The 288,358-nt window shown below is 43.5% G+C and overlaps 2 protein-coding genes and 1 pseudogene across 2 annotated transcripts; 1 reads left to right on the top strand and 2 right to left on the bottom strand.

Moving 5' to 3' along the window:
* Window positions 1-99,724: 99,724 nt before the first annotated feature.
* On the bottom strand, window positions 99,725-216,404 carry AP4B1 (adaptor related protein complex 4 subunit beta 1). The gene is made up of 11 exons (XM_073615707.1): window positions 216,297-216,404; window positions 207,865-208,016; window positions 190,224-190,448; window positions 177,913-178,043; window positions 170,179-170,326; window positions 159,705-160,201; window positions 134,841-134,924; window positions 133,778-133,881; window positions 123,441-123,648; window positions 105,810-106,076; window positions 99,725-100,896 (listed from the first exon to the last, which is right to left on the bottom strand). Exons 2-11 carry the CDS (start codon window positions 207,975-207,977, stop codon window positions 100,478-100,480), a joined length of 2,196 nt encoding a protein of 731 aa, XP_073471808.1. The 5' UTR covers window positions 207,978-208,016; window positions 216,297-216,404; the 3' UTR covers window positions 99,725-100,477.
* Window positions 162,548-162,666, bottom strand: LOC141130782 (5S ribosomal RNA; annotated as a pseudogene).
* On the top strand, window positions 216,141-238,745 carry DCLRE1B (DNA cross-link repair 1B). The gene is made up of 5 exons (XM_073615708.1): window positions 216,141-216,368; window positions 227,819-228,033; window positions 229,698-229,863; window positions 231,360-231,539; window positions 237,020-238,745. Exons 2-5 carry the CDS (start codon window positions 227,845-227,847, stop codon window positions 238,039-238,041), a joined length of 1,557 nt encoding a protein of 518 aa, XP_073471809.1. The 5' UTR covers window positions 216,141-216,368; window positions 227,819-227,844; the 3' UTR covers window positions 238,042-238,745.
* The last annotated feature ends 49,613 nt before the right edge of the window (window positions 238,746-288,358 follow it).

Genomic DNA, 288,358 nt, shown 5'->3' with positions numbered 1-288,358 from the left:
TTGAAGCAATCACCTTTTGCAGAACTTCTCTTACAGCACAAATTGAGGAAGTCAAGATGGATATATCAGACAGGACTTTCAAAAGCTAAGAGAAAGAGTGAAAGAAACCGAGACCAGACTGAGCGAGGTGGAGGATGCTATTCCGCCCTTACAAACATCCTCAGACCGCGTACAAAGGCAAATACAGCAACTTCTTATAAAACAGGATGACATGGAGAATAGGCTGAGAATATGTAATATAAGCCTGATAGGCCTGCCAGAGGGATCTGAGGGTAAGGACACTACCACATTTTTGGAACAACTCCTGATTAATGCCTATGGAAGAGAAGTCTTTTCCCCCATGTTTGCGGTGGAGCGGGCACATCGCATGCCAGCAAGACCCCCCCCCGCAGGGAGCTCCTCCTCGCACGTTCATAGCTAAACTCCTTAACTACAAGGATAGAGATACCGCTTTGAGAATGGCAAGGGAGAAGGGCAATATCCCAGTAGGGAATGTTAAAGTGGCTATTTTCCCAGATTTCTCGGCAGAGGTACAACGTCGACGTCAGAGCTTTACGGAGGCCAAACGTAAGTTAAGGAATCTGCAATTCAAGTACTCCATGCTCTTTCCTGCTCGCCTCAGAGTAGAACACGAGGGTCGTGCGGTCTTCTTCGAGGACCCAGAGGAGGTGATTTCTTGGATGGAACGACGAGCTAATCCTCAACGGGCTGATTAATTATTTGAGTCCTACCAGTCATGTAGCTGTAACCAAGAACCGTTCCTAACCGGCGCAAGTTTAAAGTATAACATTTTGGAGATCTACAGTACAGGAGTCAACTTATCCTCCGGGGCTCCGAAGAGACAACAGTCCTACAGATAGCATGCATCGTGCAGCGAGACTTTACCCCACACAGTTCAGGGAAACAACACCATGAACACTGGAACTTTCTCCGGAACTTAATTGTTGCAGTCGAGTGGAGGCAAGAAGAATGGGGGACCATACAGCGCCTTTTGCAAGTAATATGGCTGACACCCCTCATCCTATATAGTCTCCAGGAATTTAACCAGTTGTTCTACATTTTATTGGCAACCAAGAAATTGGACTGTTTCCCAGTTTGCAAACAGTTAAGGGATTATGCCCACACCAGTTTGGGTCAGTGTAGGGCAGGGAGGGGGGAGGGGGTTCAAAGGTTTATAGTTTGGTTACAATTGAGTGTGCATACTTGTCATGGAAAGCAGGTAACATTTCATATGTCAGATCTATTGAAATGTACATACGTGTTGTGTGATACACGATCAAGGCAGCTATGTCTAAGTATTAGAAACTTGTGTCCTTTCCGCAAAGAGAATAAATGGTTTTGTATAACTGGTTTTGTATAACTGTATTAATGATTAAAAAGTTTGGCCTATGGCATCTTTGAAATTTCTTACGTGGAATGTGAGAGGACTGCGCCAGAAATTTAAGCGCGCGGCAGTCTTCGCATTCCTTAAGAAGCAACACGCTGATATAGTGGCATTAGTGGAAACACATATTGAGGGGAGTGTACAGATGACGCTTCGCCGGCCATGGGTTGGGTGGGCGTACCATTCTACCCACACATCCCATTCCAGGGGAGTCTCCGTCTTAATAGCCAAATTGGTACATTTTGAATTATGTGAGTTATCCACTGACCCGCTAGGCCGCTATGTCTTTATTCATGCTAAGGTATATGGAGAGCCTCTGCTCATAATGGTTTTTTATGTACCACCCCCATTTAATGTTTCTATAGTCAAGGAGGGTATATCATTCATGACCCGGCATTCGAATATAGCAGCGGTGTGGCTAGGTGACTTCAATGTCACTCTAAACCCAACTTTAGATAAGCTACAACTGGCTTCACCGGCCCATAATATTCCCACTGAGACTAGGTTTTCTAAGCTTATCTCCACCTTCCATTTAATAGATACATGGCGACACAAGTTCCCACAGGCTAGGTCATATTCATGCTTCTCGTCCTCTCATGGCTCCATGTCCCGTATAGATTTTATACTTATTTCCCGCAGGTTGGCGCCGAGACTATTGGAGGTAATGTTTTGCCCTAGGGTACTTTCGGATCATAGCCCTTACTGGATTACGGTGAGTATTCCAGTGGCAAAACCACCAAGGTCATGGCGTCTGAACCCATTTTGGCTCTCTTTTCTACCTGAAGATAACGAGCTTATAGATAAATGGAGAGCGTACTTTGTGGAGAATGATGAGTCAGCATCACCATCTGCAGTGTGGGATTCTTTTAAGTTATACGCTAGGCATACCTTAATAACCACTATTAATAAAATTAAGATGGACTCCTCCGGTGCCCTCGGTAAGGCGCTGGAGGATATGTCCTCTGCTGAAAGAATATATGCCAACACTCCAACACCAGCAAATGCAGACCAACTTAAGTTACAGACTAGAGTGGCTGACCAACTACAATACCAGAAAGCCAGACAAAAAATGTTTTTCTCCAAACAGAAAATGTTTGAGCACGGAGAGAAGGCAGGCAAGTTGTTGGCATACTTGGTGCATAGCGAGGATAGACACCCGGTGGTTATCACGCTACATGGCCCAGGAGGCCAGCAAGTTACAGACCCTCCTAAAGTAACTTCAATGTTCAGGGATTTTTTTGCTGACTTATACACAACGACAGCCCCCACAGAGACCCCATCCATGTCCCTTTTCCTGGAAAAGGTGACTTTCCCACAGTTGACAGATGAACAGATTGAATCACTGGAAGCACCACTTACTGTAGACGAAATTACAACTGCTATACCTAGCTTTGCTAGGTCTAAATCTCCCTGATCGGATGGACTCCCCATTGAGTTTTATTCCCAATTTAGTGAAATACTAACTCCCAAATTATTAAAGCTATATAATCATCTCTTTGAAACTGGGACGTTACCCCCATCTATGACAGAGGCCACGATAGTCTATTCCTAAACCTGGAAAAGACCTGGGATTCCCAGAATCATATCGCCCCATATCGCTCTTACAGGTCGATATTAAAATACTAGCCAAAGTACTATCCATCAGGCTTAATCAGGTCATACTAACATTGATACATGCAGATCAGGTTGGTTTCATGCCCGGACGCAACACCTCGTTTAACCTCCGGAAACTATATATTAATCTGCAGGCTACACATGATGAGGTAGGTTCACGGGTTGTTGTGACCTTAGACACGGCAAAAGCCTTCGACTCGGTAGAGTGGAGGTATCTCTGGAGATGCTTGGAGGGCTATGGGTTTGGCCCAAAATTTATTAAATGGGTTCAACTGTTATACCAGGCACCTAGGGCCAGAGTGGTGGCTAATGGGTGGTCGTCTCAATTGTTTGACCTCAGCAGAGGCACGAGACAGGGCTGCCCCTTGTCCCCATTGCTGTATGCCCTGGCGGCAGAACCCCTGGCGATATCCATCCGAGCGAACCCAGAGATTAAGGGACTCAGAATGGGCTCACTGATTGAAAAAATTAGCATGTATGTTGATGATACACTATTATATCTTGCAGATTCGGGCTCATCATTGAGTACTGCACTTCATGTGATAGAACAATTTGGAATATTCTCAGGGCTGAAAATTAATTGGGACAAATCCCAAATTTTACCAATTGACAGCTTCCCACCTCCAGAATCCCAAGCCAGGCTTCCGCTTCAGAGAGTAGATGCTATTCAATATTTAGGGATTCGTATAACCAGATCCCCTGCAGACTATATATCCCTAAATATAGATCCCCTCATTTCCACGATTAAAAATAAAATACGGGTTTGGTCCAAATTACCATTGGGAGTCTGGGGCCGTATAAATTTAATCAAAATGATCCTACTACCCAAAATACTCTATGTCTTATGGCACACTCCAGTTTATCTACCCTTGAAACACTTCAAATCTCTAGAGTCCCTTCTAAAGTCATTTGTGTGGGGTAATAATAGACATAAATTAGCATGGCAAGCCCTTAAGAATCCGACTAATCTGGGAGGTACTGCTCTCCCCGATTTTAATCTATATTACATTGCAGCACAGTTGTCTCAGCTATTCCACATAGATAAAACGGACAGTGAAAGATTTCTTATGCTACTAAGTCCGAAGTGGGCGCAATACACTAAGGACCCGATATATGCAATAGCAGCGGGCTTAGATGGGATGGAACAAGGTGAAAGAAGGCACACTATACTATACCATTACAGGAAAATATGGAATCTAGCTACATCTAGACTTGAAATTCCACAGTTCAACGATTATATACCATTGTGGCATAACAAGAACCTCCCTGAAGTTAATAAAATACATGACACATTCATATGGTCTATACAGGGAGTATTTTACCTACACCATATATTAAAAGATGGACAGCTTAAAACCTTTGAACTACTCAAAGAAGAATTTACAATACAGAACCAGATGTTTTTCAGATTTTTACAAATCTGGCATGCGATACAATCACAATTTCCTGACTCCTGCCCAAGCCCTACACCTAATGTTCTTATAGCTATAATCAAGAGCACAGACTCTCATAAATTGATCTCAGCATTTTATAACTTACTTTTAACCCCTGTAGCTACCAAAATAGCATATGATCTCAAACCAAGATGGGAGAGAGAAGTGGGACCGATGGAGTACGAGGAGTGGGGGGAGATTTTGGAGTCCTGTAAAACTGTGTCTCCTAAACTATCAGATCGACTGACGCAGCTTTACATTCTCCACAGGGCATATCTTACACCCCTCAGAGTGGCAAGATATAAGCGTACACAAACCACCACATGTCAGATGTGCGGAAGAGAGACAGGCACTTTTTTTCATTTACTATGGGCATGCCCTAAGATAAAAGGCCTGTGGGAACAAATTGTAACATTTCTACATGACAAAATGGGCTCACCTCTAGCTTTAGACCCCAAACAATGCCTTTTGGGTATAGTAACTGACAAATACACCAAAACTTTTTTTGCATGAAACATTATTTGCAGTAAGAAAAGTTATAGCCAAAAAATGGATGAGGCAGGAGGCTCCTAAAGTAGTGGACTGGAAGGTGGAGATAAACAATACATTACCGTACAAGAAATGTATATATGTTAATAGAGGATGCCCAGCCAAGTACAATAAGATATGGGATAGATGGCTGCAAGAATCTTCTACATGTGTCTAATATAATCACGCAGACATGAAACGATTTAATGGACATAGGAATGGTTGTACAGGTTACATAAACCAATTATATACACCCGGAATATCATTGTATGTCAGGTATGCCTGTATTCAATACCATTTTTATTCAAGATATAATAATGGTTACATTGTTACAATGTCAAAATGCAAACGAATTCATGTTATGTATGCACAAGTTACTCAATAAAACTTTGTTTGATTAAAATATATAAGTGTTACAGCAAAGGGTCTGAATACTTAGGACCATGTGATATTTCAGTTTTTTCTTTTTTAATACATCTGCAAAAATGTCAACAATTCTGTGTTTTTCTGTCAATATGGGGTGCTGTGTGTACATTAATGAGGAAAAAATGAACTTTTGAATGATTGAATGAATGATTTTAGCAAATGGATGCAATATAACAAAGAGTGAAAAATTTAAGGGGGTCTGAATACTTTCCGTCCCCACTGTATTTCTTAATTCGATGCAGTCATAGCTCCACTTTGTAAAAGTGTGGCTATTAAGAACTACCTGAACCTGTTGCATGTTTTTGTTTTTTTTTTCTGGTAGCAGTTTTTTCTTAATCTGGTGCAAGCCTTTTAAAGGGCCATACTGCCAAAAAAGTGGCGCAAATGTTTTATAGAATTTACGATGCACTCATGTCCCTCTGAAATGAAACGGTAATAGGTAACCCAGCCTTCCAACCTGGCCTGCAAGACCATCAACCAAATCTTTCTTAACAACCAAACAATTGAGAATTAAAAATGTCCTCTCCTCCAGGGAATGGAAACCCATCTTGGACATTAGAACAATGATCAATCCACTCTGGAAACTAGAGTCACCTTACTCACCGTCCCATTCTTTAAAAATAGGAGTTGTAACTCAATTTCCAGCAGAATTCAGGAATCTGATTATAAAAGCATGAAAAGGTAGTGGAGGGTACCAACACTTTTCTCCTCTGTCTTTTCTCTGTGCTAAGGAAACACCACTTCACATCTTCAGGGAATGTCCACTATAAGGCTCGGTTCACACTAGCTGCGGCCATGGCTCACAGCACAGGGTTCAGTGCGCCCCTGTTCACCGTTTCAGGTATGAATCAGGTCCAAATATTTGGCTGAATCTGCACCTGAAATGGACGCACAGGACCAGGGGCGGACTGACAACTCATGGGGCCCCCGGGCAATAGGAGATCGTGGGGCCCCCAGGTTTAACCACTTGCTTACTGGGCACTTAAACCCCCCTCCTGCCCAGACCAATTTTCAGCTTTCAGCACTGTCACTCTTTGAATGACCATAGCGCGGTCATACAACACTGTACCCAAATGAAATTTTTATCATTTTCTTCACACAAATAGAGCTTTCTTTTGGTGGTATTTAATCACCACTGGGGTTATTTTTTGCTAAACAAACAAAAAAAGATGGAAAATTTTGAAAAAAAAAGTTTCATAGTTTGTTATACAATTTTGCAAACAGGTAATTTTTCTTCCTCATTGATATGCACTGATGAGGCATCACTGATGGGCACTGATAGGCTGCACTGGTGGGCACTGATAGACACAGATAAGGCGGCACTGATATGCACAGATAAGACGGCACTAATTTGCACAGATAACGCGGTACTGATGGGCAAAGAGAAGGCGGCACTGATGGCCACTGATAAGATGGCACTGATGGGCCCTGATGGGTGGCACTGATAGGTGTTACTGATAAGTAACTGATGGATGGCACTGCTAGGTGGCACTGATGGGAAGCACTGTTGATGAGGCACTGATTGGTGACATTGATAGGTGGCATTGTGGGCACTGATGGGTGGCACTGTGGGCACTGATGGGTGGCGCTGGTGGGCACTAGACATGTGCATTCGATTTCGTCCGAATTTCAGAAATGCAGAATCCGAAAAACGAAAGATCCGACATAAACGAATGCTTTATTTTCGTTGCTACAACATTTCGATAGAGATAGGAGATTCGACATGATGCTGACAATAACAATCTGTGCCCATCAAACCTGTGGTCGATTGTGCCTAACCTTAACTCTATTAGTCCAAGATTATTCTACATAGAGAGAAAAGTTTCGACATAGAGAGAAAAGATTTGACATAGGGGAGAAAAGATCGCTGCTGGAATTGGGTGGGGGAAGAAAAATAAAAATAAAAATAATGATGATGATGAATGTTATTGGCTGATTGTAACCAAAGAGGATTATGGCTTATGGTGTCTGTTGAAAGTTCTAAGAAGATTTGACAGAGCCGCTAAACTATACGGCGTCGTACAGTTTAGCTGCTCCGTCGAATCTTCTTTGAACATTCGACAGACACCATAAGCCTTCAATGTCAGATTCAACCTTAATTAATTTGGATTTTCGGACGAATGCAAGTTTTTAACAAAATAAAGAAAAACGAATTTTGGGAGTAACTAAATAAATTTATTTTTTGGATGAAAACAAAATTCCGAAATGAAATATTTCAATGTGCACATGTCTAGTGGGCACTGGTAGGCAGCACTGTTGTGCACTGGTAGGTGGCACAGGTGGGCACAGATGACCTGGGGGCTGCTCTCCTTGATCGGGACCTATGTCCCTCTGACAGCCGTCAGTGATCGGCTTTTTTTCTCCTCAGGCTGTCAGCATGAGGATAAAAAATAGCTGATTACTGGCTTTGTTTACATCACATGATCAGCTGTCATTGGCTGACAGCTGATCACGTAGTAAGGGGTCGGGATCTCATAGACTCGCTGATCACAGAGTGTGCCGCGCACGCCCTGCAGGGAGTGTGCAGGCCGCTCGAGCACAATAGACGTCCTCCTGGCAAAGTAGGTCTGCGCTGTAGCCGTCATTCGGCTATATCGCGGATCTGAAGCGGTTAAAGATGGCCACCACGCAGCAGCCATCTTTATAACGCAACATTAAAGTGACCTGCAGTGTGCATAGCGTGCTGTGGCACACTGTATGTGTGGCTAAACTATGCCATGTATTTAGTGTGACTTTTTAATCTAATTAGAAATTTTAGCCTGATTTTCTACAGTTTTTTTATTCTAATGTTTAATTCATTTTAATATTTTTTTTACATTCTTTTCACAAAAAAAATTTAGCAAACAGGTAATTTTTCTCTTTCACTGCTGTCTGCTGATGAACCTGCACTGATAGGCGTCACTGATGAGCTCATGGGCACTTGAAAAATAAATAGCAAAAGCCATTTATGGGTGGCACTGATAGGCTCCACTGATGAGGAGGCACTGGTAGGTGGCACTGATTGGCAGCATTGGTGGGCACTGTTGGGACTGCACATATCAGTGTAGATGTCCCTTTTACAAAACCTGGTTATCAGCTCTCCTCTCCTTTCCTCATGTGGCCAGGCCAGCAAGGGAGCCAGATGTACCTGCTGCTCACCTGCAGCAGAGTACAGGTAGCAGGGCAAGAATTTGTAATTACAGACCAAGCTATTGCTGAGTAAAGACAGGTGCTCTTAATGACCCCCCACCCCAATCCTATTGTGGTGTTTGAGGGAGCTCAGGGAGATTCACAGAACGCAGGGGTGGGAGATGTGCTGACTGGAATGCTGAGAAGGAGCCAGTGCAGTGACCTCTTATCAAGCCTGAGAAGAGGAGGGGGAGAGCACGGGAAGGAACACAGAGAAACGTGCAGTGACTGGGACTCCCGGGAGACCAGAAGAGACAGTAGCTGGCCGGAACGGACTTCACCTCCTTCATCAATCACAGGGAGAGGAGGGTGAGCGTGCAGGAAAGATCACAGAGGCATCTGTGCTGCGGCTGCAGGGCTACAAGAGACAGTGACAGGCTGAATTGGTGTGAGAGCGGGGGTACTCACAGCTCTTGTAGTTCTGCCCAAAGTAGTGCTGGAGGGAGTGAAATGTCAGCAGTGTGCATGCAGTATCCGGGAAACCTGCAGATCGGGGATATATGCTGACAGACAGCAGAGCTCTCTCTCTGTGTCTGCTCCGGATGTTTGGCGACAGTCAGGGGCGGGCCCCGTGCTGGCCTCCGGGCCCTCGGACAGTGCCCGATATGCCCGAATGGTCAGTCCGCCCCTGCACAGGACCCTTCTGCAATTCGGACCATGTGTGAACCGGTCACACTCTCCTGTCATGCGAATTGGATGCGGAGAAACCTGCATCCAATTCACATCAGTGTGAACCCAGCCTTACAAACCTATTGGGAAGTTATCAAAATCTTTACCAAACTCATGGGGATCTCAGTAAGAAATAATCCATTCACCTTTCTCTTTCATATCAGTCTGTCACTCATTCACCTCTTGAATGTAGCGAAAACTTGTGTACTACTAAAATAGGGCTGCACAACTTCCCTCCATTGGCCAATGAATCTCTGTGGCTAAAGTGATAAAAAATATAGCAGATTTTACTGCTTCATAAAACAAAAAGAGTAAACATTTAGATCCACATGGTTCTACTAGAATTACTTTCAATTCACACAAGAATACTGTACATTTATCTCCACATCTACCAGAGGATATATATTGCTTTAGAGTAGCTTGAGACTAGTATTTCCTACGTGGGGGAAAGGAAAAGGACAAAGCCATTTCTACCCCTCCCCTTTTATATTTTTTCGTTCCCCTCTTTACTCTATATTTATACCAATCCCTACCCCGCCTTATAACTTACATGCCCCATCTCCAGCCTTGGAAATATACATAAAAAATTTTGTTTATCCACATTTGTGTTCCACTGTTTTGCTCCTCAAAGCTTGTAAACTCACAATATGGGAGCTCTATTCCATTTGATGCACCTTGGTATCTTTTGTACATAGCAAGTTCAGTGTCTATATGATTGTCATTTATGTGGTATAAGCAGTTTGGACACTCTTGCAATATGCCTGTATAGTACAGCATCATTTGGCATATACAGTAATTTTATCTTGTCCATTGTAAATATAAGAATTAAAACAAATCTTTTTTTTTTTTTTGTGGTCTATGGTCCCTTTCGAGAACATGTTTTTTTATTAACTTCCTGTCCTGTTGTCACCGAAACAAAGTTAAGGAGAAATTCTTCACAGTGACCCAAAGCTTGTTTTGTTAGAAATATACACCTTGAGCCCGGGTTCACACCTATGCGAATTAGATGCGGCTTACACCGCATCTAATTCGCAGGACATTTTAAAATACATTCATATGAATGCATCTGGTTCACATATGTGCGTTGCATTCGCACTGCGCATTGCACAAAAAACGTGTGCGTTTTTTGGGCATTGCGGTGCGAACTACAATCCTATTATCTCCTATGGGAACGCATCTGATTCGCAGATGCATTGCGTTCTGAACAAGGATTTTCTCTTTCTCCTCACTACACCTCCCCCTCTCCCCCCCCCCCCCCTCCCTCCCCCTCTCCCTGCTCTCTAATCCTGAGCAAAAACGCAATGAATCCGTTGAACAGGAGATTGTTATCTCCCCAGTGAAACCTGAGCTTCAATTTGCACCGCACATGTGTGAAACCAGGCTGACACTTTGAAACAACTCTGCTGTTCAAATGAAAGTGCCAATAAACCCTTAAAGAAGCCAGTAAATACACCCCAAAGTGCCACTGTAATAAAGAGGAAGCACTCTTCAGGAGTTTGGGATTTCTACTTCTCCGTTGTGCTTAGTGGTCCCTCACACCGAACCCCTACAGCACTAACATGCCCAGCAGCAATATAGGGAACAGCAGGAAAAACTACCGATTGCAATGGGAGCCCAGAAGATTGACGCTCCTTCAAGTGTCTGTTTCTCAAGAGGCTTCAGTCAGCAATTCCTTTTTATTATAGTGGCATTCAAAGGTGCAGGGAAGGGTAGAAACATAGAAAAGTGACAGCAGAAAAAGACCGAGTAGTCCATCGAGTCTGCTCTTTATTTTTTTTTATTTCTGGGAGCTCAGCAAAGCTGGCCTCCCTACATTCAGCACAAATTAAAATTCAAGTGTGTTTCTTTAGACCCCTTTTATACTGAAGGCGATTTTCAGGCATCTTAGCGCTAAAACAAGTGCCTGTAAAGCACCTGAAAAGCGCCTCTTAAGCCTCCCCAGTGTGAAAGCCCCAGTGCTTTCACACTGGGGCGGTGCGCTTGCGGGACCGAAAGAAAAGTTCTGCAAGCAGTGTCTTTGGGGCGGTGCGGGAGCGGTGTATACCGCCCCTGCCACTGAAATCAATGGGCAGCATTGCCGAAGCACCTGCAAAGCGCTTCAGCAGAGGCGCTTTGAACCCCTTGTTAACCCCTTCTTTGGGGTTAAAAGCATCCCGCTCCCGCCCTCACAGCACCGGTAAAAAGCGCCGCTAAAACTAGCGCCGCTTTACCACTAACGCGGCCCCAGTGTGAAAGGGCTCCAAGTGCTACGTTTGTGCTGTTTTGTGCCAACATTTACATTTGTGCTGCTTTTATTTTTAAGATATTAGCAATTGTTTTTTACAGACTATGACATCACCTAGCCCACCTACAACAGCCAAATGACACGAAACCAGGCTGGTCGGTTAGCGCCGCATTTGTGCTGGTTTGTGACGTTTCCATTCTTTTATCGTTTTTGTGTTATTAATGATTTATTAAAGGTCACCAAAGGTCACTCAGCCCCCCTGCAACAGCCAAATGGCATGAAACTGGTCTCGTTGGTTAGTGCTACGTTTGTGCTGTTTAAATTTCCGTTCTATCTTTTATCGTTTTTGCATTATTAATAATTTATTAAAAGTCACCAAAGGTTACTCAGCCCCCCCTACAAAAGCCAAAAGACACAAAACTGGTCTTGTTGGTTTGTGCTATGCTTGTGCTGGTTTGTGCTGCTAAAATTTGTATTTGTGCTGTTATGTTTTTTAAGTTATACGTTTTTTTTTTTTTTTTTTAATCAAACCCCACCCACTTTGCCTCCCTATAGTCAGCACAAATAAAAACGCAAGTGTGTTTCTTTAGTGCTACGTTTGTGCTGTTTTGTGCCATAAAAATTAAATATGTGCTGCTTTTCTTTTAACTAGTTGCCGCTGGCCCACCGTCAAATGATGGCGGGGCGGTGTGGCTCTCATTTTGGGACGCCGTCATATGACGGTGTCCCCAAATGGCTGCTCAAGCGCGCCTATAGGGGTGCGCAGCGCGGTGATTCCGTCATGTTGCTAGGACGACACAGTGCAACCCCAATCTCTGTAAAGAGCCGTGGCTCTTTAACCATGTGATCGGCTGTGTCCAATCACAGCCGGTCACATGTAAAGATACCGGTAATCGGCGCTCCTCGCCTCACACTGACAGAGTGTGTGGCGAGGAGAGCCGATTAGCGGCATCTCCACGCAAGGGGACATCTAGGCATGTAATCAGGGCACTGAACATCAGTGCCCTGATTACAATATAGATCCAACAGTGTCACCAATCAGTGCCCACCAGTGCCAGCAATCAGTGCCCACCAGTGCCAGCAATCAGTGCCCACCACTGCCCACAAGTGCCACCAATCAGTGCCCATTAGCGATGCCAGTCATTGCTTTCTATCAGTGCCGCCTATCAGTTCTGCCCATCAATACCCATCACTGCTGTCGATCAATGCCCATCAGTGTTGCCCATCAGTGCCACCAATTAATGCCCATCAGTACCGCCTATCTGTGCCACCTATTAGTGCCCACCAGTGCCACCTAACAGTGCCCATCAGTGCCACCTATCAGTGCCGCCTCTCAGTGCTCATCAGTGCCACCTATCAGTGCCCATAAGTGCGGCATATTAGTGCCTCCTCATCAGTGGCACCTAATCAGTGCCCATAAGTACCGCCTCATCAGTGCCCATAAGTGCCACCTCATCAATGCCCACCAGTTCAGCCTATCAGTGCCCATCAGTGCTGCATCATCAGCGCACATCAGTGAAGGAGAAAAATGACTTAAATTTACTGACAGAAACTAAGTAAAAAAAATATTTTAATATTTTTCAAAATTTTTGGTCTTTTCTTTTTTGTAAAAAAAAAAAAACAAAACCCAGCAGTGATTAAATACCACCAAAAGAAAGCTCTATTTGTGTGAAGAAACTAATAAAAAATGTGTTTGGGTACAGTGTAGCATGACTACACAATTGTCATTCAAAGTGCAACAGCTCTGAAAGCTGAAAAATGGCTTGGGCAGGAAGGGGGTGTAAGTGCCCTGTAGGCAGTGGTTAAAGATATTAGCAATTTTTTCCAGACTATGACATCACCCAGCCCCCTACAACAGCCAAAAGACATGAAACCTGGTTGGTTGGTTGGTGCCACGTTTGTCCTTGTTTGTGCCGTTTAAATTGCTGTTCTATCTTTTATCGTTTTTGCATTATTAACCACTTCCCACCCTGCCACTGCACATAAATGGCCGGGTGGGAGCTCCCTCCTTCTGACTGGACGTTCCCGAATGTCCTTCAGAAAGAGCAGGATCATGCAGCTGCGCGATCCCGATGCGCGCGTGTCACCCGGACACGCCGCATTTCGGAATGGCAGGAGGGCAATGTGATTTGCCCTCCTGATGTACACAATGGCTGTGTTTAATAACAGCCATCGTAATGTAAACAGGGGGGAGGGGTGGCATCTGACAGGGGATCGCGCCGCCACGTGCCCGCGCAGCGGCGCGATCCCGATCTGCCTGTGCCCCCCAGAGACAGTAGAGCTGTACAACACAGGAGGGCCCTGTGATTGGCCCTCCTGATCACATGACGACTGTGTCCAATCACAGTCATCATGTAATGTAAATAGAGACCGGTTGTAACTGCTCTCATCTCTTCCTCTCCTCACACAAAGCCTGTCAGTGAGGAGAGGAAGAGAGATCTGTGCTGCAGCCGGGAGGATCAGTGAGCTTTATAGCTGTTTGTCTGCTGTTTACCCACTGATCACCCAGCTAGTGTCCCCAAAACACAGTGTCCCCAAAACACAAAACAGTGAAAACACCTGTCATACAGTGAACATCTGCCCGTCAACAACTGGCACATCTGTCCGCCAACAGCTGGCACATCTGTCCGCCAAAAGCGTGCACATCTGTCCACCAACAGTGGGCACATCAGCCCATCAACAGCTGGCACATCAGCCCGTCAACAGCTGGCACATCAGCCCGCCAACAGCTGGCACATCAGCCCGTCAACAGCTGGCACATCAGCCCGTCAACAGCTAGCACATCAGCCCATCAACAGCTGTCACATCAGCCCGCCAACAGCTGTCACATCAGCCCGTCAACAGCTGGCACATCAGCCCGTCAACAGCTGACACATCAGCCCATCGACAGCTGGCACATCAGCCACCCACCATCATCAGGCACATCTGCCTGCCACCATCAGGCACATCTGCCCGCCAATCATTAGGCACATCTGCCCACCAATCATCAGGCACATCTGCCCGCCAATCATCAGGCACATCTGCCTGCCAACATCAGGTACATCTGCCTGCCAACATCAGGCACAGCCGCCCAACATCACGCATATCTGCCACCCACCATCAGCCACATCTGCCGCCCACCATCAGGCACATCTGCCACCCGCCATCAGGCACATCTGCCGCCCACCATCTGACACATCTGCCGCCAGCCAACATCTGGCACATTTGCTGCCCGCCATCTGACACATCTGCCACCCACCATCTGGCACATCTGCCACCCGCCATCTGCACGCCATGAGGCACATCTGCCACCCACCATCAGGCACATCTGCCGCCCAACATCAGGCACATCTAGCCACCCACCATCTGGCACAACCGCCCACCATCTGGCACATCTGCCGCCCGCCATTTGACACATGTGCCGCCCGCCATCTGACATATCTGCTGCCTGCCATCTGACACATCTGCCGCACGCCATCTGGCACATCTGCCCGCCAACATGACGAAAAGATCTTACAGCACAGAGGAGGCTTTCCAAATACTCCAGAGTATGTCAGACGAGAGTAGCGGGGAATTCTCTCCGTCAGACTTGGGTAGCAACTATGAGCCAGTGGAAAGCAGTGGCTCCGAAAAGGAAACAGAGAAAGATAGAATCCTAACAAGAAAAATCAGGAGAAATGAGCACCAGCAGCGCAGCACTCCAGGGCATCCACCAGCAGGCATCCACCAGCAGCGCAGCACTCCAGGATGATATGCAGGCATCCACCAGCAGCGCAGCACTCCAGGGCATCCACCAGCAGGCATCCACCAGCAGCGCAGCACTCTGGGATAGGCAGGCATCCACCAGAAGTCCTGCAACCTTCCTAGAGGATAGGCCAGATGCTAGTAACGGAGCATCCCATCAACGAGGCAGTGCCCATACTAGCCTCCCAGTTGTTCTACTGTATCCAACATGGCTGCCCGATACGTCAGTAGAACCTGTAATTCCCTTTTTTACAGCCCAGCCAGGCCCTCAGATGCAGACGGAAAATGTAACCCCACATTATTATTTTCATTTATTTTTTACCAATGATCTCTTAACCTACATTGTGGAGCAATGTAATCTATACACCAGCCAACATATATCCAACAATCCAAGTTCTTCACATGCCCGTCCTTTTGTTTGGGAACCCCTCAACGTGGAAGAATTTAAAATTTTCTTTGGCCTAACCCTCAACATGGGGCTGACAAAAAAAATGAACTCCATTCCTACTGGTCTACCCAACCTATCCACCACATGCCGGTCTATTCGTCATTGATGCCCAGAACCTGTTATGAGATGATTATGAGATTTTTACACTTCAACAATAATGCCCAATGCCTCCCTCGAAATCATCCCAGTTACGATACATTATTCAAAAATTGGGCCCCTAATCAATTTTTTTTGTGCCAACTTCAAGCAGATGTTTACCCCTGATATAAATATTTGTGTAGATGAATCCCTAGTACACTTCACCGGAAGACTCGGAATAAAACAACAATACCTCCCTAGTAAAAGAGCCAGACGTGGGGTAAAATTTTATAGGGTTAGTGACAGGGCCACGGGTTACACATATGACTTTATCATTTATGAGGGAAAAAACAGACAGCTAAACCCCCCTGGATGCCCTACCTACTTGGAAACAAGTGGCAAAATTGTCTGGCAGCTGATCCAACCATTGCTTGGGAAAGGTTACCACCTATATGTAGACAATTTCTACACTAGTCTCCCACTTTTCCACCATTTGTACCCAAAGAACACTGTGGCCTGTGGGACAGCACGGACCAACTGCAAAGGCTTCCCACAGAGATTGGTCGTCAAGAAATTGAAGCAGGGTGAAATGGCCAGTATGCGGACTGAAGAGGTACTAGCGGTGAAGTGGAGAGATAAAAAAAGAGATGTCTACATCCTTTCCACAATACATGATGACACCTTGGTGGAACTTCAGAGAAGAAGAGGCCCCATACAGAAGCCAAAATGTGTGCATGAGTACAACCTATACATGGAGGGGGGGTGGATATGAACGACCAGATGATGCAGCCCTACTTGGCCACCAGGAGATCACTGTTTTGGTACAAGAAAGTCACCATTTATTTGATGCAACTAGCCCTGTTCAATTCATATATTATTTTTTCTAAGTGCACCCAAAGTTCGCTAACTTATCTAAAATTCCAAGAAGACGTTGTTACGGCCCTTCTCTATCCCCAAGGCTGAGCCCCTCAACTAATTCCCTCCAATTCATTAGCCAGACTCCATGAAAGGCACTTTCACGAAATCCTCCCTCTTACCCAAACAGGTCGCAAACCCCCAAAAAAATGTTGTGTGTGTTCAAGTAGAGGAATTCGCCATGACACCCAATACTACTGTCCCCAATGTCCCTCCCAGCCAGGCCTCTGTATTGGAATGTGCTATCGGAGCTATCATACTTCACTACACTATTAGTAAAGTGAAGATGATTTTTTTCCAATTTCCACTATCTGCCATTTCTGTGAATGACCCGGACTGTTGACGACTATGCCTCTGCCAAACATGTTTCTGCCTTCAAAGTGAATTGACCCGGACTGTTAACGACTATGCCTCTGCCAAACATGTTTCTGCCTGCAACGTGAATTGACCTCGGCCTATTAAATGACAATGCTTTTTGCCTGCCTCTTGAACTGATCATTTGCCCTGCCACTGTACAGCACAGGGGTCTCACAAATGTGAGGGGCTCCAGAAAAGGTTTTCCGAGTGGAGAAAACATTTTTCTCTGGGTTTTTAGTTTTCTCGGATTTCTGGAGACTCGGAGGCTTTGTAGAGATTTGGGTGGGATACCTCAGACTGTCTTCTTTCCAAAAAGGGGTCATTTGGGGGGTTATTGTACTGTCCTGACATTTTAGGGCCTCAAGAAATGAGATCAGTGCATTAGGCCATCAGTGCATTAGGATTGATACATTTTCAATAATGCGTAGCATGGCTTGTAAACTCTATAACTTTCACACAAACCAATGATCATACACTTATCAGGATTTTTTTTACCAAAGACATGTGGTAGAATACATTTTTGCCTAAATTTTCGACAAAATTTAATTTTTTTGGTTTCTTTTAAAAGAGAAAGTAGAAAATTTGGGTTTTTTTTTTTTTTCAATATTCGCTCTTTTTTTGCTTATATCACAAAAAATAAAAAATGAAGTGGTGAATAAATACCACCAAAAGAAAGCTCTATTTGTGTGAACAAAATGATAAAAATTTCATTTAGGTACAGTGTAGCATGTCTGAGTAATTGTCATTCAAAGTTAGAGAGCACTGAAAGCTGAAAATTGGTCTGGGAAGGAAGGGGGTGAAAGTGCCCAGTATTGAGGTGGTTAATGATTTATTAAAGGTCACTAAAGGTCACTTGGCCCCCCTACAACACTCAAAAGACACAAAACCAGGCTGGTTGGTTAGTGCCGCATTTGTGCTAACATTTTTATTTGTGCTGTTATGGTTTTTTAGTTATAACAGCTTGTTTTTATTTGATCACACCCGACCCACTTTGCACCCCATGTTATTAAATCTTAAAAACAAACATACGATTTGTTAGTACTATGTTTGTGCTTTTTTATGTCATAAAAATAAAAATTTGTGCTGCTTTTATTTTTAAGATAATAGCAATTGTTTTTTCCAGACGATGACATCACCCTGCCCTCCTGTCACGTACCTTGTTAGTGAGCTCAGGCTCAGGGGCCACTGATAGTGAGACAGCAGCCATGGGAGCACAGTGAGGTATGAGTGCCTGTGATCAGTCCAGTAGACTGCGTGGTGGCAGCAGTCAGCAAGTGGATGTGGCAGCAGAACCGGCTGGTGGCAGATGAGCTGGCACAGAGCTTGGCTGGTGACAGACTGTGGGTAAGCAGCTGGAAGCAGGAGACAGATGAGACCTTGCTGGACTGAAGAGCTGTAGCCAGCTGGATGAGCAGGATGCAGGGTCAGACAAGCCGGGTTGCTAATGGTCAGGTATATCAGGCATAGACGGCAGACAACAGGATAGTCGGGTCACAAGCCAAGTCAGCAACGGGAGGTAGATCAGGAAAGAACAGAGGGAAAAGCAGAATCCAGAGACAAGCCAAGGTCAGGGCAGGTAGCAGTCAAACGGAGGTCAGGAACAAGCTGGGTCAGGATCATAGGTCAAACACAGGAATCAGGAATGAACACACAGAAGCTGCACTCCAAATAGCAGCCTGTTTAAATAGTCTGTGTGGCGCCAGAATTGGTGACAGGCTTGCGCTCATCTGCCCGGCCAGTTGCCATTCTGCGCATATGTATGCACCGGGAGACATCATTTGTGCTATGGGCAAGCCTTCCCTGACACCCCCTACAACAGCCAAAAGAAATTAAAACAGGCTGGTTGGTTAGTGACTAAATATATCAACGGATCCGCGCTTGTGGACTGACTCACACCTGCAGCCCCCCTAGATAGGAAGGGAACACCTAAGTGATCCCCCAAGAAATATAAATCAAAGGATAGGGAGTGGCGCTGTGTTAGGAGTGTAAATAAAAATTAACAAGAAATAAAAATGTGTAAATAAAAGTGTAAAGATGAAACGTGTGAAATTCTTTGGTGTGATCCAAAAAATACTTCCACTAAACTTTTTTTATATATATATACCCTTGTGTTAGTGCAAAAACACCTTGATCCGGTGGAAATTAATATTATATGTGCAAAGAATCGCAAATATCAAGCAGCATCTCTAAATAACATAAATACATGAATAAATATAAAGTGATAAAGTGCCAAAAACAATAAATATCCAAGAACAATAATTGTCCACCAATAATGTGTAAATGTGCAATAATTATAAGCAATAAAAATTCATTGATAATGTGTCCAAATCGCAGCTAGAAAAATCGCAAAACCATATGCTGTTTGGTAAGAAAAAGGTTCATAACCAACACTGTATAAACGTGCACTAATTAATAAGCATAAAAAATCATTAATAATGTGTCCAAATCGCAGCTAAAAATCGCAAAGCCATATGTTGTTTGGTGCAAGAAAAGTTCATAACAATTGTGCAAAAAAATCTTCTTAAATGATAAAGTGCCGTGCTTTGACAACCAGTGGTCCCCCCAATGTGGTTGCACTCACCAGAGCGCTCCACCCCTGCAGGGGTACGAGCGTGTAATGCTGGTCCTCTCACTCCAGTCCAAAAGATGTCAGTTTCCTTCCACGCATCCCATTCTTAAAACGCAGCTGTATACACTGAGAGGTGGGGACTTCCTGTCCCTTGGTATTAGAAGACCCCACTCGATATCCGCTTGAAAAAAATGTTTTAGAGGAAAATCATCCACATAGCGTGATTCTGTTTTCCAAAAAATATCTATTTATTTGCATAAAAAACAGTCCAGTCGCTATAAGCTGGAGACACACTAGCAATAAAAAGTGTTGAGAAGTATTTAAAAAGTGTAACAAAGCTAGGAGGGGGAGTACACAGTCTCCTATGCTCTCCCTGTAGTCCAGGGCCGCAGCGTCAGCGTGAACCGCCGCTTGCGTTCCACCGGTCCGAGTTCCGGAACCACGATCCGCGGAAATGACGTTGTGCGTGCCAAGATAGTCCCCCTTAAGCGTTTCGTCACACGGACGTCATCGGAGGCGCTGCCATCTTGGCACTCCCAACGTCCTTTATAGAAGGTTTAGCCATAGCTGCGGCCAATCGTATCCCCGCTGTCGAACCCACATGTTCAGCGGCCTGATCGCATAATTAGTTGCTAGGTAGAACAGGCCTCCAGCGGAGATTTTAATGGGGAAAAAATATATATGTAGGAGCATAACCCGGCTTCATTCTGCCCTCTACTGGTGTACCCAAATCAAATATTCCAAAAGCCACAGCGATAACCTCCCCTACTAAATATATACATAGCAGCATGAATATTTAAACAGTTACAGAAATATACAATTACATTCCTATTAAAATAAACATAAAAATAAAAATAAAAAGGCACCGTATATTACGGTTTTTCCAAGAGGAACGAGCCAAATAGAAATCTTATATAATCTTGAATATTAGGAGAGAAAATATATTAAAAATGTTTATTAAAATTATAAAAAAAGGGGGATAGTGTTTACGGGAAAAAAACAAAACGGATATATTATTATTTGGAAGTTCCAAGGAATATATTAATTACGAAAAATATATTATAAGAGGTCTAGTGAACAGGAAAAAAATATATATAATAAAGATAATAATATAAAAGAAAAAAATGAGAAATGAAAAATAAAATAAAAACCTTAAATATATTAGAAAAATCTAACCATACCCAAAAAAGGTAATCAGAGATATGGAAGGTAGGGAATATTAAAATTAGGAAACCTTAAAAATAAGAGGCCTTAAACCCATATACCATTAAGTAATCCTCAGTTATTGCACAGTACCCTGGCCTCTGGGGAACCCGATAAACAAAAAATGCAAGAAATGCACTACAGATATCTATGGGGTATATGTTAATCCCGTAAGGAGATAAATTGTAATATATGGGTATTCCTATTATTAAATTAAAAATTATGGGATAATTGGGTAATCAAATATCCTTATTGTCTATTACTATCTATATTCCCTGATGATTTAAAGGGCAATGGCTATGTTAAAAATTAGACAGGAAGCAATTGAGGTCTATATCCACATTCAAGCCTCTTGGTACCAGACTGCCCAGGCGGTAAATCCATTTTGTTTCATTCTGGGATATTTTTATTTTCTTATTACCGCCCCTCCAATAATCTTTGATCAAATCTATACCATAAAAAATCAATCCTGTAGGGTCCCTGCTGTGGAATTCGTCGAAATGCCTCGAAAGATTGTGTTTCGGGAAACCTTTTCTGATATTGTTGATATGTTCCCTGATCCTGACGAAAAGTGGCCTAGTGGTCCTTCCCACATACTGTAATCGGCAGGGGCATTCAATCACATACGTGACGTGGGTACTTTCGCAGGTAATTAGTTCCCCAATCTGATAATCTTCCCCGGACCTTGATTTAAAAGATAATTTTTTCCTCGGTTGTTTCTTGCTTACCCGGCATGGCAAGCATTTTTGGCATCTGAAAAAACCTTTTATTTCGGGAAAGAGCCTGATTGTTTTAGGGGGATCTATCACATTATGTACCAGTTGGTTCCTCAGATTGGGGGCCTTCCTGTAGATGAATCTTGGTTTTTTCGAAAGTAGCCCTGCCAGAGTCCTATCGGATTTCAGAATCGGCCAGAAATACTGGCCGATTCTGAAATCCGATAGGACTCTGGCAGGGGTACTGTGCAATAACTGAGGATTACTTAATGGTATATGGGTTTAAGGCCTCTTATTTTTAAGGTTTCCTAATTTTAATATTCCCTACCTTCCATATCTCTGATTACCTTTTTTGGGTATGGTTAGATTTTCTAATATATTTAAGGTTTTTATTTTATTTTTCATTTCTCATTTTTTTCTTTTATATTATTATCTTTATTATATATATTTTTTTCCTGTTCACTAGACCTCTTATAATATATTTTTCGTAATTAATATATTCCTTGGAACTTCCAAATAATAATATATCCGTTTTGGTTTTTTCCCGTAAACACTATCCCCCTTTTTTTATAATTTTAATAAACATTTTTAATATATTTTCTCTCCTAATATTCAAGATTATATAAGATTTCTATTTGGCTCGTTCCTCTTGGAAAAACCGTAATATACGGTGCCTTTTTATTTTTATGTTTATTTTAATAGGAATGTAATTGTATATTTCTGTAACTGTTTAAATATTCATGCTGCTATGTATATATTTAGTAGGGGAGGTTATCGCTGCGGCTTTTGGAATATTTGATTTGGGTACACCAGTAGAGGGCAGAATGAAGCCGGGTTATGCTCCTACATATATATTTTTTCCCCATTAAAATCTCCGCTGGAGGCCTGTTCTACCTAGCAACTAATTATGCGATCAGGCCGCTGAACATGTGGGTTCGACAGCGGGGATACGATTGGCCGCAGCTATGGCTAAACCTTCTATAAAGGACGTTGGGAGTGCCAAGATGGCAGCGCCTCCGATGACGTCCGTGTGACGAAACGCGTAAGGGGGACTATCTTGGCACGCACAACGTCATTTCCGCGGATCGTGGTTCCGGAACTCGGACCGGTGGAACGCAAGCGGCGGTTCACGCTGACGCTGCGGCCCCGGACTACAGGGAGAGCATAGGAGACTGTGTACTCCCCCTCCTAGCTTTGTTACACTTTTTAAACACTTCTCAACACTTTTTATTGCTAGTGTGTCTCCAGCTTATAGCGACTGGACTGTTTTTTATGCAAATAAATAGATATTTTTTGGAAAACAGAATCACGCTATGTGGATATTTTTCCTCTAAAACATTTTTTTCAAGCTGATATCGAGTGGGGTCTTCTAATACCAAGGGACAGGAAGTCCCCACCTCTCAGTGTATACAGCTGCGTTTTAAGAATGGGATGCGTGGAAGGAAACTGACATCTTTTGGACTGGAGTGAGAGGACCAGCATTACACGCTCGTACCCCTGCAGGGGTGGAACGCTCTGGTGAGTGCAACCACATTGGGGGGACCACTGGTTGTCAAAGCACGGCACTTTATCATTTAAGAAGATTTTTTTGCACAATTGTTATGAACTTTTCTTGCACCAAACAACATATGGCTTTGCGATTTTTAGCTGCGATTTGGACACATTATTAATGATTTTTTATGCTTATTAATTAGTGCACGTTTATACAGTGTTGGTTATGAACCTTTTTCTTACCAAACAGCATATGGTTTTGCGATTTTTCTAGCTGCGATTTGGACACATTATCAATGAATTTTTATTGCTTATAATTATTGCACATTTACACATTGTTGGTGGACAATTATTGTTCTTGGATATTTATTGTTTTTGGCACTTTATCACTTTATATTTATTCATGTATTTATGTTATTTAGAGATGCTGCTTGATATTTGCGATTCTTTGCACATATAATATTAATTTCCACCGGATCAAGGTGTTTTTGCACTAACACAAGGGTATATATATATAAAAAAAGTTTAGTGGAAGTATTTTTTGGATCACACCAAAGAATTTCACACGTTTCATCTTTACACTTTTATTTACACATTTTTATTTCTTGTTAATTTTTATTTACACTCCTAACACAGCGCCACTCCCTATCCTTTGATTTATATTGGTTGGTTAGTGACGTTTACTCTCCATTCTTTCTCCTTTTGTTTTCAGTTATTGTTGATTTAATAAAGGTCACCAAAGGTCACCCAGCCCCCCTACAAAAGACAAAAGACATGGTGCCTCCTTTGTGCTGGTTTGTGCTGTTTAAATCTCAGTTCTACCACTTTTTATTTTTCAGTTATTTACTATTTACCAAAGGTCACTCAGCCACCCTACACAAGAAACTGGGTTGGTTGGTTGGTTAGTGCTGCGTTTCTGCCAGTTTGTGCTGTTAAAATTAATATGTCTGGGGGGGGCGTGGCCAACCGGGCTCTAAGATGGACGTGTAATCCTGGAGCTCCGCTCGCCTCAGGAGATACACCACAGCCAACAGAGCTCCACGGCACTCCTACTACCTAACGGACCTACCGTTTTACAAGTAGGTGCCCGCGGCACAAACCGGGAATGACAAGACGCCGCAAAAATCCCCAACAGCCGCAGAAAATGAAAAGTTATTACGCGGACCGCGATCATCAAAATGGCGGCGGAACGGCAGCTGACAGGACGGAGCATAGGCCTAAAGTGCACAGCGACAGTCAAGAACAGGCATCTGTCTCTACCCGCTCCCCGAATCCACCCAGTGGGTCCTCCTCAAGCACATCCAGCCCCTCCACAAGGAGCCCAGCCAAATCGAAGCCGAGGAGGGACTCACCCATAAGGCAAGGAAAAGCACAGTGCATGGAGGTAAGCGGGCCTCACAGCAACCCCACACACCAGAGCAGCACTGAAGGAGATCCTATCAGGGAATTCCCTACAGCAGATAGGCCGGTATCAGACACTTTACTCAAAGAAATGCTCCTGTCACTACGCTCCTCATTACAAGCAGACATGGTCAGAGGTATAACAGAGTGTCAGAAGGAGGTTCAAGCCATAGGCCACAGAGTGCATCAAGTGGAAAACAAAATGGAGGAATATACCTCAGCATACAATGTAATGGTGGAGGCCCATACAGCCCAGGGGGAAGATATAGCCTGGATCAAAGACAAAATGGCCGACTTAGAAGACAGGTCCAGGAGGAACAACCTTAAACTGAGAGGAATACCAGAAGATGTCCCCCCTAACCAGCTCTTACAATACGCCCAGACCCTATTCTCAACAATGGTACCCGAAGCCTCAGCTCATGACCTGCTTGTGGATAGAATACACAGGGTCCCTAAACCGTCCTTTCTCCCCGCTGAAATCCCCAGGGATGTTTTGCTCAGAATGCATTTCTACCATGTTAAGGACAGGATCCTTCAAGCCTCACGCAAACAAGAGAACGTTCCCCAGCAGTATACGAACATCAGATTGCTTCCAGATCTTTCCAGGCATACTCTGCAACGTCGTCGCAATCTAATAACAATCACCAAAGCATTGAGGAACCACAAAATCCTCCATAAGTGGAAATACCCCGCTACACTCTCCATTACCCATAATGGAGTCACCGTCTCAATAAATACCCTGGAAGAAGGGTTGTCTGCCTTAAAGAGATGGAATATCATTCTGGACCAGCCTATGCATCAGGCTCACTCAGCAGAGCCACCTCTGCTCCAAAATGATTGGCAGGTAGTGTCTTATAGGAAGTCTAACAAAAAGCCGACAAGTGGAAGCTCATAAATTAAACCTTAGGTGTTACAGGTTTATCTCCAGGGCTGAGTTTCTATTCTAGATTCTCTCCCTTCCCCCCAATATCACCGATAGCAGCTACGACTGCACGAGGATCACTTTTGAGATCCATTTTTTATGTTACTCATGTTAATTTTCCGTTTGGTTTACAGTTTTTTTTTATCTTCTTTTTTAAGTGATATATACAGATACAAAACACCGACTTCACCTCTGAGCCAGCAGCTAAATTGCTCTACTACATCGTCTCCACCAGCAACCCAGCAGCGCAGACAACTACTTATGGCCGCAGTGAGTACCCCCACGACACAGCCTCATAACCAGACCCACGTCTCTTAAATGACGATAACCTGCCTCTCAATTAATGCCAAGGGCTTAAATCACCCGGCTAAACGCTTCAGCTTGTGGAAAGAAGCTCATAAGCATAAGGCGGACATACTAAGCGTTCAAGAAACGCACTTCCAACTAGATAACGCTCCCCAATGCACCCATAGGGACTACCCATTCATCTACGTGGCATGTACGCCGCATCGCAAAACTGGAGGGGTTCTTTTAGCCTTCAAAAATTCAGTTTCCTTCGAGCCCAAAGAAATCATTATTGACGAAGCAGGAAGATATATCATTGCCACAGGGAACATTAATTCTAATCCCTATACCATAGTGTCATTGTACGCTCCAAACAGGCACCAGCTTAGATTCCTCAACAAAGTGACCCAAAAAGCAAAAGCTCTACAACATGGTAATCTCCTGATCTGTGGAGACTTTAATGTGACACCAGATCCACTCATTGATACATCTTCAGGTAAGGGATCTCTGTCCCTCCAACCACTACTACATAAGGAGGAACTATTTGACACGTGGAGATGCCAACACGGTAACGAAAAGGACTACACTTTTTTCTCCAATAGACACCGCTCATACTCCCGCATTGACTTATTCCTAACGGATAAATGGCTGCTACAAAATGTTGAAAAAACCACTATACATGATATCACGTGGTCAGACCACTCGGCTATTTCTATGTCTGTGGCTGAGAGGGGAATCTCTCCTTCACCCCCCATCTGGCGCTGTAACACACGTATATTACAAGATCCACAACTCCAATCACTAATATCGCAAAAATTGCAATTCTTTTTTGCTGAGAATGTGGGATCAGTTACTGACCCATACATTCTATGGAATGCACATAAGGCCTTCATGAGAGGTGTATTAATTCAAATAGGGGCAAGAGAAAAAAGAAGAAGGGCTCAGCAGCTACGCACTATCATGTTAGACATCCACGATGTCTCCACTCAACACAAAAAAACCCCTACACTACCACTTACCGACAAATTACATTCCCTCAGAGAAAAACTTAGGCATATTCTCTCTCAACAGTACGACATACATCTCAGACGCCTTCAACTGAACTATTATGCCAATGCTAATAGAGCAGGGAAGTATCTAGCAAATAGATTGAAAGCAGCTCGAACCAAAACGAGAATTGCTTTCCTACAACACCCTACTCAACCACATAAACTAACAAACCCTCAAGAAATAGCTGACCAATTTGCGGAATACTATGGTTCACTTTATAATTTGCACTCAGATCCCAATACACATCAACCAACAATGGAACAGATTGAGATGTTTCTAAAGAACATCAATCTCCCCACTCTTTCTGCACACCAACTAGAATCATTAAACTTACCAATCACAACAAGGGAAATAACACAGATCATTAACACTCTTCCAGATAGTAAGTCTCCAGGACCCGATGGCTTCTCTAATGAATATTTTAAAACTTTCACAAACACTTTATCACCACATATGTCTCTCATATTCAACAAGGCTGCTGAGTCCGCACACCTTCCTCACGACATGTTAAAAGCTTATATAGTAACAATACCAAAACCTGGTAAAGATCCTATTACACCAGCAAATTTCAGGCCTATTTCTCTCTTGAACTCCGATATTAAAATTTATGCCAAATTGTTAGCCAAAAGATTGACAGATATAATACCACGCATTATAAAACGCGACCAGATGGGCTTTGTGAAGGGGAGACAAACTTCAGACGCCACCAGGAGAATCGTAAATGTGATGAATGTTGCTGAAAAAACTTGAACGCCTTCTCTGCTGTTGTCCATTGACGCAGAGAAGGCGTTCGACAGAGTCCACTGGACATATATGAGAATGACACTTACCAAATTTGGGTTCCAAGGCCCAATACTGCAAGCCATTATGGCCTTATACTCACAACCGTCGGCACAGGTTTACTCCTCTGGGTTCTTATCTAAAACATTCCATATTACCAACGGTACAAGACAGGGGTGCCCCCTATCTCCAACAGTCTTCAACTTAATGATTGAACCCCTAGCTGAAACTATAAGATCTCATCCCCTGATTACAGGCTTCCAGTTTGGCTCCAGTCTGCATACCATAAACCTTTTCGCTGACGATGTAATCCTTCTCCTGACAAATCCTGCCACATCATTATCACAAGCCCACACAATCCTTAACACATTTGGAGAAATATCGTACTATAAAGTCAACTTTAATAAATCTTTAATACTAGACCTGGGTGTCCTACCCCATGAACGCACAATGCTCCAAACAATTCTGCCCTATACATGGAGCGCAAATGGCATAAAATACCTCGGTATCACACTCACTAATAAAACCTCCACATTGGTTAAAGCAAATATGCAAACACTGATGGCCACACTGGAAGCCCAAATCAAACACATGTCTAACAAAGAAATATCTTGGTTTGGTAGAATCACAGCATATAAGATGATGCTGCTACCTCAAATACTTTACATATTCCGTTCCTTACCAATCAACATACCTATTCACTATATTCATAAAATGTCAAAAATAAGCTGGAAATATATATGGAATGGTAAAAAAGCCAGATGCTCCAGAAACAACCTCACACTCAATAAAAAAATAGGAGGGGCAGGCCTAGTGGACCTATGTGACTACTACTGGGCAGTCAGACTAGATCAGACTAAATTATGGTTCAAAACTGAAGATCCACCGTTATGGGTGGACATGGAAAAAGCTTTAGCCCCAACAAAAGACTTAACCCTATTATTGTTAAGTGATGGTTGGTTGCCATGGAAATTATCCGCTTTTACTCCCCCTATGCAGATCTCATTGAAAGCATGGAGATTCCTTCTCAAACAAAAACACCAGGATAATCAAGCACTACCATACATTATACCTATAACGCTACTAGAAACAAAGATTCCATCACTGACAGTTACTTCCTTGATGACCAAGGGAGTACATAACATCCTAGACCTTTATGACGGAACTCAATTGAGAACATTCGACCAGGTCAAGTTCCAATACAACCTCACCAATAAAGAGAAACATTTATATACTAGGATCACGCGTTTTCTTAACTCCCACTCCAGTCCATCTATTCACGTACCGAAAGCAATATGGCAATTTTACTCACACGCCAACAACAACACTAAAGGTATATCATTTTTCTACCACAAAATAAGGGATAAAAATACGTTCATCAAAACTACAGCAATGGCAAAATGGGAGGATGACTTGGGCAAACAGTTTACACCAGAACAATGGAGACAGGCCTTTACAGGGATACATAAAGCTTCTCATTGCGTTAAGCACTGGGAACTAGCAATAAAACTAGCCAATAGATGGCATTACACACCTTACAGGGTGGCAAAATTCTTTCCCGGCACATCGCCTCTTTGCTGGAGAGCTTGAGGGCACACAGGTTCTTTACTACACATGTTATGGCATTGCCCCACAATTAAAAGTACGTGGAATCAAATATTTAGACTAATTTCCTCCATAACGGGAATGCTTACACCCCCGGACCCTGCATTAGCAATCTTACATTTAAACATTGACAAAATTCATAAGGACTTCAGACATGTAGTGACACACATATTACTAGAGACGAGATTAATGATTCTCTGTAATTGGAAATCCACTAAGGCCTTGAATGTGACAGATATAATCAAAGCTGTAAACAGAAACTACACCTTTGAACGCCTCATTGCACTAAACTCTTTACAGAGTGTGACTTTTGATAAATCCTGGTCTATATGGCCTTATAAGCTATGAATTAAATGATACTCGAGGTGATTATACCGTATTAACAGAACCAGTAGGTCCAGTACTGTACCTATTTATCCTTTTGTACAATTGTATCTTCTGATTGTATATCACTATGAGATGTATATCACTTACTACCTTTTTTTTTTTTTTTTTATGTTGTACAACCCTTTTCCCTCCATTTCCCCATTTTTCTTTTTCCTTTCTGTACCCATTTCTTGAAATACTCAATAAAAACTTATTGATATAAAAAAAAAAATTAATATGTCTGCTGCTTTGATTTTTTAATTGTAAAAGTTTGTTTTTATTTGATCATACCCCACCCACTTGGCATCCCATGTTATTAGATACTATAACAAACAGGGGGCGCTATAAAAATAAAAATAAAGTGTTGATAAATTCCTAGACAATTGGAAACATACACACACAATCAGCATCAAGAATATGTAAACCACAATAGGTTGTTGTGCTAACAACAAAATTGCTCAAATAATTTGATGTGTAGTAATTGTGACATCCCAACCAATCCCCAGCAGAGCTATATAGAGCAAGTAGAAAGAGAGGAAGAAGGGGCAGAGGGAGAAAGAAAAAGGAAGAGAAATAACTGAAATCTGGGTTATTTAATCTAACCAATATAGAATTTTCTGAGTCAGAATTGGAAGTCCTATCACAGGGACTGAAGTTTGCACCAAATAAAAATGTAGACAAGTTCAATCTGTTTATAGACATTGAAAAATATATAAGAAAATTAAATATAAAAAAGCATTTTTCAGGCCAAAAGAGTAACCCTAATAATAAGGAGATTGAGGACCCATTTTTACATAGTACCCTGAGAAATAATTCTGTTTTCAATCCTAAGAAAGGCTCAAACCATCATATTGAAGTATTTAGGAACATGGTTCATGATGAGGTACGCCTAATAGAAACATCTAAACATCATAATAACCAAAAAATATGGGAGGGCATTAAAAAACTGGAAGAGAATAAACAGATAGTGGTAAGACCCGCAGATAAGGGGGAAGGATTGGCAGTATTAACCAAAGAAAATTATAATAAAGAATTAGAAAGATTGCTGAATGACACTACGACATATAAAAAACTAAAATGTAACCCCACCACAAAACTAAAACAGGATTTATCAATATGGATCAATAAAGGAATTACCAAAAAAATACTAAACCAGAAAGAAGCACAAAAATAAGGAGAATCCACCAGGCCGCCCAATAGTGAGTGGGATTGGCTCTCTGTACTCTAGGGTGGGGGAGTACCTTGACAGTTTCCTCCAGCCTCTTGTTCCACAGAGCCAATCCTATCTCAAAGATAGCAGGGAGTTAATTACCTTGCTACAATCTGTGGTTGTCACTGATCAAACCCTATTAGTGACAATAGACATCGAGTCGCTGTATACAAACTTACGTCAGTTAGACGTGTTGGAAGCAGTAAGGTGGGCTTTTTCAAATAAATCCACCACAAAACAATCACAAATAAAATTTTTGATAGAAGGATTATCTATGGCCATGGGGAACAACTATTTTTGGGCGCTTAACGAGTACTATAATCAAATAGGTGGAGTAGCTATGGGAGCTCGTTACGCCCCAAGTGTGGCAAATATCACGTTAAATAAATGGGAATCAGAAACCATTTTCAACAACAAACCTCAATCACTTCTGCTGTATAAAAGATACATCGACGATGTTATCATTTTGTGGGAGGGAACAAAGGAAAGTTTTGTGGAATTTATGGAGTATATGAATCATAATAAATACAACTTAAAATTCACAGCAGAACTTCACTTGTCAACAGTGAATTATTTAGATTTAACACTCTTTAAACAGGGTTCCACTATAAGTACAAAAACTGTTTTTAAAGAAACAGACCGTAACGCCTATGTCCCTACACACAGTTGCCACCATCCGCAATGGATTGGGGCTGTACCCAAAGGGCAGTATATGCATATACGGCTAAACTGTGGAAACGATATGGATTTTTTTGCACAAGCAGAAACTCTCACTACTAGATTTTTGGAAAAAGGCTATCCTGCCCATGTTCTGGAAAAATTGGTTGTCCAGGTGTCAAACATGGACAGGCAAGTTTTGTTGGTTCCCAAGCCAAAAAAAGAATATAAAGACGAATGTGCGTTTCTATCGGGTTTTCATCGACAATACAGAACAGTGGAAGGTATTTTTAAGAAATTCTGGCCAATTCTGCTAAAAGATAAAGATTTACAGTCCTCACTGCCAAAAAAAACAAAGTTTATTTATCGTAGGGCCCCCACTCTCAGGAATCGATTAGCTCCCAATGTACCTGATCCACCGAGGAAACCACCTACGTTTTTGGATGGATCGGGATTTTATTATTGCACTAGGTGCAACGCGTGCAAAATAACAAGGGAACCGGGCTCTAAGAAAAAGAAGTCCCAATTTAATTCTGTAGTAACCCAGCAACAATTTAATATTAAACCTTTGATTACATGTGACTCTGACCACATGACGTAGGTGTTGGAATGCCCATGTTCCCTACAGTACGTGGGCAGAACCACACGCCAACTTAAAGTAAGAATCAATGAACATCTTGCGAATATAAAAAATGGTTACCCCAACCATAGTGTCTCGAGACATTTTAAAATGTACCACAATAGTGACCCATCACTATGTACGTTTTATGGGATTGATAAAGTATCAAGGGATTGGAGGGGTACTCATATGAAAAGAACAGTATCCAGAAACGAAATGTATTGGCTCTACAAGTTACAAAGTATGCAACCACATGGGATGAATATAGACATAGACCTTAACTGTTTTCTAACCAATGATTAGCTTAAGACTGACCAGTATGCATCTATGAATATTACTACCATTAGGGTCTGCTTATGGTATTCTAATTGGGTCCAATTTGATGTATTCCAACGTAATCTGGCCATCAAGATTCTCGTTTGTTTTTTTGGGTGGCTGGACTCCTAGTGTTTTAATGGTATTTGGTTCTAATTGAGGTTGATACCTCTTTTTACTAATTATTAGTGATTGATTATATAATTTGGTACATTGTTAACCGAGACTGTGACTGCTCAGAATGACAGGATAATAAGTTTTATATACAATTTTTCCTCTCCATTAATCATGCTAAATTACTAGACTATCTCCATTAGTTATAATTAGGTTCTGTATGAACTAATCTTTCCCATCTCACGAGCACACTCACAACTCAAACATATTTGCCGTTATAAATTACTCTCGCCTGTTTTCTAACTGACCGATAGGGGGAGCACCTTATTGCAATGTGACTATATGAGAGATATTAACATTCCTCCAATTCTAACTAACGTCCGGACTATTAAGACACGTGGCCACCAGAGGGAGTTATTGCCCCCTGGTGAATCCGTGGTTAATGTTCGGCAAACAAACTTTATTGGTAAGGAGGCGTAGTTCCCGTACCAAGCTAATTTACCCGCCCATATTCCATATAAAAACCTGTATCCTAGTGACCAATGTACGCTTCCCTGAGGACGTTCACAACTAAACGTACGTCGGAGCGGTATGTGGTCACGTGTCCTTTTTCTTCCTGGTCTACCTACATCCGGTTCTTCTGGCTGACTATGCGTACTGGGTGGAAAGCATGCCGCACATGATGTGACGCGATGGGTCTCTGACACCATTTACCCTGACATACAAGCAGTCCCAGTGCTGGGTAGGCACCGATCAATGTAAGCAGCCATTTGGCTATTTTATTGTCTTTTTTACAATTATTAAACGGTTTTACGCTATGGAGACTCCTCTTTGTTTCCTACATTTCCTATCCTGAATGAATGGGACGGGAGGGATCTATGCCTAAAGCATCACCCAGCCATCCAGCCCTTCATGTGAACAGGTACAATCCTGTACAAGCGCTAATGACTCTCTTTTTAGTTAAAGGAGTCATTGGTATCTGGTAAGCAGTTATCTATTATTCCAAGGTGATCTCTTCCTCTTTGGTGACGGAACCTTATATCATCAATAAGATTTGGTTGCATCTATGAAGATTGTTGCTGTTTTTTTGTTTTTAGCTTTTTCACTATTTTTTTGCTCTAATTTTTTCACTGGATTGGGACAATCAATTATCACGAATGTATTCTAATTATCTTTTGCACTAATGAGAGCCTCTTGAGCCCATCGGGAAAGAGAGCCCTGACTGATGGGGGCATGACCAGGGAGGAGTTGCAGGAAAATTGTTATAACTCAGGATTGGTAAAAGGGGGAAAAGGGTTGGGCCTGAGCTCAGGAGTTTGGCACCCCAGGGGATTATGGTCCTTTTCGGACGGAAGAATGGAAGAGCTCGGACCTGACCCTGCGGCTCCAGCTATGGACACGGATCACCTCCTGGCTAAGGTCCGTGAGCTGGCCCTCAGGGGTCAGGCTGACTGGCTCTTTGCCCTCTTATCCCCTGGGGTGCCCTCTCCTGCCCCTTCCACTGACCCTTCCCCTGTTCCTCCTCCCGTGTCGGATGGACGCAGGGCCCGCAGACGTGCCCGTCCACCTTCTCGTTTCAGCCCCAGCCCCTCTGCGGCCTCTCACTGCTCCCCCCCTCCTCCCCCCATCCATCCCTCTCCGGTTCGGGTTCCCAGGGCTCCAGCAGCCAGGAAGCGGGGGTCGGCCGCCCGCTCTCGGCGTGCCCCCCCTCGTCGGTCGCCTTCCCCAGCCATCCGGAATGACGTGCGGCCCCCCCCTCGGTGTCCCCGTTCTCGTAGCCCCCGCTCAGCAGCCCCCCCCTCGCCCCCCTCCCCTTCCCTGTGTATGGCGCGAGGCCTGGATGGAGCTGGAGCGCTCCGGCCCACGGCCTCGCGTTGCATAGTTCCTGCTTCCGCCCCCGCTAGCAGCGGGGGGGCGGCGGGTGTGCGGCCGCTCCGCTCCTCGGCCAGGCTGTCCTCTCGCAGGGCGGCTGGAGGGGGCCGGAGCTGCTCGCCTGCTCCGGCGGCTTTCGATCCCTCGGACGGAGGCGTGTGCAGCGGCGGCGCCTCGGCTCGGTACCGGCTCCCCCTAGCGGCCAGTTCACTCCCTGCGCCTAGCCAGGCGGGAGTATTCGAACTGGCCGTGCACAACACAGAAAATGCACGCGCCCAGCACCCCTCTGCGCCCGGCTGGGCGGGGGGTGATTGTGGGGGCAATCATAGGGGAGCATATGGGTGCGGGCTTCCTCATCCTGCGCCTTCCTGGGCGGGGTCGCAGCTGGCCCAGGATTCATATGGCCAGGGTGCCTTGCAAAACGCGGCCCTTTCAGCACCCGGCTGGGTGGGGGGTAATTCTTCTCGGGATGGGAATCATACAGACGTGGCCAGGTCGCAAGGTCCCCCTGCGCCTCTATGGGCGGGGCACTCGGCGGCTTCTGGGCCATCGGGAGCGGGCTTTTCACAGGGCAGGACTCCCATTGCGCCCGGACGGGTGGGGGACAGGTCCCAGACCCAGGCCGCGCCATGCCATTTAGCATCCCGGATGGGATGTGCCCCCTCTGCGCCCGGCAGGGCGGGTGCGGGTTTTTCGGCCCTCACGGATGCCATTCCCCCCGTGCTCTCGGACGCCCTCCAGTGCCCGGTCGGGCGGAGGGCTCACGGATTCCCCCCCGCCAGTCACCGGGGTTTAACCCCTCCTACGTGGTCAACATGGCGGGTAACGCCAGTCTCCCTGCGCCCGGCTGGGCGGGAGATTCCGGATCCGGGCTGGCGGCAGCTTCCGCCCTGGATCAGCCGGTCAGAATCCAGAGACGCTCCTGCACCTGCACAGTCACTGCCCTCAGCCAAGAGGACCCTTCAGTGTCCGTGGCGGGACCCCCGCCTTTGGATCTATCAGTCGGCCGAGATGGCCCGAACATACACGACCCCGTTGCTCCTCACGGTGCTGGCCGTTCCAACCTGCAGTCTTCCGGAGTCGCATGGGACACCGCCTCGCCCGTTGATCGCCCGTCATCGGTGATGCCCCCAAGGATCAGTGAGTATGATTGTGAATTGATTTGGGGGAGGTCAGTTGATGATTCCGTATCGGGCCCTGAAGACCGTATAGCGTCGGTGGTTAGGTCGGTTCTCTCTAGTATGGGCGTTTCGGGTGCGGCGGCAAATCTTTCCCCTCCTTCCGGAGGGGCCTTGTGGGCTGTAGCTCCCACGGGTTCCCACATACCGGAGGAGACGAAGGAAAGAATATGGCGTCGGGATTTCGTTGATTTCCTCGCTCTAGTTCCGTCAGACAGGGAAACGGTCGACAAATCCCAGCGGGTAGACGTCACTACACAGGGCGATAAGGTCAAGCAGCTTCCTAGAACATTTGGGAACTGGCTGCAAGGTTTTTGTGCCTACGCGGGTGTGCTCTGCGAGCGTTACCCAGAGTTGGCGACCTCCTTGTTCTGCTACCTGGACCTTATCTGGGGAGCGTACAAGGTTTATGGGGGTCAATGCTGGTTCCAGTATGACACCCAGTTTCGACAGAAGATGGCGGCGCGCAAGGAGCTTCGCTTCAACTGTCAGGATGGTAGCCTATGGTTGTTGCTAATGTGCCCTCATAGGCCAGCGTCCTTTCAGTCCGCGGTCGGCGCTCCTCAACCCGGAGCGTCGGCCGCCTCCAAAAAAGGTGTCTGTTGGCTTTTCAACGAAAGCCACTGTAAGTGGTACTCCGCCTGTCGCTTCAGGCATGAGTGCTCTAGCTGTGGGGGTGCACACCCCTCCAGCCGGTGCTTCAGGAAGGGAAAACAGACATTTTCCAGAGCGGGAGCCAAGACCGACCTTCCTAAGCCGGAGGACGCCGGTGAACGTCCTAGAGATGTTGCCCTGGCTAGACCGGTACCCACTTCGTAGGGAGGCCCTGATCCTAAAGGATGGCCTGGATCGAGGTTTTTGGATACCGTTTTCGCCGTCGGACGCTCCTACCATGTCGGCTAACTTAAAATCGGCTGTGGAATTTGAATCCGTAGTGGCCGAGAAACTCCAGAAAGAGCTGGAGATAGGGCGCATGGCGGGCCCCTTTGATCTTCCCCCATTCCACAACCTGCGGGTGTCCCCACTCGGCGTGGTCCCCAAAAAAGCGAGTGGTAAATTTCGTTTAATTCATCACTTATCGTACCCTTCCGGCTCCTCTGTCAACGACGGAATTGATCGCGAGGAATCGCGGGTGCATTACGCGTCATTTGATAAGGCTCTTCACCTCGTCAGGGCAGCAGGGCGTTCCGCTCTTTTGGCAAAAGCGGACATTGAATCTGCTTTCCGCCTTCTCCCGGTCCACCCGGATTGTTTCCACCTCCTGGGTTGCTACTTTCAGGGAAGCTATTTCTTCGATATGTGCCTGCCTATGGGTTGCGCCATTTCGTGTTACTTCTTCGAGTTATTCAGTAGCTTCCTTGAGTGGGTAGTCGCCCGGGAGGCCGGGTCTCAGTCCATGCTGCACTACTTGGATGATTTCCTTTTTGTGGGTCCCTCGGACAGTGGGCAGTGTCAATGCTTGCTCTCTGTTTTTCAAGATGTTTGTCGGCGTTTCGCCGTCCCGCTGTCCGTGGACAAGACCGAGGGTCCGGTAACGGTACTATCTTTTTTGGGCATCGAGATCGACACAGTGGCCATGGTTTTTCGCCTGCCGAGGGAGAAGCTGACCAGGCTTCTATCCCTGGTTCGTTTGGCGAAAGGGTCCAAAAAACTGCAGCTGAAGCAGCTACAATCTCTGCTGGGGCACCTAGTATTCGCGTGCAGGGTTATACGCATGGGGAGGGCTTTCTGCAGGCGATTGTCTTGGGTCACGAAGGGCGTTACGTCCCCGCACCATCACGTTCGGATCACCAAGCCCATGCGGGCGGATTTGGACATTTGGCTAACCTTTTTGCAATCCTACAACGGACAGTCTTGTTGGTTGCAGGAGGAGGTACCGAACTCACAGCTGGAGTTGTACACTGATGCGGCAGGCTCCTGTGGTTTCGGTGCCTTCTTTCGGGGGGAGTGGTCTGCGGAATGTTGGCCGGCCTTATGGGCCCGCATGGACTTATTGCGCAATCTCACCCTTTTGGAGCTTTTCCCGATCATTGTAGCGGTGGAGCTTTGGGGCGAACAGTTGCGCAATCGTCAGGTGATCTTTTGGTCAGACAATATGAGCGTAGTGCAGGTAGTGAACAAGCAATCGGCCAGTTCCCCCCCGGTTGTGTCACTGTTGCGTTTTTTGGTTTTAAGATGTTTGCATTTTAACATTTATGTTAGGGCAAAACACGTTCCGGGTATTTCCAATGACATTGCCGATGCTCTTTCCCGCCAACAGTACCCCCGTTTTCGTTCCCTGGCTCCGTCGGCTTCGCTGGAGGGCCTCCCCTGTCCGGCCAACTTATGGAACCTCGTTTCCGGGGATTGTTAGAACTGATTCGGTCATCGCTTTCTCCGCGGACGTGGGCGTCGTATTGTCGGGTCTGGCACGAGTGGTCACAAGCGTCGGGCGGTGAGTTCTCTATTTCATCTCCGGATGATAGACGTTTGATATTATTTGCTTACCTGGTCCAGTTACAGGATAAGGGAGTGTCGGGTTCCACTGTCTCTTCGGCTATGTCCGCCTTATCCTTTTGGTTTCAGCTCCTGGGATGGGGGGATGTCACAAAAGCCTTTCCAGTGCGTCGGATATTGAGGGGCTGGAAACGCATCACTCATCTGCCTGATTCCAGGCGCCCCATTTCTTTACAGATCTTATCGGATGTTTTGGCTATGTTGCCGAAGGTGTGCTCATCCGAGTTTGAGATTTTGCTGTTCCAAGTAGCTTTCTCATGGGCGTTTTTTGGGGCGTTTCGCATCGGGGAATTAGTGGCGAAATCCAGGTCTTCCACTGGGGGGTATTCGATCGGAGGATGTTGCCCTGTTGGAGCGCAGTGTCACCATTTTATTTCGCTCCTCTAAGACTGACAGTCTTGGCAGGGGCCGCCGAGTGGTGCTGCACCACTGTGGCGGCCCATTCTGTCCTGTGTCTCTGGCCTTTCCTTTTCTTTCCGCGCGCCCCCCATCCCCTACGTTTTTTGTGCACGCTGACTCCTCCTCTTTGAGTCGCTTCCAATTTTTAAAAGTTTTTCGTTTTTGCCTCGAGGCTTTAGGCTTACCAGCGGGCAATTTTTCGACTCACTCATTTCGCATAGGCGCTGCCACCGCCGCTTCTGGCTTAGGGTTTTCCGATACGGAACTTCAGCGGCTGGGTAGATGGGAGTCGTCTCGTTTTTCGCTGTATGTTCGCCCTCACCTTTTGTGTTAATTTCAGGTTTCCCCCCGACTCAAGTATGGATACTGGGCGATTCCTTTGTCTTCTGGGCGGCTCGTCGCGCAGGGATCCGAAAATATGGGAGAAATTTGGGACTCTCTTCAGAAGTGGCAAGGATTCGCTGGCTGGGCCTGCGCGGGCTGCGTTGGCATCAGGTACTGTGGGAATGTTGGCACCTCCGTACCCGCGTGTCCGGTCACATCGTCCTTGTGGTTCACGCCGGCGGGAATGACGTAGGTTACACCCGGTCCGTGGACCTAATTGCTGCCATAAAGAGCGATATTGCTCAATGCCTGGCGATGTTTACCAGCGTGACTTTCGTATGGTCAGAGATTGTCCCTCGTTCTATTTGGGCTAGAGAAGTTCCGGGACCCTGTTTAGAAAATTTTCGGAGGAAGGTCAACGCCCAAGTGTCCAAATTTGTTCGGAGGATCGGGGGGGTCGTTGTACGTCATAAAGATTTGGAGGGAAATAACAATGACTTTTTGAGGAGGGATGGTGTCCATCTTAACGACATTGGCATGGACATATTTAACCTGGGACTTCAGAGGGGGGTGGAACAGGCGCTGGCTGCGGTGGGGCGCCCATCAGTGGATCACTGACTGGCTGGTGGCGGTTTTGGTGACCTTGCCAGAAAATATGGAACCCCTTTGATGCCCGGATGGTAATTGGGAGATTGACGGCCGGTCCGGCACTGATGGTAAGGACAGGCCCCTCCTTCATCTCCCTTTTACATTTGTAGTTGAGTGCTCACAGTACAACTGTGACTGGCACGGTCCTAAAGGTTAATGTTAATGTTGATTTAAATAAAGCTGTGGCCTTGCCCTTTCCAACGTTAATGGTTGTATGTGGTTTTTATTGGATGAGAAGAAGGGGTAAGGTATGACAAGTGGTATGGTTGGGACCTGGGCTTATTGCACCTCAGCAGTCATGAGAGCCTCTTGAGCCCATCGGGAAAGAGAGCCCTGACTGATGGGGGCATGACCAGGGAGGAGTTGCAGGAAAATTGTTATAACTCAGGATTGGTAAAAGGGGGAAAAGGGTTGGGCCTGAGCTCAGGAGTTTGGCACCCCAGGGGATTATGGTCCTTTTCGGACGGAAGAATGGAAGAGCTGCCCACCCTCCCGCCCTAATTTTTGATGGTATGTCACAGCGTGTTGCGGTTTTGGTGACCTTGCCAGAAAATATGGAACCCCTTTGATGCCCGGATGGTAATTGGGAGATTGACGGCCGGTCCGGCACTGATGGTAAGGACAGGCCCCTCCTTCATCTCCCTTTTACATTTGTAGTTGAGTGCTCACAGTACAACTGTGACTGGCACGGTCCTAAAGGTTAATGTTAATGTTGATTTAAATAAAGCTGTGGCCTTGCCCTTTCCGACGTTAATGGTTGTATGTGGTTTTTATTGGATGAGAAGAAGGGGTAAGGTATGACAAGTGGTATGGTTGGGACCTGGGCTTATTGCACCTCAGCAGTCATGAATTTATATTGTGAATGTCAATTACTACACATCGAATTATTTGAGCAATTTTGTTGTTAGCACAACAACCTATTGTGGTTTACATATTCTTGATGCTGATTGTGTGTGTATGTTTCCAATTGTCTAGGAATTTATCAACACTTTATTTTTATTTTTATCGCGCCCCCTATTTTTTACCATTTCTAGATTTGATCTTCCTATTCAAATCAAGGGGAGCAGCTTGGCACTTTTGTTTTTTTGGGAGTCTTTTGAAACAATTGATCATTCACGGGTGATCTATATTTTATTTTTATTTTTATTTTTAATTCTGTTTAGCTATTGCACTGATTTTTCCTATTGGTTTATATTTCTATTGACACCAGTGGCGCGGAAGTACTATTTATAACTATAACAAACACACCATTCATTTGTGCTGCATTTCTGCTAACATCTGTGCCAGTTTGGCTTTGAAGATATTAGACGTTATATTTAATCAAACCCCACCCCCGCCCACTTTGCACCCCATGTGATTAAATCTAAAACCAAATCACATGCTAACCATTTTTCTTTCACACAGACAGCACTTCTCCAACAGTCTAATGCCCCGTACACAGGGTCAGATTTTCCGACGGAAAATGTGTGATAGGACCTTGTTGTCGGAAATTCCGACTGTGTGTAGGCTCCATCACACATTTTCCATCGGATTTTCCGACACACAAAGTTTGAGAGCAGGATATAAAATTTTCCGACAACAAAATCCGTTGTCGGAAATTTTGATCGTGTGTACACAAATCCGACGGACAAAGTGCCACGCATGCTCAGAATAAATAAAGAGATGAAAGCTATTGGCCACTGCCCCGTACGTAGTCCCGACGTACGTGTTTTACGTCACCGCGTTCAGAACGATCGCATTTTTCAACAACTTTGTGTGACCGTGTGTATGCAAGACAAGTTTGAGCCAACATCCGTCGGAAAAAATCCTAGGATTTTGTTGTCGGAATGTCCGAACAAAGTCCGACCGTGTGTACGGGGCATAAGAATAAGACCATTCATTCACATATGTGGCAAGGTCTCTGGCCTCCTTCAGTCTAATGAGAACCTCCAAGGCCAGAGATAGCTGGCATCCTTCTGTATGTGGTGGGTTGTGAGGCATAGTGGGTGCAAGGTGGAAGTTATTGGGTGCCAGACAATTCTTGAATGCAAAAGAGATGTTTATTTCTCTTGCAAACTTTTATAGGGGAAAGAGGGTTAGGGCCAGGATACCCTTGAGTAGTTGCAAGTTCAATTAGCAGACACTCAGACTTCAATAAGAGGACAGCCGTGCAGGGAAAAGCCTCCAGCAAGAAGCCACATCTGCACGTGCTGGGATGCTGTCTCTTATGGTAACAGTCTTTAACAATTCCTTCACTTTCACTACAACTTCTCCTTGTAGTTCTTCAGCAGTCCACTCTGCTCCTGGTCTTTCACTAGACCCTCTGATGCCACTGAATCCCTTGAGCTCCTCCAATCTTTATGGTGGTATCTTCCTCAAGCGTCACCTCCGCTTCTCTGCTGGGCCCCTAGCTTGGCATTCTCGATACTTCTCAAGCTTCACCCCACTGGCCTGCTGGTCCATGATTTGGTACACAAGGATGCTCTGCAAGTGTCACCCCCGCTGGCTGGGTCCCTGAATTGTTCACCATCTGAAGTTTCCAGATTCTCCACCGTGCCCGTTCGGTGAGAATGTGACTCCGGTACTTGCTTCAGTTACTCACTGTGGTCCCTGGTAATAAGGCGGATGGTCCCTTTGTGGCAACAGCATCCCCTCTACCTCTGACCAATGACAGGGTCTCCAGCCGACAGAACCGCCACTTCTGGTTGCACTGAAAGCTGCAATCCCAACCCTGCGCTGCTCTCTTGCTTCTGGATAGGCCTCAGACAGCCTAGCAGCCAGATGCCCCCGGGATAGGCCCAATCTCTGGCCTAGCAGCCCGGTGCAACGAGGCACACATCCACCAAGACAGCCGTTCGGGTGACACAGAACATAGGTCACCTGACTCCAGCCAAATATATAGGTTCTTCCAGCAGGCCAAGGAATCCAAGAAAACCCCTGCCCATTGGCTGAGATACCCCATATACCCATAACTTGACCTTGAGTTGCCCTTCCCATATCTAGTACCATCAAGTACCCGGCCACCTAGTGGTAGAAGAGAAAAGTGCAATAAGGCCAAACTTAGGGAGAAATCAATGGATCTCTAACAATCGACCAGGTGGACTTTTTAACAGAAAAAACCAGCACAAACCAATGAGACCAGTTTTGTGTCTTTTGGGTGTTGTAGGGGGGCTGAGTAACCTTTGGTGACCTTAAACAAATCATTAATAACGCAAAAACAATAAAAAATAGAACGGAGAATTAAACAGCACAAACCAGCACAAACGTAGCACTAAAGAAACACATTTGAGTTTTATTTGTGCTGATTGTAGGGGAGCAAAGTGGGTGGGGTTTGATTAAAAATAAAACTGTTATAACTTCAAAACCATAACAGCACAATTAAAAATTTTAGCAGCATAAACCAGCACAAACATAGCACTAACCAACGAGACCAGTTTTATGTCATTTGGCTGTTGTAGGGGAACTGAGTAACCTTTAGTGACCTTTAATAAATTATTAATAACGCAAAAATGGTGAAAGATAGAACAGAAATGTAAACAGCACAAACCAGCACAAACGTAGCACTAACCAACGAGCATGGTTTCATGTCTTTTGGGTGTTGTAGGGGGGCTGAGTGAGCTTTGATGGCCTTTAATAAATCATTAATAACGCAAAAAGGATAAAAGATAGAATGGAAATTTAATCTGTCCCCGACCAGCCGCCGCAGTTGCATTGCGGCAGAATGGCACAGGCAGGCAAAATGCCGTTATCTTACGTTGCTTCTTCAGGCGGCCGCTCGGCGAGCCGTTGCGACCGGCGGGCTCCTGCGATCGCTTGTGACACGGCGAGAACCGGGATCTCTGTGTGTAAACACAGAGATCCCGGTTCTCTGAGGGGAGAAGAGACAGATCGTCTGTTCATACAAAGTTATCTCCCCTAGTCAGTCCCATACCCCCTTCAGTTAGAACACACACTAGGGAACACAGTTAACCCATTGATCGCCCCTTAGTGTTAAACCCTTCACTGCCAGTGACATTTTTACAGTAATCAATGCATTTTTTAGCACTGATCGCTGTATAAATGCCAATGGTCCCAAAAATGTGTCAAAATTCTCCAATGTGTCCGCCATAATGTCGCAGTCCCGATTAAAATCGCAGATCACTGTAGAAGAATATATATCGGCCTAAACTAAGAAAAATTTAGATTTTTTTTTTTTTAAATGGGGATATTTATTATAGCAAAAAGTACAAAATATTGCTTTTTTTTTTTCAAAATTGTCATTCTTTTTTTGTTTATAAAGCAAATACCACCAAAAGAAAGCTCTATTTGTAGGAAAAAAAGACGTCAATTGTGTTTGGGTACAACGTTGCATGACCGCGCAATTGTCAATTAAAGCTACGCAGTGCCGAACCGCAAAAATGGCCCGGTCATTCAGCAGCCAAATCTTCCGAGGCTGAAGCGGTTAAACGGCATAAACCAGCACAAACGCAGCACTAACCAACCAGCCCGGTTTGGTGCCATTTGGCTGTTGTAGGTGGGCTAGGTGATGTCATAGTCTGGAGAAAAAAAATTGCTAATATCTTAAAAATAAAAGCAGCACTAATGTAAATTTTTACGGCACAAAACAGCACAAACGTAGCACTAAAGAAACACACTTGAGTTTTCATTTGTGCTGATTGTAGGGCGGCCAGCTTCGCTGAGCTGTTTTGGGAGGGGGGGGGGGTTTCGTTAACTTTTTTTGTTTGAGTATGGATCTATGTTTGTCCCAAGCATGTTTGAAGCCATTTACTATTGATTGTCTCACTACCTCTGCTGGAAGATTATTCCAAGCATCAACTACAACCTTTCAGTAAAATAATACTTTCTAAGATTATATAAATCGTGGGGCAGCAGGTGACATTGATATGTAAATTGTGGGTGCATTCATAGGTATATCAAAACTCCCCTGATCCCTGGTCTACCATCACCTTTGCTGAATGCTGCTGACATTGGGGATGTAAACTCACCCTGCCTGCCACTGTCACTAAGCCTGCCATTAGCCTTGGCCTGTACTGCAAAGGTGAGCAAATGGGAGGGGGTGTCCAGAGGTAACAGAGAGGGGATTACAGTTGGAGTGCAACATGAGCAAAGAGGATATATGCAGGGGCGGAGGGGGGGGGGTGGGCTACACAGATGACCAGAGGCATGTGGAGTGCATTCCTCTCCTGAACATATTACCTGCCGCCATACACTCTGCACTCCTCTCCTGCACATACTATGTGCCGCCATACACTCTGCACTCCTCTCCTGCACCATATACATTATATTGTACATTACACATTCCTGCACTATATAAATGATATTGTGCATTACACACTCCTGCACTATATACACTATATTGTACATTACACAGTCCTGCACTATATACACTATATTGTGCATTGCATACTCCTTTTTTTTATTCTTTTTATTAAATTTTTCATAGATTGGGATAACAAAAACACAAGAAGACGGTGCAGGCAACATACCAGCTCCATCCTACTGGCCTTGCAGGGCCAACAACATTCAGAACTAGGGATAAGCCGAGTACCCCCTGGTTCGGTTCGCACCAGAACATGCGAACAGGCAAAAAGTTTTAAAAGACTTTTATGCAAGTTATTGTCATGAAAAGTGTATGGGGACTCGGGTACTGCCCCACGGGACTCGTATCAATGCAAAAAAAGCTTTAAAAACAACATTTTTTTTTTCAGGAGCAGTGGTTTTAATGATGCTTAAAGTGAAACAATAAAAATTAAATAACAACACAGACGTTCTCAAAAAAGATCACTTATCTGGCGCTTAGGAAAATATACTATTATAGTAGAGAAGCAGCTGCTATAATATAAACAATTGTTATACACATAAACAAAGTAACAATATTGATCCTCTGACGTGGATCAATGAACTCCAAAATTATAGTATTCAAAATAACAGATAATGTGAGTCTGTTAATCATAAATGAAAATATGATAACATGTGTGATAAATGTTAGAATAAGTCCCAATAAGCTTGCAAAAGATTGGCCAGTGAATATATACGATCAGCACTTGGTGAGAAGAAGAGTCCCTTATCCAATGAGACGGAACACCCGAAATGAGTACGTTTTCTCCTTACCAGCTAAAAAGACCAATATGTTGGTCTCACCGAGCCCAGGGAATTGGGTCTCCTAAAAACCTTATAGACTATCCAGGGCTGTAGAAGCTGTATCACCAGAGAAATACAAGGCATCGAGGGCTGCTCCCTCTGTAGTTATCGGTGTAACTCTTGCTGCTGCAACACCGACTCAGGTATCTGAACCTCACTTATGCCTTCCTCTTTCTTTAGTGGCTGATCACCCAGGGCTAGGAGGGCTTCCCTATTTTTCCAGGCTTTGATTAAATTCTTTTAGCAAGGGTCAGTAGAGGGATTGACTGCCTCTGAAAACACCAATTGTGGGGCTCAGCTTCAAGAGGAGAGTTCCCAGAGAGGTAGTCCAAGCCGCATGTAAGGTTAAGGGCTTCCTCCCTGTTTTTATTGGCCAGCATGTATAACAAACAAAAGGATTCCTGCACAGGTTTAGGAAACAGCCAAAAAAAAGTCTAGCAAACAGTTTTATGTCTCCTGGCTGATAAATAGACCTCACTGGGTCTGCTCCAGTCCTGCAGACATGTTCAGTTAGTTGATGCTAAGAAAGGAGACAAGCAGACTGTGAGGGAACATGTCTGCAGGACTGGAGCAGACCCAGTGTCAGAGTTCTGGATGTGAGGCCGGATTGCAGAGGGGGCGTCCCTAGCGGCTAAGTGCAGCGTAACCCTGGGAATGAGACAGGGAGTACGGTGCCCAAAGGTGAACGGGTTGCCAGAGCGCTGTTGCTGAGTAGCTGATAGCAGGGAGCTGCTGGGTTGTGCTGGTAAGGTTGAAGGGCAACCGTGCAAGGAGAGATTCCAGGTATGGAGCCGTGGAGCAACCAGGAGCGGAGTCAGAGCCAGGCCAATGGTCATACAGAACAGGAATCAGTCCGAGGTATAAAAAGGGGAAAGAAAAGATAAAAGCTACTATGATGTGACATGTGATGGGACAAAAATTAACTTTAATGGCGAATTTAAGTATCCCAAAAGAACTTACTGAAGTAGCTTAAAAAAAAAAAAAAAAAAGGAATCAGTCCGAGGTAAGTTACAGCAGGATAATCGGGAACGGAGACGGTAGCAGAGCCAGGAGTCAAACACAGGAGTATGATCAAGGTACAGATGCGGAGCAGAAGAATAGTCAGGTCCAAGCCGGGGTCAATGCAGGCGGAACACAGGAGTAGTCAGGCAAGCTGAGTAGTAACAGGAAGCAGGTATAAGGACAGGCACAAGGAACACAGGAAGCTGATGATAATCCAGCAACCAGCGTGTACCAGCAGCAGGCTTAAATAGGCAAAAGGGCGCCAATGATTACCGCGATGCACGCGCGTGTGCGCGCTCCAGCTGTTGCGCACCTGTGTGCGCCCGTCATCTTGCGCCTACGTGTGTACATGCACACAGAGGTTCGCCTGGCACGACCATGATGGATACTGGCAGAAATACCCGTCCTATGGCTATTACCCTGACAGTGCCCCCCCCCAAGGGGCAGCCTCCGGATGCCCAACCGGGCCCACCTTTCGGGTATTGGGCTTGAAACCTCTGCAACAGTCTAGGAGCATGAACGCTATCTGCTGGCTCCCAAGAATTATCTTCTACACAGTAACCTTTCCATTTAACAAGAAACTGAATAGTCCTACCTCTCTGAACGGCAGTAAAGACAGGATCTCTCCTCCCCTTGTCATAATGTTTTTTTATAATTCTCTTGGGCTTTCTGCATAGTTTCCTGGAGAGTTAGGTAATTAGCCCGAATGGCATTTATCCTGTCCTGGACTGCGGGGACTAAAGTCTCTGTTAGAACATTAGGCAAGAATGAGGGATGGAAACTGTAGTTGGCCCAGAAAGGTGACTGATTGGTGGAAGCATGGATTGAGTTGTTGTATGCAAACTGCGCACACGGGAGTAGCAGGGACCAATTGTCCTGGGAGAAGGAGCAGAAGCAGCGTAAGTACTGTTCTAAAGTTTGATTAGTTTTTTGGTTTGACCATTGCTTTGAGGTTGGTAAGCTGAAGATAGGCACACTTTAATGGAAAGCATTCTGCAGAGCTCCTTCCAGAACTTAGAGGTGAATTGCACCCCTCTGTAGGACACAGTGTTGCTCGGTAGGCCGTGAAGTCTGACTATCTCCTTTATGAAGATCTTTGCCGTGTCAGCAGCAAATGGTGTACCCATCATGGGCAAGAAATGAGCTATTTTGGATAGGCGGTCAATGACTGCCAAGATGGTTGTAAATTCCTCCGAGGGTGGTAACTCTACTATGAAATCCATAGATATTTCTTTCCATGATTGCTCCGGCTACGGGCGTAGTAAACCCCAAGATTTGATGTTAGACCCCTTGTTACGTTGACAAATGGAACTGACATATTCCCTGCAATCAGGCTTCAGAGTGGGCCACCAAAAAGATCGCTGAACAAGTTCCAAAGTCTTTTGTACCCCAAAGTGACCAGCAAGTTGGTGGTCATGTAAAGTCTTTAGGACCTGGGCTCTGGCTTGCTGCGGAACAAAAATGTTGTTTTGATACCAAAGAAACCCTTCCTGGTTTCCTAAGGACAGTGCCTCTGGTTCAGAGCATTGTGAAGAAGCTTGTTTCAGTGAGGAATTCAGGTCGGTTTGAATCATGAGGAAATTCTGTGGAGACAATATAGTGCTGGGAGTGATTTCTTCGGGAGTGTCAGGAAACATCCGGGACAAGGCATCGGCCTTCCCGTTCTTGGACCCAGGGCGGAAGGTGATTTGATAATTGAATCTGGCAAAAAAACAAGGCCCATCGAGCTTGTCAGGGTCTTAAGCGTTTAACAGTGCAAAGATACTCTAGGTTTCTGTGATCCGTGAATATCATGATGGGATGCTGAGTACCTTCAAGAAGGTACCGCTATTCGTCCAGGGCAGTTTTAATAGCCAAGAGCTCTCAATCACCCACGTCATAATTCCTTTCAGACGGACTCATCTTCCACGAGAAGGCCACAGGATAGAGTAACGACTTAGGACCCTGACGTTGGGATAAGACTGCCCCTGTGGCAATTTCAGAGGCGTCAACCTCTAAGATGTAAGGCAGGACCAGATCAGGATGTTGCAGGATAGGTGCGGAGATAAAAAGAGATCTGAGCTTATCAAAAGCTGATTGGGCTTCCGGAGACCACAGGAACCGAGTATGTAAACGGGTAACTTGGGTAATTGGTGAGATGATGGAGGAAAAGTTCTTTGTACTCCCTTTTTATCTGATGGAGCTGGCCAGTCCAAGATTGCCTGCACCTTTTGCGGGTCCATAGCAACACCACCAGTGGAGATAATTAGCCCCAGGGATTGTATTGACTCCTTTTCGAAAGCACACTTTTATGCTTTTACATAAAGTTTGTGCTTCCGTAGTGTGTGCAGAACTGTCTTCACATGTGTACGATGGAGCTCCAGGGTAGTTAAAAAGATCAGGACATCATCCAGGTAGAAATTCTTGAAAAATATAATTTACGAAATGTTGGAATGTGGGCGGGGCATTGCGCAATCCAAATGGCATCACTAAGTACTCGAAATCTCCAAAGCGAGTTCTAAATGCTGTTTTCCATTCGTCACCCTCTCGGATGTGAACTAGATTGTAGGCTTCCCGAAGGTCAAGCTTAGTAATTATTCGGGCAGTACGGCGTCTCTGGAAAAGTTCCCGAACTAGAGGGAGAGGGTAATGTTTTTTATAGTGATTTTATTGAGCTCCCTGTAATCCACACATGGTCTTAGAGATTTGTCCCTTTTTTCGAAAAAAAGAATTCCAGCTCCAGCAGGAGAAGAGTAGGGACGGATGAAGCTTTTCTCCAGGTTTTCATCAATGTATTGTCGCAATGTTCCTAGTTCCATCTCCGAGAGGGGAAATATGCGACCGAATGGGATTTCGGCTCCTGGGAGTAATTCGATTGGACAATCGTATGACCGGTGTGGTGGCAGGACATTAGCCTTTTTCTTGTCAAAGACGTCTGAAAACTCCTAGTAGGCCGGTGGAATATTCTGGTTATTGAAAGGTACAGTTTGAACTGACAGGCAACTGGCTACATTGCTTGTTTCAGGGGCAAGACAGTGCTGTAGGCAATAAGGTGAAGTAAATTAAATTTCTTTCTTGATCCAGTTGATCTGGGGGTTGTGGGCTTGGAGCCACGGGGTACCCAAGATGACGGGGAACATAGGTGAGCTTAGGATGTCGAAACATATAAATTCCTGATGACCATCAGGAGTAGTAACAAAAAGAGGAACAGTCTCTTGTGTCACAGGACCGGAACTAGGCAGGGTGCCATCAGCCAGGAGAACTTCCAATCTACATTTCTTGGGGAGCAGAGGCAGGCCAAGCTTTACTGCTAAGTCCAAGTCCAAGAAACAGCTGCATGCCCTGGAGTCGACATCTGGAAGTACGCTGGAGAGTTCTTGGGTAACTTGCTGGGACTTATGGGGCAGTTGCTCAGGAAGTGTCCTTTTTGGCCACAATAGAGAAAGAGATTGGCTTGACGCCGATGCTGTTTTTCCTCAGGAGCCAGTGCGGATCGCACCAAACCAACGGGCATAGCGCCGATCTCCGGTACCAGCATTTTGGGAGTCTGAGAACGTTCAGCCTGGCACTCCCGAAGGCGTCCAACTGGATGGATAGTTGAATGAGCCCCTAGAGGGTAGTAGGGATGCCGATCCTGGCCAACTCATCCTTGAGGGATTCAGAAAGCCCCAAGCGAAACTGATATTTCAACGCAGCCTCATTCCAGTCTGTATCTGCAGACCACCGGAAGTCCACAGTATAGTCTTCCACCGGGCGCCGTTTCTGCTGAAGAGAATGCAGAGCGGCCTCAGCGGTGGCTGTGCGCTGGCGGTCTTCATAAAATTGCGACATAGCCGTAAAGAATGTTTTCGCTGAACTAGTAGCTGGGTCCTTCTGCTCCCATAACCTGTGGGCCCATGCCTGGGGTTCATTGGTCAGCAGGGAGATGAGGAAGCCAACTTTGACAGTCTCAGTGGAAAAGGTCCGGGGTTGCAGAGCCAGATATAACAAGCAGGCGTTTTTGAAGGATCTGAATTTCTGCCGGTCTCCGGAGAAACATTCAGGGTTAGGTATCCGTGGTTCTGGGGGCAAAGTCAGTACTGAAGAGGCCGTAGTAGGGAGATTGGTGGAGGAAGGACCAGGATCCAAAAAGGTAGATGGTAGCATAAGATGTTGGAGTTTTCTTTCTAATTGGAGGTATCCTTGCTGAAGACTTTGGACCACTCGTGTAAGGGTAGTAGCCTGTTGGCACAAAGTCTCTATTGGGGACGCACCTCCGCCGGCTGCAGTCATGGCTGGATTATACAGTCAGAGTCCTGGATGTGAGGCCGGATTGCAGAGGGGGCGTCCCTTGCGGGAGGGAGTACGGTGCCCAAAGGTGCACAGGTTGCCAGAGCACTGTTGCTGAGTAGCTGATAGCAGGGAGCTGCTGGGGTGCGCTGGTAAGGTTGAAGGACAACCGTGCAAGGAGAGATTCCAGGTATGGAGCCGAGAAGCAACTAGGAGCGGAGTCAGAGCCAGGCCAATGGTCATACAGCACAGGAATCAGTCCGAGGTAAGGCACAGCAGGATAATCGGGAACGGAGACGGTAGCCGAGCCAGGGGTCAAACACAGAAGGATGATCAAGGTACAGATGCGGAGCAGAAGAATAGTCAGGTCCAAGCCGGGGTCAATGCATGCGGAACACAGGAGTTTAAGGTATAACGACAGACAGAAGGAACACAGGAAGCTGATGATAATCCAGCAAACAGCGTGTACCAGCAGCAGGCTTAAATAGGCAAAAGGGCGCCAATGATTACCGCAATGCGCGCACTGCGTTAGTGCGAGTGTCTGCGCGCTCCCGCTGTTGCGCACCTGTGTGCGCCCATCATCGTGCGTCTACGTGCGTGCATTACGTGCGTGCATTAGCCTTGGGAAGAGGACCAAGACCTGAACTGGATCATGGATCAGAGATTCCTGAACGTGTACGAGAGGAGCCTGGGAGATGTATAAACCCCAAACAGGACTTTTCCTGGCTCTCTCTGGGATGCTCTGCTAAATACCCCCCCCCCTGTTTTAACCACAGGGTTGGAACACCTGTGGCCAAACAGGTGTGAACACGGGACAGGGCATCTACATTCCCCATCTCAACACCTGGCCTGTGTTTTACAGTGAAGGAGTAATCCTGTAGAGCCAAAAACCACCGATTCACCTGTCTATTAGTCTCCTTCTTTTGGGCCATCCATTTCAGGGGAGCATGGTCAGTTATTAACTCAAACTGGCGTCCTAACAAATAGTACCTGAGCATGTCCACGGTCCACTTTATGGCTAAACATTCCTTTTCAATGACAGCATACTTTTTCTCATAGTCATAGAGCTTTCTGCTTAGGTACGCCACAGGGTGTTTTTCCCCACTGTGTACCTGTAATAGTACTGCCCCGATACCAACATCAGACGCATCCATCTGAACCAAAAAATCTTTGGAGAAATCGGAGGAGTACAGTACTGGCTGTGCACAAAGAGCATTCTTCAGGACTTGGAAAGATTCCTCTGCTACTGAGGACCATTTCACCATTACAGAGTCTTTCCCTTTTGTAAGGTCTGTCAGTGGGGCAGCTATAGTTGCAAAATTTGGGATAAATCTTCTATAATACCCCGCAATGCCAAGAAAGGCCCTGACCTGCTTCTTGTTTGCAGGACGTGGCCACTCCTGGATGGCTTCTATTTTACTCACTTGAGGTTTATGACACCACGGACCAACAGTGTAGCCCAAATACTTGGCTTCCTCTAGACCAATGGCACATTTTTTTGGATTTGCCGTAAAACCTTCTTTGAAGAGGGAATCAAGAACAGCCTGGACATGGGGCAAGTGAGACTCCCAGTCAGTGCTATGTACCACTATGTCATCTAGATAGGCTGCTGCATATCGTCAGTGGGGTCTTAGGGTCCTGTCCATGGCCCTCTGAAATGTTGCGGGGGCATTTTGCAACCCCAAAGGCATTTTTTATATTGAAAGGAACCCTCCGGGGTCACAAATGCAGTCTTCTCTTTGGCGCTACCATTCAGGGGTATTTGCCAATAACATTTTGTCAAGTCCAAAGTGGTCAGATAGCGAGCCTTGCCAAGTCGGTCTATGAGTTTGTCTACTCTGGGCATTGGGTACGTGGCTAACTTTGTCACTGCATTAAGCTTCCTGAAGTTGTTACAGAACCTCCAAGTGCCATCTGGTTTTGGGACTAACATGATGGGGCTAGACCAGTCACTATTGGATTCCTCAATGACATCTAGTGCCAACATTCTTTTAACTTAATCGCTGATGTTCTTTCTCCTCGCTTCAGGAATTCGGTACGGTTTGAGCTTGACACGGACCCCAGGTTCAGTAACAACATCATGCTGAACTGCTGCAGTCGTGCCAGGTAACTCTGAAAATTTCTCTCTATTCCTTATCAGGAACTCTCTAGCTTCCTGTTTTTGGGAATATGACAGGGTGTCTGGATTCCTGACCTCAGTGATCAGAGGGGACTCAGTACCTTTAGGCGTTACCGTGAGGGACCCCACAATTAACGCCAGTCTATCCTTCCAGGGCTTTAACATGTTTATGTGGTAAATATGTTCAGGCTTCCTTTTTCCTGGTTGATATAACTTGTAATTGACCTCCCCAACTCTTTCAATTACTTCAAAGGAACCCTGCCATTTAGCCAGGAACTTGCTCTCAACAGTGGGAACTAACACCAGGACCCTGTCACCAGGTGAAAAAACACGAAGTTGGGCCCCCCTGTTGTATATCCTTTGTTGAGCTGCTTGGGCCTGCAGTAAGTGTTCTTTTACCATCAGCATGATTGCTGCAATCCTCTCCTGCATTTGAGCGATATGCTCAATGACACTTTTATGGGGTGTCTGCTCCCCCTCGCAAGTTTCTTTGGCTATGTCTAAGAATCCCCGAGGGTGTCTCCCATAAAGCAACTCAAATGGAGAGTACCCCGTATAGGACTGGGGAACCTCCCTGATGGCAAACATCAAGTATGGTATCAGGAAGTATAATCAAATAAATGTGTCTGCGCTAGAATAACTAAAAAAAAAGTAACCATCAATATATAAAAAAAGAAAAAAGTACATTAATAAATATCAAGTGAAAAAACAAAAAAATATTGTACCAATATATCTAAAACAATAAATTATAATCTGTGACAAATATATAGTGATATAATCAACAAAGTGCAACGTGCATAAAATGCCAAATGACCAAGTGCAAACTCTGGTTTGAACAGAGTGCTCACTCTTTCAATAAGGTGATTAATAAAGTTCATAAGTAAAAATTGCAAAGTGCACAAATCTAGTGTCCATCTCCAGTGTTACCCATCATGCTTATCCAGAAAGTGTAAATTATAACATGCTCCTGTGCTCTCCAGTGACCCCCAAAAGCATATGCGCTCACCTCAGAGCGTGTGACACAGTACCTAAACTATGTCAAATCACGCATGGGAGCCTCTCCTGGGCTCTAACAGATATGATGATGTTGTCCTTCACAGTATTAGTCCAGATATCAGGGATGATGTGCCAGTAAGAGCAATATAGAACTTTGGAGTCAGTGTACTGATAAAAGCAGACACGGCCAGCACGGTCTCGTAAAGGCGGAGCGGGGCTCGGAAATGGTAAAGAAGAAGCAGGCCCGCCAGCAGCAGCAATGGTATCAGGAAGTCCCAGTTTTTCCCATCCTTGTCAACAACCTTTTTTAACATGCTCTTTAATGTCTTATTGAAGCGTTCCACCAAGCCATCCATTTGAGGATGGTACACCGAGGTTCGCAACTGCATCACCTTAAATAACTTGCACAGCTCCCTAGTTATTTGTGACATAAATGGGGTGCCCTTTTCTTTAGGGTTGCCAACACGACTGAACACCATAAACAGCTCTTTGGCAATGTTTTTAGCAGACGATGTGCGTAAGGGATAGGGAGTGGCGCTGTGTTAGGAGTGTAAATAAAAAATGAACAAGAAATAAAAATGTGTAAATAAAAGTGTAAAAATGAAACGTGTGAAATTCTTTGGTGTGATCCAAAAAATTTTCCAATAAACTTTTTTTGTATATATATATATACCCTTGTGTTAGTGCAAAAACATCTTGATCCGGTGGAAATTAATATTATATGTGCCAAGAATCGCAAATGTCAAGCAGCATCTCTAAATACCATAAATACATAAATAAATATAAAGTGATAAAGTGCCAAAAAAAACAATAAATGTCCAAGAACAATAATCATCCACCAATAATGTGTAAATGTACAATAATTATAAACAATAAAAATTCCTTGATAATGTGTCCAAATCGCAGCTAGAAAAATCACAAAACCATATGCTGTTTGGTAAGAGAAAAGTTCATAACCAACACTGTATAAACGTGCACTAATTTATAAGCAAAAAAAACATTAATAATGTGTCCAAATCGCAGCTAAAAATCGCAAAATCATATATTGTTTGGTGCAAGAAAAGTTCATAACAATTGTGCAAAAAAATCTTCTTAAATAATAAAGTGCCGTGCTTTGACAACCAGTGGTCCCCGCCTCCGATGACGTCCGTGTGACGAAACGCGTAAGGCGGGACTATCTTGGCACGCACAACGTCATTTCCGCGGATCGTGGTTCCGGAACTCGGACCGGTGGAACGCAAGCCACGGTTCACACTGACGCTGCGGCCCCGGACTACAGGGAGAGCATAGGAGACTGTGTACTCCCCCTCCTAGCTTTGTTATACTTTCTAACACTTTCTATCGCTAGTGTGTCTCCAGCTTATAGCGACTGGACTGTTTTTTATGCAAATAAATAGATATCTTTTGGAAAACAGAATCACGCTATGTGGATATTTTTCCTCTAAAACATTTTTTTCAAGCGGATATTGAGTGGGGTCTTCTAATACTAAGGGACAGGAAGTCCCCACCTCTCAGTGTACACAGCTGCGTTTTAAGAATGGGATGCGTGGAAGAAAACTGACATCTCTTGAACTGGAGTGAGAGGACCAGCATTACACGCTCGTACCCCTGCAGGGGTGGAGCGCTCTGGTGAGTGCAACCACATTGGGGGGACCACTGGTTGTCAAAGCACGGCACTTTATTATTTAAGAAGATTTTTTTGCACAATTGTTATGAACTTTTCTTGCACCAAACAATATATGATTTTGCGATTTTTAGCTGCGATTTGGACACATTATTAATGTTTTTTTTGCTTATAAATTAGTGCACGTTTATACAGTGTTGGTTATGAACTTTTCTCTTACCAAACAGCATATGGTTTTGTGATTTTTCTAGCTGCGATTTGGACACATTATCAAGGAATTTTTATTGTTTATAATTATTGTACATTTACACATTATTGGTGGATGATTATTGTTCTTGGACATTTATTGTTTTTTTTGGCACTTTATCACTTTATATTTATTTATGTATTTATGGTATTTAGAGATGCTGCTTGACATTTGCGATTCTTGGCACATATAATATTAATTTCCACCGGATCAAGATGTTTTTGCACTAACACAAGGGTATATATATATATATATATACAAAAAAAGTTTATTGGAAAATTTTTTGGATCACACCAAAGAATTTCACACGTTTCATTTTTACACTTTTATTTACACATTTTTATTTCTTGTTAATTTTTTATTTACACTCCTAACACAGCGCCACTCCCTATCCTTTGATTTATATATCTTGGGGGATCACTTAGGTGTTCCCTTCCTATCTAGGGGGGCTGCAGGTGTGAGTCAGTCCACGAGCGCGGATCCGTTGATATATTTATTGATGTGCGTAAGGGAACTGCCTCGGGGTAGCATAATCCATGATTACAAGGATATGCTGATGACCCCGGGCAGACTTGGGGAGTGGACCCACAAGGTACATGGCAATCCTCTCAAAGGGTACTTCAATAATGGGCAAGGGCACTAAAGGACTTTGGAAGTGGGGTAGTGGGGCTGACATCTGACACACAGGACAGGATTGACAATAATTCTCAATATCTTTCTGTATCCCGGGCCAGTAAAATCTGCGCAACACCCTTTCAGTAGTTTTCTCAATCCCTAAATGGCCTCCTAGCAAGTGGCCATGGGCAATTTCCAACACCACCCTTCTGTATGGCTTAGGGACCACCAACTGTTCAACCACTTCATCATTCTTTTTACATACACGATACAGTAAATCCTCATTGCTGCTGAAATAAGGAAAACAAGGCCTATCCCCTGGTTTGACAAGTACATCAATAATCACTATTACATTTTCCCAGGCCCTGGCAAGGGTAGGGTCTTTTCTCTGCTCGGTACCAAAATTTTCCTTGTGCACATTTTCCATGTAAGGTGAGCAAACTACAGCCTAGGCTCAGATTCAGCAAATGGCTGTCCAGCTCTACTGGTTGTGGGGACTTCCTCAGGTTCCTCCAGCTCTCCTGCCATAACTGAGAAAGGAAAACCCGGGGAACCCTGAGAGGAGTCCCCTGAACCCACATTGTCAGTAGTGGCCAGGAATTCTGGCTCTGCCACTGAGTTAGCTACCAGGTCGGGGCAATCCCACAGTTCCCAAAACTTAGGGAAGTCCCTACCAACGATGGCCTTGTGCACCAAGTGGGGCACAAGTCCCACCGGATGGGTCACTGTACCTAAGCCAGTTTTAAACTGAGCAGTGGCTATAGGATGCTCCCGGGTATCCCCGTGTACACAGATCACAGCAACTTTTTTTAGCATGAAAATTCAGTTTCAACCATCTCGGCTGTAACCAAAGTCACTAGACTTCCAGAGTCCAGCAAGGCCGTAATAGGCTTATTATTAACAGTCATTTGGCACATGTGTTTTCCCATATTTGGCGCTGCAGCGCGTGAAACAGCCGCAAACATAGACCGCCTTCTAATAGATAAATCACACTGCATTGGTTCATCTGTCAATGGACAGTTTGCTGCAACATGTCCCAGTTCTTGGCAACAAAAGCACCTGATGTTTCCCCAGTTTGGTTTGCTGACAGGCAGTAGCTTCCCTTGTTTGGGACGCCAAACTTCAGTCCTGGCAACAAAAATCCTCCCCCCTATTTCCTTGCCATGCTTACCACCCACTTCCCCTGGAACAGTCTTACCGGTTGCTTTGGGTGGAAAGTCTGTGTGGCTGTAGAGGTGGTGACCATGCTCTCTGCAGCAAAGTACCTTTCAACGAGTTCCACCAGGTTTTCTGCCGAGTTGGGGTCCCCTTGACTCACCCACTTCTGCAGTGAATTGGTAGTGACCACAGGAACCGGTCCATGACCACACGCTACACTATTTGTGGCCCAGACAGGGACTCCGGCTGTAGCCATTTCCTCACCAGGTGAATTAGGTCAAACATCTGAAATCTTGGGGGCCTCTCGTCTTGGAAGAACCAGCTGTGGACCCGCTGTGCTCGAACTGCCAAGGTGACACCAAGTCGCGCCAGGATTTCCCGATTGACCTTTTCATGGTCTCCCGCTTCTGCTGACTCCAAATCATAGTAGGCCTTCTGCGATTCTCCAGAAAGCAAGGGAGCGACCAGTCCTGCCCACTGGATTTTAGGCCAACCTTCCCTCTCAGCGGACCGTTAAAACTTTAGCAGAAAGGCCTCTGGATCATCATCTGCAGTCATCTTAGAAAGAAAGCGACTCACATGGATGGCTGAGGGCTTGTCTCCAACATCTTCAACTTTAGCAGGTGACCACTGTGCTAGCATCTCCACAACCTCAGGCAAGGTTTTTTCTATCCGCTTTTGCATCAGTGGCTAGCTGTTCAAACAGCCTCTGCGATTGCAGCGTTGGATATCACCAATTGTTTTAGGATTTCCTCTATGTTTAGTCACTCTAGGTACTGGCCTTTTAAGTAGTAACTTACTACAGCTGGTCACAGCCTCCACCATATGTAACCTGGGGGACAGGTAGCAGGTACAAAAGCTCCCTGGGAAAAGTAGGCTTTTAGGCACAGATACCAGAGCAAGTGAAGTAGTGACAAACAGTGTTTAATGGTGATATTTACAAGTCTATAGAGGTGCTATACAGTGGTAAAAAAAGAAAAACAAACAGAACAAAATAGCCAAACAAAAACCTAACCGTGTCTCGGCTCTAACTACACACTATGCAGGCCCTAACCACCAGGCTGAGCAAGCCTACTGCTTGTCAGTTTCCACATAAACTGCTTAACAGCTTTTTACCAACCTTCTTGCTCTCACAGACCAGCATTGTCTGTGTTTCCCAGGCAGAGAGCAAAGGCTGTCTGCTCAGGTGAGCTTAAATTAGCCTGGGGAAGAGGACCAAGACCTGAACTGGATCATGGATCAGAGATTCTGGCTCTCTCTGGGATGCCCTGCTACTAACTATATATATATATATATATATATATATATATATACACATATATATATATATACATATATATATATATATATATATATATATATATATATATAGCAAATCACTGGTCCAATTGCTTTTGGAGAACTGCTGTAATTTTTGATCACCTTGCAACGAAACCCTGATTTTCCCCCATTCATCTTTCAGGACAGCCACCATAGAGAGACACTGGCTCCTCCCCTGTCAGGAAACACTGCCTTTCAGTTTCAGATTTAAACCTCACTGTCCCGCCGGCCCCTCAGTTATGGTATTTCCTCCGGAGAGGAGACATTGCTAAGGAGCTGGGGCTGAACAGCCAGGGAGGCTGGGGCCAGACATTACCTGAGAAGGGGGAGACAGTGGTGTCTCTCTAGTGCTGCCTGATGGCTAGGGTGCCCGGGTTGGCGGCATTCGGCGCACTGCAGCTTCTCCTGGGGAAGGAGAAAGACTGGGGAGGTCTGTTTCTTTTCCGCCCGGGGGGGGGGCTCTGCGGGAGGTGCACCAGGTTCCCCCTGCAATGCAGCCAGCTTTGGAGCTAGAGGCCGGGCCAGATGACGGGTGACATCAGTTCAAATGGGAGCGGGCACTTCCGGTGGAGTCCAGGTCTTCTGGTTCTGGACGTGGCTTACAAGAATAGACCGAGCGTTCTGCTTGTGCTGCCTGTCCGTTTGCTGTATAGACAGCTATCAGAAGGCACATTCGACCATTCATCCTCAGCAGGACATGTCGAAGGCAGAGGCTTCACAAACAGCTCCTGGAGAGAACAACACCAGCCACTCTAAGGTAAGAGGAACCCTGGGGTGGTGTTGTCTTACCTATTCCCATTAGCTCCACGGGTGTTTCCCCTTCCTGGTGGCGGTAGGGAAGTCGAGTGGGTCTGGGACCCTGGTGGTGGTTGGTCCTGGGGGAGGCGCTCCTGGTGGTCCTCTGTGGTAGCGCTGGTGGGCTTAAACATTTATGGCTGCTCTCTTTTTCTGTGTTTCAGAAAGCCACAGACAAAAACTAGTCGCCCCACGGTTCTAAGAAGAAATGTCCCTCATGCAGAGTCACCATGGGGGATTCCTGGACCAAGGCACTCTGTGCCCTCACTAACCCCTCAGTGCATTGAGGGGTTAATGAGGGAGCAGGCAGCAGAACAGGGTACGGACCTGGTGGCGTCCATCAAGGAGTTTTTTTTAGCACCTTTCAGTCGCCTTGAGGCACTCTTTTCTAGTTTCCAGTTGCCGCAGCCCCCGAGCAATCCTCCACCAGCGCAGCAGAGTGTTACACCTAGTCCAGAGGATATTCCCTCTGTTAGTGGAAAGAGACCAGGGGACTCCAGGAGGAGGCAGACAGGGCCGCTTCAGACTCCTAACAGGAGTCGGATGGAGAGGGGGTGGATGGGGAATCCACAAGAACGTCTCGTTATAAACTTTCCCTTGACAAAGTGGAGGATCTCTTAGGAGCTATCCACACCACTTTGGGAACACAAGAGGAAAAGAAGGCGTTGTCGCTCCATGACCAGATGTACAAAGGTCTGGGGGAACAAAAAAGGAGGGAGTTCCCGGTCAAAGCCATCAAGGAATGGCAAGATCCCGAAAGGAAACTTTTATTTTCAAGGCGGTGAAAGGCAGTGTTTCCTGAGAGGGGAGGAGCCAGTGTCTCTCTATGGTGGCTGTCCTGAAAGACTCCTGGAAAAGGATGTTACCGGTAAGTAACTCCGTTTTTTTATAGCTTGTGGTATTCATAAATGTTTAGAATTATTGTGGCACTGATACCATTAAAGAAGTATCACTTCAACTTAAAAAATCATTTTAACCCCACAGGGGACCAAGTGCATGTAGCACTGCTGTCCCACTACACTGCAAGCAAGGAGTGTAATCTGGAGACCAGCACTGTCATTCAGCACAGCAGGGGAAGGGAGCTTGTGAACACAGGGCTTCTTGTGTGCTCTTGGTTGACAAGTGGTGAACTAGTGATGTATGCAGGACATTTCAGCGCAGTATTCACATGCAGTAAGCCCAGTTTTGATATCTTGTCTTGCTGGGGTCTTTATGATGGTTGTGATCGGCTTATCAACAAGACAGGAGGAGGAAAGAAATTACTCGCTCAGGCCTACATACTTGCTTCCATGCATTTATACTTGAACTGTGAGTGTATGCCTTAAAGTTTTTTTCCAAAGAACCATTGCAGGAGTATTATTCTAAAACGATCTAACTTGATGTGGATGATTTATACATTTATATGTCCTTGGATTAGAAGCCTTGCACAAAAGCAGATACTGGAAAAATGGTACTAGATATTACCTCATTAACCACTTGACAACTGGGCACTTAAACCCCCTTCCTAACCAGACCAATTTTCAGCTTTCGGTGCTCTCACAATTTGAATGACAATTACTCAGTCATGCAACACTGTACCCATATGAAATTTTTGTCCTTTTTTTCACACAAATAGAGCTTTCTTTTGGTGGTATTTAATCACCGCTGGGTTTTTTATTTTTTGCGCTATAAATCAAAAGAGACTGAAAATTTGGTTAAAAAGAAAAAAAAAAAAATCTTTTTGGCAGAGTATTAGCGAGTATTGGCAGAGTATTGCAGGGTATTGGCAGGGTATTGCACATTATTGCAGAGTATTGCACATTATTGCAGAGTACTGCAGAGTAGTGTACATTATTGCAGAGTACTGCAGAGTATTACACATTATTGCAGAGTATTGCACAGTATGGACACAGAGCAGTGCTGTAGGCACTACAGATCGGTACAGAGAGGGGAGAGAGGAACCGGCGTCATATCATGACGCCGGTTTGTTTACAAGTGAACGCTCCAGGTCCCCCATCATTGCCCCCCTCCTTATTATTATAGGTATTTATATAGCGCTGTCAATTTATGCAGCTCTTTACACATTTATTATACATTCACACCAGTCCCTGCCCTCAAGGAGCTTACAATCTAAGGTCCCTAGCTCACATTCATACATACAAATACTAGGGCCAATTTAGACAGGAGCCAATTAACCTACCAGCATGTCTTTGGAGTGTAGAAGGAAACCAGAGTACCTGGAGAGAAAGCCACGCAGGCACAGGAAGAACATACAAACTCCAGGCAGTTAGTACTTTAGTTAAGATTTGAACTGATTACTCTGTTTCTGCTAGGTGAAAGTGCTAATCACTTATCCACTGTGCTGCCCCATTAGAGGACCCTCCATCAGTGTCCCCCTCATTAGAGGTCCTTCGTTCAGTATCCCCCTCATTAGAGGTCCCCCATCAGTGTCATCATCATTAGAGGTCCCTCCATCAGAGTCCCAATCAGTAGAGGTCCCTCCATCAGTGTCCCCCTCACTAGAAGTCTCTCCATCAATGTCCCCCTCATTAGAGATCCTTCCATCATTATCCCCCTTATTAGAGGTCCCCCATCAGTGTCCCACTCAATAAAGGTCCTCCACCAGTGTTCCCATCATTAGAAGTCTCTCCATCAATGTCCCCCTCATTAGAGGTCCCCCATCAGTGTCCCCATCATTAGAGCCCCCCCGTCAGTGTCCCCCATGTTGAATTCCTTTATCTAGGGCTGGATGGGAGGCTGAGAGCCGGGACCCAGTAGCCATAATTCTGTGGGCAGCACTCAGTGGGTGGGACCTAGCAGGTGGGCAAAATTTGGTGGGCTCAGGAACACAGTGCTTTTTTTTTTATATGTGGTGTGGAGAGTGCAGTCCTGTCTGAACACTCAGCTACACCTGAAGCAGCAGGGAAAGAGGTGGGGCACAGGTAGCAGTCAAGTCTGGAAGAGAAAGTTCAGTTAACTTTTCCTCCACTGAATGCTGGTGGCAGACCTATCACGTAGTTGGTTGTTAGATGCCAGGTGGCCCTAGCACCCAACCACTAATGTTGGCAGCAGCAGGAGGGAGCCAGGAGGTGGGACTACAGCAGCGGAGCAAAGATGTATAATGATGGTTGGCAACACTGCTTGTGACACCCGGACCCCTCGTGATGCCCTGGCCCCCTGCATGTGGCTGGATAATGCACAGTTGGATAACATACAGTTGGATAATGTACATTTGGATAATGTGCAGTTAGTTAACACACTGTTGGATAATGTATGGTTGGATAATGTACAGTTAAATAACGTACAGTTGGATAATATTGGATAGCTTATCAGTTCAGATGCAGAACCAGGTCCCATCTTAGGTTTGACCCTTTGGGTTTCCTTCTGCAATGCTTCTGCAATAATTTACGATGTTTAGCTCCCTCTAAGTAATGCTTGCACTCTATCTATCCACAATATCTAAAATGAGTGGCATCACCCCCCATGAATTTCTTCAAAATGTCTTGAGACATTAGATATCTGTTTGGCTTGTGGATTATGAGAGTGGCAAAAATGCTCTCCAATGCAAGTCCTCAGGGGACGTATTCTGCACCCCACATATTACACACGACAAGTGGTGCAGCAAATGAGGTACACAATGTAAGAAGTTCTGCAGTTTATATAATGTTTGCTTTTAAGTTGCTCATCTGTGACTAAAGGTTCAAAATTCACAAGTTTCAATGACAAAACCTGCATGTGAGCGAGCCTAAAGTGGGGGCCCTACGGCTAGGAAACCTGTAGCCCTGTTGTAAATTAAGATGTAAAACTAGGAGTAAGGCCTTGATAGGCTGAAACGCGTTAGACATTTTATTTATCCTCACCTGGTTGCCAACTTTATCTATATAGAAGGACCGGTATGCCCTATGGCCAGTCCAGGTCTGCATGCTTGTAACAGAAATCTGCCTGCATGCCTGCTCTTTATAAAAATCAGATTTTGGTAGAGCTAAAGCCAGCATAAACTACAGCACCGATCAAAACAAAACCAAGTGCCATGCACAATTGGTCCCTGGGGCAATCAGACATTTTTTTAAAATTGTGGTGATACTTCTTTACATACACAGGTATACAATATATTTATTAAAGTGTCTGACAGAGCAACTTCCTACGATACAAATATTATCCAGATAGAACTCCGTTTAAGACTGAATATTATTCTTGCAATGCAGAACGTGAGTGCATACTATATGTCTTGGGCTGTATAAGGCTGATCCTCTCCACCCCACATGTAAGGAGCACGCTGCAATATGACAGAAATAGATAACAGAGCATTCAGATTAGGAGAAAAGGAATAAACATTCTGATTTACACACAGCTGCAATACTAACTGGATAGTATTAGCAGTACAATAGTAACTGGCTTCATCCTAATTGTACTTTAAAGAATAAAACATTGGTTGCTGTAGGCAACTAGTCCAGGCATTTTGACAAATGAGCCACTGGAAAGGTTTATCAACTGTTAAGAAACACTAGAATTCTTGTTTAAATGTTTCAGGTCCTCACATTAGCACAGAAGTCGGCAAACATATAACAAACAAAACTAAAAACATTTTAAAAATAACTTTTCTTGACTGCTTTTGCATGCCCAGATCTTTGTAAACTCCAGTGGCAAATGAATTTCTGTCATGTTACAACTGTGAATTCTGTAGACTACATTCACAATGCTTTTTGGCTGTTGTGTGATGCAGAAAAACAATAAAACACAGTATGTAACTGCATTATCTCTCCAGCACTCTGTCTCCTTTGAATTGTATTTCATTACTTATGTCTATGCAGCTTTGCCTGATAGAATCTCCTGCAAGCTCCTTAAATCCTTCAGTTATTACACAACTTTGGGGAAAAATTGATTTTAAGAAAATATTACACTTTCTAAGTAAAGATTGGTAGTACATACCCGAGATATGGGCGTTTCTCTTCACTTTGTAAGCAGTAGATCACAAAAAGTGCCTATTTCAGCATTAACCAGACCATAACAGCACTCTTTCACAGTAATTCTTACTTCCCTTTTTCTGATACATGTGAATTAATGGGTTCTGCACATCCTCTTAATGCAAATTAAACTATCAGTTAAAAGCGCAAATATTCTAAATTGGCACCTCGTCTCACTTCTATGTTAATATTTTTTTATATTAATGGTTTGATCACTAGATCTGGGAAGGGCATTTGATTCTATAAAGTAGAATTCCAGCTTTATTATTATTATTATTATTCAGGATTTATATAGCGCCAACAGGTTACGCAGCACTTTACAACATGAGGGCAGACAGTACACTTACAATACAAATCAATACAGGAGGGATCAGAGGGCCCTGCTCGTTAGAGCTTACAATCTAGAAACTATGACTTTAAATAGTTTGACCAGGCCAATCTGGCACAGCCAAACTATTTCCTTTTCATAACTATGTGGCTGCAGGGTGTGCTGTAATATACTGTTGTAGCATTAGCTGCATACAGTATGCCATGCTGTGTTCCATGGAAGTACAGACGACTTTCCATCTGCTACGGGAACAAAACTGAGTCGGCCTGAATGCATCTCTACAATTCTGGAGAAGCTTTGTATTTTTTTTACAAGACTTCTTCTGATTGGACAATGTGGAAATCGTAAAATCATTCGCCTGCCTCTACACCTTGGCCAGTTAGGGAAGCCTTGAATTCAGTGATAAAAATACAAAGCTTCTCCTGAATGGCAGAGACACATTCAGGGCCAAATTAGTTCAGGCAGCAGACGGTTATGGAACACAGTGCCACATAGTTATGTAAAGTAAATAGTTCCTTTAGGCCATCTTGGCCCAAACAAACTATTTATAGTTATAGGAAAGCTAGAATTTTAGGGGGCTTGGTCTGTTGTGCAATGTGAGCAGTCACACTGCAACATGGCTCTGTCAGTCCCGCACAAAGTCCTGAACTATCCTAATGCTCTGAGAGGTCTCTCTGCCCTACACGCTATCCTGCTGAATACCAGAGCAGTAACAGGTCACTTGGACGACTTTAATCGGCTGATGAGTCCCAAAAGAGGGCAAGTCCTTGTGAGGATGACCATGAAAGACCATGAAAGAGCTCCAAGATGGCACCAATTTTCCTAGCCCCCTGGTTTTCTATGCTTCCACGCCTAAAACATTCAGGGAATTGGTGGAAGATTTGTTTCCACTATCCAACAACCTGCAAGGAGGGACAAAATCAGCTTCACATCCCATCTCACCTACTCTGTCCAGCCAGGACATTCAGGGATTAGAGAAGAAACCTACACTTAAAAATCTATAGTGCACCATACAAGCTAATCATAATAGATGACGATATTCACTGAACTGCACCACTATTATTATTATTATTATTATATAGGTTTTATATAGAACCAACACTTTGCGCAGGCTTTACAACATGAGGGCAGACATTACAGTTACATTACAATTTGGTACAAGAGGAATCAGAGGGCCCTGCTCGTTAGAGCTTACAATCTAAAAAGGAAGGGTCAATTGATACAAAAGGTAATAGCTGTGGAGGGATGGAGGAAGTAAAACAGTGTTAGTTAGAAGCAGGATAGGCTTCTTTGAAGAGATTGCCTGAAAATGGATTGATTAGGGGACAGTCAGACAGATTGGGGTAGGGAGTTCCAAAGGATGGGAGAAGCTCTGGAGAAATCCTGGAGGGGAGCATGGGTGTAGGTGACAAGGAAGCTAGAAAGTAGGAGGTCTTGGGATGGCTGAAGAGAGCGGCTTGGTTGGTATTTTAGGACTAGGTTAGTGATGTAGCTGGGGGCAGAGTTATGGATAGCTTTGTAAATTGTTGTTAGTACTTTGAATTTTATTCGTTAGGTGAGGGGAAGCCAGTGGAGGTATGGCAGAGAGGGGTGGAGGACACTGAATGGTTGGTAAGGTGGATGAGTCTTGCAGAGGCATTCATTATGGACTGAAGAAGGAATAGGCTATGTAAAGGTAATCCAATGAGGAGGGAGTTGCAGTAATCGTGGCGAGAGATGACCAGGGAGTGAATTAGAAGCTTAGTGGTGTTATTAGCTAAAAAGGGGCGTATTCTGGAAATGTTGCGGAGGCTAAGGCAGCGTGATTTGGACAGGAATTCTATGTGGGCCTGAAAGGACAGTTCAGAGTCTAAGGTTACCCCTAGCACCCTGGCATGCGGGGACGGACTGATAGATGTGCCATTGATCTTGACAGAGAAGTCAGGGGAAGGGGCACATGGGGGAGGAAATATTAAGAGCTCAGTTTTAGATAGATTCAGTTTGAGGAAGTGGTTTGACATCCAGGCTGATATGTCTGTTAGTAGATCAGTGATGCGTGAGGAGATTGATGGAGTGAGCTGAGGGGAAGAGAGATAGATTTGAGTGTCATCAGCATATAAATGGTAGTGAAAGCCATGGGAGGCTATCAGCTGACCCAGGGAGGACGTGTAGATCGAGAATAGTAGAGGTCCAAGGACAGAACCTTGGGGGACCCCAACGTTAAGAGGAGTTGGAGAAGATGAAGTGGAGTTGTAAGTGACACTGAAGGTGCGATGAGATAGGTAAGATTCGAACCAACGAAGAGTGCAGCCATGGAGACCAAGCAAATTGAGTTTTTTGAGGAGGAGGAGGGGGTGGTCAACTGTATCAAAGGCAGCAGAAAGGTCCAAGAGTAAGAGTATGGAATAATGACAGTTGGTTTTGGCTGTTAGTAAGTCGTTTGTGAGTTTTAGGAGGGCAGTTTCTGTGGAGTGCTGTGGGCGAAATCCAGACTGAAGGGGATCAAGAAGGTTATTCTCAATGAGGTGGTAGCTCAGTCGGTTGTAGACTAAACATTCAAGGAGTTTGGAGGCAAAAGGGAGTAAAGAGACGGGTCTTAGGTTGTTAAGATTGGTGGGGTCTAGTGAGGCCTTTTTTGGTATGGGAGTGACTAGCGCATGTTTTAGAGGGTTGGGGAAGATGCCAGTAGAGAGGGAGAGGTTAAAGATATGAGTTAAGGAGTGTAGGATTGAGTCAGATGGTGACCGTAGTATTTGAGAAGGAACAGGGTCCAGGGGGCAGGAGGTTAAGTGAGCATCAGAAAAAAGTTTAGTGACTTCCTCTATAGTAGCTGGGTTAAAAGAGGGAAGTATTGATTGTGCAGGAGGTCAAGGAGTGTAAAGTGAGGGAGATATCTGTAGAGTGGAGATTTTGAGACGAATTGTCTCAATCGTATTTTTTAAGTGATTATCAATCTCCTGGGCAGTGAGTAAGTTAGTGGGTGGGGGTAATGGAGGACGAAGTAGAGTGGTAAAGGTAGAAAAGAGTTGATGGGGACTGCGTGAGAGGGTGTTAATGAGAGTGATAAAGTAGGTCTGTTTGGCAGTGTGGAGGCAGGAATGGTATTTTTGGAGGGCAGATTTATATGGGCTGAAATCTTGCTGTGACTTAGTTTTACGCCACAGAGGCTCAAGAGCGCGGCTACATTTTTTGAGGCTTCTGGTATTGTCTGTCTGCCAGGGTTGTAGCGGTCGGGGCCTGATTCTGTGCGTAGTGAGGGGGCAAAGGTATCCAGGGTGGATGACAGTGAACTATTGTAGACAGAAGTGGCCAAGTTGGGGCAGGACGAGGATGAGATTTTGTCGTAGAGACAATCTGTAGCAGAAAAAAGAAGAGAAGGGTTAAGATGGCGAAGGTTTCTACGGGTAATAGTTTGGTAGTTGGAAGGCAAGGAGGAGGCAGACAAGGAGAGAGTGAAACTAATAAGGTGGTGATCAGAGAGAGGAAAAGGAATATTGGAGAGGTTGTGCGGAGTGCATTGGTAGGAGAATATGAGGTCAAGGCAGTTGCCAACAGAGTGAGTAGAAGCGCTTGTCCATTGTTTTAATATGGGCGGCACAGTGGTGTAGTGGTAGCACTCTCGCCTAGCAGTAAGAAGGGTCACTGGTTCGAATCCCACCCATGACACTACCTGCTTGGAGTTTGCATGTTCTCCCTGTGCCTGCGTGGGTTTCCTCCGGGTACTCCGGTTTCCTCCCACACTCCAAAGACATGCTGGTAGGCTAATTGGATCCTGTCTAAATTGTCCCTAGTATGTATGAATGTGAGTTAGGGACCTTAGATTGTAAGCTCCTTGAGGGTAGGGACTGATGTGAATGTACAATGTATATGTAAAGTGCTGCGTAAATTGACAGCACTATATAAGTACCTGAAATAAATAAATAAAATAAAATTGTTTTAGGTCAAAAGAGGAGGTTAAGCTCAGCAGCTTAGAAGTAGCGGGAGTGTTAAGATTAACAGGGATGTTGAAGTCACCAAGAATGATTGTTGGAATTTCAGAAGAGAGAAAGTAGGGTAGCCAGGCAGAGAAACATATTAGTAAGGGCAGAAATAGTCAGCAGAAAGCACCACATCCCATATTAAATGTATATAGAAGGGCAAAATAATGGGGGAGGGGGTTTGAAACAAACACCCCAGGGATTTTTAAGGTGCTTGAAATGTATGGTAGGCAAAAAGGTAGATAAACATGTACAATGTTTTTGTAAAAAATACATATAATTTTATTTGAGGTTAATTTTAAAACCATATGTCCCTACAAGTAAGACATCATCATAAAAAAGTGATACAAACAGATCAATAATTTAACCCATTCATGGGCATACAAAAACAGAGCCACTTAATTCCGTAACACTCTGCCGCTCAACATGTTTCGCTCTAGTATGAGTTTCTTCAGGAGTTTATGGCAAAGATTGTGGTGAGCTCTAAACAGTGAATAGAAAAAACAAATATAAGACATTATATAAATCAATTAACAATACGAGATGTTATACCAATGAGGTTTGACAAAGTAGTAAATTGTACACATATAGGGTAATGGTAGTATATTATAAAACAAAGAAAATACGGAGAAAGGTAATGTATTAATGTTGATAATCTCACCAGGTTGTCATGTTCAGGTAATGTATTAAAATTTAATAGAATAAATTGCTACAGCATTTTCACAGTACAGGCTCTCATAACATGGGTTCCTTTGTCTTGATGTGGCCACAGAGGGATATAAAGTTTTGTTTAATCCTTAAACAATGAAATTGACGAAAGTTAGCAAAAAATGGATGGAACAGGGCATTTCAATTGGCCTGTAATTCAGGAGGAAATTTATTACCTTAAATAGAATCAAAGGATGATTGCTCGAAGTGAAAAACACCTCCCAGCATACAATGAGGGCAATATCATTGGTAAATCTATAAATAATGAAGAAGCCCTGATGCAGGATATTGGAGATTAGACAGGAAACAAAATTTTCCCATGCAGCAGCTTCTAAATAATGACAGAAAAATAACATTAATTAGGGAGGCTTGATAAACGCAGCTCCTGTCACAAAACGACATGGCTGCATCTGAAGCACTTACTTGTGAAAGTCGAACAGGCAAATATGGTTGGGAGCGATCCACACACTCCCTGTAGTATGGTGCCAGTAACAGAAAGATGCGCGGTGTAAAACCGCCTTTATAGACCCTCCATTCCCGGCGGCGTCTGACATCACCGCCGGGATGTGGACGTCTATTGAGAATGCCAAGGCTGCGGCTAATTGGGGGAACGCAGCGGCGTCGTAATCCGACTTTTGCTGCCTGCATAGGAGATAGTGCACATGCGCGCAACAGCGTCGTGTTAAGGAGCCTAAAGAAGCCAGCGGCGCCATCTTGGAAGGGGGCAAGTGGATAATAGACATAGTAGTGTCTATGTCACAACGTTGGATGTGTTGAAAATAAGCACAAAACAGTGGTAACCTAGAAAATACATAGACAGCGGCATTGGACAAAAAAAAAAAAGAGGAGAAAAAGAGGCCGACCTTCCAATTACTCACAAATAGGCATAGCATAAAATGAGGGTTGAAGTAATACTCCCCAGTACTCCGCAGACAGGACTGACATCTCTAGGGCCCCCAATAGAGGAGCGATTGATTGTTCACTCGTCAAATTGGGTGCCCCGGGCGTCCGTGTGGACCTGAATAGACAAAAGTAGCCATGGATGAGAAACCAGATTAATAGTAAATTTTGTTAAATTAGTGATTATATGTAAATACATTATTGAAGTAAGGACAACCTGTAGAAAATATAATATTCACTCAGTGGGGAATTGTTGCATAAGGAACCAAAATATAGATACAGATAAACTAAGGGGTATATCTGCCATGTATGTATGTATTAAAAAAAAAAAAAAAAAACAACATAAAAAAAGGGAAGAAAGATAGTACGTTGTTGGAAAATAGAGGAAAGATAAATTTACAAAAAGGGTTTAAAGCTGAATGCATCATTCATGCCTGGGTATTTCAAGGCTGACAATTCATGTATCCAATGTGCTTCTTTCTGAAGGAGTAGTTTGTCATAATCTCCTCCTCTGTCACCAGAGGGGATGTGTTCTAAAGCAAAGAAATGCAGACAACTGCTATCAAAATTGTGTTGTAAGCCAACATGACGGCTAATGGGGGTTTCCATTTTCTTTTTTTGTATTAAGGAAACATGATCCCTTATCTGACAAAAAAAGGGTCGCTTAGTCTTGCCAATGTAAAACATTTGACATTCACATTGCATGTTGTATACAATGCCTACAGATTGGCATGTTGCTGCAAATTTAGGTTTAAAGAGGCGGCCATTCGGCAGCAATAGGCTTTGTGCCGCCAATATGTACCTGCAGAAGTTGCACTGATGACACGGTTTGCTACCCTTATTAGCCTCACTGGCGATTCTTGTATGGCTTTCATAGTGACTATGTACCAAGGAGTCCCTCAGGGAACGAGAACACCTGAAGGTGATCTCCGGGTAAGATTTTAAATGCTTTGCCACCTTTTCATCCCCCATCAACAAGTACCAGTATCTTTTTAGAATTTCTCGTATCTGCTGGTGTTGGCTGGAAAAGCTAGTAATGAGCCAAACATCAGGATTGACTCTTTTTGGTTTCAAATAGTGTATAAGGGAAGCTCTATTGTGTTTTTTTGCTCTAAGATAAGCCTTCTTGAGGCATTTTTTACTGTAACCACGTTTGAGAAAGCGCAATCGCAGCAAACCAGCTTCTCTTTCAAATTCAGAGTCAGCACTGCAATTGCGCCTGATTCGCAAGTACTGTCCCACACTTGTGATGAGAGGAGTGTGATGGAGGCGTGGAGCAGGGAGTTCCCTGCAGATGGTTTTGCGATATAAAGTCGTTCCTATGCTACCATCAGGATTGACTAGAATTTGGATGTCAAGAAAGGTAAGATTTTGTTGGCTATACTCGAATGTAAATTTAAGATTAAAGTTATTGATCTTTAGACTCTCCAAGAAGGACAAAAGTAGATCCTTAGTACCCGTCCAGATGAAGAAGATATCATCTATGAATCTTCTCCATACGGGAATTTGTTCCACATAATTCTGCATGTCATCCCTATAGAAGAGTTCACGCTCCCACAGCCCCAGATACAGGTTGGCATATGAGGGGGCACATTTGGTCCCCATAGCCACTCCCTGTATCTGGAGGTAGTGGGAGCCACCAAACAAAAAAATTTTGTTGGAAAGAATAAATAACAACAAGTCCAGAATGAATCTATTGTATTGATGAGATGCTTCTGGATTCTCAGAAATAAAGCCCTCCACTACGTTAACACCAAGGTGGTGGGGGATAGAATTATAAAGGGCCTCCACGTCGAGGGCCACTAACCACGAACCCGCAGGAATAGAGATTCCATCGAGGGCACGTAGAAGGTCAATGGTGTCCTGAAGATAGGACACCAATCCCTCGACGTGGGGTCTTAAGAAGTCATCAATTAGCTGGCTAGCAGTTTCGGTAAGACTACCGTTGTTTCAAACCCCCTCCACCATTATTTAGCCAGGCAGAGAAGTCGTCAAGGAAATTTGATACCGGTCCAGGGGAGATCACAGCAATTCTCAATGAAACTGGAGAAAATAGACAAATACAGTGAGCTTCAAATGAAGAAAGGGACAGAAAGGGGGGTGGATGAAGAACCTGAAAAGTGCTTTGAGGGGATAGGAGGATTCCAACACCACCTGCTTTCCGTCCACTAGGCCTGGGAGAGTGAGTCCACAGGAGGCCACCATAGGAGAGAGAAGCAGGAGAAGGAAGGTCAGATTCTTTAATCCAGGTCTCAGTAATTGCAAGTAGGTTCAGGGAGTTTGTGATAAATAGGTCATGGACGGTGGTGAGTTTGTTACAAACAGAGCAGGCATTCCAAAAGGCACAGGAGAAAGGGAAGGCTGGTTCTAGGCTGAAGAGGAATAGAAATGAGATTGTGTGGATTGCGGCTGCTATCAGAGGATGGGGGGTGCTGGGTATGTTGGCCGAAGGTAAATGATGGCGGTCCAGGATTTTGGGAAATATCTCCAGAAGTTAGGAGAAGCAGAAGGGTGAGAGAGGTGATCTGGGAGTGTGACTTACGTGGGGGGACACGTCTAAGTGGCCTGCAGGTTTTATTGGTATATGGGTTCAGAATTAGCAGGAGCTGATAAATGCAGTAATAAGGTGAAGACAGGAGTGAGGGTGATATATAAAAGCTGTGGGGTGGAGAAGATGCGTGAAGGAGTGAGAATTTAAGGAGAGAGGATGCAACTGTGAGAAGGAAAAGTAGGGAGTGCATGATACAGAGTGGTGAAATTGAGAGGAAGCCTGAATGAGAGATGAAAAAGTTTCATGGAGAATCAGGTCATCTGTAGTCTGTTTAGTGTTCTGCAGAAGTCTGTTGTATATTTTTGCTTTGTGCATTCGCTGAAGTGCTGAGCAGAAATGTAATACTTAATCCAATATGAATACTTTATCCAAGATGATCGTTGCTAATGCAATCCCAGCCTGTGCAAACCCCTGCCTATTCAACTGAGGAAAGGATATTAATATATAATTAAAAATAGTGATTAAAAAAATATATATATACCGTATCTATATATATATACAGTGCTTGAAAAAGTGTTCATACCCCTTGAAATTTTCCACATTTTGTCATGTTACAACCAAAACATGATGAAACATGGTGGTGGCAGCATCATGTTGTAGGGATGCTTTTCTTCAGCAGGGACAGGGAAGCTGGTCAGAGTTTATGGGAAGATGGATGGAGCCAAATACAGGGCAATCTTCACCTTCCAGCAGGACAACAACCCTAAGATCAAATATGCTTTGATCGTAACCATTTCAGAGCACCGATGAAATGGTTAAGATCAAAGCATATTCATGTGTTAGAATGGCCCAGTCCAGACCTAAATCCAATTGAGAATCTGTGGCAAGACTTGCAAATTGCTGTTCACAGATGCTCTCCATCCAATCTGACAGAGCTTGAGCTGTTTTGCAATGCAGAATGGGCAAAAATGTCACCCTCTAGATGTGCAAAGCTGGTAGAGACATACCCAAAAACACTTGCAGCTGTAATTGCATGGAAAGGTGGTTCTACAAATTATTGACTCAGGGGAGCTGAATACAAATGCACGCCACATTTTTCAGATATTTATTTGTAAAAAATTATAAATTTTGAAAAACATTTCACTTTCACTTTATAATTATTTGCCACTTTTTTGTTGGTCTATCACATAAAATCCAAATAAAATACATTTACATTTTTGGTTGTAACATGACAAAATGTGGAAAATTTCAAGGGGTAAAAACACTTTTTCAAGGCACGGCGGTATTATTTATATATATATATATATATATATATATATATATATATATATATATACACACACAGTATCTCACAAGAGGGAGTACACCCCTTACGATTATTTATCTTTTCATGTGACAACACTGAAGAAACAACACTTCTTCTCACTGCTACAATGTAAAGTAGTGAGTGTACAGCTTGTATAACATATACAATATAAATAACTCAAAACACAGCCATTAATGTTTAAACCGCTGCCAACAAAAGTGACTACACCCCTAAGTGGAGATGTCCAAATTGGGCCCAATTCGCAATTTTCCCTGCCCGGTGCCATGTGACTCGTTAGTGTTACAAGGTCTCAGGTGTGAGTGGGGAGCAGGTGCGTTATATTTGGTATTATTGCTCTCACTCTCTCATACTGGTCACTGGAAGTTCAACATGGCACCTCAGGGCAAAGAACTCTCTGAGGATCTGAAAAAAAGAATTGTTGCTCTACATAAAGATGGCCAAGGCTATAAGAAGATTGCCAAGACCCTGAAACCTTAAGCTGCAGCACGGTGGCCAAGACCATACAGCCGTTTAACAGGACAGGTTCCACTCAGAACAGGCCTCGCCATGGTCGACCAAAGAAGTTGAGTGCACGTGCTCAGCGTCATATCCAGAGGTTGTCTTTGGGAAATAGACGTATGAGTGCTGCCAGCATTGCTGCAGAGGTTGAAGGGGTGGGGGGTCAGCCTGTCAGTGCTCAGACCATATGCTGCACACTGCATCAAACTGGTCTGCATGGCTGTCATCTCAGAAGGAAGCCTCTTCTAAAGATGATGCACATGAAAGCCCGCAAACAGTTTGCTGAAGACAAGCAGACTAAGGACATGGATTACTGGAACCAAGATAAACTTATTTGGTTCAGATGGTTTTAAGCGTGTGTGGCGGCAACCAGGTGTGTCTTGCCTACAGTCAAGCATGGTGGTGGGCGTGTCATGGTCTGGGGCTGCATTAGTGCTGTTGGAACCAGGGAGCTACAGTTCATTGAGGGAACCATGAATGCCAACATGTACTGTGACATACTGAAGCAGAGCATGATCCCCTCCCTTCAGAGACTGGGCCGTAGGGCAGTATTCCAACATGATAATGACCCCAAACACACCTCCAAGATGACCACTGCCTCGCTAAAGAAGCTGAGGGTAAAGGTGATGGACTGGCCAACCATGTCTCCAGACCTAAACCCTATTGAGCATCTGTGAGGCACCCTCAAATGGAAGGTAGAGGAGTGCATGGTCTCTAACATCCACCAGCTCTGTGATGTCATCTCGGAGGAGTGGAAGAGGACTCCAGTGGCAACCTGTGAAGCTCTGGTGAACTCCATGCCCAAGAGGGTTAAGGCAGTGTTGGAAAATAATGGTGGTCACACAAAATGTTGACACTCTGGGCCCAATTTGGACATTTTCACTTAGGGGTGTACTCACTTTTGTAGCCAGCGGTTTAGACATTAATGGCTGTGTGTTGAGTTATTTTGAGGGGACAGAAAATTTACACTGTTATACAAGCTGTACACTCACTACTTTACATTGTAGCACAGTGTCATTTCTTCAGTGTTGTCACATGAAAAGAATAAAATATTTACAAAAATGTGAGGGGTGTAATCACTTTTGTGAGATACTGTACCTATAGGCACAGCTGCTGTTTGATTGAATTAAAATCAATGATTTGTAGCTGTGCTTAAAAACAGCGCTAGTGACACCTAAAATATATAAGTGCACAATGGTATGTCCATAGCAAATCCTATGAGTAAATCTGGTAAAACATACTGTATATAACAAATGTAAATCAATTCATTTGTGATCAAAAATAAAAGTGAAAAATTCACAAAACTCATAAAAGTGCAAACCAATCCTATATATCAAGAATGCATATAAACTCATATAATGCAAAAAAGTCCAAATATCTGTTGAGAATTATTTCAAAATCTTGGGTTAATATAGAAATCTTGAAACAATGTGAGTCTTATGAAAACTTTCAAATAATCACCACACCATGTGAATCCACCACCAGCTGAATTAAATGAACTCACCAGGGGTATATGCTTGTAACAAAACCAGCCAGTAAAGCCTTTCCCTGTGGGAGTATAATTCTGCAGTAGTAGTTATTTCCTTCTCATACACATAAGAACATCAATCCATCCATATATATCAGGGGAGAAGAGAGAAGAGTTCCCATAGCGTAAAACCAATTTAAAACATGGTTTATATTAAAATCACTCACATTTTATGCCCCATACACACGGTCGGACATTGATCGGACATTCCGACAACAAAATCCATGGATTTTTTCCGACGGATGTTGGCTCAAACTTGTCTTGCATACACACGGTCACACAAAGTTGTCGGTAAATCCGATCGTTCTGAACGCGGTGATGTAAAACACGTATGTTGGGACTCTAAACGGGGCAGTAGCCAATAGCTTTCATCTCTTTATTTATTCTAAACATTCGTGGCACTTTGTGCGTCGGATTTGTGTACACACGATCGGAAATTCCGACAACGGATTTTGTTGTCGGAAAATTTTATAGCCTGCTCTCAAACGGTCGGAATTTCCGACAACAAGGTCCTATCACACATTTTCCGACCGTGTGTACAGGGCATTAGTGTGTCTCCACTGACACAAGTATATTCCGCAGTCTTTTTTAAAACGTCACATCCAAAGCCCTACCCTACACGCATCGTTATCTGACGTCTTCCATGGGCGGTAGGATGTCCGTCACCACTCTCAATGTTATATACTATCTTACAATGTTAATGTCATACAATTAAAACATACCATCCAGCTTAAAAATAAAAATGAAAAACGGAGCAGCATCCTAATATGCACAATAGTCTAGTCCCTGGTTCGAAATGTCACTGGTTGCTAATTCCATGTTTAAAGCATAACTCCACTTTTGTTGAGGAAAAAACATTCCCCTCTGCGTGATCTATGTACATTACAAGGATTTTAACAAAATTTGTTGCAGATTCCGACCTTTTTTTTCTTCTGAAGAAGTCCCTGTGTTCCTCTGTGCCCATGTGGGAAAGTGAGTCTCATTGGAGTAGCGTCATAATTATCAAGCAGGGCACTAATAAGGAAAGCTGCTGGGCCTGCATCCCTTTAGACGTGTTCCTATTGGGAGTATCTCACCAAAAATGACATTTTTGTTACAGGGGATGATTGAAATGTGACGTGTATCTTAGTGCATCTTAATACAGACTTCTGGGAAAATCAGTGAGCCAATCACACAAACAGGAAATGATGTTTCTGGGGGACGTTCTGTACACATTCTGTGTACAGAACAACTCTCGGTAACCATATTGCACTGCATTTTCAGAAAATTACAGATTGCAGTTGCAGATTGAAAAGGAAAGGTAATTTTAATAACATTCAATTACAATATGATTTGTGTTGCAAGTGTACATGCTATGTTGTTTTTTCTTTAATTGCGATTTTTTTTCCGCACAAAGGAGTTACCCTTTAAACCTTTCACTGCCAGGTCCGTATGGACCTACATAACTGTCTGCAGGTGGCCAAGTCCGTGCGCCGTATGGACCTACATTCCTTCTCTGTTATAAGCTCATGACCCCCCTCTCCTCAGCCACCACCGCCTCTCTTCCTGTCACCCGCTGCTTCCACCCTTCCTGCACTCAAATGTCAAATGTTTAGACCCCTAATGTCTCTCCAACGACCCCCCCCATTAAAAAAAAATTAAGAAAAAAATAAAGCTCATACTAAGGCCTCTTTCACACAGACACCTCTATGGGATGGAATCTGCTTGTTCAGCAGAGGATTGGTCTGCTAATCTCTCACGGATGACAGGCCGTCTCCACTCCGCAAAACAGAGACGGACACAGTCCCACTCTCCTCTATGGGGAGATCAGGTGAAAATGGACCGCCTGTCCATTTTCATTCGATTAGATCCGATCTGTCAGACAGATGGAAAATAGGACCACCATCCACCTGTTTTTTGCAGGCAGGATCGGATAGCGGCGGATGTCAGCAGATATGTCACCACTGACATCCACCGCTCCATAGGGGAGACTGGAGTGTCCGATTGGGTCTGAAAAACTGACAGGTGGACTGGCTCGCACAGCCTGTGTGAAAGGGCCCAAAGGGTAAATTTAGACATTTGTCTAAATCACTCTTGCCTCTGAAGTCAAAGGCTACCTCCCAGAGGCTACTGACTCACCACCTGTTCTAACCCTGTTTTTGCCAACAAATGCGCCGCAACTGCATGCCCCCCCCAAAAGTCTAAACAAAGCCTAATGCCGCGTACACACGGTCGGACTTTTCGTCTACAAAAGTCCAACGGACGCTGACGGACTAAAGCTGGCTGGTAATCCGATCGTGTGTGGGCTTCTCCGGACTTTCAACGGACTTTTTTAGCCTCAAATCCGACGGACTTTAGATTTGAAACATGCTTCAAATCTTTACGTCGTAAGTACGACGGACCCCGAAATCCGCTCGTCTGTGTGCTAGTCCGACGGACAAAAACCCATGCTAGGGCAGCTATTGGCTACTGGCTATGAACTTCCTTATTTTAGTCCGGTGTACGTCATCACGTACGAATCCGTCGGACTTTTGTGTGGTCGTGTGTAGGCAAGTCCGTTCGTAAGAAAGTCTGCCGCAAGTCCGCCGAAGGTACGTCGGAAGTCTGTCGGACAGGCTGTCGGACTTTTGTAGACGAAAAGTCCGACCGTGTGTACGCGGCATAAGGCCTTGTTCACGTAGGCCATACCACTACAGGGCGGTGTTTAGCTGCAGAGGGATGCACAGGTGTTCCATGCATTCCTGTTGGGATGAGCGAACGGTTCGGCCCGAGCATAAGTTCGGGCCAAACTTTGGTTGTTTGGATGCTCTGCGAACATCGAACATTATGCGGTATTCAGGACAAATTCGAAAGCCGCTGGAACACCGTTAAAGTCTATGGGACACTAACATAAAAAAATCAAATATATCAACGGATCCGCGCTCGTGGACTGGGGGGACCACTGGTTGTCACAGCACGGCACTTTATCATTTAAGAAGATTTTTTGCACAATTGTTATGAACTTTTCTTGCACCAAACAACATATGGCTTTGCGATTTTAGCTGCGATTTGAACACATTATTAACGATTTTTTATGCTTATAAATTAGTGCACGTTTATACATTGTTGGTTATGAATCTTTCTCTTACCAAACAGCATATGGTTTTGCGATTTTTTTAGCTGCGATTTGGACACATTATCAATGAATTTTTATTACTTATAATTATTGCACATTTACACATTATTGGTGGACAATTATTGTTTTTGGACATTTATTGTTTTTGGCACTTTATCACTTTATATTTATTCATGTATTTATGGTATTTAGAGGTGCTGCTTGATATTTGCGATTCTTTGCACATATAATATTAATTTCCACTAGATCAAGGTGTTTTTGCACTAACACAAGGGTATATATATATAAAAAAAGTTTATTGGAAGTAATTTTTTGGATCACACCAAAGAATTTCACACGTTTTATCTTTACACTTTTATTCACACATTTTCATTTCTTGTTAAATTTTATTTACACTCCTAACACAGCGCCACTCCCTATCCTTTGATTTATAAAAAAATCAAAAGTGCTCATTTTAAAGGATTATATGCAAGTTATTGTTATAAAAAGTGTTTGGGGACCCGGGTCCTGCCCCAGGGGACATGTATCAATGCAAACATTTTTTTAAAAAACAGCCATTTTTTCGGGAGCAAGGATTTTTTTAATGCTTAAAGTGAAACAATAAAAATTAAATATTCCTTTAAATATCGTGCCTGGGGGGGTGTCTATAGTATGCCTGTAAAGTGGCACATTTTTCCCGTGTTTAGAACAGTTCCACAGCAAAATGACATTTCTAAAGGAAAAATCTTCATTTAAAACTGATCGCAGCTGTAATGAATTGTCGGGTCTCGGCAATATAGATACAGATAATTGAAAAAAAGAGCATGGGATCCCCCCCATTACCAGGCCCTTTGGGTCTGGTATGAATATTAAGGGGAACCCCGAATCAAAATTAAAAACAATAATTTCATGAGGGTCCCCCTAAAATCCATACCAGGCTCTTCGGGTCTGATATGGAAATTAAGGGGAACCCTGCGACAAATTAAAAAAAAAATGCCATAGGGTCCCCCCCAAATCCATACCAGACCTGATTTTAAGGGGAACCCTGCGCCAAAATAAAAAAAAAATGACATAAGTGTCCCCCCCAAAATCCATACCAGACCCTCATCCAAGCACGCAACCTGGCAGACCGCAGGAAAAGAGGGAGGACGAGAGAGCGCCCCCCTCCTGAACCGTACCAGGCCACATGCCCTCAACATGGGGAGGGTGCTTTGGGGTAGCCCCTCCAAAGCACCTTGTCCCCATGTTGATGGGGACAAGGGCCTCATCCCCACAACCCTTGCCTGGTGGTTGTGGGGGTCTGCGGGCGGGAGGGCTTATCGGAATCTGGAAGCCCCCTTTAACAAGGGGACCCCCAGATCTTGGCCTCCCCCCTGTGTGAAATGGTAACGGGGTACAAATGTACCCCTACCATTTCACAAAAAAAGTGTCAAAATGGTAAAAAAGACAGGACACAGCTTGGGACAAGTCCTTTATTAAAGAATAAAAAAATAAAAATGTCCCACGAAGTAAGTTCACGGCGCCCGACGGACCAAAAAAAAAATAAAAAAGTCGCGACCGACCTGCCTTAAGTAAACGGGTGACCCGTCCCCTCTGACGCCATGGGGAATCCATGGGGAAGTCCCTGTGGCGTCAGAGGGGGCAGGGTCACCCGGTTATGTCACCGTGTGGCCCCGCCCTCGGTTATATAAGAGCTGTCACAAGCGAAGATGCGTCAGGCGGCAGGAGCCTCCCATGGAGGCGGGTCGGTCGCGGCTTTTTTTTTTGGTCTGTCGGACGGCATGAACTTACTTCGTGGGACATTTTTTTTTTAAATTTATTAATAAAGGACTTGTCCCAAGCTGTGTCTTGTCTTTTTCACCATTTTGACGCTTTTTTTGTGAAATGGTAGGGGTACATTTGTACCCGGTTACCATTTCACACGGGGGGGGCCGGGATCTCAGGGTTCTCTTGTTAAAGGGGGCTTCCAGATTCCGATAAGCCCCTTGCCCACAGACCCCCACAACCACCTGGCAAGGGTTGCGGGGATGAGGCCCTTGTCCCCATCAACATGGGGACAAGGTGCTTTGGGGGGCTACCCCAAAGCACCCTCCCCATGTTGAGGGCATGTGGCCTGGTACGGTTCAGGAGGGGGGCACTCTCTCATTCCTCCTCTTTCCATGCCAGGTTGCGTGCTCGGATAAGGGTCTGGTATGGATTTTGGGGGGCCCCTACTCCATTTTTAAAGAAAAATTGGCACAGGGTTCCCCTTAAAATCCATACCAGACCTGAGGGGTCTGGTATGGATTTTAGGGGGACCCCTACGCCATTTAAAAAAAAAAATTTGGCGCAGGGTTCCCCTTAATTTCCATATGAGACCCAAAGGGCCTGGAATGGATTTTAGGGGGACCTCCACGCAATTTAAAAAAAAATTTTGATTCGGGGTTCCCCTTAACCACTTGCCGACCGCCTAACGCAGATATACTGCGGCTGAATGACACAGGCAGGCAAAATCACGTACCTGGCAGGCGGTCGGCTTCGTTAGGGGAGCGATCCAGGCTGAAGGGGAGGCCACTCATTCGTGGCCACCCCCTCGCGATCGCTCCCAACGAATGACAATCTTTCTTTGCTGCTGTAGTGTAAACAGTGGCAGAGGAAGTGATGTCATCTCTCCTCGAGCCGGTCTTTTTGTTCCGGCGCCGAGGAGAGAGGACATCGATGTGAGTTGCACAACACTACACTAACAGTAGAACACACCAGGTACACTTTTCACCCCCCATCACCCCCCTGTCACAGTGAAACCAATAGCAGGTTTTTTTTTTGCATTGGTGTCAGTTTGTGACAGTTATAAGTGGTAGGGCAGTTAGTGGTAGCCCCCTTTAGGTCTAGGATACCCCCCTAATAAAGTCTTAACCCCTTGATCACCCCCCGTTGCCAGTGTCACTAAGCGATCGTTTTTCTGATCGCTGTATTAGTATCACAGGTGACGCTAGTTAGGGAGGTAAGTATATAGGTTCGCCGTCAGTGTTTTATAGCGACAGGGACCCCCATATACTACCTAATAAAGGTTTTAACCCCCTGATTGCCCCCTAGTTAACCCTTTCACCAGTGATCACCATATAACTGTTACGGGTGACGCTGGTTAGTTAGTTTGTTTTTTATAGTTTCAGGGCACCCGGCGTTTATTACCTAATAAAGGTTTAACCCCCTAATCGCCCGGCAGTGATATAAGTTAAGTTTTAGGGTCAGATAAGTTCTGCGTCGCCCCAGGCAGCGTCAGGTTAGCGCCAGTACCTAACACCCACGCACGCAATATACACCTCCCTTAGTGGTATAGTATCTGAACGGATCAATATCTGATCCGATCAGATCTATACTAGCGTTCCCAGCAGTTTAGGGTTCCCAAAAACGCAGTGTTAGCCCAGATACCTGCTAGCACCTGCTTTTGCCCCTCAGCCCAGCCCTGCCCAGCCCACCCACGTGCAGTATCGATCGATCACTGTCACTTACAAAACACTAAACACACATAACTGCAGCGTTCGCAGAGTCAGGCCTGATCCCTGCGATCGCTAACAGTTTTTGTTGGTAGCGTTTTGATACAGTTGCTAACAGTCAGTAGCTTTTTTGCCTGTGAGTCTCACTAGTGTACCACTAAATTTAGAGCCCAAAATGGCAAATCGAAGGTACACTAGTGAAGAGGCCTACACGTTTCGGAGCATGACAGATAGTGAAGAGGAAGTCACTCATCTGTCAGATTCAGGCTCAGAATACGATCCTGTAGACGACAGCGGCTCCATGACAGATAGCTCTGACGACGGAGTTGTGGTCCCTGCCATGGTCAGGCGTACCAGACTCCGAACTTTTTCTTCTGTCCTTGATGTGCAAGAAACGCAGGTCCCTCGTATGGAGCAGAGAAGTAGTATCACCGCTATTCCTTATGGTGAACTGGCAAGCACCAGCGGCCTAGTACACCCTGGTCGTACATCCAGCACTGCAGTAACACTTGGTGATGTGGCGAGTCCCATTAGTGCAGTTCAAGCTGGCGAGGTGGCAAGCACAAGTAGTGTCCCGCTGCCTCCAAGAAGACGAACACAGGCCCGTCGTGCCCTTCCTGCTGCATTCGCCAATCCTAATTGGGAACCCACCACTTCTGCAGCACCCGTACTTCCCCCATTTACTGGCCAACCCGGCATTTAAGTGGAAACAGTTGATTTTACGTCACTGGATTTTTATTCGCTGTTTTTCACCGAAGATCTCTATAGATCTATTGTGGACCAAAGCAATTTGTACGCTGGTCAACACATCGCCACTATTCCCCAGTCCTCCCTTGCCAGAGATTGGAAACCAATTACGGTTTCCGAATTTAAGATCCTTTCCCTCCTCATGGGCATAACCAAAAAGAGTGAGTTGCGGTCATATTGGTCCACTGACCCAATTCAACATATGCCCGTGTTCTCTGCTTCCATGGCCAGGGCACGATACGAGCAGATTTTGCGGGTCATGCACTTCAACAACAATGAACTCTGTTGTCCTCGTGGAGACCCTGAATACTATCGGCTCTACAAAATTCGGCCCCTCGTAAACCACTTTAACCAACGTTTTGCAGACTTGTTTACTCCCCATCAAGTTGTCTGCGTTGATGAGTCCCTGATTAAGTTTTCTGCCCGCTTGTCATTCAAACAGTACCTTCCCAGAAAGCGTGCCAGATACGGGGTCAAGATGTATAAGCTCTGTGACAGGGCCACAGGCTATACATGTAGTTTTATGGTTTATGAGGGAAGAGATAGCCACGTAGAGCCGACAAACTGCCCTGACTACATAGGAAGCGCTGGCAAGATTGTGTGGGACTTGGTGTCAATCTTATTCGGAAAGGGGTACCACTTGTACGTGGACAATTATTACACGAACGTGACACTTTTTAGTCACCTTTTTGATCATCAGATTGGAGCATGTGGCACCGTGCGACCTAATCACTGGGGCTTTCCCCAGCGGCTTGTAGATTCACGTCCTAGGCTGGGGAAGAGAGCCTGCTTGCAGTGTAATAATTTGCTCGCTATGAAGTGGAGGGATAATAAGAATGTTTTTGTTCTTACCTCCCTTCATGCAGACACGATGGTCCAAATTACAATGGCGACTGGTGTTGTGGAGAAACCCCTCTGTGTCCACGAATATAACCTTAACATGGGAGGGGTGGACCTCAACGACCAGTTGTTGGCGCCGTACCTAGTTGCCCGTAAGGCCAGACGCTGGTACAAAAAAGTGTCTGTTTATTTATTTCAATTGGCTTTGCTGAACGCTTATGTGCTATACAGAGCTTCAGGACGGCCTGAATCCTTCCTTAAATTCCAGGAAGAGATCGTCAGAGCCCTTCTGTTTCCAGACGGTGCTCCACCTCACCTTCCCCAACCAAATGCAGTAAGCCGGCTGCATGAGAGGCATTTTCTTTAAGTCCTCCCGAGTACCCCTACCCAACGAGCCCCCCAAAAAAGATGTAGTGTCTGCAGCAAGCGCGGATATAGGCGTGACACCCGCTATTATTGTCCCTCCTGTCCTGACAATCCTGGTCCTTGCATTGGTGAATGTTTTGAACGCTACCATACACTAGTTGAGTATTAGCATAGCGTACAGCATTGCACAGACTAGGACACACTTTCACAGGGTCTCCCAAGATGCCATCGCATTTTGAGAGACCCGAACCTGGAAATGGTTACAGTTAAAAAAGTTATAGTTACAAAAAAAAGTGAAAAAAAAAAAAAAAATATATGAAATAAAAAAAACAAAAATAGTTGTTGCTTTATTGTTCTCTCTCTATTGTTCTGCTCTTTTTTCCTGTATTCTATTCTGCAATGTTTTATTGTTATTATGTTTTTATCATGTTTGCTTTATAGGTATGCAATTTTTTTACACTTTACTGTGTTTTATTATTAACCACTTTTTTGTTTTCAGGTACGCCATTCAGCTGCAGAGCGGATTTATTTATCTTGACAGCAACAGCGTTTGCTCCCACGATACATAAAGCCGTGACTCCAGTGCTGTCGGAGGTGATTTCACCACCACAGTTACATACTTCAGCATATATGCCGAAGCATGGGGGCAGCAGAGGGCAGAGGAGCGATTTGCTCCTAACTTTTGCGGGAGGATGCTCCCATGCTTCGGCATATATATATTTTAGGCACAGGTTGCGTTAAATGTTTTATTTTTTACTATGTTTTTTTTGTATTTGCTTTGCAGGTATGGTAAGTCTTACTGTTATACTGTAATGTTACTTTGTTTTATTGTTAACCATCATTTGCTTAGCAGGTATGCCATTCAGTTGCAGCGCGGATTTATTTATCTTGACAGCAACAGCGTTTGCTCCCACAATACATAAAGCCGTAACTCCAGCGCTGTTGGAGGTGATTTCATCACCACAGTTACATACTTCAGCATATATGCCGAAGCATGGGGGCAGCAGTGGGCGGAGGAGCGATTTGCTCCTAACTTTTGCGGGAGGATGCCCCCATTCTTCGGCATATATATATGGTGCATGTATGCCTATCATTAGAAGTGGGTGGATGAAGGGAGGTATTCTAATGGTGGGCATACCCACCGATCAATCTCTTTTTTTCGTTCAGCCCACAGGCTGCATGAAAAAAAAGATTACAATATATGCCCAACAAGGACCAGCAACGTACTGGTATGTTGCTGGACTTTGAGTGGTTATACCAGAATGATGCCTGCAGGTTTAGGTATCATCTTGGTATCGTTCTTTTCAGCCAGCGGTTGGCTTTCATGTAAAAGCAATCCTAGCGGCTAATTGGCCTCTAGACTTGGCCGGTGATTCAGCCAGCTGACCATAGAGCTGATCAGAGACCAGAATGGCTCCAAACATCTCTATGGCCAAAGAAACCGGAAGCTACAAGCATTTCATGACTTAGATTTTGCCGGATGTAAACAGCGCCATTGGGAAATTGGGAAAGCATTTTATCACACCGATCTTGGTGTGGTCAGATTCTTTGAGGGCAGAGGAGAGATCAAGGGTCTAATAGACCCCAATTTTTTCAAAAAAGAGTACCTGTCACTACCTATTGCTATCATAGGGGATATTTACATTCCCTGAGATAACAATAAAAATGATTAAAAAAAAAAATGAAAGGAACAGTTTAAAAATAAGATAAAAAAGCAAAAAAATAATAAAGAAAAAAAAAATAAAGCACCCATGTCCCACCCTGCTCTCACGCAAAGGCGAACGCAAGTATCGGTCTGGCGTCAAATGTAAACAGCAATTGCACCATGCATGTGAGGTATCACCACGAAGGTCAGATCAAGGGTAGTAATTTTAGCAGTAGACCTCCTCTGTAAATCTAAAGTGGTAACCTGTAAAGGCTTTTAAAAATGTATTTAGTTTGTTGCCACTGCACGTTTGTGCGCAATTTTAAAGCATGTCATGTTTGGTATCCATGTACTCGGCCTAAGATCATCTTTTTTATTTCATCAAGCATTTAGGCAATATAGTGTGTTTTAGTGCATTAAAATTTTAAAAAGTGTGTTTTTTCCCCAAAAAGATGCGTTAAAAAAATAGCTGCACAAATACTGTGTGAAAAAAATAAATAAAACACCCACCATTTTAATCTGTAGGGCATTTGCTTAAAAAATATATATAATGTTTGGGGGTTCAAAGTAATTTTCTTGCAAAAAAAAAATTTTTTTCATGTAAACAAAACGTGTCAGAAAGGGCTTTGTCTTCAAGTGGTTAGAAGAGTGGGTGATGTGTGACATAAGCTTCTAAATGTTGTGCATAAAATGCCAGGACAGTTCAAAACCCTCCCAAATGATCGCATTTTGGAAAGTAGACACCCCAAGCTATTTGCTGAGAGGCATGTCGAGTCCATGGAATATTTTATATATTTTATATTTTGACACAAGTTGGGGGAAAATGACATTTTTGTCACAAAGTTGTCACTAAATGATATATTGCTCAAACATGCTATGTGAAATTACACCCCAAAATACATTCTGTTGCTTCTCCTGAGTACAGGGATACCACATGTGTGAGACTTTTTGGGAGCCTAGCCGCGTACGGGACCCCGAAAACCAATCACCGCCTTCAGGCTTTCTAAGGGTGTAAATTTTTGATTTCACTCTTCACTGCCTATCACAGTTTCGGAGGCCATGGAATGCCCAGGTGGCACAAAACCCTCCCAAATGACCCTATTTGGAGAGTAGACACCCCAAGCTATTTGCTGAGAGGTATAGTGAGTATTTTGCAGACCTCACTTTTTGTCACAAAGTTTTGAAAATTGAAAAAAGAAAAAAAAAAATTTTTTCTTGTCTTTCTTCATTTTCAAAAACAAATGAGAGCTGCAAAATACTCACCATGCCTCTCAACAAATAGCTTGGGGTGTCTACTTTCCAAAATGGGGTCATTTGGGGGGGTTTGTGCTATCTTGGCCTTCGAAACTGTGATAGGTAGTGAGGAGTGAAATCAAAACTTTACGCCCTTAGAAATCCTGAAGGCGGTGCTTGGTTTTCAGGGCCCTGTACGCGGCTAGGCTCCCAAAAAGTCCCACACATGTGGTATCCCCGTACTCAGGAGAAGCAGCAGAAAGTATTTTGGGGTGTAATTCCACATATGCCCATGGCATGTTTGAGCAATATATCATTTAGTGACAACTTTGTGCAAAAAAAAAAAAAAGAAAAAAAAAGTTTGTCATTTTCCCGCAACTTGTGTCAAAATATAAAATATTCCATGGACTCAACATGCCTCTCAGCAAATAGCTTGGGGTGTCTACTTTCCAAAATAGGGTCATTTGGGGGGGGTTTGTGCCATCTTGGCATTTTATGGCCTTCAAAACTGTGATAGGTAGTGAGGAGTGAAATCTAAAATTTACGCCCTTAGGAATCCTGAAGACGGTGCTTGGTTTTCGGGGCCCCGTACGCGGCTAGGCTCCCAAAAAGTCCCACACATGTGGTATCCCCATACTCAGGAGAAGCAGCTAAATGTATTTTGGGGTGCAATTCCACATATGCCCATGGCCTGTGTGAGCAATATATAATTTAGTGACAACTTTTTGTAATTTTTTTTTTTTTTTGTCATTCAATCACATGGGACAAAAAAATTAATATTCAATGGGCTCAACATGCCTCTCAGCAATTTCCTTGGGGTGTCTACTTTCCAAAATGGTGTCAATTGGGGGGGTTTTGTACTGCCCTGCCATTTTAGCACCTCAAGAAATGACATAGGCAGTCATAAACTAAAAGCTGTGTAAATTCCAGAAAATGTACCCTAGTTTGTAGACGCTATAACTTTTGCGCAAACCAATAAATATACGATTATTGCCATTTTTTTTTACCAAAGACATGTGGCCGAATACATTTTGGCCTAAAAGTATGACTAAAATTGAGTTTGTTGGAATTTTTTTATAACAAAAAGTAGAAAATATCATTTTTTTTCAAAATTTTCTGTCTTTTTCCGTTTATAGCACAAAAAATAAAAACCGCAGAGGTGATCAAATACCATCAAAAGAAAGCTATATTTTTGGGAAGAAAATGAAGCAAATTTAGTTTGGGTACAGCATTGCATGACCGCGCAATTAGCAGTTAAAGCGACGCAGTGCCAAATTGTAATAAGTGCTCTGGTCAGGAAGGGGGTAAATCCTTCTGGGGCTGAAGTGGTTAATATTCATACCAGAGCCAAAGGGCCTGGTAATGGAGGGGGATCCCATGTTCTTTTTTTCAATTATCTGTATTTATATTGAAGAGACACGACAATTTATTACAGCCGCAATCAGTTTTAAATGACAATTTTTCCTTTATGTCAAATGTCATTTTGCTGTGGTACTGTTCTAAACATGGGAAAAATGTGCCACTTTACAGGCATACTATATATACCCCCCCAGGCATGATATTTAAAGGAATATTTCATTTTTATTGTTTCACTTTAAGCATTAAAAAAATCACTGCTCTTGAAAAAACTGCCTTTTTAAAAAAAATTTTGCATTGCATGGGGTGATACATGTCCCCTGGGGCAGGACCCGGGTCCCCAAACACTTTTTATGACAATAACTTGCAAATAAGCCTTTAAAATTAGCACTTCTGATTATTCATGTTCGTGTCCCATAGACTTTAACGGTGTTCGTGTGTTCTGCCAAATTTTTTGCCTGTTCGCATGTTCTGCTGCAAACCGAACAGGAGGGTGTTCGGCTCATCCCTGCATTTCTATGCAGGCAGTCCGATTCCTGTCACCTGAGATGCAGCAGCTGCAAGGACACAGCAACTGCTCCCAATTCGACATCCATGTGCGTGCATGTCTCTGAACTCACATTGTCTACGTTTGGGTCCTTGCACCTACACCCACATGGATTTCAAATCTGTACTTGCAGCTGCTGTGTTGCATTTGATATGAATAGAAATTTTTGGGTACGTTCGATTTTCACCATTTTGAAAAAAGGCGCAATTTAAAATTTATAAATACTTGTCATTTATTAACTCAACACAGTATAAGCTTTTATATTTAGTAGGAATTTAGCAGGAATTTTGTAAACTTAGTTGTGTTTTTATCTGCTAATAATGGTTTTAGTGTATTTTTAGCGAAAATATTGTTTGATAAACATTTGCGCAAATACCGCGGAGCCTAAAACATCAGTAGCACCTTCTTTTAATTCTAGAGGTCATATGCTTTCAGAAAATATATGGTTTGGGAGGTCTTTCACAAATTCTAAATACTGTAAGGGAAAAATGAAAACCTAAAGATTTGAGAAATTTGGATATTTACATTTTTGCGTATGTTTGGTTTTAATCATTTTGCAAAAAGGCGCAATGTAAAAATAATAAATATTTGTTATGTATTAACTCCGTACAGGTTAAGCTTTTATCCTAAAATATGCCACAGTATATTCCCTGCGTGACAATAATAGACTAGTGGATATACATAGTGAGTATGTATAAAGTGCCTTGTGCAAAGTGCGATTCCTAATACGATAACCAAAATACATAAATAAGTAACACAATGTGCAAAATAATCATCAGTGATATAATAAAGTGACTGTAAATGCAGCCCAAGAAAATGCTAAAGTGCAAAAAATATTGTACAGTTCCTCGTGCTATGAAATATAAAATAGTGTACTAACTCCTCTCTAAAATATAGCAATTAATGGAAAGGCAATCAAAATAACCCAATGAGCAAACAACTCATAAATAATAAGTAGCGACTAAGGATGCGAGGAACCCCACATCAACATATCAGTGATACTAATATACAAAAAAAGTGTTAATTGTGCAATAATTAAATCATACACGTAACCCTGCAGCTAAAGATGCAATCAAATACCCAACATCGAAATAAATAATATATATATAAAAATACAAATAAAAATAGTGGTCCAAAAAAAGTGACAATAGTGCAATCAAGTCCACACCAATACTAATGTCATGCAGATGTGACTTCTGGTGTCCACACCAAACAGTCTATTATGCAGTGCAAATAAAAGTGACTTGTGCTGTATCTTCTACTTCAATTCCGGTGCACACACCAATTGTTTCCCCCAGCCTCTCACCTCCAGTAGCGGCCCCCAATGGGCCGAATCAGGCAGATAGATAATGCTCTGGTAGAGAGGGTGGGTTTCCTGAAGCGATTCACCTTCCCCGAGGGATGTCTGTGGATCTGGCTCTCCGTCTCACCTCCCGCCACTCACAGCCGTCCCAGAATAGTAATCAGGAAGAAAGGAATAGCTCCCATAGTGTAGTAATTTAAGATGAAATTTATTGTGACAATCGTAGTAACTTACATTTAAAATGAAAGACGAGCAGTAAAACAGTGTTAGGCTTCCGGGTTCGGCCGTCCCCGGGAAGCATCGGCACCTGGCTCCTCCTACTCTGACGCGTTGCTTCACACCACGTGACTTTCTCTTGAGAAACTACACTATGGGAGCTATTCCTTTCTTCCTGATTACTATTCTGGGACGGCTGTGAGTGGCGGGAGGTGAGACGGAGAGCCAGATCCACGGACATCCCTCGGGGAAGGTGAATCGCTTCAGGAAACCCACCCTCTCTACCAGAGCATTATCTATCTGCCTGATTCGGCCCATTGGGGGCCGCTACTGGAGGTGAGAGGCTGGGGGAAACAATTGGTGTGTGCACCGGAATTGAAGTAGAAGATACAGCACAAGTCACTTTTATTTGCACTGCATAATAGACTGTTTGGTGTGGACACCAGAAGTCACATCTGCATGACATTAGTATTGGTGTGGACTTGATTGTACTATTGTCACTTTTTTCGGACCACTATTTTTATTTGTATTTTTATATATATAGTATTTATTTCGATGTTAGGTATTTGATTGCATCTTTAGCTGCAGGGTTACGTGTATGATTTAATTATTGCACAATGAACACTTTTTTGTATATTAGTATCACTGATATGTTGATGCGGGGTTCCTCGCATCCATAGTCGCTACTTATTATTTATGAGTTGTTTGCTCATTGGGTTATTTTGATTGCCTTTCCATTAATTGCTATATTTTAGAGAGGAATTAGTACACTATTTTATATTTCATAGCACGAGGAACTGTACAATATTTTTTGCACTTTAGCATTTTCTTGGGCTGCATTTACAGTCACTTTATTATATCACTGATGATTATTTTGCACATTGTGTTACTTATTTATGTATTTTGGTTATCGCATTAGGAATCACACTTTGCACAAGGCACTTTATACATACTCACTATGTATATCCACTAGTCTATTATTGTCACGCAGGGAATATACTGTGGCATATTTTAGGATTTTAGCACGGTGCACTTATTAGTAAGCTAGTCTTATACTATTAATATTGTAATAGTAATCTTAGTTCTTTCCGGTTTGTTGGAGTGGTCGCAAGGTGGACTGCTACACACCTAGATTCCTAATAGGAGAACTGTATGTATACTGATTGTTACAGCATTGGTGATCTTGTTATCTGCAGTTTGGTATTGGAGGTTAGAGTAGCGCCACATAATTTATCTGATTTTATTTTACATTTTATGGGGTGTGGGAGTGCACCCATCTATGTTGGCAGCTTCTCATCGAGTACCATTATTTTATTTTTTGTTTAGGTTGTTCTGTTTATTAATGATTTTGTGGTTTTGCTCATTAGTCCTTGTACTCTTAAGCTTTTATATTTAGATGGAATTTAGCAGGAATTTTGAAAAATTAGCTGTGTTTTTATCTGCTAATAATGGTTTTATGCCCCGTACACACAAGCGAAATTTCCGTCAGAAAAATCTTGGATGGTTTGGCTTGCATACACACGGTCACACAAAAGTTCTCTGAACTTTCAACCGTCAAGAACGCGGTGACGTACAACACTACAATGAGCCGAGAAAATGAAGTTCAATGCTTCTGAGCATGCGTCAAATTGTTTACGAGCATGCGTGTTTTTTTGCGCTTCCGAATTGCATACAGACGAACGCATTTTCGGATAGGAACTTTTTCTGACCGAAAAATAGAGGACCTGCTCTCAAATCCTTTGCTGGCAGGAATTACCTCAGCAAAAGTCCGATGGAGCATACACACAGTCGCAATTTCCGACCAAAAGCTCACATCGGAGTTTTGCTGGCGGCATTTCCGATCGTGTGTACGGGCATAAGTGTATTTTTAGTGAAAATATTGCTTTGATAAACATTTGCGCAAATACCGCAGAGCCTAAAAAATCAGTAGCACCTTCTTTTTATTCCAGAGGTCATATGCTTTCAGAAAATATATGGTTTGGGGGGTCTTTTATAAACTCTGAAAGCTGTAAGTGAAAAATGAAAACCTCCAGATTTTTAGAAAATTTTTTGGGTACGTTCGATTTTCACCATTTTGCAAAAAGACGCAATTTAAAATTTACAAATATTTGTTATTTATTAACACAGGATAAGCTTTTATATTTAGTAGGGATTTTGTAAAATTGTGTGTTTTTATCTACTAATAATGGTTTTAGTGTATTTTTAGCGACAATATTGTTTTGATAAACATTTGCACAAATATTGAAGGCCTAAAAAAATCTGTAGCACCTTCTTTTTATTCTACAGGTCACGTGCGTTCAGAAAATATGGCTTGGGGGGCATTTTACAAATTCTTAAAGCTGTAAGGGAAAAATGAAAACCTTTTGATTTTTTCAGCAATTTGGATATTTACACTTTTGCATCTGTTCGATTTTCACCATTTCGCAACAAGGCACAATTTAAAAGTTACAAATATTTGTTATTTATTAACTCAATACAGGTTAAGCTTATATATTTTTTATGAATTTTGAAAAATTTGCTGTGTTTTTATCAGCTATTAATGATTTTAGTGAATTTTTAGCAAAAATATTGTTTTAATAAACATTTGCGCAAATTTTAAAAATCAGTAGCACCTTCTTTTTATTCTACTGGTCATGTGCTTTCAGAAAATATATGATTTGTGGGGTCTTTTACAAACTTTGAAAGCTATAAGTGAAAAATAAAAAAGCAAAGAAAAAATTGCAAAAATGGTCTGGCCACCTGAGTGTAAAAATGGAGCACCGGGCCTGGCAGCGAAAGTGTTAAAGGAGCCGTGATACGTAAAGTGGTACTCTACTTAAAGTGTAAAAATAAATAAAATTAAAATGTGAAAAAAATCTGTATCATAAAACATACAATAGACCTCAAATTTAAACTCGAAAGTGAAAAAAAATTTGCTGAAAAATGTACGATTAGAGTTAAAAACTGGTCAGAAAACAATTTAAATCGATATCAGTATAAAAGCCGTTTGGTTGTAAAGTATCCATCTCAAAAATCCATTTTTTTTCTTATACTTCTTTCAGCATGTCATTCCCTCTCCAATGGGTGTTTATTTTATCTATCATTTAAAAAGTTAAAGCAGAGTTCCGCCGAAAAGTGGAACTTACGCTCATTGTACTCCTTCCCCCCTCAGGTGCCACATTTGGCACCTTTTGGGGGGGGGGGGCAAGATACCGGTCTTTCACAGGTATCCTGTTCCCACTTCCCGGAGCCTCAGCTGCGGGTATTGACGTCACTGCCCAGGCTCCCTCCCTGGCCACCGGGCCGGTAGGAGAGGAGCGGAGCCTCGCGCATGCGCAGTAGGGTTCCCGGCGTGAAGCCGTAAGGCTTCACTGCCAGGTTCCCTTACTCGCAATAGAGGCGGCATGCACCCGACAGCTGATGGAAACATCAGCTGCAGTGCTGACATCGCTGGACTCCAGGACAGGTAAGTGTCCAATTATTAAAAGTCAGCAGCTGCAGTACGTGCAGCTGCTGGCTTTTAATTTTTGCAGCAGGGGGCGGACCTCTGCTTTAATAAACTGGGATCTTTATTGTGTTTTAATTTAAATATCTGGATACGCTGTGTTTTTCCTTTCATTGGCTTTGCAAAGCACCCCTCCTTGTTGAGGGCATGTGGCCTGGCATGGTTCAGGAAGGGGGGAGCTCCTTCATTCCCCCCCTTTGCTGGTCTGCATGCTCAGATAATGGTCTTGATTTTGAGGGGCAGAGGGTTCATTTTAGCGTGTGGTTCCCCTTCAAATCCATACTAGACCCAAAAGGGCCTGGTATAGATTGGGGTGGACCCCATGCCCTTATTTTATTTTTTATTTGCTGGCAATTCTTTTTTTTACATTCAGCTGTCAGTGGGCAACCGCGGCCGCCCACTCCTTAACCACTTCCAGACAAATCACATAATCTGACGTCATTGACTTTGAGTGGGGATATCTGAATGATGCCTGCAGCTACAGGCATCATTCAGATATCTTTTTCAGCCGGCGATTCTGTGCACCGTAAGAACAATCACAGCGGCAGTTCAGCCCCTTGATTGTTCTTACAGGCAACAGGAGGGGACATACCCCCTCCTGCCGCCCTCAGGGCTTCTCCGGGCTCGCCCGTGCCATCGGGGAACCAGAAAAAGAATCCGCCGCTGCCTGACGTTGATCATAGAGATTTCCGGTGACCAGATGGTCCCCAATCATCTCTATGACCGCCAGAGGCCCGGGAGCGACGTTATGACGCCAGATCTCGGTTGGAAAGAAAGAGATCTGTCATTTTTTTTTTTATCTCAATCTTTCTAGCCTGGAGGAGAGATGTGGGGTCTTATTGAATAAAAGTGATCTAAAATGTTTTTTTTAAAAAGAAAGTAGAATAAAAAATTCCCTAGGGTGTCTGCTAAAAAAACCTATATATAATGTTTGGGGGTTCCGAGTAATTTTCTAGCAAAAAAATGATGATTTTTACATGTAGGAGAGGAGAGCCAGAATAGGCCTGGTATGGAAGTGGTTAACAACCGGTTGATCACAGTTCGTTAGGGAGAAAAAAAACCCCAACAAAGCGCAACACTTGGGATTTTGGTGCGGGTCCATTGAAGTCTATTACACGCAAAACGCAATCTGCTGTGGGACAAAAAAAAGTCCCCTGACCCTTTCCAAAAATGCAGCGGCTGAAAAACGCATAGATGTGAACGTGTCCCATAAGAAACTATGTTAGTACTGTAGTGCGTTTCTGCAAACCGCACTAAAAAATGCATAGGTGTGAACCTAGACAATGTTTGTAGTCGTTCCTTATAACTGAGGTCCTCCAGCCCCCTTATTACCTTTGTCTTCTCTCGACTCTCTACGGTTCTAGGATGTCCTTCCTGAGGATTGGCCACCAGAAATGGATGGCAAACTGGCTGAACTCTTGTAAAGTGGCATATTTAAACTTTTATCTCTTGAGTAAATATTCCTTTTAATGCATGCTAGTTGTCTGCTAGTCTTGCTTGCTACAGCCTGACATTGCATGCTATCAATAAGCCTAGGATCTTCTAGGAACCCCAGATCCTTTGTCATTCTTGATTCTCCCAGAGGATTCAAAAAGTCCTTGGCAGACTGCATAGTGTGCTTTGCATGGCAGAGAATTCCATATGTCAGCATGTGCCTGCTAGAATTACCAATGTAGTCAGATTATCCCTTGCACTCCTTGCAATCAACATGTAATGTGCAGGGTGCCCAGGATGTCTTTGAAAGATTGATATGGGTGTTTAGCTTTTCTTTTAATAGACTGCTCAGTGTTCTCCAAAGTCCCCTGTCAGCATGTTCCTGTGTTGAGCACATCTAAGTTTGAGTGCCCTTTTATGTTTATTATTTTTCTATTAGTGTGCCTAATATGCATAATGCATCATGCCCCTAACAGGGAATGCTATCTAGTTATCCTTAGCAATCCTCCAATGTTCTGGTGACCCGCAGTGACCCTTTGCCAAAGTGCAGACATACTGATGCCATAGAACACTTCAAATGCATTTTACACAACCCTCCCCAGCACCCAATGGGGCTGATTTAGACCAATATACAAATATACTGTGCACTGCAAGTGCACTTGCTTCAGAGCTTAGTAAATGGGGAAAAGCATCACCTTGCATAAAATACTTATTCACATGCAAGGAAAATAAAAACAGCGTTTTTGTTTGCATGTGATTAGATGATAGCAGTAGAGTTTCCACTCAGATCTAGAGCACAGTATATTTGCCTTTAGTAAATCAACTTCCCTGTATCCAATTGTGGCTCACAAGCTGAAATACACCTGGAATGCTAAACTGTGTATAAATTGTTGTGACCATCACATGTACTTTAGCATTACTATACTTAAAACACGCAGTGCATCTACAGTGCTGTGAAAAAGTATTTGCCTCCTTCCTGAATTTTTTATTTTTTTGCATATTTGTCACACTTAAATGATTCAGCCAAAAAAAAATAATATTACACAAAGATAACAGTAAATACAAAATGTATGTTTTAAATGATGATTTAATTCAATAAGGGAAAAGAGCTGTCAAAACCTGCCTGCCCCATGTGAAAAAGTATCTGCTAAATCATGAATGAACTGTGATTTTTCGGAAAGCTAAGTAAAATTTCACTTGCCACACCCAGGCCTGATTATTGCCAGACCTGTTGAATCAAGAAATCACTTGCATAGAAGTTGTCTGACAAAGTGAAGCATGCTAAAAGATCTCAAAAGGCAACACATCATGCCGCGATCTAAAGAAATTCAAGAAGAGATGAGAAACAAAGTAATTGACATGCATCAGTCTGAAAAGGGTTACAAAGCCATTTCTAAGGCTTTGGGACTCCAGCGAACCACAGTGAGAGCCATTATCCACAAATAGAGAAAACTTGAAACAGTGGCGAACCTTAAAAAATGAAAAGAATTGCGCTAATACATGTGCAAGGTAACATAAACAAGTATAGTAATAAGTGCAAAAGTGGAAAAATTAAATGTGAATAACAGTTAATACAAATCCACCATAATGTCCCAATGAAGTAAGAGCTCAATATAGTATGTAGAGAGCTCCAATTCGCCCAAAAAGTGCAAAAACCAAAAGTCCAAGTGATAATGCGATTAGTGACATCAGAGGAGGGTCCACCACCCGGGATAGAAGGGGTTGCTCCTTACCAGATGGCCATGACTCCCCACTACAGAGAGTCACAGCAAGCAGATAAGATTGTAACACAGAGGTTAGAGACTTCTATCAGCATCCACCAGGGGTCGCCTCACCGCCAGTCACTCCAGCCAATGGCAAAGGTACACCATAGAATGAAAAAGGGGGCTCACATAGTGTAAAACCATCGAAAATTTATTTAAAAACAAGTAGCAAAATGAACACTTACAAAACGTCTGTAGATAAAAAGCCTTAAGTCCGGTTCCTTGGCCACAGGAGCACGGACAAACCCGTCCTACTGGAATACAACACTGTATGGGGGTGACGTCAGCGCGTCGTCTGGCTCCGCCCAGTGGCGAACCTTCCCAGGAATCACACGCCTGACGTAGGGGTCCTGCGTGGCTATGAAACATTGCACTTGTCCTTGTGATGTGATCTTTCTGCAATAAAAACCTTTGGACGATAACTGAAGATTCCTGGTGTGCTGGTGAATATGTACATTGACTTGGTGTTTCCGGTATCCAGCTGGTAATCGCTACAGCACCCATTACTGATGAGTCTTGTTTCCAGGAATGTGTGCAATAGGAATATAGACAAGACCTTCCCACGAGTGGCCGGACTACCAAAATTACTTCAAGAGCACAAAGACGACTCATCCACGAGGTCATAAAAGCACCCAGAACAACATCTAAAGAACTGCAGGCCTCACTTGCCTCAGGTAAGGTCAGTGTTCATGATTCAACAATAAAAAAGAGACTGGATAAAAATGGCAGCCACGGGAGAGTTTCAAGATGAAAGCGACCGTTGACCAAAAAGAACACAAAGGCTCGTCTCACATTTGCCAAAAAACACCTTGACTATCCCCAAGACTTTTGGGCAAATATTCTGTGGACTGATGAGACAAAAGTTGAACTTTTTGGAAGGTGTGCATCCCCTTACATCTGGCACAAAACTAACACAGCATTTCATAAGAATAACACTATACCAATAGTCATGGAGGTGGTGGTGTGATGGTCTGGGGCAGCTTTGCAGCTTCAGGACCTCAACAACTTGCCATAATTGATGGAACCATGAATTCTGCGCTCTACCAGAAAATCCTGAAGGAGAATGTCTGGCCATCCATTTCTGATCTTAAAAAAGTTGTAAAGTCCCAAGGTTTTTCTATGCATTAAGGTGAAAAACCTTCTGTGCTGCAGCAGCCCCCCAGAGCTCCCCTTTTTCTTACCTGAACCTGATCGTTCCAGCGTCAAGGACGAGCCCAGCAGCTCCAGCCGCTGTCTCGGGTTCTCATTGGATAGATTGATAGCAGCAGGGGCCATTGGCTCCCACTGCTGTCAATCAAATCCAGTGACACTGGAGTCGGGGGGCTGGGCCGGGTCCTGCTGTCTGTGTCAATGGACGCACGAGTGCCCCCATGGAAAGTGACTCTCCGTGGGGGCACTCGGAGAAGAGGAGGGGCAAGGAGTGCTGCCAGGGGGCCCCAGAAAAGGAAGATCGGGGCTGTTCTGTGCAAAACCCTTACACAGAGCAGGTAAGTATAACATGTTTGTTATTTCAAAAAAAAAAAAAAAATTTACAATCTCTTTAAGCTGAAGTGCACTTGGGTCAACCAGCAGGACCATGATCCGAAACACACCAGCAAATCCACCTCTGAATGGCTCAAAAAAAAACAAAATTAGGTTTTGGAGTGGCCTAGTCAAAGTCCAGACCTAAAATTGAGATGCTGTGGCATGACCTTAAACAGGCCATTCATGCTCGAAAATCCTCCAATGTGGCGGAAATAAAACAATTTTGCAAAGAAAAGTGGGCCACAATTCCTCCATAGCGATATGAAAGACTCTTTGTCAGTTATCGCAAACACTTGATTGCAGTGGGTGGCACAACCAGTTATTAGGTTTAGGGGGCAATTACTTTTTCACATAGGGTCAGGCAGGTTGGGACAGCTTTTTTTCCACCTTAATAAATGAATACATTATTTAAAAACTGCATTTGTATTTACACGAGTTATCTTTGTGTAATATTAAAATTGGTTTCATCTGAATCATATAAGTGTGACAAATATGTAAAAAAAAATTAAAAATCAGGAAGGACCAAATACTTTTTGACAGCACTGTACGTGAACCCTGCACTGGAAAGCAGTTGTAATCTGGTTGTAAACAACAAAAATTCTGATAAATGGAGCCTTAAATGCCAACCTTCACTGGGTAAGCCTGACAGGTTATTTTATTCACAGTTTCTTGTAGTTCATTCAGTAAGCTGTACCAGTGGCTAATGATGTAGGAAAGCTTTGCTAACAGGAAAGGTATTTGATACAAATTCAAACAATTAAAATCTGTATTTCATTTACAAATGTGGACTGCTGAAATGATAGCTTGGAAGCTGACTGGTCACTATGGCAAACAAGAAATTTTCCTGTTAGCATACTTTAAATTTTAACACATCAGCCACTAGTGACAAACATCAGGTGATATTAACAGTGTGACAAAGAACACTACTTTGGTATAGATTTGTTTACATAATATAGAAGTTAATTGATTAATAGATATGTACATACAATTATATATGCATGTATACAGTATTTACATAAACACATGTTTATTTGTCTACATTTCTCCTTTTTTGCTTCAATAATTTGCAATGGCATGCATCTGTGTTTTCTCTTGGCTGTTAGAATCGTTTTTCTTAGTAAAATTTTGGTTTCCAACAAATCCATAAGTGCTCCAGAGGCAATTTGCCCATGATTCTAAACCACTTAGTACCAATGCATACCTGAATCTACAGCTGATGTAACGGCAAAAGCAGGATGCTTACAACAAATCATAATGAAGCAGCTGTAATTTGACAAATTGTAATTTGACGCGGCTGTAATTTGACATCAATTGGTTAAATTTCCTATGTTGGCCTTCCATCATCATAAGTCTTTTAATAGCATTACCTTATCAGTTTTAGAACTGTTGATACTGCACTTTTCAGAAGTGATACAAAGTTAGTTAACGTATCTTTATTCTCTGTATCCTGTTTAATTATGGCTTTAAGGAAGGGCGGATTGGTGCTGAGTATTAATTCTACAAGAAACATATTTCCATTACTGTCCTGTGCATAGAGATAAGACTTCCACGGCTGTGTGCCAGCTTTGCTCTTAGCGATGGTGTAAATATTCAGTACATGAAGAGATGTCAGTAGGAGGTCTGGCTCTGCGTCCTGCTTCCATTCAATATTCAAACATAGCTCTGTAGCTATAGAAGTCCATTTTTTCTCAAACAGCTCTGGGGTTATTGCAATGTCATTAATTAAACTGAATAGGTCAATAGGTACTTTGCATGCTTCAGGATTCTCAGGTGACTGCAAATCTACAGCCAAACAAAACAGATTATTACAATTTGCAGAAAAGGAAATTAACACCTCACAGAATTTTCCATGGTGTATGCATGGTTTTACATGGCTTCATCTTCTAGAAGTAAATTTGACACTTTTTTCTAGTAAAGATAGAACTTTTACCTGCTACTAAATTTAATTCTACAATATGCTTAGAAAACCTCTGCCGAAGCTGTAATTTCCAGCTTATTTCTAAAAACCCAGGTTGCCTGGCTATTTCAAATTTTAGGTCACTTATCAATTAAAACAATTGAGTACTGTCTATGACATATTTGCACTAACATCCAAATTTTCAGGACCAGCTTTTGGGGTGTAACCCCTTCTTCGAGGTCAAAGCAGTAGAACAGTAGCAAGTTTGCAGAAAGTGAATTTTTAATCAGCATACTGCAAAGTCTCAAAAAGCATAAATGTTTTCAATCAACGTGAAAATCACGCAAGTAGAGTTTTTGCAAGATCAGCATTGTATTGCATATACAGTCAGGTCCATAAATATTGGGACATGGACACAATTCTAACCTTTTTGGCTCTATACACCACCACAATGGATTTGAAATGAAACAAACAAGATGTGCTTTAACTGCAGACTTTCAGCTTTAATTTGAGGGTATTTATATCCAAATCAGGTGAACGGTGTAGGAACTACAACAGTTTGTACATGTGCCTCCCACTTTTTAAGGGACTAAAAGTAATGGGACAGATTAACAATCATCCATCAAACTTTCACTTTTTAATACTTGGTTGCAAATCCTTGCAGTCAATTACAGCCTGAAGTCTGGAACGCATAGACATCACCAGGTGATGCTCTGCCAGGCCTCTACTGCAACTGTCTTCAGTTCCTGCTTGTTCTTGGGGCATTTTCCCTTCAGTTTTGTCTTCAGCAAGTGAAATGCATGCTCAGTCGGATTCAGGTCAGGTGATTGACTTGGCCATTGCATAACATTTCACTTCTTTCCCTTAAACTCTTTGGTTGCTTTCACAGTATGCTTGGGGTCATTGTCCATCTGCACTGTGAAGCGCCGTCCAGTGAGTTCTGAAGCATTTTGCTGAATATGAGCAGATAATATTGCCCGAAACTCTTCAGAATTCATCCTGCTGCTTTTGTCAGCAGTCACATCTTCAATAAATACAAGAGAACCAGGTCCATTGGCAGCCATACATGCCCACGCCATGACATTACCACCACCATACTTCACTGATGAGGTGGTATTCTTTGGATCATGAGCAGTTCCTTTCCTTCTCCACACTCTTCTCTTCCCATCACTCTGGTGCAAGGTGATCTTGGTCTCATCTGTCCATAGGATGTTGTTGCAGAACTGTGAAGGCTTTTTTAGATGTTGTTTGGCAAACTCTAATCTGGCCTTCCTGTTTTTGAGGCTCACCAATGGTTTACATCTTGTGGTGAACCCTCTGTATTCACTCTGGTGAAGTCTTCTCTTGATTGTTGACTTTGACACACATACACCTACCTCCTGGAGAGTGTTCTTGATCTGGCCAACTGTTGTGAAGGGTGTTTTCTTCACCAGGGAAAGAATTCTTCGGTCATCCACCACAGTTGTTTTCCATGGTCTTCCGGGTCTTTTGGTGTTGCTGAGCTCACCGGTGAGTTCTTTCTTTTTAAGGATATTCCAAACAGTTGATTTGGCCACATCTAATGTTTTTGCTATTTCTCTGATGGGTTTGTTTTGTTTTTTCAGCCTTATGATGGCTTGCTTCACTGATAGTGACAGCTCTTTGGATCTCATATTGAGAGTTGACAGCAACAGATTCCAAATGCAAATAGCAAACTTGAAATGAACTCTGGACCTTTTATCTGCTCCTTGTAAATGGGATAATGAGGCAATAACACGCACCTGGCCATGAAACAGCTGAGCAGCCAATTGTCCCATTACTTTTGGTCCCTTAAAAAGTGGGAGGCACATATACAAACTGTTGTAATTCCTACACCATTCACCTGATTTGGATGTAAATACCCTCAAACTAAAGCTGAAAGTCTGCAGTTAAAGCGCATCTTGTTTGTTTCATTTCAAATCCACTGTGGTGGTGTATAGAGCCAAAAAGAGTAGAATTGTGTTGATGTCCCAATATTTATGGACCTGACTGTATTGTTTTAATAAAAGGACATTTTAAGAAAAATGCAAATGTGAAAAATTTCTTCCCTTTTCCCCAAAATAATTCCCCTAGAGACTGAATCTCCAGCCCTAACCTTAGCCTAAACTTGGTACAAACTCCACTCTAAAGCTAACCTTAAAGTGGTTGTAAGCCTCAGAAATGAAATATGAACAAAGCATATCCCTCTATAGCGGTGTTTCTCAACTCCAGTCCTCAAGGTGCCCCAACAGGTCATGTTTTCAGGCTTACCATTATTTTGCACAGGTCATTTGATGTTTCACTGCCTTAGTAATTACCGCAGCCATTTCATCTGAAGGAAATCCTGAAAACATGACCTGTTGGGGCGCCTTGAGGACTGGAGTTGAGAAACAGCGGTCTATAGAGTGTACTTGTCTCTATCCAGAGTACTAAGTGTAATTTCTGTCCACTGCCTCGTTCTTTTGCTATCAGCATGAGTTACTTCTGACAAGTTTTCCTGACACCAAGAGAAAAATGGTGACAGAGGAGGGACCATCAGCTGATTGACAGCTTCAAATCTGTTCTTGTGTGCTGTGCAAAGGGGAGTTTGACCCTTCCCTCCAATCAGCTGTCAGAGCTCACCTCACTAATGTAACTTCAGCTCCCCGCCCCCTGCTTTTTCAGAGCTGAGAGATCCTGTGTAAATTTAGCACTTTGAATGGATGTAGGGGAAAGACGGCTGCAGATAAACAGGTACAATTTATGTAGGAGGATTGGTTTCATCTCTATCACCTGGGGCCAGTCACTTCACTGGGTATATGTCAGGGTCTACAACCACTTAAACTCTATTGCTAAAACTGATCATACATGAAAGTCATTTTGGCTAGTGATGAACTGGCTGAAATTCGCTCAGCAGGTGGCCCTGTTGGCTGCCTCCACCTTGAAATTTCTTGAAAGATTGAAGGAGCGTGGCAAAAAATTTTCACCTGAACAGTGCCTGCATCCAGTCAGATGCAAGCACTATTCAGGTATTTTGACAGCTGGTGGGGCCGGCTGTCAAAATACAATAGCCGCAGTGGGACATTTGTCCATTTGCACTGTTCAGAGTGGATGGAAGATTTTTTTCTGTGTGTATGGCCAGGATTGGTTATGATGTGTATGGCCAGTAATGGTTTTCAACATTACCTCTGGTGATCTGAGCTGTCAAGGTATAGGAGGAAAAATCAGGATAAAAAGGGGGCTACTGACAACAGCTAGGATTATATTGTATGTTCCAAGACATCAGTTTAAAATGTTAAAGGTGATGAAGATCTTAGCAACATACCGCAATAAATAAATAAAAGACCAATCAAGCCAAATCTATGTTTTTTTATGCTACTTAAAGCTGAGTGTGCGGATGAGAGGTGTGGCTATGGCGGTGAAGGCCCCAATCGCACCTCCGCTCCCTTCACTCTCCTTGCCCATTCACTAAAAGGCTTGAATTTTTTTTTCCAGATTACAAGCAGGGAGATTTAATAAAACTGGTGCACACAGAATCTGGTGCAGCTGTGCATAGTAAACAATCAGCTTCTAACTTCAGCTTCTCCAATTAAGCTTTGACAATAAGGCCAGGTTCACACTGGTACGACATGGAATTCGGACGACTTCCGCTCCGACTTTGCCCTAGGACTTCATGTCCGACTTCCATGTGACTTCAATGAATGGGATCTGACAATACCAGGCCCTTTGAGTCTGGTATGAATCTTGAGAAGAAGACTCCACGCCAAAATTAAAAAAAAGAAACTGCGTGGGGTACCCACTCCCAAGACCATATGAGATGGTGAGGATTTTAAGGGGAACCCCCACGCCACAATAAAAAAATAAACGAGCGAGCCCCCCTGGGCCAAACCAGGCCACATGCCCTCAACATGGCAGGGGCGGGTGCTTTGGCTCAGAGGGTCTCTGCGTCCCCCACCCCAAAGCACCTTGTTCCCGTTGTTCCCATGTTGATGGGGACAAGGGCCTTTTATCGACAACCCTGGGCGGTGGTTGTCAGGGTCCATGGGTGGGGAGCTTATTGGAAAATGGAGGCCTCCCTTTAACAAGGGGGGCCCCAGATCCCAGCCCCCCATCCAAAAAAAGTATAAAAAAATAAATAAAACCAGTACACAAGTTTTTGAAAGTCCTTTATTAAAGTAGTTCCTGCGTGTTTTCTCACCCTGATTTCTTCTCCCTCCGGTGATGTCTTCTTCCCTTGGTTCTTCCTTCGGTTCTTCTCGCTGCACTGATGTTTTCTTCCTCTGCCAGTTCTTCTCTCTCCACTGTCTTCTTCCTGATGCTAGCTCCCGCTGTTGTGTTAGCTACCGGCTTGTGCCTTCACTTATATAGCTATGGGGTGTGGCCATCCGGTGACGTCATTGGAAGGCCCCACCCCTTGTGACGTCACCGCCCAGAGCATGATGGGGCAGTGGAATAATCTCCCCTTTCTATGCCTTGGTGTCAGGAATACTTGTCAGAAGTGACTAATGCAGATAGCAGAGGGACAAGGTAGCAGACAGAAATGACACTTAGTGCTCTGGATTCAGACATGTACACACGATAGAGGGATATGCTTTGCTCACATCTTCTGTCCCTTGAGGACTATAATAAACCAATGACAATCAACCTTATTCACCTATTAGTAGTATCTAATAGGTGTATCTAATAGTAGTACCAAACAAGATTTGGTTTACCATAGATTTTTTCACTACTGTGAGACTTGAAAATAGATTTTCCTAAGCATTAACAGCACCACGAATAAAATAAACAGCAATGCAAAATGTGTTCATTATAATAAACCTACCTTCAAGCTGTTTTGCAACAGAGGGCAGTTCACATTTAGTGAGACTGGCAGAAAGTGATTCATAAGGCTTCTTATCATATAAAGGAGTCAGTGTGTTGAAATCTGTTACCCAGCTGTTAATTGGTTGCTCTGTTCTATCAACCAAAACTCCCAATGATGGGTCTGATTTTGGACCACTAAGAACTTTCATCACTTCAATCACTCCAGATGACAAAAGTCGGTAATAAAAAAGACCCCGATCTCGAACAGCCATATTTGTTTCCTCCTCTACAAAATACATAAATTGAGTAATTGTCTCGTGAAGTTTATTACAACTGTACATATCTACAAAAATACAGTTTTCAGTCATATAAACAAGAGTATATATTTTTGGTAAGAAAACAAATGCAATAAGACCTCATTCGCACCGTGTTTAAAACATACTGCAGGTCACAACTGCAGTGTGTTTTAAACGCAGTGCAAGAAACACGCACCGAACACAGGTTTCCACACCGCATTTAAAGCACATTACAGTTGTGATTTGTATTGGGTGTCAAAATGTAGTTAATGACTCCCCAAACATATGTTGCAATGCATTAGCCTACACTGGATTGCATGATACAGAATTACCATGCGATTCAGTTGCAGTGAATTTTTAAAAAGTAGTGCATGCACTACTTTTGGTGTGGTGTGGTACGATTTCAGCCAATTCAAAATGAATAGGCTGAAATATCACCCACAGAACTGCATGTGAATTGCACAGGAACGCATAGCTGACTCCAGCTTAGTTACCTACACATTCCTGATGTGAATCGGCCCTAAATAAATTTGGCTGAGGCATTTTCAAATCAACATACGGATCAAGAAACATACTAAACAGATGTCCTTTTGTAAATCCTCATTTTAGTGAATGTTAGCAAAAGTGTGTCCATTCCTTGAAAAAATGCATTTTAAAAGTAAAAAAAAAATGCTGCTGGTTAGTGGTATGGCATGTATTACCTACAGTACAGAGTGAAAAAGTATGGTAAGTAATGTATAAAAAAAAGTTAAAATATTTTTTTGCTGTATGCTGTATGCTGGCTGCAGCTGTTACCAACAATTCTTGGTATACTACAACCAGAGGGTTGCTGAGAATGCTAAAAGTCTTCATTATATTATGCTACATTCTACTGTTGGCTTTGATCATCCATATCAGCTGGTACAGCACTCATAGCACCCTCTTCAAGTTCTCAATTCAGAAACGTCTTGTATTTTTTTCAGTGAATACAAGAATTTTTCTGAATGGACAAGGTGAGATCCCAACACTCCATTACCCCTCCCCTTGTCTGTTCAAAAAAGGTTTGTATTCAGTGAAAAGAGAATTTCCAGAATACTGTGTACTCTGTGGTGAATCTAACTGATGTTGTAAATTCAGAAGAAAAATGAATCTCACTGGTGGTAAAGACACTTGGGAATTAGCTGTGTGTCCTTGGAAGCAATTCTCACTAGTCTCCCCTCCCCTACTCCACTTCCTATGTGTGCAGAAAATAACAAATTGTAAACCCAAAGCAGTTTTTTTCTAGTAACCATTTAGTTTTCATCTATAAAACTAAGCCAGGAATCTGTGGTTGCTTTGAAAAACTACTTAAAGTGTATTTCCACTATTGCAAACATTTTTTTGACAAAACTCCACTATACAGTATGTTTGCTATGTGTTCCCAATGACACAGAATACTTTGGAGCAGGCCCCTGGGCAGACAGCAAGCTACTCTGAACAATTTCATAGTGATTCTGTCCCAAATGACAAAAGGGACACCGAATTCCCCTCATTAACATACAATGAAGAAGCCCTGCTTCCAGACCTTAGTTAGGATAGAGAATGTTCAAAAGCTAATGAGGTCTGATAATGAGGTCTGCCAGCACATTACAGGCGAGTTAAAGTGATTCTAATGTAGGCCATAGACATAGAAATTTGCATAACAAAAATATATATATAATGGGCACAAAGGAAACAATAGAATAATCAAATCAAATTAATAACATGCACTTTGTATATGATTAATAAAGTGCACAATAAAATAAACCATCAAAAATGTCCATAATAATCATATGTGAACAAATCTTCTTGTGTATGCTCCAATTCTGCGAAAAATAAAATGCACACGTGCTTCAGTAAACTTGCTTAAAGCGGGGGTCCACCTATCTATCGTTTTTTTTTTTTTTAGTTCATTCACAAACTTTTCTTCTCAGCATTACATACTCACATATTGTGTGTAATATGTCCGCCTGTGTCAGATTTCGTCAGAAAGAATAACTTATATTATTCACTGCAGGCGGTTTCCATCTTCATTGTGGGCATTTGAAGCCCACAAGCATTTATTTCCTGGATGTGGTGAATGCTGTGCTCCCAGCATTCACCGCTCATTCCTGCACATGCTCAGTGGCATCCTGGGAAGCCTGAGACTAGCTCCCAGGAGTCTGGGAGAGGCTAGAAACACGCCTACTCCCATGGGAGGAGAACCAGGAAGTGCAAAGAAGAATAGAAAAATAAAAGGTAATTACGGCGATTTCAATTTTTTTAAACGGCATGTCAGCATCTAGGCAAGTAAGAGAATACATACAGATATTGTTCAAAATTTGAGTGGAACTCCGCTTTAAAGTGGTTGTAAACCCATTTAAAAAAAAAAACTAACACTTGCAAGACAAAGGCATAATGAGCTAGTATGCATAGCGTACTAGCTCATTATGTAATACTCACCTGAGATCGAAGCCCTCGATGCGGTGCCCGTACACAGCACCGGCCGGCGACATCACTCCCGGGGGTTACTTCCGGGTATCGTGACTCCGGCGCTGTGATTGGCTGGAGCCGCAATGACATCACTCCCACGCATGCGCCCTGGTAATGGCACATACGTGCCATTGCTTCAGTTTGTGTCAGTACGCATGTGCCAATGACGTCAGCACATGCAAATACAGGAGATATCTCCTAAACCGTGCTGGTTTACCTGTAGCGAAAAAAGGCTTACCTGTAGCGAAAAGTGGTCTGTAAGGGTTTACAACCACTTTAACCACTTCAGCCCCAAACCATTTGGCTGGCCAAAGACCAGAGCACTTTTTGCAATTCGGCACTGCGTCGCTTTAACTGACAATTGTGCAGTCGTGCGAAGTGGCTCCCAAACAAAATCTATGTCCTTTTTTCCCTACAAATAGAGCTTTCTTTTGGTGGTATTTGATCACCTCTGCGGTTTATATTTTTTGCGCTATAAACAAAAAAAGAGCGACAATTTTGAAAAAAAAACGCAATATTTTTTACTTTTTGCTATAATAAATATCCCCAAAAAATATATAAAAAAACATTTTTTTTTTCCCTCAGTTTAGGCCGATACGTATTCTTCTAAATATTTTTTGTTTGCGCAAAAGCTATAGCGTCTACAAAACAGGGGATAGTTTTATGGCATTTTTATTAATTTTTTTTTTTTACTAGCAATGGCGGCGATCAGCGATTTTTATTGTGACTGCAACATTAAGTCAGACACGTCGGACAATTTTGACACATTTTTGGGACCATTGGCATTAATACAGCGATCAGTGCGATTAAACATGCATTGATCACTGTAAAGATGTCGCTGGCAGTGAAGAGGTTAACATTAGGGAGCAGTGAAGGGGTTAATGTGTGTCCTAGGAAGTGTTCTAACTGAAGGGGGATGTGGACTGTGCAGGGAAACTAACAGATCGCCTGTTCATACTCTGTATGAACAGAGGATCTATTAGTTCTCCCCTCAGAAAACCGGAAACTGTGTGTTTGTGGACTTGGGGGTGCGGACCTTTTCCACATATTTTGAGTTTGCCCTGTATTGTCTAATTTTTGGCAAGATCTATTTCTCTTCTTTGAGACTACCCTTCATCTTTCAGTGCCTCGAATCCCAGAAGTTGGACTTTTAGGTATTTTAACCGCTTAACCACTTAAGGACTGAGCCTCTTTCTGAGATTTGGTGTTTTAAGTTAACAACAGGTTTTTTTGCTAGAAAATTACTTAGAACCCCCAAACATAATATATATATTTTTTCTAACACCCTAGAGAATAAAAGGGCGGTCGTTGCAATACTTTGTCATTTCAATGTTTTTATTTTTCAAGGAAATTCAATGAACAAAGATACAAAAATACAAAGAGGGCCAATAGCCCTGGGGCGACCAACATGGTCGGTTGAATATCTAATGAGTTAAGGAGGGTTGTACATTATACCTTCACAAATGTCGATCGTATCTTGCTGTACATAGCAAACACTGTTACCTGTAAATGAATGGTTACATGTTGTCAAGCAATTAAACACATCAGAGGGGGAAATGACCAGGGGGGGTAGGGGGGAAGCCCTGCCACCCCTATTGGGACTATGCTGTGGTCAGAGCTCCCCGCTCCCCAACCCCCCCGCCCGGTAGTTAACTATGTGTTGCTCAACTTTGTAAAGACCTATGATTAGGCCCGAAACAAAGAATAACTAAACACGTCAAAAGGAAACAATGCAAAAGTGGGATGTCAAGTCCATTGCGTGAGAGACTACTTCAGAAACACTGAATGAAGATAGGGATACAATATCTAGATCACCGGTCACCATATGGCTTATTTATACAAAGAAATGTGTCATAACCAGGAAAAGGCCACGGCCCATTAATCAAAATGAAGAAGTGAAAGAAAGGGAGAAAAAAAGGAAGAGGTGAAAGAGGATACAGAGACAAGTAGAGGTCCACTGGGGGAGAGTGAGTGTACGCTAATCAATCTCAAGGTCATGGCTAAAGGGTAACTCCTACAAAGGTTGCCCAGGGATCCCAGATTTGCCCAGGGATTTTTCGGTGCGGTCCAGGAGTACACTTGCCATCTTCTCTTGGTTCATTATCCAAGAGATCTTTCTTTTCGCTAGTAGCGTTGAGACAGATGTTTTTTTCCAAGCTTTGGCCATCGAAAGTCTGGCTGCTAGGATAATAGAGAAAATGAGGCGCTGTGTACTCTTGGAGGCTTCTTGCACTGGAAAGTTAAGATGCGTGAATAGGGGGGACATTTGGATGGAGATCGTGGTGATTTTGCAAGTCCATAAGAACATTTTGGATCAGAAGTTTTGTATTCTGGGGTATGCCCACCACACCTGGTGCATATCGCCCCTGAGGTTGCATCCCCAAAAACAGAGGGGGGATGATGATGGGAATATTTTGGCCAGCTTCGATGGGACTAGGTACCATCTAGATATCACTTTTATACTTGCTTCTATGAGGCTGGTGTTGAGGATGCCCTTGTATGATTGAGAAAAATTCCTGTGCCAAGTTTCCAATTTCTAGTGGTGGGATAGGTCCTCCTCCCAGGCCAGCATGTAAGGTGCCTTGGAGCATGTGGAGGACAGTGCCTTGTAAATCACAGAGATTCTCCCCCTCTGCTCATCAGCCTGACCACACCATTGTTCATATGCAGTTATTTGAGGCCCGTTGGGGAGCGTTTTGCAACGTTTGTGCAGGAAGTTTGAGATCTGGGAGAATCTAAAGAATTCAGATGAAGGCATGTCTAGGGAACTGATACAGAATGCTTTGGAAAATGGGCCCAGAGGTCTAAGGAAGTGTCCTATTCTATAAAGCCCTTTGTCTAGCCACCACTTAAAGGCTTTTATGTTTAGGCCCAGGGGGAATGCTGGATTTTGGAATAAGTGCTGTAATAGTTCTGTGGGTGAAGTCAGTTGGCTGACCTTTTAGGCCGTCCCAAAGGGCAAATGAGTGTGAAAAAGTCGGGGATAGAATTGGAGGTCTCAGTTTCCTGGGGCTCCAGAGGAGATAGTCCAATGTGTGAAAAGGGACTGCCTGTCTCTCGTTATGTATCCAGTCGGGTTGTTCCCAGCGTGAATAGACCGCCGATATCTGAGACAGTTGAGCTGCTTGGAAGAACCATAGAAGATTGGGGAGGCCTAATCCCCCCTCTTCTCTTGTCCTGTAAAGGACTGCTTTTGAAAGCCTGTGACCCCCTTTGCCCCAGATGTATTTGATGAGCTTGGCCTGAAACTGTTTTAATCGGGTTTTGTCTACAGGGATCGGGAGGGCTCTAAAATAGTATAAGATGCGAGGGAGCAGGGTCATTTTTATTGTTTTAATTCTGCCCAACCAGAATAGGGAGAGTCGGGGCCACCGGGATAGGTCGTCCTCCAGTTTTTTAAATAGTGGCGGGTAGTTAGCTTGGTGGAGGAGTTTAATCCTGGGGGTCAGCTTAATCCCCAAATATGTAATAGCTGAGTCATTCCAAGTGAATCGAAAACTCCCCCTAAGCCTGGTGAGCAGAGAATCTGGGATATTAATGTTGAGAGCTTGGGATTTATTGTAATTGACCTTGAGGCCCGAGGCCGCCCCAAATACATCTAGGAGTCGACATATGTTGGGAAGAGAGGTTAGTGGGGAGGAGACAAAAAGTAAAATGTCGTCTGCGAACAATGCGCATTTGTGGCATCAAGATTCACATTGAATACCTTGGATGTTTGGATTAGTTCTAATAGCTATCGCCAGAGACTCGATTGCTATGGCAAAAATCAAAGGGGAGAGTGGGCAGCCCTGTCTTGTGCCTCTAGAAATAGGGAAAGATTCTGAGTAAAATCCCTGCAGACGCACCTGAGCCAACGGTGAGGAATATAGCACGTGCATGACATTGAGGAATGATTCCCCAAATCCTCATTGTTTTAGAGTGGAGAAAATATATGACCAATAAACAGAATCAAATGCCTTTTGGAGGTCCAGGGAGAGTAGACAGCCAGGGAGTGTCTTTGTCCCAGTTAGAGTTGAGGAGGGAGATGACGATTGCGTGGTGGGTTTGATCCGGGCCCTGTCTCCCCGGGATGAAGCCCACTTGATCTTTATCAATATATAGGCTAATGAAGGAGGCCAGGCGGTCTGCAAGGATTTTAGTTAGAATCTTTAAATCATTGTTAATGAGAGAGATAGGCCTATAATTGCTTACAGATCTGGGATCTTTGTCTGGCTTGGGAAGAACTGTGATACAAGCCGTGTTAATTGAGGTATCTAGTTGGTCACCCTGTTGCAGAGCATTAAAAAAGCGAGCCATATAGGGGGCGAGAGTGGCGGAGAAGGATTTGTAATAGGGTACTGAAAAGCCATCTGGGCCAGGCGCTGAATGTGATTTTAAATTTTTAATGACCGCGCACATCTCCTCTGGGGATATAGGGCTTCCATTTTCAAGCGGTGTCTGTCCTCCAAAGTGGGGATCTACATTTTTTTAAGAAAATGATCTATCGCTTTTTTGAGATGGGCAGTTCTCTCCGCTATATAGAGATTTATAGAAGTTTTGGAATTCCCCCTGATGCGTTGGGGGTTCTGGGACAAGGTGCCTCCGTTAATTCTGATTTTGGGGAGGGCTGGGGTTTTGTATTTCGGCGAAAGCCTGCCCGCGAGCATAGAGCCGATTTTATCGCCATGACAGTAAAACCGGGATCTACTCCAATGCAGCCATTTTTCTGCCATTGTAGTTAGGGCAAGGTTTAAGGCCATGCGGGCCCCGAGCATAGAGCCGATTTTATCGTCATGACAGTAAAACCGGGATCTACTCCAACACAGCCATTTTTCTGCCTTTGTAGTTAGGGCAAGGTTTAAGGCCATGCGGGCTGCATCTAGCTTTGTTGTGGGAACTGATCTTGGGTTAGCTTTGTGTTTTTTAATTAATGCGGTATACTCATGATCTAGCTTTTCTGTATCCGCTTTATTAGCTTTGGAAGGCAATTTGAATTAGTTGTCCTCCTATAACGGCCTTATGTGCCGCCCAGAGGCAAGAGGGGCCAGTGTCAGGTATGTCATTAGTGAGAAAATAAGTCTGGATATTGTTTTCTATTTCCTTAGCTCTGATCAGATCACTCAGGATGGACTCATTGAGCCTCAAGTGCCTACATGGTCTATGGACCCCCGGGCGATGCAAGGTCAAGAATACCATGGAGTGGTCCGACTAGACCACATCTTTAATATAAGCCCTGTTCGTTAGCGGGATTGTGGATATGATCTATAATTGCAAAAGATCTGTGTGGGTTCGAGTAATGCATAAAATCTCACAAAGTCGGTTTTACTTCTCTCCAAATATCTACCAGACCATGCTGGAAGATCAGTTTAGCTATACGTAGGCTCTGTTTGGTATGTTTAGCGAGGTGTTTGCCAGGGAGGTGTAACTTGTCTAGTCCCTGATCAAATGCTGTATTGGAGTCACCCCCAAAAAACCACCGTGCCCTCCAACAGAGGGGATAGGGTTTTCAGCAGGTTTTGAAAAAAGGCTAGTGGACCTTTGTTGGGGGCATAGTATGAGATGAGTGAGTACAATTGATCATCCAATTCCCCCACTACAAGGATATACCTTCCTTCTGGGTCCCTGAGCTCTGATTTGAGGGAAAATTTGCACCTATGGGAAATGAAAATGCTCACTCCCCTAATTTTGTCCTCAGCATTGGTCAGTGAGAAAGAAGGGAATTTGGAGTGGATAAAGGATGGGCAGTATTGTTTGGGGAAATGCATTTCCTGTAGGGGGGCCACGCCTGCCTTTTGGGTGTGCAGGTATTGGAAGACTTTACGTTGTTTAGCTGGGGAGTTCAAACCTTGAACATTATGGGAGACTATTTTAAGAGGGGGCTGCACTGGGGGGTCGATAGCCATTGAGCAGAGGGGTGAACCACACTATAAAATAAGTAGCACTTACCAACATGTCTCCACGGGTCTCAAGACAACGCATGCACTGGAAGAGGACCTCTGAGAGTGCCTGGGTGTTTCGGGGGTTACCCCCCCAGTCAACCTCTGCAAAGAAAGATAATTAATATATCACTGATGATAGAGGAAAGAAAGAGAGGCGGGGGGACAAGGGAGTCTCCCGTAAAATGGAGGGGACAGAAGCCTCCATCAGTAAGAGTGTGTTAAACTAAATTCCCTCTGTAAATAGGGATTAGCCCTGTCCAGAGAAGGGTATAAAACCTGTTCTGCTAGACAGGAGGGGGTGCATGAACACCACCCCAGCAGAGAAGGCTCGTGTAATCGCTGGTGTAGTGTGAAAAGGGCACTGGGCCCAGCAGTTACCTGGTCACCTCAAACAAAAATGCCCTGAGGTGAAAACAAATATGGAGGCGGGTGAGAAGCAATCAACAATAAAATATAACAATAGTCATTTTTCTAGTAAGAAAAATGAGGGGAATAACTGCGCTACAGTGAAATACATAAACAATAACAATTATAGCCGCGATTCATCTATGTAACACAAACACAGTGAAATTAAATAAGAAAAAAAGGGGGGTTGAATCGCGCTAAAACAGATTGGTGATCATACACATCATCACCAAACCAAATATTCAGAACTAAGTGAAGAGTTCCCCTTTAGTGTATACATAATGTACAAAACACATGTCGAATGAATAATCAATCCAAAAATAAAATGTTCAAAGTGATAATAAAAAGTCCATGTATAAAAAATAAATCACCCAAGTGATATGAAAGTATCTTAAAAGAGTTGTTTCCAGTAGGACGGGCTGTCTGTGAGCTTCCGGCCGACGCTCCAGACTACACTACATGCCTACTATTGTCTACTAACATGAGAGTTTAACTTTTTACTTATCCAATAAAGTCAATGATTTTACACTATATGAAGCCTTTTTTTCCTTCTATGACTGTATCTGCAATGCTGTGGGTTGATGTCTGAGTACCTGTCAGTGTAAACATCTTTAGCCTGACCCTGATGTCCCATCTCGGTATAAGGTCTCTGATCCATTGGTCGTGGTTCGAAGCAGTATTAACAAACAGCTTTCTCTGATCCTCTGTAACGGGGGATCATGAGTTTCTGGTAAGCGGCCAGTCTGATTTCACGGTGGTGGAGCAAGCACGCTTTTTTCTTCTCACAGCAAGAATTTATGTTTTTTGGAACTTTTTTAAGATACTTTCATATCACTTGGGTGATTTATTTTTTATACATGGACTTTTTATCACATTGAACATTTTATTTTTGGATTGATTATTCATTTGACATGTGTTTTGTACATTATGTATACACTAAAGGGGAACTCTTCACTTAGTCCTAAATATTTGGTTTGGTGATGATGTGTATGATCACCAATCTGTTTTAGAGCGATTCAACCCCCCTTTTTTCTCATTTTTCTAGTAGAAGGATAAAAGTTAACCTGGATCAATAAGGACAAATATGTCCTGTGGGTAAGGGAAGGAGGAGAGGAGGGGGGAAGGGGGAAAAGGAGGACAACTGTATGGAAACGGTCTCAGGGGTTAAGGCACCACAAAACGTTTCAACTTAAGTGAACAGGACCCTTGAGTTGGTCAGGATCTCTCCAACTCTCCCCCACCTCCCCCTACAAAAAGGCAACCTGGTTTGGTAAAATGGGGTACATTTGAGTCAGTGTCCTCCCCATGGTGGGAGCCCCATGAGTCCGCCTCAGCAGAGGCGTAAGAGTACCCCTAAGGCGTACTCGTCACACGTGGTTCAGATGGGCAGATCATGTTCTTCCAGTTAATAGCCGGGAAGAACTAAGGAAGAAAAAGGTGATTGGTGGATCTTCATCTAGGGTGACTCAAGGAGGTAAGGTGTCTTTGGACTTCTTGAATCTGGCAGTTTCCCAAACCGGGTGCAAGGGGCTGGTTGGGAGTTGTGTCTTTGCCGAGTTGGAATGCGATCCAGGCTGAGGAGTGTTCTGGTCTTGGCGGATGAGACCTAATTTCAACAAAAGTTTTTCTCCTTCCTGTAGGGATTCGAAAGTGTATGCCTTGCCTTTAAAGAGTAATTTAAGTTGGAACGGAAAGAGCCACCAGTATTTAATTTCCTTGTCCATCAGGATCTGGAGAAGTGGAAGGGGACAGGTCTGCAAAAATTTGCAGTTGGTGTCCCTGGAACACAAGTTTAGACATGGCCTGCGATTTCCGCATCACCTCCTCTTTGACAGAGTAGAAATGTGGTTTTACCACTATGTCTCGGGGGAGGCCGACAGCTCTCGGGGGTCTAAGCGCTCTGTGAACCCGGTCCAGCTCCAGTCTATGCTGAGGGGTATCAGGGAGCAAGTCCTTGATAAAAGAACGTATGGTTTCAGGAACATCTTTATAAGACTCTGGAAGCCCCCTGACCCTGAAATTGTACCTCCTATTCCTGTTCTCGAGGTCATCAATTTTAGCATTGGCAGTCTCGAGTTGGTCCTGCAAGAGCTGTATACAATCAGTATTTTGGTTTGTTCTGGCAATGGTGGCTTCTAGATTAGTTTCTATGATCTCCATGTGGGAGATCCATGTGGAGGTCTGCTTTAATGTCACTTGTGATCTTGTTTGCAGCATTGTGCAGTCCCCTATCTGGAAGATCTGCAAACTTGGCAAAAAGGTCTGCCACATTCACTGGTGGGGTTAGGCCTGAGTTCCCGGCTGTTGTTGCTGGTGAGTCTGGGGGGGTGGCCTCCATGGGGGAAAAGTCCAGGTCAGCCAAGGAGTGTTCAATGAGTGATTCGGTGGTTGCTGGGGAAGCTGGCTCCAGGTGGTGATTACTTACTGTGAGCCCTTGCTGCAGCATGGAGGGAGAGGAGGCGGTCTGTGCACTGGTGAGGCAGGCAGATGTAGAGCGGTGAGGTGCGGCCGCCATCTTGGCCGTCCCGGTCAGAGACTGATCGGCTTCAAAGGCAGGCTAAAGGTTCCCCCTCGCTGCGCCCGAGGACATCAGGGGGGTCCTCGGGATGTCCACAGTTCGTGGGGGTTAATTCAGGCGGGTAAGGCAGGTAACTGTGGTGCTGTAGAGGCTTGAGCTGCTGGGGGGGCGGAGCTCCCAAACTAAGCGTCCATGTCAGGTGCTGCCGCGCATGCGCCTGGCAATGCTTTTTGTCACACCATATTTGCGCAGCTGTCTTACAAGCGCACTTTTTTTGGAAAAAAATCACTTTTTTTAATTAAGAAAATAAGACAACAGTAAAGTTAGCCCAATTTTTTTATATTGTGAAAGATAATGTTACACTGAGTAAATTGATACCCAACTTGTCATGCTTCAAAGTTGCGCCTGCTCGTGGAATGGCGACAAACTTTTACCCTTAAAAATCTCCAAAGGCGATGTTAAAAAAATTCTACAGGTTGCATGTTTTGAGTTACAGAGGAGGTCTAGTGCTAGAATTATTGCTCTCGCTCTAACGATCGCAGCGATACCTCACATGTGTGGTTTGAACAACGTTTTCATATACGGGTGCTACTCACGTATGCGTTCGCTTCTGCATGCGAGCTCGGCGGGACAGGGCATGTTTAAACATTTTTTTTTTCCTATTTATTTTACCTTTTATTTTTAATTTTTACACTGTTCTTTAAAAAAAAAAAAAATGTGTAACTTTTATTCTTATTACAAGGAATGTAAACATCCCTTGCAATAGAAAAAAAAAGCATGACAAGACCTCTTAAATACAGTATGAGATCTGGGGTCAAAAAGACCTCAGATCTCATATTTACACTAAAACGCAATAAAACATTTTTTTTATGTCATTTGAAAAAAAAGAAATGTCCCTTTAAGAGCTATGGGCGGAAGTGACGTTTTGACATCACTTCCGCCCTGCAATGATATGGAGACGGGTGGGGGCCATCCTCCCCTCACTCGTCTCCTACCAAGCAGGGGACAGGATGCGATCGCCTCTGCCGGGCTTACGGCTTTACGGCCGCCTCCCACCGCCGATAAAAGTGATCTTGCGACGAATCGCTGCAGAGACCACTTTTATCTTGAAGCGGACCGCCCGCTGAAGAAGAGGATACCGGGGTTATGGCAGCTAGCTGCTGCCGTAATGATACTCCTCTTCAAAGTAGCGACGTAAAAAGACAGCGGGAGGTCCGTAAGTGGTTAAGGACCGCCCCATGTACATATACTGCGGCAGGGCGGCCCTTAAAGTGGTTGTAAGCCACTCTAACCTGTATACACCATCAGCATTGCCTCCTATTGTAGTATCTCCCTCTGTGTGTGAGTTATAAAAATAAAAAATATAAATGCTGCAAATACCTAATTTCACTGCCGAAATTGCGATCACATGACTGTCCAGCTTTCTCCTTTTCTCCCCTGAGAGATGCAGTGGGCGGGGCCGAGATTCCTCTGCTGATGTCAGTCTGGAGGGGAGGAGGAGAAAGCTGGCTGGTCATGTGATTGCAGGCTCTTAAATTAGGTATTTACAGCATTTATACTTATAAATCATTCACAGAGGGGGACACTGCAATAGGAGGCAGTGCTGATGGTGTATAGAGGTTAGTGTTTTGAGAGCAGCAGGAGGGGGGAGGGGCAGCTCACACACAGACAGAGAGGGGAGGGGGGAGGAGGACACAGGAGCAGAGAGGAGAGCAGATAGCAGGCTGCTGATGACAGAGGCACATAAACTGACCACGGTGCCTGGTCTCAGCAGCCATGATACACCATGGTCAGTTTACAGAGGGGTGGGGAGAAACTGGCAGGATCAGCCAGGTTTTTTAGGTGTTACAGGGGGCCAAATGACACCGGACAAGCACTGTGTCATATAACATGGTTTAAAAAGCAGGATAATTTTTTTTTGGGGGGGTTAACAAAAACGCTTTAAGCGCATAATCACGTACCTGTACATAATTCCTCTCTTCAGCTCTGGGGCCCGCTCGTGCGCCACCGGAGCCCCACTCCCGCTGCGATTGGACACAGCGGTAGCCAGTCAGTGAGGCCGACAGGGACTCGCCGATCATTCACAGGAGAGGCAGAACGGGGGTCTGCCTATGTAAACAAGGCAGACTGCCATTCTGTGAGGGAGGAAGATGGAGATCTTGTGTTTCTGCTAAGCAGAAACACGGATCTCTGTTTTCCTCCAGTCTCAGCACCCCCCACAGTTAGAATGCCCTCCCTGGGAGCACAATTAACCCTTTGATCGCCCCTGATGTTAACCCCTTTCCTGCCAGTGTCATATATACAGTGACAGTGCATTGTTTTAGCACTGAAGTGTCACTTAGTGTCAGATTTGTCCGCCACAATGTCGCAGTCCCGCTAAAAATCGCTGATCGCTGCCATAACTAGTAAAAACAATAAAAAAGTCCATAAACCTATCCCATAGTTTGTAGACATGATAATTTTTGCGCAAACCAATTAATATATGCTTGCTGGGATTTTTTTTTTTTTTACCAAAAACATGTAGCAGAATACATATTGGCCTAAATTGATGAAGAAATTCGATTTTTTACATTTTTTTTTTAGTGCATGTGTTTTATAGCAGAAAGTAATATTTTATATATATATATATATATATATATATATATATATATATATATATATATATACACATATATACAGTGGGGAAAAAGTATTTAGTCAGCCACCAATTGTGCAAGTTCTCAAGTTCTCCCACTTAAAAAGATGAGAGAGGCCTGTAATTGTCATCATAGGTATACCTCAACTATGAGAGACAAAATGTGGAAACAAATCCAGACAATCACATTGTCTGATTTTTGAAAGAATTTATTTGCAAATTATGGTGGGTATTTGGTCACCTACAAACAAGCAAGATTTCTGGCTCTCACAGACATGTATCTTCTTCTTTAAGAGGCTTCTCTGTCCTTCACTCATTACCTGTATTAAGTATTGAGATGAACTTTTGATTTTGACAAAATACTTATTTTCCACCATAATTTGCAAATAAATTCTTTCCAAATCAGACAATGTGATTGTCTGGATTTGTTTCCACATTTTGTCTCTCATAATTGAGGTATACCTATGATGACAATTACAGGCTACTCTCGTCTTTTTAAGTGGGAGAACTTGCACTGTATATATATATTTTTTTTTAATTGTCGGTCTTTTTTGTTTAGAGCGCAAAAAATAAAAACTGCAGAGGTGATCACACACCAAAAGAAAGCTCTATTTTTGGCAAAAAAAGGACATCAATTTTATTTTGGTGCAGTGTCGCAAGATCGTGCAATTGTCAGTTAAAGCAATGCAGTGCCGTATTGCAAAAAAAATTGCCTGGTCAGGAAGGGGTAAAACCTTCCGTGCTGAAGTGGTAAATTACTTTGTTCCTCGGACTCATGCTCGTATACTGCTCCGCATACTTTTGTTTTATGCACATAAATTGATTTTGTTACATTGGAAATGCTGTTTCACCCTCTGTCCAATAGTTTTTCTGTTTGGTTACTGATGATTTTCCTAAGTTTAAATTGATTTACAAGGGTTGGGCATGGTTGGACATCTCTGAGTCTTTTTTGTGGGGGGTTTCTCTATCCCAACAGTCCTGATTGCTCCTGTACTCCTGTAATACTTATGTTGGTTATTATTTCTATGGTCTGCAACTCTGTCTAGGCTGATTATTTACTGTGCATATCTATGGGGGATACTGGCGCTGGTGTGTGTGTGTGTGTGTGTGTGTATGAATGTGTTCTGGGTTCACATACTTATTTTTTCTGGACACCTAGTACTGTCACCTACTTTTGTTGTAGGGCTGTGTGTAGTCCTCAGGAATCGTTTCTCCCTTGGGTGCAGTAATCCTGTCTGTTATATGCAAGATTTCTCATTTTTGTCCTTCCTTAATAGTCCATTTTGTATGTATATGCACAATCTTGAAGCGGAATTCCACCCAAAAGTGGAACTTCCGCTTGTTTACTTACTCCCCCCCTCTCGGTGACACATTTGGCACCTTTCAGGGGGAAGGGGGGAACAGGGACCTGTTTTTGACAGGTCCTGCTTCCGGAAGACGGGGCTGTGGCGCCGTCTTGCGGAAGTTCCCTCTCCTCCTTCCTCCGCCGCCAGCCAATTAGAAAGCGCAGTGCGCTTCGTGCATGAGCCGTAAGGAACCGGCCATGGCGGCGGCTGCAGTGCCGAAATCGCGGACTCCCTGGACAGGTAAGTGGTAATGTATTAAAAGTCAGCAGCTGCAGTATTTGTAGCCGCTGACTTTTAATTTTTCGTGGGGTGGGCGGACCTCAGCTTTAAATAAGTAGCCTTTAAAAAATAAAGGGGGAGAAAACTCCCCACCCCTATACTATCCACCCCTATTCCTAAACACTTACCTGACTTCTCTCACTACTCCAGCTGTGTCCCAGCTGCAGCACAGCTCCTCTCACTTCCTGGTCTCACAGGAGACACTGAAAGCAGTGGGAATCATAGGCTCCTGCAGCTGTCATTCAAACTCCTGTGAGGAAGGGGTGGGGGCGTGGCTTACCAGCACTGTGTGTCTTTGGGCTCAAAGTGGAAATACATTTTTTAGGTTTTGCTCACATTTTTGTATATCAGCCCTACAAGGTAGTTTAAGCTGGTGGCCAGTGACTATACAAGTTTTCCAGGTTTAACCTCATAAATCAATCATTTAATTAGTAATATATAAATTGGCAGTTTCTGGGGTAATGGAAATACCCAACTATAGATGTAAAACTCAATATCAATTTCATAAGCAGTTGAACTTTTAGTTACAGGATCCGTGTTAAGGCTTTCAACAAAAGGAAGGAAATTTCACACCAGTCTAGTCAGACTACCACTACTCTTTATAATAAAACAGAATAAAACCCACTTCTTTCTTTTTAGTTTCAGTTTGGCAGATTGCTGAGCTGTCTGATGCCCCAATATTCTCTTGTTCTTGACCATGATGGAGAAACATTCCCCAATATCCCCCAAACCTTGATCCTTCTTTGAAAGCATTATAATGTCATCAGCTCACCAAGTGGAATATTTAAAGCAAAATGTGAAGATTGCACTCCAAAAGAACACAGAGATGTTTACATTGTCACAGTAGGACTGCTGGCTAGGGGACGCCTCCTTGCAAAGGTCAAAAACAGAAATTAAGACCTAAACAGGATCAAAGGCTGCTTGACTCCAAACCTAATAAATATGTGTACAAATTCACTCCAACTTTAATTGCTTGAATATTCTCAGTGCAAATATTCTCATAAACAGAATTTGATTTACCACTGAGAAGCAGGAAAGGCTATTCTGCTAGGTAACATCAAAGTTTATCTAACTCAAAACATAGAGTTGCATATGCCACAGTAAGGCCGGCCATAGACGGTTTAAATCTTGGCCGGTTCAGCAGGAACCGGATGAGATTCGAACCGTGTGGGCAGGCTGAATGTAACAAGTGGATCAATCGGTCAACTTGGGTACAACTAGCCTGCAGGATTTACTTGTGATTATCGCTAGCGGAATGTCCCAGCAGGAGGGATTCCCCTGTCAGCACTGACTGTGTTGATGGAGGAATCGTGTGAATTTTTTAATGCAACCCATGATGGCTGACAGGCAATCCACACAGGGGACATCTACACTGATAATTAGGGCACTAATCATCAGTGTTCTGATGATCAGTGCAACCCAACCGTGCCCGCCAGTACTGCCAATCAGTGCTCATCATTGCTGCCTATCAGTGCCCACCAGTGCTGTAAAACAGTGCAGCCTCATCAGCGCACCCTCATCAGTGCACATCAGTGAAGGAGAAAAATTACTTAATTTAAAAACTTTACAGAAACTTAGAACAATTTCTTTTTCTAAATTTGCAGCATTTTTTTACTTGTTTAGCAAAAAAGAAAAAACCCAGTGGTGATTAAATGCCACCAAAAGAAAGCCTATCTGCCTCAAAAAAAATCACAATGATGATCTGAAAATATTATAGATGATGAGACCTGCAACAGTATCAAAAGCCCTGTGAACAATCAGGATTTTCAAATAATAGCACTTACCTATACAATAATAAATAAGACGACCCAAAATATCCTGGCACTCAGCTGGCCGACATAGGAACATTCGAACCAGAGATGTCAGGAGCTCCATTTTTACGGTTGGCGAGGTCTCGGTCTTAATATTATCAACATATTCCTCCAACACATACGGTGCATTGGTTATGAACTCTCCATGCATCCCCAGAAGCCATATTAAGGCTTGCTTGCCCTGTGGATAAAATAGGATTTTTATAACAGCTTACCTGTAAAATCCTTTTCTTTTGAGGTACATCACGGGACACAGAGCCTCAGTAATTACTGATGGGTTATGGGTATCACAAGGTGATTGGACACTGGTCACACACTAGACAGGAAGTTCAACCCCCTATATAACCCCTCCCCTTACTGGGGATACCTCAGTTTTGTAGCAAAGCAATATAAGTGTATTAGACGAGGGGCGGGACCTCTGTGTCCCGTGATGTACCTCAAAAGAAAAGTATTTTACAGGTAAGCTGTTATAAAAATCCTATTTTCTTTCTCATACATCACGAGACACAGAGCCTCAGTAATTACTGATGGGATGTCCCAGAGCAATGCTATTTGAGGGGAGGGGACCACACAACGTAGGGTGTAATCAGACCTGAGGACCTCGTACCGCTGCCTGCAGCACACTACGCCCAAAGGCGATATCCTCATGCCTTCCCACATCCACCTGATAAAATCTGGTGAATGTATGGACTGAAGACCAGGTTGCGGCCTTGCAGATTTGAGCCATAGAGGCCCGGTGATGCACCACCCAAGAAGCACTAATAGCCCTTGTGGAGTGTGCCTTGATTTGAAAAGGTGACATTTTTTTGTTTCAAACCGTAAGCTTGAATAATCATTTGTCGAATCCATTTCAAAATGGTAGACTTTGACGCTGCCTGTCCTCTATTGGGACCTTCTGGCAGTACGAACAAAACATCCGTTTTGCGAATTTGAGCAGTTGCTTCCAGATAGGCCTTGACTGCTCTTACTACATCCAAAGAATTGTGGTGACCTATCTTCCGTAGAACAGGGATCTGGAAAAAAGGAAGGCAGAACAATATCTTGGTTTAGATGGAAATCTGAAACCACTTTCAGAAGAAATCTAGGATGAGGGCGCAATAACACTCTATCCTTATGCATGATTAAATAAGGCTCTTTACAGGAAAGGGCTGGTAATTCTGATACTCTTCTAGCAGAAGAAATGGCTACCAGAAAAATTAACTTTCTTGTCAACAAGACCAAGGGAATCTGACGTATTGGTTCAAAAAGGAAAAAATATTTTACTGCGCTATCCCAAGAACAATCGTATGTATAGGATTAAACCATAAATAAAGTGAAAAAAGCTGCAACTAAAAATGTGAGAGACACACACTACAAATGTCATAAAAAAAAAAAAGCTGCGCTGTGAAATGATTTGTGATCAAAAGAATTGAAAAATATTAAAAAAGTTGAATCATACAAATAAAAATATATGAAAAATTCATGCAATATGTTGTCATATCAACATTTATGCTATCCAGGGCCGTTTTTAAGGCAGGGCAAAAGGGGCAGCTGCCCTGGGCCCTTTCATTGTTGGGGGCCCAAAGCAGCTGCCTCATACCTGCCAACTATCCAGGTTTAAATTCCCTCGTCCCTTGAGGTTTTAGTCCCGTGCTGTGTCCCAATATCTCAATGTGAAGTGCTGCTACTAATGCTGCCCAGCTCTGTCCTTTTTTGTACAGATGACTCACCTGCAGACCCTGTGTTTACATGTAATTTACTGGCATTCATATGTAAATAGCGGCATTCATATATAAATAGTGGCGGCATTCATATGTAAATGGCGGAGGCCGGCCGCATTTATATGTATATCATGCCCCCCTGAGGTCATATCCACAGTAATCCCTAGCAGCCAATCAACAAGCAGAAATCATGTGCTGTAACCTCTAGCAACTAATCAGCGAGCCGTAATGTGTGCTGTAACCTCTAGCAACCAGTCAGTGAGCGGTAATGATACACTGTAACCTCTGGCAACCGATCGCAATAGCTGCCTGATCTGATTCAGTAAACTGATTTTGAGCATAGCTGCTATTTATTGTATGTCTCAGAGCAGGTGGAGAGCGAAATTGCGTGGGGGGCCCCAAGAAAAGTTTTGCCCGGGGTCCAATCAATATTAAAGACAGCCCTGATGCTATCACCAGTAATAAGTGCAAAAAGATATGTAAAAATAAAGTGTATAGCAAGATACACAAGCAACAGAGCCGAGTCCACTCAGATAGGCTATTTGATAGGCTATTTGAAGAGAGCCCAGTTAGTAAAAGCCCAGTTAGTAAAACAATCTTCTAGATGGTGGCTTTGCCAGTGATGACATGCAACTTCAACACTATAGGGGATGTGATGGGGTTAGTCCCAGGGGAATGGTCTCTTCACCCCAACGTCTTTTGGGCCATATGCCAAAGATGGGGGGTTCCACATGTAGATCTCTTTGCATCCAGGTTCAACAAAAAGATCGACAAGTTTGTGGCAAGAACAAAGGATCCTCTTGCATGCGGGACAGATGCGTTGGTGATTCCGTGGCATCGGTTCTCACTGATTTATGCATTCCCTCCTATTCTGCTACTGCCACAACTCCTTCGCAGGATCCGGCAGGAGAAGAAGTTGGTACTTCTGGTAGCCCCAGCTTGGCCCAGGAGAGCTTGGTATGCAGAAATAGTAAGGATGACAGTGGGTTCCCCGTGGACCCTACTGTCACGTCCAGACCTGTTATCTCAAGGTCCAGTGTTCCATCCTGCCTTACAAACGCTAAATTTGACGGTTTGGCTATTGAAACCCACGTTCTGAAGAGTCGTGGGCTTTCAGGTCCTGTGATCTCTACCTTGATCAATGCAAGGAAGCCAGCTTCCAGAGTGATTTATCATAGAGTTTGGAAGACTTATGTATCCTGGTGTGAAGCCAGGGGTTGGCATCCCAGAAAATATGTCATAGGTAGAATTCTTAACTTTCTACAAATGGGATTAGAAATGAAGCTGGCCTTGAGTACCATCAAGGGCCAGGTCTCGGCCTTATCAATATTATTTCAACGGCCACTTGCTTTACTTTCTTTGGTCCGAAACTTTATGCAGGGGGTGACGCGTCTTAATCCTCCGGTTAAAGCGCCTCTAAACCCCTGGGACTTGAATTTGGTTTTGTCAGTTTACAGAAACAGCCTTTTGAACCAATACATAAAAAAGAAAGCTGCGCTGTGAAATGATTTGTGATCAAAAGAATTGAAAAATATTAATAGAGAAATACATGACTTGCTTCTTGCAACGTGTCTTTTCAACACATTGCAAGAAGCAAGTCATGTATTTCTCTATCTATCGCCATCACCCCTTACAGAACTTAAAAAGTGAATGAGCATATATCTGCCACATGAGATGACATCTTACGCGGAGAGTCTGAGGAGCCCCTTTAGCTTTGAAAGACCCGAGGCTGGGGTTAAGAGCCACAGGCACGCATGATCTCCTTAACAAGAGCTCTAAGGAGCTGGTAAGCGGCGGTATTTTCGTGGGTGGAGGCATTTCTTTATTGCACCCCATCACATCCCCTATAGTGTTGAAGTTGCATGTCATCACTGGCAGGAAGATTGCAAAGCCACCATCTAGAAGATCGTTTTACTAAGTGGGCTCTCTTCAAATAGCCTACCTGAGTGGACTCGGCTCTGTTGCTTGTGTGTCTTGCTATACACTTTATTTTTACATATCTTTTTGCACTTATCACTGGTGTTAGCATAAATCAAGGCCAGCTTCATTTCTAATCCCATTTGTAGAAAGTTAAGAATTCTACCTGACATATTTTCTGGGATGCCAACCCCTGACTTCACACCAGGATACATAAGTCTTCCAAACTCTATGATAAATCACTCTGGAAGCTGGCTTCCTTGCATTGATCAAGGTAGAGATCACAGGACCTGAAAGCCCACGACTCTACAGAACGTGGGTTTCAATAGCCAAACCGTCAAATTTAGCATTTGTAAGGCAGGATGGAACACTGGACCTTGAGATAACAGGTCTGGACGTGACGGTAGGGTCCACGGGGAACCCACTGTCATCCTTACTATTTCTGCATACCAAGCTCTCCTGGGCCAAGCTGGGGCTACCAGAAGTACCGACTTCTTCTCCTCACGGATCCTGCGAAGGAGTCGTGGCAGTAGCAGAATAGGAGGGAATGCATAAATCAGTGAGAACTGATGCCACGGATTCACCAACGCATCTGTCCCGCATGCAGGAGGATCCTTTGTTCTTGCCACAAACTTGTCGATCTTTTTGTTGAACCTGGATGCAAAGAGATCTACATCTGGAACCCCCCATCTTTGGCATATGGCCCAAAAGACGTTGGGGTGAAGAGACCATTCCCCTGGGATTAACCGCTGGCGACTCAAATATTCCGCCTGCCAGTTCTCTATCCCTGGAATGAAAACTGCCGATATGCATGGCACATGCTTTTCTGCCCAGTCTAAAATCTGGTTCACTTCTCCCTGAGCTGCACGACTCCTGGTGCCTCCTTGATGATTGATATAAGCCACTGCTGTGGCATTGTCGGACTGGATCCTGACAGGGCAACCCTGTAGCCTGAGAGTCCAGGCCTTTAGGGCTAGATACGCCGCGCGGATCTCCAGAATGTTGATGGGTAAGGTCCTCCCAATTTCGGATCATTCCCCTTGGACCGCAGACTGTTCCAGAACTGCTCCCCAACGCGAAAGACTGGCATCCGTTGTTACCACTGTCCAGGTAACCGGTAAAAAGGATTTCCCTTTTTGCAGGTTTTCGGGTATACAACCAACTGAGGCTCTGACGCACTGTAGGAGACAGATGCATCGGAAAATCTAATGCCTGCACTTTCTTGTTCCAGGCAGACAGGATACTGTGTTGCAGCAGTCTCAAATGAAACTGAGCATAGGGAACTGCTTCGAATGAAGCCACCATCTTTCCCAGCAGCCTCATACAAAGGCGAACAGAAGGACCCTTTTTTGTCCTGACTACCTGAATCAGTTCTTTTAAGGCACTGATCTTTGCCTGAGGTAAAAATACCTTCTCTTGGCTTGTATCTATGACTAGGCCCAAATACTCTAGTCTTCTTACTGGTTTTAAGAAAGAGTTTTCTAAGTTGAGAATCCAACCTAGGTATTCCAAGTAGTTGACTGTGGTGACCAAGTTCTGGTCCAGGCAGGCTACCGACTGGTCTATCAAGAGCAGGTCGTCAAGGTATGCTATGACAGTTATACCTTGGGCCCTTAATCTGGCCAGAGGAGGAGCCAAGATCTTTGTAAACACCCGAGGTGCAGTGGCTAGCCCGAAAGGTAGGGCTATGACTAAAAGTGGCGTTTTTCTACTTCGAAACGCAAGTACCTTTGATGAGCAGGGAAAATGGGTACATGCAGGTACGCATCCTTGATGTCTATTGACGCCAGAAATTCTCCTCCTTGTAGGATGGAGACTACTGACCAAATTGCTTCCATGCGAAAGGATCGAATCTTTAGGAATCGGTTTAGATCCTTTAAATCCAGAATGGGTCTGACATCTCCATTTGGCTTTCAAACCATGAAAAGGTTGGAATAAAACCCCAATCCCTGCTCTTCCGTGGGAACCACCACGATGAGCTTTTGCGACAATAGTCGCTCTAACGCTAGAAGGAGAGACTGCTTTTTCTCTGGATCTCTGGGGACATTCGATCTGAGGAAACAAGGAGAGGGGAATGCTCGGAACTCCAGTTTGTAACCTAGAGTTACCGTGGAGACTGCCCATCTGTCCTGGAAATCTTCCTGCCAGAGCTTTGAGAACTGTAGCAGTCTTCCCCCCACCCGAGCGAGCAGGGGCGCTCCTTCATAAAGAGGCTTTAGCGTCTTGTCTAGTAGGCTTCTTCCCCCAGGACTTCTTTTGTCCCTGGGGTCGACTCTGAAATTTATTTCTTGAGCCTGACGGAGGAGGCCATCGTGACTGCCTGGAGGCTGATGCTACTGGCACTGGGGAAAGAGCCAGTTTAAAAGAGGGACGTTTACTCCTTTTCTTAACTGGTAAGAGTGTGCTTTTCCCACTAGAGATCTTTTGGATATAATTGTCCAAATCCTCTCCAAACAGCCTTGCACCATGAAATGGAAATCCAGCCAGAAGCTTCTTACATGGTGATTCGGCTGACCAATTTTTCAACCATAAGATTCTACGCATATGCACCAACCCAAGCGAAAGGCGTGAGGTTTGGATGATAGAATCTCTGATTGCGTCAACAGCAAAACATAAAGCCGCTGGAAGGTTGGCCAACCTCCGGGCCTGCTGTTCAGGTAAAACTCTGAGGACCTGTTTAACATGGTCTCTCAAGTATTGACAGACTCCGATCGCTGCCATTGCAGGTTGAGCTACTGAATCCCCTAAGAAAAAAATATTTTTTAACAGGGATTCCATTTTTTTATCAGTTGGATCCCTAAGCATCTGAGCATTGTCGACAGGACAAGTCAGACTTTTATTTACGGAGGAAATGGCGGCGTCAACTGCCGGTATACCCCACATTTTTCTAAATTTTTCCTCCATAGGATAAAGTGTTGAAAACTTTTTAGGCGGAAAAAAATGTTTATCTGGGTGATCCCACTCAGAATAAATGAGCTTTTCTAGTAAACTATGAACAGGAAAAGCATGTGTTGTTTGAGGAGGCTTCAGTGAACCCATAGAAGAGGAGGGTTCTTTAACTGACTCAGATACGGGCAACTTAAATGTGGAGCGGACCAATCCAGTAAGAATCTGCACTAACACCTTCTCATCCTGAGAAGCTGAAGAGGGTCCCTCTCCACTTGATTCCTCAGAAGAGGTATCATCAGTCCCATCCCGATCCTCTGAGAGGGATTCCTCTCCTTTTTCCCAGAGTTCCTCTGCTTGAGGGTCCTGGGTAACAGAGGGAGACCTAGTGAGTTTTTTTCCACTGAGAGAAGATGCGATTAAGGCCATTAGTCTTTCCTCTAATCCATTAATGGTTGAGGAAAAAACCTCCTGTGTAATGTATACAGGGGCTGAAGTGCCAGAAGCAGATGCAGCCTCTGACCCTGATGGCTCTCCCTGGCCAGCCATCCCAGGTCCTTCAGGGGGGGAAGGTGCTGCAGAAGGGGGGTCCTCAGAGCCTGAGGGAGATCCCCTAGAGCCTCTGGTTTTCAGGGTATTTGTACCTCTGCTACCCATAGTGCAAAGCAACAAAAGGTGGAGGTACCACAAAAAAAACACTGACTGCTGAGCGATGTTGTTCAGCAACTGCCACTGCTATCAATGCCCAGTCTGGTGTTTTAAGTAAATGCTGCCTGGGAGAATGCCTGTGTCCCACCTCACAAGCGACCGTCAGCTCTGTGTCCCTCCATAGGCTGTGTACACCTGAAATAGTGTGCACTTTATAACCTGTGTAGCCAGCGATGTGGGCGTTTAAACACGCCGGACGGCGCGTTAATGCTCTGCCCCCCCCTCCTCCAACCACCTCTCCGCCCCCCCCCCCTCGTTTTTTTCAAAAACGTGCGCTGTCCCGCGCGAGCTGAGGCTCCAATCCTCGGGACAAGCATGGAGGGGAGGCTGGGGTGGAGGAGAGAGAAGGGCCGGTGGATGGGGAACCTGCCGAACAATGCGGTAGCGGCGGCGGTGTCAGTGGTGCGGTATACTACCGCTGTTTGTTCAGGCCACCCCGGCCCCCCTAAATCACGGGGGGAAGTATCCCTAAGGAGAGAACCCCCAACCCATCCTACCTGGAGCCCGGCTGGAGGAGCGTACAGCGTGGACACTGAAACTGACAGAACAAGCATGAAAAGGTATGTGCTCTTGGCAGCCCCAGGTGGCGACAATAGGCATAGCATACATTTACTTAAAGGAGAAACCTACTAGAATTAAAAAATTCCTGAGGAGTCTCCCTTACCTTTATCCAGCTGCAGGGTTCTGTTATACAGACCCAATCTTCACCTCTCACGGTGGGCTCCGTTTGAAAAAACCTTCAGAGACTGGGGCTCCCTTGAATAGGAGGATCCGCAGTTCTGGCCCCGTAAAGCACCCCACCAGGGATATGGCGGAACAAACCAAATACTGGATCCCGGGGTCCAGCTCTCTAAAAAGAGAAGCGTTACAGGTAAACCTCATTTCTTCGGACACGAGGCCCGGGTACCATCCAATTTGGCCTGAAAAAGCACTTTGAATGGATCAGGTTGCATGGCTTGCCCAGTATAGGATATTCCTTTGGAGCTTAGCACAGCACATCTTATTCGTGACCAACACCTAAGACACTGGCAAAAAAACTGAGGTATCCCCAGTAAGGGAAGGGGTTATATAGGGGGTTGAACTTCCTGTCTAGGGTGTGACCAGTGTCCGATCACCTTGTGATACCCAAAACCCATCAGTAATTACTGAGGCTCTGTGTCCCGTGATGTACGAGAAAGAAAATATACTTAGGTTTAAAATCATAAGCCATAGAGGAAACAATCCATACAGTAGAGGATTCACTAGCGATATATTGAAACATATAGGGAAAATGGATGTAGTTTAAAAAAATCAGAGGGTTTGAAGGATTTGATAGAGGTTTAGGGGTTCAGGGGGAGGGGGAGGAGAGGGGGTTTCCTTCTTTTTTTTGGGGGGTGGGGGAAATAGGAGAATAACTGTATATTGTAAGCAATGTATGTAATAAGGAATGTTGACATAGCAATGCCATTTTCTTATATGTATTTGTGTATCTTTGTTTATACACAAAAAAAGAGAGAATAATCAAAAAAATCATAAGCCAACAAAGATATGTTAAACATGGAAACTATAGGTTGTGTGGAACATCAAGTGTGTGTTATTTGTAATAAATGTAGTGCATTATAATTTATTACGTTGCAGTGACTAACGATAAAAGCTAAAGAGGAAAGTCACATCTCTATATGATTTGGAAATTCTGTGATTTTATAGGCTCCCCAAGGCAAGTCTCCATGATAAAGTGGGAAGTTTGGCACTCCTGTAGCTAGGTGAAGAGGATGTTGTAAGAGCCTTTAATTGTCAGGGGCCTTGGGGGCACATTCAGAACACACAAAAGTAACTGTATTCCCAGATGGCCTGGGTACATCTTGGTATCCCGGAGAATAGTTAAAAGGAACGTAAATAGTCAAATGTATTGATTAAAAATTATGATCCTGCCCAATATATGCAACCCAGAGAGATGCATGCTGGGTTTGATAGATGATTATTTTTATTTACACTATACTTCTACGCAAGGAAGGTGATATCGATCCAGTGGATCCGCTCTGCCTGGGTTGGTATTTAGGTCTGCAAAAACCTGATTCATTCAGACCTGCCTTTATATACAGAATAATGACCTATGAAGCTTGTGGTTGTCCCAAAAAATTTTACAAAATATGGTTTAGATGGGCGGATTCACAAGAGAACCTGGACACCAACTTATGCGTAGTGGATGGGGTCACATGTCCGGCAATTGACCCTAATGCCCCGTAAACACGATCGGACTTTCTGCCAACAAAACCGTAGATTTTTGTTTGAAGGTTGTTGGCTCCAACTTGTCTTGCATACACATGGTCACACAAATGTTGGCCAACAATTACGAACGTGGGAACGTGGTGACGTACAAGACGTACGATGATCCGAGAAAAAGGAAGTTCAATAGCCAATGAGGCTCCTTCTGCTTGATTCTGAGCATGCGTGAACTTTTGTGCACGGACTTGTGTACACACGATTGGAAATTCCGACAACAAAGCTTTGATGGCGGAAAATTTGAGAACCTGCTAGCCAACATTTGTTGGTGAAAAGTTAGACAATAAACGTTCGATGGAGAATACACACGGTCAGACTTTCAGCCAACAAGCTCACATCCAACATCTGTTGTCGGAAAATCCGATCCTGTGTACGGGGCATTAGGCGTTGGGGAGAAGATGGTTCTTGATTTTACTAATACTTTGATTTACGGTAAACCGCTTCATGTATTTTATACATATATGGATGCCATATAACTAAGAATGCTACAGAACTCTTTACAGAACTATTTAAACAGCTAGAATCAATCTGGCTGTGATGCTATACTCTGATCTTTTGCTAACACGTGCCAATGATTTGATTGTGTTATGTATCTCTATAAGCTCTGTAACACATGGAATGTATCTATTCACTTGTGGCAAAGAATGTACTTGTTATGTGTATGGCAAATAAATTCTTAAAAAAAAAATTATGATGATGTGTTGCAATAACTATGAAACAGGCATTTAAACACATACAATCATGTTTATCATCACCATGCATATATTTTTGGTAATGCTATTAAAGATTATTTTTTTTAGGTAAAAGCAGTAAATGGAAAATCACGTTACAAATTACCTCATTATCCTGAATGTTTCCTTCACAGCCTGGAAGAGCATGGCACACTGAACTTACACACTGAGGACACAGCCAAACAAGGTCCCGAAATGTCTGTATGACAGCTGGGAAGTAACACAAAAAGCTCACAATATAAGATACACTGCTCAAACCTCAACAGGACAATATAAATGCCTATGACATGTCAGTCGATTAATGTTCTATTAAAAAAATGCTTCTATATCTGAAGTTTGGCTGACAAAAACTGATGTTTACTGAAAGCCAATCATTTTCCTTTTTTTAAGATTAGGAAGGGTTTTTATTGATTTATAATAGCATGTAAAAGAATTATCATTTTTCTGAGTGAACCTTTTTGGTTTCTCTTTTGATAAATAACATATATTATTTTGCTAGATAAGGTATCTTAAAATAAATTTGACAAGGAATAACATTGGGTTGTCACTGCTAATTTTTTTCTTAAAATGATAGTTGCCTGTCATATTGACCCAATTTTTCTCCAATACATTGTGCAAATGACTTAAAAAACAGGTATGCAGATAAGGACTTTTCCCCAACTTTAATTTATCTACATGCGTGTTCTAGGACAGGGCATCAGGAAGCATTGATGTTTAAGTTGAGCATTACAGTCAAGTGAATAGCATCTATAGCTGGTCAGCAATAGCAGCTTCTATATTCCTCTCACCAAAACTTATCCAACCCAAAAATTAGTCCAAAATCATAAGCATAAAGTTGCATATGCCACAGTAAATGCTACCGGGGAGACGAGAGAGTGCTTGACAACGGCTGGCAATGCCATCACCATAAGCTTACTACAGTCCATCCCTTGCCAGCGCTCCCTCCTCTCCCCTGCAGCTGCCGCTGCTGACATGGTAGCTGGATCACAAGGCCAGACTAGAGCAGCCTAAGAATAAGTAAGTATACAGATCTTTCTTACACAGGTTAGTCAACATAGGCGTTAGGAGTGCAAAGGGAGCATTTTTAAGATTAGAGTATAGCCCAGAATTTTACTTTAATGTCAAACAGACACAGCAATTTATTATTGCTACAATAGTTATGAAGATACCTGATGTAATGTGCTCTTGTTTGAACTCCAGTAAGCTTGCCAAGATTTTCACACACATCTCACTGTATGTTCTTGCAATACGACCTAAAAATAAATATACAGATATGTAACATCAGAAAAAATATTTCACTTTTTCATCTTTACAAATCCATTTATAGGATTAAATATTCATTATGTCTAGTGGGAATAATAGGAAGCAGTATTACTTACCTTAAAGCAGAGTTCCACCCAAAAATGGAACTTCCACTGTCCGGATTCCCCCCCCCCTCCGGTGTCACATTGGGCACCTTGCAGAGGGGAGGGGGGAGCAGATACCTGTCTAATACAGGTATTTGCTCCCACTTCTGGCAGTATCCGCGGCGATCTACACCATGTCCAGCCCCTCCTCCGCCCCCATCGCTGTCTTCTGGGAGACAAAGAGGTCCCAGAAAACAGAAGGGACCACTCAGAACGTGCAGCGCGACTCGCAGTAGGGAACCAGGCTGTGAAGCCGCAAGGCTTCACTTTCTGATTCCCTCACTAGCAATGCCGGCGCCTGCACCCGGGGACAGATCAGCTTCAGGTGAGGACATCGCGGGCGCCCTGGACAGGTAAGTGTCCTTCTTTTAAAAGTCAGCAGCTGCAGTATTTGTAGCTGCTGACTTTTTTTTTTTAGGTGCAACTCCGCTTTAACTTCTGCTCTGGTGGTGTCCTTTTGCTTGTTTTAAAGATGTTCAATGCAGCTGCGAGCAACTAAACCCTGGTGCACATTAACAACAGTTTTTTTCCGTTCAACCCAGCGGGCTGAATGAAAAAAAACTGAAGAGCTTGAGACGAGCAATGTTAGTACAGCAATCTCCACCACTGAACTTTTGTGTTCTGACAGGGGGACTGCCATTGGCTGAGAGCGCTGATCAGGTGCCAATCGGCACACCTTTTTTCACTCATGCCCCTTCGACAGACCAGCTGACGTACACACGGGCTGCATGTCCGCTGGTTTCTATTTAACCGGCTGATACTACCCAATATTCGGCTCCTGTGTACGGCCCTTTAGAGATGAAGCAGCAGCGACTCATTTGTACCACTGGAGGGGAGCTTGCTTGAGTGAGGAATAAAGTATTTTCCCTTAATTTTGCACCCCTAGACATAACCAGCATTTAACCGTTGCAGTGTAGGAATGGGCCCAATGCTAGGTTTTTTTTTGTTGTGCCTGGAGTTGGACTCCATGTACATTATGTTTAACGTTTTAATCAACTATTGAAAACGCAAACATGCTAATAAGATACAGGTATCACGTTTATGCTCATGAACCGTCAGTTTTTATAAGCTCAAATGTACAGTATCTCACAAAAGTGAGTACACCTCTCACATTTTTGTAAATATTTCATTAAAATAATGGTGGCCAAACAAAATATTGAGACTGTGGGCCCAATTTGGACATTTTCACTTAGGGGTGTACTCATTTTTGTTGACAGAGGTTTGGACAGCAAATTTACACTGTTATACTCACTACTTTACATTGTAGCAAAGTGTCATTTCTTCAGTGTTGTCACATGAAAAGATATAATGAAATATTTACAAAAATGTGAGAGGTGTACTCACTGTTGTGAGATACTGTACCAATGGACCCGAACTTGAGACGTTGTTGTGTTCCGACAAGGTACCTAAAGACCAAGCAGTTGGTCTATCTCTATTTCTAATTTATACAGCATATTGTGACAACTGTCTAGGAGAGGATTTACCTATTTTTGGAGAAATTTCCTCTGATTTCCTGCTGTGTATACAATACAGGAAGTGAAGGGTAATCTCTTGAATGGGACATAGAATTAAAAAAAAAAAAAAAAAATAGGATTTTTATAACAGCTTACCTGTAAAATCCTTTTCTTGGAGTACATCATGGGACACAGAGCCTAAGTAATTACTTAATGGGTTATGGGCAACCTTCAGGTGTTGACACTGGTATACCCAATACAAAAAGTTCACTCCCCTATATAACCCCTCCTCCTTCCAGGAGTACCTCAGCTTTTGTAGCAAACCAATATACTTAAACCCCATACAAGATGGGAGGAACCTCTGTGTCCCATGATGTACTCCAAGAAAAGGATTTTACAGGTAAGCTGTTATAAAAATACTATTTTCTGTATAGTACATCATGGGACACAGAGCCTGTGATGGGACGTCCCATAGCAATGCTATTTGAGGGGAGAGAGAGACAACCCGTAGGGCACCCCCAGACCTGAGGACTTATACTGCTGCCTGCAGCACACTGCGCCCGAAGGCGATATCATCATACCTCCTTACATCCACTTGATAAATCTTGGTGAATGTATGCACTGAAGACCAAGTTGCGGCCTTACAGATCTGAGCCATGGAGGCCTAGTGACGCACTGCCCAAGAAGCACTAACCGCCCTGGTAGAGTGCGCCTTAACTTGAAACGGGGGAATCTTACCCCTCAAATCATAAGCATGAATTATCACTTGTCAAATCCACTTAGCGACAGTGGATTTCGACGCTGCCTGTCCTTTCTTAGGACCCTCTGGCAGAATAAATAAGACATCAGTCTTATGAATCTGAGCAGTTGCCTTTAAATAGATTTTCACTGCTCTCACCACATCAAGACAATGTAGTGATTTTTCTTCCCTAGAACATGGTTTTGGAAAAAACGATGGGAGGACAATATCTTGGTTCAGGTTAAAACCTGAAATTACTTTTGGCAAAAAGCCTGGACGAGGGCGCAACACCACTCTGTCCTCATGAGTAATCAAATATGGCTCTTTAAAAGAAAGAGCAGCCAATTCCGAAACCCTCCTTGCTGAGGATATAGCAACCAAAAATACCAGCTTCCTTGTCAAAAGGACTAAGGGAATATGCTGTATATGTTCAAATGGCTGTTTTTGTAACACTGACAAAACTAAATTCAAGTCCCAAGGGCTTAAAGGTGATTTAACTAGCGGATTAATCCACATCATCCCTTGCATAAAACCCCGGACTAAAGAATGCGTAGCAAGCGGTCTTTGAAATAAAATTGATAAGGCTGAGACTTGGCCCTTAATAGTACTCAAGGCCAACTTCATCGCTACGCCTAATTGTAGAAAGGCAAGAATTCTGCCTATGATATATCTCCGAGGGTGCCAACCCTTGGATTCACACCAGGAAACATAAGCTTTCCAGACTCTATAATATATAGCTCTGGACTCTGGCTTCCTTGCATTAATCAAAGTAGAAATAACTGCCCTGGAAAGACCATGTTTCTTCACAATGTGGGTTTCAATAGCCAGGCAGTTAAATTTAGCGTTCGTAAAGTAGGATGGAATATCGGCCTCTGTGAAAGCAGGTCTGGCCTTAGTGGAAGGGGCCATGGACCCTCCACTGCCATCTTTACGATTTCTGCGTACCAGGACCTTCTGGGCCATGCTGGTGCTACCAGAATCACCGTCTTTCTTTCCAGCTTGATCCTGCAAAGAAGTCGTGGCAGCAACTGAAGAGGGGGGAATGCATAGATCAGTGAGAACTGATCCCACGGGGTTACAAGCGCATCTGTTCCTCATGCGAGGGGATCCCTTGTCCTGGACACAAAGTTGACTAACTTCATATTGATTCTTGACGTTAGAAGATCTACGTCAGGATCTCTGGCAAACAGCGCAAAAAACCTCAGACCATTCCCCTGGGAATAACTGCTGGTTGACTTAAGTAGTCCGCCAATTCTCTACTCCCAGAATGAAGACTGCCGATAGGCACGGAACATTCCTTTCTGCCCAAGTTAGAATATGGTTCACCTCTCTCTGAGCTGAGAGACTCTTGGTGCCCCCTTGGTGATTGATATTAACCTGAAAGTCCAATTTTTCAGAGTCAGACGCACTGCCCAAATCTCTAGGATGTTGATGGGCAAGGCTCTTTCGGTTCTTGACCACTGTCCCTGGACAGTCGTCTTCTCTAGTACTGCTCCCCAGCCTGAAAGGCTGGCATCTGTCGTTACTACTTTCCAGATAATTGGTCTGAAGGATTTCCCTTTCAGTAGATTATGGGTTAGTAACCACCAACTGAGGCTTTGGGACACTCTTGGGGACAGCCGCATTGGCAAGTCCAAAGCTTGGGTCATTTTGTTCCAAGCAGACAGGATACTGTTTTGCAACAGTCTCGAATGGAACTGTGCATAGGGAACTGCTTCGAATGAAGCTACCATCTTTCCTAACAACCTCATGCAAAAGCAAATTGAGGGATCTATTTTTGATCTGACCATCCACACCAGCTCTCGTATGGAGCTGATCTTTGCCGGAGGCAAGAACACCTTTTTCTGGGCTGTGTCTGTGATCAGGCCCAAGTACTCCAGCTTTCTTAGCGGTTTTAAGGAAGACTTCTATAGCTTGAGTATCCAACCCAGACTTTCCAGGTAACTGGTTGTAATGTGTACACTTTGCTCCAAACGGGCCACTGACTGGTCTATTAACAATAGATAGTCTAGGTACGCCAAGACTGTTATGCCCTGTTCCCTTAACCTGGCTAGAGGTGGGGCCAGTACCTTCGTGAACATGATTCTGGACAGCCGCACTCTTGAAAGAATAGCCTTGTTTATTTGGAAAAATTCACATCGAAATCAAAGATAACAGCAGACAAAAGAGAGCTGATGTTTTGCACTAACGTGAGCTATGGGTAAGCACTAACGTTAGTGCGAAATGTCAGCTCTCTTTTGTCTGCTGTTATCTTTGATTTCGATGTGAATTTTTCCAAATAAACAAGGCTATTTTTTCAAGCGTGCGGCTGTCCAGAATCAATTCCTGTTTATTGCTGTTAGCAATTGCCAGCACCTACAGCTTCCGAACTGAGAGGAATTTTACTTCCTGTCTGTCAAATACTCCTGGAGTGGTGACATTTCTCCCTCTACCTTTGTGAACACCCGGGGTGCTGTAGCTAGCCCGAAGGGCAAGGCTACAAACTGAAAGTGCTGCCGTTCCACTTCGAATCACAGAAACCTTTGGTGAGCGGGAAATATAGGGACATGCAGATATGCATCCCTGATGTCGATGGATGCCAGAAGTTCTCTTCCCTGTAGGATAGAAACTACTGACCTGATTGACTCCATGCAAAATGAGCGGATCTTTGGAAAATGATTTAGATTCCTTAGATCTAGAATGGGTCTGACATCTCCATTTGGTTTTGGTACCGTAAACAGGTTTGAATAAAACTCCATGCTCCAACCTTGCTGTTCTGTGGGGATCTGTATGATCACCCCCTGAGCCAATAATCGGTTTAATGCTTGAAACCGGGATTGCCTTTTCCCTGGATCCTTCCAGGGGAACGATTGATCTCAGAAAATGAGATGGTGGAAACTCTCGAAATTCTAGTTTGTATCCTAGAGACACGGTGGAGAGAACCCATCTGTCCTGAATTTCCCTTTGCCAGACTTCTGAGAAATGCAGAAGTCTTCCCCCCACTCTGGTTAGGGGGGACACCTCTTCACGATGAGGCTTTAGTATTCTGCTTTGCAGCTTTCCAGCCCCAGGTCTTCTTTTGAGTCTGGGCCTGACCCTGAGATTTTCCTCTAGAGTCTGACGGTGGAGGCCGTCGCCACTGCCTAGAGGCGGATGCCCCTGGCGCAGGAGAAAAAGTCAGTTTAAATGAGGGACGTTTATACTTTCTTTTGACTGGCAAAAGAGTACTCTTTTCACTAGAAATCGTTTGGAAGTATTTATATAAATTATCGCCAAATAATCGCTCTTCATGAAAGGGGAAACTAGTCAGAAGTTTCTTGCAAGGTGCTTCGGCTGACCAACCTTTTAACCAAAGGGCTAGTACACATCCTACGCATGTGTACTAGCACAAGCTCAAGGCGGGATGCCTGGTGAATAAATTCCTTCATAACGTCTATGGCAAAACATAATGCTTTTGGTAGTTTGGCAAACTCACGGGCCTGGTGTGCAGGGAGCCCTTTAAGAGCCTCTGTGAATTGGTTCTTTAAGGACTGACAGATGCCTATTGCTGCGACTGCAGGCTGAGTAACGGTCCCTGCCAAAGCAAAGGAGGATTTTAACAGGAATTCCAACTTTTTAGCATATGTGCATTGTCTACTGGACAAGTTAAAGTGGAGTTCCACCCACTTTTACAACTCTTCAGCATCCCTCACTAAACTGTGCACTGTAAACAATTTGGATATTTTTTTATTTTTTTTCTCAGCATCTACTGTATTTCTGCTGTATTCATTTTTCACTTCCTCCTCCCTGGCCGCGGCCCATCGCATCATTTCCTGTTTGCAATGCCTTCTGGGAAGGGGCGGCAACTTCCTCTGACACTGCCGTTGCTATGGAAACCTGACCTGAAACCTATTACACTGCTTGTGCTGCACTGAGCATGTGCAAGATCTACAAGGATGAGATCCAGGAAGAAATACAGTCTGGCTTCAGATGCCCACACTTAAGATGGCCACGGCCTGCTGTAAGTTTATAAAATAACAAACTACTGCTATAAACTAACAAAACAGACCTTAGTTTAGAGACTAACTTTACTAGAATACATTAAGCTTGTGTATTATAGGGGTATTTTTATTTAAAAAGTATAATTTCGGCCGGAACACCACTTTAAGCTTTCATTTACACTGGAAAATGCAGCGTCAACCGTTGGAACCTTCCATTTTTTAGTAAATTTTTCCTCCATGGGATAGAGAACTGAGAATCTCTTTGGAGGGAGAAAATGCTTATCCGGGTGATCCTATTCAGCATAAATAAGCTTTTCTAGTAATGCATAGACAGGAAACGCATGCAAAGGCTGTAAAGGTTTTAAAGAACCCAAGGAAGAAACCGGACTTTCAGCTAACTCTGTTAGGGGTAGCATGAAAGCGGAGCGAACCATCTCCATAAGAATTTGTACCTCAGATTGTGAAGCTGAATCATCAACTGTTGTTTCCTCCGCAGAGGAATAATCGGCTTGTTTCTCCTCTTGATCACCTGAGGGTAATACCTCATCCTGTCCCCATTGTTCCCTTGGTAAAGGATCAGAAGTGGGGGAGAGGGATCTAGTACGCTTCCTATCCAGTTGGATAGAGGATGCGATTAAAGCTGCTAATCTTCCTTCTAGGCCCTGCAGGGCAGAGGAAAATGCATTTTCAGTCACGTATACAAGGGCTGAAGTGTGAAAAGGAGTAGCACACCAATTGCTTCCAATGACTCATCCTGGCTTGCAATGTCAGGTATGTCCAGAGAGGATGACAGTATGGAGGCACGACTGGAGTTATTATTATTATACAGGATTTATATAGCGCCAACAGTTTACATAGCGCTTTACAACTTGAGGGTAGACAGTACAAATACAATACACTTTAATACAGTAGGAATCAGAGGGTCCTGCTCCTTAGTGCTTACAATCTAAGAGGGAAGGTCAAGAGATACAAGAGGTAATAACTGTGGGTGATGTGCTGATTGAGAAGATAAATGTACAGTTCTTAGATGGGGGCCAGATAGGCTTCTCTGAAGAGATGAGTTTTCAGGGATCGTCTGAAAGTGGATAAAGTAGGAGAAAATCGGACGGATTGAGGTAGAGCATTCCAGAGGATGGGAGAGGCTCTGGAGAAGTCCTGAAGGCGAGCATGGGATGAGGTGACAAGGGAGTTTGAGAGCAGGAGGTCTTGGGAGGAGCGAAGAGAACGATTAGGTTGGTATTTTGTGACTAGGTTAGAGATGTAGCTGGGGGCCAGGTTGTGGATGGCTTTGTAAGTTATAGTTAGTATCTTAAATTTAATTCGGTGACTGAGTGGCAGCCAATGGAGGGATTGGCAGAGGGGTGTAGTAGACGCCGAGCGCTTTGTGAGGTGGATGAGCCTGGCAGCAGTGTTCATGATGGATTGAAGTGGGGATAGCCTATTTAGAGGTAAACCAATGAGGAGGGAGTTGCAGTAGTCGAGGCGGGAGATGACCAGGGAGTGGATTAGAAACTTTGTAGTGACATTGGTTAGGAAGGGGCGTATCTTGGAGATGTTGCGGAGGTTGAGGCGGCAAATTTTGGATAGTGATAGAATGTGGGGTCGAAAGGCTAGTTCAGAGTCCAGGATTACACCTAGGACCTTGGCGTGGGGAGATGGGTTTATAGTTGAGCCGTTGATATTGACAGAGAAATCAGGGGAAGTGGCACCTGAGGGAGGATATATCATGAGCTCGGTTTTGGATAGGTTGAGTTTGAGGAAGTGATGTGACATCCAGGCAGATATGTCTGCTAGTAAGTTGGTAATGCGTGAGGAGACAGATGGAGAGAGCTGGGGGGTGGAGAGATAGATTTGGGTGTCATCAGCGTAGAGATGATATTTAAAGCCGTGGGAGGCAATCAACTGACCCAAGGAGGTGGTGTAGATTGAGAAAAGGAGAGGTCCAAGAACAGAACCTTGAGGGGCCCCAACGGAGAAAGGAAGATGAGAGGAGGAAGTAGAGTTGTAAGTGACACTGAAGGAGCCGTGGGATAGGTAGGATGAGAACCAGCGAAGAGTACAGTCACGGAGTTTAAAGGAGTGGAGTTTATTGAGGAGGAGGGGGTGGTCCACTGTGTCAAAGGCAGCAGAGAGATCCAGGAGAAGTAGTACAGAATAGTGTCCACTGGTTTTAGCCGTTAGTAGGTCATTTGAGAGTTTTAGGAGAGCAGTTTCCGTGGAGTGTTGAGGGCGAAAACCGGACTGAAGGGGATCAAGAAGTTTATTCATGGTCATATGGTCGCTTAGTCGGTTGTAGACTAGTCTTTCAAGAAGTTTGGAGGAGAAGGCGAGTAAGGAGATGGGACGTAAGTTGTTGAGATTGGTGGGGTCCAGTGAGGGCTTTTTAAGTATGTCGGTGACTAGCGCATGTTTTAGAGAGTTTGGGAAGATGCCACAAGAGAGGGAGAGGTTTAAAATGTGAGTTAGAGTGTAGAATTGAGTCAGAGAGTGAGCGTAGCATTTGCGAGGGAGCAGGATCCAGGGGGCAGGTGGTTAGATGAGTGTTAGATAAAAGTTTAGCAATCTCAGTAATAGTAGCAGGGTTGAATGAGGGAAGTAGTGATTGTATCTGTGGACATGGGGTGTTGCATGGGGGAGGTTTTTGCGCATTGGCGATCTCCTCATGAATTGTATCAATCTTAGTTTTGAAGTGATTGGTGATCTCCTGGGCAGTGAGTGAGTTGGTGGGTGGAGACAGTGGAGGACAGAGTAGAGTGTTGAAGGTAGAGAAGAGCTGACGTGGACTGGATGAGAAGGTTTTAATGAGTGTGATAAAGTAGGTCTGTTTGGCAGTGTGAAGGCAGGAATAGTATTTTAGGAGGGCAGATTTATATTGTGTGAAGTCTTCCTGGATCTTAGTCTTATGCCACAGGCGCTCAAGAGCGCGGCTACGTTTTCTGAGACTTCTGGTGTCATCTGTTTGCCAGGGTTGTAGCAGTCGGGGCGTAATTCTGCGTGTAGTGAGGGGGGCAAGCTTGTCTAGGGAGGAAGACAGGGAGCTGTTGTAGATGAAAGTGGCTAGGTTGGGGCAGGACAGAGGGGAGATTTTGTCATAGAGGTGATCAGTAGCAGAGTAGAGAAGAGAAGGGTTGAGGTGGCGAAGGTTTCTATGTGTAACTGTTAGGCGGTTGGAGGGAGAGGAGGTGGAAGACAGGGAGAGAGCAAAACTAATAAGGTGGTGATCAGAGAGTGGGAGAGGATTGTTGGAAAGGTTGCATGGAGTGCACAGATAGGAGAAGATAAGGTCAAGGGTGTTGCCGTTGGAGTGGGTAGGAGCCTGTATCCATTGCTTCAGGTTAATAGATGAGGTTAGACTGAGAAGTTTAGAAGTAATAGTAGTGTTAGTGTTAAAGGGATGTTGAAGTCACCGAGAATAATTGTGGGGATTTCAGAAGAGAGAAAGTAGGGTAGCCAGGTAGAGAAGTCATCAAGGAAGGCTGATACTTTTCCAGGGGGCCGGTAGATGACAGCAATTCTTAGAGAAATGGGAGAGAATAGACAAATGCAATGTGTCTCAAAAGAGGAGATTGTCAGAGAGGGAGGTGGGTGAAGTACCTGATAGGTGCTGCATGGGGCTAGAAGGATTCCCACTCCACCTCCCTTCTGTCCACTTGGTCTGGGGGAGTGAGTCCAGAGAAGGCCCCCATGGGAGAGGGAAGCAGGAGAACTAGTATCCGATTCATGAAGCCAGGTTTCAGTAATGGCAAGCAGGTTAAAGGAATTTGTGATAAAGAGGTTGTGAAGGGCGGTGAGTTTGTTGCAGACAGAGCATGCACCCAGTGCCTGGGGGTGTAATCTTTGGTACCCTTGTGGTAGCTCTGGAAGTCATTGTGATAAGCACAAAAGCAGAGGCACTTTAAACAAAAATATAGTATTTGCTGAACAATAGTTTTAGCAAAAAAACAATGTCACCATAAAGATCAGACTTTAACCACTTAAGGACCGAGCCTCTTTCTGAGATTTGTCATTTACAAGTTAAAAACAGGTTTTTTTGCTAGAAAATTACTTAGAAACCCCAAACATTATACTTTTTTTTTTCTAACACCCTATAGAATAAAATGGCGGTCGTTGCAATACTTTCTGTCACACCGTATTTGCGCAGTGGTCTTACAAGCGCACTTTTTTTTTTTAAAAACACACTTTTTTAAATTAAAAAATAAGACAACAGTAAAGTTAGTAACAACCACAAACCACATCATCGACGTTGTCAAAGGTGTCCCTTTGGCAACGTCGATGACGAAATGCGTAAGGTGGAGCTATGCATCTACGTCATACCCGGAAACCAGAGCGAGCTTGGAACGCAGCTGAGGCGCACGCTGCTCGGCTGATGTGTCTCTTCCATAGCTCCCTCTGTGCACGCTCTCTCCCACACTAGTGTAAGTACTGGCTGCCCTTTGCAGGGGGAGTCTAGAGTGGTTTTATTTTGTGTTTTTTAAATAAAATCCTTTTTATAAAACTACTACACTATGGGAGACCTGTTTTTTCCCTATGAGGATGAGATGAAAGGAGTTGTTGTACCATCCACTGTTTGAAGCTGGGTCACAGAGGAGGGACACTTCTGTGGGACACTTATCACCTCACTAGGTATCCTACAGGGTGTTTTTAAACTGGTATGTTATATATTGTGGTACATTAGGGGAAACTCTGATGGTACTATCTCTCCCACTGGTAATAGAAGGTTTATCAATTTACATGAAGATGGGGTGTGTTTTATATAGTTTATATAGTTTTTCACACAGTTTTATGAAATAATCTGTAAGAGGGTATATCAGGTTTATTTGCAGAGGTATAGCACAGATACTTTACAGATTACCCCAGTACAGGTAGCGCCACACACCCCTATCCCTTTATATTTTAACAGTAAAGTTAGCCCAATTTTTTTTTATATTGTGAAAGATAATGTTACGCCGAGTAAATTGATGCCCAACATGTCATGCTTCAAAATTGCGCCCGCTCGTGGAATGGCGACAAACTTTTACCATTAAAAATCTCCATAGGCGACGTTTAAAAAATTCTACAGGTTGCATGTTTTAAGTTACAGAGGAGGTCTGGGGCTAGAATTATTGCTCTCACTCTACTGATCGCGACGATACCTCACATGTGTTTGAACACCGTTTTCATATGTGGGCGCTAATCACGTACACGTTCGCTTCTGCACACAAACTCTTCGGGACGGGCGCGTTTAAAAATGTATTTTTTTTTATTATTTATTTTACCTTTTATTTTTACAGTTTTTTTTTTAAATGTCACTTTTATTCCTATTACAAGGAATGTAAACATCCCTTGTAATAGAAAAAAACATGACAGGACCTCTTAAATATGAATGAGATCTGGGGTCAAAAAGACCTCAGATCTCATATTTAGACTAAAATGCAATTAAAAAAAAATAAAAAATAAATTGGCCCTTTAAGAGCTATGGGCAGAAGTGACCTTTTGACGTCACTTCCGCCCTGCAGTGTCATGGAGACGGGTGGGGGCCATCTTCCCCTCACTCATCTCCATATCAGCCCAGGGGACAGACGCGATCGCCTCCGACGCTGCCGACGGTTCTGGAAAGTGGCGGAGGGCACTGAATTGCAGCAGGAGGGGGCCGCAGAGACCACTTTTATCTTGTAGCGGACCGCCCGCTGAAGACACTAGCTGCTGCCATAACAACGATACCCTCCTTCAAACAGCCGCTGTATAACGATGGCGGCGGTCCGCAAGTGGTTAATGCTGAGTAACAACTGTATTTCCTGTATGGGAAATGCCTGCTTACACCCCTTACGTGCCCAGCACTCTTGCGTCCTTTAGTGTGTCAGACTTCTGTCTTCAGCATAGATTAACTGAGAGTGTCTGTGTTTTAAACCTCAGGTGAGAACCTGATTAGGCGTCCTCAGCGCCTTCCGCCCTAGTGTATGCGGCGTGTGCTCCACGTGGACATTACATCCCGCATACGGTGCCGCCTATCTATGAGACCACTTCCCACGCGTGTGTGCGCGTGGACAGCATTCCTCTTCGGGTCTGCATTTGCAGACCCGAAGAGGAGGAGGAGGCGGCGCCGGCCGTATCAAAGCCTACAAATCCCGTCTGAACCTGCCAGAATGTGCTGCCTGTAATATCAGGCTGGGGAAATCTCAAGATAGTGTTCAACAAGGGCAAGTCTATATTTTATAAAACTGTGGAAGCCGCCACCGCACCTCTCCAGGAGGTGAGGGGAGGGGGAGGGGGAATTTTTTGTCAGCAGTGTTATTAGGCTCCTAGATTGTGTTAGTAGGAGCTGCTATATAAAAAAAAATGTGCTTATAAACTACTGCTGTACCACCCTGAGATCTCTCAGAAGAGGAACATCATTTGTTCAACTAAGAACCCCCTTCTGGCTGCTGGGAACACACATGCTGCTAGAGCCAGACACACAGCTGCTGAAAAAGCATCGTACCAGGTAAGTGTAATATACTCCCTCTAGAGGGAGTATTACCTTATCCTCGCTGCAAGATACTGCTATAATAGCAGATCCAAACTTCACCCATCACGGTGGGCTGCATTAACAAACCTTCAAAGACCGGGTCCCTTTTAATAGGGGTTCCACTCCTTTGGACCTGTATAGCACCCCTCAGGACAACTTTAGGTAATGTAGCAAGACCAAAAAGAGTCCTGGTTCCTAGGGTCCAGCCCTCAAAGAAAAGCGTTACCAGCAAAATGCGAGGCCAGGGTACCATCCTGTAGCCGCAGTGGCGTGGATTGGATTCGGTTGTGGAGGTTTTTTAAATCCAGCATGGATCCCTCCTGGAGCTCCTCAGAGCACATCTTCAATCGTGACCAACACCTTAAACACTGGCGAAAAAACGGAGGTACTCCTGGAAGGAGGAAGGGTTATATAGGGGAGTGAACTTCCTGTATTGGGTATACCAGTGTCAACACCTGAAGGTGGCCCATAACCCATTAAGTAATTACTTAGGCTCTGTGTCCCATGATGGACAATAAAGAAAGAGGAATTTTGACTTATCTGTAAATTCAATATCTTGGAGTAAAGGACAGAGGCAAAGTTTTTATAGACCCAATAGGGTAACCCAATGGGCCCATACCTTCTGGTGATTGGACACTGGAAAAACTTTCAAGGATATGTCCCCCGGGTGCTTCCCCTATAACCCTACCCCACTTCCTGATTCCTCAGTTTTGTAGCAAGTAATAAGAGAGTAACCAAGAAATAGAGGGAAGGGTGTCCTGTTTCCTGTACTGTATTCCAAAATATAGAATTTAAAGGCAAAATTCAAAATTCCTCCTATTTTAATCATACAGTACAGGACATAGAGGAAATATTCATAGATCCTGGGATGTTCTTAACCAATGAATGAAACGGGTAGGCAACAACTATAGGAAAACAGAACTTTTCTAACAAGCCCAGAGATTGTGAACCAGGATGGAATAGAGGTCGTAGAGATAGCAGATCTTGCCATATGGGAAGAGGCCAGGGATCATCTGCTAGATATCTGAGTATGTCTGTGTAACAGATTCTTCTGGGCAAGTTCAGTGTACATAGATTCACAATTTTCCTCTCTTGCTCTTTCTGTTTGAGCAGATGAAGCAGGGAAGGAAGGCATAGATTAGCCTGAACTGAGACCAGGGAATTATTAATGTATCTTGAGGCCAGGGCTAGAGGATCCTGGCTATAAACTGAGGTTTATAGTTTGTCCTGAAATCTGGAGGTTGGGATGTCTACATCCAGAGTCCCCCATTTCTGGCATGTCAGATTGAAGAGGTTTGCACTGTAGAGATCAATGGACAGTGAGTTTCTGTCCATGAGATTACCTGGCTTGCTTTCCCCAAGGTTGCATGACTCCTAGTGCCACTATGTTGATATAGGCTACAGCCTTGGCATTGTGTGACTGCACCTTGATCGGGTGTCCTTGCTGTAGAAGGGTCCAGTCTTCTAGAACCAACTGAACCACTCTGAGCTCCAAAAGTTTGGCTTCCACCAGTGGCCACGTTCCCTGGACTATAAGGGACTGGGACACCCTGCCACAGCCTGAAAGACTGGCGCCTGTTGTTATGACTTTTCAGTGATAGGCAAAGAAAGACCTCCCTATTGTTAGGACTGGGCTTATAATCCACCAAAATATGGAGCCCCTTGCTTGGCTGGACAGGAGCAAGGGTAGGTTGAGAGAAGGAGCCCATTCCAGGTCAACAGGATGTTGTCTTGAATGAAGCTAGGTAAATGATAGAGCCTCAAAGGAGGCTACCATGAGTCTTTGAACTCTCATAGGGAATCTCATTATGGCATTTCTCTTTGAGTGAGATATCTGAGAAAAATAATTTCCTTTTTTGGAGGATCTTCTGCTGTGGGAGTAAAACTTTTTCTCATTTGACATCTTTGATAAACTGGTCACATTCTTCCCCAAACAAAAAAAAGCATACCTCGAGGAGTTTTTATGTGTAGCTTCAGATAATATCAAGGCTTTTAGCGGCAAGATTCTGCACATATGAATGGAGATTAGAACCATTATGGAAATTAGATTTATGACATGGTCTAGGGGATCCACACAAAAGAGCAGAGCAGAATATAGTTGCATAATTGCTCTGTTAAAACACAATCCTGGAAAACAGGGTCATGTGGGTTATTCATTGCCCTAGTCCAGTTAGCTGCAGTCTGACATACTGAAATTGTAGCCAGGGTTGGTTTTAAGGCAGGACTTGCAATAGTAAAGTGAGCCTTTAAGACTATCTCAAATTTTTTATCTGCAGAATCTTTGAAAGGAGAAACACCTTCAGCAGGTAAAGTGAGATTTTTAGGACTGAGATGGCAGGATCAACTGCAGGAATAGAGCACTTCTTTGTGAACATTTTCCACTGAATAGATTTCAGCTAAGATTTTGGAAGAAGCAAAATATCCTTTCTGGAGTGACCCAATCATCACAGATTTCATCTGTTTATAAACAGGGAATGCTTTGAAAGTTTTTTTCAGGTCTCTGTATGCAAAGGGGCATGGCGAGACAAAGGAGAATCAAGCTGGACAATGCCAAAACCGAGGATCATTGGCTGAGACACAGCAATGCTGTTAATCACATCCAGTGAGGTGGGAGCGGGGGGTGGAGCTGAGCCTTGCTCTGTGTGTCTTATAAACACAAAAAGCCAGCTCGGGAATGCCCCCATAGCAAGCCGCTTGCTATGGGGGTTCTTGGCGGGGGGGCCAAAGCGCCGGCAGAGGACCCGAGAAGAGGAAGATCCGGACTGCTGTGTGCAAAACCACACCTTGCACAGAGCAGGTAAGCATAACATGTTTGTTATTTCAATAAAAATAAAAAACAATGCGTCTTTACAATCACTTGAAGCTCCCACTTCAATATAGTGGCAACCTGGGGGAGAAAATTTTTCAGACGCTTCTTCCAATACCGCCGCAATGTCCTTTTCATCCCCTTCTGTCTCTGCCTTGTCCAAGGCAGGCATATCAGGATCTAACTCTCATAACAAAATAGGAGTGGGAGAAGAGGCATGGCGCTTTTAGACAGCTTTAGATAGCTGGGCAGAGATGGCTGTATAAAGGTTGTTATTTGTCCAATGAATTGTGACATATTGTAGAAGCAGAAAATTCTGCTTTTGTCAAATAGGCCACTTGTTGCATGCCCGTACTAAGAATTAGGAAAATATATAATCTAAATATATAAACTTGCGCTGATGGTGTGAAAAAAATGGGTGATAAAAAAATGATTGAATAAAGCTGCTATACACAAAGTGCTAGTCACTTGGACATAGTGATAAACAATATATAAATATAGCGCTCACAAACAAAAACCCATAATAGGTGAAAACAAAACCATAAAGTCTATATAAAACTGTGAAGGTGCTTCACAAATAATGTGTAAAAATGCAGGGAATGCTTCGCATCTGGTGTGCGGAAAGTGCAGAGAAAATGTTGCAGAAAAATTTTCAGGTGTACCAAGACACCCCCACATGTGTCCTCACTCATCAAATCACAATGACACCCAGCTTTTCAGTCTGGGAGTCAATAAAGGCTTGTAGTGATATCCAAAGAATGTTGCAGAATGGCAGGTTCACTGATGAGATGATAAACGATCCTTCAACGTTAATACTCAGCCATACAAAAACAGTTACCCAAAAAGGAAGAAAAAGGGGGGACCAATAGGGAAGTATGCTAAGATTGAAAATTTATTGCGCAAAAAAAGGTTATACTTAAAAAAGTAAGTTAAAATCAGGCATTGAAACAATCAGAGGATGCAGCAAACACCGTTATCAGCATTCCCACGAGACCGGAAATGGCGTCAGAACCGGAAGTGCGTTGCGTCAATGCATTACTTTTTGGGTCCTCTTCAGGTCATTTGATGATGCCCTGTGGGAGGGCGAAATGCATTGACGCGACGCACGTCCGGTTCTGATGTCATTTCCGGTCTCGTGGGAACGCTGATAACGCTGTTTGCTGCATGTTTCAATGCCTGATTTTAACTTACTTTTGTAAGTATAACCTTTTATGCGCAATACATTTTCAATCTTAGCATACTTCACTATTGGTCCCCCCTTTTTCTTCCTTTTTGGGTACCTGTTTTTGTATGGCTAAGTATTAACATTGAAGGATCATCGTTTATCATCTCATCAGTGAACCTGTCATCCTGCAACATTCTTTGGATATCGCTACAAGCCTTTATTGACTTCCAGACTGACTATGTCACTCGCTATGTACTAGGAATTGTATGCAGAGACTGATGGTAGAGATAGCTCCTGCTCTGGTGTATTTCATTTCTCTTAGATTGTGGGACTACGGCAGAGTGAATGTTTGCAGTTTTGAAATGGCTCCCTTTTGCCTGGTCTCTGCCATAGCTACGAGTGGAGGTACACAGAGTAGGATGCAAAATATAGGGTGTGTCCAAAAGGAGAATGCACAGGAGTAGCCCTGAACCTCCTCTTCTGGGTTTCCCCAAAGGCACTGTCCGCGCCTCATCTCCAGTATCTGCCCCCATAGCAAGCAAGCTCTCTGTGTTCATAGGCATAAACAGTGTGGCTTGGCCTGTCCCCGTTGACTGACAGCAGCAGGAGCCATTAGATCCTGGAAAACAGGGTCATGTGGGTTATTCATTGCCCTAGTCCAGTTAGCTGCAGTCTGACATACTGAAATTGTAGCCAGAGTTGGTTTTAGGGCTGGACCTGCAATAGTAAAGAGAGCCTTTAACCTCCCTGGCAGTATTCCTGAGTCTGGTTCAGGGTGGATTTTCAGTACCAAAAGCAGTAACCCCGAGCCAGACTCGGGATCGCATCGCAGGATCCAAGTAGAGGTTACTTACCTTGTCCCCTGGATCCTGCGATGTCTCCCCGCTGTGATCTACGAGCCGCCGTGTCTCGCTCAATTCACAGTGCCGAGCTCCGTTCCCTGCGAGCGTTGCGACGCACGGGGACGGAGTTCGGTGCCAAATTCAAAAAGTAAAAAACACGGTATAGATACAGTATACTGTAATCTTACAGATTACAGTACTGTATCAAATAATTACACATCCCCTTTGTCCCTAGTGGTTTGTTCAGTGTCCTGCATGCAGTTTTATATTATAAATACTATTCTTTCTGCAAGGAGAAACTGGAGATTGTCCATAGCAACCAAAAAATGTACGTTTACGTCAAAAGTGCTTTTAGACCAGCTAGAAAACAGCGATAATAAATTAGAATCACTTGGAGAATTGAGCGACAGTGATTCGTGGGGAAATTCGTCATCAAACACTAAAAGTAATGACAGCGACAATTCTGCAACTGAGCAAATTTCAGTGTTTTTGATTTGATTACATTATTGAACAATTTTTATTATTATTATTTGTTATAATTATTTATTATAATTTTTTAGTTCGTTTTTCAAACTTTATCATACCCAGGATGTCTACTAGACTCTTGTTTGGACAGATTTAAGTGAGTTATTCCTAAGAATTACAGGCCTAGAATATAAAACGCCAAATTTCCGTGCAAAATAACTGTATCGCTTTCAGCATCAAAAATCTGAAATAATCATACCGCCGGGGAGGTTAAGACTATCTCAAATTTTTTATTTGCAGAATCTTTGAAAGGAGGAACACCTTCAGCAGGTAAAGTGAGATGTTTAGGACTGGGATAGCAGGATCAACTGCAGGAATAGACCACCTCTTTGTGAACATTTTCCACTGAATAGAGTTCAGCTAAGATTTTGGAAGAAGCAAAATATCCTTTCTGGAGTGACCCAATCATCACAGATCACAGATTTCATCTGTTCATAAACAGGGAATGCTTTGAAAGTTTTTTGCAGATCTCTGTATGCAAAGGGGCATGGCGAGACAGAGGAGAATCAAGCTGGACAATGCCAAAGCCGAGGATCTCTCGGCTCTCTCTCTTCTCATTGGCTGAGACACAGCAATGCTGTTAATCACATACAGTGAGGTGGGAGCGGGGGGTGGGGCTGAGCCTCGCTCTGAGTGTCTTATAAACACAAAAAGCCAGCTCGGGAATGCCCCCATAGGGGTTCTCGGCGGGGGGGCCAAAGTGACGGCAGGGGACCCAAGAAGAGGAGGATCTGGACTGCTCTGTGCAAAACCACACCTTGCACAGAGCAGGTAAGCATAACATGTTTGTTATTTCAATAAAAATAAAAAAACAATGCATCTTTACAATCACTTGAGACTTCAATATAGTGGCAACCTGGGGGAGAAAATATTTCAGACGCTTCTTCCAATACTGCCGCAATGTCCTTTTCATCCCCTTCTGTCTCTGCCTTGTCCAAGGCAGGCATATCAGGATCTAATTCTGATAAAAGAAATAGGAGTGGGAGAAGAGGCATGGCGCTTTTAGACCTGGGCAAAGATGGCTGTATAAAGGTTGTTATTTGTCCAATGAATTGTGACATATTGTAGAAGCAGAAAATTCTGCTTTTGTCAAATAGGCCACTTGTTGCATGACCGTACTAGGAATTAGGAAAATATCTAATCTAAATATATAAACTCGTGCTGATGGTGTGAAAAAAATGGGTGATAAAAAAATGATTGAATGAAGCTGCTATACACAAAGTGCTAGACACTTGGACATTGTGATAAACAATATATAAATACAGCGCTCACAAACAAAACCAATAATAGGTGATAACAAAACCATAAAGTCCATATAAAACTGTGAAGGTGCTTCACAAATAATGTGTAAAAATGCAGGGAATGCTTCACATCTGGTGTGCGGAAAGTGCAGAGAAAATATTGGAGAAAAATCTTCAGGTGTACCAAGACACCCCCACATGTATCCCCACTCACCAAATCACAATTACACCCAGCTTTTCAGTCTGGGAGTCAATAAAGGCTTGTAATGATATCCAAAGAATATTGCAGGATGGCAGGTTCACTGATGAGATGATAAACGATCCTTCAACGTTAATACTCAGCCATACAAAAACAGTTACCCAAAAAGGAAGAAAAAGGGGGGACCAATAGTGAAGTATGCTAAGATTGAAAATGTATTGCGCATAAAAGGTTATACTTACAAAAGTAAGTTAAAATCAGGCATTGAAACAATCAGAGGATGCAGCAAACACCGTTGTCAGCGTTCCCATGAGACCGGAAATGAGGTCAGAACCGGAAGTGCGTCGTGGCAATGCATTTCGCCCTCCCACAGGGCGTCATCAAAGGACCTCTTTGTGTCCACTTCAGGTCCTTTGATGACGCCCCGGGGGGAGGCCTGATGATGCACTGCCCAAGAAGAACTAACCGACCTGGTAGAGTGCGCCTTGACTTGAAACGGGGGAAACTTAACCCTTAAATCATAAGTTTGAATTATCACTTGCCGAATCCACTTAGCGACAGTGGATTTCAACGCTGCTTGTCCTTTCTTAGGACCCTCTGGCAGAATAACTAAGACATCAGTCTTACGAATCTGAGCAGTTTTCTATAAATAGATTTTCACTGCTCTCACCACATCAAGACAATGTAGTGACTTTTCTTCCCTGGAACATGGTTTTGGAAAAAACAATGGCAGGACAATATCTTGGTTCAGGTGAAAACCTGAAATTACTTTTGGCAAAAAGCCTGGACGAGGGCATAACACCACTCTGTTCTCATGAAAAATCAAATATGGCTCTTTACAAGAGCGGCCAATTCTGAAACCCTCCTTGCTGAGGATACAGCAACCAAAATTACCAACTTCCTTGTCAGAAGGACTAAGGGAATATGTTGCATTGGTTCAAATGGCTGTTTTTGTAACACAGACAAAACTAAGTTCAAGGCCAATTTCATTTCTATCCCTAATTGTAGAAAGGCAAGAATTCTGCCTATGATATATCTCCGAGGGTGCCAACCCTTGTATTCACACCAGGAAACATAAGCCCTCCAGACTCTATAATATATAGTTATGGAAGCCGGCTTCTTTGCATTAATCAGGGTCGAGATAACCGACCCGGGAAGCCCACGTTTCTTTAGAATGTGGGTTTCAATAGCCAAGCCGGTAAATTTAGAGACCGTAAAGAAGGATGGAATATCGGTCCCTGAGAGAGCAGATCTGGCCGTAGTGGGAGGGACCATGGGCCCTCCACTGCCATCTTTACGATTTCTGCGTATCATGACCTTCTGGGCCATGCTGGTGCCACCAGAATTACCTGCTTTCTTTCCAGCTTGATCCTGCAAAGAAGTCGAGGCAGCAACTGAATAGGGGGGAATGCATAGATCAGTGAGAACTGATCCCATGGGGTCACCAACGCATCCATTCTGCATACGAATGGATCCCTTGTTCTGGCCACAAAGTTGACTTACTTCATGTTGAACCTGGATGCCAGAAGATCTATGTCCGGAGTCACCCATCTTTGGCAAACAGCCCGAAATATGTCGGGGTGAAGAGACCATTTCCATGGGAATAACCTCTGGTGACTTAAGTAGTCCGCCTGCCAATTCTATACTCCCAGAATGAAGACTGCCAAAAGGCATGGAACATGCCTTTCTGCCCAAGATAGAATATGGTTCACCTCTCTCTGTGCTGAGAGACTTTTGGTGCCCCTTGGTGATTGATATAGGCCACAGCTGTGGCATTGTCGGATTGAAGCCTGACAGGACAATCCCGTAACCTGAAAGTCCAGGCCTTTAGAGCCAAACGTACTGCCCGAATCTCTAGGATATTGATGGACAAGATTCTTTTGGTTCTTGACCACTGTCCTTGGACAGTTGTCTTTTCTAGTACTGCTCCCCAGCCTGAAAGGCTGGCATCCATCGTTACCACTTTCCAGATGACTGGTCTGAAGGATCTTCCTTTCAGCAGATTCTGGGTTAGTAACCACCAAGTGAGGCTTTGGGACATTCTTGGGGACAGTTGCATTGGCAAGTCTAAGGCTTGAATTGTTTTGTTCCAGGCAGACAGGATACTGTTTTGCAACAGTCTTGAATGGAACTGGGCATAGGGAACTGCTTCGAATGAAGCCACCATGGTTCCTAGCAACCTCATGCAGAGGCGAATGGAGGGATTGCCATTTGACCTGACCCTCCACACCAGCTCTACTATGGAGTTGATTTTTGCTGGAGGCAAGAACACCCTTTCCTGGGCTGTGTCTATGATCAGACCCAAGTACTCCAGCCTTTTTAGCGGTATTAAGGAAGATTTCTCTAGGTTGAGAATCCAACCCAAACTTTTAAGATAGTTTGCTCCAAACGAGTCACCGATTGATCTATAAGTAATAGATTGTCTAGTACGCTACGACTGTTATGCCCTGTGCCTTTAACCTGGCTAGAGGCGGGGCCAGCACTTTGGTGAACACCAGGGGTGCTGTGGCTAACCCGAAGGCCACAGCTACAAACTGGAAATGCTGCTGTTTTAATTCGAACCTCAGAAACTTTTGAATATAGGGACATGCAGATAATGCATCCCTGATGTCGACTGACGCCAGAAGTTCTCCTCCTAGAAGGATAGAAACTATCCTTCATGATGAGGCTTTAGGATTCTGTTTTGCAGATTTCCTACCCCAGGGCTTCTTTTGAGCCTGGGTCTGACCCTGAGGTTTTCCTCTAGAGTCTGACGGCAGAGGCCGTCGCCACTGCTTAGAGGCGGAAGCCCCTGGCGCAGGGGAAACAGCCCGTTTAAATGAAGGGCGTTTATATTTTCTTTTGACTGGTAAAAGAGTACTTTTCCCACTAGAAATTGTCTTGATATATTTAACCAAGTCGTCTCCAAATAGTCGCTCCCCATAAAAGGGGAACCCAGTTAGGAGGTTTTTACATGGTGTTTCAGCTGACCAATTTTTTAACCACAGGATTCTATGCATATGTACAAGCATAAGCGTAAGGCGGGATGCCTGGTGAATAGAATCTTTGATGGCATCTATGGCAAAACGTAATGCCTTAGGTAGTTCAGCCAAATCCCGATCTTGTTGTGCAGGATGCTCTTTAAGGGCCTGTTTAAATTGGTCCTTTAGGGATTGACAGACACCTATTGCGGCGACTGCAGGCTGAGTAACGGCACCTGCTATGGAAAAGGCAGATTTTAGTAGGGATTACTACTTCTTATCTGTTGGAACCTTAAGCATCCGTGCATTGTTTACAGGACAAGTTAGGTTATTATTCACATTGGAAATCGCAGTGTCAATTGCTGGTACATTTTTTGGAGAAATTCTCCTCCAGAGGATAGAGAATTGAAAACCTATTAGGAGGGAGAAAATGCTTATCCGGGTGATCTCATTCAGCAAAAATAAGCTGTTCTAGTAATGCATGTGCTGGAAACGCATGAAAAGAATGGGAAGGTTTTAAGGAACCTAAGGAAGAGGCTGAGTTTTCATGAGACTCTGTTAGAGGCAGCATGAAAGTGGAACGAACCATTTCTGTAAGAGATTGTATCAGCAATTTCTCAGATTGAGAGGCTGAAAAAGGTTCATCTACCGTTGTTTTCTCTGTTGCTTTTCTTCCTGATCGACTAAGGGTAACACCTTATCCTGTGCCCACTGTTCCGCTTGCGAAGGTTCTGAAGTGGGGGAAGGGGACCTAGTACGCTTCCTATCCATTTGAATGGAGGATGCGATTAAAGCCGCTAATCTTTCTTCCAGACCCTGGAGGGAGGAGGAAAGGGTCATGTATACAGGTCATGTATACAGGTGCTGAGATGTGAGGGGCAGCTGCACCATCAATTTGTTCCAATGGCCCACCCTGGTTTGCCATAATAGGTAATTCAGGCGAGGAAGACAGCGTGGAAAGGCGGCTTGAGATCCTAATGCCTGGGGGTGAAACCTTTACTTTTTTGGTTTTTGTGGTGTCTTTTTTGGCAGGCATAGTGGAAGTACAAAAACAGAGGCGCAATACAAATTGCACTAAATTGCTGAAAATAGTCAAGACTTTTAAAGCGGCTATAAATTTCAGCCTAGTGCTGGTAAAAGAGTGTCCTTCCTGAAACAGAAATGCCAGTTTTGCAACCCATACATGTCCCACAGCTTGTGTGTCCTTGTGTTGCAGGCAGCTTGTTTCCTCATCAGCAGAGGAGAGACTGTCACAGCTGGGGGGGGGGGGGGGGGGGAGTAATGCAGTAGAGGCACAGATTTGAAAAATACAGCCACAGTAAAAACAGAGCTTTAGCCGTAAAATAGCCTACGGCGGGGGGGGGGGGTCATGTAAGGGGGGTGCAGTGCTGCTGTCCCCCTAACCCTCTGGTCCCATCAGGGAGAGAAAAAGACATTTTTTGCAGATTTCTTTTTTACCTTGCAAGTCTCCCTCCACACGCTGTGCAACCAGATACGGACTGAGCTAATAGTGAAGACAACAGAGTAAGGTATGTGCATAGACTCCATCTAGTGGAGATTTTAAGGCATGACAACATTTTTTCCTTTAATGGAAGAAATACATAGATGTTTTTAATACCTAAATTTCTTCCCTTACCTTATCCTCGCCGCAGGATTTTGCTGAATTAACAGAAAATCCAACCTTCACCCATCACGGCGGGCTGCGTTTAGCAAACCTTCAAGGACCGGGTCCCTAAAAATGGGTTCCACTCCCTTGGGCTCTGTACAATGCACCCCATCAGGAAGCTTTAGGTAATGTAGCAAGACCTAAGCCCTGGGTTCCTGGGGACCAGCCCTACAAAGAAAGCCATTACAGGCAAAACCTCGTGCTTTGGATACAAGGTCCCAGGTACCATCCATTTTAGGCCTCAGTGGCACTTTGGATGGATCTGGTTTCTTTCTATGGAGGCTATTTAAATCCAGCATTGAACCCTCCTGGAGCTCCTCAGAGCACTTCTTCACTTGTGACCAACACCTTAGACACTGGCAAAAAAACTGATGTGCTCCTGGAAGGAGGAGTGGTTATATAGGGAGTAAACTTCCTTTGATTGGGTTTACAACTGAAGGTGGCCTATAACCCATTAAGTAATTACTTAAGGCTCTGTGTCCCATGATGTACGATAAAGAAAACTTATTTTAAAAGAATTCACCATCAAATACACATTACACTCTTACCAATGTTTTTCACTCCTAATAATAATAATTCATCATTACCTATGGCAAAGATTGCAGTGTGGGCGAGCTGTATTGATACATCTGTACAGCATATTCTGAGTTCTTCAAGTATATTGTGTACATTTTCATCATTAACCAGTTCACAAAGGATGTCAATCTTCTGGTTCTTAATATAGTGAGGGTCATTGTATGAGCAGAAAAATTTCTTGTAATGGCTGCTAAAATGCCCTGGCAAACTGCGGAGAATCTCTCGGACATGGCACAAGGCAGCAAAACACATCTCTCTGCTTTCAGAGGTACAGGAGGCAAGCAGTGGACCTTTCAGTCGCACAAGTATGTCTGTCTGCACATGAGGAAACTCCTTTACTAAAATCAAGAAGAGTTTGGTTGCTCCCATGACTACACTGATATGTGTGCTCTTCAGATAACTGTCAAGTTTGTTAAGAATATCAAAAATCTCTTCTTCACTGCGTGGTTTGTAGCGAAGGAGAAATGTCAGAACTTCACTCTGTCCCCAATGATCCAGATCAGCCATCCTAAAAATATCAAAGCAGAGGTTTCAATTATTATTATTTGAACAGAAGAATTTAGGTCTTTCAAAAATGTAACAAATTCCATGAAATAATAGGATTTTTATAACAGCTTACCTGTAAAATCCTTTTCTTTTGAAGTACATCACGGGACACAGAGCCATAGTAATTACTATATGGGTTATAGTCCACCTTCAGGTGCTGGACACTGGCACACCCTAAACAGGAAGTTGCCTCCCTATATAACCCCTCCCTTACCGGCAGTATCTCAGTTTTGTAGCAAAGCAATACATGTGTATACTAGAAAGAGGGGCAGGACCTCTGTGTCCCATAATGTACTTCAAAAGAAAAGGATTTTACAGGTAAGCTTTTATAAAAATCCTATTTTCTTTACTAGTACATCACGGGACACAGAGCCATAGTAAATTACTATGTGGGATGTCCCAAAGCAATGCCAACTGAGGGGCGGGAGACACAACCAAAATAGGGCACCATGAGAACAGAGGATTTATACTGCTGCCTGCAGTATACTGCGCCCAAAGGCAACATCTTTATGTCTTTTTACATCCACCATATAGAATCTGGTAAATGTATGGATTGAAGACCAAGTTGCGGCCTTGCAGAATTGAGCCATGGAGGCTTGGTGATGCACTGCCCATGAAGCACTAACAGCCTTAGAGGAGTATGTTTTGATTTGAGAGGGTGGAATTTACCTCTTTAAACCATAAGCTTGAACGATTACTTGTCAAATCTATTTAGAATAGTAGATTTCGATGCTGCCTGTCCTCTTTTAGGACCTTCAGGCAACATGAACAAAGCATCTGTTTTCTGAATCTGAGCAATCGCCTTTAAGTAGACTTTGACTGCTCTCACCACATCAAGAGAATGTAGAACAGGGTTCTGGAAAAAAGAAGGTACTACCTGATACTACCTTTGGTAAAAAGTTAGGATGAGGAGGCAATACTAGCTTACCCTTGTGAATAATAAAAATATGGCTCTTTAGAAGAAAGAGCAGCCAATTCTGATACCCTTCTTGCAGCAGATATGGTAACCAGAAAAAAATAGTTTCCTTGTCAAAAATGGACCAAGGGAATATGTCGGGCCAAAAAAAGGCTGTTTTGCAATGCCAACAAAACTAAATTCAAGTCCCAAGGGTTCAGGGGTTACCTAACCGGACATTAAGCCGTATTGGCCCCTGAATAAAGTTACGAACCAAAGAATGCGAAGCAAGTGATCGTTGAAATAATACAGATAAGGCCGAGACCTCTCCTTAGAAAGCACTCAAGGCCAGCTTTATTTCTCACCCCATCTCCAGAAAGTCAAGGACTCTACCTTTGACCTATTTCCTGGGGTGCAGCTTCTGGTTTCACACCAGGAGACATATGTTTCCCAGACTTCATAATATATCATTTTGGAGGCCAGCTCCCTTGCATTAACCAAGGTAGAAAACTACTGAACCTGACAGCCCACACTTCTTCAGAGTGTGGGTCTCAATAGCCAAACTGTTAAATTTAGCGTTTGTAAAGTAGGATGGAACTCCAGACCTTGCGAGAGAAGGTCTGGCCGTGATGGAAGGGTCCATGGGTACCCTACTGCCATCTTTACGATCTCTGCATACCAAGATTTCCTGGGCCCCGCTGGGGGTCACAAGAATCAACGACTTCCCTTGCTGCTTGATCCTGCGAAGAAGTCGTGGACACAGGCAGAATAGGAGGGAATGCATAAATCAGTGAGAACCGATTCCACGGGAATAGCAAGGCATCTTTGCTAGCGGATCCTTTGTTCTTGACACAAAGTTGTCGATTTCTTTGTTGAATCCTGGACGCAAACAGATCTATGTCTGGGATCCCCCATCTTTGACATATTGACAGGAAGATATCGGGGTGAAGGAACCATTCTCCCGGGAACAACTGCTGGTAACTCAAGTAGTCCGCCTGCCAATTTTCTATTCCTAGTATGAAGACTGCCGATAGGCAAAGTACATTGTTTTCTGCCCAAGATAGGATATGATTCATCTTTCTCTGGGCCGCACAACTTCTTGTGCCCCCTAGGTGATTAATATAGGTGATTGCTGTGGCACTGACGGATTGAATCCTGGCAGGACATACCGTAAACTAAACGTTCAGGCCCTCAGGACCAAGTGCTCTGCCTGAATTTCTAAAATGTTAATGGGCAAGGCCATTTCTGATCTGGGCCACTTCTCTTGGACACTTGCCTCTTTCAGGACTGTTCCCCCAACCTAAACAAAAAAGGTTGGTATAGGTTGTTACTATTTCCCAGGTAACTAAAAGAAGGATTTTCCCCTTTGCAGATTTTTGGATTTTAACCATAAACTGAGGCTCGGGCGCACCCAGCCTACAGCACCTGGTATTTCCAGGTGGTCTTGCATCCGGATACTAACCAGGCCCAACCCTGCTTAGCCTCCAAAATCAGATGAGATCGGGCGCTATCAGGGTGATGTGGCTGTAGACCTTGGAGTCAGACACATTGGGAATGTAGAGCTTGAACCCTTTTGTTTCAAGCCGATAGGATACTGTTTTGCAGCAGTCTTGATGAAACTGAGCATAAGAGACGGCCTTGAATGAAGCCATCTTTCCCAACAACCTCATGCAAAGTTGAATAGGAGAAATTCATCTTGCTTCGACCACCCAAATCAGTTCCTTTATGGCACTGATTTTTGCCTGGAGTACGAATACCCTTTTCTGGGTGTACCTATGATCAGACCCAAGTATTTTAGCCTACCTCATGGTTTTAAAGAAGATTTCTCCTAGGTTGAGAATCCGACCTAGATATTCCAGGTAGTCGAATGTACTGACCATACTTTGGTCTAAGCGGGCTACCGACTGGTCTATCAAGAACAGATCGACTAGGTAAACCATAATCGTTATACCTTGGGCCCTCAATCTGGCTAGAAGAGGAGCCAGAACCTTTGTACTCGAGGTGAGGTAGCTAGATCGGAAGCAGAGTTACACACTGAAAATGAAGATTTTCCACTTTGAAAAGTAGATATTACTTAGTGAGCGAGGAAATAGGCATATGGAAATATGCATCTTTGACGTTGATTGAGGCCAGAAGTTCTCCTCCTTGTAGGATGGAGATAACTGATTGGATTGACTTCATGCAAAAAAAGAGTGGTTATATTCAGGAATTGAATATAGATTTTTGAGATCCAGAATGTCCGTTTGGATTTAACCAAACCCCAACCTCTGCTCTTACATGGGGGGCCACCATGAACACTGTTTGCCAAAACATGGTCCAATGCTTGAGAGAAAGAGTTCTTTTTCTCTGGATCCTTAGGAACGTTTGATCTGAAAAACGAGCAGACGGAAACTCTTGGAACTCCAGTTTGTACCTTGGAGCTATTGAGGAGGTCCCCCATTCGTCTTGACACTCCTTCTGTCAGATCCCTGAGAACTGCAGAAGAATTCTCCCTATTGAGCAAGCGGGGGCACCTCCTCATAAGGAGGCTTCAGTATCTTGTAGGCTTCATCCCCAAGACCTCTTTTGTCCCTGGGGTTAACCCTGAGGATTACCTTTTGAACCTGATGGCGGAAGCTGTAGTGACTGCCTGAAGACTGATGCCCCTGGCACAGAAGAGGGAGCTTTGAAACGAAAATACATTTACTGCTCACTTAAATGGCAAAAGGGGTACTTTTTCACTAGAAATTCTTTGGATATATTATCCAAAATATCCTCAGGATATTTTGGATAAGGATAGAATCTGTCATAGCAACTATTACAAACATAAAGCTGCCTCCTGGGCCTGCTGAGTGGGATAACCTTGAACACCTGTTTAAACTGGTCTCTCAACGTTAACCAATCACTGTCAGCGCAGGCTGAGACACTCAATCTGCCAGAAAAAAAGTGTTTTTTTTTTTAATAGGAATTCCAACCTTTTATCAGTTGGGTCCCTAAGTATTTAAGTATTGTCAGCCGGACAAGTCAAACTTATTCACAAAGGATATAGTAGCGTCAATAGCCGGTATGCCATACTTAGTGAATTTTCTCTACCATAGGATAAAGTGTGAAAACTTTTTAGAAAGGAAAATAAGGCTTATCTGGGTGATTCTCCTGATACAAAAAAACTTTTCCAACAAAGAATGGACAGAAAAAGGCATGCACAGCTTGAGGAGGCTTTAGCGAACCCAAACACTCAGTTAAGGGTACTTAAATGTGGAGCGGATCATTCAGCAAGAAATTGTACCATCAATCTTACAGATTGTGAAAGCTGACTCTCCCACATTTGACACCTCAGAAAAGGAGTCATCAGCCTCACCACGGTCCCCTGAGGGAATTCATCTTCACATGCCCCTAGTTCCTCAGTTTTAGGGTCCTAGGAAAATGGAAGAGAACCTGTTGCATCTTGACCACACTGGGATGCGTGTTTTTTTTTTCTTAAACCTACCATGTCTGAGGTAAAAGAGATCTTTAGTAAAATGATTAGGGGCTGCAGTGTTGAAAACAGTTGCAAACATTTCATTGCCCCGATCCCACTCTGACCAGCCACCCCCTCTCAGGGGAGGATGCCATTTGTAGATTAGGCTTTCCAGAGCTTGCGGGAGACCCTTTTAGCACTTTTTTGGGGGTGTTTCAACCCCCCCTTCTGACCATAGTCCGATGCACAAAGCAGAGGTACTACCAGAAGAAATCGCATCCATTGCTTGAGCAATAGTCCAGATCTGCCGCTGCTATTAATGCTCAGCCTGATGCAATAGTAAATGTGTCAAAAGAAATGCTTCTGTCACCAAACCTCTTTCATGCCCCTCTACGCTCGTGTCCCTCCGTCAGCCTGCAGCAGTAATAATGTTGCTTTATAAAACGCCAACGCCTCGCTAAGCTCCGCCCCCTCTGTCGCCTGCGGCCCCCTTCCACTTTTTTTTTTCTTTAAAAAAGATCTTTCCCGCACGAGCGCGAGCCTCTGATCCTACAGGATCATGTGATGGGGAAAAAAATGGCGAGGAGTGAGCCTGGAAGATGCTGAGTAGAGCGGCGTGCTGATCGTTTTTTTTTTTTTTCGCTTTTCTCCTGACGCTCTTCCTTGTGAAGAGGGGGTGAATACAGCACAGGTGGGGAGTGTCTGGTGAAGAGAAAACCCCCCCAGACTTACTGGAGGTCTGCTGCCGGCCGGAGAACACTGCTGTTTCCTGGACACATCGTGGGCTCTCTGAGAAACATGAGACGTATGTGCTCCATACAGCCCCCAGTGGTGACACATAGGCATGACAACATTTACTAACTAAAGGAGACATTTCATAAGAAAATTCAAAAAATTTCTTAGAAAACTCCCCTTACCTTTCCCGCCACTGGGTTTTCTGTGGTAAAAACCAACAGTCCCAATCTTTACTCTTCACGGTGGGTTCCGTTAAACCTTCAGGAGCTGGGCAGCCTCGGGGAAACCCACAATCCTGGACCTGTAATAGCACCTCCGCCAGTAAAACTTTATGGCCCTAATACCAAAAGTACTGGATCCCGGGGTCCAGCTCTCTAAAAAGAGAAGGGTTTACAGGCAAAACCTTGTTTCTTCGGACACGAAGCCCGGGTACCATTCAATTCGACCTAAAAGACCCTTTGAATGGATCCGGCTGCATAGCTAGCCCCAGCAAGGATTGCGCCAGTGGAGCTCAGCACAGCACATCTTCACTCGTGACCAACACCTTAAACACTGGCAAAAAAACGGAGATACTCCCGGTATGGGAGGGGTTATATAGGGAGGCAACTTCCTGTTTAGGGTGTGCCAGTGTCCAGCACCTGCAGGTGGACTATAACCCACATAGTAATTACTATGGCTCTGTGTCCTGTGATGTACAATTAAAGAAAAGATAATTTTATTATTAGAACAGGTGAGCTAGAACTGAAATTATTGAAATGAGCAGCTTACCTGTAAAAATCCTTTTCTTTGAAGTACATCACATACAATGTATTGACTGAAAACCAAGCTGCGGCCTTGTAGATCTGAGCCATGGAGGCTTGGTGATGCACTGCCCAAGAAGCACTAACAGCCCTGGTGGAGTGCGCTTCAATATGAAAAGGAGGAATTTTCCTCTTTAAACCATAAGCTTGAACAATCACTTGACAAATTCATTTAGAAATAGTAGATTTCGATGCTACCTGTCCTCTTTTAGGACCATCTGGAAACACAAACAAAACATCTGTTTTACGAATCTGAACGGTCACTTTCAAATAGACCTTGAGCGCTCTCACCCCATCAAGAGAATGTAGTGATCTCTCTTCCACAGAACGAGGTTCTGGAAAAAATGAAGGCAGGAACTTAGGATGAGGCCGCAATACAACCTTATCCTTATGAATAATCAAATATGGCTCTTTACAAGAAAGAGCAGCCAACTCTGATACTCTTCCTGCAGAAGATATGGCAACCAAGAAAATTATTTTTCCGCGTCAAGAGGACCAAGGGAATATCTTGTATTGGGTCAAAAGGCTGCTTCTGTAAAGCCAACAGGACTAAATTTAAGTCCCAAGGGTTCAGGGGTGACCTGACTGGAGGATTAATCCGCGTTACCCCCTGAATAAAGTTATGAACCAGAGAGTGTGAAGCAAGTGGTTGTTGAAAAAACACAGATAAAGCCGACATCTGGCCTTGACAGTACTCAAGGCCAGCTTCTTTTTTAATGCTATCTGTAGGAATTCAAGGATCCTACCTATGACATATTTCCTGGGGTCCCAACCCCTAGATTTACACCAGGCGACATATGCCTTCCAGACTCTATAGTATATGACTCTGGAGGCCAGCTTCCTAGCATTAACCAAGTAGAAACTACTGAAGCTAACAGCCCACAATCTTTTAGAATGTGGGTCTCAATAGCCAAACCGTTAAATTTAGTGTTTTTCTAAATAGGATGGAATACCGGACCTTACGAGAGAAGGTCTGGCACATTTTTACAATCTCGGCAAACCAAGATCTCCTGGGCCACACTGAGGCCACAAGAATCACCTCCTTCCCTTCTTGCTTGATCCTGCGAGAAGGCACGGAAGCAGAACAGGGAACGCATAGATCAGTGAAAAGCTGATCCCACGGAAAAAAACAAGGTATCTGTTCATTATGCCATCGGATCCCTTGTCCTTGACACAAAGTTGTCGATCTTGTTGTTGAACCTGGACGCAAACAGATCCACGTCCGGAAATCCCCATTTTTGGCATATTGACAGAAAGATGTCGAGGTGAAGGGACCATTCTCCTGGGAACAATTGTTGGCGACTCAAGTAGTCCGCCTGCCAATTCTCTCTTCCTGGAATGAAAATTGCTGATAGGCAAGGAATGTTGTTTTCCCAAGATAGAATATGATTCACCTCTCTCTGGGCTGAACGACTTCTTGTGCCCCCTTGGTGATTGATATGGGCCACAGCTGTGGCATTGTTGGATTGGATCCTGACAGGACAATTCCGTAGTCTGAGCGACCAGGCCTCCAGGGCCAGGCGTACTGCCCGAATCTCTAGAATATTGATGGGCAAGGTCATCTCTGATTTGGACCATTTCCCTTGGACAGACACTTCTTCCAGGACTGCTCCCCAGCCCAGAAGGCCGGCATCTGTTGTTATCACTTTCCAAGTAACTGGTAGAAAGGATTTTCAAAAACCGGTTTAGATCTTTGAGAACTAAAATGGGTCTGACATCTCCGTTTGGCTTTGAAACCGTGAAAAGGTTTGAATAAAAACCCTATTACTTTCTGTTCCAAGGGGACCACCGATATCACTCTTTGAGACAAGAGATGATCCAAAGCTAGAAAGAGAGACTTCTTTTTTCACTGGATCTCTGGGAACTCTAGTTTGTAAACCTAGAGGACAGCCACCCGTCTGTCTTGACACTGTTCCTGCCAGACCCTTGAAAACTGTAGAAGCCTTCCTCCCACTCTTGAGTGAGCGGGGGTGCCCCTTCATAAAGAGGTTTTAGTATTTTGTTTTGTGGGTTTCCTCCCCCAGGTCCTCTTTTGGCCCTGGGACTGACCCTGAGGTTTACCTCATAAACCTGACGGTGGAGGCCGTCATGACTGCCTGGAGGCTAATGCCCCTGGCACCGGAGAAGAAGCACATTTTAAAAGAAAAAAATGCTTAAACTTCTTTTTAACCGAAAGAAACTAGAAATTCTTTGGATATACCTATCCAGATCGTCTCCAAATAACCGTTCACCGTGAAATGGGAAACTGGCCAAGAGCTTTTGCATGGCGACTTGGCTGACCAATTTTTCAACCATAGGATTCTACGCACATGTACCCGCCCTAGCATGAGCTGTGAGGTCTGGAGAATAGAATCTTTCATAGCGTCTACTGTAAAATATAACGCTTCTGATATCCCAACCAAATCTTGGGCCTGCTGATCAGGAATAATCTTGAGTACCTCCATAAACTGGTCCTTTAAGGACTGAGATACTCTGATCGCTGCCAGTGCAGGCTGAGCCTACGAGTGAAATATAGCTTTTAAAAAGGAATTCCGAATTTTATCTGTTGGATCCTTTAGCATATGAGCATTGTCTACTGGACAAGTCAGGTACAGAGGATATAGCAGCGTCAACTGCTGGAAATCCCCATTTCTTATAGAACTCTTCCTCCATAGGATAAAGTATTGAAAACTTTTTTGGAGGAAAAAAACTGTTTATCTGGGTGCTCCCACTCAGAATACATAATGCCATCTTTTCTGAGATGGGTCTAGGCTCCCTAGTAACTATAGTCTTTCTAGAGTCCCTTTTTTGAGGTGACTTTAACCTCCCTTCTGACCATTGCCCAATGTATAAAGCAGAGGTACTACCAGAAGGAATGCATGCTTGAGCAATAGTCCAGCTCTGCTGCTGCTATTAATGCTCAGCCTGATGCAGTAGTAAATGTGTCAAAGGAATGCCTGTGTCATCAAACCTCATATATACCTTTGCGTCCCTCCGCAGCTTGCCAGCAACAATGGTGCCTTTAAACACAATGGTGCCTTTAAACACATATTCCCTGCTCTGGGCGTTGGAGGACGCCAACGCCGCGCTAAGCCCCGACCCCCCGTTGCTACGGCCCTTCCTCTCTCCTTTCAAAAGAAAGCTTTTCCCGCATGAGCGCGGGCTCCCATCCTATGGGATAAACAGAGAAAAATGGCGGAGGGGGCGCTTGTTTTTTTTTCAAAGCGCTCCTTTCCTGAAGAAAAAAACAGCTCAGGGGGGCGTCTGGTGGGGAGGCAAAACCCCCCCAGACTTACTGGAGGTCTGCTGCCGGCCGGAGAACACTGCTGTTTCCTGGACACATCGTGGGTTCTCTGAGAAACATGAGACGTAAGTGCTCTATACAGCCCCCAGTGGTGACACATAGGCATGACAACATTTACTAATAAAAAGGAGACATTCATAAGAAAATTTTGAAAATTTCTTAGAAAAACTCCACTTACCTTTCCCGCCGCAGGGTTTTCTGTGGTAAACCAACAGACCCAACCTTCACCCTTCACGGTGGGTTCCGTTAAACCTTCAGGAGCTGGGGATCCTCGAGGAAACCCACAATCCTGGACCTGTAATAACACCACCGCCAGTAAAACTTTATGGCCTTAATACCAAAAAGTACTGGATCCCGTGGTCCAGCTCTCTAAAAAGAGAAGCGTTACAGGCAAGACCTCGTTACTTCAGATACGAGGCCCAGGTACCATTCAATCCGGCCTAAAAGACACTTTTAATATATCCGGCTGCATGGCTAGCCCCAGCAAGGATTGCTCCAGTGGAGCTCAGCATAGCACATCTTTACTCGTGACCAACACCTTAGACACTGGCAAAAAAACTGAGGTACTCCCACCAGTGGGAGGGGTTATATAGGGAGTGCACTTTTTGATTTTGGGGCGTGCCAGTGTCCATCACCTGAAGGTGGCCTATAACCCACATAGTAACTACTATGGCTCTGTGTCCCGTGATGTACGATAAGAAAATAAACTGTTCATGTGATGTTCTGTATTTGCAATTTATATGATTCTAAGCAAAAACGAGCATATATGCCAAAGTTTAGGAGACTTAACCTGTTAAGAAGATGATGAGCTATAGGTTTGTTAATGACAATTCCATCTTCTGTTTTTAGAATTTCTTCTAAAGCTCGCAGGCAGTTCACCAAAACAATCGGATCTGGATCTCGAAGCAAACTGTACAGCTCATTCACAATGGCTCCATCTGAAAGATTGTCATATTAGAAGAGCTCTTTTATACACTAAGGTATGAAGCAGAAATATGAATATAAAACATTATTTTATATATTACACTTATCTCTAGAACTATCATTTTAAGATTTAAAGAGAAATTTTATATGGTATATATCTAACACAACTGTATAAAATCACATGCCATGCAACCATGTTCATTCTGGATTCTACCCAGTGCATCATCCCTTTCCCAATTCAGAGCATGTCAGCATTATACATTTACACTATTTTGAGGGGAAAAGTGTGTGCCATCCAAACAGACAAAACAGACAATGCATTGTTGGGGCTCGTTCACACATCCTTTGGTGAATTGCATTTTTTTTCAGATTGGATAAACGCAGGTCACCACTAGGGCACATAGAAAACACTTATTAAAGCTATGCCCCAAAGACATCATAATGGTGGTATGATATTAGAGCTGCACAATTAATCATTAAAAGATCACGATCTCCATTCACCAACCTCTGACGATCTATGTTGTGGAGTGTCTGGATTCTTTCATGTTACAAGTATAGAGTTCTCTGCTTACTCTGGCAGTCTGCCAAAACGGCATTCTGCCAAGATTTTAACAACATTGTAACTCTTCTGACTTAGATCAAAGGGATGAAACTTTGGTGTGAATATGCAGGAAGTTTAACCGCTTAAAGTCTAAACCTTTTTCTGACACTTGTTTCTTACAATTAAAATCAGATTTTTTTGCTAGAAAATTACTTGGAACCCCCAAACATTATATATATTTTTTTAGCAGAGACCCTAGAGAATAAAATGGGGATTGTTGCAATATTTTATGTCACACTGTATTTGCACAGTGGTCTTTCAAACGCAATTTTTTGGGAAAAGTACACTTCAATGAATAAAAAAACAAAACAGTAAAGTTAGCCCAATTATTTTGTTTAATGTGAAAGATGATGTTACACCGTGAGAATCGTGAGAGAATCGTGATCTATCTTCTAAGCAAAAAAATTACGATTCTCATTTTAGCTAGAATCGTGCAGCTCTATATGATATGGTGCATTGGATGACACCACATGTCACTGCATGGCAGCCCCATGCACAGCCTTGAACCACACCTATCACGCTCAGCTTCAACCTTGGGCTTCCACTGTCTGAAGGGAATGAAACAGGGAAGTTTTCCTGTTACCCTCCACAGTGCCCCCCCCCCCCCCCCCACACCCTGTTTTTTCTCCTCTTCTCTTCCTCCCCCCCATGCCCTATCCCTCCCTATTTTCCATTCTCTCTTATCTCCCTACACTGTCTATCGCTGGCCTACCAGTTGAGTGTTTATTAGACAGTCACACCAGATCTCAATTTTTGTATTGTAAATCAGGAGCCTGGTTCCCGAGCATGATGTCTCGGTTTAAACAACACTCACCATTCATTCTTTAACAAATATGTTTATGCTTTGAAAGTGTGTTTCTTCAATTTACCTTCACTCTTAGCACTTTTTTTCCCTTGAACCATCAGTGCTCTCTACTTATTGGCTACTTAAATTGACCTCCCACCCTAAGGCCCCTTTCACACATACAGACCGTTTGTCCGTTTTTCATCTACCCCATTGGCAAACATCAATGCATTCCTATGGAAAAATGGATGAAAACGGATGATCATCTATTTTCATCCTAAAAGTAAAAGACACTACTGTAACTATTTGTTTTTTTGTAACAACTGAGGTAGGATACTTTTCTCTTGTAAGTTTTGTATCTTTGTCATAGTTAACGTTTAGGTGTTTCTCGTCCCCGAAGTTATGTTATTTTTTATATTGTACTCTCTTTTACAACCATAATAAAGTTTTTACATGATTAAGTGTGTGCATGAACAAAAGGGGAAATGAAACATTTTACAACATTTTTGGCATGAAAATGTGTAGTTTTGATCCACACTTCCTTTGTTCAAGATATCATAATTGCTTGAGTAGCTAGTTTTGCTAAGTTTCTCACACTCTGTGGTATTATATGTCATTTTAGCCACCAGAGTTACTGTTCCATCAGAGCTAGTAGTTTTAATTTGAATTTCATTGTCAGGGTCGAAACCGGGGAGGGTTGTGGTAGCAGGGGAGCATACAATATCTCACAAAAGTGAGTACACACTTTCACATTTTTGTAAATATTTCATTATATATTTTCATGTGACAACACTGAAGAAATGACACTTTGCTACAATGTAAAGTAGTGAGTGTACAGCTTGTATAACAGTGTAAATTTAATGTCCCCTCAAAATAACTCAACACACAGCCATTAATGTCTAAACCGCTGGTGACACAAAAGTGAGTACACCCCTAAGTGTAAAAGTCCAAAATGGGCCCAAGGTGTCAATATTTTGTGTGGCCACCATTATTTTCCGGCACTGCCTTAACCCTCTTGGGCATGGAGTTCACCAGAGCTTCACAGGTTGCCACTGGAGTCCTCTTCCACTCCTCCATGATGACATCATGGAGCTGGTGGAGACATGCTTGGCCAGTCCATCACCTTTACCCTCAGCTTCTTTAGCAATGCAGTGGTCATCTTGGAGGTGTGTTTGGGGTTGTTATCATGTTGGAATACTGCGCTGCGGCCCAGTCTCCGAAAGGAGGGGGATCATGCTCTGCTTCAGTATGTCACAGTACATGTTGGCATTCATGGTTCCCTCAATGAACTGTAGGTCCCCAGTGCCGGCAGCACTCATGCAGCCCCAGACCATGACACTCCCACCACCATGCTTGACTGTAGGCAAGACACACTTGTCTTTGTACTCCTCACCTGGTTGCTGCCACACATGCTTGACACCATCTGAACCAAATAAGTTTATCTTGGTCTCATCAGACCACAGGACATGGTTCCAGTAATCCATGTCCTTGGTCTGCTTGTCTTCAGCAAACTGTTTGAGGGCTTTCTTGTGCATCGTTTTTAGAAGAGGCTTCCTTCTGGGACAACAGCCATGCAGACCAATTTGATGCAGTGTGCGGCGTACGGTCTGAGCACTGACAGGCTGACCCCCCCACCCCTTCAACCTCTACAGCAATGCTGGCAGCACTCACATGTCTATTTTCCAAAGACAACCTCTGGATATGACGCTGAGCACGTGCATTCAACTTCTTTGGTCGACCATGGCGAAGCCTGTTCTGAGTGGAACCAGTCCTAGACCAGTCCTTTTTATAGCCTGGGCCATCTTTATGTAGAGCAAAAATTCTTTTTTTCAGATCCTCAGAGTTCTTTGCCATGAGGTGCCATGTTGAACTTCCGGTGACCAGTATGAGAGAGGGAGAGCGATAACACCAAATTTAATACACCTGCTCCCCATTCACACCTGAAACCTTGTAACACTAACAAGTCACATGACACCAGGGAGGGAAATTGGCTAATTGGGCACAACTTGGACATTTTCACTTAGGGGTGTACTCACTTTTGTTGCCAGCGTTTTAGACATTAATGGCTGTGTGTTATTTTGAGGGGACAGCAAATTTACACTGTTATACAAGCTGTACACTCACTACTTTATATTGTAGCAAAGTGTCATTTCTTCAGTGTTGTCACATGAAAAGATATAATAAAATATTTACAAAAATGTGAGGGGTGTACACACTTTTGTGAGATACTGTATGCTCAGGGCGCGGCATTGAGAGAGGCACCACCGCTGACAGGAGTAGTGACAGCAGTATGACTACTCCTGTGACCAGCACAGGCCCAGGCATGTCTAAAAGAATGATGGGGATGCCAGTGCAGTGACAGCTCACCCAAGTAAACAAAGAGCCAGGAGCAAAGGAAGCTTTCCACAACTGGCTTCCTCTGCTGGGCTCTGCATTAGATGATTTCATCCATCAGAGCACAGTAGATAAGCAAGTAGAGTAAGTCTTCTTTTGCAGCCCAGCTCTTTGTTTACAGCAGTGATCGCCTGGGCTGTCATTGCATCTGCAGATAGCTCAGGCGATCACTGCAGAGGGCTAGGATCTGGGGGCCATCAAGTAACTACCCCCCTCCTGGATCACCTGTGCTGCCTATCCCCAAGTCACCTTTGCTTTTTTTCCTGTGCCTGTTTAAACGCCATTATCACCATCATCCCTACACTTGGGGGTTCCTAATGGGGTTCTGTCCTTTTAGGGTGTCACCCTCCCTTTAAATTCAGTGCCCCTCTCCCCTCCTTTACCTTTTCCTATGGTCTCCATTCGTAGGAAGGGTGATCATGGTGAAAGCCTTGACATACACCTGTCAGTTCCAGCAACTTACCACTAAGTGCCCAGGGATGGTCTTGAAACCATGGCCCCCCCAGCACAATCAGTGCAGATACAGAAAATCACAAGGTGCCAACACTTTCCATCTCCAGCCCCACCTGCTCCACTGTATGTGCAGGGGATAGGGGTCTGTTCCTGGAAGGAGGTGAGGCTGCTGGGGAAAAAATCCTGCCCGAGTCCGGGCTCTGTGTACACAGGGTGTGAGGCTTGCAGGTGTGGTAGTTGGGCACCAGGGCCAAAACTAGGGGCAGGGAGAGGGGCACTGCCAGCGGGTGTCAGCATCCAGGAAAGGGTCAGAAGACAGAGAGAGCTGAGACAACACAGCCACATCTACAGAACAGGAAGACAAACACTCCTGCGCACAAGTGAGTTACCGGGTGGATTAAAGTTCATAGTGGATAGTGCCTCAGGCTTTGCTGACCTCAAGGATAGGGGTATCTTAATAGTCAAAATACGTAAATGTAAACAGTGTAGCGCTAAATTACAAACATTTATGTGAAGAATTGAAGAGAAAAAAGGTTATTCCACAATAAAGTAAAGAATAACCATATCTAGTCTCAAGACTACATAAATTAGAAAAATGAATTCCAAATGTGTAGTCTAATGGCATATAAAACGCTCATTCATCAGTGATAAGAGAGACATAAACAGTCTTGAAAATAACAATATAAATAGTGAAAAAATATATGTGGTGGTGACAAATACAGTGAAAATGTAATATATCCACATTTCTGGTGAAGATGAGATATAAATAGCAAACTTAGTGATGATAAAAAATGTCCAAAATTCAAGTAGGAGGTGTGGCCACCATATGAAGTCTGAAAATGATCTAGTCCCAATGGTATCTCATGCAGATAAAGTGAATTCAATACAATACAGAAACTACATCAATAGCTCCTCCGTAATAATCCGAATCAGCATAAGGGATAAGGTACTCTTACCGACTTTGGTGGACTCACAGGCCGTTGGCGGTGAGTCAAAAGGGCTTGAACTGTCTTAAGATGGATGACAGTATAGGAGTGGACCATGTGCTGGTAAGCCTCTTCCTTCAAATGGGGGACCAGGATCCTGCCCGGATGGTCTAAGCGATCACCGTCCTTGTCAGCATTGGTAAACCATGTATAAAGAAAGAAACAGGGAGCCTCCTCTGCTGTCTCTTCCAGCAATGTCTCCTTTGTACTTTGTACTGGAAGAGACAGCAGAGGAGGCTCCCTGTTTCTTTCTTTATACATGGTTTACCAATGCTGACAAGGACGGTGATCGCTTAGACCATCCGGGCAGGATCCTGGTCCCTCATTTGAGGGAAGAGGCTTACCAGCACATGGTCCACTCCTATACTGTCATCCATCTTAAGACAGTGCAAGCCCTTTTGACTCACCGCCAACGGCCTGTGAGTCCACCAAAGTCGGTAAGAGTACCTTATCCCTTATGCTGATTCGGATTATTACGGAGGAGCTATTGATGTAGTTTCTGTATTGTATTGAATTCACTTTATCTGCATGATATACCATTGGGACTAAATCATTTTCAGACTTCATATGGTGGCCACACCTCCTACTTGAATTTTGGACATTTTTTATCATCACTAAGTTTGCTATTTATATCTCATCTTCACCAGAAATGTGGATATATTAAATTTTCACTGTATTTGTCACCATCACATATATTTTTTCACTATTTATATTGTTATTTTCGAGACTGTTTATGTCTCTCTTATCACTGATGAATGAGCGTTTTATATGCCATTAGACTACACATTTGAAATTCATTTTTCTAATTTATGTAGTCTTGAGACTAGATATGGTTATTCTTTACTTTATTGTGGAATAACCTTTTTTCTCTTCAATTCTTCACATAAATGTTTGTACTTTAGCGCTACACTGTTTACATTTACGTATTTTGCACAATTTGGTCTTATTGTAGTGTTGGCTGCTGTTCATGTTTTCTGATCGGCGCGGTATTTTTTACCCATTTTGTATATCTTAATAGTCAAAAGAGAAAAAAAGAAGAAAAAGAGGGCGCACCAGCCTTGTGCATTATCCTTGGACATATTTTTATTAAAAATAAGAAGATAAAAAACTACTCACAAACATGTGGGAAAAAATTTGCAATACAAATGATCTCCAGATGACAGCAATTGGTCTACTAACAACAGACTCCAGATGATAACAAGGGAGATTTCAAGGGCCACTGCCGGCTGACGCATTTTGCACGGATACCTTCTTCCTCAGAGCCTAGCAGTGTTTACAGGCATATCACAGGTGTGCTTTTGCTCATGTATCAAGCTTCAGGAGTTAGTTTGTCCTGGGCTGGACAGGGGAAGGAGAGGAGTTGTATAGGAGGAGAGGGGTTTTTGAATGCAATAAAAATACATATTACGCATCTACAAATGCGTCCATTGACGTCTATGGGACCAAAAGGCATATAGCCGGCAGGCCAATTCTGCTGTGATAATTCACATCAGAAGCTAATCTGCAAGTTCCAAGGAGTAAACCTCCTGTCAGCTCAGGTCATCAGTCAAAAACAAACTGAGATATGCAATGTAAACAAGGCATATCTCAGTTGTGACAGGGGGGAAAGGGGTGATCCTATTCCTCTAGTTAAAGCAGCACACAGTAAACACAAAAACACTGCCTAGACACACAGCTAACCCTTGATCACCCTTGATGTGTAACCTCTTCCCAGCCTTCCTAGCATATTTCACTGGTGTCACTGGTTCCCTAAAAGTGTCAATTAGTGTCTGACAGTCTGCTACATTATTACAGTCCCACTATAAGTCCCTGATCAACGCCATTACTAGTATAAAGAAAAAAATACACAAAAATTCCATAAAGATATCCCATAGTTTGTAGACGCTATGTTGTTCTTGTAAACCAATCAATATACGCTTATTTGGATTTTTTTTACCAAAAACATATAGCGGAATACATATTGGCCTAAATTGATAAAGTAATCTTTTTATTGGATATGTTTTTTATGGCAGAAAGAAAAAAAATATTGTGTTTTTTTTTTCAAAATTGTTGATCTTTTTTTTTTTGTTTATAGCTCAAAAAATAAAAAAAACACAGTGAGGATACCAATACCAAAAGAAAGCTCTATTTGTGAGAAAAAAATGACATAAATTGTATTTGAGTACAGTGTCGCACTACTGAACAATTGTCATTTAAAGCAACGCAGTGCCGTATCGCAAAAGAGGGGTAAATCTCCCAGAGGTCAAGTGGTTAATGAAAAAAAAAGTTAGCCTTTAGTAACCCTTTAGGCAAAGTCAGACTTGGGGAACAAACACCAGGGAACGCTATATATTAAGATAGCAACAAACTAAACTATTTATTTATTTTTTTATCTAAACTTACCAACTTCCATGTCTCCTTGCTGAGTATGCAGTTTAGCACATCCCAGCACAGCTACCCGTCTCACATAGGAGGCTTTATCTCTTAGACCATTCTGAACAGGCTGCTGTATGTATTCCTGAATGCCCGGCATTCTAGAAGAAAAAAATGAAATTGGACATGTTGATACAATTATCTTATTTTACCTATTAGTGCTGTGTAGGGATGAGTCGAACACTCCCCTGTTCGGTTCGCACCAGAACATGCGAACAGGAAAAAAGTTAGTTCGAACACGCGAACACCGTTAAAGTCAATGGGACACGAACATGAATAATCAAAAGTGCTAATTTTAAAGGCTTATATGCAAGTTATTGTCATAAAAAGTGTTTGGGGACCCGGTCCTGCCCCAGGGGACATGGATCAATGCAAAAAAAAGTTTTAAAAAGAGCCGTTTTTTCAGGAGCAGTGATTTTAATAATGCTTAAAGTCAAAAAATAAAAGTGTAATAACCCTTTAAATTTCGTAGCTGGGGGTGTCTATAGTATGCCTGTAAAGGGGTGCATGTTTCCCATGTTTAGAACAGTCTGACAGCAAAATGACATTTGGAAGGAAAAAACCCATTTAAAACTACTCGCGGCTATTGCATTTCCGACCATACACATTCATTGATAAAAACGGCATGGGAATTCCCCACAGGGGAACCCCGAACCAAAATTTAAAAAAAAATGACGTGGGAGTTCCCCTAAATTCCATACCAGGCCCTTCAGGTCTGGTATGGATATTAAGGGGAACCCCGGCCAAAATTTTTTTTAAAAATGACGTGGGGGTCCCCCTAAATTCCATACTAGACCCTTCAGGTCTGGTATGGATTTTAAGGGGAACCCCGCGCCAAAAAAAAAAAAAAACGGCGTGGGGTCCCCCCAAAAATCCATACCAGACCCTTATCCGAGCACGCAACCTGGTAGGCCACAGGAAAAGAGGGGGGGACGAGAGTGCGCCCCCCCTCCTGAACCGTACCAGGCCACATGCCCTCAACATTGGGAGGGTGCTTTGGGGTAGCCCCCCAAAACACCTTGTCTCCATGTTGATGAGGACAAGGGCCTCATCCCCACAACCCTGGCCAGTGGTTGTGGGGGTCTGCGGGCGGGGGGCTTATTGGAATCTGGAAGCCCCCTTTAACAAGGGGACCCCCAGATCCCGGCCCCTCCCCTGTGTGAAATGGTAAGGGGGTACTTACCCCTACCATTTCACTAAAAAACTGTCAAAAATGTTAAAAATGTCAAGAGACAGTTTTTGACAATTCCTTTATTTAAATGCTTCTTCTTTCTTCTATCTTCCTTAATCTTCTTCTTCTGGTTCTTCTGGCTCTTCTGGTTCTTCCTCCGGCGTTCTCGTCCAGCATCTCCTCCGCGGCGTCTTCTATCTTCGACGAGGAGACGCCGTCACACAGCGGGAGCCTCCCTCCATGCCAGCATGGATGCGAAGCGGCCCAGAGAAGAAAATGAAGAAGAGAAGAAGGAAGAAGAGAAGAAGAAGATGAAGAGAAGAGCGGGAGCCTCCCCCCATGCCATGGGTGCGGAGCGGCCCGAGGAGAAGAAGATAGAAGACGCCGCGGAGGAGATGCTGGACGAGAACGCCGGAGGAAGAACCAGAAGATGAAGGAAGATAGAAGAAAGAAGAAGCATTTAAATAAAGGAATTGTCAAAAACTGTCTCTTGTCATTTTTAACATTTTTGACAGTTTTTTAGTGAAATGGTAGGGGTAAGTACCCTCTTACCATTTCACACGGGGGGGGCCGGGATCTGGGGGTCCCCTTGTTAAAGGGGGCTTCCAGATTCTGATAAGCCCCCCGCCCGCAGACCCCCACAACCACTGGCCAGGGTTGTGGGGATGAGGCCCTTGTCCTCATCAACATGGGGACAAGGTGTTTTGGGGGGCTACCCCAAAGCACCCTCCCAATGTTGAGGGCATGTGGCCTGGTACGGTTCAGGAGGGGGGGGCCGCACTCTCGTCCCCCCCCTCTTTTCCTGCGGCCTGCCAGGTTGCGTGCTCGGATAAGGGTCTGGTATGGATTTTTGGGGGGACCCCACGCCGTTTTTTGGCGCGGGGTTCCCCTTAAAATCCATACCAGACCTGAAGGGCCTGGTATGGAATTTAGGGGGACTCCCACGTCATTTTTTTTTTTTAAATTTTGGTTCGGGGTTCCCCTGTGGGGAATTCCCATGCCGTTTTTATCAATGAACTTCTATGTGTATTGTCGGCAATGCAATAGCCGCGAGTAGTTTTAACCACTTGACGACCGCCTCACGCCGATGTACGTCGGCAAGGTGGCACGGACAGGCAAAATCACGTACATGTACGTGATTTGCCTTCCGCGGGTGGGGGGTCCGATCGGTCCCCCCCCCGGTGCCCGAGGCGGTCGCCATTTGTTCCCGGGCGATGAGAGGTGAGGGGGCGGCCATCCATTGTTGGCCACCCCCTCCCGATCGCTCCCGGCGAATGAAAATGCTTCCTTTCCCTCTGTAATGTAAACAGAGGGAAAGGAAGTGATGTCATCTCTCCTCGAGTCGGTCTTTTTGATCCGACGCAGAGGAGAGAAGACATCCAAGTAAGTGCACCAACACTACACTTACAGTAGAACACGCAGGCACACATTTCACCCCCCTGTCACCCCCCGATCACCCCCCGATCACCCCCCTGTACCCCCTGTCACTCTGTCACCAATAGCAGTTTTTTTTTTTTTTGCATTGGTGTCAGTTTGTGTCAGTTAGAAGTGTTAGGGCAGTTAGGTTAGCCCCCTTTAGGTCTAGGGTACCCCCCCTTAGGTCCAGGGTACCCCCCTAACCCCCCCTAATAAAAGTTAACCCCTTGATTACCCCCCGTCACCAGTGTCGCTAAGCGATCGTTTTTCTGATCGCTGTATTAGTGACACAGGTGACGCTAGTTAGGGAGGTAAGTATATAGGTTCGCTGTCAGTGTTTTATAGCGACAGGGACCCCCATATACTACCTGCTAAAGGTTTTAACCCCCTGATTGCCCCCTAGTTAACCCTTTCACCAGCGATCACCGTATAACTGTTACGGGTGACGCTGGTTAGCTAGTTTGTTTTTTGTAGTTTATTACAGTTTATTATAGTTTTAGGGCACCCGCCGTTTATTACCCTATAAAGGTTTAACCCCCTAATTGCCCGGCGGTGATAGAAGTTAAGTTTTTAGGATCAGATAAGGTCTGCGTCGCCCCAGGCAGCGTCAGGTTAGCGCCAGTACCGCTAAAACCCACGCACGCAGCATACACCTCCCTTAGTGCTATAGTATCTGAACGGATCGATATCTGATCCGATCAGATCTATACTCCCCAGCAGTTTAGGGTTCCCTGAAACGCAGTGTTAGCGGGATCAGCCCAGATACCTGCTAGCACCTGCGTTTTGCTCCTCGGCCCAGCCCTGCCCAGCCCACCCAAGTGCAGTATCGATCGATAACTGACACTTACAAAACACTAAGCACACATAACTGCAGCGTTCGCAGAGTCAGGCCTGATCCCTGCGATCGCTAACAGTTTTTTGGTAGCGTTTTTATACAGTCGCCAACAGTCAGGAGCTTTTTTGCCTGTGAGTCTCACTAGTGTACCCCTAAATTTAGAGGCCAAAATGGCAAATCGAAGGTACACTAGTGAAGAGGCCTACACGTTTCTGAGTATGACAGATAGTGAAGAGGAAGTCACTCATCTGTCAAGTTCAGGCTCAGAATACGAACCTGTAGAGGACAGCGGCTCCATGACAGATAGCTCTGACGACAGAGTTGTGGTCCCTGCTAGAGTCAGGCGTACCAGACCCCATTCTTCTTCTTCTGTCCTTGAAGTGCAAGAACCGCAGGGCTCTCGTATGGAGCAGAGAAGTACTAGCGCCGCTATTCCTTCTGGTGAACTGGCAAGCACCAGCGGCCTAGTACACCCTGGTCGTACATCCAGCACTGCAGTATCACGTGGTGACGTGGCGAGTCCCATAAGTGCAGTTCAAGCTGGCGAGGTGGCAAGCACTAGTAGTGTCCCGCTGCCACCAAGAAGACAAAGACAGGCCCGTCGTGCCCATAGTGCCCTTCCTGCTGCATTGGCCAATCCGAATTGGGAACCTTCCACTTCTGCAGCACCCGTACTTCCCCCTTTCACTGGCCAACCCGGAATTCAGGTGGAAACAGTTGACTTTACGCCACTGGATTTTTATTCACTGTTTTTCACCGAAGATCTCTATAGATCTATTGTGGACCAAAGCAATTTATACGCTGGTCAACACATCGCCGCTAATCCCCAGTCCTCCCTTGCCAGAGATTGGAGACCAATTACGGTCTCCGAATTTAAGACCTTTCTGGGCCTTTCCCTCCTCATGGGGTTGAATAAAAAGAGTAAGTTGCGGTCATATTGGTCCACTGACCCAATTTACCATTCACCCTTGTTCTCTGCTTCCATGGCCAGGGCACGATACGAGCAGATTTTGCGGTTCATGCACTTCAACGACAATGAACTCTGTCGTCCTCGTGGAGACCCTGCATACGATCGGCTCTACAAAATTCGGCCCCTCGTAAACCACTTCAACCAACGTTTTGCAGACTTGTTTACCCCCCATCAAGTTGTCTGCGTTGATGAGTCCCTGATTAAGTTTTCTGGCCGCTTGTCATTCAAACAGTACCTTCCCAGCAAGCGTGCCAGATACGGGGTCAAGATGTATAAGCTCTGTGACAGGGCCACAGGCTATACATGTAGATTTATGGTTTACGAGGGCAAAGATAGTCACGTAGAGCCGATCAACTGCCCTGACTACATAGGAAGCGCTGGCAAGATAGTGTGGGACTTGGTGTCACCCTTATTCGGAAAGGGGTACCACTTGTACGTGGACAATTATTATACGAGCGTGCCACTTTTTAGTCACTTGTTTGATCAGCAGATTGGAGCATGTGGCACCGTGCGACCTAATCGCCGGGGCTTTCCCCAGCGGCTTGTAGATTCCCGTCTTAGGCTGGGGGAGAGAGCCTGCTTGAAGTATAATAATTTGCTCGCTATGAAGTGGAGGGATAAGAAGAATGTTTTCGTTCTCACCTCCCTTCATGCAGACACGACGACCCAAATTTCTACGGCGACTGGTGTTGTGGAGAAACCCCTCTGTGTCCACGAATACAACCTTAATATGGGAGGGGTGGACCTCAACGACCAGTTGTTGGCGCCGTACTTAGTTGCCCGTAAGGCCAGACGCTGGTACAAAAAAGTGTCTGTATACTTATTTCAATTGGCTTTGCTGAATGCTCATGTGCTATACAGAGCTTCAGGACAGACTGGATCCTTCCTTAAATTCCAGGAAGAGATCGTCAGAGCCCTTCTGTTTCCAGACGGTGCTCTACCTCACCTTCCCCAACCAAATGCAGTAAGCCGGCTGCATGAGCGGCATTTTCTTTATGCCATCCCGAGTACCCCTACCCAACGAGCCCCCCAAAAAAGATGTCGTGTCTGTAGCAAGCGCGGATTTAGGCGTGACACCCGGTCTTATTGTCCCTCCTGTCCTGGCAATCCTGGTCTTTGCATGGGTGAATGCTTTGAACGCTACCATACATTAGTTGAGTATTAGCGTAGGGTTCAGCACTGCACAGACTAGGCACACTAACACAGGGTCTCCCAAGATGCCATTGCATTTTGAGAGACCCAAACCTGGAACAAGTTACAAAAGTTAAAAGTTACTAAAAAAAAGTGTAAAAAAAAAATTAAAAAAAAATTAAAAAAAATAAAAACAAAAAAAAATATAAAATAAAAAAACCAAAAATAGTTGTTGTTTTATTGTTCTCTCTCTCTCTATTCTCTCTCTATTGTTCTTCTCTTTTTTACTCTATTCTATTCTGCAATGTTTTATTGTTATTATGTTTTACCATGTTTCCTTTTCAGATTTTTCATACTTTACCGTTTACTTTGTTTTGTTGGTAACCATTTTATTGTTTTCAGGTACACCATTCAGTTGCAGCGCGGATTTATTTATCTTGACAGCAACAGCGTTTGCTCCCACGATATCTAAAGCCGTGACTCCAGCGCTGTCGGAGGTGATTTCACCACCACAGTTACATACTTCAGCATATATGCCGAAGCGTGGGGGCAGCAGTGGGTGGAGGAGCAATTTGCTCCTGCCTTTTGCGGGAGGATGCCCCCATGCTTCGGCATATATATATATTTTAGGCACAGGTTGCGTTAAATGTTTTATTTTTTACTATGGTTTTTTTTTGTATTTGCTTTGCAGGTATGGTAAGTCTTACTGTTATACTGTAATGTTACTTTGTTTTATTGTTAACCATCATTTGCTTAGCAGGTACGCCATTCAGTTGCAGCGCGGATTTATTTATCTTGACAGCAACAGCGTTTGCTCCCACGATATATAAAGCCGTGACTCCAGCGCTGTCGGAGGTGATTTCACCACCACAGTTACATACTTCAGCATATATGCCGAAGCGTGGGGGCAGCAGTGGGTGGAGGAGCAATTTGCTCCTGCCTTTTGCGGGAGGATGCCCCCATGCTTCGGCATATATATATTTTAGGCACAGGTTGCGTTAAATGTTTTATTTTTTACTATGTTTTTTTTTTGTATTTGCTTTGCAGGTATGGTAAGTCTTACTGTTATACTGTAATGTTACTTTGTTTTATTGTTAACCATCATTTGCTTAGCAGGTACGCCATTCAGTTGCAGCGCGGATTTATTTATCTTGACAGCAACAGCGTTTGCTCCCACGATATATAAAGCCGTGACTCCAGCGCTGTCGGAGGTGATTTCACCACCACAGTTACATACTTCAGCATATATGCCGAAGCGTGGGGGCAGCAGTGGGTGGAGGAGCAATTTGCTCCTGCCTTTTGCGGGAGGATGCCCCCATGCTTCGGCATATATAAATGGTGCATGTATGCCCATCATTAGAAGTGGGTGGATGAAGGGAGGTATTCTAATGGTGGGCATACCCACCGATCAATATCTTTTTTTCGTTCAGCCCACAGGCTGCATGAAAAAAAAGTTTACAATATATGCCTAACAAGGACCAGCAACGTACTGGTATGTTGCTGGACTTTGAGTGGTTATACCAGAATGATGCCTGCAGGTTTAGGTATCATCTTGGTATCATTCTTTTCAGCCAGCGGTCGGCTTTCATGTAAAAGCAATCCTAGTGGCTAATTAGCCTCTAGACTGCTTTTGCAAGCAGTGGGAGGGAATGCCCCCCCCTCCCCCACCGTCTTCCATGTTTTTCTCTGGCTTTCCTGTCCCAACAGGGAACCTGAAAATGCAGCCGGTCATTCAGCCAGCTGACCATAGAGCTGATCAGAGACCAGAATGGCTCCAAACATCTCTATGGCCTAAGAAACCGGAAGCTACGAGCATTTTATGACTTAGATTTCGCCGAATGTAAACAGCGCCATTGGGAAATTGGGAAAGCATTTTATCACACCGATCTTGGTGTGATCAGATGCTTTGAGGGCAGAGGAGAGATCTAGGGTCTAATAGAGCCCAATTTTTTAAAAAAAGAGTACCTGTCACTACCTATTGCTATCATAGGGGATATTTACATTCCCTGAGATAACAATAAAATTAATTTTAAAAAAATAAAAATGAAAGGAACAGTTTAAAAATAAGATAAAAAAGCAAAAAAATAATAAAGAAAAAAAAAAAAAAAAAAAAAAGCACCCCTGTCCCCCCCTGCTCTCGCGCAAAGGCGAACGCAAGCGTCGGTCTGGCGTCAAATGTAAACAGCAATTGCACCATGCATGTGAGGTATCACCGCGAAGGACAGAACAAGGGCAGTAATTTTAGCAGTAGACCTCCTCTGTAAATCTAAAGTGGTAACCTGTAAAGGCTTTTAAAGGCTTTTAAAAATGTATTTATTTTGTCGCCGCTGCGCATTTGTGCGCAATTTTAAAGCATGTCATGTTTGGTATCCATGTACTCGGCCTAAGATCATCTTTTTTATTTCATCAAACATTTGGGCAATATAGTGTGTTTTAGTGCATTAAAATTTAAAAAAGTGTGTTTTTTCCCCAAAAAATGCGTTTGAAAAATCGCTGCGCAAATACTGTGTGAAAAAAAAATATGAAACACCCACCATTTTAATCTGTAGGGCATTTGCTTTAAAAAAAATATATAATGTTTGGGGGTTCAAAGTATTTTTCTTGCAAAAAAAAATTATTGTTTCATGTAATCAAAAAGTGTCAGAAAGGGCTTTGTCTTCAAGTGGTTAGAAGAGTGGGTGATGTGTGACATAAGCTTCTAAATGTTGTGCATAAATTGCCAGGACAGTTCAAACCCCCCCCAAATGACCCCATTTTGGAAAGTAGACACCCCAAGCTATTTGCTGAGAGGCATGTCGAGTCCATGGAATATTTTATATTGTGACACAAGCTGCGGGAAAGAGACAAATATTTTTTTTTTTTTTTTTTTTTTGCACAAAGATGTCACTAAATGATATATTGCTCAAACATGCCATGGGAATATGTGAAATTACACCCCAAAATACATTCTGTTGCTTCTCCTGAGTATGGGGATACCACATGTGTGGGACTTTTTGGGAGCCTAGCCGCGCACGGGACCCCGAAAAACAAGCCCCGCCTTCAGGCTTTCTAAGGGCGTAAATTTTTGATTTCACTCTTCACTGCCTAGCACAGTTTCGGAGGCCATGGAATGCCCAGATAGCACAACCCCCCCCCAAATGACCCCATTTTGGAAAATAGACACCCCAAGCTATTTGCTGAGAGGTATAGTGAGTATTTTGCAGACCTCACTTTTTGTCACAAACTTTCGAAAATTGAAAAAAGAAAAAAAAAATACATTTTTTTTGTCTTTCTTCATTTTCAAAAACAAATGAGAGCTGCAAAATACTCACCATGCCTCTCAGCAAATAGCTTGGGGTGTCTACTTTCCAAAATGGGGTCATTTGGGGGGGTTTTGTGCCATCTTGGCATTTTATGGCCTTCAAAACTGTTATAGGAAGTGAGGAGTGAAATCAAAAATTTATGCCCTTAGAAATCCTGAAGGCGGTGCTTGGTTTTCGGGGCCCCGTACGCGGCTAGGCTCCCAAAAAGTCCCACACATGTGGTATCCCCATACTCAGGAGAAGCAGCAGAATGTATTTTGGGGTGTAATTCCACATATGCCCATGGCATGTTTGAGCAATATATCATTTAGTGACAACTTTGTGCAAAAAAAAAAAAAAAAAAAAAAAAAGTGTTACTTTCCCGCAACTTGTGTCAAAATATAAAATATTCCATGGACTCAACATGCCTCTCAGCAAATAGTTTGGGGTGTCTACTTTCCAAAATGGGGTCATTTGGGGGGGGTTTGTGCCATCTTGGCATTTTATGGCCTTCAAAACTGTGATAGGTAGTGAGGAGTCAAATCACAACATTACGCCCTTAGAAATCCTGAAGGCGGTGCTTGGTTTTCGGGGCCCCGTATGCGGCTAGGCTCCCAAAAAGTCCCACACATGTGGTATCCCCATACTCAGGAGAAGCAGCTAAATGTATTTTGGGGTGCAATTCCACATATGCCCATGGCCTGTGTGAGAAATATATCATTTAGTGACAACTTTGTGCAAAAAAAAAAAAAATTGTCACTTTCCCGCAACTTGTGTCAAAAAATAAAATATTCCATGGACTCAACATGCCTCTCAGCAATTACCTTGGGGTGTCTACTTTCCAAAATGGGGTCATTTGGGGGGGTTTTGTGCCATCTTGGCATTTTATGGCCTTCAAAACTGTGATAGGAGGTGAGGAGTGAAATCAAAAATTTATGCCCTTAGAAATCCTGAAGGCGGTGCTTGGTTTTCGGGGCCCCGTAGGCGGATAGGCTCCCAAAAAGTCCTAAACATGTGGTATCCCCATACTCAGGAGAAGCAGCAGAATGTATTTTGGGGTGTAATTCCACATATGCCCATGGCATGTTTGAGCAATATATCATTTAGTGACAACTTTGTGCAAAAAAAAAAAAAAAAAAAAAAAAAGTGTTACTTTCCCGCAACTTGTGTCAAAATATAAAATATTCCATGGACTCAACATGCCTCTCAGCAAATAGTTTGGGGTGTCTACTTTCCAAAATGGGGTCATTTGGGGGGGTTTTGTGCCATCTTGGCATTTTATGGCCTTCAAAACTGTGATAGGTAGTGAGGAGTCAAATCACAACATTACGCCCTTAGAAATCCTGAAGGCGGTGCTTGGTTTTCGGGGCCCCGTATGCGGCTAGGCTCCCAAAAAGTCCCACACATGTGGTATCCCCATACTCAGGAGAAGCAGCTAAATGTATTTTGGGGTGCAATTCCACATATGCCCATGTCCTGTGTGAGAAATATATCATTTAGTGACAACTTTGTGCAAAAAAAAAAAAAATTGTCACTTTCCCGCAACTTGTGTCAAAAAAGAAAGTATTCCATGGACTCAACATGCCTCTCAGCAAATAGCTTGGGGTGTCTACTTTCCAAAATGGGGTCATTTGGGGGGGTTTTGTGCCATCTGGGCATTTTATGGCCTTCAAAACTGTGATAGGTAGTGAGGAATGAAATCAAAAATTTATGCCCTTAGAAATCCTGAAGGCGGTGATTGGTTTTCGGGGCCCCGTACGCGGCTAGGCTCCCAAAAAGTCCCACACATGTGGTATCCCCATACTCAGGAGAAGCAGCTGAATGTATTTTGGGGTGCAATTCCACATAGGCCCATGGCCTGTGTGAGCAATATATCATTTAGTGACAACTTTTTGTAAATATTTTTTTTTTTTTTTTTTTTTGTCATTATTCAATCACTTGGGACAAAAAAAATAAATATTCAATGGGTTCAACATGCCTCTCAGCAATTTCCTTGGGGTGTCTACTTTCCAAAATGGGGTCATTTGGGGGGGTTTTGTACTGCCCTGCCATTTTAGCACCTCATGAAATGACATAGGCAGTCATAAACTAAAAGCTGTGTAAATTCCAGAAAATGTACCCTAGTTTGTAGACGCTATAACTTTTGCGCAAACCAATGAATATACGCTTATTAACTTTTTTTTTACCAAAGACATGTGGCCGAATAAATTTTGGCCTAAATGTATGACTAAAATTGAGTTTATTGGATTTTTTTTATAACAAAAAGTAGAAAATATCATTTTTTTTCAAAATTTTCGGTCTTTTTCCGTTTATAGCGCAAAAAATAAAAACGGCAGAGGTGATCAAATGCCATCAAAAGAAAGCTCTATTTGTGGGAAGAAAAGGACGCAAATTTCGTTTGGGTACAGCATTGCATGACCGCGCAATTAAAAGTTAAAGTGATGCAGTGCCAAATTGGAAAAAGACCTCTGGTCCTTAGGCAGCATAATGGTCCGGGGCTCAAGTGGTTAAATGGGTTTTTTCCTTCGAAATGTCATTTTGCTGTCAGACTGTTCTAAACACGGGAAACATGCGCCCTTTTACAGGCATACTATAGACACCCCCCAGCTACGAAATTTAAAGGGATATTACAAAGGGATAAATTTAAAGGGATATTTTATTGTTTGACTTTAAGCATTATTAAAATAACTGCTCCTGAAAAAACGTCCGTTTTTAAAACTTTTTTTTGCATTGATCCATGTCCCCTGGGGCAGGACCCGGGTCCCCAAACACTTTTTATGACAATAACTTGCATATAAGCCTTTAAAATTAGCACTTTTGATTTCTCCCATAGACTTTTAAAGGGTGTTCCGCGGCATTCGAATTTTCCGCGAACACCCCAAATTGTTCGCTGTTCGGCGAACTTGCGAACAGCCAATGTTCGAGTCGAACATGAGTTCGACTCGAACTCGAAGCTCATCCCTAGTGCTGTGTGTATCCTGACAATGTTCACATATGGTTACTAATAATTCCTAGAATTACTGCTATTTCTGTCTTGGCTTAACTGGTATCTGGAGCGATCACACTATTTAGCCATTTGTATCCCTCCATTAGTATCCCTCCAATTTTATCAGCCCAGTACAAGCTTCGTTCAACAATATTAAGCACAGATGAAAAGGAACCACTTGAACTCCAAAAACAAATTTGCTTTTTATGATACAAACATCTACATACAATTAAATGCAGACTTTATGTGTTCTGCATTTAGTGCTTTTCCTTGCATACCCAGAATCTAATAAATGTCTAGCAATCAATACTGCTAAAGTGCAGGTAATACAGTATATGGCACCTACAAGTACCCACATTATAGCTAAACATCAAAGAAGAAGGTGAACACATTTTTTTTGGCTCTCCATCATTATCCTTCTCCAGTACTGATGATAAAGTTCCCAGAAGTATGCTAGAATGTGATTGATGTGCAGATCATGCATCACTGACCTGAGGTTACACATGCTTCGTAGTGCTAGTCCTCTCACCATGGGGTTCGGGTCTGAACAGTCTTTACATAGGGTATTGATAGCAAGGAGGGCAAGGTCAGGTTTCTGAGGAGCATATGTGCACATGTACAAGTAAACTAGCTTCTTCTGTACGATATCTACAGTAGCACTGGCCTTAACCATCTCCATGAAAACACTGGATACGTCCACTCCCTGAGTCATATGTCTGCAATAGAAAATAATATGTAACAATGTCTTACAAAAATAAAGAGCACATATGCATTCAAGTTGCACACAGATCTATATATTATGAGCAAATTACAAGTGAAAATGTATAACAAAGAATAATTAAAGTGGTTGTAAACCTCAGACATGAAATATGAACAAAGCTACAGTGCTGAGAAAAAGTATTTGCCCCCTTCCTGTTTTTTTTTTTTTTTTTTTGCATATTTCTCACACTTAAATGATTCAGATCATCAAACAAATTTTAATATTACACAAAGATAACCCGAGTACATCCAAGATGCAGTTTTCAAATTATTATTTCACTTTTTAAGGGAAAAAAGCTGTTCAAACCTGCCTGGCCCTATGTAAAAAAGTAATTGCCCCCTCCCATGCTGAATCATGAATGAACTGTGATTAACCACAATTTTTTGGAAAGCTGAGTTAAATTTAACTTGCCACACCCAGGCCTGATTACTGCCAGACCTGTTGAATCAAGAAATCACATAAATAGAAGCTGTCCGACAAAGTGAAGCATGCTATCAGATCACAAAAAACCCACACATCGTTACAATCTAAAAAAAAAATGAGCAACAGATTAGAAACAAAGTAATGTACACATATCGGTCTAAGAAGGATTTCAAAGCCATTTCTAAGGCTTTGGAACTCCAGTGAACCATGGGGAGAGCCATTATCAAGAAATAGAGATAACTTGGAAGGGGTGGTGAACCTTCCCAGGAGTGGCTGGCCAACCAAAAATTATTCCAAGAGCATGACGACTACTCATCCAGGAGGTCATAAAATAACCCAGAACAACATCTAAAGAACTGCAGGCCTACATAAATAGTAAGAAAGGAAGGTCAGAACATATTGGTCTCATAAAGAATGATGAAGGGAATCTGGTTACTAAGGATGGAGAGATGGCGCAGGTATTGAATTTATTCTTCTCCTCAGTCTTCACGAGGGAATCAGAGGGCTTCAGTGACCAAAACTGCAATGTTTATCCTCATGACACGTCACAGGAAGCACCCTCATGACTAATAGAGGACAGAATTAGAAACAGACTTGAAAAACTTTACATAAATAAGTCACCGGGACCAGATGGCTTGCACCTGAGGGTCCTTAACCACTTCCCGCCCGGCCTATAGCAGAATGACGACTGGGCAGTGGTTCAGTTATCCTGACTGGATGTCATATAACGTCTTTCAGGTTAACAGCTGGCACGCGCCCGTGGGGGCACGTAGTGCGGGGAGCGGCGTGTCAATCTGACACACCGTAACACCGATCTCCGTAAAGAGCTTCTGAAGAAGGGTCTTTACCACGTGATCAGCTGTGTCCACGCTTATTATCAGCGCAGCCCCCCCCCCCCCCCAAGGATGCCCACACTGGACCACCAGGGAGTAAACAGGACCACCAGGAATGCCCACAATGGATGGCCACCAGGTATGCCACCCTGGACCACTAGGGATGAGAGTCAGTGCCCAGGCGATGCCAATCAGTGCCCATCAGTGATGCATATCAGTGGCATCAGTGATGCATATCAGTGCCATCTATCAGTCCATAGGTGCCACCTATCAGTGTACATCAGTGCCACCCATAAGTGCCCATCAGTGTCGCCTCTCAGTGCCACCTATGAGTGCCCATCAGTGCCGCATATCAATGCCCATCGGTGCTGCATATCAGTGCCACCTATCAGTGCCCATCATCAGTGCCACTTCATTGGTGCCACCTAATCAGTCCCCATCTCCTAGATTGTAAGCCCTAACGAGCAGGGCCCTCTGATTCCTCCTGTATTGAATTGTATTGTACTTGTACTGTCTGCCCTAATGTTGTAAAGCGCTGCGTAAACTGTCAGCGCTATATAAATCCTGTATAATAATAATAAATAATAATCACTGCAGTCTCATCAGTGCCCATCAGTGAAGGAGAAAACTTACTTATTTACAAAATTTTATAACAAAAACAAAAGAAAAACTTGTTTTTTTTCAAAATTTTCGATCTTTTTTTATTTGTTTAGCAATAAAAAAAAAATGCAGAGGTGATCAAATACCACCAAAGGAAAGCTCTGTTTGTGGGAACAAAATGATGAAAATTTTGTTTGGGTACAGTGTAGCATGACCACGCAATTGTCATTTAAAAAGTGACAGCGCTGAAAGCTGAAAATTGGCATGGGCAGGAAGGGGGGAAAGTGCCTGGTATTGAAGTGGTTAAGGAACTCAGTCAAGTAATTGCCAGACCATTGTTCCTAATTTTTACGAACAGTCTACTGACTGGAATGGTACCAGCTGATTGGAGAAAAGCCAATATAGCACCAATATTCTAAAAAGGGCCAAGATACATCCCTGGCAATTACAGACCAGTTAGCCTAACATCAATATCAATATGACAATAGTATCATTAGCAGTAATCAGCATGGATTCATGAAGAATCATTCTTACCAAACCAATCTATTAACCTTCTATGAGGAGGTGAGTTGCCATCTACTGTACATAAAGGAAGGCCCGTAGACATGGCGCATCTGGATTTTGCAAAAGCACTTGCTACAGTTCCCCATAAATGTTTACTGTAAGTAAGGTCCGTTGGCATGGACCATAGGGTGAGTACATGGATTGAAAATTGGCTACAGGGGCGAGTTCAGAGGATAGTGATAAATGGGGAGTACTCGGAATGGTCCGAGGTGGAAAGTGGGGTCCCCCAAGGTTCTATCCTGGGACCGATCCTATTTAATTTATTCATAAACGACCTGGAGGATAAGATAAACAGCTCAATCTCTGTATTTGCAGACGATACTAAGCTAAGCAGGGCAATAACTTCTCTGCAGGATGTGGAAACTTTGCAAGAAGACTTCATCCAGACCAGCCAACTCTAATTTTGCAAACACGCGCAAAAACAGTATGCTGTGCACTTGCACGAGAGTGGCGTCATCACGGCCCAGCTATCCACATAGCAGGAGCACGCAAACCCAGAAGCAAGGCCGGGTGAAGTGGGAAGCCCCGGCAGCAGTGACAGCCCGCTGCTGGAGGGCTTTGCTTTGAAGGCAAGTTTGTCACGGAACAATAAAATCATGCCCACACTGCAAGGGCTTGTTTGGGTCCAGGCGGCATGAAAAAGAAAGATTTGCTTACTTGATCCTTCATCCTGTTAGACTGGTCCTCAGAGTCTTCTCCCCCATGCTCCAAGCTCATCTGATGTTATCAAGACTGATGCAGAAACCATAACACCAATTCTTCCCATTGGGGCCCCCCTCATTCTATAGGGTCCTTCTAGGCCCCCTACATACCATACAACCCCCTACATTCCACAGGGTCCGTCTTCCAATTGGGGGCCCCCTTCATTCCATAGGGTCCTTCTAATAGGGCCCCTACATCTCAAACACCCCCTTATTCCTTAGGACCCCTTCTTCCCACAAGAGCCTGTTCATTCCGTGGGCTCCCTGGTTGTCTTGTATTTTCCAGCCCCCCTCTACCCCCTGGTGTTACCCTGTCATCTGTCCGAAGCCTGGCTCTGCATTATATATTTTAAAATAAACAACTAATGCACACACCTATTTTTGATCAACCGCAGTAGTGAGCAGCTGCCAACATCGAACAGGTTACCACAAACCCACAGATAAATTGAATATATAGCAAAGGATGTGGCGCTAACTAAAATAACATCAAAAATCCATTCGGTGCAAATAATGATTCAAATAATATGCAAAATCCAACATAGCTAAAAGTTCATCAAAAGTGTCAATTAATATTGAAATGTGCATAAAAATATTTTCAGCAAAAAAATCATCTTTAAATCATGCTTATAATTAAAACCATGTTTTTTGCACTCTTTTTGCACTTTAATACCATGGACATAGTTTGGATATAATGGTTTTAATTATAACCATGGTTTATGTATGAATTTTTTGCTGAAATTATTTTTATGCACATTTCAATATTAATTGACACTTTTGATTAACTTTTAGCTACGTTGGATTTTGCATATTATTTGAATCATTATTTTCACCAAATGGATTTTTTTATGTTATTTTATTTAGCGCCACATCCTCTGCTATATACAGTATTCAATGGCTGTGCCGGGCTGGCCGGTTACCTGGACGGGTTCCTGCAGCACTGTCATCCTCCGGCCTCCCTCGTCTGCTCCGGGGGACCACTTTGCCTGTCGGCTGCTCTCAGGACATCACACGGGCGGCTCCGGCTCATTTGAACTCACAGCGAACATTACTGTGGGGGCCGACGGAGATAGCCAAGTTTTGTTGGATGAAGCTGAAGAGCTGTCGGAGAGGAGGGAGGCGGGGGAAGCCGAGCGGTTCCGGAAAAGGATGAGCGTGGGCCGGAGGTGGCCAGAGATGTGTGCAAAAGCGCTGAGCAGGCGCGGAAAGAGCCGAAGTGCACCGTGCTGCATCCAGAAGCTCGATACCTAGCCATGGGCAGTTCAGTGGTGCTCAAATTAATGGCTGCGTGAGTAGCACAGCCATTAATTTGACTGGCTGTCACTGAAACCGGCCAACTGAGCCATCGGCCCACCGGGAAACTCCCGGTAGTCCTGATGGCCAGTACATGCCTGAGAATAGCTGAACAAATTAATGGGGTGGGCAACTACATGGCAAATGAGGTTTAATGTAGAAAAATGTAAAATAATGCATTTGGGTGGCAAAAATATGAATGCAATCTACTCACTACGGGGAGAACCTCTGGGGGAATCTAGGATGGAAAAGGGCCTGGGGGTCCTAATAGATGACAGGTTCAGCAATGACATGCAATGCCAAGCTACTGCAAGCAAAGCAAACAGAATATTGGCATGCATTAAAAAGGGGATTAACTCCAGAGATAAAACGATAATTCTCCCGCTCTACAAGACTCTGGTCTGCCCGCACCTGGAGTATGCTGTCCAGTTCTGGGCACCAGTCCTCAGGAAGGATGTACTGGAAATGGAGCGAGTACAAAGAAGGGCAACAAAGCTAATAAAGAGACTGGAGGACTTTAGTTATGAGGAAAGGTTATGAGAACTGAACTTATTCTCTCTGGAGAAGAGATGCTTGAGTGAGTATATGATTTCAATGTACAAATACTGTACTGGTGACCCCGTAATAGGGATAAAGCTTTTTTGCGAAAGGGAATTTAATAAGACACACGGCCATTCACTAAAATTAGAAGAAAAGCGGTTTAACCTTAAACTGCATAGAGGTTTCTTTACTGTAAGAGTGGTAAGGATGTGGAATTCTCTTCCACAGGCAGTGGTTTCAGCGGGGAGCATCGGTAATTTCAAAAAGCTGAATGACCACAACATACAGGAATATACAATGAAATACTGACATAAAATCACACACAAAGGTTGGCCTTGATGGACTTGTGTCTTTTTTCAACCTCGTCTATGTAACTTGCCTCAGGTAAGGCCAGCATTTCATAACTAGATCATACCAACAGTCAGACATGGTTGTGGTAGCGTGATGGTCTGGGGCTGCTTTGCAGCTTCAGGACCTGGACGACTTGCCATAATTGATGGAACCAAGAATTCTGAGCTCTACCAGAAAATCCTAAAGAGAATGTCCGGCCATCAGTTTGTGACCTCAAGCTCAAGTGCACTTGGGTTATGCAGCAGGACAATGATGCGAAACACAACAGCAAGTCCAACTCCAAATGGTTCAAACAAAGCAAAATTTAGGTTTTGGAGTGCCCTAGTCAAAGCCCAGACTTAAATCCAATTGAGATGCTGTATCATGACCTTACACAGGCTGTTTATGCTGGAAAACCTTCCAATGTGGCTGAATTAAAACAATTCTGCAAAGAGAGGGGCCAAAATTGCTCCACAGCAATGTGAAAGACTCATTGCCAGTTATTGCAAACGCTTGATTGCAGTTGTTGCTGCCAAGGGTGGCACAACCAGTTATTAGGTTTAGGGGCAATTACTTTTTCACATAAAGCCAGGCAGGTTTGGGCAGCTTTTTTACCTTAATAAATGAAACCATCATTTAAAAACTGCATTTTGTATTTACTTGGGTTATCTTTGTGTAATAATAAAATTTGTTTGATGATCTGAGTCATTTGAGTGTGAGAAATATGCAAAAAAAATCAAAAATCAGAAAGGGGGAAATACTTTTTCACAGCACTGTATATAGCAGTGGTCTCCTAACTGTGGCCCTTTGCTTGTTTTTCTTTTCTCTTGGGGCACTATTTTCCCACTGGTAGGAGACACTATTCTGCCAACTGACATCGAAAATGGGGCACCATTTCTCCCATTGGCACCAACATGGGGCACTATTCCTCCCAATGACACTAACAATAGGGCACTATTCCTCCCAATGATGCCGTTGATTAGGCACTATTCTTCCACCTTATATAAAAATGTGGCGATGTTTACTCCCACTGATGCCAGGAAAATTTCCACTCCTGCTGGCTACAGTCCACCCCTCCTAAAGTCTGAAGGACAATAAACTGGCCCTTTGCAGGGATAAGGATTGAACTTAAATATTTGTGATAACTGGTGTGTTAGGGGCCAGTTTACACCACATGCAGTCCAGTGCGTTTTTTTTCTGCATCAAAAACGCATGGAAAGTAGGTTATATGGTTTTCAATGGCACACCAGTTCACACCAGTGCTTGCAGTTCCAGTGCGTTCCAGTTCCAGAAAAAAAGTAGAACATGCTGCATTTTTTCTGCACTGGACTGTACTGGAACGCTGTAAAACGTATAAAAAATGCACCGGAATGCACCTAAATGCACCAAAAATGCACCGCAACACACTTGTCCTTATTTAAGGTCAAGAAAAAAAGAGGGGGGAAAAAAAGCACTGGACTGCATCAAAAACGCACCAAAAACACATCAAAAACGCACATGCAGAAAAGCACCTGGAACGCATCCGGACTGCGTTTCTTTGGTGTGAACTGGCCCTAATGTGGCCCTATGGAATATGGAAAAATAAACAAAAAAATGGCCTTTATTTGGAAAGTTTGGAGACACACTGCTAGTTTTTTATAGTTCAACCCAGCAGGCCAAATGAAAAAAACCTGACCGCTCAGGTCGGAGCAATTGTACTAACAATCTCCTATTAGTACAGCGATCTCCCCTGCCTTTCTACTGTGTTCTGACAGGAGGACTATACCTCCCCCCTGCTAGAACACTCCAGTCAGCGCTCTCAGCCACCATTGGTTGATCAGGAGCCGGTTGGCAGACTTTTTTCTGTCGGACCAGCTGCAGTACACATGGGCCGAATGTCAGCCGGTTTTGAACCAGCTGATGCTGCCTGACATTCGGCCCGTGTGTTCGGGCTTAAGTGTCATTTTATTGTCTGTTGCCTCATTCCTCTGTTATCTGCATGACAAGTTCTCCTGACATCCCAGGGATAAAAAGGTGACAGGGGAAGGGGCACCAAATGACAGCCTTAGCTCGGTTTCTGCATGCTGTGTGAAGGGAGTATATCTCTTCCCTCTAATCAGCTCTCAGCTCTCCTCTCTGAGTTCTATAACTTCAGTGTAACTTCAGCTCCCCACCCCCTCCTTTATGACAGCTCAGTTGCCATATAAATTCTGTACTTTGAATGGCTGTAGAGAAGAGACTGCAGAAAAATAGATACAACCATATGTAGGAGGATTTGTTTAACCACTTACCCACTGGGCACTTAAACCCCCTTCCTAACCAGACCAATTTTCAGCTTTTGGTGCTCTCACATTTTGAATGACAATTACTCGGTCATGCAACACTGTACCTATATGAAATTTTTGTCCTTTTTTTCACACAAATAGAGCTTTCTTTTGATGGTATTTAATCACCGCTGTTTTTTTTTTTTTTTTTGCACCATAAAAGAAAAAAGAACGAAAATTCTGTAAAAAATTGCATTTTTCTTTGTTTCTGTTCTAAAATTTTGCAAATTAGTAATTATTCTTCATATATTTTGGGCAAAATTTATACTGCTACATATCTTTGGAAAAAATAACCCAAATTGGTGTATATTATTTGGTCTTTGTGAAAGTTATAGAGTCCAGAAGCTATGGTGCCAATCCCTGAAAATTGATCACAACTGATGCACTGACGGCCTATCTCATTTCTTGAGACCCTAACAAGCAAGAAAAGTACAAATACCCCACAAATGACCCCTTTTTGGAAAGTAGACATTCCAAGGTATTAAGTTAGAGGGATGGTAAGTTTTTTGAAGTTGTAATTTTTTCCCACAATTATTTGCAAAAAACTGATTTTTAAATCAGATTACCTGTAAAATCCTTTTCTTGGAGTACATCACGGGACACAGAGCACCATAATAATGACTATGTGGGTTATACGCTTACCTTTAGGTGATTGGACACTGGCAACCAATAGTAAGACGGTTCCTCCCATATAACCCCTCCTATACAGGAAGTACCTCAGTTTTGTAGCAAGCAATGACGATCCCAGAAAGAGGGGAGGGACCGCTGTGTCCCGTGATGTACTCCAAGAAAAGGATTTTACAGGTAAGCTGTTTTAAAAATCAGTTTTTCTTTATCGTACATCACGGGACACAGAGCACCATAATAATGACTATGTGGTATGTCCTAAAGCAATCCATCTGAGGGGGGGGACACACATCATCCCTAGGCCCAACGGTTCTGAGATTATAAAGCAGCCTGCAACACGCTGTGGCCAAAACCAGTCTCATTTTGAGATCTCACATCCACCTGGTAAAACCTTGTGAACGTATGAACTGAAGACCAGACGGCTGCTTTACAAACCTGAGCCATAGACACCTGCTGGCGTACTGCCCATGATGCACTAACCCCTCTAGTGGAGTGTGCTCTTAAATCCCGGGGTGGAACCCTGCGCTTTAATCCATACTCCTGGACAATAGTCTGGCGATGCCACCCGGATATAGATGAACTTGTTGCCAGCTGACCTCTTTTAGGACCCTCAGGCAGGACAAAAAAAACAGTCAGTTTTCCGAAAGGGAGCTGACATTTCCAAGTAAACCTTTATCGCTCTCACCACATCCAGTGAGTGAAGCGACCTTTCTTCCCTAGTTTAAGGGTTAGGAAAAAAGGAAGGTAAAATGATATCCTGATTCAAATGAAATTTGGAAACTACCTTCGGTAGAAAATCTGGACGAGGACGCATGACCACCCTGTCCTGATGAAGAACCATAAAAGGTTCCTTGTAAGAAAGGGCGGCCAATTCTGACACCCTTCTAGCCGATGTTATAGCCACTAAGAAAACTACTTTCCTGGTCAATAGGACAAAAGGAATATGCCTAATAGGTTCAAAGGGCTGACTCTGTAAGGCTGAAAGTACCAAATTTAGGTCCCAAGGACATAAAGGTGGTTTAAGCGGTGGCCTCAGGTGCGTTACTCCCTTCACAAAGGTTCGCACCAAAGAATGGGATGCAATTGGTCTCTGGAAAAAAAACGATAAGGCCGAAATCTGTCCTTTAATTGTCCCTAAAGTCGTATCCTACGAGGGTTCCATTTCCTTTTCTCACATCAAGAAATGTATGACTTCCATACTCTGTAATAGATAGCTCTAGAAACTGACTTTCTAGCATTTATCAAAGTGGACAAGACTGAACCCATAATACCACGGTCTTTCAATAGTCTGGTCTCAATAGCCAGGCCATCAAATTCAGCAACCGTAAAGAAGGATGGAATATGGGCCCTTGAGACAACAGGTCTGGGCGGCAAGGAAGGACCAACGGGTCCCCTACTGCCAATTTCACAATCTCCGAGTACCATGATCTCCTGGGCCGCGCTGGGGCCACTAAGATCACCGGCCTCCGTTCCTCCCGTATCCTGCGTAGTAAGTGCGGCAAAATCTGGATCGGAGGAAAGGCATTTATCAGAGAATACTGAACCCAAGGAACCACTAATGCGTCTATCCCGACAGCAAGCGGATCCTTGGTCCTGGACACAAACTTGTCTAGTTTGGCATTGAATCTGGATGCCAGCAGATCCACGTCTGGGGTCCCCCAGTATTGGCAGATCTGTAGAAAAACCTCGGGATGCAGGGACCATTCCCCTGGTAACAATTTCTGGCGACTCAGGAAGTCCGCCTGCTAATTGTCCACCCCCGGGATAAACACTGCCAACAGAAATGGCACATGTCTTTCTGCCCAGGTTAGTATATGATCTACTTCTCTTTGGGCTGCCCGACTCCTGGTACCTCCCTCGTGGTAGATATATGCCACTACTGTGGAGTTGTCGGACTGAACTCTGACAGGAAAACCCCGCAACCTGGATGTCCAGAATCGCAGGGCCAGACGAGCTGCCCAGATCTCCAATAGATTGATGGGCAGAGTCCTTTCTGTCTGGGACCATGCTCCCTGAACAGATGCTTCCTCTAGTACTGCTCCCCAGCCTTGAAGACTGGTGTCCGTGGTCACCACTTTCCAGGCCACTGGTGGGAAAGACTTCCCTCTTCTTAAGTTGCTGGTTCTTAACCACCAAGAGAGGTTCCATAGAACCTGTGGAGATAGAACCATAGGCTGATCCAAGGTTCGAGCAGACTTGTCCCAGGCCTTCAGGATACTGTTCTGGAACATTCTGGAGTGGAACTGTGCATATGGCACTGCGCTGAAGGCCGACACCATCTTGCCCAATAACCTCATGCACAGCCGAACAGAAGGTGTTGGTTCTTTTTTCACCTTCTCTACAAGTTCCACTATGGAGGCGACCTTTAAGGGCGGAAGAAACACTCTTTCTTGGGCGGTGCCCAAGACCAGACCCAGATACACCAAGGCTTGGGTTGGACAAAGAGCTGACTTGTCCAAATTCAGTACCCAACCTAGGCGATGTAAAACCCGTACTGTTCTTGACACGTTTAGAACTAGCATAGGGCGAGAGCATTCCCTTAGAAGTAGATCGTCCAGATATCCTATTATGGAAACTCCTTGAGATCTTAGGGAAGCCAACACTGGGCCAGAATCTTTGTGAAGACCCTGGGAGCCGTGGCTAGACCAAAAGGCAGAGCCACAAACTGGAAATGACAGCCCTCTACAGCGAAGTGTAAGAATCTTTGGTGTGGACCGAAGATCGGCACATGAAGGTACACATCCTTGATATCTATGGACGCCAAATAGTCTCCCTTTCTCAGGGACCTTATTACTGAACGAACTGACTCCATACGGACGTCTACAAAGAAGTTGAGAGCCTTGAGGTCCAAAATGGGCCTTAATTCCCCATTTGGTTTCGGCACGGTGAATAGGTTTGAGTAAAACCCCTTGAATCTTTCCTCGTGCTGGACCTTTACAATTACTCCCTGCATCAGCAGATGGTGTAAAGCTAGGAATAGGCATCTTATTTTCTCTGGATCCGCTGGAACCCTTGAGTGTAGAAAGCGGTTCGGGGGAACCTCCCGGAACTCTATTCTGTAACCGTATTTTACAGTGGAAATGACCCATCTGTCTTGAACCAGTTCTTCCCAGGCCTCCCCAAACAGCCGAAGCCTGCCCCCCACCCGTGAGAGAGGGGGCGCCCCTTCACAAGGTAGACTTGGAGTTGGGCTTGGGTGACTTTTGGGTCCAGGGTTTTTTCTGACCCTGAGGTCTTTTAAAACCAGATGGCTGAGGCCGTCGATACCGCTTAGGGGAAGAGGCACCAGGCCCTGGGGGATTAGGAATTTTGTAAGAAGGCTGCTTCCCCCTCTTTTTAATAGGAAGCAGAGCGCTCTTTCCTCCAGAGATCTTCTGGATATATTTATCCAGATCTTCGCCAAACAGGCGCTCTCCATGAAAAGGAAAAGCAGCAAGTAGCCTTTTACATGGCGTCTCAGCAGACCAGTTCTTTAGCCACAATACTCTGTGCATATGAACTGATAGTAACGCAAAACAAGACATTTGTTGGATTGAATCCTTTAAAGCGTCTACCGCAAAACACAAGGCATGAGGGATCTCTGACAGCTCCTCAGCAGATTCCTCCTGGCAAGGTATGTTCTTCACTACCCTCTTAAAGAGATCCTTTAGGGATTAACAAATCCCAATGGCTGCAACAGCAGGCTAAACTGCTGCACTGGCAACCGAGAAGGAGGCCTTTAATAAGGACTCTAGTTTTTTATCAGCCGTCCCCTAAAAACCCTGGGCATTATCTACCGGACAGGTTCAATTTTTATTTACAGAAGATATGGCAGCGTCTACCAAAGGTGTGCTCCATTTCTTCCTGAACTTTTCCTCCATAGGGTATAAAATAGAAAACCTTTTGGGAGGTAAGTATATTCTGTCAGGATGCTCCCAGTCCGCATAATTCACCTGCTCCAGTAACGGATGCAAGGGAAAGGCTTGGGAAATTTGTTTAGGTCGCAAAGATCCTAGAGTAGAGCAGGAGATTGCAGACTCCTGAACCGGGGGTAACTTAAACCCAAATTCGTACCATCTCCATTAGAGATTGGATAAATAATTTCTGGCAATGGGAGGCTGAAATTGGCTCTTCAGAGCCAGAGTCCTCAGCCGCAGAATCTTCAGCCTTTCCTACCTCTTGGTCCTTTATGACCACCTCCTCCGGATCCTCTGCCCATTCTGGTTCCAGGTAACCTGGACCCATCTGGCTATAAGAGTCCTGGGGCTTTAGTGACTCACCACTTGGCCCAGGCTCAGGGGAGGGAGATCTATTACGCTTCCTTCCCCCTTGTGTTACAGAGGCAATCATGCCAGCTATTTTGCCTTCAAGACCCGCTAAGGCAGATGCCAAATCATCCTTTGTAACATAAGCTGAGGCCGGTACATTGGTAGTGGCCACTATGCCTGACAAGTGCAATGGCTCAGCCAGGTCAGAAGCCGCAGGTCCTTCAGTAGAGACTGAGGCTGCATCAATATGGGGTTGGTCTCCTGTTTTTTGTGGAGGGACTCTTACCCCTGGGCTTGCCTTGTTCCTCGTCTTTTGGAAGACATTGCTTACACACGAGAAATAACCAAGGCGTACTCCCAATAAACTACAACCAGTCTTTAACCTGTCACCGTAGTATCCAAGACCATCAGACTCACGTGCCCACCAATTCGCTCTGCCTCCTCCATGCGCACGCCAGGAGCTCCATGCCTATAAGCCCTAGTTTGGAAGCGAGCGCGCGCATCAGTGGCCGGCGACCCGCCCACCGCATGAGCCGTCCTGACGCACCCGGCGCCATGATGTGGACAGTAGCGTCACACTCACACGCCGGCGGCGCGCACGCGGTGGACACGCAGCGTGCACGCGCATGCACACTCGCATGCCAAATTTAAAAATAAACGCGCCAACCGGCCCTCTGTAACCCAGGACACCGGATCAAGGCTTACTCTGGCAGTTTTTTGTTTTTTTTTTAAACAAAAGGGGGAAATACATATATATCTATATATAAAAGGACCCCAAAGGGGAGTACTCACCATCCCATGCAGCAGGGCCTGTCTTGCCAGGCCCAATCTTCCCCCATCACGGCGGGTAGCGCCTCTAAGGACCTTCAGGGACCGGGTCCCCCATATATTGGGGTCCACACCCCTGGACCTGTAAAGCACCCTTTGTGGTTTCCTTGGTCAAGGTAGACCAGGAATACCAACCTTTAACAAGGGTCCAGCGCCTAAATAGGACACATTACAAGTAATACCTCGTTCTTGAGCCGAGGTTCGGGTACCATCCACTTTAGCTTAGCAAGCCATCCGAACGGATCCGATTATAACGTCGTCAGTGGGACATTATTTTGAAGAAACTGAAGAGCTTCAACATCCATGACCATCACCTTCAAGACACTGGCGAAAAAACTGAGGTACTTCCTGTATAGGAGGGGTTATATGGGAGGAACCGTCTTACTACTGGTTGCCAGTGTCCAATCACCTAAAGGTAAGCGTATAACCCACATAGTCATTATTATGCTGCTCTGTGTCCCGTGATGTACGATAAAGAAATCAAGATTTTTTTTTCTTTTTTTTTTTTCTTCACAAAATTGTTATATTAGCAGATTATTTCTCACCCATAGCATATGCATAGCACAAATTACACCCCAAAACACATTCTACTATTCCTCCTGAGTATGGCGATACCACATGTGTGAGACTTTTACACAGTGTGGCCACATACAGAGGCCCAACATGCAGGGAGCGCCATCAGGCATTCTTGGAGCATAAATTATACATAATTTCTTGACTACCTCTTGCACTTTTGAAGGCCCTGGAGAACCAGGACAATGGAAACGCCCCAAAAATGACCCCATTTTGGAAAGAAAACACCCCAATGTATAATCTATGAGGCATAATGAGTCTTTTGAACATGTAATTTTTTTCTACAAGTTTTTGGAAAATGTGTAAAGAAAATGAAAACACATTTTTTTTTTTTTTTTTTTACACAATGTTGTCTATTTACACATAGCATGTACATACCAACAATTACACCCCAAAATAGATTCTCCTACTCCTCCTGAGTACGTGGACACCATATGTGTGAGACTTTTCCACAGCATGGCCACATAGCGAGGCCCAACATGCAGGAAGCACCGTCAGGTGTTCTAGGGGCATAAGTTTCAAATCTAATTTGACTACCTATTACACTTTTGTGAGGTACTGTAGTGGCATGGATGAGAACTGATGTGGCATGGATGAGCATGAATGGGGAGTGAAGTAAATGTAGTATATATATATATATATATATATATATATATATATATATATATATATATATATATAATGTCAATAGCGATACTCATAGGCAAACAACCCAAGTGAAAACAACAAACAAACATCAAAAACAAAACAAAAGCAAGTGAAAGCAATAGTTCAAATTCAAAATGAGGTAAAAAAATTAAATTCAAAAATGTGTTCAAATAATGTTGAAATCGTACTCCTGGATGAATCCTCCTGGGGTTCAGCAAGGCATCAGACAACAATAATCCACCACCATCACCGGCCACACAGCCTACTCACCGGATTGTGGTAACTCCCATGACAGGAGTCAAAGAACGCTTCAAGAACAGCCAAGGAAGCTCCACACAATCACGGCTTTGTTCAGGTGCTGGAACTCAGGTAACACTGTAGCTGCTTAGATGCATGCAAACAAACTCCCGGATAGAGATGGGTCATTAAAGACCATTAGTGCCATGTATGGGGAAGAGATGAATGAACTCCCATCGTGAAGTATGCCAAAATTTATTGAACAGGCTGAAAACAGGCTAAAAACCGCATCACTCACGTGTGGGTTCGTGCGGACAAACAAACAAACTACGCTGCGAACGGAAATGGCGTGTCACGTTCGGTACGTCCGACCGTCTTTGTCAGTGCGTTCTGACGTCAGAACGCACTGACAAAACCGGTCGGATGTACCGAACGTGACACGCCATTTCCGTTCGCAACATAGTTTGTTTGTTTGTCCGCACGAACCCACACGTGGGTGATCACACATGGATGATGCGGTTTTTAGCCTGTTCAATAAATTTTGGCATACTTCACGATGGGAGTTCATTCATCTTTTCCCCATACATGGCACTAATGGTCTTTAATAACCCATCTCTATCCGGGAGTTTGTTTGCATGCATCTAAGCAGCTACAGTGTTACCTGAGTTACCTGAGTTCCAGCACCTGAACTTAGCCGTGATCGTGTGGAGCTTCCTTGGCTGTTCTTGAAGCATTCTTTGACTCCTGTCATGGGAGTCACCACAATCTGGTGAGTAGGCTGTGTGGCCGGTGATGGTGGTGGATTACTGTTGTCTGATGCCTTGCTGAACCCCAGGAGGATTCATCCAGGAGTCCGATTTCAACATTATTTGAAAACTTTTTTGAATATAATTAATTAATTTTTTGACCTCATTTTGAATTTGAACTGTTGCTTTCACTTGCTTTTGTTTTGTTTTTGATTTTTCAATTTTTGATGTTTGATTGTTTGCTGTTTTCGCTTGGGTTGTTTGCCTATGAGTATCGCTATTGACACATATATATATATATATATATATATATATACTACATTTACTTTGTTTACATTAGAGTGTCTCATCTGGACTTGCACTTTATAGGGAGCGCGGTTTGTAATTAATTTGTTAATTATTGTTTTTCATTTTTCAATCACCATTATAACGTGCTGATCTTTAATCTATATTAGTTTAACCAGCTTCCATTTGCACGGGTTGGTAGTTTCTACTATCTATTACACATGGATGGATGGATGAGTATTGCTGAGGATGGATGGATGGATGAGTATTCTGAGTATGGATGGGTATGCTGAGTATGGATGGCTGAGCATGGATAGATGGATGAGTATGCTGAGTATGGAGGAGTATGCTGAGCATGGATGGCTGAGCATGGATGGATGGATGAGTATGCTGAGTATGGATGGGTATATGCTGAGCATGGATGGCTGAGTATGCTGAGTGTGGATCGCTGAGCATGGATGGATGAGTACGCTGAGTATGGATGGGTGAGCATGGATGGATGGACGAGTACTCTGAGTATGGATGGGTGAGCATGGATGGATGAGTATGCTGAATATGGATGGGTGTGCTGAGCATGGATGGCTGAGCATGTATGGATGGATGGCTGGAATGGGCACTACACCGTCAGCCCACAGCACTGCTGCCACTGATCTCTCCCCGTAACGATCTGTACAGAGAGGGGAGAGAGGAACCAGATATGATGCCGGTTTGTTTAGAAGTGATTAGTGGCCGTTTACCGTGATCTGTGATGCGCCAGGTCCTCTGGACCCGGCGGTCATGGGTATTCCTGGCTGCGCGCCCTAGGGGGCGCGCGAGAGCAGGATTCTGGGAGGTCATCAATGTACGCCCTCCCAGAGTTATCAAGCCGCACTGTAGCCATCATTCGTCTATAGCAAGGTTGGCAAGAGGTTAATCTCTGTGTATCATCTGAGGTCAGTCACTTCACTGGGTATATGTAAAGGTTTACAACCACTTAAAGGAGCCTGTGTCCTGTATTGTATGATTAAAGTGGATGTAAACCCATTCTCTACCCTTGTACCTACAGGTAAGCCTATGATAAGGCTTACCTGTAGGTACTATGAATATCTGGTAAACCTTCACGGTTTACCAGATATTCACACTTCAAGCAGTTGGTGATGTCACCGCCGCATGCGGTCTGAAGGGACGGTATACCCGTGCCGTCTCTTCAGAGCTCTATGCCACGGTCTGTGACTCCCGTGAGCATGCACAGGAGTGATATCATGGTGGCGCGGAACAAATCAGAAGGCTGGAGGACACGAACCAGGAAGGAAGACTGGGTGAAGATGGAAGCATCTGTCAGAGCTTGGTTCTAAGGTAAGTATTTCATACTGTGCTAGTATGCGATCTTTACTTTGCAGGGTTTAAAAAAAAAAAAAAAGAAACTTTGGCACGGTTTATTTTCTCTTTAAGAAAAACTAGTTATCCGAAATATAAAGACATAATCTGCATAAAATCTGGGAAGTAGAAATGGGTTTACTTTTATTTTATTAACTTTTAGTTTTAGAAAGTTAGCAATGTTAGTGAAATTTGCTGTCTGACAGTACTTAATAGTCACAGTCAGTGAGCATTTCCTTACCGAATCACCTTGTGGATGACATTCCTGTACCGCAGTCTGTCTGCCTGGATGTGAGGATTAGACAGCGCCCTTTTCAGGTCTTTCACCGCATCTTCTGACCCCAGGTATGGCATTGTGATAGCTTCAGAGATTCACCGCCTGGAGTTGTCCTTCTGCCAAATATAAAGTACAGTCAAGTGTGTTTTTTTTTTTTTTAAACAGTCAAGCATGTTTAAATGATTATACTAAAACTAAAATAAAACTGAAAGAGAAACTCTGATATTGGTTCTTAAAGCTGCAGTTTAGGTATGGCAATTTTTAGATAGTTACATAAGTCCAGCTTGTATACTGTATGCTCTAACTGTGGGATTCCCCTGGAAGCTTGATATCCCTGTAGTAGGTACCACTACTACAGTGATCTCCACTAGCTTTCAGGTCCCATGCTGAAAAACTGCCCTGCTGTATGATAAACACAGGAGGTCACTCGCTTGGCACAGGCACCAATTAAGGAACACTATGCATTTGCTCAATCAATGCTAAGCATTTTCTCATTGGGCTAAATGGAGAGGCAGGGTGGTGATGTCACAATCTCTACCTTGTGCAATCAGAGAACACTTTGCATGCGTAAGAAAATGCAGAGTTTTCCGAATGGAGCCTGTTCTGAGCGATCAACCTCCTGTGTAGTAACCAGCAGGGCGGCAAAAAGAGGGAGTGGTGGGACTTTAAATGAGGCTAATCAATTGTAGAAGTGAAATTGGTTGTTAAGTAATTTATTAATAACATTATTATAGAACAAGTGGAAAAGTGATTTCATGTATATACATACACATATGCACAAGGCATGAACATGAAGAGTGGATAAACACATACATGCATATCAACTTGACAACACATGATCAAAACGTATGGATATTATAATATTATAAATACACACACACATATATATATATATATATATATATATATATATATATATACACACACACACACACACACGTCATAAAAGCGGCATTAGGCAAATTAATGAGAGGTGAAAAAATGTTAAAACATGATTAATTGTAAATGTAGTACATAGTATCTTCCTATTGGTAGACATGTATGTACATCCTGAATTTCTGACGCATTTTGTCTAAAAAACACTTCCTCGGGGGTGGATGCTACAGATTGTATGAGAAGGAATAACATGATGTATGATGGATATGACAGGGCCAAGGGGTAGTCTCTCCCGGGTGCTGAGGTAGTATTGAGCCGCGAGATAGCAGAGCCCACACACAAACAACATCCACTGGACACAGGTTGCAGAATGTCTTATTATAGCAGGACGATGGACATAGGTGGTGACCACCGGAGGGTCTGGATGTATGTAGAAAGGAAAATGTTCCTATGAGATGTATCGTCTTTGTAAAAAAAAAAAAAAAAAGGACACAAAAGGATATAAAATCCCCCTCCTCCCCAAAAAAATTGAGGGCCCCCCCCCACATATATACACTCGTACAAGCATAAGCGCACGCGGCGGGGTGCCTATGCCTGAAAATGTTGATTGTGATACATATGTTACATATTTCCACGCATGCAGGAATGAGAACAATCATTTTGGCACTAAACCAATGACTTATAGGGGGCTTTTAAAGCGTTGCCTATGGAAAATATAGGGTACTGACATTTTAAGGTTTGACATGTTGGGTATCTATTTACTCGCTGCAACCTCGGCTTTTATATTTTAAAAAAAAATTGGTAATTTATTGTGTTTTTGTTCCCCCTAAAATAAACTTTTAATGTGTTTTTTTTTTTTTTTTACAGAAATTTGGTGTTTCCTAGACCTTTGCGGTAATATCGTGTGACATAAAAAATTGGAACTATCATCCTGTTCTCTAGGTGTCTGCTCTCAGAAAAGATATAATGTTTGGAGGTTTTATGTAACCTTCAAGCCTAAAGCCCCATACACACTATCAGATTTTCTGCAGATTTTTTCCTTCAGATTTACCAAAACCATATCAGATGAGGTCAAACCTTAATGCCACGTACACACGGGCGGACTTTGACGGACTAGGTCTGGCGGACTTTTCGACAGACTTTCCGAATGAATGGACTTGCCCACACACGATCAACCAAAGTCTGACGGATTCGTACGTGATGACGTACGACCGGACTAAAACAAGGAAGTTGACAGCCAGTAGCCGATAGCTGCCCTAGCGTCGGTTTTTGTCCGTCGGACTACCATACAGACGAGCGGACTTTTCGACCGGACACGAGTCCGTCAGAAAGATTTGAAACATGTTTCATTTCTAGGTCCGTCAAACTTTTGGGGAAAAAAAGTCCGCTGGGGCTCACACACGATCGAATTGTCCAACAGACTCCGGTCCTCTGGACCAAGTCTGCCGTAAAGTCCGCTCGTGTGTACACGGCATTAGAGTTTCAATTTGTATGCAATCAGGCAGGCCCTTGCACTATATAGTTTTGGTAAATCTGAAGACAAAAATCAGCAGAAAAACTGATAGTGTGTATGGGGCTTAACCGGTTCCCGACCGGCGCACGCCGATGTACGTCGGCAGAATGGCACGGCTGGGCAAATAGACTTACAGGTACGTCCATTTGAATTTCCCGCCGTGCCATTGCATGCCATAAAACTATCCCCTATTTAGTAAATGCTATAACTTTTGCGCAAACCAATCAATAAACGCTTATTGCGATTTTTTTTTTACCAAAAATATGTAGAAGAATACGATCGGCCTAAACTGAGGAAAAAAAATGTTTTTTTATATATTTTTGGGGAATATTTATTATAGCAAAATGTAAAAAATAATGCGTTTTTTTCAAAATTGTCAATCTTATTTTGTTTATAGCGCAAAAAATAAAAATCGAAGAGGCGATCAAATACCACCAAAAGAAAGCTCTATTTGTGGGAAAAAAAGGACGTCAATTTTGTTTGGGAGCCACGTCGCATGACTGCGCAATTGTCAGTTAAAGTGACGCAGTACCGAATCGCAAAAAACACTCTGGTCAGGAAGGGTGTAAAATCTTCCGGGGCTGAAGCGGTTAAAGTGATTTTTTTAAACGTGTGCAAAAAACACAAATACAGCTCTGGCTGTGAAAGAGTTAAAGGATAAGTTCACATTCAGAAACATGTTACATGTACTACCCATAAGATTTGTTAGTTACAAAAAACTGGCTCCTAACTTTTTTAGCTGGCTCCTAGATTCAAAGCAAATTTGTCATATCTAAACATTAGCTTTAAAGCCTAACTTTGCTTAAAACAAAAAAAATTTAAAAAAAATTAAAAAGGGACATCATGAATTCCTTGCTGCTGTGTCCTCCTTTCTTTCTCTTCTCATACCCCCCACCGCCATAATCTTTAGATGTGGCAAGGGTTAACAAAACTAAGGGACTGTATCAGATGCTCAATAAGAGAGCCTAAGTACACATGCCCTTTCCTCCCACCTCCTCCATTCACAGAGGCTGTACTATAGCTTCTACTATATGAATGAAACAGGATCCATGAATAGAGATGGTGGACCTTTCATTCATCCACCTGTCCTCCATTCGATTATGTATCATTCAAAGAAGCTGTAGTAGTGGAAGCAACCGGAAGATTTTGGTGGTGGGGATGTGAAGCATCAGAAGAGGAAGATTTCAGCAAAGGGAGGACAGAGCAGCACTAGGTGCACATCTCACTAAAGGTAAGTAATATCCCTTGTGCTGATTTATTATTTTTTCATTTTACGTAAACTTAGGCTTTAAACCTTCACCCACTTATTACACTGTATACCCTAATGAAAATGCAAACGCAGAGCTACTAGTATTTATCAATGACAGCATTCATTGACTCTTCATTATTAAAGGGTTCTTTTGAAATCAGTAATATGGAAATATCATTACTGAGGTGCAGTTTTGGAGTTGTTTTCATGATCCTAGCTATACAACCTTATGAGTAACTTACCAGTAACTTACTTGTAGTGATGGGTTCAGGAGTGTGGATCTTAGTCCACGCCCACCAGGATACTGTCACCCGTTCTGGGCACATCAGCTGCAGATCATGCCTTGGCAACTTGTTTGGTCCAGTATAGGTGACAGCTTTCTGGTGGGTTCACTCTGGTGGATTTGGACTAGGATCAAGTGTGTGAGAATTAACAGCAGACACTGCTACTGAGAAAAGTTGTCGCCCGCCTCGCCCCCTTCTGCCCTCTCTGCCATTCATATTGCTCCTGTTACTACTGTCGCACAATGCATCACATTCTATAAATGAAGCAGATACAGTTGAGCGACAGGATCTCAACCACCAATCCATTGAATCCGGAGCATTGTAGGACAACAAATGTAGGAGTTTTGCGAATGGTGGAGGGCAAACAGTGCAACTTTCATCAGTAGCAAAGACTGTTGTGAACTCTCACGGTGCTGGAAGGCAGCTGCTCAAAACAGTGTCTGACACCTCTGAAGAAGGCATGCTGTGTCCTGGATTCAAACACAGCACAAGACTAGAAAGTCTCTCAACATTAGGCAACAGGGTGGTTGAGGCCAGATACAGGACATCAATTAAATGGGCGACAGTCAATTGGGTTCTTTGGCCTCTCGCACCTCTGGCCCCCTTTACATTACACAGCGCCCATGCCTCTGGACCCCTTTACAATACACAGCCCCGCACCTCTGGACCCCTTTACATTACACAGCCCCCTGCACCTCTGGACCCCTCTACATTGCACAGCCCTCTGGACCCCTTTACATTGCACAGCCCCCTGCACCTCTGGACCCCTTTACATTGCACAGCCCTCTGGACCCCTTTACATTGCACAGCCCCCTGCACCTCTGGACCCCTTTACATTACACAGCCCCGCACCTCTGGACACCTTTACATTACACAGCCCCCGCACCTCTGGACCCCTTTACATTACACAGCCCCGCACCTCTGGACACCTTTACATTACACAGTCCCGCACCTCAGGCTCCTTTACATTACACAGCCCCCCCTGCACATCACACAGCCCACCTGCATATTACACAGCCCCCCCCCCCACACACCCCCTGCATATTGCACTGCCCCTCCTCGCAACACTACCCTATCCTACCTTGCCCCATGCAGAGAGGGAGACAGAGTGGACCAGGGAGCAGAAAGCTGATTGAGAACACGGGAGAGACACACAGCAGCGCTGATAAGACAGTGGGAGCTTCCGGAGTTCATTTTTCATATTAATAAGCTGGTGATTGGTTGTTAGGACCACCTAGCAAGCAATCACCGGGAAAGATAACTGTGGAAGCTCCTGCTGTCTTATCAACGCTGTTGTGTGTCCCTCCCGCGTTCTCATTCAGCTTCCTGCTCCCTGCTCCGCTCTGACGTGTAAAAATGTCCTCGGGCCGGGTGCACATGAATTCATCATGTACACTGATGGGCCAGACATTTAGCGGTGGCGGGCCATAGGATGTAGACCCCTGGCCTACAGCAATAGAGGGTACATTGTTTAATGTTGTTCACAGCATCAGTTTGTTGTTATCTACCTGCGCCCCTTAACTACATAAGTAGACTAATCTATTAGATAGATTGTACATGGTACCTTTGTAACCCTTCCTGCCCAGCATCTTTTAACAAGGTCTGTACACGCAGGAGGGGGGGGGGGGTCAGAGCCGGGACTAGGGAGGGGCAGCTGCCCTGGGTGTGGTGGTATCACGTAAGGTGGTATCCTCCTGCTGCTACAATCTGACACAAGTAATGATAGCAGCGTTACTACCACTGTCAGCATTGAGCTGGAGAGGAGGAGAGAGCTGGGAGGAGATTCGGGCTGTGTTCTCTCTCTCTCTGTTTTTTTCAAAAATTTCCATCTTTTTTTTGTTTGTTTAGCAAAAAATAAAAATCCCAGCTGTGATTAAATACCACCAAAATAAAGCTCTATTTGTGACAAAAATTTCATTTGGGTACAGTGCTGCATGACCGCGCAATTGTCATTCAAAGTGTGACAGCCCTGAAAGCTGAAAATTGGTCTGGGCAGGAGGGGGGTTTAAGTGCCCTGTAAGCAAGTGGTTAATGGCATCCCAGTCTTAGTCTGCAGGGTTCAATATTGAGTTGGCCCACCCTTTGCAGTTAGGTGGGTGAAGCTGAACCTATACAGGGACATGTAAAGGTTCTTCTGTCAAAATTTGAAAAGGGTGTGACTTGACGCATACTCTATATTACCAAAAGTATTGGGACGACTGCCTTTACACGCACATGAACTTTAACCCCTTCATGCCAACCATATGTGTTCTCGGCTTGAAGGGGTTGTACTGGGGTGATGCCTGCAGTACCGTTCTTTAGAGCCAGCGGTTGGCTTTCTTGGGATAACAACTGATGTGGCTAAAAGCTGCTCGGCTGTTAACCCAAGGAGCAGGAGGGGATGTCCCCCCCTTCCCGCCGCCTTCCACGGCTCTCCCTTTCAACGGGAGACCCGAGCGACCAGTCGACGTTCGCCGGCTGGCTGAAGACCTGAACGAAGCTGGAATCGGCTTTCATTGGGTCTTGGATCTAGTAACCTGGAAACAATGTCATGACATCACCTCCGGTTTACTCGGCTGCCAATGGTGCCGATTTAAAACAATTCCTAGTACTCCAAAACGCAGATTTTGGTGTTTTGAATACTTTTAAGTGCAAAGGAGGGATTTGGGGTCTTATATACTCCAGATCCCTCCATGAAGAGTACCTGTCACTGCCTATTACTGTCACAAGGGATGTTGATGTGACAGCAATAAAAAGTATCAGATTTTTTTTTTAAGAGACAGTGTAAAAAAAAAAAAAAAGAAAAAAAATTTTTTAAGCGCCCCATCCCTCCGTGCTCATGTGCAGAAGCAAATGCAAGTCACGCCTGCAAATGTAAACTGTGTTCAAACCACACATGTGAGGTATTGCCACGATCGTTAGAGCGAGAGCAATAATTCTAGCCCTAGACTTCCTCTGTACCTCTAAACAGGTAACCCGTAGAAAATTTCAAAGCATTGCCTTTTTAATTACCATAGTTTGTTGCCATTCCAAGTGTGTGCAATTTCAAAGGTGTCTATTTACTCATCGTAACATAATCTTTCACATTATACAAAACAAATTAGGCTAACTTTACTGTTTTGTTTTTTTTTTTTTTATTCATGAAAGTGTCTTTTTTCCAGACAAATTGCGGTTGAAAGACCGCTGCGCAAATACCGTGTCACATTAAATATTGCAACAATCGCCATTTTATTCTTTAGGGTCCCAGAGACAGCAAGGATAACTTGGCACAAATTTGTGGCACAATGTTGTTAACTTGCTGCACATTTTCACTGGCATGTTGTACAATTGAAGCACAAAGTTCTAGTTGCCACTTTTCCAATTTGTAGCAAATTTGTGTTGACAAGTCTCTAGCAAGAGCAAAGTTACAGTTACAAGAGCTCTGCAAATCTACAGCATGAAAATTCAGTCACAGTGATCCCCTGTGGTGGGATGACTATTGCACAACATAACTGAACCAGAATTTGTAGCATGTATGCACAGAAAGTTGATCTGGAGTCATGCAATGCGGATTCCTGCAGTTCCTGCAACAAACTTGTAAAGCCTGGCAAGTCTAGCAATAGCTTATCAAGTCTTTTTTAAACCTGCAGCGCAACAGCTTCCTATCCGGGGTCTCTGCTAAATATATATATATATATATATATATATATATATATATATATATATATATATATATATTGTTTGGGGGTTATAAGTCATTTTCTAGAGCAAAAAATTTGGATTTTAACTTGTTAGCAACAAATGTCAGAAAAAGGCTTAGGTATGAAAGGGTTAATGGCATCCCAGTCTTAGTTAGTAGGGTTCAATATTAAGTTGGCCCACCCTTTGCAGCTATAACAGCTTCAACTCTTCTGGGAAGGCTGTCCACAAGGTTTAGGAGTGTGTCTATGGGAATGTTTGACCATTCTTCCAAAAGCGCATTTGTGAGGAAAGGCACTGATGTTGGACGAGTAGGCCTGGCTCACAATCTCTGCTCTAATTCATCCCAAAGGTGTTCTGGGGTGAAGGTTCGCCTTCCAGCAGGATGTCCCTAAACATACAGCCAGAGCTACAATGGACTAGATCGAAGCATATTTCATGCAGTGGGTGTTTAGGCCCACCCTCTTTGCCCCCCATACATATGTGTGATGTGGGCAGCAAGAGGTGAAATGACTTCTAACTGGATCTAGCTTCTATGAGATTCTAGTGCTGTGTTTCTATTCCTGGGTGATGTGTTAGTCTGTGTTCTCCAATAAACACAAGCGTGCTGAGTGTTGGATCCCATAGATTAGTCCTCACTCAGCCTTTCCATACACCCCTCCTTCATATTACACATCACATACACTTCCTGGGTTCATGAAACAGCTTGTCTGCGGGAGAAGCTGAACACAAGCTCCGCCCTATCCCGACGTGCCGCCCCCTCCAGATTTTTACCGTACACCCCCTCCATCCAACTAAATACGAGTTCGGTGTTTACCTTGAAATTGGCCAAAGCCGGAGAACTGGAGCGGATCGCCGAGCTACCGGCGCACGGGGCACTTCCGGGATGGTAAGACAGAAGTAGCCGAGCTCTGCACACACTGATGTTTGGCGCCTATACTCTTCTGGTACATAGTGGGGTGTAATGTAGGAAGTAATACAAGCGATCATCATGTGAGGAATGGACGGTGTAAAGGACTTGGCTCGTTCTTCAGAACGTTTTAGTGATGTCCACATGTTATGAATAGTGTTGGTTCAAATAGCAAGACACTTATTTTAAAATAAAGCTAAAGGCAATCCTATCCTTTTGGATAGAGTAAGGGTTTCTTTTTTTTTTTATCCATTTGGGGTGGGGGCGATAAAACTCCACGGCTGAGCCACATTTCTACTGCCCCCCCCCGCAGCTGAGGGGGTGTACACCTGCCAGGGCCATGATGCTTTGATTCTCAGCCACGGCACAAATTATACCCTAAGTTGCACTCTGCAGGTGGTAACACCCGCCGAGTATGACCCACTTAAGTGAGTAGGGGTGCACTTCAACTGCCTCGCAACCATGCACATTGCGTAGAGTTGCCACCTCATCCCTTTAAACCCAAACACATATGAATTGCACAGGTTCTGTGGCTGATTAAAGTGGTAATTAGACTCACTTGGTGCCTTATCTGCATTAAATTAGCCTCAGAACCTGTGTATTTTATATGTGTTCGGGTTTAAAGGGATGAGGTGGCAACTCTACGCAATGTGCATGGTTGTCTGGTAATTACGGGGTTAAAACAGGCGATGAAGGATGCAACACCACCTCCCCACATATCTATTGCTATCTGAGGTGCGATCCGAACCCAGATTGGGCTTCAGATTGCAAAGCAGGTCTAAACGAGGCCTAAGAGAGAACTATAACCTGTCGGGTTTTTTTTGCCATCTGTGTCCTTTTGGGGAGTAGAGATGGGCTCAGGCGTGTTCGAAATCCCACATGCCTGATCCCACCAGGAAGCTGACACTACACATGGCTAATCGCAGGCAGTGAGACATTTCCTGATCTGTAGAGCCGCATACCTCCCAACCGTCCCGGATTGCCCGTGAAAGTCCCGCTGTGGGAGGTCTGTCCCGCGTCCCGGGCACCTTCATTCCGGGACAATACAATGTCCCGGAATTGCCCCACTGGCTGATCTGATGCCCCCCTAAAAATTGCCGCCGCATTGCCGCTGTCCCTCACTGCCCGCTGTACTAGTTTTGGCCGAGACCGCTTCATTTCACCCCCAGACGCTGCCTGGCTCACTGCCAAAACAACTGGTTGCTAGCTAGGCATGGCCCGCCTGGCGTCTAACAACCAGTGACGTCACGACAAGGAGGAGAGTGGAGCCCCAGCATTTAGCCAAAGGAGGAGTCCTCTTCGCGCCTAAGCTCCGCCCCTGACTCCGCCCCCGACTCCGGGTCTTCCCCGAAGGCTGTTCCTGCGCTGGAATAAAGGTAGGAGAAATGCTCCCTGCACTGCCCTGACTCTGAGTACACTCATGGTCACTCTGCTCCCTCCCATACACTGCCCCTCTCCAGTCATGCTGTACAGTCCCCCCATACTGCCCCCTCCCATTTTACTGCCCTCCACTACCCCCCCCCAATATACTGCCCTCTACTACCACCCCTCCCATCATACTGCCCCAATCCCATCATACTGCCCCCCCTCCTATTATACTGCCCTCCAATAACCCCCCCATTATACTGTCTTTCACTGCCACCCCCACCCATCATACTGCCCTCCACTACCACCCTTCCCATCATACTGCTCTCCCTCCCATCATACTGCCCTCCACTACCACCCTTCCCATCATACTGCTCTCCCTCCCATCATACTGCCCTCCACTACCACCCCTCCCATAATACTGCCCTCCACTAAACCCCCTCCCATTATATTGCCCTCCACTACCACCCCTCCCATCATACTGCCCCAATCCCATCATACTGCCCCCCCCCTCCTATTATACTGCCCTCCACTGCCACCCCTCCTATTATACTGCCCTCCACTGCCACCCCTCCTATTATACTGCCCTCCACTAACCCCCCCATTATACTGCCTTTCACTGCCACCCCCACCCATCATACTGCCCCCCTCCTATTATACTGCCCTCCACTAACCCCCCTCCCATTATACTGCCCTCCACTACCACCCCTCCCATCATACTGCCCTCCACTACCACCCTTCCCATCATACTGCTCTCCCTCCCAACACACTGCCCTCCACTACCACCCCTCCCATAATACTGCCCTCCACTAAACCTCCTCCCATTATATTGCCCTCCACTACCATCCCTCCCATCATACTGCCCTGCACTAACCCCCCTCCCATGATACTGCCCTGCACTAACCCCCCCTCCCATGATACTGCCCTGCACTAACCCCCCTCCCATGATACTGCCCTCCACTACCGCCTCCTCCCATCATACTGCCCTCCACTACCTCCTCTCCCATCATACTGCCCTCCACCCCATCATACTGCCCTCCACTACCGCCTCCTCCCATCATACTGCCCTCCACTACCTCCTCTCCCATCATACTGCCCTCCACCCCATCATACTGCCCTCCACTACCTCCTCTCCCATCATACTGCCCTCCACTACCTCCTCTCCCATCATACTGCCCTCCACTACCTCCTCTCCCATCATACTGCCCTCCACTACCTCCTCTCCCATCATACTGCCCTCCACTACCTCCTCTCCCATCATACTGCCCTCCACTACCTCCTCTCCCATCATACTGCCCTCCACTACCTCCTCTCCCATCATACTGCCCTCCACTACCTCCTCTCCCATCATACTGCCCTCCACTATCTCCTCTCCCATCATACTGCCCTCCACCCCATCATACTGCCCTCCGCTGCCTCCCCTCCCATCATAATGCCTTCCACTGCCTCCGCCCCCAACATACTGCCTTCCACTGCCACCCCTCCCATCATACTGCCCTCCACCCCATCATACTGCCCTCCACTACCTCCTCTCCCATCATACTGCCCTCCGCTACCTCCTCTCCCATCATACTGCCCTCCACTACCTCCTCTCCCATCATACTGCCCTCCACCCCATCATACTGCCCTCCGCTGCCTCCCCTCCCATCATAATGCCTTCCACTGCCTCCGCCCCCAACATACTGCCTTCCACTGCCACCCCTCCCATCATACTGCCCTCCACCCCATCATACTGCCCTCCACTGCCACCAAATCCCATCAAAAACTGTAAAAAAAAACTCTAAAAGATAAAATGGATAAAATATAATGGTAAAAAAAAATAACAAAAATAAAATAACAACAATAAAAAAAAACTACTGATCTTGTCCACTGCCCTACTGATTATGTCTACTGTCCTACTGACCACGTCCACTGCCCTACTGACCACGTCCACTGCCCTACTGACCACGTCCACTGCCCTACTGACCACGTCCACTGCCCTACTGACCACGTCCACTGCCCTACTGACCACGTCCACTGCCCTACTGACCACGTCCACTGCCCTACTGACCACGTCCACTACCTTACTGACCACTTTCTCTGCCATACTGACCACTTTCTCTGCCATACTGACCACTTTCTCTGCCATACTGACCACTTCCACTGCTCTACTGACCATGTCCACTGCCCTACTGATTATGTCTACTGTCCTACTGACCACGTCCACTGCTCTACTGACCACGTCCACTGCTCTACTGACCACGTCCACTGCCCTACTGACCACGTCCACTGCCCTACTGACCACGTCCACTGCCCTACTGACCACTTTCTCTGCCATACTGACCACTTTCTCTGCCATACTGACCACTTTCTCTGCCATACTGACCACTTTCTCTGCCATACTGACCACTTCCACTGCTCTACTGACCATGTCCACTGCCCTACTGATTATGTCTACTGTCCTGACCACGTCCACTGCTCTACTGACCACGTCCACTGCTCTACTGACCACGTCCACTGCCCTACTGACCACGTCCACTGCCCTACTGACCATGTCCACTGCCCTACTGACCACGTCCACTGCCCTACTGACCATGTCCACTACCTTACTGACCACTTTCTCTGCCATACTGACCACTTTCTCTGCCATACTGACCACTTTCTCTGCCATACTGACCACTTCCACTGCTCTACTGACCATGTCCACTGCCCTACTGATTATGTCTACTGTCCTACTGACCACGTCCACTGTCCTACTGACCACGTCCACTGCTCTACTGACCACGTCCACTGCCCTACTGACCACGTCCACTGCCCTACTGACCACGTCCACTGCCCTACTGACCACGTCCACTGCCCTACTGACCACGTCCACTGCCCTACTGACCACGTCCACTACCTTACTGACCACTTTCTCTGCCATACTGACCACTTTCTCTGCCATACTGACCACTTTCTCTGCCATACTGACCACTTTCTCTGCCATACTGACCACTTCCACTGCTCTACTGACCATGTCCACTGCCCTACTGATTATGTCTACTGTCCTACTGACCACGTCCACTGCTCTACTGACCACGTCCACTGCCCTACTGACCACGTCCACTGCCCTACTGACCACGTCCACTGCCCTACTGACCACGTCCACTGCCCTACTGACCACTTTCTCTGCCCTACTGACCACTTTCTCTGCCATACTGACCACGTCCACTGCCCTACTGACCACGTCCACTGCCCTACTGACCACGTCCACTGCCCTACTGACCACTTTCTCTGCCCTACTGACCACTTTCTCTGCCATACTGACCACTTTCTCTGCCCTACTGACCACTTTCTCTGCCCTACTGACCACTTTCTCTGCCATACTGACCACTTTCTCTGCCATACTGACCACTTTCTCTGCCATACTGACCACTTTCTCTGCCATACTGACCACTTTCTCTGCCATACTGACCACTTTCTCTGCCATACTGACCACTTTCTCTGCCATACTGACCACTTCCACTGCTCTACTGACCATGTCCACTGCCCTACTGATTATGTCTACTGTCCTGACCACGTCCACTGCCCTACTGACCATGTCCACTGCCCTACTGATTATGTCTACTGTCCTGACCACGTCCACTGCCCTACTGACCACGTCCACTGCCCTACTGACCACGTCCACTGCCCTACTGACCACGTCCACTGCCCTACTGACCACGTCCACTACCTTACTGACCACTTTCTCTGCCATACTGACCACTTTCTCTGCCATACTGACCACTTTCTCTGCCATACTGACCACTTTCTCTGCCATACTGACCACTTTCTCTGCCATACTGACCACTTTCTCTGCCATACTGACCACTTTCTCTGCCATACTAACCACTTTCTCTGCCATACTAACCACTTCCACTGCTCTACTGACCATGTCCACTGCCCTACTGATTATGTCTACTGTCCTACTGACCACGTCCACTGCTCTACTGACCACGTCCACTGCCCTACTGACCACGTCCACTGCCCTACTGACCACGTCCACTGCCCTACTGACCACGTCCACTGCCCTACTGACCACGTCCACTGCCCTACTGACCACGTCCACTGCCCTACTGACCACGTCCACTGCCCTACTGACCACTTTCTCTGCCCTACTGACCACTTTCTCTGCCATACTGACCACGTCCACTGCCCTACTGACCACATCCACTGCCCTACTGACCACGTCCACTGCCCTACTGACCACGTCCACTGCCCTACTGACCACTTTCTCTGCCCTACTGACCACTTTCTCTGCCCTACTGACCACTTTCTCTGCCATACTGACCACTTTCTCTGCCATACTGACCACTTTCTCTGCCATACTGACCACTTTCTCTGCCATACTGACCACTTTCTCTGCCATACTGACCACTTTCTCTGCCATACTGACCACTTCCACTGCTCTACTGACCATGTCCACTGCCCTACTGATTATGTCTACTGTCCTACTGACCACGTCCACTGCTCTACTGACCACGTCCACTGCTCTACTGACCACGTCCACTGCTCTACTGACCACGTCCACTGCTCTACTGACCACGTCCACTGCTCTACTGACCACGTCCACTGCCCTACTGACCACGTCCACTGCCCTACTGACCATGTCCACTACCTTACTGACCACTTTCTCTGCCATACTGACCACTTTCTCTGCCATACACTTCCACTGCTCTACTGACCATGTCCACTGCCCTACTGATTATGTCTACTGTCCTACTGACCACGTCCACTGCTCTACTGACCACGTCCACTGCTCTACTGACCACGTCCACTGCTCTACTGACCACGTCCACTGCTCTACTGACCACGTCCACTGCTCTACTGACCACGTCCACTGCCCTACTGACCACGTCCACTGCCCTACTGACCACGTCCACTGCCCTACTGACCACGTCCACTGCCCTACTGACCATGTCCACTACCTTACTGACCACTTTCTCTGCCATACTGACCACTTTCTCTGCCATACTGACCACTTTCTCTGCCATACTGACCACTTTCTCTGCCATACTGACCACTTTCTCTGCCATACTGACCACTTCCACTGCTCTACTGACCATGTCCACTGCCCTACTGACTGACACCATTCACAGTCCACACTGACACCACTGGCGGAACTACCAGCAAAGCTTGCACTTGCAACTAGGCCCTGGCCTTCTGCCACCATGGCCGGGCCCAATCTGCTGTGGGAACATGAAGGGTGATGGGATCAGTGGGAAGGGCTCTGGGCTCGAAGGGAATGGCCCAGGCTGGAGGTCGGGGGGCCCTTCATGGTTTCTTGCACCAGGGCCCCTGAAGGTTCTAATTACGCCTCTGCTGCACCCTGTATATAGCTCATCCAGTACCCTGCACCCTGTATATAGCTCATCCCAGAACCCTGCACCCTGTATATATCTCATCCCAGAACCCTACACCCTGTATATAGCTCATCCCAGAACCCTGTATATAGCTCATCTCAGATCCCTGGACCCTGTATATAGCTCATCCCAGAACCATGCACTCTGCACATAACTCATCCCAGAACCCTGCACTCTGCACATAGCTCATCCCAGAACCCTGCACTCTGCACATAGCTCATCCCAGAACCCTGCACTCTGCACATAGCTCATCCCAGAACCCTGCACTCTGCACATAGCTCATCCCAGAACCCTGCACTCTGCACATAGCTCATCCCAGAACCCTGCACTCTGCACATAGCTCATCCCAGAACCCTGCACTCTGCACATAGCTCATCCCAGAACCCTGCACTCTGCACATAGCTCATCCCAGAACCCTGCACTCTGCACATAGCTCATCCCAGAACCCTGCACTCTGCACATAGCTCATTCCAGAACCCTGCACTCTACGCATAGCGCATCCCAGAACCCTGCACTCTGCGCATAGCTCATTCCAGAACCCTGCACTCTGCGCATAGCTCATCCCAGAACCCTGCACTCTGTGCATAGCTCATCCCAGAACCCTGCACTCTGTGCATAGCTCATCCCAGAACCCTGCACTCTGTGCATAGCTCATCCCAGAACCCTGCACTCTGTGCATAGCTCATCTCAGAACCCTGCACTCTGTGCATAGCTCATCTCAGAACCCTGCACTCTGTGCATAGCTCATCTCAGAACCCTGCACTCTGTGCATAGCTCATCTCAGAACCCTGCACTCTGTGCATAGCTCATCTCAGAACCCTGCACTCTGTGCATAGCTCATCTCAGAACCCTGCACTCTGTGCATAGCTCATCTCAGAACCCTGCACTCTGTGCATAGCTCATCTCAGAACCCTGCACTCTGTGCATAGCTCACCCCAGAACCCTGCTCTCTGTACATAGCTCATCCCAGAACCCTGCACTCTGCATGCAGCTCACTCCAGAATCCTGCACTCTGAATGCAGCTCACCCCAGAACCCTGCACTCTGAATGCAGCTCACCCCAGAACCCTGCACTCTGAATTCAGCTCACCCCAGAACCCTGCACTCTGAATTCAGCTCACCCCAGAACCCTGCACTCTGTACACAGCTCATGCCAGAACCCTGCACTCTGCATGCAGCTCACTCCAGAATCCTGCACTCTGAATGCAGCTTACCCCAGAACCCTGCACTCTGTACACAGCTCACCCCAGAACCCTGCACTCTGTACACAGCTCACGCCAGAACCCTGCACTCTGTACACAGCTCACGCCAGAACCCTGCACTCTGTACACAGCTCACGCCAGAACCCTGCACTCTGTACACAGCTCACGCCAGAACCCTGCACTCTGTACACAGCTCATGCCAGAACCCTGCACTCTGTACACAGCTCATGCCAGAACCCTGCACTCTGTACACAGCTCATGCCAGAACCCTGCACTCTGTACACAGCTCATGCCAGAACCCTGCACTCTGTACACAGCTCATGCCAGAACCCTGCACTCTGTACACAGCTCATGCCAGAACCCTGCACTCTGTACACAGCTCATCCTACAACCCTGCACTCTGTATATAGCTCATGCCAGAACCCTGCACTCTGTATATAGCTCATCCTACAACCCTGCACTTTGTACGTAATGCACTCCAAACACTGCATTCTTTTATCCTTTTTTTTAAATGAATGTGCTGGGGTATGTATGTATCCATGAGACTCTTGCTTGTGGAACAATAATAAAAGCATATTTTATAGATACAAGGAAGCCCAAGTTTTGTTTAATGATGCCCATTAAGCTCCTCCCACTGTCAAAAGTTTGACCACGCCCACATTTGCCGCAGCGCGCTATGCAAGGTTACTTCCTTCCTCAAGTGTCCCTCATTCTGAAGTTCAAAAGTTGGGAGGTATGGAGCTGCACATCGGGACAATGTCTCGCTGCCTGTGATTAGTCATGTGTAGTGTCAGCTTCCTGGTGGGATCAGGCATGTGGGATTTCGAACACACCCGAGCCCATCTCTATTGGGGATTTTTCCCCTTAGCGTCCCATAAGTGTGAGCACAAGTCGCACGTGCCGAGCCCGCCAGGAAGTCAGCACTGCACAGCGCTAATCACATGCAGTGAGACATTTCCCGATCTCTGCAGCCGCACATCGGGACAATGTCTTACTCCCCTGTGATTAACGCTGTGCAGTGCCGACTTCCTGGCAGGCTCAGCACGTGCGGCTTGCGAACACGCCTGAGATCATCCTTAGCGTCCCACAACCAAAACTGGAAGTGAGAGGAAATCCCTTCAAAGTGGAGAAATCCCTTGGTGTTATTAGGGATGAAAAGTCGGACTCGGACATAGAACTTTTGGGGCGCCCCTTGTACTACAGAACAGGGGTCAGCAACACCTTTTCTGCTAGCACATGTCAGGATGCCCACTAACCCTTCATATACAGACAAACAGCGGCGTGACCCAGCTTTCAGCACATTGGTCCCCATTGATCCACATCTCACGTCCATTCCATGCATTTTTATGTGACATCATGACCAAGTGCCTGGGTTGGATGGGAAAGGGGGATGTTTGGCTTGGGAGGCTTTGCAGCTGCCTAGATCACTTATATAACTGGGGAATAAACCCAGGGATTCATATTCCAACAAGCTTTCAGCTGCTATTGCAGTTGTATGGTTATTTTACCCGTTGGGTATAATGTATAAACATACATCACTGGACACCTAAGACTATAGCCGTGACCTATGTAATATGTCCATGTAGTCGAAGTATTAAACCACTTTCAATTTGAGAGGTACTTTTTTTGGTTATCTTCTTATATGCCCAAGGGCTCCAGACGTGGGGTGCATAATATGCAAATACTTGACATACCCTTAGGGTTGCCACCTCATCCCTTTAAACCCGAACACATATGAATTACACAGGTTCTGAGGATAATTAAATGCAGATAAGGCACCAAGTGAGTTTAATTACCACTTTAATCAGCCACAGAACCTGTGTAATGAATATGTGTTTGGGTTTAAAGGGATGAGGTGGCAACTCTACATACCCTGCTGTCACAAATGGGGTTACAGGGAGGCTAGACAATGCACAATGTATGTATACAATGTATGGTTGTCCATCGCGCCTCCTTGTAAATTGACCCATACGCTGCAAAATTATTACAAGAACCCAATCTGGGGTAGTCAGTCACTGAAAAACAACATGCACACACTTTTATCCCATTGCTGCCATTGGAATGTTACAAAGAGATCCCTACCATAGTGGGTTGCTAACCAGAGCAAGATTCTTCTTTGGTGGAGTAGGGATGGGGAGAGGACTTGGGAAGTCCCACTCTTGTGAATTGGCAGAAGGGTAGCTTATTACAAGCTCTTTTTCCTTTGGGCTGCTTGCACATGGATGTAAAAGCTTACTGATGTTTTTACGTAAGCTCTTGCGGGCAAAATGATTCTGAGTTAAAAAAAAAAAAAACTGTTTTGTAAAGGCCTTGCCTATGCACATGTACATGTCCGCAAATGTTTACAATCAAAAAATTCTTCTTCGTCCTCTAATAGCTGCTAGTTTTGCAATTTATGAGTGTAAAACTTATATATACCTGGGTATACAGCCATATGCCTGTAAGATACTGAACTCAAATGTAACGTTTTTCCTTTATTTGTTCCATAGACAACAATGCAACTGTGTTTAGATCCATAAAAAAAAAAAAAAAAAAAAAAAAAACAACCTACATGGCTACAGACGCAGCATGTGTGTTTTTTTTTTTTTTGTTTTTTTTTTTTTCCCCAACCATGTACAAGACTTCTTCCTCCCCCATAGAGTCCTTACCTCTTAATCCATTTTCTATCTCTCTTGTTTAGCCACCCTAGCAAGGCATACATTATTGCATGGTCAAATCATACAGATCATAAGTCTGACTAGAGAAAGGTAATATTTTTCTGCTCATCAGAACGGTATGTGCAGCATGGTTAAGAGATGAGTTGATTGACCCTCTGTGCCAGTCTTACCCTCTGTAGCTCAATTATTAAGTATGTTTTTATGCTATTGCAACTGTAAAGATGCCTCCCAACAGGATCATAATATGCAGGCTGCACAGCCACAGTGGTTCAATGATGAGCACAGTTTCACTATAATTCAGTGTTGCTGTCAGTTCTATCTTTGTAGAGACAATGCCCCTGAATGCATAATAAAGATATACACAGTCAAGCACATATATCCTACACAATGGAATGATTGAGACGTGTCGTTTCCCTTTTGCTTAGTACACTTCATGGTCATTGGAGTTGGACCTGCCTTCCAAACCTTACAAATATAGCTTTTTTTTCCCTTTTATAGTATACTGGTAATGTTATGATTGTACTTTATTGTGTTTGATACTGTACTAACAGTGTTTCTCAAATTTGGGCCCTTGTGTACCAACATCTTGCAGGTTTCATACACTGATCACTGTAGTATTCTTCAGTGCCATACCGAAGGTTGTAAACAAATTTTATTTGGAGAGCAAGTAATAGACAAGATGTAAATATAGAAAACATAGGGTTGTTTTATATAATGTAGTCATTTATATTTATTTTTTAAAAACGTGCTTTGTATTATTTGTTCTGCAAGTCACAAAAATGTTGTGTTTTGAAAGTCCTTCTCTTTTTTTTGTTTTTGTTTTTGTTTTTGTTTTTTTGTTTCCAGATATTTGTTTGCCCTCTGGACACAGGATGAATGGGACTATACTTCCAAACACCCCTATAGCTGTGGATTTCTGGCAGATCCGGCGATGCAGCCACATTCGGCTCTTTTTCCTTTCTCATATGCACAGTGACCATACAGTAGGCTTATCTTCAACATGGAATCGCCCATTGTACTGTTCACCCATCACAGCCAAAATACTGAAACATAAGCTACAGGTACAGTATGTCATTTTGTGTATATACATCTAAGTTATAGCAGAACTAAATCCTTTCTTAAAGAGAGAGCAGACAGGCTCTTTATTGCAGAAGAGACTTTGGTACAAAAACTCAATTATGAAAGTATCCATTAGCTACCTAAATGTTACAGTAATACAGAAAATATTGCAAATACCATCTTGTTGCAAGCAGATAGAATTTAACACTCTAAAAAAATTTTAAGAAAAAAAAAGATGGGGCAATAACCTGCTAGGTGGAAATCGTGTGCAAAATGCAAGGCCCCTTTCACACTGGCGGACTGCCTGCTTCATCAGTTTAGTCACGCTTATGAGTTCTCTTTTTTCATTTATTTTTTTTTTTTTTGGGTTTCTTTTACATCCACGAGCTGGAGTCCTTAACCACTTGAGTCCCACAGCCATTTTTTTTTGTTTACATAATTGAAAAATAATTTTAGGCCTGAAGATTACTTGAAACCCCCAAGCATTATATATTTTCTGAAAGCGGAACACCTAGAGAATACATTTTGTAGTAGTTAAAAATTTTTGTGTCACATGATATTAGTGCAACGGTTTATGAAATGCAAAATTTGAGTAAAAAAATCACCAAAGTCAGTTTTAGGGCACAAAAAGGCAATAAATTACCTAATTTTATTTTAAAATATAAAAGATAAAGTTGCACCGAGTAAATAGATACATAACATGTCAAGCATTAAAATTGTGTGCACCCATGAACAGCAAAAAGACTTCAGTATTCTATATTTTCCATAGGCAATGCCTTAAAAGCCCCTACAGGTCATCAGCCTTGAGTTACCCAGGAGCTCTGTTGCTAAAATTATTGATCTCACTCTGGTGTGCATGGTGATATATAACATATGTAGCGCAATCACAGTTTTTGTATGTATATGTGGGGTGGATGGGACTTAAACGTGTGTGTTTTTGGGGGGGTTTTTAATGTGTCTCCTTTTAAATTTTTTTTTTTTTTCTTTTTTAATGTGACTTTATTGCTATGACATAGGGGACCAATAGCCCCCTATGTAATAGAATGCAGGTGACAGGTCCTCTTAATGGCAAGGAGAGGAGCAGTGTTTACAGTGAGCGGGCAGTGTACTGTCACTTGTCAGCTCTGAATACAATTGCCACCTCCTTTGTGTTTTTTTTTTTTATTTTTTTATTTTTTTTATTTTTTTTTTTAGCGCCGGAGAAGGAGTCGTCATTAGGCCCAATGTTGAAGTAGAGAAAGGGGCAGGGGTCACCTGGTGAATCCCCGCTGACCGCAGAGAGGCAGGTGCCGGCTCCTAACAACCAATGCAAAAACTGACCGTTTTGTCCGTTTTACATCCGTTATGTTCGCTTATGGGTTTTTTTAACAGAACAAAAATAGAGCTATGATCTGTTTTTAAGAAAAAAAATCATTTTATTGGATGCGGATGTAATTGAATGATCATATGATTGCATCCTTTTGTCCATAGACATGCATTGCTATCCATATTTATTTTTTTTTATCGTTAAAGTTTTTTGTTTTATTGTTCATAATGAAAGTGAAACTAAAACAAATGTAAATTTTACTACTTTGGTAACAGAAGATTACCGTGAGTAATTGGTACCAGATCCAAGAATAAGGGGCAGATATTTTATCTAACATCCTACTGAACCTTTCTCTCCCAGGTTAACAGTAAGTGGATCAACCCATTAGAAGTTGATGTGTGCCATATGCTGCCATTGGATGACTGCGGAATCGAAACAGTGGCTGTCACTTTAATAGATGCCAACCATTGCCCTGGTTCTGTTATGTTATTGTTTGAAGGATACTTCGGTGCTATCTTACATACAGGTAAACCTGGTGTGACATGATCTCCCCTCCTACAGCCCTATAGACAGGACAGACCGGTATGTTAAAATTCGGGCGTACAAAGTCTCCCTGCTATAATATAAAAAAAATATTAAAATTAACAAGGGACTATTTTTGGTTCCTTTTCAGTCAACCTCCCAAAAAGTTGAGTGGTTTTACAACCTCCTCTGTTCCTGTATCTTGCTCTTTATGAGTGCTTTCAAACTTGAAATAGCTAATAAAACTAGATACAACTAATAATTGTAATTGCACTGTTGCGTACAACTTTAAATGAATAATTTGGGATGTTACCAAACTGTTCTACTCTTACCTGTGTTTTGATTTGCTTGTTTATGTGTGGCCCTTTTATTTATTTTTTTTTTTAGACTGTAATAGCATTATAAATAAATAATACAAATACTGAACCAAATCCATGCATATTTATAACATTACACATTCTAATCTATCCCATATTTACTGTTGCAAGATTTAACTGCAATAATGTGGGTTCCCCTATTACTGCCTCGGTCTTAAAGGCTGTGGCAGGTGTGCAGACCTGAGAATTCAAAATATTTTTTTGGCGGGTCTTATCTGCTACTAATTTTCAGAGAATTTAAAATAAGGAAGCACTACATAGAATTTGTCAGGTGGCTGTTTGAAACAAACTCATGGCTGCTATGTAATGAGTAGGACACATCCTTGGCAGTGAAAACAGAAGAACATCACCAGCAAACCGTGGATCTCCAATGTGGGTCCAAAGATGTATTCAGCGATTGCATTGTTACAGCAAGAGCAATGTTTCGGAGCCTCGCAGGACCCCTTCTTTAGGCATGTGACAGTCACATGGCCTGATGAAGGGATCTTGCGATGTTCAAAAATATTGCTGTTACAATGTGATCGCTGAATAAAGCTTTGGACCCACATTGGAGATCCACGATGTGCTGGTGACATTCTTCAGTTGGAGCTGATGGTCACTACAGCACCTGCTTACATACACAGCTATTTTTCCAAGAATGTGTGCATTAGGATTGTGCGTTGGTATCTTGACAGTGACAGGTTTGAAAAAAAAATGTAAAGCCTTTACCTTTATTGAGTTGTGCTACATTTTGGCTGTGCTATCACACAATAAATTGTTTCCTCAATCTCAAACCACTATCAACAGTGGTCCCATTCTGAAGGATATATCTTCATATTTTAGAGTGGCATTCATGAAGAGAGCAGATTAGGAGCACTCTTTAAACGAAATTCATGCCTCCGTGACATGCCAGCTATCCCACCTTGACAGTAATTGGTCACGGCCCCCGAGTTGATGGAGCTCGGTAACGTTTATATATTTCTGTGCTTCCTGTCCCAGTTCTGGATGAAGTATTTGTTCTTTTGTGGAAAGTGTAATCCAACATTCTACTTTATTCAATAAATTAAATTAAAAAAAAAAAATTCAACTGAACTTTCACTTCTATATGATGTTCTTAATCTAAATTTTGCATTGTATTACACAGGTGATTTCCGCTACAGCCCTCTGATGCTAAAATATCCTCCTCTAAAGAACAAGAAGATTGATGTTTTGTACTTGGATAATACAAACTGTGATCCTGAAAGCAACCTGCCTTCTCGACAGGAAGCCACAAAAGAAATAGAAGATATAATTGCAAAACACCCAGAGCATGACATAGTAATTGGTAAGTAGGTATATAAAAATAGGCTAAATTATGTTCTATAATTTTAGATCCTTGTACACATTTGTCACGTCCACCTTTTTATGGAAATCAAAACTGAAAACTTAACTGTTGGCAAGGAGTTTTAGATGTATCTCATCACCCTAAATTGATAATCTCATATCTTTTATACTATGCAAAAAAAAAAAAATCCTCCTAAGGCCTCATGCACACAAGACGCTGTTAAACGCGTGTTCAGAGGAAGTTGGACACTTTTTTCAACTGCCCCTGAACCCATTCAGTGTTATCCTATGTGTCCATGTACACAGTCTCGTCTTTTGGCGTTTTTTAGGCAGTTGCGTTTAACCTCGTTTTTCCAGAAGCAAAAAAATGGGTTCGGACGCAAAAGTTTTTCTAGGTTTCAGACGCCAATGCGGGTACCGCGTTTAGCCGCGTTTGCGTTTATAAGTGTTTTTTATAACCCAACTTTGGGATCCCATATCTCGGGGCCATTTGGTGCTAGGAACCCCAAATTTGGTATGCAAACACAGTGGAACTAGCACTACAACATATCCAAATTTCATTCTGTGCTGCAGAAGTGCTTGACATTTTGCGACCCAAATTTGGGGCCCCATATCTCGGGGCCACTTGGCGTTAGGAACCCCAAATTTGGTGTGCTAACACAGTTGGACTAACACTATAACATATCCAAGTTTGGGGTTCCTAGCATTTTGCGACCATTTGGGGCCCCATATCTCGGGGCCACTTAGTGCTAGGAACCCCAAATTTGGATATGTTGTAGTGCTAGTTAGCACACCAAATATTGGGTTCCTAGCACTAAGTGGCCCCGAGATACGGGGCCCCAAATTTGGGTCGCAAAATGTCATTCTCTGCTCTGCAGACGCTTCTAGACGCAAACGCGGCATGCAAACTCGGCAAAACGAGCGTTTCTAAACGCCGGTTTCAGCTTTTAAAAACCTGTGTTCAGCAGAGTTTGCACCAGCGTCTCGTGTGCATGAGGCCTAAGGCCTCATGTACACTGCTGCTGGTAAACGGACATTCAGAGGCAGTTGGCTGCTTTTTTCAGCTGCCCCTGATTTCATCCAAGTTGTAATTGCTTGCAATGCTTCATAAACCATTTATATACCCCTAATGAGCCCATGATCCAATCCAATACACCACTAACATTGCTGTTAGCCAAAGTAAAATTGGAATTTGACCTATATGTTGTTAGATTTAAACCAGATGACCCCACCATTGAACTTGACCCCCGACTTGTTCAAACATAGTTGCATGAAATTTAATATCTTGCTTTTTTACTTTCCTCACATATGCTCATTATGGGATCCATATAAAAAGCACCGAAATTGAGGTAGATACAAGTACACTGTTGCTCTCTCAGCTGCTGCTACTCACTTTGGTCTCACAGAATGGCTGAAATAGTTAAATAATAAGTTTTTTTTTGTGCTTTGGGAGGGTCTTATGATGTTATCTTTAAAAAAAGGCTCCTAGATGCGAACGTGACAAAACGCCACAAAAAGCGACTAAACGTGCCATGCAAACGTGGCTAAACAGGCGTTTTTAAACGCCGGTTTCAAGCTGTCAAAAAAATCGTTCAGAAGAGGTTGCCTCAGCGTCCCGTGTACTTGAGGTCTTAAGCCTGAGGCCTTGTGTACACTGCTGCTGGTAAACGGATGTTTAGGAGCAGTTGGACATTTTTTTTCAGCTACCCCTGAACTCTCCTCTGTTATCTTATCAGTACATGTACACAGATCGTTTAGAAGCTTTATTTGGGACACAAAAAAATGGGTTCAGACGGATGTTCAGAGGCATTTGAAACGCCAAATGCTTGTAAACGCTGCTAAATATGGTAACGCCGTTTAGCAGCATTTAGTTTTTCATTTGAAAAAATAAATACTTTTTTTTCTTTTTTTTTTTTACAAACGCTTCTAGATGTAAACGCAGCTAAACGGCTGTTTTTAGACGCCGGTTTCTATCTGTCAAGTTAAATCATTCAGGAGAGGTTGAACAACGTCCCGTATACATAAAGCCTTAAGTGGACCTTTTCAACTCCCCCTGGTGTGTCCTGTTGGATCTGGCTGACTTGCATTTAGATGTTAATTGTGTATGGCACTATATTCTGTTTTATGAGACAATGTATGCTGTATTGTTTTGCTTTTCAATAAAGCATTCCTGATTTGTAAAAAAAAAAAAAAAAAAACCTTTGTCATGTTTTTATTATCCTTGTCGGAGAGATTTACTCCCTCTTTGTCCTGGTGACCACTGTCACTGGGGCTAAAAGTAAAGGGAAAATCCAAAATTTTGAGTCCTAACCAGAACAGAAGAGGAGAAATTCTACCTATTGGAACATTTGTTCCTCTGATAATTGTTCAAGGCGTTTCCCTCACTTTCCAATGTGTCTACATGACAGGAAGCGAAGATAAATCTCCACAATGGCAGCACAGGTGAAAAAACCCAAAACAAACATGAGAGCAGTTTTAACCATCCTCTACTCTATCCAAAATTAAAAAAAGTTTTGGCGTTAAGTGAAATTAACATACTTGTTGATTTAACCACTTCAATACCGGCACTTTCACCCCCTTCCTGCCCAGGCCAATTTTCAGCTTTCAGTACTGTCACACTTTAAATAACAACTGCACGGTCACTGTACCCATATGACATTGTTATCATTTTTTTCAAACAAATAGAGCTTTCTTTTTTGGTGGTGTAGCACCCTGGTCCTAAACAGGGCTGCTAATAAATCTAGTTGTGCTAGGTGGTAACTAGACTGTCTAATTGATAGTTTGATCCACTGATTTCTGTCCTAATGGCTCATACACACGATCCGAATATCGTACAACAGATCGTACGACTTTTTTCGCTTAATAGTCGAAATTGAATAGGTAACTAAAGTCACAAAAATTCTCGGACGACAGAAAAAAAAATCGGAAGTGATGTCATGTGTTGTAATGTATTTGTATTGTATTTTCGGATGACAACTATACTGACTAAACGAAAATCGTACAGTCTGGTATCGTATGAGGAAAATTTTCGTGCTTGTCCGATCGAATAATATCGGATGAGCTGTCATGATCAGCTCTCGAAAGTAGTGTACACACCATCCGAAAATCGTATGATTCTTCCTCGGATGACAGTTTTCGTGTGATATTCGGATCGTGTGTACAGGCCATAAGTCTGAATTTAATTGGTAGTCTCTCTCTTCTGTCAATAGGTGGCACTGTTGCCTTTGGTATTAGGCTGATGGATTACAGTGAATTCAGGTGATGGGTGAATAAGTTGTTTCAGCCAATCAGGAGTTTCTTTTGGGCGCTGTGCATGCTGGGATAGGCTATTTATTCTGGAGGAGTCAGGTGATCAGGGTTTCTTCCTGCCCGGGGCTGCGGCCTGGGTGGACGCATGTCAAACAGCTCCTGGCTGCTAGGTCTGAAGCCCGAGGCCTATCCAGGAGTCCTGGTTGCTAGGTCTACGTGAGGCCTCTCCAGTAGTTCAGGGTTTCCCAAAGGTTAAGCCCGAAGCCTGGGACGGAACCACATGCGTTAGAGGCTCAGCCCGAGGGGAGCCTGTTCATTGCCGGAGGTAAAGGAGAAGCATTTGCCGGAGGGATGACCACTCCTATTACCAGAGGCAAGTTTGAAATGGATGAAGTTCTGAGGGACTACCAGAGCAGACGCTTCACTAGCCAGGGACAATGAAGTAAGTGGGAAAGCTTCAGTGGAGACTCCTCCAGGAATACAGCGGGTAGCTGTGAGTAAAGCTTGAAGGAGTACGGCGGGTAGCTGTAAGTAAAGCTTAAAGATAAGTACAGCGGTTAGCTGTGGGTGAAGCTCAAGGGATCCAGCAGGTAGCTGAGAGTCCACGGTCTAGTGAGAGACGGCGGGCTGAGCATAAGAATCTACGGTGGGATGCTGTGAGTTGAGCATGAAGCTCTACAGGGGGATACCATGAGAGAAGTTGTTGATATAGGAGACAGCAGTTGCTACAAGATACAGATTGCTGCATTCAGCTTAAAGGCCCTTTATCTGTATTGCTGTCTGCCTATTTCTATTTTTGTCTACGGAGTTTGTCTAATTGCTATTCCATTTGCCTAAGGGTGTCCTGAGCCTTAACCCTCTCTCCCACTCTTCCTGTTAAGAGAAATAAAACTCTTTGTTCATTTTTACAAAAAGTGACTGGCACCCAATCTTTTCACCTTGCACCACACCCACTTTGCCTAGTAACCCACACCCTGAGGAGGAATGTCAGCTCTCCCTGGCTCTGGGGGTCACCATCAGGCCCCTGAAAGTTGGGGAGACAGCTACAGTTGTATTTAATCACCACTGGGTTTTTTATTTTTTGCTAAATAAACGAAAAAATATTTTCCTTAGTTTCTGTTATAAAATTTGCAAATAATCTTTCTGCATAAATTTAGGCCAAAATTGATCAATCCTGATGTACTGACGGCCTATCTCATTTCTTGAGGCCCGAAAATGCCAGGACAGTACAAATATCCCCAAATGACAACTTTTTGAACAGTAGACAGTCCAAGGTATATAGTAAGAGGATGAAGAATTCAAAAAATTATTTTGTTTTTCTTCACTAACTAACTATTTATGTATATATATATATGTGTGTGTGTGTGTGTGTGTGTGTGTGTGTGTGTGTGTGTGTGTATATATATGTGTGTGTGTATGTGTGTGTGTATATATATATATATATAATAATAATATAATAATTATTTTTTTTTTTTTTTTTTTTTTTACCCCCGCTATCACCAGCACAGTACAGCATCATCATATAACTTTTGTGGCGGTAATCAGGGACCCTGAACAAAAGAAAAGTGTTTTTTTTATTTACTTTAATTATTTTGTAAATGTTCTTTTCTTTTTCTTGTTGTGATTGGCTACAGATAATCATATGGTACACATGGGCTGTGGTTGGCACTGTCTGTACCATGTGATTACTGTGACCAATTACAGCTAGCAACACAATGAATGGAAGCCATCCATTGTTTACAATTGTCATGTGATCGGCTGTGATTGGTCACAACAATCACATGATACTGGCAGTGGCCCGGTACAGTAATCTGTCATCAGCTGTGTCCAGTGACAGATCGCGCCGCAGCATGGCCCGTTCCTGGAGGACCTCATATGACTTCCATCCGGAACAATGTCCCAGGCAGCCATCATTTGTCTATAGGCTGGGCGGGAACTGAGAGGGATTTTAATCATCCTCTACTCTATCCAAAATAAATGTTTGCTTTTAAGAGAAATTTAACATGCTTGTTGATTTAATGTGTATAGTCATATTATTGTATCTCTTTATACAGTAAAAAAAATGAATTATATTGTCTGTAAATAGGTTGTTTACCTCCCTGGTTAGGTAACTCTGACAGCTTAGTTAGATATGGTAAATTCGTGAGGAGATTTTTATGATTTTAAAGTCTGATAGACTGTGAATTTACAGTATATTAGGCTTTCATCAGATTTTGTTTTTTAATTTTGCAGGTCTCTACAGCATTGGAAAAGAGTCTCTTCTTGTTGACTTGGCTAAGATCTTTAAGACTTGGATTGTTGTAAGCCCTCAGAGAATGGAATTGCTCAACCTATTTGATATTGAAGATGTTTTTACAGTACAGGAGGGAGGAGGAAGAATCCGTGTTCTAGAGCAGAGCGAGGTCATTCATGGTAACATGGTTAAATGGAATTCTGTTTATCCAACAATAGCAATTCTCCCCACCAGTCGAAAAGTGAAGATCTGGCATAAGAATGTCTATGTTGTACCATACTCTGATCATTCTTCATTCGATGAGCTCCTTGAGTTTGTATCTCATATAAGGCCTTGCTCCATTGTTCCTGTGGTGAAGACAAAAGAATGCTGGCTTCACTTTAATAAATATTTAAATTCTGAGACAATAAAAAATGATGTAATAATTCCAAATTCTGTAAAGGCCTACATGAGAAGTCAAGGCCTATCAAGTAAATTGAAAGCTAAAATGCTAAAGGTTTCTGTAAATAAAAATTTACCTCGAGGAGTTGAGTTTGAAACTCCTGAAAAAATACCAAGTGATGCAGAGCTTGATGGTGGCAGAGAAGAAAAAAAGACCACTGTTTCAACAGAAGAAAATATTAACGGTCAGCAGCTAACTACTTCTGATGAGTCTTCACCGATTTCAGAACAATGCCCAATTCCAACACCTCTGAGTGAGTCTACCGTGCTTGTGTCAAACGTGAACTCCACAGTTACCTCTCCGTGGTTCAAGAACACTTCACAGACTCTTGAGAATGAAACCGAGATGCCTTCTGCAATCTGGTCACCGCAAAACATGAATGGGACAGTTCTATCTGACACATCTGTGTTGTATGCAGAAACAAAAAGTAACATTACTTCTTCCTGTGCTCCATGTGTGCCTGTTTTCTTTACAAGGGCAGATAGGCTTTCCTTGTTGCCTTGCAGTAAAAGAGAACTTTTTGGTTCAAAGCACTTTCATGATCAAGTTGAGAAATATATTAGGAACTATATCCACTGAAGGAATGCTGATAAATCTATTGCCAGAGAGCAATATATGTATGTGTGTTGAAGTAAGGTACAAACTTGTGTTTCATTGTTATTTGTTCAATGTTGGAAGTGTTCACCACCGTAAAATTTGGATAGAATTTTGACACTTTGATTGCACTATGGAAAAAGCCCAGTTTAAGGCCCCCTTCAGCTATGGTTGCTATGTATGGGTAGGCCAAACTAGCAAGGTAGCCAATGCATCTAAAATATAATGGCTGGTGCCTAATTTTGCAAGGGTTTTTTTTTTTAGGGGGGGGGGGGGTAGGTAGTTTTCATAGGTAACCCTCTCCCACTTCCGCTTGGACCACCTAGGCAATTCGAGTGTAAGTTCTCCACTTTTTGTAGCTGCTGCCTTGTAATAAACACAAAAATGAGTGGAACTCTGCTTTAAAGTCTTTCTGCCAGCAGTTTGCATGTTTGTGCACTTTTTTATTTCCCAAATAAACAATATGTTCATTTTTTAAGTGCAACAGAGCGCAGTTCTTGTGATAAGGCAATTTATCATGTCTTTAGATATAAACAGTTGGGTTTTTTGAGATCATTGCATTCATTCCTTTTTTTTTTCCTTTGCACAAAGAATATGCCACTTTGTGTAATCTCTTTGCACGTATTTTTATTGCTGTAACTGCTTATGGGAGAAGATATTTATAAAATAAACTTAAATTTGAAATCGGATTGTATTTATTCATTCTTTGTTTTAAAGCAGTTTCTTTGGTCTTTGTTTTATAAATCAAGGGCAAAGTGATGAATTATTTTGGAAGGTCAATGAATTTCTGCTGACACTAAGCTTTTTTACTCTAACCCCACCACTGTGCTGCCCTGTCAGACTGCTGCGCTCTGTCACCGCTCTCCAGCATGCTGCTAACACAGGGAAAGCTTAGTACAGTTAAACACGCACCTAAAATAATAATGCCATATACTGTACTTGTTATACAGCTTGCAACAGCGGTGCATTAAGTGCTATTAATAATAAATGGTACAGCAGCACACAAACACATGTAAAGTGTTATAAGCTGCATGGTGGTGTAAAGATAGGCATGGACTTTTCTCTCACTTTTACTAATATTCAGATTTTTTTTTTTTTTTTTTTCTTTTTGGATCAGTCTCAAGTTTATAAATGTGCCTGTTATACCTGTTCTCACATGTTGGACATAACAACCCTGATTTTCCAACTGTGACAACCAAAGTGGTTGTAAAGCCTAAATATTTTTTACCCTAATGCATTCACTGCTTTAAAGAAGTAGTAAACCGTGTGTAAAAAAACAAACAAACTAAACAAAACTGCCCCCCCCCCCGCAGGCTCATGTTATAATGTGCAAGTATGCACCGGCATGCCATAATGGTACCAGTGACGTCACCAGCTGCTACACATGTAAATATCTTCTAAACAGTCCACGTTTAGGAGATATTCACTGTACCTACAGGCAAGCCTAATTATAGGCTTACTTTTAGATACAAGATAAAAAGCAGAGTTTACTACTGCTTTAAGTTAAAAAAACATTTTTGGTATGTGTATCGCCCCCTGAGACCAATCTTGATCCAGCAGTGTGCCCATCTGCAGCAGTTCCCTCCTGTTCTCTTTGCTCATACAGGCTTTGCTGAGAGCAGCAGAAGCCATTGGCTCCCGTTTGATGAGGAGGCGGGGCGAAACCTCGCTGTCTGCATCTATAGATGCGGGCTTGGGATCGAGCCCGCAGGTGTGCTACAATAGGAAACGGCTTCATATGGAGGCACACTGAGAAGAGGAGGATCCAGGAGTGCTGGCGAGGGACCCAAGAAGTGGAGGATCGGGGCCTCCTTTTGCAATACAATTGCACAGAGCAGGTAAGTATAACATGTTTGTTATTTTTAAAAGAAAAAAAATCGCTTTACAAAGGCAGGATCCAATTCCTCATTGCCTGAATTATGACAATTATTTTTCAGACCTACTGGGCTAAAAATATTATTTGCAAGGATAATTTTTCTCCTATGATTTAAAGTATCCTAGTCTTGGGATTGTATCTCCCTAGAGACTATCTGCAAAGCTGCTAAGCCCCCTTGCATACATCTAAACTTTGCTCATGGAAATCTTGTTTCTGTATCTTCTTGTAGTTACATTTTGTTAAGCATTCCTCTCACTGTTTTATCTCTATTGTAGTTATTTTCTATTAGTAGGTTGCAACATAATCAGGTCAGGTCTGTGTTTAAAGAATAGTCTTGTGTTATTTATTGAAGTGAATAAAAGATGGAAATCTTTTTGCTTAGTGGACATGGACAAAAGAAGCCTTACTTGGAAGAATATTGTGGCCTGCTGTGAAGGAGTAACAGAAATGATGCTATTAGTTATGAGTAATGACCCTTCCATTTCCTCCCCATAGCCCACCAAGACATACAGTGACACAGAAGAGAGAACTTTTCTTTAAAGGACCAAGTCTTTTTTGTGCAGCAGGTCCAAACGGTAATGCTTTGTAATGGTACGGAGCCTAACATGTAGCTGCCTTATGGATATCTTTTGTTAAAGCTTTCTCCACTCTGGAAGTTAAGAGCGAGCTAGTAGAAAGAAATTTTTAAGCTGGCCAAGCATTAGTAGAATTTTTAACAAATGTTTTTGAAAATTCTCATCAGAACTTTCTTTGCTCGTTCTTGCCAGCATTGAGTCAAATCATTTTGTTCGAAATCTCGAACAGATCTGCTATTTAGATGTAATCGTAACTATATTAAATGATCTTTACCTGTTGAAAAAAATATATTTAAATGATGATTTTTTCCTGAGCCTAAACCACATTCACAGTTAGAATTTCATTACTGCAATCAGAAACAAACCTGACCCCCCCACAACCACAGGCCAGGGTTGTCTGGAAGAGGCCCTTGTCCCCATCAACATGGGGGCAAGTTGCTTTGGGGTGGGGGGGACAGAGCCCGCCCCAAAGCACCCCCCATGTTCCTTTTAAATATAGGGCCTGGGGGGTCCCCTTAGTCTGCCAGTCTGTCTTTTTACAGTACAGCTTTCATTTCATGGACCTTTTTATGGTCATTTGTAAGTTGCCTTTAGTCTTCTTCTTTTATAAAATATCTGATCTGAAAAACTAAAACTTACCACAAGGTGGCACTGTTCTTTAAAACAAATGAGGTGCTTACTGCCTGATTAGGACTTTCATTATGGGATATTGTGAAAAATGCATTATCAGCAAAGAGGTGACTCCACATTTATTTGCTAATTATGTTAGTTTGAACTTTTTTTTTGTTTAATGTGAAACTACTTTTACTGGTGCTCCTTGTTCGAGTGTCTTCTACCATTTTTTTTATCATGTATTTCAATTGACCCCTGGATTGTATATGCCTGCTAGCATAATGTATATAGATTAGTTTCAATATTTTTTTTTTTTGGATGCCTTAGATCCCTTTATCAGGCTTTATACAGGAATTGTATAAATCCTGAAGAAGGGATCTAAGGCATCCCACAAGCTTGCATCTGTAATGATTTAGCCAATAAACGGTATCACCTAAACGAAAAAAAAGTCAAAGTTTGGTGACATTGAACAAGCATAGGTGAACATCACCATACCTATCTGATTTAGCATATTTTGCTTTTAGGTTCGAGTACAATGAATTTTTTTTTTTTTTTTTTTGCGGTTTTCTGTGTGTCATGTCTTTACCTGGGATTCCTCCAAGTTTTCCAATTACCCTATATCATTAAATTGTGAAAATACATAGGGGCAGGGACTGATGGGAATGTTTTCTGCAAGTCCTATGGCTTATATTGGTGCTAAATAAATAAACCTCACAAATTTGCACTGACACTTCTTTTTTTTTTTTTTTTTTCTTTTTTTAGTATTTCTCTCATTTTACTTTAGGCTAGTGTATGGTTTTTGTTCCTGAGAAGGGAGTGCTCTTGTATTGTGGTAACATGTTTGCTAGTCTTAGGGTAAGGGATGACTCAGAAAAGACAGAAGATGCCAGCATTTAAAGTCCTATAACAGCTTGTAAAAGATACATGAGAAGTGACAGATGTCAGGATTATCCATATACCGAGTAGCTTGGCAGGGTGTGCCTAAAATCCCTCTCATTTAGATTTGTTTTTCTTCATTCTAACTTAAAATTTACTGTAGAATGGATTTCAGTCTTCTTTTTAGAACAACATGGCATAGGAAAAAACATTACTCCTGTACATTTTACGTGAATAAAAAGCAGAAGTAGGGCTGCTTTCCGTTTCCATTCTGTATTTATTTATTTATTTATTTATTTATATATATATATATATATATATATATATATATATATATATATATATATATATATATATATAAATTTTTATTTTATTGCATGTGTGTAATTTAAAAAAAAAAATATTTTCAGAAGGTATTATATTAACAAACTGTAACAAAAAGGCCAACATATGAAATTTGTTGAATGTACTGCTTTTTGAAAAGGCTTGTTCAGCTTCCCTATAGCTTCCCCATACTTGCCCTCTGGTGAACAAAGTGGCCTCTTAAAGGGCAAAAGCGCATAGTAAAGTAATTGTGGGGATAAAATTCTTTGCTGCGGTGCCTATACCTAATAGAGGATGGCATCAAGCATTGGCACAAGGGGGGCTCTACACTCATTTGTATCTATTAAAGTGTTTCTAAAGGCAAAAGGTTTTTTTTTACCTTAATGTATTGTCTGCATGAAGGTAAAAAACCTTCCAATAGCAGCTCCCCCAGCACCCCACCTAAACACTTAGGTCCATTCTCAATCCAGCGCTGTCCCGGCTGCAGCAGCTCTTCTCCCCTCTCCCTGCTCATTGGCTCTGATCCCTGTCAATCAAATCCTGCGAAGAGGAAGCAGGGTTTGAGGCTGAGCCACGCAGTGTGTGTCTACGAATGCACAGAGCCCAGCTTGGGAATGTGCCCACACGAGTGCCATCATAGCAAGCATCTTGCTATGGGTGTGCTTGGAAAAGAGGAGGAGTGGAGAGTGCCAGCAAGGAACCCAAGAAGAACCATTGCAAAGAGCAGGTAAGTATAAGTAAGTAAGTATAACATGTTTTTTTTTTTAATCAGGACATTATAACATTTTTTATTTTTTTTTTTTTTTTTAGGTTTAGAACTATTTTAAAGTGGTTGTAAAGGCTGAAGGTTTTTTAACTTAATGCATTCTCTATATTAAGGTGAAAAAAAATGTGTTGCATTTACTTATAGCTACTGTTTTTCCACTTCCGGGCTGGGTGAGGCACTGGTGATGTATAAAAATTATTTCCAAATGTATTAATTACATCACACAATACTGAGTATAGCTTTGGCTTTTTGGCCATAGATTGTGTTTTTGTTTTTTTGTTTGTTTTTTTTCATTCAGCCAGCCAGCAGGCTGAATGAAGGGGGGGGGGGGGAGCAGATTCACACAAGTGAGGCAGATGGAGGACAGGGGACCATCCACCATCACAACACACCGATCAGTGACTGCAGCCGCTGATGGACAGAAGTTTTCCAGTGTGTGTGTTAGGCAGAAGTTTATCAAACTATATTGAATAGATAAAGAATATTGTTGTTAGGCATCATTTGTGCCTCTTAAAGTTCTGTCCCTAGTTTTTACTCTTTAGTCAGCTACTGGGAACTGTAAATTGTGGCCAACATTCAGACAATCAGATTATCTTCAGGGAAGCCTATGCTAACATCAGATTGTTAGAGAAAATATTCCCAAACTTAAAAGAAACACAAAGTAACAAGTATACATTAATTATCCTTACTGGCTGATTACATTTCTTAAGCAGGATGGAATTAAGTTGCTGATGAAATAAACGGTGCTTGATTTCCCTGCAGGCACTTCTCTGTGTGATACCTGAGATTAACAAACACTTTTGTATATAGGAATGCTCTTCTGAAAATCCCATATCACCCCCTTCCCCTCCTGATGTATTTAGGAGCTGTGTGTTGTTTCCAGCTACTGAAGCAAAGAGCAAACAAAGGATCACCTGAAGCCACAAAAGCAATCATTGTCATTGTGTTATGATAAAAGGGTCTAGTCCAGTGCCACCGGGTGCGTCAGAGAGTAGGAAAATCCAGTTGGAAATTTGCTGTAAAAATTTAATAATGACACACCCTCTATATAAAACAAATTTGTTCCCTGTATGGTTTAGAATGTCAATTAAAGCCTATTTTCCATAATCCCATTTCATGCATTCCAAAATCTGTTTCCTATAATGATGGTCATACATCAAAACATGAGACCACTTGTCCAAACTTAGGTTCCATGTTAAAGCGGTAAACAAGAAATGAATTATATACCGCAGCTTAGCAATTGTTAGATGTGGTAACTCCACTAAGCTGACCATACACCAGTAGACTTTTTTGTTTGAAAATTTTCATTTTAGGAACGTTTGTTTGAATTTCTAATAGCGCAGTCAAATTGATGTTCATTTTGGACCGTGATGACAAGAAAATGAAGCAGGATGAAACATTTCTCAAACTAATGAATTTCTAACAGTGAATGTGGTTTTTGTTCGAGAAGTTCATTCACTACAAGATCAAATGCTAAAAGGAATGGTTTATGGAGTACTTTCAAACTAAATTCTTCATATCGTTTATTAAAGGTACTTGTATAGCGCCAACAATTTACGCAGCCCTTTACATATACATTGTACATTCGCATCAGTCCCTGCCCTCAAGTAGCTTACAATCTAAGGTCCCTAACTCACATTCATACCCATACTAAGGCCAATTTACCTGTCTTTGGAGTGTTGCAGGAAAACGGAGTACCCAGAAGAAAGCCACGCAAATACAGAGAGAATTTGCAAACTCCATGCAGGTAGTGAGGTGGTTGGAATTTAAACCAATGATCCTAGTGCCAGGTGTAGGTACTAGCCACTGTGCTGCCCATATAAGCTCTTGTAATAAATAAATAGTTGAATGTACTGATTAACATTTTCTTGCAAATGTTCATTTGAAAATCTACTAGTGTACTGTATGCCCAGCTTTATTTATTTATTTATTTATTTATTTTTAGGCTTTTTTTTTTCACCTGGTGATCCTGCCAGTAAGTCTTGATATTTTTCAACACACCAAGCAAAGTAGCAGTTAGATGGTTGAGACCATTTGCCACCGATGGGATGCTTAGAATGGTCAGCTTTTATTCATTTACAGTATGGAAAAACTTTTTCCCAAAACAAAACTTTTGCTGTAACTGCTTATAAAGTATTAGCTGGAGTTCGGCTTTAGTTTGTCCAGCTAAATTTGCTAGTGCATCTAAAGCCCAGTGCACGTATATAACAAAATTTGGCTGGTTTAGCAGGAGCCTGCTGAATTGTGGTCAGTGTGTACCTAACGGTCACTTTCTGCCGAATGCTGGAAAACCAGTATTCGATCAATGCTTGCAGTGGCCATGGAATTGCTGATGTGCTTTTCAAATGCTGCTTGCCTGGATGTTATGCTGACTTCAATGATGTCTTTGTTACTTACCCTGTAGACCAATAAATTCAAAAGAAAGGTCAGAGGTTGTTTTTTTGAGGCTGGGTTCACACCTATGAGAATTGAATGCAGGTTTCCCTGCATCCAATTCATGTGACCAGCTCTCTATGGAGCTGGTTCACATATGTCCGTTGCGGCTGCGGAGCAGCTTAACAGAGGTCCTTTGCGACTTTGGCTCCGTTTCAGGGCCGAATTCATGCAAAAATTTGTCCCTGAAATGGAGAACAGGGACGCACCAGACCCCTTCTGCGAGCTGCATTCGTCAGAGGTGTGAACCCAGCCTTACATACATGTTTTAAAATGGTAAGAGTATTAAAAGTTAGAGGGTCAGCGTGGCAGCCAGGAAACTGGCATTTTCATATTGGGCGATACAAAATGGCAGCCTCCATCTTTTTCCTATAATAGGTTTCTTCCAACAGATATAGCCCCTATGACAAATCATTTAGGAGGAATCTAAATGTTTCTGTTATTCAGTAATTAAGCAAGCCATAAAAGATTGGGTTTTTTTTTCTAATCAGCTGGCCAACCGATCAAAAAAAAAATGTATCATATTCCCTCATCCACACCAGCGGGGAACCCTCCCCGTTGTATTCTGAAAGAGGAGACTCCTCCACTGTCAGGTTGCACGGATCGATGTTGCGGTGCTAATTGAACACAACTTTTCTTTCATTAGAACGATTTTTCACGAACATGAATGGCCATAGATGGATCAAAATTTGGCCAATCCTTGCTGAACTGGCTGAATGTCGATGCATCCATGGCCACCTATAGTGTGTGCAGATCCTTTGATTATCAGCAATTTAGGTCTTAAACAACCTTTCTTTGTCAGTAATTGACTTGTAAATGGATACCTTAAGGCCCCTTTCATGCCTTTCCATTTTAATTATACTTTTAGCTAGCCATGCACCCTTAGATCTATCTCGTTCCACCCTGAACAAGGGGACTCATGCATAGAATGCATGAAGGTAAAAAAACCTTCAGCCTTTCGAATCAAAGGCGGGCCATACACGGAGCAAATTTCTTTCCTGCAACCACGGGTTACACAGACAGTGTTGATGCAGAAATCCCTTATGCCGGGCCATTGTCTTCTCGGGGCGGGGGAAGCCGCCCCCGCCGAGAGAAGACAGTGATTATCACTAGTGACTATAGCATATAGTCACTAGTGATATATATATATATATATATATATAGTAAATTCAGCCTACCCATTAACAGTTCGAATCTGCTAAGTTTTGAACCGTGTTTTTCGGCCTAAGTGTGGTGCTGAACAGAACCATCATGGCTCTCTAGGTCATCGTAACCAGTTCAGTGCACTGAGTCAAATTCGTGTATAGATGATCATCACCTGTTATTACAGATCAGGATGTCTATGGGCACCACTGGGATGCAGCAGACATCCCCAGCAGATAAATCTCTAGAGAAAAGGAAGTTCAGAATATTTCAATAGACTATTGTTCTTTTGATCGGTGTGATAAGAGCGGCACCAGTACTGAGAACACATACCAGCATGCATACTTATGTGCTGCCTTTACTAAAGCTGACCATACACTAGTAACATCTTGTTGGAAATTTTTTGATTTAGGAAGGACTTTCTAATGGTAAGTGGGGTCACATTGATGAACATTGTATGACTGTAGTGAGGAGAACATTTTTCTTGAAAAATGGAAAGGATAGAAAATATTTCTTGAAAGAACAAAATTTCAACTGTGAATGTGGTTTACGATTGGGAAAAATCAAACATATTGTAATGTGCATGTACTAGGCACAAAAGGAACCAGTTTAATACATATGGGACCTCATTCAAGTAGCAGGCCTGGTTGAAATGTTAAGGGCTTTTTCAACTAAATTATTTGACTCAATGAGGAGTGACTTTTCAAAATTTCTGTATAAACATTCGACAAAATTCTACCAGTGTATGGCCAGCTTAAAGGAGATGCGGGGCCAAAGTTCTTTTGGCCCTACTTCTCCTAGGGATCACAGGAGAGTGCTTTGTTCTGCAGTCCCGTGACCCCTAGGCACCTGACGTCACTCAACCGGTCCAGGCTCTAAAGAGATCCCAACTTTATTCTTGGGATCCACCCAGGTGCCTGAGGGGCAGCTGCCTCAGCCTCTCAGCATGCTGCTGGAAGCTTAAGCAAGGAGCTCCCGCCCCCTGCACAGCCCAGCGCTCCAGTGACTACTGGACAGGCAGAGCAGGGAGTCCGTGACTGACATGCTCTCTGCTCACTGAAAACTGAGAGTTGAGCCATCAGCGGTCTTTAATTATTCAGTTCTCAGTCTAAGAGGCGGCGGGGGACAGATGCAGCATCGGACTGACACTTCATCCACCTAGGTGAGTATGACAGTTTATTTTTCTTATATTCCCGCATCTTCTCTTTTAAGGCTAGCCAAACACGGGTAGAAATTCTGATAAATTGTTTGTCAGAGCAAATGATAGCACCATCAGTGACTCAACAAATTTCTGTAGAAAGCCCTTAAAAATTTTGTTAGATTTCCAAGCCAATGGTTTGTATTTTAGCATTTGATTTTGAGATGCACGGAAATGATGTAAAATTTATGGCTGTGACCACATAACCTAGATAAAATTAGCAAATTTTATTAAATGACAGCGGAAGTTCTACTTCTGGATCAAACTTTACCTGGCACATTTGGATTACACTAAGTACAATTTTCCCCGAACAGAAACCACCATCGCAGTTATGCCCCGTACACACGGTCGGACATTGATCGGACATTCCGACAACAAAATCCTAGGATTTTTTCCGAAGGATGTTGGCTCAAACTTGTTTTGCGTACACACGGTCGCACAAAGTTGTCGGAATTTCCGATCGCCAAGAACGCAGTGACGTAAACCACGTACGACGAGACTAGAAAAGGCCAGTTCAGAACCAAGCACGGCACCCTTTGGGCTCCTTTTGCTAATCTCGTGTTAGTAAAAGTTTGGTGAGAGACGATTCGCGCTTTTTCAGACTCGTGGTTTTCAGATCATTTTCTGCTGTTCAGTTTGTGCTTGTGGGTTTGTATCTGCTCTTCAGTGCGTGCAAGCAAGCTACGCGTGACTTGTCATTGTGTTCTTGTTCGTTCGTTACTGTTTTTCAGGTCGCTCTTCACAGGCCTTGCTGTTCTTCAGTGCGTTCTGTTACTTCGTTCTGAGCAGCCGACCGTTTTCTAGCCATGTTGCGTATACGTACTCCTCGTAGAGTTCGTGCTGTGCGGGGGCTTGGTGTTGGGGTCCTGACCTTGACACAAGTCCAGTCCATGAACAGGGTGGGGAGGATTTCATGGACCAAGAATTGGTTACTTCAGTGTGACCAGTTCTGTCATATGCCTTTGCTCCGTGAGATCCGTGAGAATAATCCTGATGATTTCAGGAACTTTCTCCGGATGACGGACCCCGTATTTCACCGTTTGTTGGCTTTGCTGACCCCCTATATCAGCAGGCAGGATACCTGCATGAGGCAAGCCATCACTCCGGAGCAGAGGCTCGTCGCTACCCTGCGGTACTTGGCGACAGGGAGAAGCCTGCAGGACTTGAAGTTCTCGACAGGCATCTCCCCCCAGGCTCTGGGGATCATTATCCCAGAGATCTGTTCTGCCATCATACAGGTCCTGCAGAAGGAGTATATTAAGGTAAGATTTGTATCCTTTAATATTACATTTTATTGTATTTATTGTTTGATAATATATTGTATTTCTTTCCTCATTCCCTAATTATGATTGTAATATGCTGTGAATGTCCCCTTTGTCCTCATGCATGCTGGATTTTTATGTAATTATTATTTTGTCCTTCATACATATTTGCCTTCACTTACCTCCCCAGCATGCTCTCCTGGCCCTATATTCACCTCATGTAGTCACTTAACAATGTATTTTGTCAGCTCCATAGTAGTGCTTTACCCCAAACACCCCCTAAAATGTTTCAAAATGTGATTGGTGCTTTAAATTTAGGCAGAGTGCCAGAGGCTTTTTTTGGGTAGTCCCCAAATCATTTTTAATCCTCCCCCCCCCCCAACTGCTAAGTCAGCTGATGCCAATTCTCTATCTATCCTTAATCATCTATCTGCTGACTTTGCCAAACCCATACACACTATACCCACCTCTTTGTTGGTCAGATTTATGGATGAATTCCCCAAAGCATGTAGTGCAAGGGCCTGCCTGTATACTTTCAAATGGTACTGTTTCAAGTTTTTGTATCCTATAATTTCCAAATGTGCTCAAATGTGTACAGTGTGTATTTATATCTTTGTATTATGACACTTCTTACCTGTCCAGTGGGCTGCCAATAGTGTAACTAAGGAGGGGCTGTTCAAAGTAATACACATTATATAGGCATTCATCTCTCAAAGAAGTGGAGAGTGTTACCTGTCCAAGAGCTCCCCCCTATAATGTTAAAAAATGTCCCATGAGAGGGGGTGGGGGAGGGGGGATCATATAGGTGTACCTTATACTTTGGTGTTTAAAAATTCCCATTAATAAATGTTATCTTGATGTTGGCCAAGAATGTTTGTCTAATCTGCTTTCCATGTTTTAATGTGTGTGCAAAAAGACTATTTTTTTTTTTTTTTTTTTTACTCCACCGTTTCCTTCCACGCCACAGGAATGGCAGACTGTGGCCTCCCACTTTGCCCAGCGGTGGGACTTTCTAACTGCGGAGGGGCAATTGATGGGAAACACGTTCACATCATCCCACCACCCAACTCGGGGTCATACTATTATAATTATAAAGGGTTCAATAGTATTGTGATGTTGCCGGTGGTGTCGGCTAATTATGAGTTCCTGTATGTGGACGTGGGGAAGAATGGCCGGATGTCCAATGGTGGAGCCATCACCCAGACGGAGTTTTACAGGCGTCTCCAGAATGGCAGCTTGGACTTGCCACCTCCAGAAGACAATGTGGAAGGACTCCCATTCGTCTTCGTTGCGGATGAAGCCTTTGCACTGGGGGACCACCTTATGCGGCCATTCCCGATGAGGACCCTCACCCCAGACCAGAGGGTTTTTAATTACCGGCTGGCCAGAGCCAGAAGAGTGGTGGAGAACACATTTGGAATCATGGCCAGCCGGTTCCGCCTATTTCTTACACCCATCCATGGGACGGAGTATAAACTGAATCATATAATCCTGGCGTGCTGTGTTCTACATAACCTTTTTACGGCAACATTCTGCCAACTATGCTGGCTCAGTTGGGCCTGAGGCCGGAATTATAAATGAAACAACACTGACGGCGCTTGAAAGTGGCTGTACTGGCTTGCCCTCCCTGAGTGCCCGTGATGTCCAGCTAAGATACCTTATTATTTATTTTATTTATTTCAGGTACTTATATAGCGCCGTCAATTTACGCAGCGCTTTACATATATATATTATACATTCACATCAGTCCCTATACCCTCAAGGAGCTTACAATCTAAGGTCCCTAACTCACATTCATACCTATACTAGGGCCGATTTAGACAGGATCCAATTAACCTACCAGCATGTCTTTGGAGTGTGGGAGGAAACCGGAGTACCCGGAGGAAACCCATGCAGACACAGGGAGAACATGCAAACTCCAGGCAGGTAGTGTCGTGGTCGGGATTCGAACCAGCGACCCTTCTTACTGCTAGGCGAGAGTGCTACCCACTGCGCCACTGTGCCTTGAGTTCTTTGCGGGTAGGGGGGCCATCAATATGCCAGACAATTTGTGAAACCTTGATCAAATAAAAAAATAATTAAGCAAATCTTTGGTGACATTTACTGCTTGTGTTTGTTTTAGATGACCCTGACCGAAATGTGGTGAGTCCTGAAAATGGCGTGATTGTGTAACCTTATACAAAGGACTGTTGGGTGTTATTTACTAAAGGCAAATACACTTTGCACTACAAGTACACTTGAAAATGCACTAAAACTGCACTTGTAGTGCAAAGTGGATTTGCCCTTAGGAAATAACACCCATTGTCACAGAAAGCAGCAATTACATCACCACAAAAGTGTTGTAGCATTGAGACAATAATCCACACATTCTTGATTAACAATCTTTTTAATACCTGCACAATCACATGTGCATTTAGAAAAGGTTTTTAAAACAAACCAACATGTTTGTTGGATAACAATTTTTGGGGTGGCATAATCAAAAATAGAAATGTCCATTTAAGATAAAACAGGCATGTTTCAAAACAACAAGAAAGACACAAATCTTGAACTTACAAAGTTCACATTAGGTAGAACTTGAAGGCAATATCAGACATGAGTATTTAGGAACTGTGTTTGATATTGCGTTCAGATGGGTGAAGTCACCCCAGGAAAAGCCAAATTTTGAAGATGCACACCAATTTACGAATGTCAACATGTGCTAGTGTCAGAGGAATAACAGAAACTTTGTTTGCCAGTACCGGCATTTCCCTGTATGCCTGCGTGGCAGAATGGCTAATAGGCGTATGCGGGTACGCGATTCAGCAGACCGCGTCACGGCGTAATGGCACACATAGACGTGCAAGTCAGCGGACGGCGAAACGGCGTAAGCACGTACGCATCTTAGCCGCACACGTGGGTTCCCCTATTAGCCCTATAAAAGGCAGCCCAGCTCTCTGGCTTATTGCTGGTTTGTCATTTCAGCTTCTGTGTTCCTGTTCCTTGTTCTACTATTGACTCCTGCCTGTTGTGACCCGGATTTCCTTGACCATCCTTGAACTTCTCCTGCACCTTGACCTCGGCTTGCTTAAAGGATTCCTCTTCAGTCTGCTCCAGTGTTTGACCCCCGGCTTCTCTTTAAAGACTTCGCTACTGCCTGCTCCAGTGTTTGACCCCCGGCCTGTCTTGGACTCTCCTATTGATTGATTCCTGTGTATGACCTTGGCTTGTTTAAACGGACTTCCTTCCTACCGGCTTGCTGTGTTTGACCCCCTGGCTTCTCTACATACTTGTTCCAGTTATCTACTTCAGGACCAAGGTGTTGGAGCCCCAGTCTGATTCCTCTGCTGATCACCGTCCGGGTATACCCTGCACGGACTACTACCAGACAGAATTTCAACACGCAGGCTCCTACTAGTGCCTGGCGACCCGTGCCTCTCTGTGCCCGATACCCTCTGTGCCACCTCCAGGGGTATAGCGCACTCAGCTGCAAGGGGAGCCGCTCTCAGCATCTCGGCCCTGGTGAGTACCCTGACAGCTAGCTGCCATCATGGGGGATCAAGGGACGTGTTTTGGGGGAGCAACTCCTTCCTCTCAGCTACTTTATTAGTGAGGAAGGGGTTGCATCCCCAAAACACGTCCATTGATCTCCCGTGATGGAAGATAGCACATATTGACACACTGTGTGCATCCTCAAAATTTGGCTTTTCTAAAAATCGCTAAAACATTTTTAACATTGTAGCACACAAAAAAACAAAGTGATTTGGAGGTGTTTCAAACTCTCCTCCAAAACATCAATGATGTTATTATTTTTTTGAATAACATCATTGATGTTTTTCTTGATGTTTTCCAATGCTAAATTACACCCCATGATCTCCCCGATCAGGATCTGGGCACTTTCCGAGGTGAAAGGATCTGGATCCACAACATCACGATCACCTAAAAAGATAGAAAACAACAAAAAAACAGGTATTATAAATATGCCGGCATCCATCTCTTACCTGAGCCTGTGGTCGCAGACACTCACCTGTTGTGGTGACTAGTTCCACCACGTCTTCTTCCTCCTGTTCTTCTTGTGTTGGGGGTATTTCCCCTTCTTCCCGAGGTGGGGTGGTCTCTGGTCTCCTCGGATGAGGGGTGTCCTCCGAGTCTTTTCTCCCCTATGTAAAACAAAAATGGTATACTTAGCACACAGATATTTGATGGCAAAACTATAAATAGGAAACATTGCTTGGAAGTGGGGTACAATTGTCTATTTTGGCAGAGTTCCAAGATGTAGAATTTTTAGTGTCCTTTGTCAAGCTTCAATACTTTACCTGTTTAGTACAAGCTTCACAGATGGAGACACCCCTATAGTATACACTGGAGCACCTGTGTGGGCCCCCTAATAAAAAGGGTGTTCTTGTGTCCCACACTAGTGCTCCAGCATCCAGATGTGAAAACAGCTGCTGAGTGTCCTCTCCTTACACAAAATCTAGTTTGCATTTCATTCTAGTAACAAACCCATCTACACAACCAAATTATTTTCATACAAGTAGGCCCTAAAAAATGTGGGCAAATGCACATGGCCAAAACATTGATGTTTTATAGGCCGAAAGAAAAATGTTTGATACGAACGAATAATGTGCCCATGAACATGAAAGTTGCCATTTTAAACTGTACAACACTTAAGAAAAGCACATGGAGCAGCACGAACGTAATAAAGACAAAAAGAATAGGAACACAGCACAACTACTTACTCCGGATCTTTCTGTACTGCTCGTGCTCTCTTAATTTCAGGTCTGACCACCACTTCCTGAGCTGATCTTTCGATTGACGTACCCCGAACTTCCGGTGCAGACTTTTGACCACTTTCGCCATGATCTTGGCCTTTCGGACATTGGGGTTGGGGTAAGGTCCATACTTTCCATCATAGTCGGCCCTCTTCAGGATGTCGACCATCTCCAACATCTCCCCAAAGGACATATTCGATGCCTTAAATCTTCTCCTTCTGGCTCGGGAGGTTTCCAGATCCAGGCTTTCCTCCTCCTCCTCCTTGTTGCTATAATTAGCACGCACCTGCTGTGTCTCCACCATGTGCTCTTCCCCCACTGTGCCAAACGAAAAGGGGCGGGGAATAAACTAGAAAGAACGTCAGGGGCGGGTGGAGTTACACGCATGCGCAGTGTGTATAAAGCGCAACACACGTGCGTAGTACGTACGATCTGTGAGCGGAGGAAGGAGCATCGGAGGCGCCGATCGTGATAACGAAGGTAAGATCTAAACTTGGGCCTATACTGCTTCTAAATTGAAGCCTATATTGTAACAAGATTAGGAGAGTTTGGCCTGACATTAGGGTTTGTCTTGTGTTGTGTCTTGCAGAGAAAATGGATGGCTTCAACGACCACAATTTCCTCCCCCTGTTCATAGACAAATACAGGGAGCTGCCCTGTCTGTGGCAGGTGAGACACCCCCATTACAACAATAAACAAAAGAGGCAGGCAGCGCTGGAGAAACTGCTGGAGTTGGTGACGCCGGTGGTCCCCACGGCAACCACCCCCTATTTAAAAACCAAAATTGGTGGCCTGAGGAGCACTTATCTTAGGGAGCACAAGAAGGTCACGGATTCCCAGAGATCAGGAGCTGCAGCAGATGACGTTTATGTCCCCAGGCTGTGGTACTATGAGAGACTGCGATTTCTGTCAGACCACACTGAAGTCAGGGAATCCCTCTCTACTCTTCCTTCCACTCTTCCTTCCACCCCAGCTGAGGCTTCCGATGTCCAACCTGGGCCTTCCAGCCAGGAAGAAGTGGAGGAACCCAGCTTGAGTCAGGTATAGCATTGTTCTACAGATTTCTGGTCAATAAAGAAATGATGTTTACTAGATGTCATTATTGATCAATAATTGCTGATTGAAAAAAGTGTTTTACATATCAATAGACAGTAGCGGGCACAAAAAATTGGGACAAGAATGAAAAATGCCGGGCTCAGAAGGATAGTCTGTTATATTTGTTAACATTCAATTTGCAACAGTCAGGAGGTGAAAATTGTGTGTGATTGATGAAGAATAACTAAAGCCATGTCCCTTTTTCATACACAGGAAGACCTCAGCCAGGAGGAGGCTGTGGAATGTGGCAGCCAGGAGGAGGTGGGGCTAAGTTGCAGCCAGGAGGAGGCGGGGCTAAGTGTCAGCCAGGAGAAGCCTGGGACAAGTCGAAGCCTGACAGAATCCCAGGTTCCTCCCCTCCGCCTTCCATACAAAAGAGCGAGGAAGGCGACTCACATGCAGGATTCAGCGCTCAGGCTCATTCAGGAGGCTTCTGCGTCCCTCAGAGCCTTACCCACTCCTGAAGAGGCCTTTGCCTGCATGGCTGCCACCAAACTGCAGGGCATGCAGGAGGGTCAATGCAGACTATGTGAGGACCTTCTTTATAAAGTCCTAAGTAAGGGGGTGAGTGGCGAACTAACACCCAATACCCACCTGAGTGAGTTGGCCCCTCCTCTTCCTCCTGCCCCAACTCCACCACCAGAGCCACAGCGTGGAAGGAAGCATGGAAGGAAGACCAGAGAGTGATTGGCCTGGGTTCAGTCTGGTCTGACAAAAGATGCAGTCTTTTCTATGACCACAGCCTGGGGACACAGATGTCATCTGCTGCTTTCTGGATCTCTGGGACTTCTGGACCAGACTGCACTCCCTTATATATGGACTCCTCAGGCCACCAATTTTGCTTGAAAATAATTGATGTGTGCCCTGGGGGCCAAATGCTTCACCCATTTCTGCTATTTATCCAGTGTTGCCTCCCTCTTTGTTTAGTTGTGAGCCCTTAATAAATGACATTTTTGTTTAATTATACTCTCCTATGTGTGTTTGCATTCAAAAAGGACAGTTTGTTTGTGAGGAGGCAGGTACATTTCAAAATACAATGTGAAATTAACAAGGAACACCAACACCAAGCAATCTCCTACAGATTATAAATAATACAAGATATCAATGGTGTTGTGGTAACTTGACACATAAAACACACACAAAAATATTATAGAGTAAAACACAACAAAAACAACAATAAAAACACAGCCTTGAAGAAAAAACAAGCCCCCCAAAAAAGACAAAAACCAGCCAGGAAGAAAACAAAAAAAAAAAAATTACAAACAACCAAAAACTAATTTGGTCAGATGTGACAAATCTAAATATATTGAGGGAATCCCAATAAATAATAAAGAAATAAGTTTGTGAGAAGTCTGTGTGAATATGAGCAGCAAAACTACTTCATTCTTCTCACATTATAAAGAAGAAGAGAGTGCGCTGTATTAAACAATTTTTGACATTGCAGCGTGACGAAAGTGCTGTATCCATTCTGAACGCAAATTTTATCCGACCGAGCTGTTCCGTCTCGGAATTTCTTCTGAGCATGCGTGGCACTTTGTGCGTCGGAACTGGCCACACACGGTCGGAATTGACGCGATCGGATTTTGTTGTCGGAAAATTTTATAGCCTGCTCTCAAACTTTGTGTGTCGGAAAATCCGATGGAAAATGTCCGATGGAGCCCACACACGGTCGGAATTTCCAACAACACGCTCCGATTGGACATTTCCATCGGAAAATCCGACCGTGTGTACGGGACATTAGAATTGTGTTCATTCATATAAGAAATGAGAAAAAAATTCCATCCTGACCCTTCAATTTTTCTCATCACTATGGTCAATTGATAAATTGTCTCCAATTACTATTAGAAAATCCGATGAAGGTTTTAAAAAGGGCAGTTTTTAAACAAAGTTGTAATCATGCATGGCTAGTTAGGTGGCTATACATGCAGCAGTTCTTGATCGATTTAGGTACAAGTGATTGGAGTCAAGCTGTTTATCATCCATTAAAATAGCAAACACATGGTATCGTTCTATACTCTACTAACGCAACTAAAAATATTAATTGAAAATAAAATCTGTGATTTATAAATGTAAATGATCTATTAAAAATTTTATTTTGTTGATCTGAATTTTTTTTTCTGATATATACACTGATATTTGAGAGATCCAATCAATCCAATTTTGTCACTGCTGATCAACTTGGCAAAGTTGATTGAGAGCTCACTAATTCAACATAGTAGGTGAGGTTGAAAAAAGACACAAGTCCATAAAGTCCAACCTATGTGTGTGATTATATGTCAGTATTACATTGTATGACCTGTATGTTGCGGTCGTTCAGGTGCTTATCTAATTTTTTAGAAACTATCGATGCCCCCCGCTGAGACCACCGCCTGTGGAAGGGAATTCCACATCCTTGCCGCTCTTACAGTAAAGAACCCCCTAAGTAGTTTAAGGTTAAACCTCTTTTCTTCTAATTTTAATGAGTGGCCACGTGTCTTGTTAAACTCCCTTCCGTGAAAAAGTTTTATCCCTATTGTGGGGTCACCAGTATGGTATGGTATAACATTATGGAGGGTCCTTGGTTTCTTACTTTTTATTCAATTTGATCAGTTTATTTTATCAAATGATCGAGTCTATGCTCATATCAATACATGTGTGGCCACCAAAACAAATGTGGTGGTAATATCGAACACCTGCAAATGTCCAACCACATTCTAATATATCTATTATGAGCTTTAATTGTAGAAATATGGGGGTGCACTCTTAGGCCAGCCATACATGGATTGAAATTCGGCCAGTCATGCAGGGACCTGCTGAATTTTGATTAATGTATGGGCAGGGTCTACTGATCAATTCTGTAGAACCCCACTGTAGGGTGTTTCCCAGTTGATCAGTACTGCAGGCTATTGCGTGTAAAGACAGGCGTTCCAATACTTTTGGTAATATAGTGTATATTTAAAGGGAAGGTATAGAGGTTTTATATATATATATTAGGGTAGTTTATATATATATTGCTATTATGTACCCTTCTATTCAGGCAGCAGGTGGCGCACTTGGCTCTTTTTCCTGTTTTCCTCCTCTTAATGTGTTTATATAGCTCAATAGCTCAACAAACTTAAATCATAAAGATTTACCTTAAATTACCCAAAGCGAATTAACTTAAACTACCTTTATTTTAGCTTTGTGTCTCATTTTAAAATCTCTGTACTCTTCGTGATTTGCGCCTAATGACTTGTTTTAACCACTTCTGGACCGACTCATGCTGATATACGTCGGCACTTGAAGAGGGGTATCGTTGTTATGGCAGCAGCTAGCTACCATAACCCTGGTATCCTCTTCTTCAGTGAGCGGTCCTGTTTCAGATAAAAGTGGTCTCTGCAGCGGATTCACCGCAAGATCACTTATCGGCGGCGAGAGAGGGCCCCCCCTCCCATTTTTTTTCAGGCGGCAAGGCTTTATGCACACTTGGCATTTGACCAGTTCTCCTAAACGCCTTTCTCCTAGCAGGAGAAAAACAGTGTAAAAAAACATGTATAAAGCATGTTTGTTTTTTTTAATGCTTTTAGGCCTGTTTAGATGCATTTAGGTGCATGAAGCGCTTGAGTGGTATTTCATATAATTGGCAATAATAATTTATTATGGTAATTGAAATTCATTAACGCTCAAGCACTAAACGCGCCTAGCGTTAATGCACGTTGAGATGGACGTTAAGGATTTTTTCTGCCAAAATGCTGCTGCTCCTGAACGCGCTGACATTGTTTTTTTTTTTTTTTTCCCTGGTTCTAAATGCCAGCATTAGTCTTTGTCTCCACGCTTGTTTCCAGTCTCACTAATAAGGATCACAGCTGTGGGTTTTCACCTTTTTTAAATCTCACTACTTGAAATAGAGAACATAAAAAAGGGATGTCATTAACACAGTGCCATGCTTTTTTCCTGCATTTCAAAATCCTTCCTAAACACAGTGCAAGTGAAAACACATGGCGGCGCGTGTTACCACAACATCCATTGCCATAAGGGTTAAGTGTGAATGATCCCTTATATACTATAAATCACAGCCAATATGTGGATATTCCCATTTTTCCAACACAATAAGGTAAAACACTTTGTAACACATAGTTAACACTTCCACCAGTGTCCGTTTATTATGGTAATGGAAGTTGGCTGTAAATCACAAGCAGCATCTCACCATGTTGAATGGGTCTTTTGTGATGAGTACTTCTATAATCCTTGGCTTGCAGCTGTGAATCTCTCTGTCCCGTGTCTGATTTGTGCTAAAGATGCTGCCATTTTCATGCAAATTATTTTCATAGCATAGGAGCCTGTTTGCTGCAAATGCTAATATTATTTCTTAGCAGGCTTATATCCTGCCATATTACAGGAAGACATTTATAAAATTGATCTATAGACTAGAATATATATCAATGGAACATCACAACACCTAGCTCTAATAAAGTGATTGATGAGATTATCAGTGGGTATAACCAGGTGTTTACATGTAGGCACTTCATATGTAAGATATATATATATCTATGTATATCTACGGTATATATCTATATATAGATATCTATCATGCATGCATGCATTTTAAAGTCAGTTTTTATTTTTTGGGGAGAAAATAGGGAAAGGCTAGCACCTTTATCAAGTTTTTATTGTGTCCCTAATGAGTCTTGCTGCCATCATCCCCAATCGATCTTTCCTCCAGCATGGTGTGAGCTGGTTCCCATTTGTACTGTAAATGCGCTCCTATATATCCAATCATTACCATAGATAAGCCCTAATCCAAGGGACTCCTGGAATAGGGTTGCCACCTCATCCCTTTAAACCCGGAACACATATTAATTACACAGGTTCTGAGGCTAATTTAATGCAGACTAGGCACCAAATGAGTTTAATTACCACCTTAATCAGCCACAGAACCTGTGTAATTAATATATGTTTGGTTTTAAGGGGATGAGGTGGCAACCCTATCCTGGAGGCTGCTGTGAGCTTGGCTTACCCATAGGAATAAATGGGGCCTTGCCAAGCAAGTGGAGCCAGGATCATGTCAGAGGAAAATTCACTAAGGGCTCATTCAGACGGGCGCTGAAACCTGTTCTGTGTACTGAGCTGCTGCTTTCTGCATCTGCCTTGGAGTTGCACACAGGCAGCCTATAGAAGTGGATGCAGAGGCTACAGGGACACAACTGCATGTCAAAATTTGACATAGGAGCAGGTGCATAGATCTGAACACAAACAGTGTGCATTCAGATTTGTGCAACTGCATGCATGTCAAATTTTGACATGCAACTGTGTCCGTGCAGCCACTGCATCTGCATCCATTTCTATAGGCTGCCTGTGGATAGCTCCGAGGCAGATTCAGACACAGGAAACGGAGGCTCAGCACCTAGAAAGAATGTCAGTACCCATCTAAATGAGCCCCTGGGCTGGACTGTTTTATTCCGTTCTCTACAGCTGCCTTCTTCTCACCATTTTTTTCACTTAACTCTTTTTTTCTACACACATACACACTCTCCATCAACACATATTTCACCATTATCATTAGTTTTCATCATGTTTTTATTATTTATTTTTTACAGTTATTTCACCTTCTCTCATTTCATATACACACATCATTCCATATTTCATTCACTTTTTCTTTTTTTTTATTTATTCTTTTTTAATATTTATTTTTATTTATATATATATTTTTTTTTTTACATTTTTATATTTATTTTTATTAATTTTTCATCTTTATTTTCATTCTTTACTTTTACTATTTATATCTTATTTTTAATTTCTCACTTTTTATTCTCATTTTTTCTTATTTTTATTTTTTCATTTTCATCATATTTCCATTTTTCCACACTTTATTTCTCTCAAGATTCCACCTCACACTCTTTTCTCACTTCACTCCATCACTTTTCGTCTAACAGCTTAAAAGATTAAGTACACACATCTGCCAGCCCTTTTATACACTTTGAGTGATCACGATAATGTATATATACTCCCCACGCGCATGGGATCTCCATCCCCATGACTAAACTTCGGGGGGCAGAGCGAAATGCTTTGGAAGTGTGGCCTGGCGGGAGCCCAGACTGAGGTTGCCACTCTTACTATTATAGGATTCCGTGGTTGTGTAGCATTTGGGATCTCTCCTTCGATTCCCTTGAATGAGTCCCTAATCAGGGAGGTAGGAATTATCCCAGGGGGGTTTCATTCAGGGAGGTGGGGAAATTTAATAATAGATAATTTCAAGTTAAACTTGTCCTTTACTCAGATACATTTTTTCAGGGCTTTTTTTCTCAAAGAGTAGGTGCAGGAACTCCCTCCTTCCGAGTCACCTCTTGTGTCAACCTACGAGCACCATTACTTGGTTTACTTGGTTCCACCCCCTACCCACCTCCAAGCACCGTTCCTTGGTTCCACCCCCTACCCACCTCTGAGCACCACTCCTTGGTTCCACTCCCTACCCACCTGCGAGCACCATTCCTTGGTTCCACCCCCTACCCACCTGCGAGCACCATTCCTTGGTTCCACTCCCTACCCACCTCAGAGCACCATTCCTTGGTTCCACCCCCTACCCATCTCCGAGTACCATTCCTTGGTTCCACTCCCTACCCACCTCTGAGCACCATTCCTTGGTTCCACTCCCTACCCACCTCTGAGCACCATTCCTTGGTTCTACTCCCTACCCACCTCTGAGCACCATTCCTTGGTTCCACACCCCTTACCCACCTCTCAGTAATGGATACAGAACCAAGTATCAATTTGTGGTGCTAAGTAATCTGTATGTAATTTGTTAATGATAGGAAGTAAAATAGATCCCCTGTAGCCAGCAACAATGGAGCACCCCCCAGCAACAATAGACTCTGAGCAGCTAGAAACAATGGACCTCTCCCTCAACAGTAGATGTCTCCCAGAAACGATTGTCTCCCAGTAGCATAAGAGCCCCCCAGCAACAATAGATACCCCACCAGGGACAAATGACCTCCCCATCAACAAAAAACTCTCCCCCTGAAAAAATAGATCCCCTTCAGCAACAATAGATCCCCCAGCAGCCAGCATCAATAGACCATCCAGTACTCCCCAGCACCCCTTGCCATTACATACATTCAGAGCTGGAGGTTCCGGAACTGCGTTCCCCCGCGTTCCTGCTGAAAAAAAGCCCTGCATTTTTCCATTTGTATTATATAGTGCAGGTGAGATACTGGACATTGTTCTTATTCTATAGTTCACCTTTCTTCCGTGTCCCCTTTTCTTTAGGTCCATTAAGTACATTATTTGAATGGAAATATTCTGCATAATGCAGAGCTGTAACTACCTAAAGAGGGATTTTTTTTGACACAGTTGGCCAGCTTGAACATACTGTATATTACAGTATTAGAAAACCAAGAATCTATGTTTACAGGGTAATTGAGAATATTAGGTGCTAATATGTGGTCACACTCCTTTAGCAACTGATTGGATTCATATGCTGTTTAATTTGAGCACTGACATTTGTTTGATTAAATTTTTTTCCTCTCCTCTCTTTTGACAATATTTACTTCCAAGTCTGGAGATGGGTGCAAAAAAATTAAATTATTCTAAAAGAATGGTAGATTCTTATACTTCAAGCAGTATTAAATCTAAAACCCAAAAACCTAAAATGTAATATATTAAAGCTTACCAAACAGTAGATGTGGTGGCTGCATTTTTTTTGTTTAGGCTTTTTTTCCTCCTATTTTCACCTGGTGATGTAGCCACTAATACTACTCCTGTATTAGAATGCCTCAACCCTGGATGAAGGAGCACAGGGGCACCCTTGGACAGCAGTATTTTTAGTCTAGGGGGAGGGGAGTGTTAGATGTATTAGCAGATATAGATACATTAACAAATAGAAACCAAACTCCAGCTCACACTGCAGTTACAGCAACAGTTTTTTTTCTTGTAGAATAAAGATTTGCATAAATAAATAAAAACTGATTATTTTAATTACCTCTGGCAGTGGTAAATGGTTTGTCTCAACATTCTAAACTGATACATTTGCAGGAGAGCTTAGGCTTCATGTACACGGGACGTTTCTCAACCTCTACTGAACGCTGGAACATCACAGCTAGTAATCCACGTTTAAAAACGTGCGTTTAGCATCGTTTACAGTCTGAGTTTAGTGGTGTTTGCGTTCAGAAGCGTTTACTAAAGATAACCTCAGGAGACCCTCCCAAATGATTAGAAAGCACTAAAGTATTAGATAGCACTAAAGTATTTATTAACTATTTCAGCCATTCTGTGAGAGAACAGTATGAGTAACAGCTGAGAAAGCAGTGTGCTTGTAGCTAGCTGTTATTTTTTGGTTGGTTTGTTAATATGGATTCCATGATGAGCATGTGTGAGGAAATGCTCCTGATGTTGCTTTTTCTGAGGCTCCAAAGATGTAGAAAATTGCGTGAGAGGACCAGACTTCGTCGCTACTGGACACATCCCTTCATGGCTCAACGCATGTCCATAGGATACTTTCTAATATCTATGTTCAGCTGCGTAATTACCCAGAGATTTTTTTTTAAATTTTACACGCATGTCAATTGCCACCTTTGACGTTCTCTTGGAAAAAGTTAGACCCCGTCTAGTTCGCATGGACACCAACATGAGGAAAAGCGTGCCGCCAGAGGAACGTCTGTTGATGACTCTCAACTTCAGTGTCAAGTAATGCAAGTCGTGTATTGTATAGCATAATTGGCTGATTAGGGGAATATCACATGGTATATCAAGCTTGCAGGCAGTGATAATTGAGTTTTTGGTGTGCTTTTAGCATTTTCCAGGCTCAAAAGTAATAAATAATTGTTTCCCTTTAAAAACGCTTCTAGACAAAAACGCGCCTAAACGCGGGTAGCCGGGCTTAGCCGCGTTCGGCACTTGAAATGCCTCTAAACACACATTTCTGAACACATTTGTTTGGGTTCCAAAAAAGCCTCTAAACTCAACTGCCTAGAAACAACTATAAACGACCCTGTGTACATGTACTGATAAGATAACAGAGGAGAGTTCTGGAGCAGTTGAAAAAAATGCCCAACTGCTCCTAAACGTCCGTTTACCAGAAGCAGTGTACGTGAGCCCTATTCTGTTGAAAGACAATAAACTTACAGGCCAGATCACAAGGTGAAGATAAAGTAAAGATAGCCTAAAAAAGAAAAACCAACGCAGTCCCCAAATCTGAAGCTGGCCTTAGGGCTCCTTCACACGGACGTGTCCGTGTACGGAGCCTGCTCTGCTCAGTGGGGGATCGCTCCGTCGATCCCTGCTGAGCAGGCAGATGACAGGTCCATCACTGCACAGTGTCAGAGCACCGCTCTCCCCTATGGGGATCGGATGACAACGGACCGTAGAGTCCGTCGTCACCCGATCCGATGACGGATGGAAAAGTAGGTTTTTCCTCCGTCACACTTTTTCGGATCGGAGCGGGTCGGATGTCAGCGGACATGTCATCGCTGACATCCGACGCTCCATAGAGGTCTATGGAGTGTCCGTTCAGGTCCGCCTAAAAAACTGACAGGCGAACCTGAACGGATTGTCCGTGTGAAGGAGGCCATAAATGGGTCAAATTTCAAAAGAATTTTTTTATTTTGAAAATCGTAACTAAGAATTTTTGTTCGAATCTCACACCATTAGTGGGCCACAGGAACAATCGATTTTCGTGCAACCATCGAATTTGAGTGTTTGGGCATGATGGAAATTTTTTGAAAAAATACAGATTTCTATTTAATGATGGGAGAATCGTGTGAGAAATATAATTGAAAAAGAAATGCGCATGAGCTGTGACTTGGAAAGAAAAGAAGATTCCCAGCTACACTGCGCCATTACTGCGCCACTCCATAGCAACTGTCTCATTAAGGGACCTATTTTTTACTTGAATTTCACCCTCAAACATACCACAAAAAAGAAAAAGAAGAGAAAAAAAACAAATACCAGTCAAAACATAGACAATACAAAAAAAGAAAAAAAAACATACGGAAAAACAAAAAATACTCCCACTATGTGGAGTATACTAACTAAAGGGAGGAAGGGCCTGGGAAGGGGCAAACAACCCACACCCAGAGCCTGCAAAAGTGCAAACTACAAAATCCTTTGTTACCGGACCAACCTAATGGGGAGGACATGAGTTAAGCACCTAATGCTCCCCAGGCTACTATGAATTAGCACCAACATTACTAACATATATTGCAGCTCTGACATATAAAAAAAAAAAACTATCCACCTATTAAATCTAAATCTGTCACCCTCTCTTAGTATCCTAAATCATAATCCATCAAAAAACCTCCTCCCTTTATGACCCATTTTGATCAAAATATTCCCCTTATATTCAGGCAAAAAGAAAAACACGGAGAAAAAAAAATGAGAGAAAGAAAAAAAAAGATAAATGAATACATTTAGGCAGTCCCTGTGGGGAAAACACCACGACCGCATCCACCTGTGCGGTTCCTATGTCAGAATCTAACCGGCACCTGCTGCCATCGGTCAGGATTTTGTAAAGACAATATAGAACTGTCCAATCTCCAATCTGAAAAGTCGGGCTGTGTAAGAGCCAAAGTTTCTACAAAATATTGCAGGTCATCTTCTTTGATTCAAAGGACAGCCGTTTTCCCATTCCGAGAGGCCATTAAGCGAAGGGGAAAACCCCAAGGATATCTAACATCAACAGAGCACATTACTTCGAGCTGGGCTCCATCAAAATCAATAATAGATTTGTCACGGGTAAATGGCTTCCTTCACAGAGTATCTGTGCAACCTACGAATAACATCTATCGATTTATCTATATCCTTGGAAGCAGGAAGTGAGACATGATGGACTCTGTCTAGCTCAATGTTATCAGGTGCGGAGTCCCCCAAAATTTGGCGAAATAAACCTTGCATAGCCAAGAGCAAATCTGGGGCATGAATCGCTTCGGGTAAGTTTCTTATGCGAACATTCTGGCGGTGATGCCTATTTTCATAGTCATCCAGTTGATCTAATAAAGAATTCAAGACCTCCTCGTGGTGTCTAGTGGCGTCATGAATGGCCTCCACGGTTTGCATAATGTCTTCCTGACCGATTTCCACTGTCTCTTCTCTGTCTCAGTGCTACCGTGTCCTCCTTGAGTCCCTCAACAGCTTGCTTACAAGACATTTCAACAGCAGATATCAACTGCTGGATATCTGATTTAGTGGGGAGGGCTCTTATGTGTTCTATAATGTCCCAGTTCATGTTTACAGTCGCTAACTCCATTTGCGTGGGGAGCTGGTCACCAGGGGGATCAGGGTACGGGGGACAGAGTATTACACCTGAGATATAGGCTTAAGTCCGGGGAGCTAGATGATAAAAGAGTACTTCCCAAGATTAAAACATCCTTACCAGGTATTCGATGGCTGTTACTAGATGCTGGGGAGCCTTGGCTGGAGATATGGTAACACAAAATGAATGCCACTTCCCCTTTAAAAAAAAACTAAAAAAATGTTTCATCCTTTGCCTTTAATTATTCTCATCACTACAGTCAAAAACAACCATCAAATTGTCACCATTAACCATTAGAAAAGTGAATGGATCTTTCAAAAACAATTGTCTTCTAATTGAATTCCAACCATGTTTGGCTAGCGTAAGTACAAGAAGGGTGGGGGAAGCAAATTAGGTGAACCTGATACTTTGCCCTGAAAGGCCAAGATAAATCACTGCATGGAGTGGGCAGCACCATACTCTTTAGGAAGAAAATAAAGGCTGAATTCACACTTCTGCGATCTTTTGCAGTGCATTAAAGGAGAAGTCCAGCCTGAGCTCATTTGGCTGAGCTTTTCCTGTGGGTCACAGAAGTGCAATTTGTTTTGCACTCCTGTGACCCGTTTTCAGCAGAGAGCGGTCTGAAGTCCGCTCTCTGCCAACGTCACCAAGATCAGTCCAGGCACCGTGTCATCCTGACTTCGAAAGTCTGGATCCGCCAGGTGCCTGGACTGATGGCACTCTCAGCGAGCCGCTGAGATGGCCACTCCTCGCCCCTCGCCAGCTCAGCGCTCCAGTGAGCGTGGAGGAGCAGAGCAGGAGAGCTGCTGACTGACAGGCAGCAGCTCTCCTCTCGGGGAGAGAACCAAGCCATCGGCGGTGTTCGATGGTTTGGTTCTCAGTGAAGAGGCGGCGGGGGACAGATGCAGCATCAGACCGATGCTGCATCCACAAAGGTAAATATGATTGGCCAATAAAAAAAAAAAAAACATACTTTTTCTTTAAGGCAGCCCATTCATCGTATTTATAACATATCAAAAAATGTACCTAACCCTTTTTTGTAGAAGAGCTTTGTGTACCACACTGCGTGGTAAGAGCGTTATGGTGCGCTGCTGTGTACGTTTCCTACTACTGTACAGTGTGTCAGGGAGCCATTTACAAGGAAAGGCAACTCAGTACACAAAGAGCAGCTGCATTTCCGTAGGGTACATCATACATATTTGAATGGGTCCAAACTGAATTTAAACAGCTGAATTTGCATAACAGGATCAAACATATTATTCTGAGGTATACTATCCACAATCCATAAACATAGTTTCTGTTGGAACAAAGTAGTACATATTTAAGATGATAAGATAAAATGTATTTGGTCACGTTTCAGGGACATCGCCTGAGGCTTCCAGCTCTGGTTGCATTCTTACCTGACAAGCATTTTGATGCAGTTCAACAATGATACCTGCACAAGGTTACTGTTATCTCACGATCACCCAATGACCCTCCAAAAAGCAGTTGATGAAAATAGCAATTACTGTAATGTTTCTTCAGGCAAATTACATACTGTAGAGAAAAACAGACAAAGGACATCCTTTTTTATATGCTGACTTTTAAGCAGCCTTGGTGGAACAGACTACTCAAGATTTTTCTTCTTAAGGTGCATTAGAGAATGTATGCTCAATATGGCCTTTTTTAAAAGGTTGGATAGGGGAATGTTCAGATGTTTAAAGGCACCTCCACAACTTTGACTGATGTTACTGCTCAGATAATATTGATCGGCCACAGTGCATTTTCTCAGCCTGTTACTATTATTTCTCCCAAAACAGTCCTGTGTTTCTACCACTCTCCCCCTTTCCTATGCCTAGTACACACAATGTGAAAATTGGATGAAAAACACCGCTTTCAAATCGATCTTCCGATAATCTGTTTGTTAGTACACAGCTTTCGAAAGCCGATTACAACAGTTAATGCAATATTATCCAAAGGGCAAACACCAAAAAGGTTCTCGTAAGATACCAGAACAAACTATTTCCGTGTAATCAATACAGTTGTAATCAATATAGCATTCTCCTGAAAAAAACTGGAAGACCAAGACCACGCATGCTCGAAAACTAAAGAATACATTCAATACAATACAACACATTACATCACTTCCCGAAGTTGTTTTCTGTCGTATGAGAATTTTCGTAGCTTTAGTATCCTCTTCATTTTTGATATTATTATTATTATAATACAGGATTTATATAGGGCCAACAGTTTAAGCAGGGCTTTACAATGTAAAAGGGAGACAATACAGTTACAATACAATTAAATACAAGAGGATTAAGAGGGTCCTGCTCAGAAGAGCTTAATCTAATGATATGAGACTAGCATGCAAAAAAAAAAAAAAAAAAAAACAGATGATCATTCGTCCGATATGCTCATCGTGTGTACGAGGTTTTAGGAACAGCAGGTATATTCACCCAATCCTAGCACCTTTCCAGAAAGATATTTTCTTAGAGTGTTTCTTCAGTGACTGGGTTATGCAGGCATGGCTGTAATCTAATGTTTGTCTGTGGCTTTAGCAACCAGTGGCCCAAGCTGAAAGACATCCGATGATCCATCGTGATACCCAAAGCTGGCAGATGTGGGAAGATCAGGCATCTGAAGAAGAGCATACATTGCCTAAAATGTTGTGTGTTATAATGAATCAATGATATTATGATAAAATGAAAAATCCCAATAAATAATAAAGTGTTGTCGGATAATCAATAGTTGCTATGCCGCTCCCTACTTGTCCCTTTTTCTACCTGCTCTCATCAGGAGAACATCCCCACTCAGCTGTTCCATTTGTCAAGTAGAAATAAATGGGCTGCACACTGATACCATTGTCAATGTAAAACCTGATTTAACATAATAAGTCACAACCTAGAGTAAAGTCTCACCAGTCCACTTCCCACTACAATGTGTTTCACCCCACAAAGGGTTTAATCATGTTGACACAATAAGGCCCTTGAAATTCTGTTGGATAATACTCAGATGTAGAATCTTTGAACACCTGGTGAGCTTCTACTTATAATTTATATGTTTGTTGGGACTCAGAGCAGGATTTCCATCTTATATCCTTCCCCTTGAACCCTGGGGCATTATGGTTTCTCTTGATGCCATTTTCCTTTTATAGCCTTTTTTTAATATGCTTTCACTTTATATGTATATTTATGTATCTACATAATACATTTATCTATAGAATTTTACCTGTGTTTGCAGTGCTGTACAGCGTACATAGAACTATTTACATCATTCCGTGGCTCATAAGAGCTTACAATTAAGGCTGGATTTATGGTTTTTTTCTCCCATAGCAATATTATTATTATTATTATAATACAGCATTTATATAGTGTCAACAGTTTGCAGATTCATTTACAATATATAGGAAGTTAGTGCAGTTACAATACAATACAAAAGGGATTGGAGAGCCCTGCTCATGAGAGCTTACAATCTAATAGCAATATCATGAACATACTTCCAGAACCTGATTCAAAATTAAACGAACGCAATCACAACCCATGATTGTATTACCAAAAAATTTTTTTTTTAAATCTGCAGATACAATCAGTGCCATGCTGACAGCACCAGAGACATGACTACAGACACAATCAGTAATGTACCCAGGAGAAGAGGGGTTTTAAGTGAAGCTGCCTCTGTGAGGCCAAAGCACAAGTCTGCATAAAATACACTAAATCAATGGGTGCAGCAATCAAACTGCCAATTAAATGTTGTAGCACAGGTAAGGTTGCTCATATATTGTTGTATTATACCCTATGCTTCAACAAACTGTGTAACGTGGTTGGCACATATTGTTATAGCATAGGTCATACTGTGCCAATTCATGTGCTAACTGCTTTTTTGCATTCTTTATACATTTTCCAGTACAGAAGCAAGACAATAAAAAAAGGCAAATACAGGGAAGGTTGTAGGAATGGGTACATCAGGGAAGGCAAAACACTCTGTAAAGAACAGGGGGGAGTCGAACATTGTACCATCTACAAAAACAGGTCGAAAGACCTTCTTCTACGACAAAGTCCAAGGAACATCGTAGGAAGGGGTGGGAGGCCAGGCATATGGCCGGCTTCAATTTAAGTATTTTGAGAGTGAAAAGTCTGAGCATCAGGGGATCCAGGAGCTCCTTTCAAGGAGAGGTGATTCCAAGAGCTTATTGGTAACCTCTTTGTAGGTTTTCTAGAAGGCTCCACCATGCCCAAAAAGGTGTCTGATCACAAAGAGCAGATACAAAGAAAGGGTGGGAAGAAGAAAGAGAGAGAGAGGGAAAAAAAAGAGTAGGAGGGGAGAAGGGGTGGCACCAGCAGCTACACATAGTGAATGTGCTAAGTGTGCAGTTTTAACGTGTATTTACTGATTGTGCTTTTCTTTTAAACTACATTAAAAACAGACCTCAGGCCTCAAGGAGAGTAGAGTGCAGGCAGATATCAACTACAAACTTCCCTCATATGCCCCCACTACTACTCTTAAGCAGCATAAGACCCCCAGTGGCCCTGGCACCTTAGGTCACAGCTTATGTGGCCTCGCCTAAAATTCAGCCCTGATTGCAGTCTACCGAAGACATGACGTCTTACTGGGTGCATGCTGAATAAACTTTCAGGATACTCACATAAATATGGGCAGAGCTTGCAGACTTGATGTAAGGAATCTACCTTGATGGCACATCTTGGACTGGGCTCTCTCCTCTACTTGCCAATGTTTGTGAATTATGGTATGAGTCCAGTATTTATTAAAGTAAATGTGGACCTTGCAATTAAGATAAGTTTTGCTTATTATATGTCCCCCGCTGACTAGCCCAAATCTTGTAAGAAGATGCTGCAGCATATTGCATGTTTGTCGTCTCGTGAGATTTGGTTTACTCAATATTCTCTGGAATCTGGCCCAAAGGATGATGATGTGTCACCCTCACATAGGCACTACAGGAGTATGCCAGAGAAAAGTAAATATATTATTTAACTCCAGATTAAAGTTACCCTGGTTAAGGGCATACCTACAGAAGAGTTGTGACCACTGTTTTACTCACATTGCAAATTAGAAATAAATCCAGGTACAAAAGTTTACTGCTTTGGACAAAGTCCACATTCAAACTCTTAAACAAATAAATGTACATTCAATATATCTACATATCCTTCAATCAACCCCCACCCTCTCCATCTTATAGAACACCCTTTTTAATTATCTTAGCTGAGCTGGCAATCTATTCCATTAGCCACAGCCTGTGCCTGCGCTGGCAGGCTGGGGTGTATTGTGCATGTGCAGCAGTTTCTCTACAGGACCTAGGTCAGAAGCTATGTTTTTTTGTTGGGTAACACAGTATGCCAAATGTTTTTTTGTTAGCCATCACATGCCACAGAGGATGTCATACTACTTGTCTCTTCAATAAGCAAGTAATGATACATCAAAAAGCACTCCATACATAGCTGGGATCCCACAGTACCCAAACAAATGACTGCTGCTGCATCTAACTACTCACAGCCTCTACAGAAATGGAACCCACAGCCACTGGGAAGTCACCCATCAGAACCTTTGCACTCCTGCTTATGATATGAAAGATTTTAACAGTGTTCTCTTACGCACATGCCCTTGCAACCCAACACAATGGTCTTTTAACCACTTCAGCCCCGGAAGCTTTTGCCCCCTTCCTGACCAGACCATTTTTTGTGATACGGCACTGCGTTGCTTCAACTGACAATTGCGTGGTCGTGCGAAGTTGTACCCAAACAAAATTGATGTCCTTTTTTCCCACAAATAGAGCTTTCTTTTGGTGGTATTTGATCACCTCTGTGATTTTTTTTTTTTTTTGCGCTATAAAAAAAATAACAATAACAAAAAAGAGCAACAATTTTGAAAAAAAAGCAATATTTTTCACTTTTTGCAAAAAAAAAAAAAAAAAAAAAAAATCCCCCACAAAAATAGAAAAAAACAAATTTCTTCCTCAGTATGTATTCTTCTACATATTTTTGGTAAAAAAAAATCGCAATAAGCCTATATTGATTGGTTTGAGCAAAAGTTATAGCGTCTACAAAATAGGGGATAGATTTATGGGATTTTTATTATTAGGTTTTTTTTTGCTAGTAATGGCGGCGATCTGTGATTTTTATTGGGACTGCGACATTGCAGCAGACAGATCGGACAATTTTGACACTTTTTTGGGACCATTAACATTTATACAGCGGTCAGAGCTAAAAATAGCCACTAATTACTGTATAAATGTCACTGGCTGGGTGTCAGAAACCATGAATCAGACTGATACAGAAGTACAGTTAAATCTCACTTGTTTAAGAATAATAAAAAAAAAGGTAGAGTAAACGCAGTCAAAACATAGCCAGAGTTCAGGAACCAGAACGGATAGTCAGACAAGCCAAAACGTCAGGGAGCCAGATATGAGCGTAGTAGAACAGCAAGCAGGACCTGGAGCCAGAAGGAATGTCAGCCAAGCAAGTCCTTAACAGGAACACAGGAGAGCGTCTCTAGAGCTGTGACCAAGGCGAAGACAGAGATCATCTGGGCTAGACGGCTTAAGTAGGCAGGACTGACGAGCAGGTTATCATCAACAGGTGAGTCACTGTGGAGAGATAGGAGCTCGGCTCGACTCAGCTGTCGGCAATTAGCCGACAGCTGAGTGGCCAGCTCAGAGAAGGAAGGGCTGAGCCCAACCCTGACAGTTCCCCCCTCCTCAATGACCCCTCTCCCTCGGAGGACCACCAGGCTTGAGGGGAAAACGTCTATGAAAATCACAAAGGAGGAGAGAGGCATGTACATTCGAGGATGAGACCCAAGAGCGTTCCTCCGGACCGTACCCTTTCCAATGCACCAGGTACTGTATACGCCCACTGAACCTACGGGAGTCAACAATGGACTGTACTTCATACACTTCATGGTTCTCAACCTGTACAGGGTGAGGACAAGGCACCGAAGTGGTAAAGCGGTTGCAGACCAAAGGTTTTAGTAAGGAGACATGAAATACATTTGAGATATGCATATTAGAAGGAAGGTCTAATGCGTAAGCCACTGGGTTAATCCTGCGAAGAATACGGAAAGTCCCAATAAACTGAGGTGCGAACTTCAGAGAGGGAACACGAAGTCGGAGGTTACGAGATGACCGCCATACCCTGTCCTCAACCTGGTAGGAAGGCGCAGGCAGTCGTCTGCAGTCAGCATGGAGTCTGTACCTATCATTAGCATGTCGCAAAGCCTCCTGGACTTGTGCCCAAGTGGAACGAAAACCACGGAGATGCTCCTCTAATGCAGGAATACTCTGTGGAACAAATGAGTCAGGCAACATGGAAGGTTGAAAACCATAGCTCGCCATAAACGGGGACAATCGAGAAGCAGAATTCAAGGCACTATTGTGAGCAAACTCCGCCCAAAAGTAAGAGGTCTGACCAGTTGTTATGATGGTCAAAAATATAGCAATGTAGGAATTGCTCCAAGGACTGATTGGCTCCTTCTGCGGCCCCATTAGACTGCGGGTGATACACAGAGGACAAAGCAAGCTGAATTTCCAACTGTACACAAAAGGCTCGCCAGAACCGGGACACAAACTGACTACCCCTGTCCGAGACAATCACCTTGGGTAGCCCATGTAAGCGAAAGATCTCCCAAGCAAAAATGGAAGCCAGTTCCTTAGAAGTGGGCAACTTAAGTGGAATACAATGAGACATTTTCAAGAACCAGTCAACCACCATAAGGATAACTGTGTTGCCCTAGGGCTTGGGTACCTCCACAATGAAATCCATAGACAGGTGGGTCCAGGGCTTCTCTCCATTGGGTATGGGTTGTAGGAGGCCCACTGAAGGGGGTCGTGGAGTCTTACTCTGAGCACACATGGAACAGGCAGCTACGAAGGCAAATACATCAGCACATAGACTAGGCCACCAGAATTGTTGGGAAATGGCCCACAAGAGTTGATTCCTCCCAGGGTGGTCAGCAGCCTAGGGAGAATGGTAAGTCTGGAGCATTACGCAGCAGTACGGAGACTCTCTGGAACAAAGCAGTGGTCACAAGGTTTCTCAAGAGGAACATGAACCTGAGCAGCAAGAATTTTGTCACCCAAAGGAGAAGTGAGACTGGTGTGAACCGTAGCCAGAATATGATCAGGAAGAATCACAGAAACCACAGGAAAATTGTTGTGACAAAGCGTCAGCCCTTACATTCTTAGTACCGCGTAAGAATGAGACAAAAATGTAATTGAAACTAGACAAGAAAAGAGCCCATCGTGCCCTTCTGGGAGAGAGGCGTTTAACCTCAGACAAGAATGTGAGATTCTTATGGTCAGTAAGAATGAGAAGCGGCACAGTGGTACCTTCGAGGAGATGTCTCCATTCTTTCAGGGCTAAAAGGATTTCTAACAGCTCTGTGTCACCAATCTCGTAATTGCACTGCACAGGTGACAATTTCTTCAAAAAGTAGCCACAAGGATGCATAGCACTCTCAGAGATAAGACGTTGAGAAAGAAGGGCGCCAACTCCAGTCTCAGAAGCATCAACCTCAAGGATAAAAGGTAACGTAGGATCAGGATGTGCCAACACAGGAGCAGAAACAAAGGCAGCCTTGAGACTCGCAAAGGCTCCGGAGACCAACACTGTGGGTTAACGTCCTTTCTGGTCATATCAGTCAGGGGCTTGACTAGAGACGAGAAGTTACGAATAAACTTCAGATAATAGTTGGCAAAGCCAAGAAAACGCTGCAGAGGACGTAAACCCATGGGTCAGGGCCACTGTAGGACTGCTGAAAGTTTCTCTGGGTCTATCGAAAAACCAGCAGTGGAAATGACATAACCCAGGAGTTTAACCTGTTCATGATGGAGTTCGCACTTCTCCCATTTACAATAGAGATTGTTCTCTCTTAGTTTCTGAAGCACACAACAGACATCTGTGTGGTGGCTCTCCAGGGACTTGGAAAATATGAGGATATCTTTGAGATAAACCACCACACATAACTGCTACAAATCTCAGAGGACATCATTAATACATTCCATGAGAACTGCCAGGGCATTACAAAGGCCAAAAGGCATTACGAGGTACTCATAATGGCCTGTTCTGGTATTAAATGCAGTTTTCCACTCGCACCCTCCTTAATCTTCATGAGGTTGTATGCCCCTCTCAAATCAAGCTTTGTGAAAACCATTGCTCCCTTGAGGTGGTCAAATAACTCCGTAATCAACGGAATCGGATAGGCATTCTTAATCGTGAAACGATTGAGACCCCTATAATCAATACAAGGTCTCAGTTCACCACTCTTCTTTTTCACAAAGAAGAAACTAGCACCAGCAGGAGACAAGGATTTGTGGATGAAACCTCGAGAAAGTGCATCTGCAACATACTCCTCTATGGCCTTATCCTCCAAGACCAACAAAGGGTAAACCCGGCCACGAGGGGGTATGGCACCAGGTTGAAGGTCAATTGTGCACTCACACGACCGGTGTGGAGGCAAACTACCGGCTTGTCCTTTGTAAAAGACATCAATAAAATCGCGGTACCCCTCCTGCAGGGAGGAGAGAGAAGAAGTGCACAGGACCTTGGCTACCTTCTGGAAGCATGTCTTACTGCATTGTGGCAACCAGGAGAGAACCTCAGCACGGAGCCAATCAAAAGAGGGGTTGTGCCTCTGTAACCAAGGATAACCAATAACCAGCGGAAAGTTAGGTGAGGAAATAACTTAGAATTGGATTATCTCATGGTGACGAGCCCCTACGGCCATGGACAACGGAACAGAGTCTCATGAGTCACATGGGCAGGCTGTAGAGGTCTCCCGTCAAGAGCCTCAATGGCAAGTGGAGTGTCACGCAGCTACAATCGAATCGAGTGCTTCGATACAAAGGCAGCATCAATGAACAGGCCTGCAGCCCTAGAGTCAATTAGAGCCTGTATCTCGACGGACGACTCAGCCCAAGAAAGGGTGACCAAAACCAGGGGCTTATCCTTCTGGATAACTGGGGACAAAATAACGCCATCTAAGGCCTGTCCGAGACAGGACCTCAAGGTTTGGGCGTTCCCTGGATGGGTAGGACAAGACTTCAAAAAGTGACCTGCCTGGCCACAATAAAGGCACAATCTCTCCTTCCTCCTAAGGGTTCTCTCAACCACAGAGAGACGCGTGAAGCCCAAGTGCATGGGTTCATCTTTACTGACCGACTCGGTACCAGGAAGCATGGGAGGTGAGGGAGGCAAGGGTGGGACTGCAAAGCTTGGAGACAAATATACAGGAGGCTTCCGCAAGCGCTCCTTAAAAGAGAGTCTTTCTCTGAGTCTGGAGTGAAGGAGGATGGCAAACGTGATCAACTTCTCCAGCTCAGTGGGTATACCTCAGGCTGCTATCTCATCCTTGGTGGTATCCAAGAGACCATGAGAAAAAGCATGAGGGCCTCCAAGCAACCTCTGCTGCTGAGTACGGAATTCAATGGCGTAGTCAGCAACAGTTCTCGTACTCTGTTTGATGGACATGAGGCACTTGGCAGCAGAAGCGGAGATTACGGGAACTTCAATACCCTTTTAAAGGAAGTCACAAACTCAGGGTAACTCAAGACAACAGGTTTTTGCATCTCCCATAGAGGGTTTGCCCAGGCCAAGGCTCTCTCAGAAAGCAAAAATATCACAAAACCTATGTTGTGAGCTCCTTTCTGTAATGCATAGCACGGCTCTCCTTCACCCATCCTGCCTTCTTCCAGCCTGGGCGGGCCCCTCGGACCCCGGTGCCCCTTACAGTTGTAACAGCTGTACCCCACTGCCTAGCACTGACGCTATCTTATGGAAGAGTTGCCACTTCATCCCTTTAAACCCGAACACCTTTGAATTACACAGTTCCTGAGGCTAATTAAATGCGGATAAGGCGTCAAGTGAGTTTAATTACCACCTTAATCAGCCACAGAATCTGTGTAATTAATATTTGTTCGGGTTTAAAGGGATGAGGTGACAACCATAGGAACTGGTGTTGTCAGCAGCAAGTCAGGTGGCGTTCAGAGTCTCTATCTATATCTGACACCATGGTGTACTCTCCAGCAGGCAGCTCTCTGACAATCAAATCAGTTGCTTCTCTCTATCCTCCACTAGACCGTTTCAAGCCCAGGTTTCTTTACCCTTTTCCTCCTACTCAGCTTTTTGTTCTCCTGTGACTTGTAGTCCATCCAGTTCATGGCAGGGAAGGGGTCGGCAGCAATATTAACACTCTGGTAGCCAGCGCTGTGGCTACACAAGCAAATTCTGAGTTGTCCTTATATTAACGGAATGTAAAATATTTGTTAGTAGTTCTGGCTTCCTAATAGAGTTTGTCTCATGGAAAAGAGCAGTTGGTCATTCAGTAGTTCACAATTTGAAAAGATTGAAACTTCTGTTTTTGTGAAGTCACTCATTGCTGACAATAATGTAACAAATTACAGTTTTATCAGTAGGGTTCATTCACACCAGATATGCTAGGATGCGTATGTGAGCGCATTCCCAACATATGGCAACCAAAAACAAAAGGTTCCTTTTGAATGCAGTTCACACCAGCATATTGCATTTGTCCAGCTCGGAAAAAAGGTGCAGCATGCACTACTCTTTTCAGAGCAGCACAATGCAAAGCGTTCAAATGCATGCAAACCCGCATAAAGGCACAAACACAATGCACCACAAGGCAAAACAAGGCAACAAAAAAATCAATTGCAATGCAAGTGAAATGGAAGCCAACGTATCATAACACATTGTAAAAAACGCAATGTGCATGCGTTAGGCCATGCGTTGTGGTGTGAATGAGCAAATTATTTTATGGTGCTATGTGTCAATGATAGAATGAATTTAAATAGTCTGCACTGCAACACAGCTATATATACATATACACATAGATAAAGAAATGCAAACACTGCATCCTTCCAATTCCACTCCACCCACAAATAGCTTTATCACTGTGAGAAATGTATATGAAGAGCAGCATCTGGTTTACATAACTCTGGAACCACACAGATACAAACAGTGACACAGCAGTTTGTTAGCTTGGGCAGCAATTTAAAGCAATACTTATACGTGTTCAGTATTCACTTTAGTGAGTTTTAACAGTATACTTTTTAGGGCATATTACGTTTACATTTTAAAATCTTAAAGTAAACATGTCACAAATACGTAAATTACGGTTATGTGAAAAAGTTATTTCGCCCAATGAAAATTGTTGACATTTTCAACATATTTGAACAGACAAACCTTAGATCTTCATTTGAACAGTACCTTCATTTGAACAGTGCCTACAGATATAGTAAAATACGTGAAACACATAACGTGGACAAATCATTTTTTATAATCTAAATAAACTAGTATAGATTTGTCACATGGAAAAAATAAGTATAATCCCACATTTACCACCATATGAAGCCCATGAAATAAGAATCAGGTGCACCAGATTGGGTACTAGTGATTAGAACCTCCTTGGGAAGTATGCAGATGGAACATGTCTTATTTAACCTCTTGCAGACTGCCAGCCTGCAAAGTATTGAGGATGAATGACCCGTGCAGGCAAAGCGACATACACGTAATATCACTGCCTGCATCTGGTTTTTGGGCACGCACATGCGCACCCACCATTTCGATAGCCTCTGTGATTGTAGTCTGATTGGAGTCTGTCAGCAAGTCCTGGCCAATGATTCATTGCTGGGACCTGCTGATCGGCTGTGTGCAATTACAGCCCAGAGCCCTGTGTTGACAATCAACACAGGGCTCTGTACAGAGGGAACAATCTCTCTGTTTCTTATCCCTGCAAAGCAGGGATAAAAACCAAAAAGAAACACATCGTAAAAATTTGCACACATGACACACTGTTAGGCACATATTTGATCGCTCTAGATAGTTAACCCCTTCCCAGCCAGTGTCATAAGTACAGTGACAGTGTATTTTATTAGCACCAATCACTGTATTACTGTCGCTGGTGATGTCAGTAGCAGTTAGTCAGTTCCCCTCCAATGTCAGTTAGTGTCAGATTGGCCTCCGCACTGTCGCAGTCCCATTATAAGTCGCTGATCACCACCATTACTAGTATACCTTTTTTTTATTCCAATATATTTTACCATAGTTTGTAGATGATATAACTTTCACGCAAACCAATCAATATACACTTATTGGGATTTTTTTTTTTTTTTTTATCAAAGACATGAAGCAGCATGCATTTTGGACAAAAATGTATGAACAAATCTGATTTTTTTTTTTGCATTTTTTTTATTGAATATTAGAGCAGAAAGTCAGAAAAATGTTTTTTTTTTTCAAAATTTGTGGTTTTTTTGTTTATATTGCAAAAAAAAAAAAAAAAAAAACACCCATGATGATCAAATACTCCAAAAGAAAGCTCTATTTGTGTGAAAAAAAAATGATATCGATTTTGTTTGGGTACAGCGTTGCATGACCGCGCAATTACCAGTTAAAGTAACGCAGTGCTAAATAGCAAAAAATGGCCTGGTCATGAAGGGAGTAAAACCTTCTGGAGCTGAAGTGTTTAAACTATAGATTGATGTTTGTGGTATCATCATAACAAGAGCTCCCTAAACTTCCGGAAAAAAAGACTGTGGATGTCTATGGGTCTGATAAAATATTTACAAAGATTACCAAGTTATTGAAAATCATTCCAGTGTTAGAGAAATAATTTACAAGTAGCCTATATTTCAAATGACTGAAAATTTGTCCAGGAACGGCTAGTCCAGAAAATTCAACACAATTGCTATTTTATTAGTCTCCAGAAATCAAAATTTTCATCATAGGGTCTGCAGGTAACTCTTTAAACATCTGGCTGGTGTCAGAGCATAAATCAACAGATAATAGGAAGTTGTACCCATTTAACCTGAATGGGAGGTATGCCAGGAAAAAATAAAAAAAAAAGAATATTAGAGCAAGATTACAGTTTGCCATTAAAAAATACAGGCAAAGACTTCTGGAACACTGTGCTGTGGACTGATGAATCAAAGATAGAGTTGTTTGTCCACATTAACAGCAGACATGTTTGACACAAACCGAAGACAGAATTTCAACAAAAGTGAAAATGTTATGTTTGGGTGTTTTTCTGCCCAAAAGATTAACGCGGAACTTAACAATTTGATAAAAAGTAATGTTCTTTAACAAGGAACATACATTACACAATAGTAATTATGCTACAAAATTAGTGTGTGCTGTAAATTGCCTCCAGCATTGCTCCTGTTTCTTCTTGCTGGAGGCTGCCATTTTGCTGAAACCCAGAGCCCTTGAGCAGCAGTAAATCTTTATGATGTCAGCAGATTGGCCTCTAGTGGCTCTGATTTTCGGCACAATGCAGAGCAACTGAGCATGTGCAGAGCAGGGTAAGAAAGTGTACTACTGGATTTTAAACCGTAAAGGCACTTATTTTTAATGTTTTACATAGCTATACCTGCAAAAAGAGGCCAGGACTTAATTTTCTGTTCCACTTTATAGTGGTTGCAAACCCCAAACCTCAAAACACAATTCTTGTGCACAGTTTAGTAGATAACCCTCAGAAATCTGCCAATCTATGGGCGTGGCATAGCACCAAAGCTTGAGGGGTGGAGTCCTAACATGACACTATTCCCCTCCCACCTATACACAGGGTCTCCCTCTATATTCCCTGCTGTCTCTCCCTCTTTCTGTTGATTCTCCGATGTCTCTCTCCATGATCTCTCTCTCTCTCTCTCTCTCTCTCTCTCTCTGATGTCTCTCTCTCTCTCTCTCTCTCTGATGTCTCTCTCTCTCTCTGATGTCTCTCTCTCTCTCTGATGTCTCCCTTTCTGATGTCTCTGTCTGGTGTCTCTCTCTCTCTCTCTGATGTCTCTCCCACTGATGTCTCTCTCTCTCTCTCAGTGAGCTTTGTACCTGTATCTCTGGAGGAGAGGAGACAGGGAAGTCAAAGTAAACTCAGCTTTGATCTCTGTCACAGCGAGTTATGACGTGTACACAGGACCGGTTTTGCTGTCGGAATAAACTCCGGAGGTTTCTCCAACGGAACTCCGACGGAATTCCATTCAATCGGTCTTGCCTACACATGGTCAACCCAAAGTCCGACCAAAGTCCGACCATTAAGAACACGGTGACGTACAGCACGTACAACGGGACTAGAAAAAAGGACGTTCAATAGCCAGTAGCCAGTAGCCAATAGCTTCTGTCTCGTACTTGCTTCAGAGCAAACTTTTTGGTCCATCGGAACAGCATACAGAAGAGCAGTTTTAGGAATTGGTTCCGTCGGAAATATTTAGAACATGTTCTATTTCTAGGTCCGTCAGAATTTTCAAAAAAAAAAAGTCAGATGGGGCACACACAGGATCGGAATAGACGATGAAAAGCTTCCGTCGGACTTTTTCATTACGCTCGTGTGTACGCGGCTTTACAGAGCAGCAGGAGACATGCCCCCTTCACACAGGCTCATGCATGGGTCTCATTATATAGGCTGTCAATCAAGGGAGAAGGGGAGCCACCATTTTGTTCTGTGGAGACAGGTCTTCTTTAGTCAGTGCAGTGGAGAGGATTACAGATAAAAAGCTGCACTTCTACCAGTCATAGTATGCAGAAATGATTTGTGCCCTTGTTCTTTATTAGATTTAGTGTTATGTTTGTATTTGACTTTCCAGGTTTACAACCACTTTAAGTTGGACAAGAAATGGATCTTTCAACACTAATGATCTGAAGCACACTAGCAAATCCACCAAGAATTGACCTCAAACCGAGGAGCTTGAGGGTTGTGGACTTTCCTAGTCAAATCCCTGATTTGATGTTCATTTAAGTGTTCTAGAGGAATTAGAAATAGGCATATAATGCAAGGAAACCCACAAACATCCTACAAGTGAATACATTTTTCATTGTGGATTGATCAAAAGTTTTACTGATTCAATGTCAGACTGCTGCCAAGTTAAAATAAAAGCATACAAAAAGTCATTTCTTCTAAAAGGGGAAATACTAGCTTTTGAGGCCAAAGGTATACATACTTTTCAAATAGTACACCATTATATTTATTTATATGTTTGGTGTTTTTATTAAAGTATATCACCTTTATCTGTAGGCATTGTTCGAATGAAGATGTAATATTTGCCTATTCAAATATGTTCAAAAAGTCAACAGTTTCTATTGGGTGTACTTCTTTTTTTAACATGACTATACATTTTAACAACAACCTACAATGCTTACCCAAAGGTTTACTAATCTTAAACCATCCAGTTTGCTCTTGCTCTTAGGCTCGATTCACACCTATGCATGTTGCTTTTGGGCGTTTTTGGAGGTTTTTTTTTCATGCTTGCCACGTTTTTGAGCAGCGTTTTTGCCGCGTTTTTGCCGCGATTTTGCCGCGATTTTGCCGCGATTTGCGTTTTGCGTTTTTTTTTTTTTTTTTTTACAGTTTTTTTTTACAGTCTAAAAAAAAAATAAAAAAAAAAAAAAAAAAAAGTCAAAAACGCATCAAAAACGCTGCAATAACGCTGCAAAAACGGTGCACTTGCGTTTTTGATGCTTGTCCATTAAATTCTATTACATGCAAAACGCTGCATTTTGCATGAAAAAAAGTCCCTGACCCTTTCCAAAAATGCAGAGAAACAAAAAGGCATTGATGTGAACATGTTCCATAGGAACCCATGTTAAAAAATTCCCGTGCATTTCTGCAAAATGCAAAATGCAAAATGCATCAAAAAACGCGCTAGTGTGAATGGAGCCTAACTCTGTGTATACTTCCTTGTCAAAAGAAGTTTATTGAGTATACAATGTTATAAAGATACATAAAGTAAGTTTACAAGGATCTATAAAGTAAGCTCATTGTTTAACAGTAGGGTTTATATAGGTAAATATCATGAAATTTCAAATATTAAACATTGGGTTCACGTAAACCTAAATTAAAGATATATATCATTTCCTTAGTTACTTTTGTAGGTATTTAAATGATTTATACCTACTATACATATTGTTTACAAGTAGAGTGTATATAGGTCAAATAAATTCTGATAATGAGCTTTAATCGTAAGGTGGAGAAAAGGAAAGAGAAAGAAGAAAAAGGGTTGAAAGGTAGAGGTATGGTCCACAAGGTTGTCCCGCTCGTCAGTTTATTATTCTTTTTAGTTCTCTTTGAAGCCTTAGAATGGGTGTCTCTGTAAGTCATTTAATCTGTTACCATGGCAACAGGACAGAGTCATTGAAGTTTGACAGGAACTGTTGTTTTATCCAAGGATGCCAAAGTTTTTCAAATTTTGGAATTTGATTTTGATCGATGGCTACCATCTTAGCATGGGACATTGTATTATTCATTCTGTGAATTGTTTCTGCTAGTACCAATGTAGGAGATTTCCATGCCTTGGCCACTGTTTGTTTTGCAGCCGTTATTAGTTGGATCATAAGTTTGAATTGAGAGAGTGTTAACCATTCCGGTTTTAGATTAAGTAAAGTTAAATATGGATCTGGTTGTATTATTTTTTTAAATATTTTAGATGCAATCACGAAGACTTCCTTCCAGAAGGTTTGGATTACTGGGCACATCCACCATATGTGTAAATATGTGCCTATTTCTGGGCATCCTCGAAAACAAAGAGCTGAGGTATTAGGTGAATATTTTGCCACTCTAGCGGGTACAAGGTACCAGCGAGTCAGGACTTTATCATTTGTCTCCAGTGCTAAGATGTTGGGTGAAGATGACTTAGATGTGAGCCATATGTTAGACCAGTCCGTGTCTTCTAAAGTTCGTCCCAGGTCCTCCTCCCACCTCTGAACGTAAGAGGGTCTATTAAGATTTGCTACTCCATATAATTGATTATAAAGTGATGAAATTGTACCTTTAGCAAATGGATCTTTTGTACAGATTGATTCAAAAATGGATAATTGGGATAATGGTGTATCCCCCTTTAGGAATGGTGTATAGAAATTTTTGATTTGGAGATATCTAAATATCTCAGAGTTTGGTAGATCATATTTTTCTCTAAGCGATGGGAATGAAAGGAATGATTTAGATGCTATGAAGTCATTTAGTGTCTGAATGCCTGATGTTGTCCAAGCTTTAAAAGAATTTGGGTACATCCATGCCAGATAAAAGGCCGGATTTCTGATAAAAGAAAGGAGAGGATTGTGTGGAGATTGTAACTGATATTTGGTTTTTAGTTTATCCCAGAGAGATAAGAAGTGTTTAGTTATGGGATTATGAATTTTAAAGCGGTCTTTAGGATCAAGCCATAATAAATTTGATATTAATAGAGGGTCATTTTCTGAAGCCTCTATAAATACCCATAATGGGATTTCCTGTTTTGCATGATATTTGGACAGACTGGCCAAATGTGCTGCTCTGTAGTAGTTAGTAAAATTAGGGTATCCCAGGCCTCCTTTATTTTTGGGAAGATGTAGTGTGTGTATAGGTATACGTGGTTTAGAAGAGCCCCATATAAACGAAGTTGCTCTTTTTTGTACTATTCTCAAAAAATAGGAAGGAATTGGAATAGGGAGGACTCTGAATAGATAAAGCAATTTGGGTAGAATAGTCATTTTGATTGCATTAATCTTCCCTATCCAGGATAAAGGAAGTTGCGACCATTGTTTTATTAGATTTGTGATCTGTCTTAATACAGGAGGATAATTGGTTGAGAATAAGTCAGAATGAGATGCTGTTAAATGAATTCCAAGATATGGGATTGATTTTTCTGCCCATGTGAATGGGAGTGCAGCCCTAGCCGGGATCAATTCCATGTTTGTGAGTGAAATATTAAGCACTAAGCATTTCTTAGGATTAATCATAAGGCCGGATAGGGCTGCAAATCCATCAAGAGCTGGTATTAAGTTAGGACCAGAGACCTGTGGTGATGATAGAAAAAGTAATATATCGTCTGCAAATATACATAGTTTGTGTGTAATACCTCCTACTTCAATGCCAGTTATAGTTTGGTTTGTTCTGATGTATTGGGCCATGGGTTCGAGTATAAGGGCAAATAATAAGGGAGATAATGGGCAACCCTGTCGGGTACCTCTTTCGATATTAGAGGCTTCAGATTTGTATCCAGCATATTTTATATAGGCTTTGGGTTTATTATATAATAAAAAGTGGGGTCCAAAACCCCATTTTTGTAATGAATATTGCATATATTGCCAGGATACTGTGTCAAATGCCCTCTTAATATCGAGAGATAGAAAACATAAAGGGATTTTCCGTTTTTTAGCAATATGTGCCAATAACACTGCCCTGCGTATATTATCGCCTGCCTGTCTATTTGGCATGAAGCCTACTTGATCTCTATGTATTAATTTTCCTATAATGCTATTGAGGCGTTTTGCTATTATTTTTGCTAATAATTTAATATCGAGGTTTAACAGAGAGATAGGCCGATAATTCACACAGGAAGTATCATCAGAAAGGGGTTTTGGGATCATACAAACAATTGCCATTAGTGTTTCTTGCCGAAAAGAATGTCCATCTAGATTAGTTTGTTAAAAGTTTCAGTGAGAATGGGAGAGAGTATTTCTGAGAATGTTTTATAGTATAAAGCCGAGTAGCTGTCTGGGCCTGGTCTTTTGTTAAGTTTTAGGTCTTTTATGGCGTTAGCAACTTCATCTATAGTTATAGGCTCATCCAAACTGCTTTTTTGATTCTGAGATAACTCAGGTAAGGTTATTTTTGAGAAGAAGGATTCAGCCTCTGTAGGATTAAATTCATTGTTTGTCTTGTATAAAGTTGCGAGATGTGAGTGAAATTTATGGACTATTTTAACTGGATTACAAGTATAAACATTTTTTGATAATTTCAAACGTATTGGTTTGAAAGATTTGTTAGTTGAATTTAATGCCCGAGCCAAATATGTACCTGGTTTGTTTGTATTCATGTAGAAATTGTGTTTGGAGCGTTTGAGGGATTTATCAACTGACTCAGTGAGAAATAGATCGTATTCCAATCTAGATTTTTCCAGATGAGATTTTGTACTCTGAGATGGATTACCTTGAAATGATATGTAGGCTGCATTAAAATTGAGTTCTAGTTTTTTTGCTAGATTTTTGCGTTCCCGTTTAAATAGTGCCATTTGTCTTTGTATTGTACCACGCAAGACAGGCTTATGAGCTTCCCACAGTGTTATTGGGGAGATGTCTGTTGTATTATTAATTGATATGTATTCCTTTAAAGCTTGTTCAATGGCCATCTGATGTAGTGGGTGTTTGAGCATTATGTCCGGTAAGTACCACGTTGGGTCATGCGCTTTTGGTATGGCTGAGGCTATAGTAGTGTATACTGCATTATGGTCAGACCACGGAATCGGAATTATATCTGATGCAATAATTTCTGGTATCATTCCTATTGTTAGAAAAATATGATCTATTCTGGTGAAGGTTTGATGAGGGTGCGAGAAATAAGTGAATTTCTTTTTCATTGGGTTACTTTCTCTCCACGAATCTACCAGATTGTATTTGGAAAGAAGTTGAGAAAAAGGTAATCTAGAGGTTATTTTGGATGGTGTAAAAGGTGATTTATCTAGAAATGGGAGGAGGACCTGGTTCGAATCCCCGCACATTATCACTGTTCCTATTTTGTGTGTATTAATCACTTGTAATATATGTGAGAGGAATGGTGTAGGTTGTTTGTTAGGAGCGTAGTAGGAAATCACCGTGATTGCTGTATCCATTATATAACCCATGAGTATCAGGTATCTACCTTCTGGGTCTTTAATTTCTGATGATAAGGTGAATGGTGTGGATCGGTGAAATGCAATTAGAGTTCCCCTTTGCTTGGTACAGGCAGAAGCCGTGTAAATTTGTTGATAAAAAGGAGAAATATATTTTGGAGTAGAATCTTTGGTGAAGTGTGTTTCTTGGAGGCATACTATGTGAGCCTTCTTGTTATGGAAAGTACGGAAGGCTTTGGTCCTTTTTTGAGGGACATTTATTCCCTGAACATTCAGGGAAAGTATATTCAGTGGTGCCATGGCAATAGATCAAATAGTTTTGACTTACTTTTTGTTATGCAGAGCTGACTGCGCAGATCAACCTGTGTGGACTGAAGAGATGAATAGATAGAAAAGAAACCAGTGAATTCTGGAGTAAAGAGTAAACAAAAAACATATGAGATTAGATGATACATTGTATAAATTATTTTTTGCAAGTAATCACAATTTACCCGTGAAAGAGAATAAATATCTCTCTCAGGGGAATAAGTGCCTTCGTCACACACCCACATAATATGGTTGGGAGAATGAGGAGAGAAGTGCTATGTCAAAAGACATCAAAATGATGTTTCATTAATTGGAGTGCAGAATATAGTTTTTGTTGAAATTATTTATTCCAGGGTGGTTGTATATGGTTAGTCTTGCCCTAGGCTAAATAATTCAGTTAGAAAGGTACTGTTAATAACTTTGGTATTGATGAAGATAGTTTGAATTATTTTGGGATTTTAACCCTTTTAGAGTAAACAATTACATATTTTATTCATATGTAACTGTTTAGATATGTTAACTCATAAAATTGAGGTTGTATTGCTTCAGATTAGAATAAACAAAAACATAATTCTATGAACTAGTTAGGTAATAATATATTTGTTTTAAGAAAAGAAAGAAAAAGCTTCCATTACTTCTGGATTATTGAACATATTTGTCCTAAAAAGTAATAAATCTATTGTTATTACCTGATAATATATAACTGAACAAGAATTTCCTTATTTCACTTATATATTCTAAGGCTATATGAATCAAAACTAATAAGAAATATAACTGGAATGTAACAGTGTGTGACTATCAGAATGCAGTTACATTCAGTTATAAATACAGGTTTTTTATAGAGAACCATCTCTTAGTATAATAAATGAAGAGATATCAGGAATTAGGATGTCAGTCCATTGAATCTTCTTGGTCCATGGATGATGTGGTATAACGGCCTCTTTTGTGAGAATGATGATTCCCATTTTGTTCTGAAATTTTCTGGGTGCTGCCTGAAGGTGAAGATGATGCCATTCTTCTGCGTGTGGGAGTGTTGCTGCTTGTGGGTTCTGTCAGATTTAATTTTAAAAGGGTTTGTTGTAGTTCATCTGCTGATCTGCTTCTGTAAATTGTACCTTGGTAGTTAAATCTGACTGAAAAGGGGAAGCCCCATTGATACATAATGTTGTGGCGTTGCAGTTCCATTAGTTGGGGTTTCATGGATCGTCTTTTAGTAATAGTAAGTTGGGATAGGTCAGCAAAAATTTGATAATTGTGTCCTTGAAAATTAAGTTCCTTTTTTTCTCTTGCAGCAATTAGTATTTGTTCTTTCG

The sequence above is a fragment of the Aquarana catesbeiana genome, linkage group LG02 (genome assembly GCF_042186555.1).
Source record: "Aquarana catesbeiana isolate 2022-GZ linkage group LG02, ASM4218655v1, whole genome shotgun sequence".
NCBI classification, from domain to species: Eukaryota; Metazoa; Chordata; class Amphibia; order Anura; family Ranidae; genus Aquarana; species Aquarana catesbeiana.
The sequence above is the reverse complement of the archived record's forward strand: the minus strand, read 5'-3'. Positions and strand labels throughout refer to the sequence as shown.

Coding starts and splice junctions, on each gene's coding strand:
- AP4B1 (XM_073615707.1), bottom strand. CDS start 207,977: ATGCCATACCTGGGGTCAGAAGATGCGGTGAAAGACCTGAAAAGGGCG. Junction 190,449..207,864: donor GTCATCCACAAGGTGATTCG/GTAAGGAAATGC, acceptor TTTCTATTGCAG/ACATATGACTCAGGGAGTGG. Junction 100,897..105,809: donor TGTTGCAAAACAGCTTGAAG/GTAGGTTTATTA, acceptor GTTTGGCTGTAG/ATTTGCAGTCACCTGAGAAT.
- DCLRE1B (XM_073615708.1), top strand. CDS start 227,845: ATGAATGGGACTATACTTCCAAACACCCCTATAGCTGTGGATTTCTGG. Junction 228,034..229,697: donor TACTGAAACATAAGCTACAG/GTACAGTATGTC, acceptor TTTCTCTCCCAG/GTTAACAGTAAGTGGATCAA. Junction 229,864..231,359: donor CGGTGCTATCTTACATACAG/GTAAACCTGGTG, acceptor TGTATTACACAG/GTGATTTCCGCTACAGCCCT.